Here is a 224,679-nt window from a genome sequence, read left to right as displayed (position 1 = left end):
ACGCCATCCCACTGACTGGCAAGGTTTAGAGATAGAGCGACAAAGGATGTCCTTAGGATGAGGGGAGCGGCCCTGTCCAGCAGGTCTGGGCATCTTTACCCGAGGAGATTTCAAGACATTGCTCTCCGCTGTACACTACAGAGAGGGGCCTGGACAGAAGTTCAGTTCTTTGGCCTTGGGCTTCCGGCTCCCAGGGCTGTGAGGAGGTAACCTCCCTTGGTCTCAGTGCCTCCGTCTGCACTTCATTATAGCGTTTCCAGAAGACTGACTCGTGCCTAAAATGTATGTGCTACTTAGCTCTCTCTCTCTCCCTCCGTCTGTCTCTCTGTCTCTGTCTTTCTCTCCCCCTCTCTGTCTCTCTTTTCTGTCTCTCTCTCTCTCTCCCTCTCCCCCTCTCTGTCTGTCTCTGTCTCTCTCTTGTTAAGTCGCTAAGAGGCAGCTTTTGATTCACTGTATTAGTCTGCCTCCGTTGACCTCCGGTTCTGTCCCTTCATAGTCTCCCAATTCTGCTGCATTGCACTCGGCCCATTGTCGCTGCAGTGCAGGGGTCAGTCACAGTGTCCCCTCCTGGCCTCTGGGCCTGCTGACCTCCACCCTCTGCCTTGAGCCATTTCCTCTGGGCTGGAGCCTCCAAGCTCAGGGCTCTGCAGCCCACTCCTGAGGTGTCGTATGCTGTCCCCAAGGCACGGGAAGCTCCACCCTCTCGGTCTGCACTGGGTGGACGGTGGCTGTGCACCCACGGGATGCAGTACTACGTGCAGATGCACTGGGTTCTACAAGTTCAACTCCATGGCCCCCGTGACACCAACCACTGTCTTCAGAACCAGCGGTGATGTGCAAAGGAGCTTCTGTGTCTGTGACATGGGTTCCTGCTGTGGGATGTTCTGTATGTCCTGTGGGAGCCCGTTCTTGGGTTCCTCATGGCTTTACCCAGCAGGTCCGCATAGAGGATGATTAGGACCACGGGCCTGAGTGCAGGTGTCTGAGATGATCTGCACTTGGCTGTGCTGTGGGATGGTCTGTATGTCAAGTTGCTCTGATTGGTCAATAAATAAAACCTGATTGGCTGTGGCTAGGCAGGAAATATAGGTGGGACTAACAGAGAGGAAAAATAAAAGAACAGGAAGACAGAAGGACTCACTGCCTGGAGCCGCTGCCAGGACAAGGGAGATGTAAAGTACCGGTAAAAGCCACGAGCCACGTGGCAGGGTATAGATTTATAGAAATGGATTAATTTAAGTTATAAGAATAGTTAGCAAGAAGCCTGCCACAGCCATACAGTTTGAAGCAATATGAGTCTCTGTGTTTACTTGATTGGGTCTGAGCGGCTGTGGGACTGGCGGGTGACAGAGATTTGTCCTGACTGTGGGCAAGGCAGGAAAACTCTAGCTACAGGTTTCATTGGCCCCTCTTGTGGAGCTCAGCCTGGCAATAACTTACCTGTAACAGGGGAAGTGTGAGAACACAATCCATGGTGTGAGTTCTGCTTTGCTGTGTTTTATTTTAAAATACTGACTTCAATGAGGCCCTGCTCTGGTAAACATGCCATGGTGTGCTTTTGGGTCAACACTTAATATGCTGCCTACACATGTAACATTAAAACGGTCTTGCCAACTAAAGCAGCACAGTTTTATTTGTTGTTTGAGAATTTCAAACAATGTATTTTGACCGTATTCACCCCCCTTCCATTTTCCCACCCCCTCCTTGAAATCTACCCATCCAACTTTGTGTCTTCTTTAACCCAGTCCAATGTGTGCTTTTCCCATATTCTTGGATGTGTGGCCTCTCACTGGAGCACAGCCAACAAATACTCTTAAAGAAAACTGACTCTCCCTGTCCTAGCAGCAATCCGTTGCTAAAAACTCCTAGACTAGGGATGGAACTTCCCGCCCACTTTCTTTCTCCATGCTGGGAGTTGTCTGGCTGGCTTGAGTTTGCACAGGTCTTATGTTTAGACCCATATATTAATGCATCCCTCAACCCTCATCAGAGAAGTTTCCATTGGCAGTAGATAGCGTCTCGGTGTGGTTTCTCTTGTTATGATAAAACACTATGACAAAAAGCAGCTTGGGGAAGAAACCTTAGAACCTGTAAGTCCCTCACTGAGGGAAGCCAGGGCAGGAACCTGGAGGCAGGCGCTGGAACAGAAGCCAAGGAGAAGCATTGCTTACTGGCTTGCTCCCCATGGCTTGCTCAGCCTGTCTTATACCATCAAGGACCACCTGCCCACAGTACGATGGGCTCTCCCATGTCAATCGTTAATCAAAAGAGCATCCTACAGACTTTCCTCCAGGTCTGTCTTAGGGAGATATTTGCTCAAGATTCTTTTTTCCCAGGTGTGTCTAGGTGTGTGCCGAGTTGACAAAACCCAACCAGCACAGGGTGATTACTACCGAGGCCCACAACTGGCCAAGGTGCAGGTTAAGAGGTTGCAGAATGCCCAGCCGTAAATGGGAGATCAGTATCACATCCCTTCCTCCCGAAGTTCAGGGATCATGGCAGGGGAGGTGGTGGAGAGATTTGAAGAGCAGAGGTGGCGGGTGAACACAGCCAGGCGGCTGCACCCATGAACCCCCGCGGCTGTGGCGGCAGCACTAATGTAAATAGTGTAAACGTCTCCATGTTTCCAATTCCCTTATTGGGGAATATTTTGTTGTGTAAATGGACAAGGAAGTGAGTGGACATCAGCCTTTTATTTTCTTCTGCTTTTTAAGATTAAAATTTTTTTTATGCGTTGTTGTGTGATATTCTGTTTGTGTTTTGACAAATAAAGCTTGCTTGTAGTCAGAGGGCAGAGCTAGCCACTAGTTAGCCATAGAGGTTTGGAGGACTGTAGAGAGAGGGACAGGAAGTGGTAAGGTGGGGCTGAGGCAGGATCTCAACCCTTTCCGTTGGAGGATCTGGAGAGGTAGGAAGTCTCTAGTGGCTGCTTCTCTGATCTTTCAGGTTATTACCCCCAATATCTGACTCCTGGATTTTATTGATAAGACTAATTAGTTTCACGCTTCAATGTGTATGAACACTTGCCTGCATGTATGTATGTGTGTGCACCTTGTATATGTCTGTTGCCTGTGGAGGACAGAGAGGGTATCAGATTCCCTGACACTGAAATCACAGACTATGGTGAACCTCCACGTGGTTGCTAGAAACCAAAGCTAGATCCCCTGAAAGATCAGCAAGTGCTCTTAACCACTGACCAACTTCCAGCCTCTGATGTTTGGGTTTTTGAAGAGCATCTTATTCTAGTTTAGAACTCACTATGTAACCTTGGCTGGCCTCAAACTCATTCAGTCCTCCTACCTCCACCTTCCAAGTGCCAGGATTATAGACATGAGCCCCTATGCCCAACCTAGACATTTCAAGTCAGCAGACTCCGGCTTTCAGAGCCCAGGGGCCTGAACTCTGAATGGTACATTCATCATCTCCAAGTTCTCCCTACTTGAGTTCTTAGGCTGGCCCAACATGTCTCAGAGAAACAGACTGTAATGCTAAGAGCAAACTTTCCCTCCTACAGCTCACAAATGTGATGGTATTCCATAGCCTGCCTTGGAAAGCTCAGAAACGAAGTCAGTAGCTCTCTCAAAAGCATCATGAAATGGGATTTGGGGTAATCCTTCAAAAAAAAAAAATTCTTGTAACCAAAAGCAACTGCAAGGAAAAAAAAACCCACAAAAAACACACAAGGAGGGGGGGAGAGAAGAGAGGAGGATGGGAGAGATGAATCACTTATTGCTGTATCTATCAGGGATAATGAGTGTGACCTGCTCTTCCAGCACAACGGCTTTGGAAATGGTCCTCAGAGTGACTGAAAATCCTTTTCCTGTGTGCCATGGATTACTGTCCCATGTCACCTCTACTCCATCCACTTGGCTTATTAATGCATGGCCTCCTCAACATGGCCCTTGAGGTGTTCCCCAAAGGTCAGTGTGAGGCAACTCTACGCTCCTGACCGAAGGACAATACTCTGTCCTGTGATGAGGTTGTGCTCTACATGGGCTTGCTTCTACAAGCCAGGATGGAAAATGAGACATCTATGCAGAGATTGTTGCAAGTTTATTATTTTATTTCAATATTCAAGAACAGTGGGGGCTCCTGTCCAGCCAGTCTGCAGTGTCTGCTGTCTGGATGAAGCCACGAGCAAAGACGTTCAGTCACATCGGAGGGCGAGTGCTCCTGTGGGAACGATCTGGAGGGTTTACTTCTGGAATTTTCTTCCCTGCTTTTCTCTTACCCTCACGCTATTGAGGCTATGTATTAATTGATGTTATCTTAAACCCACACTATACTCAGAATTAGAACAGATTAACAAGATGCATGTTGGTTCACATCAACCATCACCTTCCTTCCAAGGATGACGGGGCCAGTGTGGGGCTCTTTGGAAGGTCTATAAAAGACATGCTAAATCAAAAGACATTAGTCAGTAGGTTAGAGGGATGGAGAGGTGTCCATGGACATTAGAAGAGTGGGATTCTGAGCTCCTCATCCCTGAAGGGTCGCCCAGGCCAGCCCTGAATCCAGGGTAGCGACTCAGTGACAGGCACACTCTTAAATCAGCTATGAGTGAGTCGTTTCTAGGAGGTAGGGGAAGGTTATCTTTTCACTGAGGTTAGTGTGTACCAATGGGCACTACTGTGGCGGGCTGCCACTGGCCATCCCAATGTGAGTGGTGGCCAGAGGGACACCGCGAGGCCACCAGAGAACTCCTGCATTCCCACTTTGAGATGCGCCATATCCTTGGACTCTCCCTGGGCTCTGAGAGGAAATGGGGTTCTTAGAAGCACCTGCTCTGAGGAGCCACCGAGGAGAGATGGTGACATTTGGTGGCCACACATGACATCTCCAGCGTGTTCCCCTAAGTCCCCATTTCCTGTTGGGGCCATTGCCCAGCCCGCTCGCCCCTTTCCTTCCCTCTGCCACGCTCGAAATCAGCTGGTGGGGTGCAGGGAACTGCTGGCCTGGAAGCGTCCCCAGGGTCACCCCACTCTGGACTCTCACAGCTGCCCAGCCTGCGCTCACATACCACAAGCCCCCCGTGTATAAGCCACTCCATGACTGTCTGATCCTGTTAGGAAAAACAAAGCTCTTTAGGGGGAAGAAAAGAAAGGAAGCCTGGACCACACAGTCCCCTGTGCCACGCTCTCTGGCTCCTTGGCGGTGTGCCTGTCTATCCGCAGTGCCCACGGAAGCTGGAGGGGTGCGCCTCACCGTGAAAAGAAAGTCTGAGGATGGAGTAGGGGGTGAGCTTGGGAGGGTTTCCGTGCACTTGGACCTCCGGAGTCGACCAAGGTACACGGGGAACAAGGCAGGGCCGAGAAGACCCCGAGGAAACTCAATCTTCAAACGAAAAGGGACGGTTTTAACCAGCCGGGGTGCCGCGGGCCTGGCCCCACCACGTGCGTGGCTCCGCGGGATTAGGAGCGGGTCTGCTCTAACTAGCTAATTGGTTCAGGTAGAATTAAAAGTTTGGGGCAGTTATATTAAGAAGCCGAGGGAAGGATTCGGGAAGGCAGAGCAGGCAGGACTTTCAGCGTCTCGCCATGGGAGATCCGGAACGGCTGTCTCTTCCTCCCTGGGAAAAGGAAAAGACAGGAGTTAGGCTGGCGCCCGTGTGGCCTGTGGGATGTCGCTTCCCCTCCACAGTGCTGGTTCTGTGACTGTCCAGTCACAAGCCGTCCGGCCAGGCCTCTGATGATGTATCTGGGAGTCGTTCTGACTTCTTTTTTGAAACTCAGTCTGCTCAGCACCTGCCTCCACCAGAGGCACCTCCACCTGATTTCCTTCTTGGACTTGGAGCCGACCCCTGAGTACAGGCTTCTTTTGCATTTGAGCCAAAAGATCAGAGAGGAAGAGTCGTTTGCCCAAGGCCAGCCTGGGAGTGAGGAGTGAGGGCTAGAGCCAGCAAGGTGGGGGTACCTTTGCCTCCATGTTCTGTTTGGCTTTTTTTTTTTTCTTTGTCTCTTGTACCTCTTGACCTGTCTTTGGTGGGCTTTAGGCCCCGTAATTGACTCATCCGTGCTCACCGGGTAAAGGTTGGCTTGGACTTGTGCCTGGAGACATTGTCTGCTGAAAGCATGGGTACCTTTGTCCCCGTGAGACCCGGCATCCTCACGGGAACACTCCAAGAGGCAAAGGCTCCCTTTACGCACCTGGAAATAAGACTTGGGTCCCAAAGACAGGGTGACCCACAGTTCTCTCCAGCCAGGTGCTAGCTGCCACACCAAACTGGCAAATCTGAGCCCCTCCCCCAGGGCCGGCTGACAAGCAAGAAGCAGTGGCAGCAGTGATGTTAAGAGCCAGGGAAGCCTCTGAGCCCGCGTCCAGCCCCACTCACCAGCCTGTCAGCCCACCACGAGCTGTCTGAGTAATACGTCTTCATTACAACTACATGCACTGGAAATCATCAAGCTTCCTTGATATATGTAGATATTTAAAGCCATCTACAAAGCTGTTTACAGAGAGAAGCCTAGGGAAGCTGTCGAACCCATTTAAGAGATGCGAGTATCACACACTCATGCCGCCAGCACACAAGCGGCAGGCACGCCTGAGTGGAGCCGTGGAGACAGTCCCACTTCACGAGCCCTGTCTTTTTGGAATCACCCATGGCCATGCATCTCATGTCAGAGCAGGGTCAGGTTTCCTGAGTGGAGCCACTGAGCAGGCCAACCCTCCTACACCAGGTCGGTTCTGCCACACTCCATGTGTCTAATGCTCCTGGAACCCAGGGTGAGGTGACTAGTTACGTAGAGGATGAATCTGTGCTTCCCATGGGGAGTGTGGTTGCTGAGACAGCTGCTAGCATCTGGAGCAGGAAGCCTAGGGAAACTTAGTCCAGGTTAGCTTAGAGGTCATCCGGCGCAGGTGACCTTCTGGCTGAGTTCAGAGGTCACTGGAGAAAATCCCTTCCTGTACCCTCTTTTTAACCTTCAGAACCCAGGCAGTGGGTCAAGAAGGCCCGCTTGGTATAGAATATATTTTCTTACTAGGATCTGCTCTGGGGACTGGGAAATGCCTGCACTTAGCCTGGCACAGAAAGTGGGTGTCACTTGCGTTCTGCTCACATCACAGGTGTGATGCTTTCTTCCTGACTAACTCCTCAGGCACATGGGTCTCATTGAGCAGCATTACAATGCCTAGTCCATAGGCCTTGGAGTGTATGGGCTCAGATAATCATGCACCTGCTTGATGAAGACTCAGAAGCCTGTGCCTGCCCTCTGTGTGGGCTGACCATGGACACATCCTACCAGTAAATACATGCACTGAACAGCTTGGGAATTACCTCAATGAGCGTGTGTTACAGACCCAAGCAGTCACAAATTGTGAAACCTTGATGTGGTAGTTCTTTTAGGAAAAATACACCCTAAATCAGAACCTTTACATACCCCATCGTCAGCTGTGAGTTGACAGATGGTCCGAGAATGGGGGTCGTGTCCCCATTCTTATCAGAGACAAAGACACTAGAATCTAAAGTATGAGAATCCATTCCCCCAAATACACGACCTCCTCAGTCACAAAGCACAAGAGGTGGAAGGAGAATGTAGGAGGGCATCCCCAACTCACCACCCAAGGCCAGTCTGTGGGGACGGCACAGCTGGTGTGGATGCTGCAGCCCAGCTGGTGTGGATGCTGCAGCCCAGCTGGTGTGGATGCTGCAGTCCAGCTGTGTGGATGCTGCAGTCCAGCTGTGTGGATGCTGCAGTCCAGCTGTGTGGATACTGCAGTCCAGCTGGTGTGGATGCTGCAGTCCAGCTGGTGTGGATGCTGCAGTCCAGCTGGTGTGGATGCTGCAGTCCAGCTGTGTGGATGCTGCAGTCCAGCTGTGTGGATGCTGCAGTCCAGCTGTGGGGATGCTGCAGTCCAGCTGTGGGGATGCTGCCATCCAGCTGTGTGGGTGCTGCAGGCTGGGACTCAGCACAGACTCCTGCTCTGTTCCTTGAACCACCAGTCACTTCTGCCTGGATACTGTTCTACAGGAATATTAATGTTTCACCCAAGAAAGAAGCTGGGTATGGTGGCACCATGGTAGGTGGCACCTTGAGGTTTACACCTGCAGTGGGGACTCTGGTTCACAGGCCTCTGGGTTCCCTGTTGTTCATCTTGGCATCAGAAAAGAAACCAGCTGTGGATAGCAGAGAATGACTGAGTATGTTCGCTATCTGCCCCTGTGACGTCAGAGCTCAGAGACAGGTCTCCTCACTCAGACAGACTGAGAGAGAATGGTAGCTGTGGATGCCATTCTGAGAGGCAAGGGGACTTCTTAGACAGTGGCTCTTAGTGCCGGGACTGTCAGGAGCCCTGGACTCAGGGATAGCACGTGCCTCAGAGCCTTGCTAGCATGGGAAGCCACCTCCAACAGCTGCTAGGAAAGACACCCTGCTTGTCTCCAGCCCAGAGGCCCTGTGATATAGACTCATAACTGGGGACTCAGCCATGCCACCAGACCCCTGGACCTTTATAAACCCCAGTTTCTCCTGTGTCAGCCAGCCCAGAGACTCTGTAACCCAGGTTCCACTTTCCTTACCTCTGCTGAGGCACGCAACCGTAACCCTGACACCCGAATGCAGGCCTCAGCTGCCATCCGGTCCCTGGAATACCCTCAATGAGCATCAGACTCAAGGATCCCCTTCTAGGGGCTCCCTCTTTCCTGCTGGGCCAGCATGTCAAAGGCAGCCCAGTGGGTCGCCTCCTTCTCCCAGAACCCTCTGAAGCCGTCTCCACACCTTCCTCTGCCTTTAGTGCTTCTCCTACATGTATGCTGGCTCTTCTTTTGTAACTTAGCCACGTCTCACATCCCTACTCTAGAGGTACAACACCCCATACATGCTTCCCAAAGCATCTCAGCCTCTTTCCTCTACAGAATGTCTTCCCTTGAACCGCCGAGCTCCAGGGCACCTGGATTGGCTTCTCAGATTTGAGAGGTCTTGGCCCTGCCTGCCAGGTCTCTAGGCTTCCTCCTTCTAGGAAGGCAGCCCTGGCCCAGAGTATCCTGGCTGTCCTGACAGTGGTCACCTTGACCACTGGGGATTCAGAGTGCCATAGAATTGTTGAGAGAGTAGCTTTCATTAGGGGAAACTTGGGACTTGGTTCAGAGTCAAAGCCTGGCCTGGGCACCCACATCCTCCAGGATAGACCTCATCCTTGGGGTTCCCTGGGGAGGACACAGGACACCTCTGAGCTCCAATCTTCACTTCCAGGTGACCATTTTAGAGTCACACTGTGAGATTTTCTGGGCCAGGCCAGCACTGTGTTATATAATAGCTACTGCTTGGCCTGCGGTGGAACCACACTCCTGCCAGGGCCCTCACCAGCACCTCAGCAGATATGAGGTAAGTGGGCACATCACCCCCTAGACAATGGATAAGGAAATCATGTCTCAGAGAAGTCAGGAGTTGAGGCCACAGACTAACAGTGGCCTGGGCATCTATCACTGGGCTGTATGATTCTGGTACCCTATGCAGCTCATAGCGGGCCCTTTCCTGGGTCTTCCTGGGGCCCCTTGAGTGATTCTAGTGAGCCGTCCTAAGTGGGCTCCTATCAGCCATTTCCACATACAGGTGCTACTCATTCCCACCTAGGTCCTCGGCTGGGGACCCAGGTCAGTGTCGCACCCGACTTCCACCTCTAGGGAGAGAAGAGGCAGAGTATGGGCTCCCAGTGAGGCCCAGGAGATAGATGCCTGTGCTTTGCACAAGGCTCTTGGCTCCACATTAATTCCGAGGAAACCGAGAAGGCAGAGCTGTGTTAGCTAAGAACAAGGGAGGGCAAGATGTGGGTGTGGAGGAGGTGACTGAGCCTTTGGCTAAGCTTAGTTGGGGGATTCTGGAATTTGTCTTTCAGTGATACTGTTCCTGGCCCCTGGCACCACTCTGGGGTTATGGTTTCGCCTGGGGGAGTGGGGCACAGTGAACCCGGAGCGTGGTTCCAGGCCCCCATTTCCCACAGAGGTGCCCAGGTGTTTCCCCATTGGTAGAAATGTTACATTACCAGCTTAAAGATTTTGGAAAGCGTGCCCTGGGCGTCGTAGGCCCCCTTGAATCCCTTGTGAGCCGATTTATAGTCAGAAGCTCTGCCTCCATAGCCAAATCCTGGCTTCTGCCCCTCGGCCCCCTGCAAGAAAAGACCAGAGCTCAGTGTCTGCTCACACCTGCCACCACCGGGCCTAACCCAGGAGGACTTGAACCACCAGGTGGCGTCGGTGAGTCATCCAGGAGCCAGAGCGGCACGGAGCTCTGATGGGGAGGGGCTGGAGAAGTGCCTGTCCCCAAGTCCATCAGGGGGTGTCACTGGAGAAGAGAGGGCTCAGGGCTGGGCCAGGTGGTGCTGTGTGGGCAGAGAGGCACAAATGTCCAACTTTACAGGTAGCTGCGGAGCTCTGTCCAGGGCATCTTGGTGAGGAAAAGACAAGCATCTCTCTCAAATTCCCATCAAGGGCCTCCGCCCTCATCAGAGGAAGAATCACATCGCCAGGAGGCCCCCAAAGGTGCTGGAGTCCAGGGGCGAGGAGGGTCACCCTGTACCTGGCCCTCAAGTTCGTGTCTGCTGGTCTCACACAGCTCGGATTCTGCTCACCCGTGCTCTGCCGCCTCTGTGGCCTGGGAGGAATCATCTCTGGACTCTGTGAGATTTCCCTTTCCTACAGTAAAAGGCTGGTTTCCCAGTCTCTGGTCCAGGGCAGCCTCTCTATGGTGGCCTTGGTGAGACCTAAATTCAGGCTCCTATTTGGTACCACGGGCTGCTGGCACAGTGCAGGAAGCAAGGGGCACCTGGTAGCAGCTCCTCCCACTTTCTAGGTGGCTGACCTTGGGCAGGTGTGGGAGCCTCAGTTTCCTGCATGGTGAGGTTAGTACTGCTCTTTCATTCACAGGATGGGCAGAGTCCCAAGTGCCCACCTTTGCACTTGTATCCTTCTGGAACTGGCCACTGAGGAGGACAGGCACCCCTTCCTGCCTCCATTGGTCCACAGCCCCCTCACACTGTTGGGATGGCCACCCCCTGTGGGATGCAGCAATGGACAGTGAGGACTGGGGTAAAGTTCCTCTGGGTCCCAGCACTGGCCTATGCACACAGAAGGGTGCCTGAGGTCGGTTTGAGCGGTGACACCAGCATTCTGGGTAAGGTCTTCACCCAGCCCCAGTGTGAGGTCCTGGAGGTTGACCAGAAAGACTCCCCCTGCCTCACAGAATTCTGCCCTTGAAGCAGAATTCAAGGCTTTGCATTGGGTTTTGACAAGAGGAAACAGGAAACCAGGTGTCGCCAACCTGCTGACTGCTAACAGCTCCAGCATCAGAAGCAGCCCACAGCCTCAGCATACTAGCCTCGCTGACTCACAGAAGTACTTTAGGCAAGAAGGATCTTGAGATGCAATCCAGCTACCCGCCATCTTAGACATGCTGTGGACGGGATCAAGAAGATCCCAGGCTCTTCCAGGGAGGCTGGCTTGAGGCAGGATGGAAGCTAAGACCCAGGCCATGTGACCTAGCCTCTCCTATTCCAGCTACTTATATAATTTCCCTCTCTTTAGTCTGTATTTGGGACAGATAGCGGTCCCCTAGCTGCCAGGGGTCTGTCCAATGAGGTAAGGGAAGGGTCTTAGTGGATACTTGGGGCCAGCCAGAGACACTCATGTATCCTGGAAGCATCTTGGACACATGGGTTCCTGCACACCACATGGAGGGGTTGTGGCTGTCAGGAGTGTGGCACCGAACACACAGGCAGCCAAGTGGCAGGAACACAGGCTTCTCTGGGTGAATGCTGGGTCCCTTTCTCCCAGAGTATGGCTTTTCTCCAAACCAAGAGTTTCTGCGACCTGAATTCGGCTGAACTCCCAGACTAATAATGCAGAACTTCCCAGTCACTTTTGTCTTGGAAAGCCTCGACATTGTCAGGATACATACAACAGGGATATGAGAGAACAAGAGGGAGTTTCTGAAACACCAGACAAGAAGGCCATCCTGAAGACAGACAATGAAAACCTGGAAGAACTTTGGATGAAGACAGACCCAAGGGGACATTGAGAGACCAAAGCTAGAGATGGCAGAGATACTTGCCAAGGCCTCTCCTGTTTGCTAGGGGGTCAAAGAGTCCCCCAGGGCCAGGATGAAGTGTCCTCTTCCCACGCCCTCACATCCGGTCTTTGTACGCCGCGACAACCCAGACTTAGAAAATTAAGACAGGTATGGCAGCAGCTAGAGTAAGAATTCTGGGTAAACAGAAGTCATTCTTCATATCATTTTGTCTCCTGATGGCTCAGAAAGTCAAAGACAAAAAGGGGCGGTGAGTGGGGTCTAGGTAGACGCCTACCTTACTGTCACCAGTTCTGAAGATTTGCCATGGGAGGAAACAAATCAGGTCCAATGGGCATTTACATAAAACATTGCAGCAAACGGTTCATAGTTCAGTGTGAGAAAGTGCTGGAATGTGGCAGGAGCTCCATGGAATCTGCTGTCTTTCGAGCAATCCTTCCTCTTGTACATCCCCCTCTTCTTGCTTTATCTTTGTTTTTTGAGACAGCGCAACTCTGTGGTCCCCCCTACATAGGCTCGCTTTGATCTCTTGGCAATCCTCCTGACTCCGCCTATTGAGTACTGGCATTACAGGTGTGTGCTCTGTGCTTGCTCGGCTGTCTGTCTTCTTCCTACTGCTGTTTCTATCCATCCCTCTTTCTTCTCTCCCCCTCTCTCTCCTTTCTCTGTCTCTCTCCTCCTCCTCCCCCCTTCACTCATTCTCTCGTGTGTTGATTGGCTGCCACAGATGGCCTCTGCACACACTATTCACTGAGAAACAACTTCTCACTGCCCCCTCCCCCTCTAGCTAACAGGCTGGTGTTTATGCATCTATATAGCTCTGAAAATGACAGCTATTTACAAGGAAAAAGAGCCATATCTAGTATCTGCTAGCAGCTGGGGTCAATATATTTGGTTAGGATTTATCAGTAAGCATTTTAAATTGGCATAGACATCAGGAGTCGCTAATATTTAGAAGCCAAGCCATTCAACCAATTAAAGCCTTCATTGAAACTTTGCTCTTGTGTCTAAAAAAATCTAGAGCCCCCAAAGGAATCTTTCTTGGTGGTTTATTACCTCAGTGTTAGCACTACTAACACACAAACAAAACACCAAATCCCCTGGACTGAAGGGCAGGCGGGTGCTAGAGATAAAACAACAGGGTTCAGCATCTCTTCCTTTAGATCAGTAGTATTGTTTTAAGGGGTGGCCAGAGTCGTTCTGTACTTGGTCTGTGGGGACTCAATTTTCCCATCACAGGCACTGGAGAGGAATTAGGGATTTTCTCCAGTGTGATGTGGCTCTTCCCTGGGAAGGCACTCAGAACCCTTGTGGGGAGGAGGTACAGGGCTTGCCAGTGCCTGGGGCTCAGCCTGGCAGCCATCCACACGGAAGGGTTTCGTCCCTGCCCTGAAACAGAAAACAGCCTGTCAACTGTGGTTGGCAAGCTGGGCTGGGCAGGAAAGAAAAGGCGAGTGTTAAGCAACAGAAAGAACTTAGAAGTCAGTGGATTGTGCAGGCTGCAGACAGGGAGGAAGCAGAGGAAATTCGGGCATCACCTACCCAGCTAAATCTGCTGAGGGACAGGCCTCTCCCCTGTGAGGAAGAGAAAGAAACAGTGACGAAAGAAACAGTGGCGATGTGGAGATGATCACCCCGGGCCAAGTCCTGAAACCAACAGGAGCAACCAAAATGGCATGCCTCCCGCAGCGGGAGCAGGTTCCCTCAAATACACGAGATCCAGGAGTTGGCAGGGCCATCTGCAGTTCCAAAGCCAGGGTGTGACTTCTGGCTCAGGGGACCAGTGCAGGGATGCACTGATCTTGTTAACACAGCCGGAGACCCGCCACAACTGTGTCTCACTGGGAACCTCTGGGAGCAAGATTGTGGTGGACTGATTCAGAGAGCCCTGAGCCCAGTTCCATTCGGAACACAGTTTGGATTTCAGGGTAATCATATCAATTGATTGACAATGATCAAAACGTCTATGGTCTTACCTTTCCTTGGGATGGAGGTGGTGTGCGGGGTGTCACCTGGAAGACAGAGAAGTGTGGGCAGTCCCACTCTCTCTCAGAGCGTCCCACCAGTTTATGTCTACAGACATGGGTCCAGTCTATTAGGTACCAGACACTAACACAGGCCTCTATAGTATGCCCTTTCTGGGGATGGACATGCTGCACTCACTGATACTTCCCTTCAACCTGATGCCTCATTTTAATGTGTCTGTTTTACGTGTGTGGGTTTGTCCATGTGAGTGCAGGTGCCCATGGAGGCCAGAGATGGTATCGGGGCTGGAGTTATAGGCAGTTATGAGCCACCCAACATGGATGATAGGGATTGAACTTAGATCCTTTGCAAGAGCAGTGTGCTGGCTACTTTTATGTCAACTTGACACAAGATAGAGTCATTTGGGGAAAGGGAGTCTTCAATTGAGAAAATTCCTCTGTAAAAGAAAATTTGCCTGTAAGCAAATCTGTAGTGATTTTCTTAATTAATGACTGATGTGAGAAGGTCCAGGTAATTGTGGTTGGTGCCATCCCCGGTGGAGGTGGTCCTGGGGTCCATAAGAAAGCAGGCAGAGCAAGCCAGCAAGAAGCGTTCTTTCATGGCGTCTGCTTCAGCTCCTGCCTCCACGTTCCTTTTCTGACTTCCTCCCATGATGGCGGTGATGTAGAAGTGTGAGTGAAATAAACCCTTTCTTCCTCAAGTTGCCTTGGGCCATGGTGTTTTATCACCGCAGTGAGAAATACAACTCAGGCGGGTAACATGCTCTGTTGATTACTGAGCCATCTGTCCAGCCCCTCATCATTAGTTTCTCATAAACGTTACTGTGGTGGTTTGAACGAGAGTGATCCCCCCATAGGTTCTTCTATGTGAATGCTAGGCCCCCAGTTGTTGGAACTGTTTGGGAAGGATTAGGAGATGTGGCCTTCTTGGAAGAAGTGTGTCACTGGGGTGGGCCATTCCCACTTATCATTCTATCATCTGTCTATCTATCTATCTATCTATCTATCTATCTATCTATCTATCTATCTATCTATCCATCCATCAACCATCTATTAACTATCTATCAATCATCTATCAATCTATCTATGATCTATCAATCAATCTATTATCTATTTACCAATCATCTACCTATCTATCTATCTATCTATCTATCTATCTATCTATCTATCTATCTATCTATCTATCTATGTATCTATCTATCATCTATCATCATCTATCTCCTCCTCCCCACCTCTCTGCCTCATGGTTGTGTCTCAAGATGTGATCCCTCAGCCACTGTCCCACTGCCATTCCTGCCTGCCTGCTGTCATGCTCCCTGCCCTGATGGTCATTGACTCACCCTCTGACCTGTAGGTCCAAAATAAATTCTTTCTTCCGTAAGTTGCCTTGCCCATGGTATCTTATCACAATGATTGAAAAGTAACTAAGACACTTGTTTTGTGGACAAGTTTATATTTACACAGACATTCTAATGAAATCACATGTTTCCCCTACACCCACAGGGCACCCCACCCATCTACTTAGTGTCTGTTATTTAGCACCAGCATTAATGCGATTTGTTATAACTGATAAATACTGGAGCATTATTGTTATCAGCTGGATACCGGAGGGTTCACCCTATGCGGTGTGCATCCTATGTGTATAGATAAACGTCTTGTGTCCTATTTTACAATGCCACACAGAGCTGGCCTAAAACACCCTGCCTTTCTCTGCTCACCCTTCAATCCTTCTGGGCAATGCCTATTCCCATCCTTAACCCTTCTTAGGGTTACAAAGCCTATATTTTTTACTTAAGCATCAACTAGCTGTCTGGTTTCAGGAAAATTGAGTTCGTATTGGAATACATTGTTTGTTACATGGCAGATGCAGCCAAGAGTGCCCTTTGGGACTTGGAGTCCTTGTGACCAAGTTTCTACTGAGGATGGTGTCCCTCAGGCCAGCTACACCCGGAGAAGGATCCCAGGAAGCCACAGGTGAGCTAAAGACTCTCTTGGATCCAGCAACCCTTCCTTTGATGATATCTTGGTCCCCTTTATGCATGGTCACTTACAATGTTCTTGAAGAAGTGGACTACTGGGTTTTCATCTTGGGTCCGGCCATGCTGTGACTTCTGGGGCAGGGAGCCATAGTGGGTAGTTCTTGATGTGTGTGAGTCCTGAAAGAGAGAAGCGTACAGCTTAGGATGAAAAGAGCTTAGCTGGGCCATGTCTGTCCTCCTGAGGAAAGTGGGTCTCCACTGCATGCATCCTGGTGCTCCAGAAGCTGCTAGCATGTCACCAGACACCCGGGTTAGGCATGGGATTTGCTGGAGCATGCTTGGTAGCATAACCACGGCTTGCCAGGTGGATGCTCTCTATTTCTGAAGCCATCACTGGCAGAGGTCATCTGTTCATTAGCTTTGGAGTGACAGCATCATAAGCTAACCTCTGCCTCGAGTCCCCGGAATTCTGAGTCTGCTGATGTGTGAACATCACTTTCCCATCTTAAGTAAGATGGAAGTAAAGAGTAATACTTGGTGTGAGTGTGCATCTGGTCTGAGCATTCATCGTCCACGGAACCCAAAGGTTCTAGGTCAGTGGATACAGCCAGTAAGATACCCTAGCAAGCACAGAGGTAGTGATGTATCCCAAGTGAGCATGAGCTGGGAGGGGAGGCTGAGATGACGGCTTTTGCTGGACGCTGTCCTCCTGGCTGCCACTCAGAATCTGGGCTCAAGCCAGTGGACATGCACAGTACCACAGGAAGAGCCTGCATTCAAGCAGGCATCCTTGGGAAGAAGTCCATGAAGAGACTTCACAGCACTACAGTTCTCAGGGAGTTCGGCAGGAGCCTGCACATGTTTCCTCGTGTCTGCCTGCCTCTGCTGCTCGCAGCTCATGCTCAGAACCACGACTGTGCCTGGAGGAACCTCATCCAGCCATCAGCAAGTGGGAGAGCAGGAGTGATGTGTGCAGCCTGTCTGCAGAGGTCCCAGCTAAGCATCGGAGATGGCAGTCAGGTCACTAGCAGCATCCCCTCTCTCTGTTTGTGGGTTGGGGGAGCCCCCTTGAGGAGTTTGCCACTAGAGAGCCAGGAACCACTTCTTTGGAGCTTTTGAGGGTGTGGGTGATGGGTGTGGCTCCGTGGGTGATGACTAGAGTTTCACAGGATGCTGTTGGCCAATTACTCAGCATTTCTCTGAGTCTGTTATGTCATGATCCTGATTGTGATGAACTAAACAGCTCACACAGTTTCACCTTCTGTGTTGGACACCCTGAGGGCCTGGACAAATGTCTACTCCACACCCTTCATTATAGATAGCATCAGACAGAGCGCTTGTTAGTAGTTATGTGATCCTAGCTGTGGGTTTCCACACATCAAGGTTTGGTCCCTCCCTGTCACTTTGATCCTGTTCACCCACCCCACCCCCGACATCGTCGGACCTTGGACACAGTTCTTGTCCCCTCCCTCTATTGCACAGATCAAAGCTCACTGCTTCCCAGGGACCACATACCTAATCTGCTAACTCTTCAAGGTCAAACTGCCTTCCCAGCCCACCACCACCTGGCACCTTCTAAATGGCTGCTCTGTCTTCCTCTCCACACACCCCCACCCATCCTTCCCACCCAGACAGTCAGCTCACACTCTGAAAAACTCTTAAGGTCCATTCTTCTTCACTTCACCTATGTCCAGTGGCCTGCTGAGGATTCAGAACGCCATTCACTCTTCCTTAACTGCTGTGAGGGGCCTGACCTTCCCGGACTACCACACATATCCTCTGTTATCCCCTTATCTGCTGGTCCTTGGAGATGTCACAGCGGTAGATCACCAGCTTAGAGAAGCCTCTGCCTAACATGTTTTCTTTATAAGAGTTGCTGTGGTCATGGGTTTGCATCTCTTGGCAGCAATAGAAACCCTAGGTAAGACAGCTAGCCTTTGGGGCGGGACCATGCTAATCTTCTTTGTATCATTCCAGTTTTAGTGCTGCCAAAGCAAATACACAGGCACTGAACTTTTGGGAGAAAAGTAATTTAAATATTTTAAGGAGCTCAAGAGCTTTGTAGATTGTTTTAGAACTCTTAGAGCTATGGAATCTGGGGTCAGGACTGTCCATGATAAGTCAGGGAGTGGCCTGTGCAAGCATCCGCTATAGGCAACTACTGCATGGCCTGCAGAGATCTCTTTTAATGTAGGACCTAACCACGAAGCGGTCTACATGGGTCATCCACATGGCTAACACACACACTGGCTCGGACCCTGACTTGGGCTCTTGGATCTACACTGTTCCATAGATAATCGGAGGTAGCAATGTCAATATATCTGCTTTGCTATATCTGCAGATTGTTTTGAATCAAAAGATATTCAGGCAGTCATCTGTCTATAGAATAGCAGCCAACAGCTAAACACAAACCCCAAATTTAAATGCCACTAGACCAGTGGCAGAAAAGAACCTGACGAAGCAGTTGTAGCGTTTGGCCTGAGCTGTGTCACAGCAGTAGAATGCTTGCCTAGCACGTGTAAGGCCCTGGGGTCAGCCTCTGGCATCCCAGAACAAAGCACAATAGTGCCATGTAGAAAATCTTTAGGCTAGAAACTAGAAAAGCGACCCAAGAAGAGTTAGAGGAGAGGCACTCTGTATCCATGGACTGGCAGGCCCAGACAGTAGAGATGCCACATCTATCTACCTATTTAATGCAATTGGTGGTAGGATTTTGATTAGATACCGACACACTGATCTGGACCTAAACGGGAATGCAAAGGAATCAAAGGAGCTAATCCGCTGTAAAAATGTAGACGTTTCCCAAATCACATGGCTTTATTTGCAAGATTTATTACATAGCTATAGTAATCAAGCGAGGCTTCCCAGACATGACACCAAAAGCGGATTCACCGAGAAATAGTAAATTAGACCCCATCAAAGCTCAACACTGTTAACATGAAATACTCTTAGGAGCATGAACAGACAAATGGCAGACTTGGAGAAAACATTTGCAAATCACATGTGAGAAAAAAGAATTAAACACAAGGTTTTTTGTTTGTTTGTTTTTTTTAAGAAACACTAAACCTTCAAAACTCAGCAGTAAAAGTTAATTGATTAAAAACTAGACAAAACACTTCAACAAACGTTTCACCAAAGATGTGTGGAAAACAAATTAGCACACAAACACAACTGCTCACTACCAACAGCCACCAAGAACATGCAAACAGGAGCCATGAGATGCTGCTACTCACCTGTTCAGAGAGTTAAGAAAAAAATGCAGACAATACCAAGTGTTAGCTAGTACAGGGAGCAACTGGAACTCCCACGCGTTGCCATGGGAGTACAAAATAGCACAGTCACTGGGAAAAACAACTTGGTGGTTTCTTACAGCACCAACTGTGTATTTATTGGATGTCCCTGCAATCATATTGCATGCTTTGAAGGATGAAACAGAAATGCTATATTTTTGAAAGTGATTTTAAAATGAATATATTGATCACTAATCATTTGAAGGAAAACAATTTAGATCTTAAAGAACTTATATTCACTCAAAGCCTATATATGAGGGCTTATAGAACTTTTTATTTCCTGCAAACTATAAGCAGCTCAAATGTTCTTCAACAGGAGAATCTACACACTGTGGTACGCTTATTCAGTGGAATGCTAGTTAGCAGTAAAACAACGTTTTGAAACACATTATAACACCAAGGCATCTCTAAGTCGTGCTGAATGACAGAAGCCATTCAGAAAAGATTTTACATGTATCGTCTTTTTTAGGTGACAATCTTGAAAAGCCTGTCCTATGATGTGGGGACTAGAGCAGGGGTGGCTGTAGTTAGGACATTAGAGAAAGGGAGTTTTGAGTACACAAGGCAGGGGCACTGTCTTAGGCTGACTGTCTTTGTGGTAGTAGCTACACACGTTTATAAATCTGCTAAAACATATAGAGCTCTATACAAAGCAAGTCCGTTTTGCTATACGTTAGTTTAGAAAATAAAATAAGGCCATTTAACACGGATCAGGACTGCACAGCATTCGTGGAACCACCGCACTGTTCTGTGAGTTTCCCCACCAGAACCTTCGTGGGAAGGCAGCCTGAGCCTCGGCTTCCACCCTGGGGCTTTCCTCATAGGTTGCTCTTGCTTAGTTAGGTAGAATGGACCCCCTTCTACACATGCCACTGCCTCCTGACCCAGGCAGCTCTTTTTAGCTGCCAAGTATTGCCATGTTGGATTGTCTGTCCCAGCTTTCCAGGGCTGCTCATGCCTTCATCTAGGTTTTACTCTTCATAGGGAAGAAAAGAGTCAAGCCTGTGTGGTGGGCCCCAGGGTGCTAACTGTGGAACTCTCATGGTGGCTCTCGGCAGCTAGAGAGAGGGTGAAGGAGGGCAATAGCAAAACCCTCCTCCTACCACAGAGTGCAGAAAGATCTAGTCACCGGAACAGGAGGGCACTCGCCAGACCCAATGCCAGAACCCTAGGAGTCCTTGGTAAGCTGCTGGGTGGACCAGGCCCCAGCCTCCTCACATGCAGCCTGGGCCTGAAGTGCAGTTAGGAAGAGGATGGCAATTCTTTGGTGTGACAGTCACACCTTGGGACATAGCCCAACTCTAGACCTGCCTGGCTTTGCGGTGAGTACAGCAAAAGCCAAGAGGCCACCTCAGTTGCCATGGTAGCAACATTCTGGGCTGGGGCACGAGACTGCACGTGTCAGACCAGGGCTGCATCTGAGCTCGTTTTGTAAAATACGCAGGACACAAGGGTCGCATTTTAACCATGTCTGAGGACACAGCTCAGCAGCAACTGTGCATCCATCACCACCCGGCAGAATCTGTCCTAGTTCAGCCCTGATCTCTCTCCAGCCTCCAGGACCACTACCATACTTTCAGACTCCACGAAGATGGGAATATTTTCTCCCAGTCTGTAGCCTGTCTGTTCACATTCCTAACGGTGTTTCATGCAAACAGTGCTGAGCTTTGATGGGGTCTGATTTACCTATTTTCTTGATGAACCAGCTTTTTACGTCAGGTCTAGGAAACTCTTGTCTACCCCGGTCAAGAAGATTGTCTCCTATATTTTGTCTAAAATTGTAGAATTTTCTAGTGCCAGCAGAGGTTTATGATCCAGTTTCAGGTGACTTTCGTATAAGGTGAGGGTTGGGTTGATTAACGTTTGTTTTTGGTGGTGTTTGGCAGGGGGCTGTCCAATTATCCCAAGGCCGCCTGTTGAAAAGGGCATCATTTTTCTCCTGAGTTGTCTCTCTTTGTCAAAATGCAATTCACCATAGGTGATCTCCCCAACCCCCCGCCCTGGGACTCACTCCATATTCCGTGTAGGAATATTCCAGATTTTCTGAGTGTCTGCCCAAGGGCCCTGGTGACGGGCAAGGTCACTTGCAATCTGGCGAGCTGGCATCTTTAGAAGAAAGGGCTTTCGTCTCTTAGTTCATGTGAGCCATACATGCAGTTATTCTCTGGCAGGTAACTGCGTGGCTGTGCTCACTAAGGCTGAGGAAGGAGCCCACACTGGATGGTTATTGTTGTTCCCCAAGGCTGCAGTCTCTATGCCCAGCTCATCTCCAGCAGCACGTCTTCCTCATCATCGTAGGTTACTAACAGGCATCCTAACAAGGTCAGTTCACCACCAGCAAGAAGGACCACGAGACCAAGGCCAGTGCTGGCCCGGCAAGGACTCACGGAACCTGAGGGGGTTGGGGGTCTTGCTACCTGGCCGGCCTGAACCCCATGGCTGTGTTTGGAGTTGAACATTTGGAACAAGCGAGGGCCTGTAAAACTAGTCTTGTTTTTAAAAATAAAAAAATTCCATTGTTTGGACAGCGGCGCATACTCACAGGAAGGTGATAAATAAGCGACGTCCCTGCTGTGGGACAGCCCAGGTTTTGTGCTGCAAAAGGGTGGAAATGGGATCCTACTACACACTGTCTTCTCCTTGTCTGTTTTTTCTCTTTTTTGCTTCACGTTACATCAGGAACCCCACTTTCTGTCAATTCAGCTTTGCATCGTATTAACAAGCAAAGCTGACAACTTTATGAGGCGACAAAAGGCAAAACGGTGATGAATCGCTTCGCTTGGAACCGTGGAAGGGATCCCCGGCCAAGCAGGTCATTGATCTCTGAGCTGCGTGCTTTCTCCATTAGCCCGTGTGTACTATTTTTGAAAAATTAGCAATTTTCCCCCAGCTGGAAACGGTGCCAATCACCAGCAGGGGGCGCTCAGACATGCTCTCTGCAGAGGCCAGGAAAGGGATTTTTCAAGTTTTTCCAGCTTCCTGTAGGTGAAAGCTGGGGACCCTAAGCCTGGACGTTCTGTCAGGGGGTCAGTGGCCCTCAGACTGAGTGTCTGCTTGTTCCCCTGAAGAGAGGCTGCTCCTGAAAACATCATGAGACACATCCCTACCGTCTGCAGTTCATTACAGGTCAGGAGTGACCGCCTATCAGTGCAACCATTTCACAAGGATGTCCCTAGGGTTTGATGGTCAAGGAAAATAAAAAGACTGTAATTCTGACTTCATTGCTGGCCTGAGAAGTGTCCTCCAAGCCCCCTTACCTGGAAGTATGACCAGCGTCCCCCAGGGGCCTGGGGTTACACTTTCTTCCTTCTATCTTCCAACAGATTTGTGTAAGCACCGAGGAACACGCACACTCACACAGGAGATGCTCTGTCCCTCACTGACCTGAGTCCAAACCGTCACCCAGCACTACTGCCCTGCTCTGCTTCATTTGTAGGGTGAAACTGAGACGCAAGGGGTCCAAGGACCTTCCTGCTGAGGCCCCTGGGTAGTCCGGGTCCAGTGCTGGAGACCACCTTGGGACACCTGGTCACATGGAGCTAGACAGCACCATTGGGTCACGCTCCAGGCAGCGGCTACGGGCGGCTGCCGGGTTGTCATACGGCAAAAGGGTAAGATGCGGGAGCAGAACAGAGTTTCAAGTCACGGCTTTTACTTATTTAGTTCAAAGTTTGCAGATTTATAGCAAGTTCTGAAGCTGTGGGCCAGAAAGAAATTGTTTATATCTGGGGATAAGAGCTGAGTTTTGAGGATGGATGGAGTCCACCGGGCCTGGGAAATCAGTTCCTAATTAAGTTGGATTTGCAAATGCGATCTCAGTTAAGGTTAATGACAGGGAGCATTTCCCATGTTATTATCATCAAAATGGTTTCATTTCCACGTAATTAAAATACAGGACCCTGTTAGTTTCTGTCAAAGGGAAAACTAGGCCTCAACACCAGCAGTCAGGAACATTCTGTCCCACCCATGGGAGACAAAATTCAACCAGATTATCTTCTGATACATGTTCCTTTCCTTTACATTTAATTTTAAGCCATGGCCCCACACATGCTGGCCAAGGGCTTTGCTACAGGACCTCGCAGAAGGTTGCAAACATCTGAGCCACGTGGTGGCGTCAGGACACCACAGTCCACGGAGTTCTCCTTCTCCAGACCCAGGGAGAGGGAGCGAGGAAATTAATCCGCATTTAACTGTCTTTGATTGACCTCAGAGGCCAGGGCCTCAGAGGCTGCTCGGTGAGGCCTGGGTGGCAGCTGGGGGAGGCGCGGGGTGGGGTGGGGTGGGGTGGGGTGGGGAGGGGTGGGGTGGGGTGGGGTGGGGGGAGGGCTTTGAGAAAGTGTTCTCTCCCATCCACACTCCCCATGACTGACACCCACAGAGCTTTTCTCTGTCAGGACTGGCCTCGGCTGCCTCTGCTGCCCTAAAGCTTTTGTGTTGGCTCACACGCTCCTGTTTAACGCTGTCTCCAGAGAAAGAAGGCCATGGCTAGCTTCTTTCACGGTCTGATTGTCACCCTTGTTTTCCACTTGGGAGTCAGTGGCAGGGCTCAACAGCCAACCTGTCTGCGATCCATTTAAATGTCCGGGTCATGAAGAAATGAGTGTCATCGGCAACCGACATTCTTGGCAAAAGTCTCAGGATGGTGATCTGTAGAGAGAAGCCGTCTACAGTAGGAGGCCATCTTTCTCCATTTTTGACTCTTCGTACCCTGACTGCCCAGATGCTGTGGCTGTTTCAGGACATTTCGGCACGCGTGTCCCTCTCACCCCTGGCTGGCTCCAGTTCTAGCCATGTTCACACTCGTAGAGGAAGCTAGGACACCATTTGTGATCAAATCGCTTCTAATGTGTCTCAGGAGAGAGTGTTTCTCTTTTTTTTTTTTTTCCTCTAGCAAAATTCATGCATTTGAAATTCTGGGGTCTGGGCGTGATGTGCAGACTTCTCTGTTTTGGGGTCTTTGCCGGGCATGAGAACATAGTGTTTCACGTCACTGACGATTATGACTCTGATGAAAGAGAATTCTTCTTCACGGGAAGCCGGGCAGCATCCGCATGGCTTTTCTCACTTTCTGGACAGGTGTGGACAGACTTCCTGTGTAGGTGGGAACTTCAGGATGTCCCCTGACTTCACTGTCCTGCACTTCCCCTCAAGTCACTGTCCCCGGGGGAAGGATGACGCTTTGCCACACATTCCAGTGTCCGGTTCCTAAGCTCCAGAACTTGGAGGACAAAGATACCTTGGCCTCCTCTGGCAACTTCGCCCTTTACTTTGGCGGTGTAGGGGTTGGCTTCAGAGTCCTCCGGGCTTCTCACCTCCTGAGATGTGAACTTGAGACTCGGTGACCAGAAAGACAGAAAGCCGAGGCACTTCTGGTGTTAACCGGGTGCTCACCAGGCCAGGGACTTCCAGGCTTCAGAGGGCTCCAGCTCTGATGCCCGCTTCCAGATCTCTCCCGGCCAGTGGCTCCCCAGAAGAGGGGCGACAGAGGTGGGCAACGGACCCTGTGGGAGCCGAGGCTGTCCGACCCGGAAGGAAGTCACAGACCTGACCTTTTCACCTCTCCTCCTTGAGGAGGTCAGCGGCTTGGTGGCCCCTACCCCAGCATCCGGTAGTTCCTGGGGCTTTGCCCCTGCTTCCTTCTAAATACGGTGGGAAGCAGAATGGGCCACGATACTCACGTTTCTTCACTGTTTCCAAGTACCCATTGCTTTTAAGATCCCAATGTGTCCAAAGTGTAATATTTAACAAAAATATCAAACAGAAGTCACACTAGAAGTATAAACCAAATACTGATGATATGGGGCCTTTTCCTTGGGGGACAATTTAGCCCTGGCTGACCTTGAACTTGTGATCCCCCTTCACATCTCTAGTGCTGGGATTGAAGGATGTGCCTGGTTTTGTGGCCTTGAAACTTGGGGTTCGTTTGCACAACGTGTGGGCAGCACGCAGGGGCGGGGTCTGGGGAGGTTTCCTTGGAAGGACGAGGGAAACAATGGCAGGTTTTCCAGCAAGCAAGGCCTTGAGCTCAAAGCAGGTTCCGGGTGCTGAACAAACATCCCTGCGCTAGAAGGCCGGACTTTCAGGCAGGTAGCCGGCCTCCTGTCCTGGTCAGCACTTGCTCCAGAGACAGACAGTGAGGACCCACTCCCATGTGCAGCCACAAAAACCCATCCACATCTACTCAGAGCCGTGTGTGGAGCCACAAGGAGGAAGTCAGGTCCGTTAAACGGCAGGGTGGGCTTGTGGCACTTGGGGAGCGGAGCCCCTCTGTGTGGGCAGCACCTGCATCTTCAGGCTGCACTTCCTGGGGTGGAGGAAGATCTAAGGAGCCTGGCACCTGCTGAGGTCCTGCCTCTGGGGTGGCTCCAGAGCCATCTCACCTGATCCGAACCTCTCCTGAAGACAGGAGACCAGTGGGCCGTGGATCTTCAAAGCAACACCTATAGCAGGTTCCACTTAACTCACGCCCTCAAGGTAACAGCGGAGGAAACTGAGACCCGAGAGCAAACCGCCTGGAGGCTGTAGCAGCACAGGGTGGGTGGAGCCTCTGGAGCCTTCCGGTTCAGCATGCCTTCCGGGCTGCTCGGGGTGATCTCGGGTCTTTCTAGGACAGGATGGGCATGGAGTACACAGAGGTGGGATTGCCCATGTCCTCTCTGAGCACACACATCTGTCTCGTTTGGTTAGCACCAAATCCCCTCTGGATAGATACCAGGCCTCCCTCTCTGGTCACAACCGCTTCACAACTGAGCAAGCCTATCTCTGAGGAGGCCATACCCCAGGGACACTCCTCTGCAGGCTGGCAGAATGAGACCTAAGCCTCAGGCTTCTGATTCCCACTTTGTGACAAAAGATGCCAGAATCCCAGAGCTGGTGGGGCTGATGCAGTGTGGGCCCTTTGGGAGACCTCTTGGGCCTTGCACAGTGGTGATGGGTGGATGGTACCCTGCAAGGCTGGCAAGGAGAGGCTAAAAAGGCTTCCAAATGAAGCCGAGACAGAGCACCTGGTGATGTGGACAGAGGAGACAGTCCTTCCTGTTCACTGCTCTCCCTGGGTTCTTGCCAAGCCACAAGCAGTGAGAGGCTGTCCTCATGGATGGGGTCTCCTTAGCTCCTGCCTGGTTTGTTCATCATGTTCCTCTTCAGCAGAGCATGCTGCTGCCTGGTGCCAGTCCATGCCAGGCCTGGGCCCAGCAATCCACAATGCAGGAAAGGAGAAGAAGGCTGCCCAGACGGGACACACGAGACCTGTCTGTGCATTTCCGGGGAGCTGCTCGTCACCCTGAGCTCCACACCTTTCCCCCTTCTGGAATTTTTGCTCTTTGTCCTCAAATGCTCTTCTGTTTGTCTCCTTCTGCTCCTTCCCACTTGCCCCCCCCCCCACCCACAAGCTCCAAAGAATAAGCATGGCTAGCCCCAAGGAAATGACTGGATCTCTTGGGACTGAAGAATGCCTAGCGCGGAGTCTGGTGCTTGAGGAGGCCATTGGGGTTTTTGTTACAGGGTCTGCAGGTGTGTTGGCAGACAGAGAGATGGAGGTAGGAGATGGAACACATAATATAGTGGCCTGCACGTGTACCCATTTCACCAAAGACAGAGACAGGGAGGTGCCTTGTTAGCATGGTAAGGAGGATGTCCCACGGCTACAAAGCATTCACAGCCACTCAGCACAGACTACCAGCTCAGCAGTGCTCACTGGTGCCTTCTGGGTTTTGAACTTGCTGGGGAGAGAGTTCGCAGCCCCTAATGCCTTAAGTTGCTGTCCAACCCGCGGCTTCCACCTAGGGCCTTTCTCTCCTTGGCAAGCTCATTTCAAGTCACTGAGTCCTGAATGACAAGAGTATTTCTGAGACCACTGGTGAGGCCCGCCCCGGCTGTGCTTCCCCTGCGGCTGATGCTGTATCATCCACACCCTGCGACTCATCACCACTTTCTTAACATAACCAAGTCAACCACGGTGCTGGAGGAAGACATCACCCACGCCACCGAGAGAGAAGACCCGGGACAATCATCAGGAAGGAAGTCCCGTGGGCTTGCAACTCTGAGAAGGAAACTCCCAGACTGTCAGGACAGACACTCGCCTCTGTGCTTACCTGACGTGGGGACAGACCCAGAACCATGACTGTGCCTTCCCTGGTGGACCAGGAAGGCCAGGGTAACTTCAGCACACGGGCCCTGGAAGAGTTCTCTGCTGCCTGGTAGAAGACATTAGTCTCTTGCCTTTAGATTTGGCTTACACCTGGTTTTCCTCACAGTAGACAGCACCTAATAACTAACCCCTGTCTATTTTACTTCGGTCCCAATGTGTGTTCAAGCCAGTCAGTTCAAACCCTGTTTGAATGAAAATGGGAACTCACAGATAATATATGCAAAGACCTTCACACTGGGAACTGGTAGCATGTTTTAGTATCCTAAATCCATGTCCACAAGAGACTGGACTCTGTGATCAGGCAAGGATGCCATTTACAGCTGGCCTGAGGTTTGGCCAACCTTTAAAATACATGCACAGAAAATTGAAAGTATATGCAGTTGGGATGAAGGTGTAGAGACTAGGAGGGCTTGGCTTCTCTCTGCTGAGTAACGTTTAAAGGAGAAAAAGCAAATACTCTCTTGAGAGTTCCTGGCTGTGGTCCACTGTGGGAAACCCTGGGGCTCCGGCCAGAATCTCCACTCCACTCAGGGTCTGCTTTCTGGAGCAGAGTGTCTCAAGTCTAGGGGAGGACAGGGTAGATGGTGTCAGGTTGTTCAAGATGACCCAAGTGTCCTATGGCTTGGTTCAGTCAGCTAGCCCTGTGCCCCACGTGCCTCTGTTGCCTTTCGGTGAAGCACCTGGCATTGTCACAGGATTCACACCTGTCACACTAGCTGCATGCTAAGTCCTGATGCAGTGGGGCTGGACACTTGCCGGGCAGGTGCTGTCACCCCAGACCTTTGCCACTTTAGGAAAACCAAGTGGATGCAGGCCCCAGCAGGTCCCAGAAGGATGAACTCTGGAGGGACGCTGGGCCCTCACAAACTACTCAGGGGAGTGGTACATTTTTAAGAGTTGAAAGGGCTCTCGAAGCTAGGCTCAGCTAAAACTGAGCAGGACTCTGCCATGCCAGACACTGTGCATGAGACTCCTTCCTGTCACTCCCCAGAGACATCACAATGTCCCCAGGGATCCCAGTGCTGGAATTGCATCCAAGGCCATGGGCTGGTGTAACCTTGCTTTTCTCTGCTGCCCTCTCAGCCCTGGCCCCTGCCTGGCCATCCTAGAGGCCATTGGGATGTTCCTCAGTCTTCACGTCTCTGTGCAGGGCATGGGACAGTGCCCATCCCAAGCACCCGCTGCTTGCTCCCCAGGGTGCCCACCTCAAGCAGATTCCTGTGCAAGCTTCTACACAGTCCAAAGCCCTTGGGTAATGGACACCCTGCCTGCTGCCTGCCTCGATCATGGTCAGCCACCACTCCGGCTTATGTTTAATACGTGGCGGAATTGTGTGCTCACAGATTCCCAGGCATCCTCCCTCCATAGGTACTCGATGGAGCATAGAGAGAATGTTCTAGTTGCTAGGTCTCTGAGCAGCGGTTTTCAACTTTTCACCTGCTCTCTTGACAGGGTCAAGGTGCAGAGGGAGTGGACTTCTGTGTGACACGGTCACCGACAGACACACAATTTGTGTGGTGACACTCAGCGTGCATGAGCAGCAGCCCTGTCCCTGCCTTCCTCAGCTTTATCCACAGTGTGCCACTGTGGCAGTTTCTACACTGGGAAGTAAGGGCACATCTCAGCCACGCTATCTGTGATATACGCAGAGGGACAGATACCAGGGGACCGGACTTCAAAAGGACACTTGCCATTTGGGTTTAACTCAGCTGATATTTGGGGGATGCTTGCTATCGGATAGGAGCTTGCTTTCGAAGTAGTTAGGGAATACAGGCAGGCAATGACCTGGTCCAGGCTGGCCCTTCTAGGCCAGTCCTCTCGGTGGCTCTTCAACCTGTGTGGCACTACAGAAGGCCACACCACAGGTCCACAGCTTGTTCTCATGGCCTTCTCCATTCGGTGACCTGACAGCTGTACCATGTCCTGGTCGGTCCTTTGAGATTTTCACACTACAGACTCAAAGACAGACTCTCTACCTCCTACATGGCTTTTTGTTTTGTTTTGAAGTTTCTTCCTTGATGTGTCCCTTCAGGGCCTCACAGATGCCCTGAAGACCTCTTGGATCCCTGGGACACAGTGAGCCCCTGAAGGGGCTGCCTGTCCTAACCCATGTGGTTCTCTCAAAGACTTGCCCATAGAACTGAGCGCATTTTCACACACCGGTGACCCCTGGCTGGAGGGACAGTGACCGAAGCTTACCTTGTACAAGTTGCACAGCCCAGGACGGCTGTGGGCCAGAGGGCTCCGGCTCTGCTTTAGCCAGGGTACCTGCCGAGGACAGAGTGGGCCGGGTGAGTCCAGTGTGGCACTGCCCGCAGAGCCCCACAGTCCTCCGAAAATCTCTGGGACCAGTGTAGCCGACCTCCAGCAGGGCAAGAAATCCTTCCTTCCTTCCTTCCTTCCTTCCTTCCTTCCTTCCTTCCTTCCTTCCTTCCTTCCTTCCTTCCTTCCTTTAAAAAAATAACTATTTATTTACTTATGTATATAGTGTTCTGCCTGCATGTGTCCCTGCACGCCAGAAGAGGGCACTAGATCTCATTACAGATGGCTGTGAGCTGTCCTGTGGTTGCTGGGAATTGAACTCAGGACGTCTGGAAGAGCAGCCAGTGCTCTTAACCTCTGAGCCATCTCTCCAGCCCAAGAAATGTTTTCTTGTCTGGTGTTGTGAAAGTTCTTGGAAACCTACTATGGAATTGCAATGGAATGGCCTCATGTTACATTGAATTTTATCTGCAGGTCTTTAGTCTCTTCTGGCAAATATGGCGGCACTGGTGCTGGACTTCCAAGTAGGAACCAGCCGTGGATGGCACTCTCTCACCTTTTCAAGGCCTCTACAGAGGTCCAGACGACTTCAGGACCTGTAGTGCCCAGGGTCACTCTTGAGGCCACGTGGAGTGACATTTTCTGTCCACGTTCTTTATTGGTAAAGCTCAGAGACTCAGTATTCAGAAGCACCTTTTCCCTGGCACGAGTCATGTTACTCTCCACTATCCTCCTGTGAATTTTGTGATGTGGAGCTTATTCCTGATTTGGAGTATTCTAATTTAGAGTATTAACTATGAGAGGGTATGTTGACATCAAGGAAGTTCAAGTGAGTTCCAAAGAACAGAATCAGAGCACCTGAGTAAACGGCCTGCCAGGGGCATCTCCGTCTTTTTGACTGTTCACAGTAAAATAATCAGGAGGGAGGGGTGAAAGAGGGATGGTGGGAAATGGGAGACGTGGAGGGAGAGAGGAGGGGAAGAGGAAGGAGGGAAGAGTAGGGGAGGATTATAGTGCTCAGTCCAGAGGGAACATCAATCCAGTAGGTCCCAGACCCATGCTCTGCTGCAGATGAATGGTCTTGTTAATGGTGGGCAGGAAGGTGTGCAAGAAGGTGACTGTGATGTGGCCTGCTGGTCCCTCCGGAAGTACCACTGAAAGTCAACACACCAGGGTTCGAAGAGGGAGTCTGTGGTGACCTGTGCTCAGTGGCATAGCCATGAACAAGAGCCCTCACCCATACAAGAGAGGCTACTTTTATACTAGCAAGAACCCCTGGTGACTTAAATCCCCTACATCGGGAGCTGAAAAGAGTGAGACGCTCCAGTAGTCATGTTGGAGTAAACCTCCTCGGGGAAGCCCGTGTAGGCTTCTGTGTGATAAGACCTGGCCTTCCCCAAAGAGTGGTCCCTCAACTGAGCAAGGGAGGGTGACTGAGCAAACCCAGGCTACACATGTGGGCAAAATGTGAAGGAGAGGCCTCTGTTACTGTCTCCTCTGTGGAACGAGACAACTTTCTCCATGAAAGTCACTGTGAGCTCCCCCGACCCTTGCAGGTCTGACATCCACGCACAGGGTGGGTAGATGGCTCCCTCAGAGCAAGATTGTGGCTCTGAGAAAGTATGAACTAGTGATGCTTACAGAAGTGTAATCTGTCCCCCGACATCACTACTTCCAAACAGGATTAGCCAAAGGATGACAAGTCTTTTCCTTGTTGTGAGGGTTCACATGGGTTTGAGCTTCGAGTCAGGGTGGGTACAGTCTGACAAGCAGCAAAATGTCTTTGACTATCTGGGAAGCAAGTGCTTCTGAGCCTAAGCTGTACCTGCAGGTCGGAAGGGGTGATGGGTGTGTGTGTGTGTGTGTGTGTGTGTGTGTGTGTGTGTGTGTGTGTGTGTGTGAAGGACACCCCTTAGGAAGAATCACAAGCATTAAGCTCACATGTAGGGGGCTCCCCCAGGACACTTCATTTCCTCTGAACTCCTGCTCTTTGCTTTTTCTATTCATAAACAAACAAACTAGAATGGTTTTAGCCCATTTGAGACTGAGGCAATAGACACAACAGAGAAACACCACCACAAAACAACTTCAAGGTGAAATACTAAAGCCATGGTTTGAGGGGAATGTCCAAGAACTCTTAGATACTAAGCCGGTCTCTTGGCGTCTCAGTGACGTTCACCATGAGCTCAAAGAGGGATTATTTTTCCCCACAATGATCTAGTCCTTCAGACGTCAAGTTACACTCTCCATCAACCAGTCAGAACTGCTTGTCACCATCTAGCTAATCCTTTTCTTTAACCGAAAGGAATACCAGTGATTGGGAAATAAATCCTTTAAAGTGGACACGGGTTTAGAAGGAGGTGAGTCAGGATCAGTGTCTCTGGGGAGGATATATCACACAGATCACATTCTAATGTACTCGGAGTCTTTGCTTTTATCTCTCGTTTATCAGCATCAGGTTTATTCAGCATCATCTTCATTCAAGAGGAGCCTGTCTACCTGCGGGAGCCCTGTCCCTTTGAACACATCCTCCCTGGGGAGCCCAGGAGGGCAGTCCTGGTGTGTTCACTCAGTGTGACGGTTAACGCTGACTGTCAACCTGACAGGAGCTAGACTCACCAAGGAGACATGCCTCTGGGCTTATGAGGGATTAACTTGATAAGAAGACCTACTCTAGCATACTACTCACTGGGCCGGCACTGTGAACGGAATAAAAAGGAGAACTCCAGCCCAGCAGCGGTCACCTCCCTGTTCCCTGTCTGTGGATGCCATGTCACCAACCACCTCAAGCTTCTGCTGCCGTGGTGTGCTGAACCTTGAGCTGGAACAAGCCCTTCCTTCCCCCAGTTGCTCCTGTCCGGGAATTTGATCACAGCGATGGAGGAGATGCTCAGTAACTGCTGGCTTTCCTTCGTCTGTCCCCTCACGCACCCCTTAACACCCACAGAATACTCCGTTAAGCGTTGCAGGCAGGAACAGTGGTTATGGGGGGGGAGAGTTAGACACCACACTGCCATGGTGAGAGACCACGCGGTGTCTGTGGTAGAGACGGAGTGCCGGGGACAGTGCCATGGTCGGGGGGGGGCACCAGCTTGAGTGCCCAGACTTACCTGTGGGTGTTTCTCAAGGCCATGGGAATGCCAGACACACAGTACCATTCATAAGATAAAAATACAAGCTAAAGAGTCCACATGCAATTAGTACACCATCTTTGGTCTGTTCAGATGTTTAATGAGTACATACAAAGGCAGAGATACACATTACGCGGAATCATTTACAACAAAATCAAATCGGAATACAACCGCCTAAAGGTATCACCATTAAATACAAACACAAGGTACAAACATCCCACTTCTACAGAGGGTGCAATGCCCATCAAATTCCAGTATGACTGCCACTCACTTAAGTAGCAGTGGATGCTTGTGACGGCCAAGGCAGCAGAAAGGCAGAGTTCGCCACCAGGGACCAATAACTGGCCAAGGTGAGGAATCTCCATAAAGCAATTCATACAAGAAATCTCAAAAGTGCGCACTTGGACACAGATGCTGGAGTGTCTATTACAGGCAGACTTTCAAAGGAGTCTCTGTGGAACTATCGCCAAGTGGGTGGGCGGCAGTGAGTGGTCTGTCCATCCCTAGTGGCTTACGGGAAAGTTCTCTTTGCTTCTGTCTGGACCCCTAGCGCTTAGCGCTTATTAGCAGATGGCAATGACACACACACACACACACACACACACACACACACACACACACACACACACACTCTCTCTCTCTCTCTCTCTCTGACAATGGCTCTGCTGGAACCCTGGGAGTATCACATGGGCACTTCCACTCTGTCCTTCCTGTGACCTTTCATGTCACCTTTCCACAGGATGGCAAGTGTATCGGCAACCTTCGGATGCCAATGTTAACAGTGAAGAGTAAAGTAACTGGAGAATGGAGCTATGTTTAATACAAATCAGAATGCCATAGAAAGTATCAGGAGATGGACCTTCTGGCCAGTTTACAAGATCGATTACACCCAGTAGTACTTAGTGGTGGGAACAGTCTTAATCCCGTCCTGTCAAAATCAGAGGCAGAGCAGCCATCTGAATACTAAATGATGAACTGCCTGTCCAGGCGGGTTAAAAATGGAGATTTCATGTTCAATAAATAGATAACAGAAAATATAGGCAAAGCCACCAGTAAGGTGGCGTTAGCTTAGACCGTCCCTCCCCTTCTGGAAGAATGGAAGAGGAGCTGCTACCTTCTTGTGGCTCGTGTGTGTGTGTGTGTGTGTGTGTGTGTGTGTGTGTGTGTGTGTGTGTGTATGCTATCTGGGTGTGACAGTACATGATCAGCTTAGGTCCTCTGTGAGATGCTTGCTTGGAAAGGGAAGGAATCCTTCTATGATTGTGTTCTGAGAAGATGGCGGGCGCGTGGGCGGGCGCGTGGGCGGGTCTGGGGGCTGCTGGGCTTGGCAGTAGGTGAGGGGTAAGGGGGCCAGAGCCCTGAGGTGTCTTTGCTCTTTTCCTCAAAGCCACCTACCTCCTCATACCCTCACGAGGCCTGAGCATCCTAAGGCTGGGAAACCTGTTCCTTCGAGGCCGCAGCACGGCCTCCCCTCCTCCCCGGGACAGAAGAGAACGCTCTCTGTAAATGGACCTTTCACCGTGGATGGCAGAAGAATATGCCTTCTCAGGGCATTCTTCACGGGCTTGCTTTGAATGTCAGCCCGGCAAACACACAAAGGCTGGGTGTTGTCCCCGCATTCTGTGAGCCGGGGGTGGTGGCTCTGCATGGCACGGAGGCACCACGTGCCTGGGGAGGGAGGATGCGGGAGGCACCAGGACCAGATGCCCTTGTGCAGGGGAAGGGAGGGTGTCCGGAGTCTTCCAGACTCTTTCTGGAGACCTGGCTCCATACAGGCAGGCCACAGCTGCATCTCCAAGTGGCAGGCGGTGGTACCTCTGGTCCCACCCGAGCATCCTGCATGTGTGTTAGATGTCTGTCTTAGAATGACGACGAGGATGCCGGCTTCTGTCACAAGTGACAGCCAGCTAGCCTTAGGACTCTTCTTTGCAACTTTCTTAGGGCCCTTGGTAGCACAGGAAAACAAGCCCCCATCTATAAACTTCAAAATACAAATAGAAACAAACAGTCCAGGAGCTGCCCCTGGCTTCTAGGGTGACTGTGATTTATAGCCAGGCACAGAGTGAGCTAAATTTCCATCTCTGACATCAAAGAACCAAGAATCACAATCAAACAGGCTTGGACACCATGACCAGACCTCTGCTGTGTGTGCCTGGGCAGCGACCTTTCAGCAGAGGAAGGTGCCTCTGGCTACGCTTGGGACAAGCTACAGGAGGGAAGAGGGGAAGACCAACACAAACAAACTCTGTATGGAAATGCCATAACCCTAGTTTTGTATGTGAGTTTAAATAAAAACCTAATAAATAATAAGGAAATAAGGATCACATATGCAAACACCCAAGGGACTTTTTTTTTTAATGAAGGTTGTTCATTTTAAAAATCCTTCATATTCAAAATGCACAGCAATGGTGCAAAGAACTGACATCTCAAGTTAAAAAAGCCCAAATATTTAAAAATTATATATATGTATTAATCCTGTGAAAATGCTTCCTCTCCCCCAGGGTCCTTAATGATCTAAGAGACACGATTTGCAAATATTGGGACTGCTTCTGAGCTTTGAATGTCTTCTTTGAGAACTTTGAAGAGCATGTGATTTGAAAGCAGCGCATGGAGAGGCACATCTGTACACTCCGGGCGAGACACGGCACTATTCACAGACATGCTATGGGGTTTCAACTCGAACCCTGACCACAGCTGGTTCCAGAACCCATGCCCTCCAGCTGTTTGGCCTTTGCTGCATAGCTTAAGTACACGTTCTTGTTCCTTCAGCTGCACAGACTGTGTTAAGGGGTCTAGGCTGGCGAGGCTGGGTGCAGGTGGGGACTTGGTTACACAGGCCTCATGGGACAGTCAGGGGAGTCCAGGACTCATGTGCCTTGAGAGGAGCACTTGAAAAGCCACCGTAATGTAAGTTAGCACTAGAAACAAGCCCCAGGATTGAGAATCAGGCTGAGAGCCCTGCCCATGAGTAAGAACAGTGCCTTGGACAGGCCCTGAAGGAGCCGGGTGCACCTGGATTCTGTTAGCAGTCAAGACACATGAGTGTTAATGACAAGCAAGTGGTGGTGACATCCTCACGGGGACCAAACTGAGACACCAAGGGGCTCTGGTGGCCGCAGAGCAGGAGACCTGCTACTGAGCTCACCTTCAACAGTTCACGGTCACGCTCACTTTCAAAAGTGTGGCTGGAGACCACGGCATGTCAGAAAATCTGCATCGCCCTTGGCCCTAGAGCCGTGAAGAGGCCTCTGCCCCACGCTTCGGTCCAAAGCCGCTTGAGTTCTGCAAGGCTTTGAGAACAAACACAACTCACAGGCTGCAAGGGCGCTCAAACACCAGGGCTTGTTTTGAGTGTTCCCACCCCACCCCTCTCCAAACTTGCCCAGCCATCCAACAGAGTCACGCAAATGCCAAACATCTGTAGGGTGACAACCACCTGCCACGAATGCTAGACAAACCTGAACCCCACAGGCTAATGCATCACCCACCCCAGATGTTGCTCTTGGAAACTGGACTACCTGCATCGTTTTAACTTCTGATACATTTTCTTTCTTTCTTTTTTTTTATTCACAGAACATTGTTTTCTTAAAAGTCATGAAACACAATTTATATTTAAATTAATGGAATCACAAAATAATAAAGCTTTGACTCATGAACATTCATTAATCCCTCCCCCCTCCCCCAATAAAACTACTTAAGACAAAGGGGAAAGTTGCCCGGAGGTGGAGGGGTTTGCTCTGCAGACCTCCTTCACCTCAATCGGACCATTGTTTCACAGCGGCAAGACATCAGCAGCCTTGGGAACCCAGCAGAGAGCAAGCACAAATCAGGACTGAAAACAGAAGCACTGTGCAGAGGCAGAATCAGCCGAAGCCCCAGGCAGAGGGCATATACATACACCTAAGGACCAGGACTCTCAATGCCACATCCAGGGTGCCCCCAAATCCAGGATGCAGAAGGCCCTTGCATCCCTGAGCGACACCCCAATACTGTCCCTTGTGAGGAGGACAACAGGAGCAAAACATGTAGAAACAGGCTAAGCGGTGACCAAGCCCACTCCCCTGGGCCCTCAGCATTGTCCGACCAGGGCCAGGATCTCAGACACAGGGACACGTGCCCAGTTCACTTGCCCACCTCTCCTTCCTTCCTGCGGATAACCCCACAGCTCCTCTAGTCCTCGGAGCTCACCTTGCCAGAGCCCCGCTTGGGCGCACCCCTGTCACCGCTAAAGAAGCGCCCGATGGAATCAAGGATGCCCGTGTCTCTGTGCCTTGGGAGGAAGCCATGCCTGGCATGGTCCATGGTACTTGCTGTGGCCAGGTACTTGGATCGCTGTGAGGGTCTCTTCTGTGATGCCATCACATCCAGGCCTTCGGAAGCTGCTGTGGGGTCTTCTTGGATGGTCTGGAGCTCGTCGGACTCTGAGGGCCTGTCTTTGAAGGTGTTGTCCTCCCTTCCTGGGGCATCTCGGGAAAAGAGGCGGACCAAGTGGGGGCGGCTCCCTGGGTCAGCTGGGTGGGCACCCTGCCAGTTATTCTTCGGGTCTGCTGTGTGCTCGGAGTCTGTCACCGCCGTGTCCTCGGCCGAGATCCCATTGTTCTGGATCGCATCTGCCTCCCCTGTAACAACAACGAGATATGAATGTGGGCCTGTGCGAGGCCTACAAAGGACAAAGCTGCTTTCTTCCCGGGGTCTTGAGCTAGCTGTCTCCTATAAAACCCAGATAAGTGCAGGACCCAAGGGGCTCCACAGCACCTCACATTGCCTCAGCGGCACGGAGCTAACCTGGATTAAGCTTTCTTGGTATAGGAGGCTCAGGGGCCATCTCCATGACCTCACCAAAAGAAACCCCCCTTGTGTGTGGGGGGGAATGGCCTGAGTACCCATAACAATCATGCCAAAACATCTCCTGAGGAGTTACTCACTGCACCAGAGAGAGCTCCATGATGTAGGTATCTTGTGTCTACTGTCGAAGAGGCCGCCAGTGTGTGACCCCAAATGTTGAAGTCATTGTTTGACAAAAGGTGCCTCCCGTGTCCTCAGTGGAGAACAGAACTCCTCACATCTTTCCACAGCTCTGGGGACGGCAGGGCACTGGAGCACTCCTCTCTCCCAGATTCCACAGGAGGCCTCTGGCCCCGGGAACTGCTTCCTCAGGGAAATAAGTCCATTTTTCTCCCAAGTTACAGTGTTAGGTTTAAATGACTGATGCCTAACTTCCTTTCCCAAGTCTAATGCCTGCTTGTATGAATTTGGCTTAGTCACACTGTCCTGGAGTAACACCCATCCATCTACTCACCACCCATCCTTTATTGAACCTCACTCCCGTCTGTCCATCATCCATCCACCTTATCCAGAGTTCAGAATGTAGAGACCCTCACAACAGTGATGGTGCCTAGGCCAGGCTGAGGGGACAGGCAGTGCCAAGGACTTGCCAGGTTTCTACTCCAGGGAGGTAGAGAGAAGGGAGAGGCCAAGAGGGATGAAACACCACAGTTGTGGGCGGGGGCACTGTTTCCCTGAAGGTGTTTTCTGGTAGGTGTGTCAGGGTATCATGAGCACCAAGTTTCCATGGCTCATCAGAACCACCCGCAGGACCTGGACAGTTCCATTGGCAGCCCTGGTACATCACAGAGAGGATGGAACCCAGCCCATCAAGAAGTTGGTGTAACCCCAGGGGGTCACATCCCATCCTACAGCAAACTCACAGTCACCCATGTGCAATGCCATTTGCTTTGGTGGTATTGGGGGGGTTGTCCCTGAGACTCCCTGTCTGCTGAGGATGGAGATTCCAGATTCCCAGAAAGGAGGGTGTTCACCCCAGCCACACCGTGTGTGCACACAGTCAGCTTTGGAGCACCAACTACCATTCTGAAAGAGGGGATGCTGCGTATGAGCACTCCTGAGGTGCCATCTCTCAGTCCACCCCACAGGGCCCAGCTGGCCAGCAGAACATCCAGAGACAGATGACTTCAGGCCTGCTGAAGGACCAACCCATGATACACAACTTCTGTAATCTGGATAGTAGTAAACATACTAGTTAGAAAAAGATCAATAAGGCTTCACACTGAACAGTCCCTGTGAGGGTCTTTGTTTGCATTGAGATGTGACGGCTAATAATCATTATCAAACTTGACAGAATCACCAGGAGACAACTAGAATCACCTAGGAGACAATTAGAATCACCCAGGAGACAATTAGAATCACCTAGGAGACAATTAGAATCACCCAGGAGACAATTAGAATCACCTAGGAGACAATTAGATTAACCTAGGAGACAACTAGAATCACCCAGGAGAAGAGCCTCTGAGCATGTGTAGATGAGAGCTTCTAGATTAGGTTAATTGCAATGGGAAGACTCACTCTGGATATGGGTGACGTCATTCCACCAGTGAGGGGCCTGGAATGAGCACATGGGAGAAAGCAAGCCCAGCAGCTGAATTTGTCTTTCTCTGCTTCCCACCGACTCACACTCTTACTGCCTACTATGATGGGGTGTGGGGTCGGAATAAACCCTCTCTTCCTTAAGCTGCCTTGCTCAGGTACTTTGTCATGGAAACAAGAAAACCAACCGCTGCAGAAGGCAATCTGGAACACACTGGATTTTTAATGAATCGTGGAAGACTTGCACTTCCTAAGAATAATACTCTCTGCATTCACAGTCGTTAGAATCTGGGTGCTGGTACCCAAGGCAAGTCTGTAGAAGGTTCTCCTGGGTGGGCTCTCCCTATTTCTCAGGAGTCACACTTGTTAAAGTCTGGGTGGGTAACAGACAGTCTTGGGCGAGGGCTCTCCTGGGTGGGCTCTCCCATTTGGTCTGAGCAGCTGTTCTCTGGGACCAGCACAGCTGACGTATGATCCACACCAGTCACATACAGACTTGGTGAGGGTTGAACTCATGCGCACATGCACACACGAACACACACTCACAGAGGTGGACAGAATGCCATTTCCAGGCCTCCTGCTCCCCCATCTGTGCTCTGTGTAAAGTGCTCACACAGGGGGAGCTCCCATACACTCCCGGAGCTGCTCGCACTGTGCTGGTCTCCTGGTTCCAATGTCCCAGATAATGGAGAGGAAAAAAAAAAAAGGAACATATCTAAAATGTCTTCCAAACATCAGAAGACTTCTGACTCCAGTGTGGCTGTCTTATGTCTTAGTGTGTCCCTGTCCCAAGGTTTCTAGGGTGAATTGAAGTGACCAGGTGTTCCGCAGCTGCCTGAGCTCAGGAAGGCTCCTCTGATCAGACATGGGCTGCGGCCACACAGATGACCGGTCAGTGGGTTCTGGGACAGCTGATAGGAGGCCTGAGGCAGGTGGTGTCCTTGGTTGCATATATTAACAGAAGTATGCATGAATACAACACCCATATGCCAAAGACTTCCACACTCATAAAATCACGTGGGTCTAGAAACTGACCCACAAATAGCATGGATTACTGTCGCAGAGGTGCTAACTGGGACCTTATTCCAGAGCAGAACCATAAGCTCATCTTGCAGTTGAAACATTTGCTGGTGACGAAGGGCCAGGCAAACTCTGGGAACCAGGATGGCTGCGGTCTAATCCAGGTCTCCATTGGATGACACACGCTGTCATGATGGGTGCTGTGGAAACCGGCCGCTCAGTTTAGGGTGACTGAGAAGAGGGCAAGACCAAGTGGGTGGAGATGCCCGCTGGGACCATTCTTCCATCATCACTGGCTGGTCATGAATAACAAGGAGTGTGGTTCTTTCTAACAGTGCTCAAGCTCGGTTGGTCACCGTGCAGTGTTGGAAAGGTGCACACAGCGGAAAGGTACACGCAGCATTTTGGGAGTGCTTTGGAGAGGTGGAGTTTCAGGGTTGCGGCGCTGACTTCCAGGTGGAGGGGGCGGCAGGAGCACCTAGGAGCCTGGTCCTGGAGTTGTGCTATAAATTCTGTAGCTGACAGTCGTGAACGCAGAAGAGAGGGAAGACAACAGCTATACTGTGAGGCGCTGAACGCATTAACAAAACACAAGAGCATCTGAATACTAATATTTTTATAACAGTCGGGCTTTGTGTCCTTGAACAGTTATTTGTGAGACGCAGAAAGGCCTCTGTGTCCCCGGAGTGGCTCCTCCCTTCCTGAAAGAAGCGTGGTAGGGAGTCTAAACCTGCGGCACACAGCCCTGTGGGTGGGACGAGCCCAGCTCAGCCCGCTCAGGAACATTACCTCGGTCAATTAAAGCCAGAAAGGCTTTGCATTCAGATTCCATTGACAGAACGGATGTGTGTCATACTTAGTGACATGCCCAGATCTCGTCTTACCAAAATGGGCATGGAGAGTGTTTCTAAAGACTCTCCAGTCTTCCGGCTATAAGAAACCCTGGAAAGCTTGGGTGGGAAGACAGCCTGGCTTTCAGAGGTGAAGGAGAAAGACACTTCTGAGCAGTCCCGGGGTGTCAGGGAATTTTAAGTGGCTTTTAGAGCACAGAAACTCCCGGGGCCCTGACATTTGGGGTGACATTTACTATTTAAAGATCTCTGAGGTCATGCCTCCAGGAGGCTCATCTTCTGCTGATCTGGCCAGCCAAAGGTCACAGTGGCCCATGTTCTACATGAACTTGGCTTTCTGTCCAACTATGCCCTCCTTCACAGCTTTCTTGTGCCCTTAGATTCTTCCTTCAGAATCTTTTCCGTGTGACTACAGCCAGCGAGCTCCTCCTCCTCCCCCTCCTCCTCTCCTTCTTCCTCCCCTCCCCCTCCCCCTCTTCCTCCTTCTCTCCCTCTTCCTCCCCCTCCTCCTCTCCATCCTCCTCTCCCTCCTCCTCTCCTCTTCCTCCCCCTCCTCCTCCCTCTCCTCCTCTCCCCCTCCTCTTCCTCCTTCTCTCCTTCTTCCTCCCCCTCCTCCTCTCCCTCCTCCTCTGCCTCCTCATCTTCCTCTTCTTTCTTCTCCCCCTTTTCTTCCCTCCCTGCTCTTTTCTTCTCCTCCCTCTTCTCCCTCCCCTCCTCTCCCTTCTTCTCTTCTTCCCTGACCACCTCCTCCTCTTCATCCCGGCCCCCCACCCCGGGTTGGGGTTTTGCCATATTGCTGTTGTTAACTCTGTATCCTTCAGGTTCCTGTCACAGGCGCCCATCACACACTTAATGTTGAGTGATCCACTAGACCGCTAGCTCACGTAGCCTTTCAACCCCGCGGTACCCTCCACACAGAGGACAGCCTCCTCTACTTGCTTTTCCTCTTGTTCCCCGACGGCACCACGGAAGCCACATGTGAGTGCCGGCTCAGAATCCTTGCAGCCAAGCCCTGTGTGCTCGGCCTCCCCTTCACACCTTCAAAGTGGCCATGCTTGTCTGGCTGCGACTCCTCTTGGTGGTCAGCGAGCACTCCAGGGCCTGCCTTTTCCCTTACTCGGCTTCATGCTGTTTCTCTGTTTTTATTGCTATTATTCCTATATCCTTTATTGTAATAATAAAAAAAAACTTTGTGGAAGTGTTCACATGTGTGCGCATGGGTGTTTGCCTGCTAAAGCATGTGTGTGTGGGCATGGGTGCATGTGTGCTGCAACATGTGTGTGGGCATGGGTGCATGTGTGCCAGAGCATGTGTGTGGGCATGGGTGCATGTGTGCCAGAGCATGTGTGTGGGCATGGGTGCATGTGTGCCACAGCATGTGTGTGGGCATGGGTGTTTGCCTGCCATAGCATGTGTGTAGGCATGAATGCATGTGTGCCACAGCATGTGTGTGGGCATGGGTGCATGTGTGCCACAGCATGTGTGTGGGCATGGGTGCATGTGTGCCACAGCATGTGTGTGGGCATGGGTGCATGTGTGCCACAGCATGTGTGTGGAGATCAGGAGATAATCTTGGATGTTGGTTCTCACACTCTACCTCCAGACAGGGTCTTCTGTTCACTGTTGTCTATACCATGCTAGCTGGCTTCTGGAAATTCTCCTGTCTTCACCTCCATCTCTCTCCCCTGCGGCACTTACATGCTGCTCCAGATTACATGCATGCTACCAGGTCAGGATTTACCAGTGGACTCTGGCTCTGAACTCAAGCCCCCCACCAAGCACCTTGCCTACTGAGCCACCCCCCACTCCCACCCCCCACCTCCCCAATAGATCCATCTATCTAGACATGCCAGAGCAGGTCACGTCTGTAACTGTTCAGACTGATCCCTAGTTGCTAACTCAGGATTAGAGAAACTATTACTGTGGATCCTGCAACATAGAGAAAGTGTCATTATTTGATAGAGATTTGGTTTTTTAAACTCATGCTTTAAAGCATGTGGCCTCTTTCATATTTTTGGTGAGCTGAGAGGCTAAGATTCCTACTGTACGATGCGCATTAGCAGGCAGGCCTGTTTCTGGCTTTCTCTTACATCTTTGTCATCTCAGCATAGCGAGAACAGTGAGAATCTGCACCCCAGCCCCTCCCCCTCCTGTCCTTGAATGTGGCTGCTTGGTTGCAGCAGAAGAAATCTTGAGACTCCCCCCCCCCAGCATTTTTCTTTATACGCAAGAAACACTTGGGAGGTTGAGGTGGTGGTGGGGTACAGGACACCGATGTGGAGGATACAGGACAGTGCTGATGTGAAATAAGCCAGGGCAACTTCCTCTGGGATCCTTCTAAAGCTCAATTGTTAGCTCCAATCTGTGGGAATTTTAGCTACCACAGCTGTACAGATAAGCGGATAAATCTGGAGACTGCCAGTCTGGCCAGATTGGGAGAGGCTGCCCAGAGCTCTGTAGCCAAGAAGACATGTGGCTCAGAGACTCCCTCTTCAGTGACCATGGATGGGCGAGTGGGCGGGTGTTGGCCGCCAAGAGGCCTGCAGGTGATTTCCTGGCATGCCGACCTGCAGGTTCCCGCCTCTCTGAGTGTGGATCCAGCTGGCCTGGGCAGCAGGGCTTTCTGCTACACCCTCAAATACTGTCAGCAGGTAAAGGGGGGGGGTCTAGGGTCAGGGCAGAGTTAAGGCCCCAATCACTGGCATCTAGCCCTTGATGGAAACCATGATCTATGTGGTTTGGGGCAAGCTGCAGGCTCCCTGCTGCATCTGTCCCTGCCTCCATCTAGAGAAGAGGGCAGTGGGGACATCTACAGGGCTCTAACCACTTGGCCTTCTAGAGAGGCAGCCTAGGCCTGCAGAGGAGCTGTGGAATCTGGAAGTGTGGGCCAGGCCGGAGAGGACCTTCCTTGTTTGTGGAATAATTCTGCCACTGGCAGGCTGTGCTCAGGGTCACCTGGGAGGGCATAGGAAACAAAAAGGCCCATGGTGTGGCCTGTGGACTTGCTATGGCAGAAATTCTGCATCTATGAAAGGCATGTGGCTGCCTTCCAGGCTGCCCGAGGCCATGGCTTTAAGCACTTCCACAAACAAATCTTGTCAACCCACCCGTTACACGCCAATGCCTCTTTTGTGTGCCTGGAACATACAGTTTTTTATGTACTCTAAATAGCTCACTCAGGGACCCTCCCACATCAAGAAAGGGGTCACAATAACTGGAGAGCCTCAGGCAAGGGCTGGACTAGACTTCTCAGGGCCTACCCACGTACTTGGCCAGTCTGAATCTTGCTGAGTGAGAGTTTCCTGTGCACAATGAAGGCAGTAGTCCACCATCCAGCTGCCCTAGTTCAGCCTGTGTAGACATGAGAGATAAAAAGGAGCCCCATATTGTAGTGCCAGCTTTGACCTTGAAGCACCACCCCTAGTGAGGCAGCAGGTAACTGCTACATCTGTCTATGACCTTGAAGTACCTGCCCCTGGGGTGTGGCTGCTGGGGACCCTTGAGACCTGGGATGCACATACACTGCCCTCTCTTCACCTCCTCGTGATTTGGATGCTGAGATCTTGGACTGGTAGATAAGCATGGGATATAGCTCAGCTTTCCTGGACCCTACGATAAATCTTTCATGGTAGTGAGTTAAGCCCCAAATGTATTCCTTTGCTCATAAAATAGACTCTGTGGGTTTATCCCATTATCTGGTGCCCAGTGTGGGGCGCAACCCCGTCCTGCCCCCACGGCTCCACTCTTTCCCATGGATAGATGAGTCCAGCCTGCACCACCACACTGCCCCACCACTCTGTTCTTTCCTTCCATATTCAGTTTCTTCTCCTAACACAGGCTCTAAGCATGCAATGGCTCTGTGATGACAAGCACATCCAGAGCAGTGCCCATCCCAGACTGCAGCATCCCAGCTAGCCAGCAGCCGAAGGTGATTCCTGGATCTTGTCAGCATTACAGAACCAGTCCTCAGTATACACAAGCTGAAGTCAACTGAACATGAATGCATGGGTCAGAGGACTGGAATAAGACAGGACTGACCTTGGTTCTAGTACCTTCAGCTGTGATTTCACGCCTTTAAGGCTTGGCTACCTCGTATGCAAAATCATCTGAGCACCTAGGGCTCCCTCATAGTCTTGTTTTTCACAAGTCATTACAGCATTAAGTCTTAAAACATTCTTAGCCCTGGAGCCAATAAATGCTCTATCCATCTAATGTATATCTACTCTGTCTACCATTTATCCATTCTACCCATATGTTCATTTATCTGCCCATCCAGACATTCACATTTATCATCTATCTATCTATCTATCTATCTATCTATCTATCTATCTATCTATCTATCTATCTATCTATCTATCTATCTATCATCTATCTGTCTATCTATCTATCTATCTATCTATCTATCTATCTATCTATCTATCTATCTATCTATCTATCTATCATACATTCACTATCTGCCCCTCATCCATCTATCCACTCCACCCATCTATCTATCTTCCTACTATTTATCCCATCCATCCATTCATCTATCATCCACTATCTATTCATTTATCCATTATCTATCCTCCCCACCCATCCATTCACTTGCCTGTCACCTATCTACACACCTTCCACCTTGGCCTACCATGTGGCCACTTCCTTTTAGGCCTTCATTTTCTTTGCCTCTTCAAGTGTCATTAATTTTCATCCCCAGATCTACCAGAGATGCTGGTTTCTAGTCCCAGAGAAAGACTGAGCCCTGGATTGTGTGGCCCAGGATAGCACCCAGTCTTAGATGGCACTACCCCCACCCCCAGCTTCCCGAGGCTCCAAAGGTCCTTTTGTCTTCAGTGTCCTGCTCAAGACCCATCACCGCTATCCCTGTAGCCACTGCCACCACAAATAAAAGTACAATCCAAGTCACATGCTTCCTCTACCGCTTTCCACGCTGAACTGAAGAGACTTCCATCAGGGGCCATGCACCTCACATCCCCATGACTGTGCATCATTTGGTGTCCTTAAGGCAACAGATCCCATGGAAACCTCTGCTCCCACCTTTCTTGAGACATACAGTGCTCTCCTGAGATGAAAGCATCCCCCAGACATCATGCTTATCCACCCATCAACGCGACTTTGGACATAGGGTCTGTGAAGGTGTAATCAAGTCAAGAGGAACCTTTGCTGGATTAGGGTGGACCCCAATCTATTAGAAGCATCCTTGTGAGAAGAACGAGGCTTATGTACACAGAGGAGACCACGATGAACCTTAGGTGACATCAACTGCAGCCATATGCCTTGAATTCAGGGACGCATGTGCTGTTGGTAACACCAGAAGCTGGAGGTGACCAGGATGCAGTCCATTCCACCTCCAGACTCCTGGGGGGGTATGGCCTGTGGACATGTGAACTTGGGACTTGCAGCTGAGTGCTTTGGCACAGCACATGCCCTTTACTTTCGGCCCCTCCAGCTGAGAGCTCCAGGAAGCCAACGGGTTCCTGAATTACAGTCTCCCCATTCCCATTCACAGAGCCCATGTGGGTGGACTCTCTCCCTCTTTGTTACCACTAATCTCAGCAATCTGCCCCACCACTGAAACAGTGATGTCCATGGTGACAGGGGCCCCACCAGATCCTCTCTGGTCCTTGCCATATTGGCAAGCCCACTGGCTCCTCCCTTCTTTTCTCCACTTCCTGTAAAGTCTCTCTGTGGGACCTGAGCCCTTCCTTGCTCAGGCCTCTTCACCTCATAGAAAGCTTCTGGGGACTTGAGCTTCTGCCTCTGCGGCCTCCCACCCCACCGCTGTGTCCCATGTCCTTCCTCCGTCAGCTTTCCCCACTCCATTTCCTGCAGCGCTGGGGCACTGTATGCGCTGAAAACCGATCTTCTACGAAAACAGTGCTCTGTGGCTCAGTGGTAGGGGGACAATTCTGCGTCTTTAGCCCCCTTAGGGGCTCTGAGGTGCAGAGGACCCCGAGTTGAAGGACGCTTTTCCCAAGTTTATCTGCCGGGGCATTGTTCTCCCAGGGTGACGGTGAGCACGGGCAGGTCGTAAGGATCCCCAGCTGTAAGGTCAAACAGTGCCTGTGTTTGACTTTTCTTCCTCAGACCCTGACGCTGTTTGACTTTACTTACCCTCCTTCTACCTAGTTTTCAGTCCTATGGACATCTGCAAGGCCTGGTATGCACAGTTCTGTCCCAGTAAAAATATGCTGTTTACTCACACATATCACTGCCCCGAATCCTTTAGAATCATGCTCCTCGCTCTTACTGGAGTGTTATGCACAAAGTGGATGCTCAATAAATACCAAGCAAGTAAGCTAATCACTACCCCAAAGTACTATTTCCCTGCCTCATAGTTCAACATGTGCTTCTGTCATGGACAGAAGCCAACCATTGATGTCTCCATTGGAAATCAGGTCTTGGCTATGAAGGTGAGTACCCTCTCTTCACTGGAACAAGAAATACGTTGTCCACCAAAAGCTGCCTTTTGCCAGGTTCTAGGAACAGCAAGCCAGCCACTGGTGGTGACGCTAATGCAGCCCACCCCCCACCCCCCCCCACCCCCCAGTCCAGCATTCTAATGCCACAGAAACTGAGTGACCAGGGCTGTCGGAAGAAGGAAGCACTACTGCCTGCATCCCTTGGTGGCTCTTGAGTTGACAGGCACTCAGAGAAACATCCAACTGAGAAAGGCACCACAGCAAAGAGGTCCAAACCCCAGGCCCCAAAGTGAGGCAAGCCAAGATCCGGGGTGTCCCCTGTGAAACTTCCATTGACTCTGGCATGAGTCAAAGAGGTAGACCCAGGTCTACAGTTAGTTTCCAAGAAAGAGCATCTGCCTGTAAACAAATGGCCAAAACACTGAGAAAGAGACTTGGAGGTAACAGGTGTAAGGAGAGCACCATGCATGAGCACTGCTCCGGAATCCCTTCAGAATGCTGTGGGCTCCGACGGTTTGTTGTTTGTTTTGTTTTCCTCCCGGTGTTGGGGTCGAAACCCAGAGCCTCATGTGTGAGACAAGTGTTCAACGACTGGGCTACATCTCAGCCCTCTTTTCATTCTGTGTTTTGAGACAAGGTTTGTTTTCATTATACTTACACACTATAGTTCATTCATTTGTCGAGGCTGGCTTTGAACTCACTCTGCAGCACAGGTAAGCCTCGAACCTACTTCAACCATCTTCCTTCCTCAACCGCCCGAGAGCTGGGATTACAGGGGTGTGCCTCCAGACTCAGCTCTGACAGATTTTGTGCCAGGAAATAGCCCCCTACTCCAAACCATTGTATGGGTGGAGAATTTGCTAGGACAAGCTCCTTCCAAGGGTGGAAGCGTGTGTCCTACAGACAAGGCACCAGCTTTCACTGCAAATGCAGGAAGACAAGAGCAACAGGACAGCACCAGCCCCTTCATCACCAGGCCCCGCCCGCTTGACTGTCACACAGGTCTGCTTGTCATCAGGGCCACGCTCTGCAGGAGTCTGGATGCCTCGGGGGTGTGGCCGGGTTTTGAAGCGTGGAGGTGGCCGGAGGGGCTGCTTTGATGGCAGGTCCAGCATCACTACTCACTCTGTGAGTTGAGGTCACTCCATAGGATTTGGGAACTGGCTCCATGGTTCTCTGGGGGTACATGGCAGACGTGAGCAGGGACAGGAGCCAGAGGGTCATTTTTAGATTCTGCATTGTCCTGGTGTAACCAGACTTCAGATCTTGTCTTGGAGAAGAAGCCCTTTTATCCTCCATCTCACAGACGCTTGGCCACCGGGAGGGCATCCTGGAGTCAGGCAGGTCACAGGTCTCTGAGGGGTGCCTGGAGTCTGTAGCACATTGGCCATGATGGAGAAGCTCACGACTTTGATGTAACATGGCTGCAACAGTAGGTTACTTCCATATACGCTCAGAGTCTCAGTTGGGAGGTACAGGGCGATCGACGCTGAAACCCTGGCGACACACTGTGAACGGAGTGCTCAAAAGCTGTTCTTGTGGATAACGGCTTCAGTCAGTTCCAAGGCCGATAGTTTAACAACTTGCTGCCGCCACTTAGAAGGACCCATCACATCTGCATCTGGTTGGCATGGAAACAGAGAAGGCTCCGTGCCAGAAATCTCAGGCTAATGGAATCAGGAACATTGCCTTCGTGTGAAGGAAAAGAACTGGGCTGTCAAGTGACGGGCTAGGGGCAAGCTCTGAATCAGCATGGCCACACTGAAAGAGCCTGGCCCAGAAGAACAGGGGCAAACGCTACAGCAGAGAACTGTAAATCTTCACCCACGCTCTGGGCTGTACCATGTAAGCACGAGGGCGTATCCTGCTCCCTGGCAGGCAGGAGGCAGAGCACCAGCCCATCCCCGCAGTCAGTCCCGTCATTTTGCTCTCCTCCTCCTTCCTTTACTGGTTCCTGGGAAGTGGGTAAAAGGAATCCGGATCGGTGACTGTATCTGTTCTGTTCTTCTAGTACCTGCCTGGGGCAAGGCATGGAGCTACGTACTGAAGGGTGTGCACAGCTTTGTATATGTGCGGATGAACACATGCATAAGATGTGTGTGTGTGTGTGTGTGTGTGTGTGTGTGTGTGTGTGCACGTACATCAAATACTCAGCAAAGAACATTCCTATCAACTGATTACATGGTGCTGCCGCTGCTAGAATTCTGTGGCGTATTTCTGGCGCATAAGACACAGCATGACTGAAGTCTTCCCCTGTGCATGTCACACTGAGCAGACCAGTCAGTCAGCCGAGGCTTCCAGTGACAGATGCACACTGTCCTGTACCACACCTGGCCCTCAGTTGTCTCTGCCAAGCTTGGAAGCCAATGGCTCGTGCCACCTTCTCAAAGGACCAAACAAGGAAAACAGTATTTCGTGACACATAAAAAGCACGTGACACACAGTTTTTAGCACTCATAAGCAAAAGTGTGCTAGACCAGTCACAACTGTCCAGGGACAGAATTGTCCACTGGGGTCGCGCTCCAGCGGCACGGCTGAACCACACCGAAGATGGCGATGCCTTCACTGTTCACTGTCTCTAGGCACAGGGTGGTGGCGTTTCTGTCCGTAGGTAACATGAAACACCACACAGGGTCGGCGGAAGCTGGAGGTCAGCTGGGATAGGTGGGATGTGTGGGTGTAAGAAGCTAAGGGGAGAAGTCATTAGCACTGCTCACACTCGGTGGCTTTGGGGTGTAGCTTAGCTGGTGGAGGGTTTGCCTGGCAAGCATGAAGCTCTTAGTCTGACCACCAGCACCACATAGCCCGGACACGGGGGCACACTCCTGTAATGCGGGCACTTGGAGCTGGAGGCGAGAGGATTGGAAGTTAGAGTTATTCTCGACTACATAAGGAGTCCTAGATTAGACTGAGCTATAGGAGATATTGTTTCAAAAAAGAAAGAGAGAAAGGAAGGAAGGAAGGAAGGAAGGAAGGAAGGAAGGAAGGAAGGAAGAAAGAAAGAGAAGGAAAGACACTTGGTGGCTTGGAAAGTAAGTAAGGCAGTTTTAAAGACATACTTGATTTTAATTTTCTGAGCTAAATTAATGATAATTATTTTCAAATCAGAAGATGAATGTGTGATCATGTCAGGTTGTGCTCTGGGATAGCTTACACTTAATTCCTACCCCCAGGGCCACTGGAGAACCCTAGAAGGGCCCAGGGCAGGAGCGGAGGCAGACTAGCTTCCAAACCTGGGGGGCAGCGGTGGGAGGGTGGGTGTGAGAAGGGAGGATGGTGGGCAGGGCCTGACGGAGCTGTTGGACACGCAGAGCCATGGGAGCCCTTTCCCGAAAGCCCTGCTCACGCTTACACCAAAGTCTTTTCTCTAACAGTTTCTCAAAGTGAAGTCATGGCCAATAAACATGAAAAACGTTCACCGTTCTTAGCCATCAGGGAAATGCAAATCAAAACTGCTTTGCCAGACTAGCCAGCGTCAAGAAAACGAACAACACCCAACGCCGATGCTGGCGTGGGAGAGAGGACGCTTTGTGCTTTGCTGGTGGAGATGACAACCAGTCCGGTCGCTATGGAAACCGGCCTGGAGGGTCCTTCCAAACTGAAGATAGAACTGCCATGAGATTCAGGTCTGGCATTCCTGGGGACGCACACTGGAAGACCATGTATCACAGACAAACTTGTGTTTTCATGCTCCTGCCTCACTATTCCCAGGAGCCAAGTGGGGTCAGCCTAGCTGTCCATTGGCAGAGGAGTGGCTGAAGAAAATATGGTATATATACACAGTGGAATTTTAGTCATTAAAAAGAATAAAATTATGTTGTTTGCTGAAAAATGGATGTAATCGAAGATTATATTAGTCAAAATAAATTAGACAAGAAAGACAGATACTGAATGATTTTCTCATTTGTAGACTCTCTATACATACACACATATATTAATTCATACATACATACATGTTTATACATGTTTATGGATATGTGCATATAATATGAATGACATAAAAGTATAAGAGAGACCAGTGAGAGGGATAAAGGGGGGGCATGGGGAATGAATACACACAAGGTGAACAGGAAAGAGGAGAGAGAGAGAGGAGAGGGGGAGAGAGAGAGAGAGGAGAGAAAGAGGGAAAAAAGAGAGGGGAGAGAGAGAAGAGAGAAGAGAGAAGAGAGAGGAGAGAGGAGAGAGAGAGAGAGAGAGAGAGAGAGAGAGAGAGAGAGAGAGAGAGAGAGAGAGAGAGAAGCAGTAATCCAACGTAAAGAGAGAGAAGCCTATAGCCCATCAGAGTCCAGAGACTGGACATACTGGCCACTTTGCGGCTCCTCTAACGTTTCTGCTGACTATATACATATCTAGCATTTCCTACCATCGTCCAGATCACTGGGAGGAGGAGCAGGATGCTGGTGTCTTTTTCTGCCTTCCATCCAAGGGTCACATTCTAGAAACCATAATCTTGATATCCTAAAGACTCTGGCACTGACCACTGGGGTACCTGGCCTTCACTGGATGGTGAGGGAGAAGGGGCAATTGAATCAGCAGGATTGGCACACCCTACTAACTTTCTACTAATCGGAGGAGAGCTCAACCACCCAGCTTCTGAAAGCAGCCATGCTATTTTGTACATAGCTAGGGAACGATTTTTTTTTTAAAATCATTTGTAAATTGACAGAAATTGAAGTGATTTGCACTTTCACGGAATGTGGGCTTATAAAAGACAAAATGGAGGCCCCTGGGACGGAGCACTTCTGAGTTATTTTTAGGTCCTTCTGGGGGACAGTAGCAGGTCTGTGTGCAGCACTTACTGTGCCTGGACACCGCGGGGACAATGGTGTCAGATGTCCGGCACAGCACAGCCATCGGGCCCTGGACAATGCCTGCCTTTCAGAGTGCACGGTCCGCCATCGAGGGAGTGCCCTGTGGTACCATCTCTGTGCCAGCTGGTGTTAGCCCCTGCTGGGTGTTGAGGATAAAAATAGTCCCTTCAAGTGAGGGGAGAGTTGGTGAAAGTTTTGAAAACCTTTGGGTGCTAGAACAGGCCCTTTCCAGATTAGAGAGCCAGACAATCAGTGGGACGCATTCTGAGAGCGTAGTTAGAAAAATGGTCTCAGGCAAAGACCGGTCCAGTTCTTGCCTGTTGAACTCCCAGGTACAGACTGTGCTCATGCAAGAATGTGTGTGTGTGTGTGTGTGTGTGTGTGTGTGTGTGTGTGTGTGTGTGTGTGTGTGTGTTTTGTGTGGTATATGTGGTGTGTGTGTGTATGTGTGTGTGTGCGTGCGCACGTGCGCACACACTTATATGTGTAGGTACTGTTGCCTGGATATCATTCTGTAAGCGCTTCTGATTTTTTGAGATAGGGTCTCCCACTGAACCTGGTGCTCACGAACCCTGCTAGGTTGTCTGGCCAGCAAGCTCCAGGGACCCACCAGTTGGCCCCCTTCAGTGCTAGAGTGACAGGCGTGAGCCGCCATGCCTGGCTTTTTCTACGGGTGCTGGAGATGCACGCTCAGGTCCTCATGCTCCAACAGCAGACACTGTACCCACTGAGCATCTCCCTCGTCCTAGGATGCATCCTAATTGTTAGCAGGTTTTCTTTGCTCTTTTGTTAGACATTCTGCAGCATCATTCCCACTTAGCTACCATAGATACCAACATGGAGAAATGGAAACCATCCTCGATCTTCAGCAAATGGAGGTGAACACATTTTATATTACTTGTGAAAATTCTGACCGAATCACAGCGATCCTTGGAAGGGGCCTTTTTCATCTCATGTGAGCCTTGAATAAGTTGACAGTCACACAGGAAATGAACACAGGGAGAAACTCAAGGCCTCTAGGTTATGAGGAGGAATCCACTCAAGAGCTTTCCACCACTGAGGTCGAACTGACTGCCACAACTTCCTGTGGTGCTTTCTGGCATTATCAGAACATCTAATGTTGCCTCTGGCACGCCCGTGTTTCCCAGGGGTCTGGTCCCCGTGGCAGTGGATGTTGTGAGCAGGAGTGTTCATTGCTTGTGCTTGCTTTGCCAAGACCTATACCAAAATAAGATTCTGTCTTTCCTTGGTGGCTTGGCAGCAAGTCCAGGGCCCAGGCTGGGGCTGTGCTGCTTCTCCGTGACCTGCCAGGTCCGTGTTACTGTTTCAATGCAGGGTTCCCGTGGGCCAGCAAATCCCTTCTTACTGATCTCGGCAGCGTGTGGCAGGCATTAGCTTATTACCAGCTTCCCAGGAGGGCCCAGAATAGACTGGGAACAGCGTGTAGAACAGCCAGGAGCCTGTGTACGTCCACGGATTTGAACACAGTCTGACGAATGCTGCTTACCACCTGCACCCAGGCAGGGCCATCACACACGGGCTCTGCTTGGCCTCATTAGATCTTGTCCCAGCCCCTCTCCCCGACTAGATTCCTGACTAACTCCTTCCATGGCCCTGGGCCTCTGCCCACACGTGAGCCTGCGATCCACACGCTCCGTCTGCTGCTCTTCTTTTCTCCATCTTGGCTTGCAACGCCGTTCTCTCCACGACGGGAGTTCCTTCTGCTGCCACCCACCACACCATCTGTGCGCCATCCCCACCATCCCCTGAGCCAACGATTTCAGAGACAGCATCATTGTCATTTCTGACTGCTTGAGCTCCTCGGAGGAAGTCTGTTTCACAAGGGCCTGTGAAGTGGCTGTGCCCACCATTGAGCAGACTGAGAACCCCGCAGTCAGCAAGGAGTATGGCGGGCCAGGGACCGCCCAGGGCTCCAGCTTACTCAGGGTCGTGGAAAGTGACTTATGTCACCAGTGCCTCGGGGGACTGAGAGCTGAAGTAGGGCTGAACACCTATGCTGTGGCCCCTCTCAGGCTTCCTACTTGGCCATTGCCTGGCTCTTCGAACCTCTTCTTGGTTGTGTGGCTGCCTTGATTCCCCATGCAGGGTCCCTGCTCCGAGTTCCTGTTGGGATAGTCACTGACCTGTCTATGGGGTCATTCTGCACTAGCTCACAGTGATGGCCAAAGGCCAGATTCCTAAAACAGTGTCCTGGAGACTTGAACTATCACCTCGGTCCACCCTGACTGCCCGGAGCTCACCTAAGGCAGCACTCTGTGTGCAGAAACTGCTCATCTGTGGACCGGGCTGCTCTGTCTGAAGCTGCCATTGTTCTCTCCTCAGCATCCATTTGAGCCAAAGCCTATGTAGGCTTTCGGAGCTACAGAGCCCAATGCTGTGGAAGGTGCTCTCAGGACCCCTGTCATGTGGTCTCCCATCATCTCCCCAGTCTCCCCACTGCCCACTCCCTGAGGAATATTTCAGTTGACAGCTGTGGGATTAGGGCAGGTCAGAACCTTCCCGCTGTGCTGTGGGGCAGCTGGGATGGTGGTGACATTCTTAGCCCCTGAAATTTTCAATGTTGTTTCAAAGTCTCTGGAACTCAGGTCCTCTCTCACTATGGACCATTCTTCCTTCCTGTACAAGGAGAGGTGAGGTGATATTGTGTGCCCCAATATATTGTGCACCCTAGTAAACTTATCTGGGGTCAGAGAACAGAACAGCCACTAGATAGACATAGAGGCCAGAAAATGGTGGCACACACACCTTTAATCCTGGCATTCCAGAGGCAGAGATCCATCCAGATCTCTGTGAGTTCAGAGCCACACTGGAAACAGCCAGGCATGGTGACTCACACCTTTAATCCCAGGAAGTGATAGCAGGAAGCAGAAAGGTATATAAAGCGTAAGGACCAGGAATTAGAGCTGGTTAAGCTTTTAGACTTTTAGCAGCAGTTCAGCTGAGATCCATTTGGATGAGGATTCAGAGGCTTCCAGTCTGAGGAAACAAGATCAGCTGAGGAATTGGCAAGGTGAGGTTGGCTGTGGCTTGTTCTGTTTCTCTGATCATTGAGCATTCACCCCAATACCTGGCTCCAAGTTTGTTTTTATTAATAAGACCTTTTAAGATTCCTGCTACAGAGAGGTTTCTGGATGTTGCAGAAGTGCTGGATCTAGCCTAGGCTACTGACTGAGAAGTCTATACATGAACAGATAAGTGGAATCCCCTGACATTTGGGAGATAGGAGACCTCTGACCTCAGAAAGCACCACAGGGCTCCTTCAGCTGCCTGCCACAGCCTCACACCATTTGAGGAACTGGATTGCAAAGGACAGATATGCAAGATGAAAGTGGGGATGAATCATCCCTGCCCCTCAGAGCAGAGCTTGGCAGACATCTGCCAGAGTCCAGAAAACCTACATGAAACCCTAAAACCAACGCTCATAGGCGCATGACTCATGGCAGCCAGGGTGGAAATGTCCCTGCACTAGACACTCACTGGGTGTCTAGCTGCATAACAGGAAACTATTCAGCTAAGAAAAGGAACAGAGTACAGATGACCCCCAGGACAGCATGCCGCCTGAAGACTGTGGTCACTTAAGACCACACATGCACAGACCATTTACACAGGTGTGCAGAGCATGCAAATTCTCCAGCGCAGAAGGCAGCTTCATAGCTGCTGTGGCTGAAGCTGGCGTGGGAAGCGGACAGTGACTGTAAAGGTCCAAGCACTCTCACTGGGGAGACAGAGCGCTCGAAAAATAATAGGAATTAAGTTTCCATTTCACTGTTTTGTGGCTTCAGTTGACCATTTCAGCAAGCAGGAAATAAATCAGAACATAAAAGAGGATGTGTGTAAACAGGGTCTGTGGCAACTTGCAGAACCACGGGCGTACTTAATATTTTAAACATTCCAGAGACTGTGTGTGTCCTTCGAACATCTCGTGAGTCATGCACATGCTACACAGTAAAAAGATCAGACCTCTGCATCTTCAGAGGAAAGTTCAGTTCCCAAATTACACCTCATCAACAGCCATTAACCAAAAAGCTAGAAATAGATTAACGTTCTGAACTCTGGCCACTGACCAGTCCTGGGAAGGGCCAGGCAGATGGGCAGCTTCAGGGTAATCCAAGGCACTGCTGCTCCCCGGGCCCTTAACAGGTCCCTGATGCACCTCCAACCTGAAGCCCCGAGAAGCTGCTTGCTTCATGTTTCTGCAGTACCCTGGGGGAGGTCTGAGGGTTACTCAGAGACTTAAAAACAGGAATACTGTTACAGGAAGTGGTTAGATTCACAATCAAGGAGGCAGAGGTGGAAGAAATGGCCATCTGGAAGAAGAGGGAGAGTGTGAAAATCTGGCTAACAGATGTTCCTGCCTTGTGGATCCTACCATCTCCATTTTACTGCTATAAAACGGGAGGCTTCTGGGATCAGCAGTAAAACATCCTGTTCGTATGTATTCAGTGGAGCCAGAATCTGAAGCCAGGGGAAAGATAACTTCTATGCTGGTAGGGAGAATGACAGCTATCACAAACGAGCCATTCTAGAAGTATCTGTAGAATGAATATGCTTTATTTCAGAACAATAAAAGGAAATCTTTTCTCAACATATAATGAAGATGAAGGCTGTGTGAGACAGTTCTGTGAGCAGCTCATAGCTGCATTTTTCCCCCAGCCCGCATTACTTCACCAGGAAAACCATTTGTGCTGTGTGTCCACTTGTGTGTGCACCTATGTGTGCACCTGTGTGTCCACTTGTGTGTGCATCTGTGTGTGCACCTGTGTGTCTACCTGTGTGTGCACCTGTGTGTCCACCTGTGTGTGCACCTGTGTGTCTACCTGTGTGTGCATCTGTGTGTCCACCTGTGTGTGCATCTGTGTGTGCACCTGTGTGTGCACCTGTGTATGCACCTGTGTATCTCCCTGTGTGTGCATCTGTGTGTGCACCTGTGTGTCTACCTGTGTGTGCACCTGTGTGTCCACCTGTGTGTGCACCTGTGTGTCCACCTGTGTGTGCATCTGTGTGTCCACCTGTGTGTGCACCTGTGTGTGCACCTGTGTATGCACCTGTGTATCTCCCTGTGTGTGCATCTGTGTGTCCACCTATGTGTACCTGTGTGTGCACCTGTGTGTCCATCTGTGTGTGCATCTGTGTGTCCATCAGTGTCTGCACCTGTGTGTGCACCTGTGTGTCTACCTGTGTGTGCATCTGTGTGTCCACCTGTGTGTGCACCTATGTGTCTACCTGTGTGTGCACCTGTGTGTCTACCTGTGTGCACCTGTGTGTCCACTTGTATATGCACCTGTGTGTGCATCCATATGGAAACCAGTGGACAACTGGTCCTCAGCGCTTTCTTCTATTTTTTGAAACAGTCTTTCACTGGCCTGGAGGTCACCAGGTAGGCTGGTCTTGCCAGCCAGGGAGGCTCAGGGACCCACCTGTCTTTGTCTCCCCCACACCAGGATTATGAGCACATACCACTGTGCTCAACTGTTCTCAGCGCGTGTTCTGGGGATGGACCTGAGGTCCCCATCCTCATGAGGCAAGCGCTTTACCAACCGAGCCATTTTTCTGCACATTCTGACACAAACAGTTGAAAGGTTCCTAAGAGAATGATAAGATATGCCTTGGTGGTTTGAAAGGATGCTCTGCCTCTTTGCAGATGCTCTGCTCAGACTAAAAGGAGAGGAAGGTGCAGCTGTAAGTCTGTCCTTAGGGGTCATGACTGTAGTCACATGTAATGTACTTCTGCATTCACCACTGGGGAACTAGTAACCACCCCAAACTCCCCAAGTAAAGTGTGGGGACACCATGGAAATTAGCACTGTTTAATGTTGGGCTATGTGGAAAGTTCATTTAAGAGCAACAAACCAAACAAATGTTACAGGGTTTTCCTGGGCAACATCCCTCTCACATCCTTGTTCATCTCTTGACTTCAAGAAGTTTCTGGTCTGAATATCTTGACCATCTCCTGGAAAACCCCCCAACAAGTGAATGACTGACTCACTGGGACATGGGACAAAGACACTCCTACCCTTATCCCTGGATCTTGCTGCAGAGAGACAGTTGCAGAAAAAAAAAGAGACGCCAGATGCACTGGCACAGGCCTGTCACCTCTGCACTCAGGAGGCAGAGGCCAGAGGAACACCAGGAGTTTGGGGTGAGCCTGATCTACATAGCCACACTGTCTGAACAAAACAAAACAAGAAAGAAAGGAAGAGAAAAGGAGAAAGATTCGGGGGCCTTGAACACCAAAGACTGTCCAAATTCTGAAAGATTGTTATATTGTACATGCGAGCTGCCCTGCCTGGCACACTGAAGCCTAGGGCAGCTTTAGCCCCGACTCCCCCTCCCCTGACAAAGGAAGAGCCTCTGATGGTGACCTGGGGTCTGCACTACACGGGACAGCTGAGGAAGAGGAGTGTCTAATTTGACCAAGCAGCATCAACTTGGTACCAAGTCCACACAGGCATCTGTTTATGAGCCAAAGGCTGCTGCGGACTGTTCCAGACGTCCAAGCTTTTGAACAGGACCTGGGCCTGTGGCCATGAGTGTGGCCAAGTGGTTTAAGTTCCCTCACATGTTTCCCGCTGGGTGTCTGTGGTCACGGTCAGGAGACTCACAGTGGAAACACTGGGGCCCTCCCACTTTTTGCAGGTTCTTTGTTGGAGACCATGGGAAGCCCCCTCCCTATCTCTATGTGATCTTGGGTAAATATGTAAAAGCATGCACACACAGATGTCTAGATATATGCACAGAGAGAGGGGGGGGGAGGGAGAGAGAGAGGCTTTGAAGATATGATAGCATCCCTGCATGCCTGCATCCCTGCATGCCTGCATCCCTGCATGCCTGCATCCCTGCATGCCTGCATCCCTGCATGCCTGCATCCCTGCAACAACTGGGCAAACCGCTCCCCGCCCCCGTCCCCCCACTGCACCATTGCTCCAGAGGAAAAGCCAGACGACATCCACTCTGTCCCAGCTTTCCTTTCAGCCATATCCACACAACGACAGAATGCAGAAGCCTGGGCCTTGGAAGGCATCTCTCCTTCTCTTAACCACACAGAAAATTTCAAAGTCCTTCTGCCGTTAGCTACTCAGGAATCACCAGAGGGGGTCGCTATGGAGCCGCCCGGCTGCTGCTGCCACTGTGGTGGCTGACCTTCCCAGGGCCGGTTAAAGGCCAGTGTCAGGACAGACAAGTGACCTCCTTGCAGTGAGGTCTCTGAGCCTTGAGTGTGAGTCTCGCAGTGACAGCCAGTGGAGCTGGAGGTGAGAGTGTGTGCCAAAACCTGCCTCACTGGGGTGGGAACTGTGCTCTCTTCAGGAACAAGATGACACTATTCTTAATAGGATTCCTTTGGGGGAAAACCACTATGGACTTATTATATTAACACCATCATCTCAAAGACCCCCAGGGAAGTGCTTACCACACTTGTTCTAGCAACAAAACAGGCCTGGGAGGGGAGCCTGCTCGGCTTGCCTACAGTCTGTTCAGATCTGAACGAAGATGACAGGAAAACAGAATGGGACACGAAGGCGTATTCTGTTCATGTCAGTGAATTTCAATGAAAAGTTTTTAGCTAGAGGAAAGCTTTAGGGAAGATAAATATGATTCCTCAAGCTAGGGAGAGAGATGGAGTGCTTTCTTAGGTAAGCTGTACTTAGTTTGTGAGCACCCGTGCGGTAGCCACGAATAACAGTGGTCAGGACAGAAGGAGCCAATCGTGGACCATTCTGATTCTAATGACCATGAGTCACAGCAAGTTGCCCAGGCTTCACTTGCTGGTAGAGACACCAGCATCTCCAACTTATCATAACTCTGTGAACTCTGTAGAAGCGGCTAATAGTCCGCCTGCCACTGTTGACCTGGCTCTGTTAACATTGAATAGTTAACAGGAGGTCACCTGCTGGGATGCCCAACAAACCTCCTTGGCAGACGTGCAGATACGAGAGAGACAGGATGTGCCGTGGGGAGTGTGGCTTAGTGGTTTAGTTGCTAAGTGGCTGAAGCTGTCTCTAGGTCCACGTACAGGGCAGGAAGGTTGGGAGTGATAATTACCAACAGCTTTCCAAATATGTCACATTTAACCGGCAGCAGCAGATAGGTGATTTCAAGGAAATGTGGGAGCTCCAGGGGGGAGTGTGAGGGGCTTTGGGGTGAAATCGGACAGAGGGAGCGGGAGGGAAGCGAGGAACGCTCGCTGAATCCCAGGACGGCAAGGCACGTGTTTTCCTTCTTGATACTTATGTCTAACATGTGTAAGATGTTGACTTGGAAGTGCCCTTGAGAGAAGCGACTCCCTTAAGGATCCTTCTGGGAAACCAGGGACATCTTGGCTCTCTTGCTGGCGGTGGCCCGCACACAGAGCATTTGTACGAGGAAGTTAACCGGAAAAGCGTGATCCACAGCTTCACCAAGGAGAAGGACCTTCCTGAGAGTGTCAACTCCACAGGAGACCTCAGGTCCTTGAAGAGTAAGGACCTTCCTAGAGGACACTGGAGCCCCAAGTCCAGTGACAAATTCAGACAAAGGTTTGACAAAATGTGAAACAGTTCCTTTACTGGTGAAGACCAAATGAAGGTGCTTTTGAATTGCGATCTGACCTAAGATGCTTAAAATACTCCAAGGGATCATGGTGGGCACACGATGTCTCTTGGGCCCGCCAGCAGGGAAGACTCTCAGCATTCCTGGGCCTCAGGCAAGGCATACTGGTCCCCAACTGGCCGAAGCCCATCACATCTGCTATTTGTGCCTCGGGAGACTGTGTCCCCCTTTGTTCTCACTGTCTGCTCGCTGTCCTGTTGTGGCTCTGCTGACCCTAAGTGACTCTGAGGCATTTCTAAGGTGGGGCTCTTGGGGAGCAGGCCATTGGAGCCTTTTAGGCACAGGCAGCTATGGCTATTCTGGGGGGTCTGCCTGCACAGTCGTGGGCTCCCCGGAATTGTTACTCAGAGCTCTCCTCCTGCCTGGAATGGCTCTGCTAGGCTCACAGCTACTGCCCTGTTCTGGGGGATTTCAGCTCCCTGTGAGAACTGCTTTAAGAAATGGGAAAGAGGTGTATCCCTGGACAGTTTTACCCACACACTTTGCTGTCCTCCACATGAGTTCCCATCGTAGAGGCAGCTCAGCCTTGGTGGAAGAGGTCCTACACACACCACACACACACACACACACACACACACACACACACACACACATCACACACACACACACAACACACAACACACACATACACCTGTATGCACATGCTGCACACATGCACACACCTATATGTACCTGCCAAACACACACACACACTGGTATGCACTCACCATACATGCACACACCACACATGTGCACACAACAGCCCAGGCCCTAAGAAGTAGAGAATGGGGAATTTGGTGGACTTCAGAGGCCTGCAGAAGCTGTGCCCAGGAGAGGAGGTGTCTGAGAGATGAGGTGTCTGAGAGATGAGGTGTCTGTCCGAGGAGAGGGGAGAGCTGTGTCCCCCATCATGCTCTCAGTATTGGAAAAGCTGCTCCTAGCTGGGTATAGTGGTGCACGCCTTTAATCTCAGTGCCCAGGAAACAAAGGTGGGCTGATTTCTGTGAGTCTGAGGCCAGCCTGGTCTGCATAGTGAGTTCCAGGACACCCAGGGCTACAGAGAAACCCCATTAAAAAGCTACAAAACAAAACAAAAAAACCAAACCAAACCAAAACAATAACAACAAACTCCAAGCCCAAAACCCAACTCAATTAGAAAAAAATAAAAATAAAAAAGCAACAAAACAAAACAAAACCACAAAACAAAACCCCAAAACAGAAAGAAAAGACTATCCTTACGACCCACACCCTCTTTTGAGATTTAGGAGTGAACAGACTGACAAATGTCCCCATCTCCCATGGGCTCCCCTAGCAGGTAGACCAAGCAACAACTAAATCAATTAGAGACAATGACCACTGGGGAGGGAGACAGTGCCCCCTCTCTGCCTGACACTTCTGGTCTGAAGACCTGGAAGGAAGTGATGAACGCCACTTTGGTTGGCACTAGGGCCTCCAGCTGGAGTGCCATCCTTCCTGTCTCTTCCCAGACACTCCCTGTTCTGCCCTCCGAGCCCAAACACAAAAGAGCTGGGGGGTTGAGCCTCTAATATTTCGGGGTTCCTATGACAGGGGTTGGTGTGGCTCAGCTGTCTCAGTCCATGACAGGTCCCCGAGAAGGGGACCACTGAGCAGAGACTTGCAGGGTCCACTCCTGGAAGCCAGAGAAAGAGTGTTAAGGAGGGGTTAGCCTGCTTGTCCAGTGCCCTCTAGGGGTGCATTCACACGCGTTCAGGCACACTCGGGCCGCTTTCTGCAGTTGAGCTTCCGTCTGTCAAAGCAGGCCCGGCTACTGCTTGGACTGCAGACAGACTTCGGCAGCATCCGCACTGTGCTGGTTTTGCAGCCATGCAGAATGCAGGAGCTATAGGGCCATAGAGACTTTTCAAAGGAAAAGTCCAGGAGGCCAGACCATGTGTGGTAGGATCAGGATCTCCATGGGGTCCCCTGAAAGCACGAGCCATAAGTGTGAGGATGAACCGAGGGACACAATGGAGACCCCAAGATGTTAGAGGTGCCAAGAACGATGGCGCATCTTCTGCGTAAGGGCACCCACAGGCCATAAGCCGAGGAGGGGCCTGGTGGCTTGCAGACGGCAAGGACATAGGAGTGGGGGTGCCCACGCCCACTGGTCATATGCCTGCTGGGCATTGCTCACCTGTCCTGTCGTGACTGCCCTTCTAACCTGGAAACGGAGCTGTTGGGGGGGGGCACTGAATGGATGCTGCTAGAAGAATGCTGGCCTTTGCCTCATGGGTACCCGAGGCTGTGTTCAGGAGGAAGCGGAGGATGTTCACGTCATTTGCCCTGCGTGTTACGCATGGACCTGCCGGGGTGCTGTCTGTCCTGCTGGGTCTCCATGCTGCTTCCCTGGCCCTTCCTGGCTGGTTTTCCTAGTGCTTCTTTTTGTAATGGGGCTGGGGTGGGATTTAGCTGAGATAGTCAAGAGCAGGAGAAATATTATCATCTAAGCGATCAAACTGTGGATGAGCCTGACATCACGAGCCTGAAGTCACTGGATGGTAAAGGTCATGGGAATCTCTCAAAAGGTTAAAAGTCTGGGTCACAAACTCAAAGGCCTAGGGGGCTGAGCAGGCCACTCTGATAAGATCCTGGAGGCCGTGGTACTGGACACCAGGCAAGTGCTGTTACATCAGAAACCAGCTATTTCCCAGGCTTTATTGTTTCCAGAGAGGCTGGAATTCTAAACTCTCAAATGCGACCACATAGGAGAGGAAGTGATTTTCAAAAGGTACTAATCAGGAGCCCCGTAAAAAGTCAGTGGTAAAAAAGATCAGCACACCGGACAAGGGGTAGTTCTATCGGATAGCTGGAGCATCCTCTAACCCATCAATTAATTTATATCCCTTAAATTTAATTTATGAGTTAAGTATATATATGTATATGTGTATGTATGTAAAGAAATAAAATAAATGCAGTAGTATTTCTATTTGTGTGTGTGTGTGTGTGTGTGTGTGTGTGTGTGTGTGTGTGAATAAAGAATGAAAATCCTAGATATAGTGTGCACACTTGGATCCTAGGAAGTTCTGGGCAAGTCCACACCGACACCAAGATTCCACTTATCAGTCAGTTAAAATAGCACATGTCCCAATCCAAGAGCTCAGTGTAGGGCAGGAGGCTGAAGGCCACACCCCTGCAAGAATCGAGACCTCACTCCTGCAAAGGCACCTCCATGGGCCCCCACTGAGCAGGCAAATGAAGTAGCTGAGTGAAGTAAGACAGCAGGCGTGGGGTGGGGCTGTGCTGGGGAACACCTTGGGACTCCATCTCAGAAATGGAGGTTAAATGTGGAGAGAGACTTTTCTCTTCTCATCTCCTGTCCTGTATTTTCAGCTAGAGCTCTGGACGAGGCATGGTCCCTCTCTTCCGAGGTGTTTTTGCAAAGTCTCCTAGCTTCTCTGCATCCTCTCCCTGAGGTGGTCTCTCTACAACAGAATGCTCATCTGGTACTTCAAAAGCAACAACAACAGCAAAAACCAGCTCTGCTTTTCATGTGTCAACCTGGGTTAAAATGTCCCCTCCATTGCTCTACTGCTTCCTCTCACCCCTGACCCCTTTGGCCCCACCCTAGAATATTGCAGGGACATTCGAAGTGCTCAGAGGGGACTTAATGACGGGTGTGGGGAAAGAGGATGGATCTGAACTCAGATCACACCGAGACATATCTACAACATTCCAAGCCACATTCACGGCATTCTTCATAAATGACATTTTTACTAGGACATTCTAGGGGCCAGTGACTAATGAGGTATTAGCATCAAAAGTCATTCAGTTCTTCTCTGGCATGTGAACCACTCACAAATGGGCACTTCTTCCTAGTCATGGGTGATGGAGATCAGCAGAAATGCTAACAGACCAGCAACAGCATCAACATGGCTGCCCTCTGGGTCTGTCTGTAAGCAGGATCTTACTGCCTTGACCTCCCAAGTACTGGGATTACCGGGGTGTAATGGAAATGGACAGAAGGAAAATGGAAATGCCCGAGGAGAGTGTAAGCTGACAAGTGAACCAGATGAAGCCTCTCTGTCCCTAGACAACATCCTCTTGTCCTTTTCCTAGTGGGACAGGGGATGAGGGGGCTTCCGTGTCTGGGAGCACTGACTACCTGTCTCTGGGTTTTTCCCAGCATGGGACCTGCACCCCTGTGCCATGAGACACCCATCCACTCCCTAGCTCAGCAAGGTCCAGTTCTGTCAGTGGGTCAGATACGGTCTGTTGACTGAAGGCTTTGGCTGATAGTTATCCCAACAAAGAAGCCGTTTGACACGACATTTTGTAGACAATGACCACCATGTAACTGTCATCTCAGGTAAAAATTTAATCTGGAAAATTCTTAGCATTCATTCAACACAACTTGGCATCATTTAAAGTGTCTGTGCAAAACTCTTGGTAATTATAAGAACTGACATGGCTGTATGGCACACACCAGTGAGCACAGGGATAGGGAGGATCAAGCTGGAGGGTTGTAGTGAGTTCTTGGTCAACAGAGGAAGATCTTGTCTTAAAACCCAAATAAACGAGGCTGGAAAGATGGCCCAGCAGTTAAGAGCACTTGTTGCTCTTGTAGAGGACCCGAGTTTGGTTCCCAGCACTCACATAGTGGCTCACAACCATCCATAACTCCAGTTCCAGGGGATCCTGGTCCTCCTCTGACCTCCTCAGGCACCAGGCATGCACATGGTGCAAATCCACCCATGCAGGCAAACGCCCATATGCATAAATAAATGAAACTAAAAACACTAAAAACCTAAATAAACATAGATAAACAGGAGCTGATAACCATCTCCTCCTGCCTGGGCACATGAGGACACTTCACCATTCACAGGGTGGCCCGATCCCGCCTCACATTTGAGGAGTCTAAGAAGCAGATGGGAAAAAAAAAAATCACACAGCTCTGCCACATCCCGTGTGGCACAAGGTGTCACTGCCCATGTGGGTGGCCAAATCTCACACTTAAAGGGGACCCTCCGCCACAGCAGTCATGATGGCCACAGCTGCATCCGAGTCTTCGATAACCCATTGCTTCCAGTGTGCCCCCTTACTGTAGGCTGACTCACACAACGGGAAACGGAGAGACGGGTGCATGCAAACATCTCTGGTGAATATGTTTTCCTTCAACACGGAACACATGCAGGTCCATGTCCATCACCTGAACATCCTTCTAACTTTCAGGAGGATTTGACCTCACCTGTGTGTGTCTCTGACACACATGAAATGATAAGGCCGGCCGTGGAAGGGAGGTGTGACCCGGAGATTAAACTATCCTTGCCCACGCCACCTGTCAAGCTTGGGCAGCTGGTGCACATGTCAAGCTGAGCCTCGGGGCCCCAGACAGTCCGGAACCAGTCACTCCTACAGAGCAGTGGCGCCCTCTTCTGGTGACTGTTGCTAGAGTAAATTATGGATGTTGCAACTGCTCATTTCAGGGAGGGCCCGCCCAGTAGCAGCCCTGTTTTGAGAGCTTGGTAGGAAGCAGGTGGGGGCCTGTGGCCTTTCTTCTCCATGGCCTCCAAATGACAGGATGGTATGTGACATGTGTGTGGGTGTGTGGCTCAACAAAGTTTAAAAACTGGCCGGTTGAAAAATAGCCTGGTTCCTTAAACTGGGGACAACCTAGTTCTCTAGGCTACTGTGCCCTGCAACATTTCCTTCCTCCTGGGTAGCCAGGCAACCAGGCCTGAGGTGTAACCACAATGCTGTCAGAGGAAGAAGACAGGGAGAGAGATTTAGCATTGTGTCTGCTGACACTCCCTTGAGACTGAAGCAACCTTCCTGTGGTATTTTGCCCATTACCATGAAGTCTCAAGGCTTATACACTGCTGCTTAACCAAGGAGTGCCCCTGGCCTGGAAAAGGCCCAGAGGAAGTGTGTCTGGATTCAGTTGACTGACTTAGTTTGTGGCTTAGAGCTATGAGGCGTAGCGTGTGTGCCTAGTCAACCCTGCCCGCACACTTCTCCATGGTGTCCAGTTCGTCCCATCCAGGGGCTCCTTCTTAATGGAAATAGTACCCCACCCCCACCATGATGTCCAACATCCTTGGTGTGTGTCCTGCTAACGGAGATAGGTTTCACTACCTTCTACATCCTTTACCTGTTCTTCTGATGTAAAAAATGAAATGTTCTCTGAGAGCATAAAGATGCCCATGGTTCACAAAACATAAGGGCTTGCTTTCCTGAGCCTTCTGGGCAGTTAGAGAAGTGTTTATGAAGTGGAGGGGGCTGGTTTCACTGGGAGCCACGTCTGTACCACCATCAGTTTATAAAGAATTCTCCTCTAAGGGATGGCTCAATTGGTCACAGTCAATGGGACCCACGTGTTGGAAAAGAGAGTCAACTTCCAAAAGGTTGCCCTCCTCTGAAATCTACCAAGACACACACACACACACACACACACACACACACACACACACACCCCACACACACTCACATACCTGACCTACACTATACACATACACACACACCACACACACACACACACACACACACACACACACACACACGCACGCACGCACATACACACATATACGCACACGCACGCACCACACCAAAAACAAAAGTCCCAAACAGACAGACAAAAAACCCAGCCAAGGTCGTCTGAGCTTTCTTTCCCCATCTGTCCTCTTTCCTCTTTAGCCTGGAGTTTCCGTAGATGCCAGAGAAGGGCAGGAGGCAAGGTTACCAAGTTCAAGGGCAGCGGCTCAGCCGCTCACCAGGCAGGTCCTCGTCTGCGTCACTCGGGATGGCTGAGGACCCAGGGTACGCAAACCCTCCCGGCCTCCTGACTCAGGCTTGTGTGAACCTAGCACATCCAAGGCAGCAGGATCCTCACACGCCCTTGGGCTCTGACTCATGCAGGACCAGAGTGAGCAGTGCATGCGTGAGGGTGACTCGGATCTTACTGCAGGCTGCAGTGTGGGAGCTGCCAACAGCCTTCATGCCGCAGGCACTCCTGTCCCAGGTCACCGTGGAGGGACCCGTCGCTTCTGCATTGCCATTGGCTCCCGCCTTCTAGCCAGGAAACTGTCCCCCGCCCAGGCCACCTCACAGCTTCAGGAATCTGCATTCACACAATTCACAGAGGGGACTCACAGAGGCTTTTATAGCATATAGTTCATGTGTTACATACATTTTGTGTGTGTGTATACACACATACTCACACACACATGATGGTAAAGTAAGGGTTACTATGATTATAAATAAGCTGAAAGGCAATTAACTAGGACTAGATCCACAGCTCAGTGGTAAAGCACTCACCTAGCACGCATTCAGCTCCTGAGCTCAATTCCTAGCACAACATAACAGCCCAACAAATACTGAAGACGACACTCGCTTAAAGAGAATGTAAGGCCAGGCATCCACACGTGGCGCTTCCTTTGGACCTCTGATGTGCCTCTGTGTGTACAGATGCACACTAGTTCTGTGTCCACACTTGGAAAGCACAAGTAAAGAAACCCTAAGCATCGTGCAGCCTGACGTTGTGTTCTGTACCGTGCCTCGCCCTGAATATTTTAAATTGCGTATCTTGCCGTCATGTACCCACACTACATGTCTTCTTCTCTTCCCTCTGCCCAGCCCCCGGGAGCTACTAAAAAAATGAACACCCCAGTTCCTAAAGGCAGGAATGCCCCCCAAAATTCCCGTGGAAATGGGCACAGCTAAAGAAATCGGGAAAGCCCCAGCCCCTGTTGGTCTGCATCCCTCACGCTTCTCGCTCACACTCCCGGTTTTCAGTCTTAGGGTCGCATTGTTCCCAGACACTTTTCAACCATGGTGTTTGCTCAAGAAGGACAAAGCCCAGAAGGAAGGAATGTTGAAGAAACCAAGTTAACCAAAACGAGCAGTAACAAAACACCAGGGTAGATGGCACTGCCGGGTGGGGGAAGTGTGAGGAAGGCCTTTGCATCAGCAAGTGGGGGCCAGGACAGGGAGTGTCCCAGGGTTGCCGGCCTTGAGTGACCGAAACCCTGAAACCGAGGCTGCATGGCCGGGGCTATGATCCCTGCGGGGCCTGGCTGCTGTTGCCTCTGAGACAGTGGGCTCCTAGCACCTCGCTTCTTCTGGGCCACGCTCCCCTTCCCCTGTCTCCCTAAGCGAAAGAAGACATCAGTGTCCCTCGGCACGGGCCAGCTGCGGGAGCCCACATGGGAGGGAAGTCATGGGAGCGATAACCACATTCCACACAAATCAGATGAGGGTGTTTGTCCCCTCTGAGAAGTAGGAAGAAACAGAAACCCACGTGCGGGGCGATGTGTATTCATGAGGCAACAGGAAGGTAGCATTTCACAGACCACAGTTATTCCCAACATCAGCTGAGTCACCGGCTGCAGCCAGCCCGAGGACAGCAGTGCACAGGCTTTGGCAAGCTTACTTCCTTGTTATGACATTGTGGGGACTTGCTGACGTCCCCACGGGCTGGCACAGAGAGAGAGAGAGAGAGAGAGAGAGAGAGTGAGAGAGAGAGAGAGAGAGAGAGAGAGAGAGAGAGAGAGAGAGAGAGAGAGAGAGGGGCTGGCACAGAGAGAGAGAGAGAGAGAGAGAGAGAGTGAGAGAGAGAGAGAGAGAGAGAGAGAGAGAGAGAGAGAGAGAGAGAGAGAGAGAGAGAGAGAGAGAGAGAGACTTAGGGCTATAGAGAGCAAACCTGAACACAAAATAAAACGGAATCCCGGGTCACAGGGGAGAGGGGTCTGCAGGAGGGTGGCGAGGAGGTCCGTTCTCCACACCACTGCACAGATGTTTACAAATGAAGATGGAGGTTGGGGAGATAGTCCCATGGGTAAGTGACTTGGTGCACAAACGTGGGGACCTGAGTTTGGATCTCTAGATCCATGTAAAACCACGTGCAATAGTGCACACCTGTAATTCCAGTGCCAAGAGAAGGGGATGGAGGCGGGGTCGGCCCTCTGGAAGCTCATGGACAGTTATCCTGGGGTATGCATGCAGTGGTGAACCAGATACCCTGTTTCACATAAGGTGGGGGGTGAGGTTGTCCCCTGACCTCCACACATGCCTGGTGTCGCATGCGAGCTCGTAGTCACATGTGGCAACACACAGACACACACACGAAGACAAAACCAAACCAAACCAGAAACAACAACAATAACAAAAAACCCGGAGAGAAGGGTGGGAATCCCCCTGAGAGAATGCGTGGACTCACAGTCCGCACACAGCGGGGGGGCCCGTCCCCTCTCTGCCGCTACATACCAAACACGTCACTGTCTTCCGAGGCTGTCTGAGAAAGTTTGCCCACGCTTCTCTTTTTTTCAGCCTCTCCTCGGGGAAGCTCACCATCCTGGAAAAAGACAACACACAACACACGCAGTTAGACACATGCAGATACACTGTCGGCAAGAAAACGATCTTCACGCACTGTCTTCAAGTGGCCGGTGGGGCTCAGCTCCGGGTCAGACTCAGGTGAGTTAACACAGGGGTAGTGCTCTGCCTAACCACACACATGTGCTAGGGGTCCCAAGTTTCACAAGAGAGGGTGCCAGGGTCAGCCTGGATAGAATACAGTGGCCCGGCAATTCCTGTTTGCAGATGGGTTGCCTATGTGGGCACTCTCAGATTTCAAATGGCTTCCAGAGCTTTGAGGTCTAGGTAAGGCTAATCAGGAGCTTATCAGGACTCTGGGGACAGTACCAAGGCTAACACTCAGAGATGCCTTGTGTTCCTGTGAGGTGGGGAAAAGCCCACTGTGGGAGGGTTGGGTTGCCCCTGACTAGGTGGCCTGGCACTCCTGGGGATGACAGGATGAGGTGGGGAGGGTCGTTTCTCGGCCTGCTCTTTGGGATCCTGTTGAAGCTCTTGATACAAGCATGGCTATACAAGATTCATTATATTACTTGTTTTATTTTATTTTGTGTGTCTGTGTGGGTGTACATGTACGTGTGTGAAGGTCCAGAGGTCACCTTTGGGTGCCCTTCCTCAGGAACCATCTACCTCATTCTTTGCGACAGTGTCTCCCATTGGCTGGAAGGCTGCCGATTAGGCTAGCCGGGCTGGTCAGCAAGCCCTAGGGATCCCCCGACTCCATCTCTCTAGCACTGTGATTACAAGCAGGGGCACCGTTACTTGCTTTTTTAAAAAGTGATTTTGGTTTGGTGAAAACAGGGTTTCACTATACAGCCTGGCTAGCCCGGAACTTGTAGGCAGGTCTTGAACTTGTGACCACCTTCCCACCTCTGCCTCCCAAGTACCAGATAACCCAAGTTCACCCCCACGCTTGGCTTCCGAACGGTTGTATTTGAATCTGAATGTTTAGTCTGTAGTTTACTCACAAGTGTAGGGAGCAGACAGGGTCCCGTTTCTCTACGTGTGTGTGTGTAATCATGTCACTGGTTAATTTTAATGTGTCATATTCATGCAGCATATCAAATTCAGACCCAGCCTGGTGGTTGTGTAGGACTGAATCCTGCTCCCCTTCCTATCTCCCTGCAGTCCTCAGGAAGTGAATCCCTGGGCTGGTTTGCCCCAGCCTACAGCCACTTCTGGGGCCCTTGTCCATCATGATGATAGCCCTGCTGGGCCGCCCTGGAGACCCTCCTGTTCATTCCCATCTTAGCTGGTGCTGGGTCAACTCTGGGTGACGTGTCACAGCCACAGCACCTACGGGCAGGGAAACTCCTGCAGCCGAGAGAACAGGCTGGCACCCTTTCCAGAGCCAGCATCACCGGACCCCTGTGTGCTTGTCTGCCTGCCCCCAAGGCACAGCCCTTGTGCTCCCAGCTCAGCCCCTCCAGTCCTAAGGGCCTTCAGGCTATGTCAGATACACAGCCTCTCTCTCTCTCTCTCTCTCTCTCTCTCTCTCTCTCTCTCTCTCTCTCTCTCTCTCTCTCTCGTTCTTTCCTCAAAGGGGGTGGGGACCAGGGGGTAGGCAGCGACTGAGATAACAAGCCCTAGGGTCAGATGCTAGGTGTCTACTGACTTGTGTATTAGCCATGTTACCTTGAGCATATACTTGACCTCTCTGTGCCTCAGTGTCCTTTTCTATAAAAGAAAGGAAATGCTAATATTGCTTGGCCTGGTGTTCAGAAGCAAGCATTAGCGGAATTCATTTACACAAAGCGCTTAGAATTTGCCTGGTACAAAGAAACTGTTGCTCTAACAAATGAGATGGTCTAGAGGTGGACGTCTCCCGGGCACGCCAGCCCCTGGTGCCTGCGGCTCTTATTAGCTTGGCTCTGTGTTTTTATCTTTTGGTGGGGGTGGGGTAGGGATGGGGATGGTGTGGCCTGGCTCCCCTTTCTTGGTCTTCTGTTCCCTTGCTCCAGCATTGCTCAGTGAGGGTGAGCTACATCTGCGAGGCCAGAGAGCAAGTCCAAGAACTTCCACCACCCAACAAGTCACCCACGCACCCCATCTTCAGGATGCATGGGATGCTGCTGTCTAGAGAGGCAAACTGGATGCAGAAGCAGAGGTGGAGCTCCAGGGTCCTTGGCTGTGACCACCAATGCTGCCTGAGTGACTGATGGGAAATCACCTGATATTTCCTGTCCCTGGAACTCCCCGACCCCACCCACACGGGGACTCTCTTGGTAGGTGGTGGGAACCGAGTTTGATGCACGCCATGAAGATGAGCTCGACTGATGTGTGAGCCTGAAGTCAGGTTTAGACCTGCAGTGCTGCATTGGTGGTGACAGGGATGTACACGTACGTGCTCTGGGTGGGTGGTGATACAGGGGCAGGGTGGCAGGGTGCTAACATCCCACAGCAGCCAGGTGGTTCATCTCTGGAGGAACCAGCTGCAGCATCTGTCCGACGGGCCGTGGATGAGATGGGTGAGAGCCATGGCCAAGGCTGTGGATGCTCACAGTCTGTGTTACCGAGGGTAAGGCACACCTGCAAGCCTCCCCACGGCCACTATCCCACAAGCTGATGTTGTCTATGCGGTTAACCTACAGACTAGCTGCCAACGTTCACACGTGACTGTTGAGGCCGGCGCTAGCAGACACACGAAGCTTCCTACCGGATAGTCACATCCATTACACTTCCTGCTTCACTTGGTAACGAGTCTTACCTCTTTTTTTGTTTTCCAACAAACTTTATTCCTAGGGTCTTTGGCATCTGTCACCTTCCCCAAATTCGCTCCAACTCTGTTAACTGCTACACTCTGCTCCCTTCTGAGCGTTCCACGTCCCTTAAAATACATGTCTCTGTTCTAACTTCCGGCGTCTGGGTGAGGTTGCACGGAAATCAGGCCTTTCACAGAGGTAGGAAAGTTAGGGGATCACGGTAGTCTAGTGTGGCCTGATCTGGCGATTGGCATCCTTGTCACCGGGGAAGCACATGCAGAAGAAACGGTGGTGACAGAGACACAAGCCAGGACACTTGAAAGACAATGGGCCACCTGGAGCCAGGGAAGGCAGGGAGACATCCCTCTGGCCTTTCAGAACAGCCAGCAGGTGCCTAACCCTTCGGTAAGAGCAAAGTCTGGTGCGTCCATTTCTGATTTATGTGACTGCTGTTGAAGCCACAAGAAGCTAAGCCAGGCTCAGACCAGGGCTGGCACCCAGCCAGAGACGGCGGAGAAAGGAGGAGCGAGTTTGGGTACTAAGGAGTTTCTAGACTCCTAACACATCACCAGCCCGTAAGCAGTCTCATTTTTCTCTGCGAGAAAAACATGAAATGGAAACTTCAGTGAACTTTGACCTTCAAATGTCAGGCAGCCGCTTCCCATGGGCTCTGAGGGGGCCTCGCGTGAGGTCTGGGAGGTGGGACCGGTGCTCCAAGCCTCATGTCCATCTTCGTCCTTCCCAGAACCTGCTGCTCACTGTGGCTCTTCATGAGACCCCCGGCAAGGAACAAAGGAGAAGGAGCTGGAGCCGGCAAACACGGTGGAGGAGCCTGGTGTGACTCAGGACCAGTCACCCGGTCACACGCTCCTTGGTAATCAGGGTCCAGACACCTGGGTGATACGCCCACCGCAGAGGAGCGTCACTTGCTATCCAAAGGCATCTAGGGGGTACAGCCACTAGCATACCATGTGGGTGCACACATAGGCACCCACGCCTGCGCACGTACACTCATGCATACGCTCACCAACAGCGTATCTAGGGATATTCACTCACCAGTAGCAGGTTGTCCTCTTTGCATTTTTGGAGGATTAATGGCTTGGTGGTGACAAATTTGGGGGGAATGGTCAGATGACTTGTTTCTACATCCTGTATAAAGTTCTGGAAGGTAGCTGAAGAGGCTCTGGGAGGGGAGGATGCTACAGCGTTCTGACTCAGACTGGAGAACACTCAGGGGAGCCGTGATGTCAAGACATGTCCCAGAGCAGCGCACTGAAGAACCGGTTGTGTGTTGAACTCTGAGCCACGGCCAACACAGACTCTCCGACTTAGAAAACACACGCAAGCTTGGATTTTGAGAGTTTTGAATCCCTTTAGAACCCAGTGGGCCAATAAGGATCAGGCTCTGGACAGAAGTGAAGCTCTCACCTTCCACCTGGGATGCCAAGACTTTGGCTACCCTGAGGCATCTGTGTCTAATACCTAGAGCCCCAAAGCAGCAGCTAGCATTCGGGGTAGGGGTGTTCACTTAGCGCCCCGGGAGGCTGGACAGGGGACCACACAGCTGCAGCCAGCAGGGCAGACAAGCCTAGCCTGTGTATGTGCTCTGACAACGTCACTTCATGTAGAAACAAATGTCAGGGGGCTGGAGATGGGCCTCAGTCGGCAGAGTGCTTGCCCGGCATACATGAAGCCCTGGGTTCGATCCCCTGCAGTACACAAACGGGGTGTGGTGGTGCACACATGTAATCTCAGACCGAGGAGGTACAGGCAGGAGGGGCCAAGATTCAAGGTTGTCCTTGGCCACATACACAGTGAGCTCAGGGCCACATGAGATCCTGTCTGCAAACAAACAATGTCTAAACAAACATGAGTGCCTGAAAAAAAAATTTTTCCCCCAGGGGATCAGGGGAGAATAAACATTAAACTATATGAAGACTATTCATCAGAGCTTATGAGATTTGTACCCTTCCTTCTCTACATCTGGGATAAAGAGGATGAGGGGGCAGGGGCTGGTCTTCTCACAAGTCTCCACAAGCAGTGACCCATCTACTAGCCGTGGGGTAAAGAGGGTGTGGGACCCTTCTTTTCAGAAGGGTGACAAAGCTTCCAGTGGGTTCTGGCTGGCAGATCCTGTTATCCCCCTCCCAGTGGTCACTGGGTGCCTTGGCTGGAGCCATAGCTCGCAAGCACACACTCAACTCAGACCTCTTGGCTCCTGGCCTTGCCTGTGGCTGAGAGCTGGGGACTCTGACATGTGCGCAGTCACAGGGCTGTGGAACCCGGACCGTGCCAAGGCACCCCTACCATGGCCTTCCCCGAGAGGCAGCCCTGTGAGTCGACAGGTGAGTCAGAGACCTGCATCACGGAAACCGGCAGAGCTCCAGATTCGGAACCCCATGCCCAAGAGGGTGCACACTCCCCAGCCCTGGAGGAAGCTGGCCATTCCTGACTTCCAGGCTCAGCTTCAGGGGAGGGGCCAAAGAGAGGTCCCAAAGTGACCAGGCAAGCCAATACAGGGTCTCCCAGACAAACGGCAAAGGCCTAGGGCTGCTTCGCTGAGAACAGATGTCAACAAAGAGCTGCCACCCTGGGGCCCTGAGGTGGCAGGGCTGCTGAGCCGCTGTGGGTAAGCCTACGACAATTCCGGGAAGTGAGGTATCAGTCATCAGGGCAGAGTGGGGCGGGGCGGCCCGAGGCCACATTCATACCCACTGTGGGGGACGTAATTTCGTGTCCACTATGGGGAACATAGTTCAGTGTCCACTGTCAGCACCTGGAATCAGAGGCAGGGAAGCTGAGCCACCCCTCCCTTCCAGGACACACGGAAGTCCAGGGGAGTGTGTCTCTTTCCTGTCTCTGCCTTCCTCCTCCACACAGTCCAAATTCCCACTCAGGTCTCCCTGGGGACACCTCTGGGCCTCGGCTGCTCTAGATTCCACGAGGAAGTAGCTCCTTGAGCCCCATATGACGCAGAGCCCTCCCATAGCTTATGCGTGCAGCCCATGCATGCCTGCTGGGGTATTATGGGATGGAAAGACTCCATACACTTTAAAATTGAAATCTGATGACAAATTGAAATCATTAAAGTACTGAAGTGTCAGCACAAGAAAAAGTCCTGTGCGTGCTAGCCAAACGCTCTAAAAAGGAAAGGTTGGATTTATTGTTCCACCTCCCCTCTCTTCTTTCTCTCTCGAATAGAGGGCTGGCCTCAAATGCCTATACAGGTGAGGATGACCCGGAACTGTCCATGCTCCTACCTCCACAAAATGCCAGGATTACAAGCTTGGGCCACCACACCAGACTTTTCTTTCTCTAAAGCAGATTCTGTTCTTATTCTGGCTCTCCACTGAGTTAAGATAAATAACAAAGGTACCAGCAAGTGGGCTCACACAGCAGGAGTTTGATTCCCAGATCCCAGGATTGAAGGAGAGACCCGGATCCTGAAAATGGCTCTCTGACTTCTACTTCTGAGTCATGGTGCGCGTGCGTGCATGTGTGTGTGTGTCCAATAATAAAGGTAAATAAATAAATAATGTTTAAAAAAGACACTGAGCTAACATCAACAGCTTGGCCAGGGGCTAGGCCCCTCCCCGTCAGGCCGAAGTTGGATAGAGAAGGTCACCCTCACGTATGGTCCTCCCGGGGCCAGGGTGCCCACATCAGGCACAGGTGACATTTTGGGGATGGAGAGGCTCAGCATCTGTTTCTGTCCTCTGCCCTCCCCGCCCCCAGCATCTCCAGCTGTCACAATAAGGGGCAAATACTTCTCAGGGGTGAACCCACCTCTGGCAAGGAGCTCAGTCTAGAAAAAGAAGACTAGGCAATGAAACTCTGTTCATTTCCTAGCACACTCGGGGGTTGTTAGTTTTCTTGAAGTGACCAAAATTCTACTCTTGAAAGACTGAGAGCAGAGTCAGATGAGAACATCAGAGCCAGGCTGGGGGTGAGAGGGGACTTTAGTTACTAAAACCAAGGCCACCTGGGCGAGGTTCTTCATCTGAAAAACAAGAGCGGAGTTAGAGATCGTGGGTAGGTGGGACTCTATGGAAACTAAAAATAAAGTAAAGTAAATACTGTGCAAGATGAAAGACCGAGGAAGAACAAACAGGCTGTGGACTGGGCACACCCGTGGTCCTAGCGCTGGGGAGTGGAGCCAAGACGATCCCTGGGGCTCGCTGGTCCCTCAGCCTGGCCTACCCGGTGAGGGTGAGTTCCAGGCGAGTCAGAGGCTCTATCCCCCAAAATAGGTGGGCCTGAGGTTGTCCCTGGACCTTCACATGTACATGCACCCAAGTACACATGCAACCACTCATGTGTACACACACACACACACACACAGAGAGAGAGAGAGGGAGAGGGGGGGGGAGGGAGAGGGAGAGGGAGGGAGGGAGGGAGGGAGGGAGAGAGAGAGAGAGAGAGAGAGAGAGAGAGAGAGAGAGAGAGAGAGAGAGAGAGAGAATGTATATAGTGGGGAGAATATTTGGAAATCTCTTATCTAATGCAGATCAAGCATTCAGATTGTAACAAACTCCCACAAATCAACAACACAAAGAAGTCTAATGTAAAAAGGTGGTGATTTTCTCAAAGAAGGTAATGTGTCTGGCCTGTAGACTATGAAAAGGTGCCCAATACCATTACCCCTGCAGGATTCACATCAAAGCCACAGTGAGGCTCTGTCTTACACACCAGGTTGGCTGTGGTTATGTGGTGAAACTGTACTCCCAGACCCAGCTGGTAGACGTGTCAGATGGGACCTCAGACCCAGCTGTGGGGGGTATGATAGGACCTCAGACCCAGCTGTGTGTGTGGGGTAGGATGGGACCTCAGACCCAGCTGTGTGTGTGGGGGGTATGATGGGACCTCAGACCCAGCTGTGTGTGTGTGGGGTATGATGGGACCTCAGACCCAGCTGTGTGTGTGTGGGTATGATGGGACCTCAGACCCAGCTGTGTGTGTGTGGGGTATGATGGGACCTCAGACCCAGCTGTGTGTGTGTGGGGTATGATGGGACCTCAGACCCAGCTGTGTGTGTGGGGTATGATGGGACCTCAGACCCAGCTGTGTGTGTGTGGGTATGATGGGACCTCAGACCCAGCTGTGTGTGTGTGGGGTATGGTGGGACCCTCAGACCCAGCTGTGTGTGTGGGGGGTATGATGGGACCTCAGACCCAGCTGTGTGAGGTATGATGGGACCTCAGACCCAGCTGTGTGTGTGTGGGGTATGGTGGGACCCTCAGACCCAGCTGTGTGTGTGTGGGGTATGATGGGACCTCAGACCCAGCTGTGTGAGGTATGATGGGACCTCAGACCCAGCTGTGTGTGTGTGGGGTATGGTGGGACCCTCAGACCCAGCTGTGTGTGTGGGGGGTATGATGGGACCTCAGACCCAGCTGTGTGTGTGTGGGTATGATGGGACCTCAGACCCAGCTGTGTGTGTGTGGGTATGATGGGACCTCAGACCCAGCTGTGTGTGTGGGGGTATGGTGGGACCCTCAGACCCAGCTGTGGGGGGTATGATGGGATGTCATACCCAGATGTGGGGGGTATGGTGGGACCTCAGACCCAGCTGTGGGGGGTATGATAGGACCTCAGACCCATCTGGTGTGCATGTCCGATGGTACAGCTGCTGTGGAAAAGGTTTTACAGTTTCTCAAAAAGTTAAACACAGATGAACAATAAATTAGCAACTGTATTCCTAGGTGCATTCTTGACAGAAATGAAACACGAGTCTATCTAAACATGTAAATATCCACAGAAGCATTATCTATAATAACTTGATGGAGGAAGCATCCCATATACTCAGCAGCCTATGAGCAGGTAATCAAAACATAAGATATCTCAACAACGGAACTGCAGTCAAGAGAGAGGGGTGGGGGATTGCATGGACCAAGCCTTCAAAATGCAATGCTTTGGGAAAGAAGCCACGCACAGAAGGCCGCCCAGATACTTCCGTCCTTGTGATCTACTATAATGAGGAATATAGAGACAGAGGACCAGTGGCTTCTGAGGGATGGGGTGGTGTGACATGCACGTGCACGTACACACACAGACACACAGACACAGACACAGACACAGACACACACACACACACACACACACAGACACACACACACACCCATAGGGCTGGGCTACAGCTCAGTGGTGAGCATTTGTCTAGCATTAGAGGACGCAGATTCCACCCCCAGTACTGAAAAGGAAAAAGAAAAGACTAGAGGAAAAATGGCCAACACTTGTAAAGGGTCTGTTTGCAGGTTTGTGCCAAGTGAGAGCTTTAGTGTACTGTGTACCGTGCAGAGCACTCTGGCTTCATGCGGCTCTAAAGCCACTTTCCTGTGGAAACACCTTAGCTGAGCCCTGTGACATCTTACCTTAAAGCACAGTGATCGGGAGATCACTTTGGGGGTGTGGTTAAAAGTGCAGAGGTCTTTAAATAATGAATGCAAAGAAATGTGCTGGGGATTTTGTTTAAGCCTGGCTTTGAGAAGTCACAGCGGGATAAACATTACTCAGTGTGGCTCTGAAACTGCTTATTGAGGTCTGTTACGCAACTGGACGGACAGGCTTCTATTTTAGGAGTACAGATACCTGGCTGTTTATTCCTGGATGCTACGGCTGCCTAGCTGGCCAAGTGTGTGGGAAGGATGGTCCCTTCAGGAGGGGAGAAGAGAGAGGGATGGATCCGCTCAGCCTGGTGCTGTCACTGCAGTGTGAAGCTCAGTGAGTTTCAGGACTGACATGAGCTTTAAAAGAACTCATCACTAAGTGATTTAAGTCAGTCTCAGAAAGACAAACACCACGTGCTTTCTCTCTTTGTGGGTCCTAGATTTTATGCAGAGACACAGAATCATACAGACGACATGAGACAGAAGCAAGACTGTCTAGGGCATTAAGGGGGTGAACAGAAACGGGGGTGTGAGATACCAGAGGACAGAGGGGTATGGCAGGGATTTGCTCAAAGTACTTTATATATTTGCATGAAAAATGCCTTATGTAACCCAGAATGGTAATTAAAAAAATAACTCGTGGAAGGATATTTATTCAGTTAAAAAGTAGTCCACATTTTAGGAATAGGATAAAGTGATCGAAACCCCCAATCTCTTTCTGAAGGCAAATGCTTTAGTTTTGTGCAACACAAAACTGTCTTGGCTCCCTTCCTTTACATAGCTCTCTATGCTTCTGAGTGGTCTCTTATTTAAAGGCTTTAAGTCAAGGCCCGTCTTTGAGGTACAGGCCATCTCTGCTTAAAACAATAACACCAATATACCAAGAGTGCAGATGTCTTTCTGAATATACATTGATTTCCAATATGTGGGATCTCCCAGCATCCCCTCCCACTTGCAAGATGGGCAAGCTTGTGTGGGTAAACCCAGTACACTCAACAGGGGCATCATCGCCAGGTATCCGTGGTTATTGCCTCCGCACTGATTTTGAACTTCCAAATCCTTGGAAAGGTGGAAATAAAAGGTGTGTAGGCAAAAGCAGGTTTGAACATATCAATGAAGCAAGAATAAGGACACACACACACTCACACAGAGCATGTGCACACGTGCGAGCCAGAGAGAGAGAGAGAGAGAGAGAGAGAGAGAGAGAGAGAGAGAGAGAGAGAGAGAGAGAGAGAGAGAGAGTCAGTCCTGGGACTTTGTCACTGCGGCTGCACTCTGCTCATTTGCCTCAAAGAACCACACCCGGGTTGTGAAATGGACTTTCCATTTTATCTTGGCAGCAGTGCATCCTTCAGAGCTGCCTCTGTGGTCCTGTGGCCTCAGGGTGAGTTGTGGGAATGGCAAGCTGACTTTAGCTTGCTGGGAGGGCTGGGGAAATACACCAGGCTGGCGCCGATGTCCACACAATCCACGGCAGAGCAAATCGCTTGAGCTTTGGAAAGGAATGGACTATGGGTCGAGAATTTCCTGCACACGGCGAGGAACTGCCAATCACCAAGATCTACTGAGGCCAGCTCCTCACTCACCAGCCATCTGAGCATGGTGTTCTTTGCAAACAGAGGAAGCTGTCGGTGCCCTAGATGTCTCTTGGTTCACAGGTGGAAATAAAAAATCAAACCACAATGTGGTTAGCAGAAGATCCAAGTTGTGTGGAAAATCTTCTAGAGCTTTCTACTCATCCACACAGGTCACATGACAACCCAGGAAGCCTGTGCACAGGTTTTCCTGAACTAGTTGTGAAGTGGGACTTTCAGGCACTGAGCGCATCGTGACTTTAAAAACATTAGTCAGTCTCCTCCATTTGGTTTAACCCTGCATGCTCAGGAGCAAAACAGAGAAGTCTGGTTTTCTTGTTTAAAAAAACAAAACAAAACAAAACAAACAAACAACAACAACAAAAAAAAACCAGGCTGGGCTGTCCCTGCTCAGGGTGGTGAGGTGTGGTGGATTCCAGCAGTGAATCAGAAAGAGTCCACTTATAGAGGGGCTTGTGTCAAAAGCGTCTCCAAACTCTATGTCATATTTCCTCTTAAAATATCCCAAATAACCTACTTTAAAAAAGCCAAAATCAACCTCCAATTGTTTTAATTTATGTTATTTGAAAAGCTTAAATGTAAATGCTACCTCAATCACTATGGCCTTTTGTTAATTAAAAAAAAATGGAGTCATGGTTGGTGCAGGTCAGTGGGAAGGGGCTAAAAGTGCACTGTAGAACCGTGACACTGAGCCTTCTCCAAGGCCAGGAGGAAGCGATGACGACCCCCACACCTTTCTATACCACTGAGTGTGTGGGAGGGGCTCCGCCATCCTGGGATGAACCCAGAGTGAAGCCGCTGAATTCCATGTGCTGGGAGCCACTACTCAGTGAAGCAAGAGGGCCTCCAGCACGGGCCAAAAGCCCAGGCAGCAACAATAAGCTTTTGGGACCAGAGCCCCACTCCAGGGGACGAGGGAGCGGGAGCTCAGAGGCCGGACTGCACTGTTCCCCCTCCTCGTGGGGATTGCCAGAGAGGAAAAGTCGGTTCAGCACTTCGCAGTATTGCTTAGCCTCCCACCCCATCCACCTGTATGGTTTTCCTGTCACGTGCCCTAGTACAGTTATGAGCTGGTACAGGGTGACTAATCTACATGGCAAGGATCCTAAATCACCACGGGCTCTCTGCACGGCTGGAGCCTGCCTTGTTTATTTACTAAGGTGTGTTTGGTTGCTTAGGGCTTATGGAGTCTAATTAGGAGACGTTAAAAAATGAGGACTCTGTTCCAAGCACCGGAGGCAGAAGCACAAAACTGAACTTTCTCCCTAATTACCCAGTGGTTACATTTTGAAAGCATGATCCTTAGATTAATACAGGCATCAAATTACAAGGGAAGTGTGTTTGAACCGTCCAGATGCAGAACGGTGAAGTGCGTCTAAGAAGCCGTTCCTGCAGTGGATGGCAGAGGTTCAGGGCTGGCGTCTGTGAGGAAGAGTCCTGCCAGGCCACATCTATATATGATCATATCCTCATACACACACACACACACACACACACACACACACACGCACGCACGCACGCACGCACGCACGCACACACACACACACACACACTGCAACACAGCACACACACATACACATAGCATCCATGCTTGCACACACATGCATGTGCATATACATACAGCACATATATATCATACACCACAAATACACACATATACATACAGTACAGAGATACACACACACAGGCAGACACATGCTCCACATACATACATAGACATTCACACCATCACACACACACCACACACATACACACACACACACACACACACACACACATATATATAATATACATACATACATACACAACACCTGCCATCCCTCACTCACCCCCTCCAGCACATTACATATTTATAAACAAGAGACGCTTTTTTCACATGGGCATATCCTGTCGTATTAAAATTCTTGCTCCTGAGCCTGGAGAGAGAGTGACTAGGGGTTGAGACTGCACACCTCTCTACAGAGGACCGAAGTTCAGTTCCCAGCACCCACGTCAGGCGGCTCATAACTGCCTGTAATTCCAGCTCCAGTGGATCCGAGACCTTTACCCTCTGTGGCACCTCTACTCATGTGTACATGTACATGTGCACGTGCACACACATGCATGCACACTCTCGAAATAATAAAAAAAAATCATCTTTAAAAAGCCCCTCTTGTTTCCAAATGTAAAGCTTTACAAACCAGGTGGCTGAGGAGAGACAAGGGCGTCTGAAGGACACGTTCTGCCCTTTCAGAGTCTGAAGTAAGCCTGTCCTGACAGATACAGTGACCAGAGGCATTCCTGGACTTTCCTGGCATGGGATAGTAACGGTGGCCCAGTGAGGTCCACAAGCAAGGGGACAGGTGAGCAGGACAGTTGGCATGGAAACAGCTTGTATTCAGTCACATCCCTCTCATCCTGTGGCATCTGAAGCAGGCAATGAATGTTTCCATGGTCAGCAGGCCAAGCCCTACCCTCCTGAACTGGCATGGTGGCACTTTTGGGGAAGTCACCAGGACTTTGAACGCCTGCTCTACCTTGTCTCCTTCCTGCTGTTAGTCAAGTGTGAACCCAAGTTTGAATTAAAAAAAAATTATATAAGTCCCTCACCAATGTAATTACCTGCTTCAGAAGGCACCGTTCACCCTGCTCTGGGTGGGGCATCCCATCTCTGATGACAGTTGTATCTCTGACATCTGTTCCTGCCTCTAATCAGGGCTCCTGCAGGTGAGCATAGGGGACCCTCAGAGCTTTGGGCTCTGGGTTCTTGGAGGATACCAGCCCCTTTTCTTTGTACCCCAAGGTTCCCAGTGTCCAAACCTGGCATGGCACAGAGGAGGACACCATGCTGTTCGTGCTTTATGCTGCTTGCATGTCTGTGACATTCACATTTAACAGCCAGCGCTAAACAGACCATTTATATTTAACAACTGTTGTGTCCTGAAAATGTTGTGACAGATGCTTACAGTGACACAGTTTCTAATAAAAACAAACTATAAAGTCAACTAGCCAATCAACTAACACAAACCAACCGCAAATCAACCAATTGACTAACCAATAGGTCAAACTAACCAGTTAACCAAAACCAGTCAGCTAATTAACAAAATAACCAACCAACGAACAAAACCATCAACTAACTAACCAAAACCAGCCAGTTAATCAACCATAATCAACCACATAGCCAACCAACCAACCAACCAAACAAACCAAGCTAACCAAACAAACAACTAACTAAACAATCAGTCAAACAAAACCAACCAGCTTATCAACTGAACCAAAAGAACCAACCAGCCAACTAAAATCCTACAATGTAGGTGAAAGGACAGATGTTATCTCCTCTGGGCTCTGAGTGGCCTAGGGTTTTCTCGGCCTTCATCTCTCTAATGTCCCTAGCCCAAGCTGGAGCCCAGAGCTCTTCTGGACATTGATGTCACCCCAAGACTCACAGACTTGGCTCTACTGAGCATTGAGTGCACAGGGTGAACTCAGAGAGAAAGTGTGCAAAGGGTCAGAGGTCCCTAACGGCCAGCTGGAGACAACGGGTGCAGCTGGGTCCAGAATCCGAGAGGAGTAAAGCCTGGGGCCGTGTACAGACCACATGATTGGGTTGCGGCTTTAGTTCTACTGTGCTCCGGGCCGGTTCATAACCAGCGGCATCATTCTCAACAGGGGTGCGGAGGCCTTGGCTATGCTTGCTAATTACACAGCATGTTGTTAATAATTACGTTCCCTTTGGTGAGACCTGTGGCCAGCCTTGGTTTACAAAGGCATCTGTGTTCTCCAGTTCTCAGATAAGCGCAGCATCTGCCATGGACCTGAATGCTGGAGTCAACCCGTGGTCGTTCTTTGAACATGGAGCTGTGAGAAAAGCCTTTTGCTCTGAATTCACCCCAGAGGGAAAGCATTCGTGACTCAACACACCCAGGAACTTTTCCACTGAGAATCTTCTGGGCACTCCCACATGTGTGTCATGCTAGTCCATGCCTACCAGTGCCTTAAGAGCTCAATCAGACACCCTGCAATAACTGGAGACCTGCCTGAGTTCCCAAAACACAGTGTCTATGTGACTTGCCTAAAAGATGGAAATTACACACGGATGGACACCTAACCCTGTCCACACACCCCACCCACACACTGCAGTCAAATCCGAAGGGTAAAATCCCCCAGTGGATTTGGTGTCCACCAGTGCATCCTTCTCAACACGATGTGGGTGTGAGTCTGGGAGGGGGTGGGAGTGACTTGGCCCTTCCTGCTCCTCTTCTTTGATTGGGGTATGGAAGAGTGAAACCTGAAGCAAGAAAAAAAAAACAAAAAACAAAACAAAACAAAACAAAAAAAACAGCATGGCCTGGCAGTTCTGGAGTGTCAGGCTTCTGTCCCCTTTCCCAGTATCCTCTGGGCACTGAGGATGGAGGGTCCCTGCCCTTGTCACACTGTCTTTGGGTGTCACTCATTGCCACCTGCCTGTGTGTGGCATGGCACAGCATCTCCTGGAACACTCCAGACAGCTTGGCTAAGTGAATGTTTGGGCAGCCATTCAGCAAGCCATGCCTGGACACCAGCAGGACTGATGAGCAGGGCTGCTCTTCCCGGACTGAACTTCTGTGAGGAGGAGAGAAGACTTTGCGGCGCAGTGGTGAGCCAAGCTGATTTGAATCTAGCCACTTCGTATTCCTGAGGCAGGTGTGAGGGAAGGAGCAGAACTCACTGGAAGCCATCGATCCGACAACACATGACCCGGGCGATGCACACTGCATCGCGTGAAGCTCCACGTAGAGAGAGAGGCCTGGAGGAGCAGCCCGCACACCCCTCGCAGCTGTGGTACCAGTGTTCTCGTGGAAACAGATTTTCCCTGTCAGAGTGAAAGATGCTGTTTTCATCCCAGTGGAAAGCTCGGTGTTGCTTTGACAACTCTGCCTATATTTGCAAACAAGTGTCTCATTTCTCAGAATGTCACTTTAATATCAGTCTCAGTGAGAGAGAGTGGGGTTGGAACAATGATTAAGTATGCAAATTATTTGCCACAGATGGGGTTATCCCAGGGTAAGGACCAAACCCCTCTTTGTCCAAAAGTCAATGTTAGAGAATTCTAATGTCCAACAAAAGTTCCAGAGCAGTCTTTCCTGTGGGTGGGAAAGGAGGCCACAGAGAAAGCTAGGGGAGGACCCAAAGGACTCCGAAGGCCAGGACTTTCCAGAAACTTCCCATCACCAATAGAGCAAAGCTGGTAAGCTCTGTTGAGGTGGACAGATACTCTAAGCTCTGGTGGTGGCAGCTCTCTGAGGGCTATGCTCAGTGCGTTCACATGTCAGGCTCTTCTCTTGAAGGCAGAGGTGCCCTAAGGGCATGCATGGCCCACAGCCTCCTCCTCCTCCCCTCCTTCATCTCTGGGTTGTCTCTAGTGATGAATCTGCTCTCTGCACTGCGCAGGGTGGCAACTCTTCTCTGTAGGATGCTCATCTGGGCAACGCTGTAAGAAACAACGGTACCTATGTCTCTGTGCCCCTGATCTTTGGGATGTCACTCAGGCTGTGTTCTCAGCAGCAAAGTCACCCTCACCCCCATGTGCTGAGGAATGGTGGCTCACCCTAGCACTCTGAAAAAAAAAAAAAAAAAAAGGAGATTCCAGGGGGTATGAAGAAGCTGGCTTCCCTCTCAATAACAGCAGTTCTTAAAATGGACCCATGTTCCCAGCAGCCTCTGTGACAAGTATCACAATAACCAAATAGAGCCTGGATCTTTAAGAACACAGGCTCTCCCTGTCTAGGAAGCTGGCATACAGTTGACTCACAGAACCCATGGCCTCCAGCATTCTGAAGAGGTTTGTGGGAAAGGATGCTATCGTGAGTAGCAAAGCCTCTTCTTTCTTTTGATGATATTTTAACATGCTTGGACCGATTCTCAGATCTGCAAAGGTGCCACATTTCTTCTCTAAGGTCTGAGGCCCTTTCAGGCTTGCTCTGGTGTCCCGTTCTGCGGCACCCGTCCAGTTTGCTTCCTGTTGATGTGATAAAACATTCCGACCATGATGCAAGTTCATGTTGACTTCCAGGTGACCATCCATCGTTGCCGGAAGTCAGGGAAGGAACTCAAGAAGAAACTGAAGCAGAAGCCACGGAGGAGTGCTACTTGCTGGATTGCTCACCAGTTCGTGCTCAGCTAGCTTTCTTATACAGCGCAGGATCGCCTGCCTAGGGAAGGTGCTGCCCACAGTGGGCTGGGTCCTCCCACGTCCATCATTAGTCAAGATGCTCTCTCACAAACATGACCACAGCCTATCTGATCAAGGCAATTCCTCCACTGAGGTTCTCCGTCCCATGTGATTTTATGGTCTGTCAACTCGACACTAACCGTTAACCACCACCACAGCCCTTTTGCATCCCTTTTCTGTCTTCAAATGCAGTGAATGTCAAAATCTCACTGGACCTCCTTAGGCAGTGAGGCGTTTTGAGGATGGGGCAGGCATACTTTGTGTCCTTGCTCTGCTCTTCAGTGTATAACTTCCTTCATGGTCCTGAGGTGGGCTGTAGCCCAAGGTCATCTAAGCAGCTGGTGGCATGTGCTGGGATTCTCCTCAGAGTCCAGCAGTGTTGAGCATACACTGGGTGTTTAAAAAGACACTCATGGATGCATGAGAGAATGTATGAATGAACTAATCCAATCCACCCCTCTCCCCAAGTAGATATCTGGACTTTGAAGGAGTGTAGCCACTTAGGAATTACAAGCTCCATGTCAGGTCAGAGGATGTAAGGAAGATAAAACTTAGGAGCCTGCCCTGCCGGTTAGGCCAGTTCCTGAGGTTTCTTGAATGGTAGCACCTGTACTCTGATAGGGTCTTTCTGGAGAGAGACAGGATGATGCATTGGCCTGTGCTGTGGTATCTGTCCAACAGGAGGTATTAGTAACTTCTCAGATCCTGAAGCCAAGTGCCAAGCTAGGCCTAGAGAGTTCTCTTCCCTAATCGTCCATCTGCCCAGTCATTACCAGTACTTATCAAATAGTACTCAAATTCAGCTGAGAACTGAATTGTCTACCCCCAAATATATCCGCAGAAATATTAACCCCCAGCACCTCAGAAAATAACTGTTTAAAGATGGGCCTGTCAAAGAGGAAACCCAGTTAAGCCTCAGCTCTTAGCTTGGGCCCTGCTCCAACATGAGAAGGGGAAGTGTAGCCTTACAGGGAGGGGACCATGGGAGATACACGGAGAAGGTGGCGCTTACAAGGCCTGGCAAGAGACCCACCCTATGGATTGCTGGACCCCAGACATCTGCCCTGTGACCTGTGAGAAAGAAAATGATCGAGGGGTTAGCCTTCTCTAATGCCCATGACAGCTGAGCCAGGACATCCTGGGCAGGTTTTAGCTCCTGAGACCAGTCCACCCCCCACCAGAAGCTTCCAGGAGTGTGGTTCCCCCAACTGCTTCCTGAGTGGATCCCCTAGACTACCCAGGGCGGTTGGAGTAATCTCCTTTCCTGGTTTTCCAAATTACTATAGCATAGATGGAAACTGGACATAGAATGGACAGATGGGCAAAAATTTGGCAAATGAATGAGGAGCAGTTGTTTATGACTGAAGACTCAGAAGACGGGGACTTCCCCATTTCTGGAAGCAGGAATGGCACTTGGAGGAAGTGACATCCAGTCTGTGGGACTGCATCATGACTCAGGAGCCCAGTCCCCAGCCTCCCTAAGCAGTGGCCTTTGTTCCCCAATGGGACTCCGGAACTGTCCTCTCCAGCTGGATGGCAGGACCTGGGTTCCCTTGCAGAGCCTCAGCGAGGGCATTGCCAATATCACAGCGTGGCACACTTGACCTTCCCCTAACTTCCTAGAGGTCTTTCTCAGCAGGAGAGCAATGGAAAGGCCAGGAACCCTTCTTAGTCTCTTCCCTATGACCAACGATGCCTGGAGTGTCTAAGAGAAGAGACTCAGTGTAACCAGAGTACTAAACAGGGGGTATCTGCCAGACACCTGAGGGCTCGCTGTCCTGGGGCGTTCAAGCCTTGGAGACACAGGGAACCCTCATAGTGGAGACACCAAGGGAGTCTCTACTGTTGTGTGGCCAGTCAGAGACAGATTGACATGACTGTTGGCATCTGGCTGTGTGGCTGAACGTATAAGGAGGGGCAGGGAAGAGCTGTTAGGTCGCCCCTGTATCTCAGTGTGGGAGGAGGAGAATTCTTCAAGGTACAGAGGGGCCTGGAGCGCCCTGGGCCAGTCCCAGTTCATGGCTCCAGATCAGAGGGTGGATGATGAATGGGGGTGAGTTTTCCCTGCAGGGCCCTCCCGACACTGGAGCACAGCTCAGGATCTGGAAGAAGAGGGCCTTTTCCTCGGACTCTGAAGAGCAGCAAAAAGCCTCAGCTGTCTTCCTTTGACAGGCTGAAGCAACGTCAAAGCGTTCCGTGTTGTTTTACAGTGTCGGGCAGCAGGAAGGAGACAGAGTCTTCTTGGAGCTGGGCTTTCAAATCGGTCGCTCTGAGAGGGGAGCTATCTTCGGTGAGAGAGATTCTAATCAAGCCGGCTCGGCCAAAGTGTGTTCCTTACGCCTGCCAGTGTCCAGCATTACAGACAACCACAGCCACAGAACCTGTCAGCAGGACTGAACTGTGTTATCGTAATGAGTCACCTTGACTCGACTCATGATTGGCTAGCCACTTACATATCTATAAAGCCGTAGTGGAGAAGCTAGAGAATCCTGTTTCGAACTCTCAGGAGAAGTACCAGCATGGAGAGCATAGACCTTCTCACTCCCTTTCTGGGGGTGACCTCAGAAAGTCCTGCGTGATTGCCCACTTGGCTGATGTGGAAGTGGACTTGGAACTGGAGTCAGACAGAGAGGCCTTACTGTTGGTTGCTATTAAAGAAACGCCACTCAGGCTACAGGAAAGGGGCAGTGGACATCTGAAAAGTGCTTCTCTGTGAGGGCCGTACCATATTTTGTCCCAAGTGGCAGGGCACATTGTTTTCTGTTGGACATGAGATTGATGAAAAAGAATTCGAGCGGTTTTTCTTCTGCTATGAATTAGGTGGGGGTGGGGGGAGTGGGGCTCAGAAAGCTGAGGCAGATGGACATTTGTGGTGGCTTTGATGAGAATGGCCCCCCAGGCACAGGTGTTTGCCCTGGTGGTGCTGTTTGGGGAGGGTTAGGAGGCGAGGCCTTGCTGGGGGAGGGAACCTTCTGGAACTGTAAGCCGAATAAACCCTTCCTTCTGTAGGTTGCCTTGGTCATGAGGTCTTATCAGAACAATAAAACGATAACTAAGAGCATATTTCCTCGGAATCAGAAGGATTCTTCAGTGATGAAGAATGAACAAAAATTTAGGCAATAGTATTCTGTGGCCACTTGGGGTCCACGTGACGATATTGAGTCGGGAGGGATTCAGAAAGTACCAGTGGCGTCACTGGTCAATCACTAGGAAAGTCCGTGAAGGGAACTTCACCAGGGAGAGGAAGTTGGGGCGCCTAACTCTGCCTGGCTGGAGGGAGGGGAGCCTAACTCTGCCTGGCTGGAGGGAGGGGATGGTTTCTATTATTCTCCCCGCCCTTGCTTATCTGTGCTTTCCAAACATTCTGTGACAAGCTGTAGAAGGCGTGGGGAAGGGACATAAAAGAACTGGAAACCACCAGTGCCCACCAGCCTGTGGCTGGGCTGCCGTCGGCTGGTATGTCATGGACGGTGTGAGCTTCTGAAGGCAGAGGGGACAACCCCAATTCTGGGGAAAACCTGGGTCATAAGTGTGGGATATGGGGAGCAATCAGAAGCCCTGCCTCACAGCTGAGCATCTGCGTGTGGGCTGCTAGGAGACTCAGAGACGTACAGCTAGGGCAGAGCAAGACCCTGGGTAGGAACTGGGAGAGGCATTGCTGATTCCACGGGGGAAGGCCCTGGATCTACTCACATTTCTGACAGCTGGACTCAGAAGGCAGATGTCTGAATTAGTACCAGGCTGAGGAAACGGCCCAACAACTTCCTCTTTGCCCACACCTAAGACGCAGGTCTAGCTTCCCAATCCAACATCAGGGCCTTCCTCTACAGAAGAGGCAGGCGCTGTAAGTACACTACCACAGGGAAGGAAAGTTCGTCACCGGTCACGAACGGGACTCAGTGTTCATGATTTCAACATGGAGGTTCAGGAGATAGCGGAATGTGGGAAAACTACTGACAAATAAGGGACGTTGGATGACGGGGACATTTATTCAAGAAAGCCAGCACGCTACAATCTCTGTTCTGCGAGCATCTGAGCCTAGGGTGCGCCCAGTGGCTCACAGGCGGGGCCCCTCCCACCCTCTGTACGACTCCGCCCCTTTCCTCCTTCGTTTTCTTTCCAGGCCACGATGTGATGCACCCACTGACAGGCAAGCCTCCCGAATGAATGAATAACAACACACACAACAAAGCAAAGAACAAGCCTCCATGCGGCCATTCAGGAACTGTCCTTGTGAAAACTCCGCTTTGCCTTTGGCTGGACTAAAGCCACACAGGACGGGAGGGTCGGCCGCAGCCGGGTCTTACCTTACTGGCTTTTTCTGCAGTTAGCTCTCGCTTTCCAGAGTGGTTTCCCATAGTGACTCAGCGGTATCCTCAAGAACTGGAAGAAAAGAGCAGGAGTCAGCTGGGAAGTTAACACTTCTGGATGTTTCATATTGTTCTTTGACCAGAGAAAAATCCCACGATTCACAGCAGTCACTCAGAACTCAAGAGACACACCAGAGTTGTCAACAAACGCTGTTCTTGGGCTCTCGTGGAAAGATCTAGAAAACAAAACGACACCAATGGTCCAGTTCTGCCCAGTGACCAACATTTGAGTATGAGATCATCTGCTATGATGTCTGTCCACTCAAGAAACCCTGCTGAGTATTCAAACACAAATGCACATACCCAGAGCTCCAACTCATATTTGAGTGTAACTCATGTTTGAGTGGAATGGGAGCGGAGATGGGGATGGGGAGGTGGATGGGTGGGGGAGATGAGCTGAGATGTCAGAAAATGATCTGCATAATTTTTCAAATGGAAAGTGATGAACAGATGTTCATGCTTCCTCCTGGAGAGCCGGGATGATCGTGGATGGCGAGGCCAGAGCGAGGCTGTTTCTTGTAAGTATCCAAAGAATGTGCAGAATTTGGAGGGAAGATCAAGTTGGATAAAGACAAGCACGTCCTCCTCATTGTCATTTTCTAGCCTTGGCCTTAGCAGCAAACATGTACTTCTTTTCCAAAGGATGCACAGAGCTAAAGAGTTTGGTCAGACCCCTTCCCAACAAAACAATTTCCAGCCATGAGCAGTCCCTAAGCAGAGTGCCACTTGTCCAATCTGTGACCCGATTCTTCCAGGAAATCAGTTAAGGGTCATTTAAAGATACGAGCGCTCAAGTGCCCGCTCGCCTGTCAAACCCAGGCAAGGTCAGGAAAGGATCAAAGTGACGCTGACTTTCAAAGTCGGAATGAAACATTACACAGCACAGCCGGAGTGAACGGCACATTCTGCTCTTTAAAACTCTTTTCATGGAAGTGAGGTGCCCCGCACCCGACTTCCCATCTCCCCCACACCTGGAGTGCTTCGGTAACTAAAGAAGGTTAAACCATGAGTGGTAGCACACAGATGTAATCTCAGCACTTGGGATGTGGAGCAGGTCCAGGCCAGCCTCATCTATACAGCTATTTCAAAGCCAGGCTGGGTTTACACTAGCTGGATAGTTCATATGGGTCATAAAACTCCTTTTGCAATTGTATATATAAAAAAAAGAAAATCAAGAATCCCAAAAAACAAACAAACAAACAAAGGAATGAAGAGGAAAGGGGAAGAGGAAGGGGAAGAGAAGAGGAAGAAGAAAGGAAGCCGGAAAAGAGAAAAGCTGACGCTGACATCATCACAGACTGGGGACAGGTCTCTCCTCAGCGGTCCCACAGCCCGGATGAATGCTGAGACGGAGTCACTGGGCTGGAGTTCAGTGTCTGACCTTTGCAGAGGGAGATAACAGGGCAGAGTCCCAAGCTCAGCAGCTTTCACTTGGTTAAGCAGTCAGGCGCCCCCAGTACTTTAATCCTTGTAAAAACACAGCACAAGCCACCTGGTGTAGATTGTCCGGCTCCCTGACTGGGTTTCAGGGACTGTAACTAAAACATGGCTGTTCTCTGTCTCTGCTCCTCACCTGGATTACCGATCTCTGTGGGTCCCTTGGAGCATACACTCTAATTTATGGAATAAAGCATTGCTCAACTGTACAACTAAATACAGCACCAAGAACTCACGCCACTATTATGTCTCCAGGGCAGCAATCACCTCTGGGCACCGGCCCCACAGGTGTGGGGTGGGAACAGCCAGGTGTAAAAGAGAAGCCACTCCTGCTTTCCGATGTGGGGCAGGAAAGGGTGCAGATCAGTGGTTCTCAATCTGTGGGTCACGACCCTTGGGAGGGGTCACATATCAGATATCATGTATATCAGACATTTACACTACGATTCGTAACAGTAGCAAAATTGCAGGTATGAAGTAGCAACAGAACAATGTTACGGTTTCTGGGTCACCACAACACGAGGAACTGTATTAAAGGGTTGCAGCATTAGACGGTTGAGAACCACGGGTGTCCATGGAAGTTAGCAGCTCCAGACGGCTCTGAGGGGGCTTTTAGAGGGTTCACTTGAGGCCCCTTGAGTGGAGGCAATCACTGTGCTGGTGAAATGGAAGACATGGCCATGATTAGCAACTAGGAAGAATCAGGGGACTTCTGTATTTGGTGTGTGTGTGGTCTGCCCTCCCTAGCAGGTAATTTTAGCATTCTAGTCTAGTCTGTCAATACGCTTGACTTAAAGTGGAAAAACTATCTGAAGCAGTCCTCTCAGTGGGAAATGGAGGTTTGAGGGTTGGGGCACTTAAAATGGATGGAGAGGAAGAATAGGAAAGAACGAATCTTCCATTTCCTGGGGTCTGACCCAAGCATGTGTGCTATTTGTCCACTGTCGACCTTAAGTCTAGGAATACATGCTGTCATTATGAACTTTGACCTCTAATTCCGAGCAATTAAAAAAAAAGCAATGTCAAACATATAATAAATAGAATAACAGTCAACAGCCATGTCTGGATCTACTTTCCTACTTAGGAACTAGGATGGGTCTATTCAGAACGAAACAGCAGCCTTCCCTAGCTCCGCCAGGCTCTGCTCCGCCCAGACCCAGGCACGGAGAAGCTTACGTGACTGTCTGCCTAACCCACATGACCATCCAGCCGGCCTCATCTTAAACCACCCTGGGATCTTCCTCACCTGGTCTCTGTCCACCAGCTCTCCCCATTTTCTCACTCCATCATCCCCACCACTGGGGTCGGCTAAACCTAACTGTGACACTTCCTTTTTCCAAAAGCAGGCCTCTGAGATTTGTCCCAAACTGGAACTGTGTGGCCACCTACATATTCTGGAGCAAGGAGAACTGCTTTGGCACAGGCCCTTCAAGCTCAGCTGTTGTCCCACCAAGCCAACACTCCATCATAGTGAGATTCCACCTGATGCCCGGGATGATGATGGGACCAGTATGTCCAGATCCCAAGGCTGCCAGACACAAACACCACGGAAATACCAAAATCACAAAACAGGCTTTTAAATAAACTTAGTTGTTGCTACGAGTAGTGGCGTACTTGGGAGACTGAGGGAGACCTAAGAGCCTGAGGCCAGCCTAGGCTACACGGTAAGTTCCAGGATAGCCAGGGTTACATTGTAAGAGCCTGTCTTTAAAACAACAGCAGCAGCAGCAGCAGTAACAAGTCTGGTTAACTTAGACTAGCCTTCCATGGATAACATATGAAATGGTAGAAGAAAGGTAAGTGACATGAAGTGACCACAGGTGTCTGATGGCCTCCTGAGGCTGGGCCTCCAGGGTTGCGTCCTTGCTTAGAGTGTGGTAATATGAAGCCTGCAGGTCCTTTGTTTTCTGGTCCTAGATGACAGATGGCCTTGTTAACTCCCATGACTGGTTTTAGGCCCTGCTTAGTTATTAAAGGCTGCAGCGTGGGCTCCTCATGACTGGGAACTTGAACCAACAGCCGCTGCCACAGAGCTGTTGGGAAGAGCCCACCACATTTGCAGTCAGCCTTGGGGTAGGCTCAGTTTTGCAGTGAACGTAACTGTTGGAGCCAGAGGAAAAATGTTGGAAGCGTAGACTGCAGGAAGCCTGATGGATGCTCAGGCTGCCCTTGGATAGCTAAGGACATTCTCCATACAGTAGAGACAGGGATCAAGGGGACATCCAGAGGCCATGGAGACTGTGACGTTCTTCTACACGGGTCAGCTTTGCAGCCTCAGGAGGACTTTGGGCCGTCTTGGATAGTGCTTACACTAAGATTGTCTCCTGTGCCAAGTGGAGGCTGAAACAAAGCCTTGGGGACATCAGTCCCCCCTGTGTGGTAGGAGACAGTCCAGTCTCAGCTGTGGTTTCTCTTTCTAATTATGTGCTCCCCAAACAGCTACGCATCTGAGCTTACCCAGGAGGAGAAAGCAGGAGGGGAGTCACTGGCCAGTCCACAGGAGACATTAGTGACTCATTCACCTGGCTCCTCAGTATTTTTCCACCTGTATTTTGCAAGGGGCTCAGATTTTCTAAAGGACAAACAGGACAAGTGAGATCTCATCTTGACTGAGCCTTTGGGTGGGTGTCCTTGGGTGAGGCTCCACTCCTTGGAGCCTCAGTTTCTTACGTAGTTGAAGTGATCCAAGCTCCCTTCCTGCCCTGGAAACCCTGGGAGCTGTAGGCTAGGGTTAGGGTAAGGATGTATGAGGGGGAGATTGTTCCTGTCTGTCCCCAGTGCTCAGGCCTAGCCTCGTGGGTACAGTGGTGACCAGCTGAGGGGTCCCTATCTCTTTTTTACTTCTGGCATATTGCTGAGTGCCTCCTCCACGCAAACTGCCATGGCCAGGGGAAGGGCAAAGGGCAGAAATGCTGCTGCACTGAGAAGCCCTGACATGACACAATGCCATTAGACAAGAGGCAAACCCCACTGCCACGGTGAAGGAACGAGCAGCGGGGTGGCACTGAGTGCTGTGGATGGGGAGGAGAGGACAGGAAGATGGGAAGACCAACCGCCTAACTTCCACGGGACCTTTGGGTATTAGAGGTGAGTAAGGCTGTTTCTGAGATAACTCTGAGTGCAGCTGATCAACCAGCCTGCCTCCATTTGGGGTTTGAAACCCATCTTATAGTAAAGACAACCTAGGTTCATTCCTGTTTATGATTAAATCTGTTTCTCAAGGATTGGGCTGTGTCCCACCTGTAACCTTAACTACAAACGGTTCTGTACTGCTGATTCCAGGAAATGGGAACAGTGACTTTGTTTCAAAAGAACATTATGACCCCCTTGCTATGACCACCTTGCTATGACCTCCTTGTCATAACCACCTTGTTATGACCACCTTGAAACCATGTCTTTGTTTCAGGTGTTTGTAATGATCAACGTGTTATGCTCATATTCAGCTTCTGTAACCCCGTCCATCAACCTGCCAAATCCCCTATTTGGAAGCCTCCTACCCCTGAACTATAAAAACCCTTATTTCACCCATGTCCAGTGCTGATCTCTTGAACCCCTCCTTTACATGGGGGGCAGCCTGTGTACATGAATAAAAATGCTTGCTTAATTAATTGCTTGCTTTAATTACTTTGGTCACGATTTGGGTCAGTGGTTTTTCTCCTCACACCTGTGGGACTAACACAGGCACACTGGCAAGGGGGACTCTATGATACCCTCACGGACACAGATTTGTTATAAGAGACGACCTCACTGGGATCAGTTCTAGACAGGTGGTCAGCAGACTGGCCATCCACCCCATCTTGTCCTTCCTCCAATGTAAGGAGTGGGCATTGCTGCTGTCCAGATAGCAAATATACAATGGCCAGGAGCTCCTTGTGTGTACTGCACAGTGTCCACTGCATGTCAGGGCTGGCTAAGATTCTGTAGAGCACACTTGTACATGCTGCAGGAGATAGGTGTCCCGTGCATTGCTGGACACAAACAGCTGTATTATTTCACAGATTTCAAGTGTTTTTTTTTAAGCTCTTTTTTTAAAGTGACATGCTGTTGATTGCACAACATGTTTTTCTTCTTTCTTTCTGAGTTCATGTTCAAGAAAGCAGTCCTAAAATAGGTGTTTCCATGGCGCTATTGGGATTATTTTTGCCACGATATGCTTTATCCTTCATATTTCTGTAAACCTTTGAAATTGGGAAGTCTTGCAGCGCTAGCCCTGCCAGCTCTGTTCCCGGGGCTGAGGAAGTCACACTCAAGGAGAGCAAGTGTGCGCACAGCTTTCTAGTCAGGCTCCACACTTGAAGTGCCTTTTGAGAGTTTCGCATATCACTGCTGATGGCAGAGTTGGAAGTGTGTCTCACTGAAGGTGGAGGCCAGTCTGAGTTTGAGCAGGCCTCATTCATCACATCATTTCATTTCACAAGCTAAACTCCTGAGGAATCCTGTCTTTCTTCCTGTAGATAATCCCAGTAGATAAAGGGTCCACCAATCATGACTCATGCATCTGAAATGTCTAAATCTTCCAGGCTCAAGTCTTTGCTTGGCTTGCCTTCCATACTTTCTCACTGCTGTGGCCCAGCTGAGAAGTTGCAAGGGAGACCTCTGGCCTCAAATACTTCAGTCTGTTTCTAGAGAAAGGAGTTTCCCCATCTGTGAGGCACTCTTAGGTTTTCCCAGGAAGCTAGCTGCTTTTGTGGATGTTTTTAAAGAACAGAACCTGGGGCCATCCGGATAGCTCAGTGGGTAAAAGGCACTGGCCACCAAGCTGGGGGATCTGAATTCCATCCCTGGGATCCACAGTGTGGAAGAAGAAAACAAGTTCCTCATAGCTGCCCTCTGATTCTCTAATGTGCACATGCACGCACTCACAACGCATACATGTACACACGGTAAATAAACAAGAAATAAATATGTATTATCTCTTGCTGTGCATGCATGGAAGAGACCTTCTCCCAGCCCTACCCTTTTCTTACAATTTGGGACAAAGAACCTGTGGTTATCTGCCAACAGAGCAGCCCAAGTGGAGACCATTTCCCAGCATCCCTTGCAGTTGCATGTGGCCATGTCCAGGCAAGGGGCTTTCTGCTTTTACCAAGTCCTGTTCCGTGTCTCAACTAGTCACCAAACAAGCAAAATTTCTCTCCGTGTCTATAGACTATAACATGCACAGGATGCTCCCGCACAAAGCATGCTAATTGAGATGGATTTTTATTAAACCCTCTCACATTTCCTGAGAAACGGAGAGAGTCAACATTAGCAAAGGCTTAAAGTCTCTCTACAGGGTTCCTTTCTCTGCCTTTTCAAGTTCCTTCTCTCCTTTCCAGTCCTTGAAGCTTTGTTTTCAACAGTGTGTGCATGTTATCACTAGCCACTGGCGCTTTGTAGATGAACCTCCTGTACTGCCCAGGAGCTCTGCTTTGTATCCCTGGGCCACATGTTCCTAGAGACTGTTCTGCTGGGTGTGGAAGGAATCCATGCTTGATGAGAGGACTAATGTGTGGATCCTCTGGATTAAAAGGGCCCAGCGCCGATAGTGGAACCGTGGCACGCTCCTGTGGTCATGTGGTATTTGGGAGGTGACAGATACCCAATCTAGAAGAATTCCATTGAAGGAAAGGCTACGGTAGACTGCATGGGTCAGAAGGCTTCTCTGGAGGAAATCCTGGGTAGAGTTTAGTTGGAAAGAGAGACCAACGTCCCAGAAATAGGAAGATCTGACTAAAGGAAATATAAATGGGGAGAGGGAGCATTTCGGAAGGTCAGCATCATGTCCCTTTGCAGGAAGGCTGGATGCAGGACAAGAGGGAGGTTTCCTCCCAGAGTCTGCAGCCGGAAGTCTCCCTCCCCTGTGTGACCAGGCTAAGCAGGTCCATGCTCTGGAGACTCCTATCTCCTCTGCAGAACCCCCAGAACCATAGACCGACCTTGTGCCTGGACCAATGGGGGCAGCTTCTCAGCTGATACCTCTCTTGGCATGCCTGTCCTCCTGCAGATAAAGTAAGCCCCGCCCAGAATGTGGACACAGATAGCCACACATGGAGGGTGCAAGTGGCCCTGTTTTAAAGAAAAACAGGGAAGAAACCTAACAGAGCAGGGGACACACATACAATAAAAGGTCCCAAAGGGAACAAATGCTGAGTGACCGGGCTTGTTCCTTAGTGTCTGTGTCCTCTCTGAGTCTGTCCCGCTCTGTCTGTGTCTCTTTCTTTCTCTGTGTCTCATCCCTTTCCTCTTCTCCACTTTCTTTATCAGCACTTATGAAATCATTGCTCTACCATCTACATTCTCCTAACACCCTGTGCTTAGAATACAGCAAAGAGCTAACAGCATCACCAAAATGACAGCTAAACACCACTGTATGCATGTGCGCACACAGAGGTATACACAAACACAGGACACATTCACAGACACACATATACATAGACATACATTCATACATACATGTACACACAGATATACACTCACATACACACATACAGACATACAGTCACACATATACTATACTCATACATACATAGACACATACAGATACAGACACACACACACACACACACACACACACACACACACACACACACACACACACTGCACCTCAGGCTATGTGAGGGTCAGAAACCTGCATCCATTAAGGGCTAAGTGGCTCTGTGTTCTGTCCCAGCACTTCCCTTTTTTAGGCTCCCTAGAGAGAGGAGGTTGGGAAGAGTTGGCTTTTCTCTCCCTGCATTTCCTCTTTGCAACCCTGGCTCTGGCTCTGTGGACTGGAGACGGCTTCCACCAGGTAGCAGCAGACAGGGCAGGTCCCATCCTTGCTTCTTTGGCTCGTTTTAGCTTTCCCCTACCATTCTGTACAAGGAAGGGCTTAATCTCTCTCTCTCTCTCTCTCTCTCTCTCTCTCTCTCTCTCTCTCTCTCTCTCTCTCTCTCTCTCTCTCTCCCCCTCTCTCTTGCTCTCTCCCTCTCTCGCTCTCTGCACACACATGGAGCCAAGGTGCTTCCTATGTGGCTCCCTCCCATCCTTGGTCAACCCCCTCCTTCCTGAGAGTTGTCTCAGTGATGGCCTCTCTTCCACGTTCCAGACCCAGGGACGTCAGCTTTGGAGCGTCAGGGTCTTGACGCCTCCATCTGCTCATTGCTTGCCTGTCTTTGAGACTTGTCAGGTTTAAATATATCAACAGCACAGAACACTGTCTGAACGTCATCAAAATTCACTGTAGAGGGAAGTTCCAGAACTGCAGAAAAGCGGAAGCTCTCGGGAATCGGATTTCATTTCATTCCTTGAGTTTACCACTTCAGAGTATCAGCTGACTCTGGTGAGTCGTCCCCAGAGTGAATCAGCAGGCTTCTGGTCCTGAGGCTGCCGGCTTGCTCTCAGGTACATCCTCTGTACAGCAGCTCCCTCCTGCTCAGGCTGCATCAGCTCCAGGGCTATTCGTGTAAATGTGCAAGTGTTTGTGCATCTGTGTGTGTAGGTCAGAGGCCAACTCCAGACATCATTCTGCAGGCACTATCTGCCTTGTTTATGGAGACTGGTTCTCTCACTAGGATCTGGGGCTCACTGATTAGGCTAGTCTGACTCTTCAGTGAGCCCGAGGGATCTGCCTGTCTCCACCTCCCCAGTGCCGGGATCACTCGTGCACACCCTCATACCCATGAGTTCTGGAGATGGAATTCAGGTCTTCAGGATTGTATGGCAAACACTTCACTTCCTGAGCCACCTCCACAGACTCCGGCTTGAGATTTCTGTACTTATCTATTCACAAGCCTGTGATTAGAGAGGATGCTCAGCTTTGGCAGCTTTTACGGGAACATATGGAGCTCTCCAGGAGAAAATAACAGGGCCACCAGGAAGCTGCTAGGTCTGTAAGACCAGACAAGCCAGGACAGCACACCCCTGGGGCCCTGCTTATCTGGACTTGGACGGGCGACTCACTCAGGTAGCCGCAGTTTGCTCCCCTCCTCTTTGGCCTCTCTGGTGGCTCCTAAGTCATGTCTCTCTGAACTGGTCATAAGGAAGAGCTGTCTCTCCCTGCCAGCTTCCGTGAGGCGGGGTCACAGGTATGCTTTGCATCCCAGGCATGTGCCGCACAGCCGCGCCCACCCGGGTTGGGAAGGGACTGGAGAGGAAGCACCCGAGGCTCTAGGAGCGGACGTGCCAGGACAGCACCCTCTGGTCCCACCTTCCCTGACTTGCTCTGGGGACTTGGCACCAGTTTCTCCTTATCTGTAGAGGCCTAGGTGGCACACTCCACTTCCTGGTGGTGCCCTGGAGGGCGGGTAATGTTTGCAGGTACAGGGACACAGGGCACCGGCTTGGGCTCTCCCCTCCATGTCAGTCGCGACTTCATCTTCAGGCACCTCTCTCCCCAAATGGTGGGTAGTCACAGCATTGCTATGACCATGGTCACACGTCCAGCGTGACTGAGGCACAGCATGGCAATTACAGAAGCCACACACACCCTCGGCATGGTGAGCCAGTGACAACCAATAGAACTGTTTGTCTGTGGTCTCAGCCTTCCTCTAGCCTAGCCTCTTCAACATCAGCACCAAGGCATGCTTTACGGAGGGAGTCATATGCTGGCCCATGCACCGGTCACAGTTTGCTGGTGACCTCAGGGGAGCTATAATCCGAGTCACGATGAACACTAACTTGCCTTTTCTGAAACAAGACAACTGCATCCCAGAGTTGTTGATCTCAATCTCCCGATTCTAATCAGAGGAAGGAATGCCATGCCGTGACGTCACCAGAGTCTCATGGGAGATCTGGCCTGGAGCCCATCTCCTAATGGGTGCCACATCTTTACAAGTGCATGTGGCATTTTACTGAGTGACTTCCCTCCAGAACTCTCTGGAAGTTTCCAGAGCCTATCAGATCATAATCAGGGAAAAGAATGCAATAAGAAGCCAGCCAACCCCACCGTGACCTTGGAGAAGAAATGGCTTAGCCTGTCTCCTAAGAGTCACAAAGGCAGGCAACTTACTTCTGAACTTGTCCTCCTAAGCCATGACGGGATGATAAAGAATGCTGTGAGTGGGCTGGGGCGCCAGCTCAGGGGGTGAAGGGCTGACAGCACGGCGAGCATGAGGGTCTGAGTTTGGAGCCCCAGAACCCATTAAGAAAGCTGGGTGTGATGCCGCAGACCTATAATCCCAGTGCTGGGAAGTCGAAGAGGAGAGTGTTCACCGGTTCAGCTGAATCAGTGAGCTTCATGTTCCCTGAGGGACTCCGTCTCCAAGCAGGCGGCAGACAGAGATTGGGGAAGGCACTCAATGATGGGCTCTGGTCTCTGCACATGTACACACACAGACACGTATGCATGCATGCATACATACATACATGCATGTTACATACATACATACATGCATACACAGACAAAGAATGCAGCAAGTGACAATGGCATTGACAGGAAAGGAAGGGGCAGTAAGATAGGAAACAGGGAACTCTGGGTGGACCTCACCTTGGCCTCACTTACCATGTGCCAGGCTGGCTGAACTCCCAGAAAGGCACTTTCTTATGCAACCTACTTTTTGGCATGGAAACGTGTGAAGTTTAGAGACAGTGAGCGGCAGAAGTCCACCTATCAGTCGCAGGCAGAGCTGGGTAGAAGTGTTGCGTGGCCCCGTTGGGTCCCCTCTCCTGACTCTTGCGCAGCGTGCTGCCTTTGGAGTTTTTGTTCAAGTTCACGGACTGACCAGATGATTTGGTGTTACAAAGAGAGGGATCTGGCTGGGTTGGAGTCTTGGACTGACGGAGGAAAGATGCTCTGACAAATTGAGGGGCTGCTTCTCCTGCATTTCACCCCAACTCATAACATGCTTCTCTTCACATGAAAATTCACCACAAGATGTCAACAGAGAGGGAGACATTTTATTTTTTAAAAATTGATTTTATGAGTATGAGCATTTGCTTATGTGTATGTTTGTGCCTGGTGCCATGAATCTGAGCTTCTTGAGTGTTTTCTGTGTGCCACGTGAGGTTTAAACAATGTCTTTGGGCCTAAGAAAGTGAAGATACTTTGGAAGGCTGGACAGGATACCAGAAGACTGAGGTTTTATGATCTTGCTGCTCTAATGGAATCAGGATGATAAAGAAATGCTTTTCATGGCAATGGAAGTGGTCTGAGAATTGCAAGCACTTGGCAGGGTGAACTGTCAGTCCTGTGGCTTTCCTAAACTGTCAACATGTGTTTCTCCAAATTACAAAATCTGCACACGCTCTTTGATCCCAGTCGTAGACTCCAAGTGAGGAGTGTGTGTGTGTGTGTGTGTGTGTGTGTGTGTGTGTGTGTGTGTGTGTGTGTGTGTGTTCTAAAGACAACAGAATCCCCTTAAAGGGGTATGTGATGGAGCAGGAGGAAATGGTCTAGAGATAAAGGCCTGAATTCTACCTATCCTCATCCCTGGTAGGCACCTGGTCTCTCTGAGTGTGGTCCAATTTTCTTCCCAGAACATGGACACTGGGCTTGGGAGGCTCAGCCGGAAGTGCCTACACAGTGCTCTGATTTCTGCAGGGATAGGTGTGAGCTTGTTGAGAATGCTCAGGGACAGGGGTATCTTTAGAAACACAGCATTTCCTGAGGAGGTGTCAGCAAAGCCGTCTGCATGGAGTCAGCTGCTGACACTGGATTCACGAGGCTGGAGGCCAAGTGCAAGGTGAGAGACAAAACACTCAGTGTCACAGTGTCCACCAAGTGATCAGTGACAGAGACAGCAGTGGAAGTCGAGAGGTGAGGGGAGTTCCGACACACACACTCACACACACATATAGACACACATATACATACTCACACATACACACTCACACACATATACACACATTCAATACACACACACAGACTCACACACACATACATACATTCAATACACACATATACATACATACTCACACACACATACATACTCACACACATACACACATTCACACACATATATACACACACATATATACACATTCACACACATACACACCTAGACACATATACACACTCTCACACACATATACACACTCACACACATATACACACACTCAGTATACACACTCAATACACACACTCACACACCTATACACTCACACACATATACACACACCCACACACATACACACTCACACACATATACACATACTCAATACACACAGTCACACACATACACAGTCACACACATACACACTCACACACATGTATACATTCACACACACATACACACTCACACACATACACACACATATACACTCACACACATATACACACTTACACATATAAATAAACACACACATATACACACTCATACCCTCACACATACACTCATGCAAGCATGATACAGGGCACTAGAAGAGAGAAACAACATGTGCTTGCTTCCCCCTGTCACTACGAGGATCGCCTGCCACCTTGTCAGGTTGCCCTGAGCAACGGCCATCCCAGAATGGAGAGCAGAGAAGACCCAGGAACAGAGGGAGCAGCTGTGCTCACTCCACTCAACCTTGAGTCTCCTGAGAGACCCAGTGGGTGCTCCCAGTGAGTGCTCCTAGTGAGTGCTCCAGGCCCGGTTCTGCCACCACAGGTCCCACACTCAAATGTCTCTCAGCCAGATCCTGGGTGCTATGCACTCTGTGACAACACCCAGGGCCCTTGCATGCTGCTCACTTCATTGGGAGCATGACAAGGTGGGTCCTAGTTTTTTTCACTGAGGGCAGTGATAGCACATAGTAGGTGCTCAGTCCAGTGAATGAAAAGATGGGGAAATGGAGCTCTAAAGCCATTTTATCTTACCCCAGACCAGGAACATGCACATGTACACACACACACACACACATACACACACACACACACACACACACACACACACACACACACACACACACGGGGCAGGGGGAAGTCTACATGCTTTGTGGGTCTTAGACTATTCCTTGGGTCGTGACGTTAGGTCTAAACAATGTGTAGGCAAGAGGAGTTGGGTGTGAAGACCAGAGTCTAGGTACTGTGAGGACCAGGGGTTTGGTTCTGTGAGGACCAGGTCTGGGTACTGTGAGGACCAGGGTCTGGGTACTGTGAGGACCAGGGGTTTGGTTTTGTGAGGACCAGGTCTGGGTACTGTGAGGACCAGGGTCTGGGTACTGTGAGGACCAGGGGTTTGGTTCTGTGAGGACCAGGTCTGGGTACTGTGAGGACCAGGGGTTTGGTTCTGTGAGGACCAGGTCTGGGTACTGTGAGGACCAGGGTCTGGGTACTGTGAGGACCAGGGGTTTGGTTCTGTGAGGACCAGGTCTGGGTACTGTGAGGACCAGGGGTTTGGTTTTGTGAGGACCAGGTCTGGGTACTGTCACAACCAGGGGCAGCTGTGATCCATGCAACCTCACACAGCAGGGAGAGAGCAGGAGCTGAGGATTGGAGACCCATGTGTGGCAGGGACCTCTGTTTAAGCAGGTGCACCTCAGTGCACACCCTGTTCCTAGGGGCGCTCCCTCTGTTGCAGAAGTGTCAGTACAAAGGGGATGTGTTCCAGGTGTCTTCCAGACAGACAAACTTGCCTTCCCTCACATTGGGCTGACAACCTTAAATGCCAGAACCCAGTGAGGCGGAGGAAGAGGAGGCGGGGAGGAGCAGGAGGCTGGCACCTCAGATGTGCTAACTGCTGGCCACTGTCGGGATTAGGCTTAGACCCCTGCATACAGGGTTGCACAGAGATTCCTGTCTCCATAGATGTGACTGTGCCTTCCCAAAAGGATCGCTTGTGATTTAAAATGCCTGCACTCTGCAAAGTCACGATCCTAGCGTCTCAGTCAACCTATGTTAATTCACTCACAGCCCTGGGGGAAGAACGTATCGATGAATGAATTACTTTTTCCCTCCTGGTGTAGGGAACACACTCCCCTGAGACTTCAGCCAGTCTTTGCTAAAGCAGAAGCATACAAAACTGGGTCAATCCATAGAGCATCTGGCGCAGCTGTGACCAGTGACAGCAGGAAGACACGTGACCACTTTCATAAAGGGGCAGGCTGTGATGTGGGACAAGGTGCAGGGACCTCAGGGGGGGTCTTGTTTTTATTTCTTCCCTGAAGCCTACTGACTCTGCTGGTCTACGGCTCATTTTCCATCCCTTCTCTGTCCGCCTTCGTATTCCGAGTCTCTGGATCTGCCTTGTACAGGCAGCCGTCCGTCCCAATGATTCAGTGTGCAGTCTGTCTATAGGGTGGTGGGAACTCACACCTGCCCAGCTGGTCTGTTTTTCACCCTCAGTAAGTTCTGCAAGCTATCCGCCACCTTATCATAGAGTAAGTAGTTGGTAGATTTCCCATGTCCCAGCCTATCGGCACTCGGGACAAATCTCTCCCACTCGCGTCCCCCAAGTAAACACACAGAGACTTATGTTAATTATAACTGCATGGCCATGGCTCAAGCTCTTGCTAGCTAGCTCTATATCTTAAATTAGCCCATAACTATTAATCTATGTATCACCACATGTTCTGTGGCTTTACCTGCATCCCATTACATGTTGCTCCTTGGGCTGCTTGCTGGCATCTCCTGACTCTGCCTTCCTCTTCCCAGAATTCTCCTAGTTGCTTGCCCCACCTATACTTCCTGCCTGGCTATTGGCCAGTCAGTGTTTTATTAAATCAATTTATAAGAGCGTTATCCCACAGCATTTCCCCTTTTCTGTCTAATCAAAAAGGAAGGTTTTAACTCTAACATAGTAAAACTACATATAATAGAACCCCGCTGTCCTGGAGGCCTGGGTATACTGTGTGAGTTACAGCTTGAGGGATTTCCAGTTTTCATTGGGTTTGTTTGGAGGTAACCCCACACGAGTAAAGGAGCTCTGTGTTAGGAAATGGGATAGTTAATCACTGAATGCCTTGCATTAGCAGCATCCAGATGACTTCGGAAGCAGTGCCTGGGAAGAAACTCCCCAGAGAAGGTTGGGCAGACGCCAGGGCCCCTCCCTGCATCTAGACACCCAATACAAAGTTAGTTCGATAGAAAGAGGTCAGATATAAACCTCTGCAGGTTACGTCTTGCAAATTCTACCCGTGTGGGGAGGATCATTCAATGAAGTCCTGGAGACTGGGGCTCAGTGAGGTACCAGTGTATGTATGTATGTATGTATGCATGTATGTATGTATGTATGCATGTATGTATGTATCATTCATCATTCTCTCTTTATATTACCTATCTATCATCTATTTCTATTTACTTATCCATCTCTCTGTTCTGCTATGTACGTACGTACGTACATACGTACGTACGTATGTATGTATGTATGTATCTATCATCTATCTATCTATCTATCTATCTATCTATCTATCTATCTATCTATCTATCTATCTCTTATCCATCTCCTGTCATCAATCTATTCTATCTTTGTTTTTCTCTTCCTTCCTTTCTTTTTACCTACCTTCTTATGAATCTTTCTATTATCTATCCATCCTTTCCTCCATCTATGTAGCTATCATCTGTCATCTGTCTGTCTGTCTATTTGAATCTACCTATCATCTATCTATCCACCTAATCCAATTACTTGCTATCAGGCCTTATACTGATCTCTGCCTCTCTGTGTACTACCTCCCCTTCTATGATGATTCCCAACAAGCAGTTGGAAGTCAACAGGGCTGGCTTTCAGCGTCTGCTTTAAATCTTTCTCTCTGCGGTGATAAGTCTGGACACATGAAGACAGTAATGTGATTAAGAACCATCATCTCCCCTTATCAAACATGACAATGCACAGTGACATATGGTGTGGCCTGTTTCTGAATATGGTGTGTATTCTTGCTATTTCTAGGACAACAACTTCAGTTAGTGTTCACACCACACTTCAGGATACTCCAAGGCTATTACGTCACCAGACATCTGAAGGAACCAGAATAAAAATAGCCAACACATGTTGCCTGCCCCCGAAAACATGCACCCCACTCACCCCCCCCACAAATGCATGCATTCACACTCCCTCTTTCCTCTCCCACACCCATGCACACCTCTTGCACACCATGCTGTCCCCACCCACCACACACATGCACATGTACAGACACACACAAATGCAAATGTGCACACAAGAGAAGCCTAGTGGTAACACAAGCCTATAATACCAGCATTTGAAAGTTGGAGGCAGGAGAATCAGGAGGTCAAGATCATCCTCACCTGGGTTTGAGGCCAGCCTGGGCTACATGAGAGCCAAACTCACAAACACACAGACACACAGACACAGACACACAGACACACACACACAGACACACAGACACACACACACACACACACACAGACACAAACACACACACACACACACACACACACATACACACACACACACACACACACCATCACCACAAAAACCCCAAGATAACAACAACAGAAAGGAAGTCTAGCTCCTAAAATATGTGAAAATCACTTTTGTTTGTTTCCCTACGCTACTGGCTTCCTTAATGATTGATTTAATTTGCCCGGTCTTTTAAGACAACACTTTAAATGGAATAAGCCATTCCCTAACCCTTCATCTGGCTTCTAGAGGCAGAGAGCAGGTTCGGATGCCTGGTTTCTGCACAGTGCAGGCTTTTGCTGGCCATCCACTGTGGGGTGAGATCAGCTGTAGCAAAGCCCACTTGCTTATGGAGCAGACACCAGGACACTGCTGTGGTAGCTGTTACAGTGATTAAACATGTTGACTACTCCAGAATGGATGCACAGACTGGAGTGCTCGTGTCCTTTATAACAAAAAGGCGTGTATGTGGTAGACAGCCACAGTTCCCGTTTCCTTTGGGGGGACAGTGTCTCACGTATCCCAGGTGGGCCTTGAAGTTGCCATATAGCAGAGTATGACCTTGAACTTGTGATCCTCCTGCCTCCTTCTGCTTAGTGCTGGGATACAGACCTGTGGCACCGTACAGTATATGTGGTCACGAGGAAAGAAACCTCGCATGTGTAAGGTGAGCACTGTCCCAAATGAGCTGCATTCCCAGCCCTTGAGAGCTACTACTTTAGTGCAGCCTAGAAACAGGGAAAGGATGCCAGCACATCTGGGCTAGGGATGAACCAGGAGTCCCAGCCTGGGTGGTGAGGGTGTCCACACGGGGACTCTGGGAGGACGTGAGAGCTGCCGGGAGAGCAGAGGTTCACAGAACTGGAAAGCAAATGGAGTGGAGCAGAAGACGCCTACAGTCTATCATCAGCGAATGTCTGCTGAGAGCTGGGCCCGTGGCTGAGGCCTGCCACGGGGTTCCCGGCACCTGAGCAGCCATGCACAGTCCCTCTGCTTCAGAAACTCTGACTGAACACAATGCAGGGCACTTAGCAAATACTTTCCCTTAGGAAACTTGCTCATGTGCTTTTAAAATCCCTAAGAAAATCACAGTCACTTGAAGACTCCATCTACTTTCTCTTGATGCAGCCGGAGACGCAGCCAGGTGTCTCGTGCCGAGAAGCTGGCTGAATTTCCATAAAGGAACTGTGTCCTTGCTGTGCGGGAGAAACCCACAGCATAGCTCTGTAGTTTCTAGCTAGCAAGTTTACTTGGGTCTCAGGCGTATGAAGAATCAAAGGATGTGATGATGCTCCATGAGTGACAGCAGCACACGGGTAGAAAGGAAATAAGACTAAGTATGGAGAATTAGAAATAAATGGCTAAAATGCAAATACATTGTTAACATAGAATTTTGTCAACAACTCCTTGAGTTCTTTCTACAAAAACTCAGCTTGATAGGAATAGGCGCAGGGTGCCTTGATGACAATGACGCGCGTGTCTGTGTGTATTTGCAAATGCATTCAGATGAGCTGAGTAGAGCTGGATGTTTGGGTCGTCGTCACGGTGCACTTCCTTCTTTTAGTTAGACCCAAAGTCCAGAGACTGCATTCCTGGCCCAGTCTCCAGGACTGTGCAAGGGTGTGCCAGGGACAAGGCTGAGGATGATGCATTCAATAAGAATTTTCAGCAAAAGGTTGCAGGTGGTTACAGACAATCCAAGGACAGAAACACACGCCAGCAGCTTGGTTGGCCCCTCCTCTTGAGACGACGGGACTGGATGACCAGAGTGAGGCCTTTCCTGGAGTTGAGAAAGACAATAGCACCCCTGATAGGAAGGTAAGCTGACCCAGGCCTTGTGAGTGTGTGTGTGTGTGTGTGTGTGTGTGTGTGTGTGTGTGTGTATGTGTGTGTGTGTGTGAGTGTGTGTGTATGTGTGTGTGTGAGTGTGTGTATGTGTGTGTATGTGTGTGTGTGTGTGTGAGAGTGTGAGTGTGTGTGTGTGTGTGTGTGTGTGTGTGTGTTGCCCATGGGGATCAGAGGCATCACGTGGGCCAGTGTCTCAGCCCTCTCTCCATCAACATGCTTTTTTTTTTATAAAGAAGGAGAACAGGGAGGAAAAGGAGGTGATGGGGCAAGAAGAGGAAGAGAAAGAGGAGGAACAGAAGGAGGAGACAGAGACAGGGAGGAGGACCTGAAAGAACTGTCTCTGCCAGATTCAAACTCACATATCGAGACACGGACGGAGCCACAGCCACACTGCTCTGTGGAACAGAGCAGAGTCCAGAGCTAAACCCCCAAAAGACACGTGGAAATGATCTTTGACAGCGGCAAAAGCCAGTTGATGAGCTACATTCCCAATAGTCTTTCATCAAACCCAAAAGGTACTATAACAAAAAGCCTCAGTCTAAACTTTGTACTTTATATAAAAGTTACTAAAAATGGGTCACAGGCTGAAGTGTGAAATGAAAAACTAAAACTGGTCAACGAAACCAAAATGAAAAACAAAACAGCAGAAGGAATCTTCAGAATTTTAGACTAGGGGAAGAATTCTCAGTTTTTCTTTTTCTTTTATCCTTTGTTTGTTTTTTGGAGACAGGGTCCACTATGTAGCTCTGGCTGGCCTGGAATTCATTTTGTAGACCAGGTTGACCTCGATCCATTTGCTTCTGCATCCCAAGTGCTGGGATTAAAGGCATACAATACCGTGCCCTGCTAGATGAAGAATTCTTAAGACTCTACACCAAAACAAAAAAACAAAACCAAAAACCAAAACCCAACCAACCAACCAAACAAACAAATAAGCAAAATACCCAAACCCATGATCCTTTAAAGGGAAAATGAACACCCTGAAATGCACCAAAATAATAATTAAAACCAAGTTTTTATCTGAACAATACCATGGAGAAGACAAAAACATGGGCTACACTGTCAGGAAGGAGCCAAAAGATGGAGGTCTAGAGAGCAGAAGAATGAGAAAAGGTAAATGTTAATAAAAACAACTGACCCAATTCAAAACTGAAAGAAACAAGCAACCTTTTGGCTGGGGAGGACTTGTGGGTGGCAAATGTGTACACTCAATCTTTTACACCATCAAAACCACTGTGAACTATCTCCATGCACATGTCAGAAAAATAAACCAAAACCCAAACCAATGACGGTCCTGAAAGTGTGTGCCATCCAGGTCTCCCAGGCAGTGCTGGGTGGAATGTGGAGTGTCTCGGCACCCTCGGAATGAGATGCCAATTCCTTATAAAATTAAACAGGTGCTCAGCATGAGCAGCAGCTGCACTCTTGGGTGTTTATCCCGGAGATATGAAAACCATGCTCACACAAGCGACGGTGGATGTTCATGGCAGCTTTGTGTACAATAACTCCATCCTGAAAGGGCCCACGCGCTCCTTCAAGGAGGCTGGGAGAGCAAACAGTGGAGCTTCTGCACTAGGCAAGGCCACAGCAACAGCACAGAATACACCACGGTGTGTGCACTTAGCCACCTGTGTGGTGGCGGAACTCGAACTGGGGGAAAAGGCCGAGCACGGGAGGTGCCGCATCTGATGCATTTGTACATAGACGACAGCAACCGAGAGACCAAGGACCAGAATGCTGGTGGCCTGCACCCAGGGAGGGGAATGGGGGAAGTTGGCTACAGCTATGAAGGGCAGCGTGAGGCATGCTGAGGTGGCAATAAGGCTCATCCTTGATCGTGTTAGCAATCAGGTGATTCTACATGGTGACATCACATAGAGCTAGACAGACAGACACGGACACAAAGCACACAGACACACAGACATAGGCATTACACTCCCAGAGACACACACAGACACAAACTTAAGGACACAGCTAAATGCACAGAGATAGGCATAGGGATGTTGGCGTGGAAGCTGGTCAAGTGTGCAATCTGAGCAAGGTTAATGGTTGGTATCACGGTTCAGTTCCGGGTTACAGTGCTGTGCTGTAGTTTGGAAGATGTTTGTGGGGAGACTAGGTGAAGGGCACATGTGTGAGTGAGCTCTGTGCTATTATTTTTCTTCTTCTCTTCTTCCCTCCCTTCCTTTCTCCCCCTCCCTCCCCCCTCCCTCCCCCCTCCCTCCCTCCCTCTCCTTCCCCTTTTCCTGACAGACTTTCACTATATATGTAGCCCAGGTTGGCCACACACTCACCACTTCCTAAGTGCTGGAATCACACCTACACATTCCAGCCCCAATTCTCTACATAATATTTTGTACTTGCAATAATCCCCAAACAGAAACTTATCTCCAAACAGAAACTTATCTCCAAACGGAAAACTGTAGCAGATTGTTTCAGTCAACATCCCTGGTCAGAGGCATCACCCCAGAGGTTCTCCTGAATGTTCGGGCAGGGGTTAGAGTTGGTGTTGGGGGTTAAGATTGGGTTTGGGGATAGGGTTAGGGATCTATTATGAATATCCTTCAGGTAAAATGTTTGTTTCTTGCTAATGGAGTTCTCCTTCCTCCCCTTCTGCCTTCATCCTTGGCACAGTCGGGATTTGAGAATTCTTGCTAACAGAAGGAATGTCAAACAGTATCTTATCACTGCTTTAGTGTTTTTTCACTGATTAGCTGTGGGTTAAAATTCTTTTAATATCTTACAAGCCCGTTTGGGGTTCATTTCCTAGACAGTGTTCAGGTTCACTCACACACTGAACTCCACATGTCCCAGACGCCGAGCTGATGCCGTTCTTCCCACATATTTGTTTGTTTGTTTTGTTTTTGACACAGGGTTTCGTGTCTCATGTTGTTCAGCTGGCCTGAAACTCTCCATGTGGCAGAGGCTGACCTTGAATTTTTTACCTTCCTGCCTTCATCTCCAAAATGGGGGGGTGTGTGTGAAAGTACCAGATGCCAGATTTCATGTGATGCTGGAGATTGAACCCAGGGCCTTGTGTATGCTAAGCAAGTGCTCAACCAACTGAGCTACATCCCAGCCATCCACTCCCCCACCCCCCCTCTCTCTTCCTGTCCCTAGAGTTTCTCAGTATTGCTTACAAAGCCCAGAACACAAGAACTTTCAGAATCACAGCACTACGTCTTTACACCCCCTGAGTGGGAGACTCTTGGTGGCTTCAGGATATGCAACTTGTTCTCAGGAGCCAGCATAAGGGGTCAGAGAAGAAAGCCCCATGCTAGCAGCCCAGGATGCCTCTGAGAGTCTAGCCACCTCCTTGCCAGCCTGTTGTAACTGGGTCAGGCTCCCACCTCTGTTGGAGCGGCGGCCTCCAAACGGATCAAGTCAGATTGCTCACAAACATCTCCTACTGACTAGGTTTTCTGACTAAAGTCTGCCTACCACAGATTTCAACAGAGTTAAGGACTTCCTGGGAGAATGTTCTAGCAGTTCTTCCTTTCTGCTCGGGAGGCACAGGGCTGCTGATGTGTTGCCTCTTCCTTGTAGCAGAGGACCTCCCAGACTCCTTTAGTGTGCTCTGGGGGACTGGTAAGAGCCTCTCTCTGCAGAGTGGTGGCTTTTAATGTGATGCTGGGTCACAGGGGCACTCCCTTTTCTTCTTCATCCACAGCAAAGGAAGCTAAGGAAGGGAGATCAACTAAGATGGGTGTCTCTAAGGTCAGGTCACCTGGGGGGTGGAAAACGGATGTTTTAATAGACATGGTCACTCACTAGTGAGGGACTTAAAAAGTTTTATTTTTGGTCGTATGTTTATCTGGGTGGGCGGTATACGCATGTTGTAAGTGCTGGTTCCCTCAGAGTTCAGAAGATAATGTTGGATTCCCAAAAGCTGGAGTGACAAGCAGTTGTGAGCCAATTGATGTGTGAGCTGGGAACTGAACGAGGGCCCTCTACAAGGACAGTAGAGCATTTTAAACCACTGAGCCATCTCTCCAGCCCCTAGTGGTGGACATTTAAGAAGAATGCGCCCTGAGAGGCGCAACTAATAGGGTGGTGATGGGGAATGAAGCTCCCCCAGGGCAGTCAAGACTTAAATGCAGTAGTTCACAGTTTTCAGTGGGGAGCCTGGTGTTTGGTGAGTGCTCAGCCACCACCACCTGCTACTGGAAAGGCATGGGCAGCTGCTGACATCGGACAGAACTTGGAGAGGGGCTGGTGAGATGACTCAGTGGGGAAAAGCACTGGTCACCAGGGCTGACGACCTGAGTTTGATCCCTGGAACCCACCTGGGGGAAGGCAAGAGCTGACCCCTGCCTGACTGCCGCACATGCTCACCCACATAGACACACAAATAAATAAATAAAATCTAAACATTAAAAAACGTAAAGGACCCGAAGAGGAAACCAAGAGCTGGCAAACAAAATAAGCTTTGGCACTCCAAAATCCAGGCTAAATTGGAACATCCTGGAAAGATGGGGCTGTGTTCTTTTCCCGTGTTCACACATCTTTTTTTAATCACACACACCATTTCCAACCAAGAACCAACACTCCATATCTAGACAGGCATTAAAAGTGGATTTGAACACACTTTAAAAAAAAAACTCAAGTTGATAAAAGTAGGCATTTCAGAACAATTAAATCCTTAGGAGTTGCACCTCACATTCATGATTATTTTAAACTGTATTTTCTCTCTCAAGTTTCTGTTTATTCCACTGAGAATCTAAGGGCGTCTACACAAGCCGGGCTGTGGTTCACCTGAGCTACTGGCTGAGCACATACTGGTCTCTGGTTATCGGTCACTCTGGCCTGGAATCGCCTCTCCCCATCCTCTAAAACAGATGCCCACCCCCACCCCAGCGGCAGGTGCCGGCAGGGTAAGCTCTATTTGGGAGAGCCATGGGTAGTGAGTGAGTGGGTGGTCCTTTGAGCTTGTCTACGGATGGACCCTCCAAAGCCACGGGTCTTAAATGAGACCTCCCTAAGGTTTCCTTCCTCTGAAAAAGTCGTTCCAGTTGCGTGTCCCGTGTCCAGCGCGGGCAGAAGCGATGCCTGCCTGATATCTGTCTCCCACCCCTGCAGGTTCTCAGCCCCAGCTCCAAAGCTTTCCTCAACGCACAGATCCACGCTTGTGTGCTGTGGGGATCAGCAGCTAGCTGTCCTGCTGGCAGGCGGCGGGCGAGGAGTCAGAAGCACAAACGCGTGTCCAAGCCTCGTTCCACCTCCCAAACCAGGGGGCTAGAGTAGCACTCCAAAATCCCAAGCAGGGTACGCACATCCCCTAAAAACCAGAGTGTACAACACACCAAAAGCAGAGCACAAGGACTACTACCCACTCCGGGGGGGGGGGGGCGGGGGGGCGCAGGGAGGGGTACCGGGACCTGGAGCTTCAGCAGGACCAAGTTACCGCGGGAAGACTGGGCCAGGCTGGACACAGCGCCAGGGCCAGCAGGTGGCTGCACGTGGGCAGGGTGGGTGAGGGTCTGCGTGCGGCGCCCCAAGAGCCTAGGAGCCTGAGACAGGCCCCGAGAAGGCGGAAGCCTGGTCAAGTGCCTGTCGCCGCCCTCTGCTCAAAGAGAAACTGCTGCTCCTTGTGGGGAAGGGCAGGGCAGGGACCGCGCGAGGGGCAGCAGGTGTGCGGTTAGCAGGCACTGCAGGCTTCGATGGACCCCTGGTGCGCTCAGAGCCCATCAGAACCCCTCTCCGCACGCTGAAGGCGGTCTCCCTAGACCGAGGTCACCTCCCACCCCTAAACTCCTCCCCCCACCATTTCTAGGCCGCTCGAGTTTCAGCGACCCCGGGGTCCCCAGGCCTGGCTGGAGACCACTCTGGGATATCCCTCGGGCTTCCAATCCCCACCGCTGTGGACCTGAGTCTACACCCGCGCGTCCACCACTTCCCAAAGAAAGATCGGGGTTGCCGACGTGGTATCGGTCCGAGAGGTCGCCTAGTTGCCACCTGCGGGGCCACCTGCTCCGCTGGTCAGGTGTGACCCAGGCGCTCCTGGCCTGGGAGAGGGACCAAAGTTCTGCTGCTGGCACCGAGCACCCTCTCTCTCGCCTTTCTGGGAGTCAGGCTCGGCGCTGGGGTCTCCCGCTCTTAGGGGCGCCGAGACAAAGGCTCCAGGGCCGCCCCGCGCGTCCCTGATCATGATCACTTACCGGTGCTGGCTGCGGCTCGGAGGTCAAGGGGCACCAGGGAGCCCGGCAGGAGGGACCCGACGCTGGGCTCCGGGTCACTAGGCCGCGGGTACTGCGTTTCGGGGTCGCGAGACTCGGGCCGCTTGGGCCGGAGGCTCGTTCTCGCTGGCGCGCAGCGGCGGTGACTGACAGCGGCTGCTCCGGGGACGGGCGCGCACCCCGCTCCAGCCCCGCCCCCCTCTGCCTGCCAGCAGGTAAACGCGCGCCACTGGGAGGGCGGGAGACACGCGGGGACCCAGGGGCAGGGCAGATTCTCGGAGCGGCAGGGCGGGGCTTTGCTTGTCACCGCCCTACGCTCTGCACCGCCTGCGCTCTCTGAACTTTCCAGCTTCGGAAACCTGGAGAGCGGGAGCTCTCAAGAGAGGTCTAGATGGCATCGCCCGCCCTGCACCACAGGTTACCTTGATGCACCTGTCCCGGATGAGGAGGTCAGCCGGACCCGAAGTGGATGTCTGTGTTCTAGGCCTGAAACTGGGGCTGAGACCACAGGTGCTGGCTGGAGGACCCAGGACGCCCTAGTGGCTAGTGAGTCCAGCAAGGAAACTTCCCCTTTCTGCCACTCAGGAACCCGCTGGGTTTACTTGAACACTGGTTCCTGCTGTCACAGGGGTCTTTTGACTCCATCAGCCTGGCTCTGGGTATGTGGGAGGAAGCAGTGGATGGGGACCACAGTGAGTAAGTCTCTGGTTCTTCAGTGAGATAAACCCTGCTAGGGAATCAATCAGCTAACCTAGGGACACACACCATGCATGCCAAAAACAGAGAGCAGGAAGTCTCAGAGCTGGCTCCTAGGGAGTTTCACATCCTCCTGAAAGGTGGAGGATCTAGTGACTATGTCCAAATGCCAGTCTTCCTAAAACAAATATTTTCACAGCAGTCTAGAGACAACTAGGTCCTTACCTAGGAGCTTATGGCACACATGGAGGTGCAGGTGGGGGGTGAGGATGTAGGTCCTGGGATTTGGAGTTAAGGATAGAAAAGCAGGGAAAGGTCCTGGTCCAACCGAAGATGAAGTGACTTTAAGCCTATTTGAAGCAAGAGGGCCACCCAGGACAGAGATGTCCAGTGCTCACCGAGAATGTTGGAACTTTGGGTCCCATTCCAGACACCAGAACTCAATGTCAGCAGCTAGAAGACAGATGTGTCCTGGAGTCCCTGCCATGAGGTGTCAGTGAATCTGGGCACTGCCTAGCCCCAGTGGGGACAACAGTCTCATGCCCTCCAAAGCTTCTCTTGATTCCCAGGGACATCAGGCTTCCTTTCCTATGGCAGGCATGGCTGATCCTATTAGACCCTGTGAAAAGGACTTGTGATATGTTACCTGCATTGTTTGTGGGGATACAATGCTTGTGTAGATAGGTGTTGCAGAATATTACTTTAACTTAACTGAGCAAAGATGTGTTACATTTGTTTATGCTGCATTTGTTTAACTATGTGAAGCTGTGTTGCTTTGCCTGCCTAAGGCACCTGATTGGTCTAATAAAAAAGCTGAACAGCCAATAGTTAGTAGAGGGATAGGTGGGGCTGGCAGGCAGAGAGAATAAGTAGTAGGAGGAAGAATCTAGGCTCAAGAGAGGAGAAAATGAGGAAGAAAGATAGGGACAGCCAGAGCCGTCCACCCAGGCATCTGCCAGCCAGCCACACCCAGGGTAGGACATACAAAATGAAAGAAAGGTAAAAAGCCCCGAGGCAAAATGTAGATGAGGAGAAACAGGTTAAATTAAGTTCTAAGAGCTAGTGGGACAAGCATAAGATAAGACCAAGCATTCATAATTAATAATAAGTCTCCATGTCATGATTTGGGAGCTGGTTAGTGGCCCCAAAGCAAGCCTGCTACAGACCAGCAGCCAGACCCTCGAACTGCATGAAGACTTTTCGAGAAAGAGTGTGAAGTAGGCTGTTTAATTAGGCCTGTAGTAGGACAGTCCCATAAGGTCAAGGAAATTGGCTCAAACCAGTTACCAAGGCATGCACATAACATACTTCCTAATGAGCCAAGCTGGAGTCTGCCCAAGAGCCTAGCAACAGGCGCTGTCCAGAGTTCCTGATTGTGCCCAGCCAATGAGGGACGACCATGAAGTGCCACCAGATTGGGACACAGCTTGGGTGCTAGGAGCCTTCCCATTATTGAGTAAACGAGTCTACTGTTTGCCTTCAACTGACTCCCGGTGTCGGCGCCATTGACACTGCGCTTTCTCCCTCCCTGCCCCGAGGGAGCTGCTAGGATCCAGCAACAAAGGCCACTGGTCAGTATTTGAAGGGCATGTTTAGCAGCTTCCTCTCTGGCTGGCCATGGAAAGGACAAAAGATCCAGGGAGCAGGGGACATGAAGCAAGTCTTGCTATGGAGTCAACTCTTAGCCAAAGACTACAGCCCTTAGCAAGATGGCTGAGATTCAGGGCTTTGGGTGACACGGGAAGTCACTTCTTGACACATGGTGACAATGCCTGGTTGTCTTTGGCGTTTTTAAAGAGGCCATGGTGTGGTTGCCTCCTTCTCTCACTAAAGCCCAGGCCACCAGAGGGTAGAGTGCAGAGTCCTGTCAGCATCTCACACCTCAGTGGGCAGCAAAGGCTTCTGTGTGCGACCTGCACTTAGGACGCGCTTGCTGAGTCAGACTCCAAGGCACCAAGGTAAGTTAAGATGCAAATTAGGACCCGGGAGAGTCTGCTGGGTTAGAGTTTGCTGTGAAAGTGTGACGGCCTGGGTTTGGGGCCTCCCTACTCACGAGAAAGCTAGGTGTGACCTCAGGGGCCTGTAATCCCAGCAGAGCGGAAGGAGGAGACAGGTGGGTCTTCAGGGTTCTCTGGTCAGCCAGCTTAGTCAGAACATCGAGTTTCTGGTTCCGTGAGAGACCCAGTCTCAAGGAAGCAAGTGGAGGGCGATGGAGGAAGACATCTGATGTCCTCTTCAGGCCTCCATGTGCACATGTCAATATGTGCACAGAAATGTACACACCACACATGGACACAGAAGCCTGATCTAAGCATTTCTCCGGATGCTGGTGTTGTGAATTTTCTGTTTTTTCTTTTCAGAATTACATTTATAATTCTGTTTCGATTATGAAATGACGAGACTTCATTCTCCCCTCTGGTCTGGGATTTGCAGTTTGCAGAGAATGGACCTGGGTCTGGGTGATTGTCTCATCTACTGGTCTAGGGAACAACTGAGTATGACTGGCCATGCTCATAGACTGCAAGAACATTAGGGGAGTGACTGGCAGGAAGTTCAGCCTAAGAAAAACCCGCCATGATTACAAGGAGAGCGCTGTGGCTGTAGACCCAAGCTACATGCTCACCAGAACCCTTGTTGCTGTGCTTCTTGTAAAAGTAGGGCAGGGGCATCTGGCTGAGAGAAAACAGTTCCTACCACCGATTTGTTATTATTTTATAAACTTCCACAAAGTGTAAACCACATGATATTTTTGCTTAACTATAGCTTCACATTTTTGTTGATAAAATAAGAAGCATCTAGTTACCTATGGGACTTGAAGGCTCTCGAGGACCGATAGGGATCTATGGACGCGTCTATGTGTTTAGGCTTCCCACAGGTGCTGTGCTGTGGTTGGTAAGTATTAGTCCAATTTTTCCCCTGGATTTTCCAGTGTGATACCTAACTGTGTTTGGTGATTTTCAGGATGCCTTTGTAATCCCCTGGGCCTCTTTGTACTCACAAGTGGTCACTTTAAGTTGAAATTGGTGTGGTAATTTGTTTCCCCAACACCATCTCCAGCCTCACTCCCTCTTCTTCCTGTGTGACTTTGGCACTAATGCCGTGTGTGTGTGGGGGTGGGGGGGGTAGGGTGGGGTGGTGGGTGGTGGTGGTACAGAGTCTCTCTGCTCCCCGTGAATCTCTGAGAAGCTTGGTAATTTCTTCCACCAACAGGCAATTCTCTGCACTTGAGACAAAAGCTCTCCCGCTGAGCCACATCCTCAGTGGAAGGCTCCGCACTCCGGAGGCTGGATCACAGCAACGCCAACCAAGGCTGCCCTTTCCCAGTTGACTGTCCCACTTGGAACCTGGCCACCAGGCTTTGAGGCAGCCCGGACAGAGTCGTGGGGCAGCCACGTGCACACCCTCTGCTTGACAGCTGCATGAGATCCTACCAGCTGTGAGAGGGGACAAGCCTTCCAGGAAGTCTGCCTTGGGGTCACCCTCTTCTGATTCCTCCGAGCTGGGCTTGGACAGCACAGAGCAGAAGGAGGCCATCTGCCCCTTGCACTCCCAACTCCGGGCCCACAGGAGTCGTGAGGTGAGCACAAGTCAATGGTCGTGACTTTGGCCCATGAAGCTTGGGTGTGCTGCTGTACACTGGGGTGGCAGGAAGAGATACTGGAAGGATTAAGCCAGACAGTGGGGGATGACAGAACGCTGAGGTGTGCCCACTGTTTCTCACCCCCACTCTATTTGTGTGTGTGTGTGTGTGTGTGTGTGTGTGCTCTATATAGATAACCACAAGTTCCACATACAGAGAAGAAAGCCCTGTATTAAATGCCAATCTTGATTATCTGGCATTTCATTCTCCCAGTCACTCATTTACTTACTCAGTAAGCAAAACAAAACAAAAAACCAACAAAACAACTTTCATTAAGCATGAAGACAAGGTGTTTCTCTTGAGAAACACCAAGCGCTCTGGTTTAGGCAAACAGTGAAGAGGAGCACATGCCCAGGGAACAGTGCCTGCACACAGGGAGAGCCCCAGAACCCCAGGAGCCTGTCCAGGAGTGGTGAGCAGCGTGGGAATTGGCCAGATGGAGGAAAGAGGACATGTGCACACGGGGAGCTTGTTAGAAACAGGTAGGTCAAAGGGAGGAGCCTGCCATAAGCCCCGGGGGAACCACAGCCGAGCAAGTCACTTCATAGCTGAAGTTTGGCCAACACCTGCCAGAGAGCCAGCACCTTGTGGGATTAACTCATGCCGTTCCTGCAGTAAACTGTCGTCAGTCAGAGGAGGAGCCTGGGCTTTAGGAGCCAGCAAAGCTCTTAGGATCAACCAGTGGGTTCAGAGCAGAGCCTGGGTGCCACGCAAAGGCCCTGTGCAGGCCGACTCGATGGCCCTGGGAAAGTCTCCCAAGATCTCCCGACTCCCACATAGGTGGGGGCAGCTCTGAACTCAGGACAGCTCTCACTATGGCTCCTGGTCACCTCGTACCTAGCAGAAGGCCTCCTGTGCAGGTGTGTGACCATCCCTATCTTTGATTCAGCACAAAGAACAGCAGGGAAGGTAATCCCAGTGACCGACCCAGCATTGTCTGGGGGCCGTGAAGGAGCTCTTGTCTCCTTTTGGAGGAACCTGGGGAAGGGCAGCTGACCCACCCAGTAAGTCTCCTAAGCCCATTTGGAGTTCATAGCAACCTGCTTACACAAGGGCCCCTGCACCTCTGGCCTGATGTTCTGTGTCCTCTCGTCTCTGCATCGGGGACCGCCATGTCAGGGTAGGTGAACTGTGTGGCTGGGTGATTGCACAGGAAGGTCTGTGTCTCTCCCAGCCACAGGCTCACCCTCTGCAATGTGGAGACAACTGCTCCCTTACCAAGTGGCCGGGCTCTTCCCACAGCTCTTTCCACAGATTCCGAGGTGGCAACGAAGCTTGTTCATTCTCCTGGCGGTTTTCTACACCATTTACAAACAGATCTAACATCAGAAGAACTCTGGGCTGGCCGTGGAAACTTCACCTAAGTTCACCTTGTTAGAGACATGGAACCCAGTCTGTGGGGCTCGTGCGCCCTCTGGAGGACAGGTGTGTCAATTCAGGCTACTTAAATCTCTGAAAGACTTAGCAGGTTGAAGGACAGTCCAAGTTTGGGGATAGGATCCAGGGCAGAGAGGACGCTCAGGAAAATCTGATGACCAGCCAGCATCGGATGGGACTTCAGTGTTTTCCTTCATTTTCTTCTGTATGTCTTGTGTGTCTCTGGGGTCTTGGAAGCACGAATTAGAAAAGAAAACCCATCAACGAACCAATCGAACAAAAAATCAACTTGAGGATGAGGTTGGTTTCTCCCTGTCCACACATTCGCAAGCATCTTCTTGGGTCAAGCATTCAATCTTATTTCTCCATACTCCAAGGGAAAAAGAATGAGGTTATATGACAACCAGAAAACACCATTAGTCTTCAGGGCACATGTTTGAGTGCCCTTTATAAAACACATCGGCACACAACTAGATTATTGAAGTCAAATGGTAGCCAGTAGTGTGTGTGGGTGTGCACACACCACACACACACAGTGCCGGAAGTTGTCTAGGAGTCTAGGCCTACACGTGCTAGGTAAGAGTTCTACCACTGAACTACATCCCAAGCCAAGGACCTGAAGGTTTGTTTTGTTTGTTTGTTTGTTTGTTTTTGGCTTCTATCTGTGTCACCCTGAAAGGATCCGGTGGAAATAAAGGACACCGGATGTTGTTCATTCTTGTTTCTGGGGGTGAAGGTTCATATATAAAGCTGTCCGTATGACAAAGAAAAGATTCAACTTGGGTTAAGAAAATAGGCTCTGTCTCTCTGTCCACAAAGTTACTAAAATAAGTGAGAAGTAACAACAGCCACACACTGTGTAACTGACCTCGCCTCTGTGGTAACAATGTGGCTGGGTTTGTGCCAGAGCAGTCTTCCCTTCCCCAGATTGTTTTTATTCTTCTCTCATACAATACATCCTGACCGCAGTTTCCCCTCCCTCCTCTCCTCCCAGTCCCCCACCCCGTTCCCCAGATCCACTCCTCCATCTCCCTTCAGAAAAGAGCAGGTCTCCCAGGGATATCGGCCCAACACCGTGTAACAAGTTGCAATAAGACTAGCCATACATCTTCATATCAGGGCTGGGTGAGGCAACACACTAGGAGGAAAAGGGTCTCCAAGAGCAGGCAAAAGAGTTAGAGACACACCCCACTCCCACTGTTAGGAGTCCCACAAGAACACCAAGCTACATAACCATAACGTATATGCAGAGGGCCTAGCATAGACCCACACAGGCTCCCCGGCTGTCACTTCTGTCTCTGCGAGCCCCTGTGAGCCCTGCTTAGCTGATTCTGTGGGCTGTGTTCTCCTGCTGCCCTCAACTCTTCTTGCCCGTGCAATTCTTCCTCCCCCTCTTCCATGGGGTTCTCCAAGTTCCGAGGGGAGGAACCCGATGGAGATCTCCAATTTGGATTCTCCAAATTGTAGGCCAGAGGACCCCTACATACATAGTGTCAGTCCTTAGTAGTGTCATCCACTGTTTTTTGTTTTTCTGGACAGGTCTTCTCACTTCTCCAGGACTCCCTGGCGTGCAAGGCTGGCCAGCGAGCCCAGGAACGCAGCTGTCTCCTCCTCCCTAGCTGGACTACAAGCGTGTGCCACCATGCCTGGCCCCTTTACCTAGATCCCGGGAACTGAATGTGGGTCTTTGTGCTTTTAAGCAAGCGCTTTACTGAAGGAGCCATCCTCCCTAGCCCCTCTACCCACACCTTTTGCTTTTCACTTTGAGATTGTCTCATTCTGTAGCCCAGACTGCTCATGATCTTGTGGCAATCCTCCTGCCTCAGTCTCTGTACATGGGGATTATAGCCCAAGTCACCATATATGGCTCTGGATTACAGAGTGGAGTGTGTGTGTGTGTGTGTGTGTGTGTGTGTGTGTGTGTGTGTGTGTCTTTCCTGAGGCCTTTGGGTAGTGAGCTAACTGTGGCTATCAGATGTATGAGAATACAATGGGTCCAGGACAGGAGCCCCCAGGAATCATAGACCATGTCTGGAATTGCAGGGACCATAGCTCTAAGAAGCCTGATAGTCAAGAAAGGAAAAGAAATTTAGAAAGGTCTTCTGTTACAGGATATATGATCACACTGTGAACCCCGAGATTGTGTTATTTACTGGAAAAACCTGTTTCTAGTTATGGTGTGGCTCAGCCCTAGCACACACCTTAATCCAAGAGCTTTCTGCTTGAATATTGTAAACAGGATTAAATAAAGTCAGCCAAAATCAAGAGGCAGAACAAGCAACCAGTTGACAAGAAAAAAAAAAAAACATAGAGAGTAAGAGGGCGTCAGGAGGATAGAGAGACACAGAAACAGAAGGGAGGGACATTGATTTTGAGGAGTTTTGATTGAGATGGCGTAGGAGAAAGCTCTCTTTCTGGGATGTCAGCGGAAGAGGATGGTCAGCCGGTGCTTTCTTGGCCTCTCTGAGCTATCAGGTTTTCACCCCAACATCTGGCTCCCGAGTCTTTATTAGCAAAACTGAACGATTGAGATTTTGTTAAAAACAACAGTCTTTTCTCTGCCTGCCGTATGAGTCACTTTATAATTTCTTATAAACCAATATTTGGCAAGTATATCTGTTTTATTTGCTTATAAATCTGGGATTGTGTCAAAATTTCTCAGGAGAAAAGGAGTCATGAATGAAAAGAGTTTAAGAGAGTAAGATGGTTCATTAACCCCCTTTCGGAATACATCTTCAGCCTGTCAGTTCTCCTCCATCTCTAGAGAACCCCAAAGCAGGCAGTTGTGCAGTTATCTGCCTGTGTATCTATGTATGCATCCAAAAATCTGTTTCAAGGATTGCGATCATGTGACTTGGGACCCTCATCGGTGCAGAGCCTACAGGCCATGCGTCAGGCTGGAACTTTGGGTGCTAACATAAGCTGGTCTGAAGGGGAACCCCTTCTTCTCCGGGAACCTCTGTCGGCACTTAACAACTCAGCCGGAGGGATAAGGCCTACCCACCTCACCCATGGCTGTCCCTTCCCTCAAAGTCACCCGACTGTAGGTGTCAATCTTAATCAGGTCTACAGACAGTTTCACATGGACTAGCACTAGATGACCTCAGAGGCAGGTCAGATGCACTGGCTTGTAAAACTCGTCTGTTGTGGGGCAAATCAGTGATGCTACCTAAGGTGATCTAGCTGCATAGACTTCCTTGACTAACAGGATGTTTAGTACAAACAGCTAAAGTTAATCACAGAGCGTTCTTCCCCCAGCCCTTAAGCCATAGTGCAATTGGACTTCTAACATTTTTGCAGGGGGGATGCGTATGCAAATGTTAAGATGTATTTTTCATTTGTTTCCTACACTTTATGAACATTAAGGAAATACTTGCCCTCTGGGTAGAAATTGGGATGCTCTTAAAAAATAATATTTGCTGGCTCCCAGAGATGAAGCCCTAGCTGGGGCCTCTGAGCCCCAGCCACCTGATCCCCAGGGCCTAATGAGCTCCCTGAGCTAATGCGTGTGCCGGGCTTCTTCAAATGCCAAGTTATTCCTTTCCGGCAGGGTTGTAATCCATTTTCTGCTGACTATTATGAAAAATATGGACAAGAGCAAAATTTCAAATGCTGTTTTACAAAAATTATTTAATCATCTCTGGCCTGTGGTGGGAATTCATCTGGAATGGCCCATGGATATGTGTCTCTGCACAGTTACCCTGGCATTTGCAATCTGAGCCCATTTCATGAAAACCTCACCCTGCTCATCTGAGTGATGGATGGTTTCATGCTGAGCAGAGTGCGGCTAGAGTCAGCCTCAAAGGACAGCAGAAGATGGCAGAATAGTGTTTGGACGGGTTTGAGACGGCTTCCCCCACCTTCAGGATGGTGGCAATTTACCACCAGCTGGGGTTGGACATTCTATCACTGTAACATTATTACTTTATTTGAAATCCTAGATCCATGATAAATGATCTTGCCACCAGGGCAGGGTAGAGGAGGCAGGCTCCATTAGCCATTTCCATTTTGGAGAAATCGCTTTGGATTGTCCCTGAAGCCCTTTGATGAGATGCAGGGAGGAGAGTCAAGGCAGCAGCAAGCTCTGGTGTGGTGCTGGCCCGGAGTCAGACTCCACGTGGGGACCAGGACCTCTGCACATCTCTTTCCAACCTTCTGTGTTTTAGAGTGGCCCTGTCCTCCGATGTCCTCCATAATGGAAAAGCTAAAGGTTTCATATCCTTGATAGACACTTGAGGGCCGATCAATCTGTTAACAATGAATGGAGGCCCAGAGCAAGACTGAGCTGGGGAGAGGGTTGTAGGAAAGGCCAGTGGACTTGGAGAAGGGGACACTGGGGTTCAGGTCACTGAGGTTTGTACTGAAGGCACTGGATAAACTTTCCAGAGTTGTAGAGAGGTGTTGAAAAGCAGGGTCCTCTGAGCCAAATGGCCCCCATTATTATCAGATTACCTGTGCCTGAGCTGGAGGCCATCCTGATTGGGTCTGTGGACTGTTGGTATTTGAATGGATGGAATGAAGTCTGGACCCTCACCTGAAATTCCAGCCACTTCTCCAGTCCATTTGTGTCCAGTTCTGCCCTAATTTCAGATGGCCTCATGGCCTTGGGGGCTGAGGGGTGCTAGGGTATATAAGCTGGGGGAAGTTAATTGAGAGAAGGAGGTTCTATCTCTGTGGCTATGAGGAAGACGTCACCCATGCTGGGTGAAGACTTTCCATTGTGGCTGATTTGAGATCACCCCTGTTCCTGCTGGTGACCCCTCCCCTGTGCTCTAAGTAAACCCAACAAACGTGTTTGTTCCCCGGAGGGCGCTTTGGCGGGTTCATTCTTTGTTTGTCCTTGGGACCTTATAAGGAGGAGTGTCGTTGTTCACATTTCTCCAAAGGCAGAATTCTCAAGTCAGGTGGGAATGTGGGTTCACATTTGCCAGGGCCCTGCAACACATAACGACTCATGGAAAAGACCCAAAGCATAAGCCTGTTTCTGGATGCCCCAGGGCTGCTGAATACTGTGGTGCAGCTCATCTCAGGTGTGGGTGGAGCTGGTTCTTCCCCTACAGCCCCCTGATTTCTGGCACAACATAAATGGCTTTGGTGAAGAAAAGGCCTTGCAAAGACACAACCACACCCAGGCCACAGCAGAGGAAAATGGAGATCTAGAGTTGGAGAGAAAACCAGCACCAGGGACGGAGAAGCATCTGGCCTGAGGCCTCTTGGAGCTGAGGGAGCTGCCTCATCCTTTCCAGGGTGAGAGACAGCAGACTGCTGTCTGTGATGTCTGCTCCCCAGGAGACAGATGCATATTTGTCAGGGCCAGGTTCAGAACTGGACACAGTGGATGACTCTGAAATGGAAGGGGTGGGAGCTGGGAGGTTGGGAGGTGGCTCAGTGATGACAAGCACTTTCTGCTCTTCTAAAGGACCCAAGTTCCGTTCCCAGCACACACATCTGGCTACTCACTGTGGTGGTATTGTGTTCCCCAAAATACTGTGCACGCTAATAAACTTATCTGGGGTCAGAGAAGAGAACAGCCACAATATTAAACATAGAGGATAGGCAGTGGTAGCACACACCTTTAATCCCAGCACTTGGGAGGCAGGGCTAGGCCTATCTCTGTGAGTTCAAGGATACAGCCAGCATTAGAGACACACACCTTTAATCTCAATACCAACCATAGAAGACCTGGAGGTCTGTACAGACAGGCAGTGACGAGGAGGTCATGTGGTTGGGTTTACAACCAATGAGAAGGCAGAACAGAAAGTCAATAAAGTACAGACAGACAGGAAGCAGGCCTCTTTCTGAGGGGAAGGACGATAGCGGGAGCGAAGGGTAAGAAAGGATTTTTAGTATCAGCTTTTAACTACTGCTCTGACTTCTTGGTCTTTTAACTCTGCATTTGGTTCTGTGTTTCTTATTTAACAAGACTCTTTAAGGTTCATGCTACATCTCACTACCACTTAGAGCTCCAGCTCTGGGGAACGGAAGCCTTTTTTGGCCTCTACAAGTGCTTGCACATATGTGGCACATATTCTCTCTCTCTCTCCCTCCCTCCCCCCCATCTCATATACTCACATTCTCTCTCTCTCTCTCTCTCTCTCTCTCTCTCTCTCTCTCTCTCTCTCTCTCTCTGACTCATACATACATTCTCTCTCTTACTTTCTCTCTCATATACTCACATTCTCTTTCTCTGTCTCTGTCTGTCTGTCTGTTTCTCTCTCTCTCTCTCTCTCTCTCTCTCTCTCTCTCTCACACACACACACACACACACACACACACACACACACACACCTTCATGTTTTCCCCCATTTGTCCTCTTGTGAAATAGTTTAAGGAGAGACACTTGTGCCCCTCCAGTTGGCTGTAGACTTTTGAGACCATAGTCTCCAAGGAATAGGGATTTCCCCATAATCTCCTGCTGGGAGAAGGAAAGGCCTGAACCCAGAGTCAGCCTGAGGAGGGCTTTGCCATCAGCAGGGATTTCATGAAGTTCTGACTCCTGTTTAACTAGCAGGAGAGACAGGAGCCAAGACAATGAAGGGCTGGTGAGGCGGGACCACTCCTTGGCCAGGACTGCTTGGCCACACAGCCTCTTGTCCTCTGTTTAAACCCAAACCTCTTGTCAGGACCCTGAAGATGGACTTGGGGAGCGGGTGTGAGGGGGGAGTCCCCGTGTCTCCCTGTCCCCTTTTCTAATGTGGCGATATGGAGTACAACTTTCTTCTCTGCTTTTCATGGTTGTGTTGTCTTGTCCTAGCAAGCTTCTGGATCGCTGCAAGTCTGTGAATCCCGAGGTCACACATCTTGCATTCCCTGCATCTCCTGCTTTAAAACAGCCTTCGGCTGTGACTGTTCTCCTCTGTGTTTTGCTCTGGGGTTTCTCTGCCTGTGTCTTCTGTTGGCAGCAGCCAGGTGTGGAAGCCCTGCTGGACTTCTGTGTTGCTGAGAGCACAGCCCCCTTTAGGGAGGGAGTTGGATGCTGTGTGCAACGGATGCTGCCTTCTTTGTACTTTTCTTACTGTGCATGCAGCATCCTTTCTGGTTTGTTGCCCTCCCACGCCCAGATCTTCCTCCAAGGCCTGTCAGAGGTCCTTTATTTCAGGAACTCTCAGCCTTTGCCAGTTGTAGAAGTCTCTTGATTTTGGTGTGCAACAGTTTCCCACAGTTGAAGTCAGATAGACTGCCAATCTCCACTTATATTCTCTTGGGTAATTCCAGCTCTGTGAGGAGGACCCTCCTCCTCCAGGTGGGCCCCTTTCAGACACAGATTTAAATGCAGACCGAGCCTTCTCTTCAGACTCCTCCTGAAATAATACTAACTGAAGTTCCCAGAGAAAAAGAAAAGCTGTTCCTGCATTAAACTTTTTACCAAGCTGACTGACTAATTAGAACATTGATTGTGAAGAGTTGGAATGTTACAAGTCTAGAGCCGAATTATCTTGAGCTATCTTTCTTTTCCTAAATAGCCATTCATTGCTCACCTCTGGGTCACATCTGGTTCCCGTGACTATTTGGTAAGTCTTTTGGGAGGGACAAAGAAATGTCTAGCTTCCAGCAACCCAAAAGCTAAAATTGTATCAGGTAGCATTGGAGGCCTATAGTGAAATTTCTCCTGTTTGCTTTATTCCACCTACATATGATGTCCCTTCCCCAGTAATGTATTTGAAAAATGCCATAATTTATGATTTTCTCTGCTCTGTTTCTTTACTATGTTGGAACATGGAATTTGGGGTGACCTGACTCTGAGCTGTCAGGCTGTGGTTATTCATACTTACCTCCAGAACCAACCATTTCTTATATCCTGAGGTGAGCACTGTGTGTTTTTGCATTCACAATAAGAGTCAAGCCAGCTGGATGTGCTCTGAGACCTTCCCGGAACAAGAGTCCAGGATCCTAACACCAGAAGCCCGCTCAGGTGCTGGGAGTCTAGGCGGCACTGCCTGGTGATGAGCACTGCAGCTCACTGCTGCTCACCACTGCTCTTCACTGCTGCTCACCACTGCCCACTGCTGCTCACCACTGCCCACTGCAGCTCACTGCTGCCCACTGCTCTTCACTGCTGCCCACTGCTGCTCACCACTGCTCTTCACTGCTGCTCACCACTGCCTACTGCAGCTCACTGCTGCCTACTGCTGTTCTTCACTGCTGCCCACTGCTCTTCACTGCTGTCCACTGCTCTTCACTGCTGCCTACTGCTCTTCACTGCTGCCTACTGCTGTTCTTCACTGCTGCCCACTGCTCTTCACTGCTGCCTACTGCTCTTCACTGCTGCCTACTGCTGTTCTTCACTGCTGCCCACTGCTCTTCACTGCTGCCCACTGCTCTTCACTGCTGCCTACTGCTCTTCACTGCTGCCCACTGCTCTTCACTGCTGCCCACTGCTCTTAACTGCTGCCTACTGCTCTTCACTGCTGCCCACTGCTCTTAACTGCTGCCCACTGCTGCCCACTGTTCTTCACTGCTGCCCACTGCTGCCCACTGCTCTTCACTGCTGCCCACTGCTCTCTACTGCTGCCCACTGCTCTTTACTGCTGCCCACTGCTGCCCACTGTTCTTCACTGCTGCCCACTGCTCTTCACTGCTGCCCAGTGTTCTTCACTGCTGCCCACTGCTCTTCACTGCTGCCCACTGCTCTTCACTGCTGCCCACTGCTCTTCACTGCTGCCCATTGCTCTTCACTGCTGCCCACTGCTGCCCACTGCTCTTCACTGCTTCCCACTGCTCTTCACTGCTTCCCACTGCTCTTCACTGCTGCCCACTGCTCTTCACTGCTGCTCACTGCTCTTCACTGCTGCTCACTGCTCTTCACTGCTGCCCACTGCTCTTCACTGCTGCCCACTGCTCTTCACTGCTGCCCACTGCTCTTCACTGCTCTTCACTGCTGCCCACTGCTCTTCACTGCTGCCCACTGCTCTTCACTGCTGCCCACTGCTGCCCACTGCTCTTCACTGCTGCCCACTGCTCTTCACTGCTGCCCACTGCTGCCCACTGCTCTTCACTGCTGCCCACTGCTGTCCACTGCTCTTCACTGCTTCCCACTGCTCTTCACTGCTGCTCACTGCTCTTCACTGCTGCTCACTGCTCTTCACTGCTGCCCACTGCTCTTCACTGCTCTTCACTGCTGCCCACTGCTCTTCACTGCTGCCCACTGCTCTTCACTGCTGCTCACTGCTGCCCACTGCTCTTCACTGCTGCCCACTGCTCTTCACTGTTGATCCCTGCTGAACTAATACTGAAAGCCCAGGATTACAATAGCTGCTGCATGACTAGTGTCAGGTCCCAAAGAAACTAGGGACAAATGGCTATCTGTGTGTGGTGTCTGTTAGCATACCAGAGCGTATGCTGGACTCCAGGCTCTCTTGAATCACATGCACCATTACAGAGTCCAGGCAGGCATCCTGGCTCTTCTCACCCCCGACCCTAATCTTCTCCAGCTCATGGGCTTCCCTCTCCCAGGCTTTCCATTCCCCTATAGCCCTGCTATTTTGGCTGTGCACTCTCTTTTGCCCCCCTCTCTTGGTCTCCTTGCCTGCACTCTCTCTGTCTTCCTTTCTCACACCCCAGCCCCTTCTCGTGTCCAGTCTGCTGGCCACGTTCAGTGTACGACTTTTTCTCTCTGCTCTGGATTCTTCCAGATGCCTCTGGCCGTACTTTCTCCCATGTCTACAATAAAAGCCATCCTCCAACCACACCTTGGAGTGCTTGTGTTAGTTTACACACCTAGGACTCGGGTGGTTAAAGCTCAGAGCAACGTGCATCCACTCTGAGTGCTCAGAGCCCTAAAACTCTGCCTTACAAAGCCTGGGGCCGCAGGCCTCCAGTCTCAGGGCTTGGATGTGTGCTTATCCACCCACCAAGCCTCAGCACCAAGGGCCCAGGGCTGCCAGCTCTGAAGAGCATCTCTGCCTGCTCACATTCACCATCTAGGGACTGCCCAGGTCCTCAGCAGCAGCATGGTGACAACAGGAAGGGACTGTGCTTGGGTTCCACATTTCCTCTACCCAGGAAGGGTGGGCACACTTCTGACCCACGTTTTGGGGACCCCAGAAAGTGTGACTTTCATCCTGTGCACCAGCCAGCCTGAGGCTTCTGGAGAGCCCTGTTTGGAACTGAGTCGGCGCTCAATGCTGTGTTCCTGGGGCTTCTGGCCTGACCACTGAGCAGCCTCTGAGGATGGATGGGTACTTTGTGCAGCCTCACACGAAGTGTTCCAGTTGGTCTTGCTGAGTTCTCTTCTTTGCTTACCCATGCCCAGTCCTGTGTTTCATGACCACTAGATTAGAATAGTTACAGGTTGTAACTTGGAAGGGCCTCATGTCTTATCATGTGAGCACATTTGCCCTATGGATGGTGTTGCCGAATTAGTTACAAAGCTTTTTATTGATGGTCTGGGCTGTGCTCTTTGCTTCCCCAGAGGGGAACCAGTGGATTAGAGGGTCTGTGATTGGGGCAGAAGCTTGAGGCTGTACCCTTACATGTCAGGAAGCAGAGAGAGCTCAGGCTGGAAGCAGAGCTGGCATCTAACCCTCTGGCCCCATCCCTACAGCCTCACACCTGCCAGCCAAGCCCTCCCCAAAGGTTCCAAAGCCTGTCCAAACACACCACCATCTGTAGATCAAGGGTAAAAATACAGGATACCACAAAGGACACCACACAACCACAACACAGGATGAGGTAAAATTTTCACACAGGGAGTGAGTGACCCGTGTTCCGCCAGAGGACAGGAATAGGATTTGGCTTCCAGGGAGTTTTGTGTCTACAGATGAACATCAAACATTTATATATTCTAGTATTTGAATATAATTTTGTATTTCTAAAGTGAAAATAAGATTGTATATTTCCTAGGAGTTTCATTTTCTGTAATCTAATAGCTAGAGCCAGTCTGTATTTTTCCCAGATAAAATACAGGTTGCTCCCCATTAAATGTTTAGTAGAGAACGCTTTCAGGATGTGCTGACATTATTGCTGTTCTACAGTCTCCCCTGTTCACATCCCACAGTGAACAGGGAGGCACCGAGGGGTGTTTGCTTTGAGTGCTGATTATGGCTTCTCCTCCGCACATAATAACCCAGAATGCCATCTTTTTTTTTTCCTGAATCAAGCAATACTTTAATCAAATGAGTACTTCAAAGTACAGGTCTTCCCAGTCAATATTTTTGCTTAGTTGCCACCAAGCACAACAATATTAAAAATGATGCAAATCAGGATTCTCTTGTGTGGTGAGGAGACACTCTCTAGAAATATAAAGTCCTGATGATGTTTGACTTGGAACTTATCCTGGGATGCTCACAATCCAGCCCTCTCCAAAACTGATAATTCAGGTTTTGTAGGATCATGAGTATAAACAGAAATCTTAAATGTAGAAGAAATTTGAGGGGGAAAAAGACATAACTGTTAACTTGTATTGCTAAGAGATCAGTTAATGAAAAAATTATAATTTCCCAAAGAAAAGAGTATAGTTTTTTATTTTAACATTATGTGTATGAGTATGTCTGTATATCTGTGTATGTACAAGTGTGTGTGTGTATGTGTGTGTGTGTCTGTCTGTCTGTGTGTCTGTGCGTGAAGGAGGGGGATTCTTTGTGAAAGCATATGGCTCTCTAGCAGGTAGAGGTGACGCAGAGCCCTTGTCCCTGTGTCCTCTGTGAGACTCCAGGGGCTCTGTTTCACTAACACTGTCTCCTTGTGCGCTGTCCCTGAGGGGCCAACCACAGCTCAGGACAGGAGCTGAGCCGTTGGCTCTGAATTAAAACAGACTCTTGAAATTTGTAATGGAGATAATAGTCTGTGGAGCTAAAGAGCTTGGATGTGTCCTGGAGAGGGCAGTGACTGTTCAGAACCACAAAGGCAGGGATTCAGAGAATATTACTCTAGCATCAGCAGCCCTGTCTGGGGATGAAGTCTGGTGACAGCTAGGTTTTGTCCTTGACCCAGGAAGAGAGGACCATGGCGGAGGCAGCAGACAGAAGCAGGGGTGGGAGTTCAGATGTTACCCTGTGACCAGTGAGGGTCCGATGCCTTGATAACTTCTGCAGAGTCCTCAGCAATGACCTGACACTTTGAGGGATGACCGGTGCACAGTGACTTCTGCCTGGCTCCCCAGGAAAGCCTGGGAGAGGTTAGGGCTTCTGTTGAGGTCAGAACAATCCATGCTGGGGTCAGGTTAAGAGAAGTGGAGGTGTATTGAGGAAGTGTGTGTTGTTACCTTCTCTGTGTCCCCTGCCAGTCTGGTGACAAAGGTGATGTGCCGCCTGTGCTTTCAATGGTGGAACCAGATCAGCTGATAGCCAAGACTCCAGCTGTCCTGAAAAGATAACTCCCAAACCCATGTGACACTGACTTCGGTACTTCATAAAGAAATAAGGCCGGGGAGCTAACTAATGGGTGAGGTGCCTGCCGTACAAGCGTGAATCTGAATTCCACTCCCAGAACCAATGTAAAAAAGCTGGGGTGGTGGTGCACGCTTGTAAGCCCAAAGGAGAGGAAAAGGAGACAGGTCGGTCTCTGGAGCTTTCGGCCAGCTGCTAGGTTACTTGGTGAGTCCCAGGGAAGTGGGAAGCCTTGTGCAAATGAAAAGAGTATAGGTGGGTCACATCTGAGGAACGACACCCAAGGGTATCCTCTGGTCTCCATACACACCCGTGTATGTACACACACACACACACACACACGCACACACACACACACACGCACACACACACACACACACACACACGCACACACACACACATACATGGCCACTGTACAAATATGTGACATATACATGTCAGGTCCAAAGGGAACCCCAATTCCCCCAAAGGCAGTGCATAATCCCAAGATGATAGTCTTTGCTCAGTTCAAGCTGGTCTACAGGAGCAGCGTTCCTCAGGAACCTGTGAAAGGGTGTCTGTCTGCCCAAAGGCTGGTCCCCTTGGCTACACCTGGGCTGCAAACTAAAGCCCGTGCTGGCCTCCAGACTCTTGGTCCCTATTCACGTGTACGTGTTTGCATTTCAAAGTCCACACTAGCATCCTGGCCCTTCTTACTTCCTCCTCTACCTTAAAACTCCCAGGTGGGTCCAGTTCAAGGCTTCCCTCTCCTCAGCTCCTCCTCCTCCTTATGATCTGCATGATTTTTCCACACACCGCTTCTCTAGCCTCAGCCATGGCCAGTCTGCTGCTTTCCTGTAGAAACTGAAGGACAAAGTCCCTAGCTTCCCAGGAGCCATGTCAGGTTATCTGAGCATAGAAGAACTGCTTCAGGAAGAGCCTGCTTGCCAAGGGTGACTCGGGGGGAGGGGGGGGGCGCAAACCAGGACTCTCAAAGTCAACTCCATGAGCAAGCCCCTTGCCAAGATTCCTGGTTCCATCCCAGCAGGACTTACTCCTGTTAGCTTTGACAGCTAGGAAGTCCGTTTCTCTTTCACAAGTGAGGAAGCCCCAGGCTTTGTGACACCTTTCTCCCTTAGTAATGGTAACCGTGGCCAGGATGGCGAGAAGGCTTCAGGCATAGCTTGTCTTTGTGCGGGTCTTCAGGTGCCAGCCAGCATGCTTGGTGACGCGCACATGTGGTCCCTCTTCCTCTGTACAGCAAGCTCTGTAGGGAGCACATAGGTCAGAGAAGCTGCCAGAGGCTGTGGACACAACCAGCTGCAGCTTCAGAGCCACCTAGCTGCTGAGCCAATGCGTTTGAAACGCCCTGACCTGTCTGTCCTGTGTTCTGTAAAGGACTGGCCTTGTCATTCAATTTCTGCTTCACTTACCACCTTCTTTCCGGGTCACCTCAGCCCCCGTGACCTTGAAAACAATACCTTCTGGTAGACTTTTCCTGCTTGTGAGATATTAATAACAACCACTGTGGGACCCTGTATCTTTCATAGGTGGTCCCGGGTTTATGTGGTTCTGATGGGAGAACAGAGAAAGTGCGAAGTCAAGTAGTGGCCAGCAGGTGGCAGCAGTCTGAACCCGCCTGGGATGTAGAAAGCCAGAACAGAATTCTCTCCAGTGTTACACTGTGCTCTTAGTTGTCAGGAGAGTCAAGCAGGGTCAGTGCTCTGGTCCCTCCTCACTGCAAGGGCACAGAGGTGCGGGGTGTTTCTGCATCTGGCTCACATGCCCTGCTCTTACCACCCACTTGCCCTTCACACTGCCTTGGGAGGAATCCCCCACAACACGGTACAGAACCCGGGTAGGCCTGTGACGACTGAACATTCAAACAGACCCCTACCCTGAGTGCTTCTCATCGGTGATGCTACTGTCTTCTTCCTGCTTTCCCCTGACACACGCTTTGCCTTGACACCCCCTCTCCTACCACCACCACAATGGGAAAGAAATGAAGTCAGGCCTCCTTGCTCAGGGCTTGGACAACACAGCTTTTCCTCTCATTGGTATGTTTCTTATCTACCTGAAAAGATACTGGTTGTCTTACATTTCGCATTCCTACCCTGGTTCTCCAAGAGCAGGCACTATTTCAAATCTTTACCCTCAGTTTCTAGCACCTTCTGGGGGCTACTGTAAGAGGAGCTGAACAGTGTGAGTGATTCATGGGAAAGATAACTGTGAAGGCACACGGAGTGGCCAGGGAGGACCAGAGCCACACTGTCTGAAGGGCTGCTGTCCTCATCTTACATTCGGCCAGTGAGGCTCTTGATGCTGTTCAACTCTTAGTGTAGCAACGATAGACAACCTGTTAGGCTGCTGTCTTAGTTGGGGTTTTTATGCTGTGAAGAGACACCTTGACCACGGCAGCTCTTACAAAGGAAACACTTCACTGGAGCTGGCTTTTGGTTCAGAGGTTCAGTCCATTATCATCATGTGATGAGTGTGACGGCATGCAGGCAGACATGGTGCTGGAGAGATAGAGGAGAGTTCTGCATCTGGATCAGCAGGCAGCAGGCAGAGGGAGAGATCTCCTGGGCCTGGCTTGAGCGTTTGAAACCTTAAAGCTCATCCCTGGTGACTCACTTCCTCCAACAAGGCCACACCTACTCCAGTAAGGCCACACATAATCTTTTCCAATAATGCTGTTCCCCAAGAGACTGTGGATGACCACAGCTGGTTTGAGTTGTTTTTAATTCATAAAAGTTGTGTTACTAGCTCAAGCTCCTATTTTTGGGGGGTGGGTGGGTAGAAATATTGGCAGTTTTATTTTAGCATTACTTGAGATTTTTATCCCCGAAACTGACCTGTCACTTTATCATTGGACCCAGGTCCTTACAATGTCATCGTCACCAGAGGTACACATGCTGTTATGCCGCTCATTCAGAAACCATATGAATATGTGCTTGGCAATATTACCTGGGGAATCACCTGGGATCTATTATATTCTTGCCTCTTTTTACTGGTATATATTTGCCATTTCGTAATGACATCTCATTCAAGAGTGTCAGATGCTTTCACAGTTCAGCCTCTGGCCCTCCCTGTCTTCATTTGTTCCTTTATTAGATGGCCTCATTTCTGCTCTTATGTTCAATGGCTTTGATGATTTATAAATATATGTCGTATGTATGATTTCATATATGACCATATAAATATGTGTCATAAATATAACTAGAATCTGTATGTGAGGTAAAACATGTGATATTTGCCTTTCTGGGTGTGGCTTGATTTTAGTTAATCTGATATTCCTCAGTTTCATCTGTATAAGGATCAAATACCTCTGCTGCAAGGGGAATTGGGCTCTGGGGTACATTACTGCAGACTAACAGAATACAGGGTTCCAAATCCTGAAGGGATGCTCTGAGGGCCCCTCCCAGAAGCCAGTGAGTGGATGTCTTACGTCAGTGGTTCTCGACCTTCCTAATGCTGTGACTCTTTAATAGAGTTCCTCATGTTGTGCTGACACCCCCCCCCCACCTCCCAACCATACAATTATTTTTGCTGCCACTTCATACCTGTAAGTTTGCTATGGTCATTAATCTTAATGTAAACATCTGTGTTTTCCAATGGTCTTAGGTGACTTCTGTGAAAGGGCCATTTAATCCCCAAAGGGGTAGAGACCCACAGGTTGAGAAACGCGGACGTAGATGGTACTTCAGAGACAGGGGCTCTGGAGGGCGGGCCTCCTGAAACAGAGCTGTTCCTGGATTGCCCTGGGTGGAGGGGGTTGTCCTAGACGATGTAGGACAGAGGCAGCACCTTGGCCCCCATCTGTAAGATGCCAGTGTCTCCCTCACCTATCCATTGCCGAAGCCGTGGGTCTGAAGACTTCACACTGTGTCTCTCAGGGGATGCTGCTGCCCCAGGCTCAGTCACTGCTGGACATGTTATGGCTACCTTGTCACTCCCTGCAGAGTCCCAGGCTTTGTCCTCAGCCTTGTAGTCTGAGGGGGATTATGTAGTGTGACAAAGGGATGACCAGGCCCTGAAGGACCAGTGACAGTTCAGCGGGAAATGGTCTGTGCTCCAGCAAGTCAATTAACCACTTCACTGAGCACCAGGCCCCAGGACTTCTGGGCACAAAGGTCTCATCTGCAGTATTAGGATGGGATGTTTCCGAGGCTGGTTCTCCAAGAGTGAAGCTAGTTGTTGTCATAGCGACTCCATTTGCACATAGAATATTTAACCAGAGCCAAAGTGAGTAGTGGGCACAGAGGGACTCTGTCTACACAGGCATGTCTTGAAAATCAACATATTCCACCCCAGTGATATACTTATTCCAATTAAATTAAAAATAGGCCTACTTGGAGAGATGGCTCAGTGGTTAAGAGCACTGGCTGCTCCTCCAGAGGACATGGGCTTGTTTCCCAGAATCCTCAGAGTGACATGTCTGTAACTTCAGTCCCCGGGAATCTAACACCCTCTTTTGGTTTTTGTGGGCACTGCATGCACATGGTACACAGACATACATGTAGGCAAAATACCCATATACATAAAAAGTAAAAGGCCCACTTAACATCTTTTAACCTATAAATAAGAGAACATAAAAGTGTTCAGACCACAGGGTTTTGTGGTAGTTTAATGAGACAATGAAAATATTAAGTTCTTAGTGTGTATTAACTGCACTGTAATTATAAATCATATCCACAATGGAAAATGAGTATAATTAATGGAAATAATGACCATATTAACAATAACAGGACAGCAATGATCTATCTCTGTAATTAGGCAGGCATGCAATGGTGATTGTTTACAATGGGAAAGCCAGGGTTCAGAGAGCCAACTGTTACACTCAAGTTCATCTGACTAGTTACAGTCTGAAGTCAAATGTATTTTACACTTAAGCTAAGGCTCTCCCTGCAGCTGCATCCTGAACATAGAGACCCATGAGCATTTGTGAGCAAATGGGGCCAGCATCCCCTCACAGGATGTCATTCTGCTTTTAATTTTTTCCCCAACATACTATTTTTATTCATTATTTGGGAATTTCATACAACACACCTTGATCACACTTGCTTCCCATTTCTCCCAGGTTCACCCTTCCACCCTTGCCTCAACCCCCTAAAAAACCCCAACAAATCCAATTTGGGTTACCCATATACTCACTGGAGCCTGGGCAAACTCCCAGTGGCCAGCTAGCCCTTAACGAAAGCTGAGTTCTTCCCTGCCTCCCCGCCAGAAGCCATAACTGTAAAGAGCTACACTTATCATCTTTATTACAATTTTAAGGGCTCTCTTCAATGGCTTCCTGCCTGAACTGTTTCTTTCTTGGGGAGGGGGGGGGAGATTGGCACAGAAGCCTTCCATATCTCTCATTGTCAGTTAGGAGTCGCCAGTCATCAATACCACTGCAAAAAGAACCTTCCTTACCCATATCAGCTGGCGGCAGCTCGGATCATGGACTTCCACATGGTTTCCAGTGACAGCATGGACCATGGACATTAACACAGTCTCTGTGGACCATGGACACCAACCTGGTCTCTGGCAGCAACAAGGGCCATGGTCATTAACACAGCCTCCAGTAGCAGCAAGGACCACAAAAGTCTTTGGAGGACACTTAATCCAGAAAATGAACCATTCCTTATCTCAGACATCTTCTTGTTTGTTCAGACTCAGGGGCAGGACCTGTGAAAGCGCTGGGCTTCTGTACACCACCCTGCCCTGGGCTCCAGCAGCCCCGTTGGTGCCCTGGGCTCCAGCAGACCTGTTGGCCATCGTGTTCGCGGCCAGTGGGCAGTCCCTGAGGCTCCATACCCCTCCCAGTAGGACAAGCCACGTGAGCAGCAGTGGCTCAGGCCACTGGTCAGGCCTGTGGACCAAGCAGCATCGCCCGGCGGTCCAAGAACGAGCTCTACTCAGCGGCATCATGCTCCTTTTCTGCTCTTTCCCAGTCATTTAAAACGAAATTAGGGGGTGGGCGGTAGCCAGATTTGACCCCTGGGTCACAGTTTGCCCATGCCTGCATCGATGATAGTTGAACACTCTGCACAAGCACACATGTGCTTGTATGTTTCTGTGTGCCTGTGTCTCTGTTCATGTGTACATACATAGCTGTGTGTTTGTATGCATGCATCTGTGTGTATGTCTTTAGGTATGTTCATGAATATATCTGTGCATACATGTGTATTGGCTTGCACACCCATGCTTCTCCAACCCCGGTATGTATTTTTGCTGTTAAGGAAGTCAGGCTGATTTCTGTTCACATCACGTAGCACCTGTGGAAATACAGAACTTGGAGAAGTAGACACAGGATGCACACTTGTTGTTGTTATACTTTGATTCTGGAATTGTCTCACTCTGTAGCATCGGCTGGTCTTGAACTCACTCTGTAGACTAGGAAGGCTTTGAACTTGTAGCAATCTTCCTGCTGTGGCTTCCGGAGTCCTGGTATGACAGACAGGAGTGATCACCACGTAGCTGTTTGATTGCTCTCCATAGAGTTGATTCTGATTTATATCCAACAATGCCTGGCAATGCCAATTTCTCCATAGCCATCCAATGCTTTATCAAACGCTTTCATCTTTGTAGACCTAAAAGGGAAACAGTATTTTATTTATTTTAACCTTTCCTGTATGAGTTTGAACTCATTTTCACATTTAAGAGCTGTTGGCACTACAGACACCTGGTCTTGGGACACTTTTTCTCTGGCTGGGTTGCCTCGTCCAGCCTTGACAGGAGGAGGGCTTGTGTCTAGTCTTATTGCATCTTGTTATGCCATGTTTGGTTGAGATCCCTGGGTGACATGCTCTTTTCTGAAGGGAAGCAGAGGAAGAGTGAATCTGGGAGAGGCAGAGGTAGAGGTGGAGGGAGGGGAGGCTGTGTTGTATGAGAGAAGAATAAATTAAAAAAAGAAGGAAAGTGGAAAGAAAATAAAGAACAATATTTTGAACAATAAAAAGAGCTGTTTGCATTTCAGTTTTTTTTTTTTTCGAGACAGGGTTTCTCTGTGTAGCTTTGCACCTTTCCTGGGACTCACTTGGTAGCCCAGGCTAGCCTCGAACTCACAGAGATCCACCTGGCTCTGCCTCCCGAGTACTGGGATTAAAGGCGTGTGCCACCACCACCCGGCTGCATTTCAGTTTTGAATTCTTTGTAGCTTTTTAGATATGATCATTGCTGTTTACATTGGTTTGTTATTAGCTCTTCTTATCAATATGTTGTTCACACAAACACGTCTCTGTAACATATGATTCCTTTTTGTCCATATCAATACTGTTTTCTGTCCAGACACATGTTCACTTGTAAGTAGTAAAATTAATATTTCTTACTTTACAGTTCTACATTTTGCAGAAAAGGTCTTCTCTCTCTGATATTCCTCCCCTCCCCTCCCCTTCCCTCCCCTCCCCTCCCCTCTCCTCCCCTCCCCTCCCCTCCCCTCTGCTCTCCTCCTCTCTTTCCATTGCCTTCTTTCCCCTCCCCTTCCTTTCCAGTCCCTCCTCCTATGCATACTTCCTTTTGACAAGGCCCTACTAGTCCAGGCCAGCTTCAAGCTCCTGATCCTCCTGCTTCAGCTTCTCAAGGACTTGAGTAACAGGCACATGTCACCACGCCCTGCTTACATGTAGCTTCTTTATTAGGTTCCCTCTTGTTCTTTACAATGAATCATTTAAGTGATGAGAAATTTATCAATGGTGACTTTTTATTTTTATTCAAATATTATTGTATTTTATTCAAATAAAACTTTAAATGTATGTACCGATCCGACATTTTTCTTCTAGTACAGTGGTCCTCGACCTTCCTAACTCTGCGACCCTTTAATACAGTTCCTCATGTGGTGGTGGTTCCCAACCAGAAAAGTATTTTCATTGCCACTTCATAGCTGTAATTTCGCTACTGTTATGAATTGTAATGAAAATATCTGTGTTTTCGATGGTCTTAGGTGACCCTTGTGAAAAAATCTTTCAACCCCTGAGAGGGTTGAGGCCCACAGGCTGAGAACCACTGATCTAGCCATTTTTGTGCACGTCTTTGAACATTTCCTCCTCCTTGTGTGTGGATTCGGCAGCCCACATGCAGCACTGCCGGATGACGGCCGTGCCCTTCTGTAAAGCCAAGCCTTCTCTCCTGTCCCATTTGCCAGTCTCTTCTCGCACGCGGGGACGCCGGCTTTTATGGTGTAACAGCTCCCTAATGCATTCTGCGATGGCCATTACCCTCCTTATTTTTGTCTTCAGGGCTTGTCTAGGCGTTCTAGCTTGTACATTTCTCATATGAATGCTAGGTTAGATTTATGTTGTTCTCTCTAAAAATGACGCTGGGATTTTGTTTACCATGCGTATTAAATTTGGGAACACAGTGACTTTATTATGTTGATTGGGCACCTGTCCAGCATCATAAGATGTTTTTCATTTATTTGTACATATGTGTGTGTGTGTATGTATGTATGTGTGTGTACGTGTGTGTGTGTGTGTGTGTGTGTGTGTGTTTCTTGATAGAGTTTTTAATAGGCTCTTTCTACAGAGAGTGCAGCACTATAGATTTTGTGATTGCTCACAGCCTCTTACTGATATTTTATTATTTTAGTTGTGTGTGTTTGTATGTACGTGTAGGTGCATGTATGTATGCAGATGTATATGGGTGTATGTGTGTGTGCATATGTGTATCTGACCAGATGAAACCTTGGGTGTCATTCCTCAGCTACTATTCATCTTTTTTAGACAGAGCCTCTCACTAGCCTGGAATTCACCAAGTAGGCTGGGCTTCTGGGAGGTCATCACATCTCCTCAGCTGAGATTAAAAGTGTGTTTTATATTTTTGGTTGTGAGCCTGGTGGTGCATGCCTTTAATCCCATCACTCGGGAGGCAGAGCCAGGTGGATCTCTGAGTTCGAGGCCAGCCTGGTCTACAAAGCAAGATCCAGGAAAGGCGCAAAACTACACAGAGAAACCCTGTCTCAAAAAACCAGAAAAAAAAAGTGTGTCTTAGTTAGGGTTTCTATTGCTTTGAAGAGATGCCATGACCATGACAACCCTTTTAAAGGAAAGCATTTAATTGGGACTGACTTGTAGTTTAGAGAGGTTTAGTCAAGACAGGAAGCATGGTGGCAAGCCGGCAGACACGGTGCTGGAGAGGAAGCTGAGAGTTGAACATCATGATCTGCAGGCAGTAGGGAGAGAGAGAGCCCCTGGGCCTGGCTTGGGCATCTGAAACCTCAAAGCCCAACCCCAGTGACTCACTTCCTCCAACAAGGTCACACCTTCTGATGCCACTTCTTAAGCAGTCAAATATGAGTCTATGAGGGCCATTCTCGTTCAAAGTGTGTGTTGTGTTTTTTCCTTTTATTTAAAATAGGTTCTTTTCTCATACAACATATCATGATTATAGTTTCCCCTTCTTCTACTCCTCCCAGTTCTTCCCCACTTCCCCTCCCCTCCAGATCCACTCCATTTTTTCTATCATTAGAAAAGAACAGGATTCTAAGAGATACCAACTAACTCAACAAAATTATTTATATATGTGTGTGTGTGTGTGTGTGTGTGTGTGTGTATACACACATACACACACACACACACACATCAAGATGAAGCAAAAACTGTCATATAGAAGTTGGACATGGCAACCCAACAGGAGGAAAAGAGTCCCAAGAGCAGGCACAAGAGTCAGAGACCCACTTGTTCTCACGCTCAGGAGTCCCACAAAGTACTGAGCTAATAGCTATAATATATATGCAGGGACCAAGTGTAGACCCATGTAGGCCCTGTGCTTGCTGCTTCAGTCCCTGAGAGATCATATGTGCCTTGCTTAGTTGATTCAGAGGGCCTTGTTCTCCTGGTGTTCTCCATCCCCTCCGTTCTTACACTCTGGTTCTTACACTCCCGCCTCCTCTTCCTCAGGAATCCTCAGCTCTGAGGGGAGGGGTTTGATGGAGACATTACAGTTTGACTCTCTCCACTTAATGTCTGGCTGTTGGTTTCTGCATCTGTTCCCAGATGCTGTTGGAGGAAGCCTCTCTATGATGCCTGGATAAGGCACTGATCTATAAGTACATTAAAATATCATTAGGAGTAATATTATTGATACTTTTTTTTTAGACCAGTAGTGTTTGATTTTACCCTTGTTCTCTGGGCCATCTAGTCTCTGGTTCTTAGTTACCCAAGCAGTGTCAGGTGTGGGTTTGTTCTCATGGAGTGGGCCTTAAGTCAAACTGGACATTGCTTGGCTACTTCCATAAACTCTGTGCCACCATTGCCCTAGCATCATCTTCAGGCAGGGCAGATTGTAGGTCAATGGCTTTGTGGCTGGGTTGGTGTCCATGTTTCTCTTTCCATAGCCTGCAGAGAACCTTCTAGCACCAAAGAGACTACAGCAGAGGAGCAAAGGCTCTATGTAGGCACTAGCCTGACTTCTCTGTGTTCAGTGAGTTGTGTGGGTGTCGGTGTTGTCCTTGGCAACGGGGCCCCACTGTCAGTTTGCAGAGAACAATCCTGTTGTCTCAGCCACAGCCAAGATTGGGAATTTCCGTGGGACCCCGTTGGCTAACAACTAAATTGAATGCAGCTCAGTTTAGTCAATGGCAACCTTGCCTGGTGACAAGAGATGGCCAGTTGAGTCTCTGTGTCCTCCATTACTAGGAACCCTCATTAGGATCACCTTCATACATTCCAGGAAGTTTCCATTGCACTGGGTTTCCACACTAACCCCTAATCCCCAACCCACCCCCCAATTCCAGCTGTCTCTCCCTGTACTCTCTCCCTCCATTCCATCTTCCCCAATACCTGATCTCCTAACTCCGGTTCCTACTTGCCCCCATTCTGCCCATAAAACCTGTTCTATTTTCCTCTTACAGTGAGATCCACACATCCCTCCTGTGCTCCTCCTCTTTACACAACCTCTCTGGGGCTACAGATTATAGCTAGTATCAACATATAAGCAGCTAATATATACTCATAAGCAAATAATACCATATTTACCTTTCTGGGTCTGGGCTACCTCACTCAGGATGATTATTTTCTGGTTCCATCTATTTGCCAGCAAATTTCATGATGTCATTTTTTTTAAACAGTGGAATAATACTCCATTGTGTAAATGTACCCCATTTTATTTATCCATTCTTCAGTTGAGGGACATCTAAGTTGTTTCCTGTTTCTGGCTATTATGAATAAAGCTGCAATGAACATGTTTGGGTAAGTGTCTTTGTGGTAAGATGGAGCCTCCTTTGGTATAGCTGGATCTTGATGTAGATCAATATCCAACTTTCTGAGGAACTGTCCTATTGATTTCCATAAAGGCTGTACAAATTTGCACTCCCACCATCAGTGGAGGAGTGTTCCCTTTGCTCCATATCCTTGCCAGCATGAGCTGTCATTTGGGTTATTGATCTTAGCCACTCTGAAAGGTGTAAGATGGAATCTCAAAGTAGGCTTGATTTGCATTTCCCTGATGGCTAAAGACGTTGAACATTTCTTAAAGTGTTCCTTAGCTACTTGAGTTTCCTCTATTGAGAATTCTCTGTTTAGATCTGTATCCCATTTTTAAATTGATTTTTTTTTATATCTAGTTTATTGAGTTCTTCATATAGTTTGGATATCAGTTCTCTATTGGATGTGACATTGGTAAAACTCTTTCTACATTCTGGAGGCTGTGACTTTGTGCTATTGACAGCGTCCTTTGCCTTACAGAATCCTTTCAGTTTCATGTGGGTGAAAACCAGCTAGCTCAGAGAGGCAGAGAAAGCAGCTGGCTGACCTTCCTCCTCCACGGTCATCTCAGAAAGAGGGCTCTTTCCTAAGCTGTCTGAAACAAAATTCCTCCAGCAACATGTTCCTCCCTTCTACTTCCTGTGCCTCTGTCTCTCTGACCTCCCGACTTCCCCTCACTCTCTATGGTTATTTCCAGTCACCTGGTCACTTGCTCCACCTTTTGACCTATGGTTGATTTTATTTAAATAATGCAAATCTCTGGCTTCACAGTGTGATCAAATATCCTGCAACATTCTAGAAAGTCATTAATATCTTTCTTTATTTCTGTCTTAACCCATCTTTCTTTTTTCTTTCTTTCTTTCTTTTTTTTTTTTTTGATTTTTCGAGACAGGGTTTCTCTGTGTAGCTTTGCACCTTTCCTGGAACTTACTCTGTAGCCTAGGCTGGCCTCGAACTCTCAGAGATCTGCCTAGTTCTGCCTCCCGAGTGCTGGGATGCCGCTGCCGCCACCACCGCCGCCGCCACCGCCGCCGCTGCTGCCATCGCCAACACCTGGCTTAACCCATTTTTCATTCAGTAGAGAGTTGTTCAGTTTCCATGAGTTTATGAGCTTTCTCTTTTTTCTCTTGTTGTTGATATCCAGCTTCCTTCCCAAGCACAGTGTTTCATGGGAACTTCCTGTATGACCCAGAACCTTGAGACAGAATGTGCCCTAAAGAGTTGTGGCTTAGTAAATCAAGGTGGGCTGTCTCACCCACCTGTCACTTTATGGAGGTGAGAGATAGCAAATGCTATGGTTGTGAATTATGCTGACACACAGGCAACTTTACGTACTGTACCCATTGGCTCTTCGATACTGTTGAAGCTAATTTCTATCTCCTAATCTTTTTAAATTTATTTACATTCTTAGTTCTTGGATTATCCCATACAATATATTTTGATCCTATTTATTCCCTCCTCTCCTCTGAGTTCTACCCACCTTCCTAACCATCCAACTTTGTGTCTTTTTGTTGTTGTTTGTTTTGTTTTTTGAGACAGGGTTTCTCTGTGTAATTTTGCTGCCTGTCCTGGATCTCACTCTGTAGACTAGGCTGGCCCTGAACTCAAGGAGATCCACCTGGCTCTGCCTCCCAAATGCTGGGATTAAAGGCATGTGCCACCACTGCCTGGCATCTTTTTTTTTTTAAAGACCCAAGTCCCATTTGCACTGCCCATAAGTCCTTACATGTGTGGCCTTTCACTGGAGTGTTGTCCACTTGTCAGGATCACACCCTCAAAGGAAACTGACTCCTTCATCTCCCAGCAGCTATTCAATGCCAGCAGCTTCTCAGCTAGTGGTGAGACTTCTTGCCCACCTCCCTTTTCCATGCTGGGGATTTGTCTGTCTGGCGTGAGCTTGCACAGGTCTTGTGCATGCCGTCACAGTGGCCATGAGTTCACACATGTAACTGCCCCGCCGTGTTTGGAAAACACAGTATCCTTATAGCCACCTGCCACCTCTTGCAGCCCTGCCCCCAGAATGTCCCAGAATTTGGAGACTGTGGGATGAGGGGATGAGGGTGGTGATGGAAGAGACAGAAGAGTTCTGGACATTTGGGAATGTGGGGCTTGTGGATGGCTATAGTTTGGGGAGAGATACATGTACTAATGCCCATGTTCTGTCTACATAGGAAAGCATGCTACCAGAATGCTCCCCAAGGCTCATACATGCTTCTAATGAGAAGTGCGTTCTTTCTGGAACACGCCTCTTCAGCTGTGGATGCTCACTGTAAGCCCTCCCTAAGGAGCCTGAAGATTTAGCTGATATTTTCTCATCTTCCATTTAAGCCATCTGCAAAGTTCTTTGTCTCTGAGCATCATAATCAGATGCTCGAACACCATCTCTTCGTCTCTTCCCTTGACAGTTGCTTTCTGTGAAACCATGACAACAGCCTGGGTCACGGTACTTTTTACAAGGCCACAGCCAAGTGCTTATGCTCTTGATTGCTGAAGTGCTTCCTCTCACCGAGGTCTCTGCAGCTCTTATTTATAGTGTAGATTGGCGAGGAAATTGACACTAACTCTATGGAGCCTGTCATTTATTAGCCTATTCATTTTTAACTAACGTGTTATAATTTCAAAATAGTCTTTACTCGCTGTGGACTGAAAGAAGCCACAGGACTATATGCTTCAGCTGGCAGTACCCAGTAGTCACCACCAGTTCCTTCTGTGATTCTCAGCCTTGGCATGCTTTTTGTTGTTGTTGTTGTTTGTTTTGAGACAGGGTCTTTCACTTGCTGGGAAGTTACCAAGTAGGTTAGGTTGGCTGGATAAAGGACCCACAGGGATCTGCCTACCTCGCTTCCCTGGCACTGAGTTATACCACATGCCATCATGCTTAACTTTTTATATGTATCCTGGAGGTTGAACCCAGGTCCTCAGGCCAGTTTTTCCAGTAGAGCTCTCCTGAGCCTCAAATAGCAATTTTAAAAACAATCAAACATTCTAACCCAATACAATTCAAAAATACTGATTGGATATGTGCTGAGATGTGATGGTAGGAAAAACATTAAAAGGTCTTTCTCTGTATTTGTAACACTATGTTTTTGTAAGAGCAGAAAGGTCTATGTGATGCTAAGAACCATGGAGATTCATGATCAACAACAGTCTCGCACTGGAGTGGAAGGATTCCAGACAGGGTTCTTTGGCATTGCTTGTTGTGAGCATGTGTTCAGGGCAAAGAACTCATGCTGCGTGTTCAGAGGCCTCAGTAAAGTCCCAGGATGCATCACGGGTGAGCCCTCTTAGAAACACCGTGGGCTCATTTCTCTTCCGACTTTTAATTAACTTTGGATAGTGTGCAAACAGAAACCTTCTACTACTACCCCATTTTTATCGACCCCTATGTTCAGTTATGACTCCCAATGGGCTTGTGACCCACAGTGTAAGAATCTGAGCGCTAGGACATCCTTCCAAAGACCAGAGGACATGGTCCCCGACATCACCCGAAGGTGCTCTGCCTCTGAGCTATGCCACCAGCCTGAAGTGTACATTTAATAATCGCATTTATGGCTCCTTTATTTTCTATCTTAAAGGGTACACATCTGGGCAACCTTGAACGATGTGCAATATTTCCTTAGCCATACCTCGTATCACAACATAAGAAGAAAAATGCTAAGAGCAAGCAGAATGTCGTTGCTCATGGGCCTCCCCTCATGCAGGCTGGCCAGGCATGGTACTTGCTCTGTCATGGTTCACCTTTCCAGTTTCCCCGGAGCCTTCACGTGAAGCCAAGGTGCAGAGCCACGTGTCATGGACCACAGCTCCAAATGAGCATCGGAGGGGAGGAGAGGAGTTAATAACTGGATGACCCCAAATCTCATTACTGTCAGGCCAGGGGAATATTACAAATTACAAACGAAATTCACAAATGACATTTCAAAGATATCTTCTTAACCCAATTTGAGTGCATGCCATTGTGATTAGCTACATACGCCCATGAATAAAGATCTAATTACTGTAGCTAGACAAATTAAATGTTTCTGGAGGCAGCAATCTTTTCTTCCTTCCTTCCTGGGACACACAAGAAGGTTGGTCCTGTAGGAAGCAGGGGCTGACACAGCCATCAGGCGGAAGGGCCTTGACAAACCTTTCTGTTCTTGTCATTTCTGATGAACCCTGTCTTGATTCATTGACTGGTCATCTCTTAAACAGCAATGAAAAAGTTTAGTATCAGGCCCAAGCGATTCCCTTTCAGGAAGTGTTGTAATCACATTGTCTTTACGGTGTTCTAACTATGATGTCATCACACGGCAGGAAAAGACTTAAGAGATCTGAACGGTTCTGCTGAGGTGCATACTAGAAATCATCACACATTTCCAAGGCCGTAGCTGGGTAATTAATATGTTTATTTAAAAATTTATGAAGTAACTGGGTTGGCTGCATCTTTGAAGTATCAGAACTCAAGTAGCAGTCTGTTGTAAAGATTCAAATCTGCAATTCTAGCCATCAGGGGGCTGAGGCAGGAGGATCATGAGTGTGAGGCCAGTTTGAGTACCATGGTGAAACTCTCCCACAGGAAAGCCTGCCTCTTCAGGCATTAAGAAGATGAGCTGGGGCTGATGAGATGATTCAGTAGTAAATGTGCTCCCGATGGCCTGAGTTTAATCCCTGGATGTGCATGGTGGAAGGAAAGACCCAGTTTTCTCAAGTTGTACTCTGGCCACACTTGTGCCATGGCATGAGAATCCCCCCTGCCCCAAATCCTCAATGCATGCACACAAAATACAGATAAATAGAAGCAGGCCGATCTCTGTGAGTTTTGGGCCAGCAGGGTTACATAAGGAGATGCCTTTCCAAACAAATCAATGCTCACAAATACATCCAATGTGATCAGATTTGAAGAGCTGTATAGAAACATGTCAGGAGTCCCCACCACCCCAAATTTACTTTAAACTCAGTCCTGTGGTCTGTGTTTCTTTCCCTTGTGTATTTTCACCCATGCTTTATCCAAGTGTGTTGCCTTTTATAGTGGCTGATGTTGTATGTGAACTTGACACAAGCTAGAGTCATCAGAGAGGAAGGAGCTTCAGTTGAGGAAATGCCTCCATGAGATCCAGCTGTAAAGCATTTTCTTAATCAGTGATTGATGGGGGAGGGCCCAGCTCATGGTGGGTGGTGCCATCCCCGGGCTGGTGGTTCTGGGTTCTATAAGAAAGCAGGCTGAGCAAGTGAGGGGGAGCAAGCCAGGAAGCAGCACCCCTCCATGGCCTCTGCATCAGCGCCTGCCTCCAGGTTCCTGCCCTGTTTGAGTGCCTGTCCTGACTTCCTTCAGTGATGAACAGCAATGCGGAAGTTGGAAAAGCCAAACAAACCCTTTCATCCTGAACTTGCTTTTTGGTCATGGTGTTTTATCACAGCAATAGAAACCCTGACTAAGATGCCTTTCTTGTCCCATTCCTCAGCATTTGTTTTATTTTAATAAAGCAATAAATAAATAAATAAATAAATAAATAAATAAAATAAAACAATCTTGGGACAACCACGAGGGGCAACCATGAGAAAGGCACACAAGCCAAAGTAATAATTTAAAGACTTTATTATCTAAAAAGTATGTGTATGTTTACAAGTCAGTGTGGGTATGTGCATGTGAGTGCAGGTGCCCATAGAGGCTGGAGGTGTTGGATCCTCCTGGAGCTGGAGTTAAGAGGTGGTGATGAGCCACCTGACATGGGTTCGAGAAGCAAAACTCTGGTCTTCCATAGGAAAAGCCAGTGCTCTTGGCCACTGAGCCATCTCGACAGCCATGATGAGTTTTAACTGTCAGTTAGACGCAGTGTAGACTCACCCAGGAAGGCTTCTCAGTGAGGGGTTGTTTAGATGAGGTTGGCCAGTGGGCACATCTGTGAGGGGATTGTTTTGATTATGTTGGTAGATGCAGGATGAGCCAGTCCATTGTGGGCAGCACCATTCCCTGGGTCTGGGTCGTGGATTGTAGAAGACTGGAGGAACTGAGCTGATTAGTAGGCACACACACCCTCATGTGCTTTCTGCTCTTGATTGTGTATATGATTTAATTGCATCAAGCTCGGATGGCCTCAACTTCCCTGCTATGATGGGCTGTAACTTGGAGTTGTAAGATAAAAAAAAAACCCTCCCCTACAGCTAACAGTCCAGAGAGAAGATATTTAGGGAATTTATGTGGTGATATAGTGTGTACCCTAATAAAGCTTGTCTGAGGATCAGAGGACAGAGCCAATCACTAGATTAGACATAGAGGCCAGGCAGTGGTGGCATACACCTTAATCCTAGCACTCAGGAGGCAGAGATCCATTTGGATCTCTGTGAGTTCAAGGCCATCCTGGACTACATGACATTGATTCAGTCTAGGAGAGAAACAGAGCCAGGCAGTATTGGCACACACCTTTAATCCCAGCATTTGAGATCTCATGCTTTTGCTTGGGAGGCACACATGCTTTTAATCCCAGGAAGTAATATGGCAGGGCAGAGAAAGTTATATAAGATGTGAGGAGATAGGAACTAAAGGCTCTTTTTGGCTGATATCTTTCGGGTGAAGACTCAGATCCTTTCAGGATCGGCTGAGGAGTTGGTGAGGTGAGGTTGGCTGTGGCTTGCTCTGCTTCTCTGATGCTCAGGGAAACTTTATTAGTGTATACAATACATCACCACAGATTTATGCTCTCTTTAGGGACTTTGGTCTTCATCTAGGACAAGAAGGTTAGAGGGTTCAATGTGAAAGAAGGTTTGATGTTTTTAGGATGATCCTATTGCCTGTGTTCCTGGCATAGCAAGAAAGATAAACTAGGAACAAGAAAAGAACTTTAGGATATGTTTAGAAATAATGAAGTTGCCTAAAATGATTTTCACAACATAGTTTTTCCACCCCCCAATTAAAACATTATCCACTAACTGTAGACCATGTGTAATTTCAGTCTAGGGAGTTGAGAGGTTGGATCCTCACTCAGTCTCTGTGAAATGGCGGGTGCTGAGATCTGCCCGGGGCTGGGCATCCTGTGTTATTGTGTGATTCTTTGCAGATGTGGCTGGTGGCAGAGTTTCTTGGTTTTAGGTCATGAGCAAAGACTGAAGAGACGTGCCTTAATTGGCCAGAGGGAGAAACAGCTTCAGATTACTTGCAGGCTCACCCTCGAATAGGCTGAAGGTCTCCTTTGAGGATAGCTTTGCTCAGCACCTGTGAAGCATCGGCTGCTCTAATGGAAGGCCTGCTGCAGGCAGGGTGGGTGGGTGGGCACTCTTCCTGTCTCAGCCTAACCTCAGCAATCAGCTCAGTGATGTGAAGGAGCTGGAGTGGAGTTAAGGACTGGTGTGTTTGATGCTCTGAAGGTCAAGGGGAAAGCACTTAAAAATAAAAAATAATAATAATTACACTAGAACTCTTGACTTTGGTCCCAGAATAACAACATGAATTCTGTCTTAAACATTAGAGTTGGTGGACCTCAGAGTCCTACAGAGAACTCCTATGCTTACCCTTCACTGTGTGTTAGAATACATTAGATGTTCACTTAGGTCCTAGTTCATCTTGGAATTAACTTTATTGTCAGAGGGCTTGTCTCTTTCTTAAGCATTTTGTGGTGGTATCTATTAGACTTAACAAACTCAGTTACCTACATAAGCTTGGCCAGACCATCAAATAGAAAGGGATGGACAAGGAATAAACCCTCCTGAAATTCGGAAACTGATTAGACCATTTGGGTGTGGTCCTGGAACCAGCAGCATCCTATCATTGCAAGCAGCAGAATCATGAGGGCTGAGTCTGCTAACTGGGTCCCCACAGCCTGGGGTTAGCACCGGGCATGTCCTGATCTTGCTAACTCATCATTGAGGTCCAGATATGTGCTGTTCTTGTGGTCCCCTGGCTGGCAAGTATTGACCTGCTAGATGTTTTTCCTGACTAAGTTCTTCTGGCTGCAGTGTGAAGGGAGAGCTGACCCGACACTGAGTGTGCTTCCTCCTCGGTTGTCTTCATAAGAGTGAGGCTGCTGGGGTACTGCAAGCCCATCACAGACAGGAACTGGCCATGCATTGCTCTGATGGGAGCTGGTGATTGGCAATGGCCTGGGAAGAGCTGCATGTGGTGCGTGACAAGCTAGCAGATTGGATGGTTATGAATATGACTAGATGGCACCACAGTCAGGTGGTGGCTCCTGGTTTTACTGTTTCTGCTAGTAGGGGTGACATTTCAAAATCACATATCTAAAAATGTTGGGCTACATTCATAGCTGTTCTGGGCTGCATATGGCCCATTATCTGTAGGTCTGAGGTATCTGCAAGTGAGCCTCGGAAGAATAAAGAGGAAGAACTAAAAGCTACGAATGCACAATTGAAAATGTGGGAAAACAGTTCCAACAGAGGTCAGAAAGTCCTGGTGTAGCTCAGGCAGTGGCCTCATCTCTGAGTGTGTGGGGAACAGGAGCTGTGGCTGCAGCCAGATGGCTCTTGGGCCTGTTTAGCACGAAAGCCAGTGACACAATCCTTACACTCGTGTAAGGGTGCCAGAGCATGCAGTGGAGTTGGGCAAGGGAGAGGTGCACTTTCCTCACTCAAGGTGTTCCGTTGGAAGGGTGCCTAAGTATACCTTCCTAAATAACCCCTGTTGAGGGCTAGCTCTAAGGTAGCTTCCTCCCACTGACTCTAACTCACAGGCTGACACCCCCAAACCAGTATTTTTTTCTAGATACACAGCCATGGGTTCCAAGGGGAAGGGCAGCCGAAGGAGCAGGTGACTGACCACCCTGCCCTCAGCTGTGCTGAGAGGATCAACGTACATATGTGGATGTAGACACTAGCAAGGTTTGTTCAGAAAGAAGTGATGATGCCCTGGGCCTGCTTCCGCCCCATGGGACTTGGGGTGCAGCATCCTGGCTCCCAAATGTGTTCTCCTTGTCCAGCGGCCACGCCATCATGTGTTCAGGAGAGGCAGGGCTAGCTGGAGAGGGTGAAGGGAACTGCTCCCCCTGAACATTGCAGACACGCTCCTCTGGACTCATCCCCAAACTTCGCTGAATCATAGCTCTTTGGAGTACCAAGGCTTGAAAGCCAGGGGTCATATGCAGCTGATACTGGCTAGGGACACTACTTTGGGAGCCATGGCTAAGAGAGGGACAGTCTGAGGGGTCATGGATGTGAGGGTGGCCAAGACTTCATGTGGAAGATGCTCCGCTGCCCCTTTTCTTATTCCTGGAGCCCCAAAGAGTGAGGCCATCAGCTTCCAGGAAACGGTGCCCGCAGTCCTCACAGGCTGAAGAAGACAGAGAGCTTCCAAGAATGCAAGGAAGACACAGGGTCACATGTGGCCAACGGCAGTGTCATCACACACAGATGCAGGAGTCGCTGCTGTGCCCCAGGACCTAACAGTGGCCAACAGTGACTCTAGAAATGCAAATCATGAAACACTAAGATGCACAGCTAGGAACTTCTGGCATCCACTGGGTGGAAGGTGACACAGTACTGTGGGGTTGGTTGTGATCAAGAGGACCTGAGGGTATGGAGTGGCCTCCCTGGGTCATGACAGGTCCATGCGACTATTGTTTAGGCAGTTGGCTTTAGGCATCACGAAAGTCTTCTTTTGAAAATGTTCATAACTCGATGAGGAATATTTTACTGAAGTAACTGACTGCTGTCCAGTTTATTTAATATTTCTCATCTTTCCCTGGTGTCCTGAAAGCAAACTGAGAGGGTTTTTAAAAATTCGACACTAAGGTGACATGTGAGAGTCAGAATTGCTCTACTGTTGTGTTTATTCTCCAACTGTTCTGCCTCAGGAGACAACAGTGTGCACTAGCTGCCTCATTCTCATGCAGAAGCCAGAGGAGACCCCCAGAGAGCTCTGTGGGAAGACTTGATGGAGGCGATATAGAACTGTGATCTGAGGAAGGTGATGGCTGCTTGTGAATGTGTGTGCATGCATGTGTGCGTATGTGTGTGCATGTGTGTGTGCATGCATGTGTGTGTGCATGCGCACATGTGTGTGTGCATGTGTGTGTGTGTGCATGTGTGGGGGTGTGTGCATGCACGTTTGTGTGCACACGTGTGTGTGTGTGTGTGTGTGTGTGTGTGTGTGTGTGTGTTCACTCACAGTGTTGGGACACTGAAGCTGCCTTCTACTCTCCATGAGACTGGAGGGGGGCCTCACCTGCTTACCAGCCCCTCAGAGTTGCCAAGTGCTCTGGTGAGTTCTATATTCTTTAAATTACTGAGCGGTAAAAGCTTTTCTTATTTTTTATTTAAATATTATATATAGTCTTTCTACTCAAAACCCAAACAACATATGAGCATGAAAGAGCCCTCCTCCTCCTGACTCCCCTCTGTGGTTTGAACTGGGCTCTACATTTTTCTCTACTCTGGAAAACATGCTACATATGTGTAAATATCTGTGTTCATATGCAGAATGTGAGTAGGTCACATAGTATTCCCTAGCTTGATTCTCTTCCACTCTCGAATGTGTCCCTTGATACTTCTCCCAGCGGGCACAGACCTAGTGACAAGTCCCTTGCTATTTTCCAGGGCTCTCCACCACACAGAAGGGGTAGACGCTCCTAGACTAGATGGATCACAGCTAATTTCTTATTGTCATAAAACATGGCAGGCAACATCTTTCCTGTGGCCCCGCTGGAATGTATTTATTTCTACAGAATACACCCCAAAGCAGGTCTTCCGCTTGTAACTGCACCCACCCCTGGGCTACTCAGGTGGTTTGTGCCAGAAGTTTCCAACACCCTTTTTATTTCCCCAATGTGTCCCTCCAGATGAAGGTGGCAGCCCTTTGTCCATCCCCCCCAGCCTCTTCCAAATGTGATGCTTGAGCTCGGGAGTGTGAGATCACTGCCCTCTTTTTACTGTTTTCACTGTGCCCTCTTCTCTGTGTGGCTCCATGGTGGACCGATTCATTTCCAACATCAATCTTTTATCAATCTTTTTTGTTTTTTGTTTTGTTTTTCGAGACAGGGTTTCTCTGTGTAGCTTTGCGCCTTTCCTGGAACTCACTTGGTAACCCAGGCTGGCCTCGAATTCACAGAGATCCACCTGCCTCTGCCTCCCCAGTGCTGGGATTAAAGACATGCGCCACCACCGCCTGGCTCCAACGTCAATCTTACATTGTCCCCTGAGCTCTTTCATTTGTTACATTTTTTAAAACGTTTCCTCTACATGTTTAAATCATCGTCCAAAATAAGTTTGTTCTCCTGTCCATTGTTTTCACTTTATACTTCTGCTCAGCCCCACATATTCCGTTAACACAGAGACTCTGCTTTCTTGACTCTTTTCTGTCTAGACGCTCGCCAGCCCTTGCTCCGCAGAAGTATTGGGGGAAGAATCTAAAGAAATTTGTGCTGGAGAGGAAGTGGTGAGCTCCTCAAGTGATTGACAGACACTGCCTGTGCTGAGCAGGGCAGGGCACCGCTGGGTGTGGTCCACCCCCTTTCTCTTCTTACCCAAGGCTTTCGCTTTCTCATCCCAAGGGAGCACACACTGGGCAAGTGTGATTTCCAACAGCATTAACATTTTAAACACAATGGCTAGAAATTAGTCAATTGTATTCGCTCACCCTTTTCAAAAGCATGTTTAGTTTTTCACTTTAAAATTCCCATGGCCAGCCGGGCGGTGGTGGCGCACGCCTTTAATCCCAGCACTCGGGAGGCAGAGCCAGGCGAATCTCTGTGAGTTCGAGGCCAACCTGGGCTACCAAGTGAGTTCCAGGAAAGGCGCAAAGCTACACAGAGAAACCCTGTCTCGAAAAACCAAAAAAAAAAAAAAAAAAAAAAAAAAAAAAAAAAAAAAATTCCCATGGCCTTTTATTTGTTAATTAGCCATCCACACAATCTATGGAGATTAATTTGGATCATTAATTTATTGGATTGCAAGACACCTGGGGTACCAGTGTGGTGCAGCTGTGCGCATGTCTATGAAGGTGTTTCCAGAGAGAAGGGACGTCCTGCTCTGAAAGTGCAGACTGAGTCAAAAGGGAAAAAAATCCACCCGATTCCTAGAGTTCCCTATTGTCGTTTTCTGGTCAATGCCATGGACCAACCGGCTCCCACTGTGATGCCTTCCCCTCCCAGATGGGCAGGGTTATTCTGAACGATGAGTCAAATGAGCCTCTCCTCCCTTAAGTTTGCTTGTCTATTCATTTATTTGTTATTTATTTATTTTCAACTTCAAGTAACATTCACAGCAATAAGTAACCAATAAACTTTTGTTTCCCATTTTTTTTTCCCAGCACAATATTAAGAATTTCAGATTCTGAAAAGCAAAACCACCTTCTATCATGCAAAGCTATGGTTGAAAAATTCTCAAGCCAAGTACACTAATTTGCAGATTTCACCATAACAAACAGACGTTTGCTAGATATCCTTAATGGTCCATCTTTATGCACACCGTTGACATTCCTCTTAGGATTAACTGTTGACTGTGATGACATAAGATCGGACTAATCATGGGGCCTTGGGGATGTCTTGGATTTTGACTTGCAGAAATACTAATTCATTTTTTTCCTCTCCCACTGGTTTATGGGCTTCTGCATCCTTATTTTCTTGACAAATGCAGCTCTTTTCTTCTTGGCTGGTCTGTTAAGGGACAGTGTGTTATGCTATTTTTCTTTGTGAGCAGTGTTCTGTGGTAACGCTTGTGGGAGGTGTCTTTGTTTCCTCCCCAGTACCTACGGGAGCATCTTCAGTGGGGTCTGCTCTCACTCTATGGTGTTGTTTCTTGGTCTTACATATGAGTTTTAAAAAACACATTAAGGAAAATATTTGGGAACTACATCAGAAATCAGAAGTGGGAACTTCTGGCCAGATTATTTTGTTACAATCATAAGTGGGAATTTATTCTTAATATATATTTTAATATTGCCCATTATATCATCTTTATTGACATAACAAATTAGATTCAGCAATTTCTTTTCCTTAAACTGTTATTGGATTATTATGATCAGCCCAAGTTATTATAGTTGCCACTATGCGCTTGTCAAAATTGTTGAGTGAATCATTATTTTATGCAATGCTGGGTTTATTTCCCGGTTATGTCTGTGTAGTGGGGGGGGCACTGTTCACTTCAACGCTGCTTCTGTTGGGCTGTGGCAGCAGGATCAACGCTATAATTTAGAGGCGGCTGTTGCTAGACCTCTCAACAGTGAAGAGGGAGAGCATAAAACAAGTGTAGTGGACTTGATCCAGGTTTAGGAGTTGGAGACAGCCAAGAGGCACAGGCATCACACCCACAGGATGACGGCCCCAGGGGACGAGGAAGTGAATAGGCTCCTCACTGCTGGGGTCAGGGCAGTGTTCTATAGACACCCGATGCGTTTCTTCCCTTAATAATATTTCCCACCACAGTCTTGAAATTCTGTCAAATTAATGCATTCCTGTGAGTTCCTGCTTGTCTTTTCCTTGCAGGAGAACTATGAGTCTCCAGTGTCTTGTGGAATGTACCAATATCCTCGGTGCACTGTGGGCTCCACAGTATCTTTTATAGGAGGAATGCCCTTCTGTAACCCTCACAGCTAGCTTTGGAGGAAAGGAAACAAATTGCCAGTTCCCAGTTTTGGAGTCTTGACTGCAGCCTTCCCTCTGACTGATAATCCCCTAAGGGAGCAAGTACTAACTAATCTTGGTGGCCGACCTTGGGGCAGTCCTGGTGTTTCTTAGAAACTTTACTCTAGGCATGGAGCGGCTTCCTTCAATCTGGGCATGTACGCTCTTCTTGGCAGGCACTTGTGCGCCCTTCCTGTTTCTTTGGAAATTTCACTGGTCTCTTTTGAGGGCTACTTTTAGTCAGACATAGAATGATGAGGCTCTGTTTGGTCATGTGACAGCTTTTACCTCTGTTGCTCTTGCTCGTCACCAATGCATTGCCTGACTTTTGATGACCTCTTTACACTGGGCTGATTATTCTAAACTGACACTGCGTAGGGGTGTCGGTTTCTTACATTGGATACATAGTTGTTTTCTCTTTACCCACTGGAGGTCCTCAGTGTCTGGATGCTCTGATGCCTGATCTCTGGCCCCACAGGCGTCAAGGTCTGCCTTTGAGCAGATCTCATGACCATCGGCAGTAGGCCACCTCTTTCTGGTCCACTTTATTTTCCAGGTGTGTGATGTCACCTGTGAGTGGCCATGAGAGATGGAGTTTAACGGGTGCAAGTGATGTGCAGGGCACAGGGGTCATTTGCAGTTCCGCTCTTAGGCAATGGGGAACGTCACCGTCACCCCGATTTCTAGTTTGTTCTGCCCACTTTCCATGAGGAAGTGCTGGGATGCGTGAAGACAGCCAACTCCATTTCTTTGTTTCCTCCCCTAGCTGCTTCCATGTTTTGAGGCGATTTAATGAAGTATTTGTGATCACCGTTGTCCATTTTCCTTCCTTTGAGGTTTGGGTATTTGGACTGCCAATTTTCCTCCTTGTTTTGATATTTGCAACAATTTGGGAGAGAAACATGTCTTCTTTACCACCAAGAGTACTAGCCCTTCACTGAAAGCAGCATCAAATGTCAAAATTAATCAGGTTTATTCATCTCAGCTATTACAGCAGGCTCTCTTCTCTAGTAATGGTGCTCCCGTGGCCCATGCTATCTACAGCTTTTTAAGACCCAGGAAAAAGACACAAAGGGAGAGGAGAGAGATGAAGACAAATAGAGAAGAGAGAAGATGAGACAATGTGGCTCAAAGCCGCTTAGGGTCACTGGGGCAAGGCTTTGATGAGAGAGATGTTTCAGGATTACTAACAAGCCACGTCTGTTTAGCTTGAAAGCATCATGCCAACATCCTGGGCTAACCTGGGCTAACATATTTCTTAACATAGATTGCTTTCTCTTTGTGTGCCCAGACTGCTTCTTGTATCAAGATGGCATGTGTCTAAGGAAAAGAAACCTACTTTAACATAAATGTAAAGAAATACATTTGTAGTACAGCATCAGCAGGGCCTGAGGGCGCACGCCTTCAATCTCAGTACTTGGGAGACAGAGGCAGGCAGATCTCTGAATTCAAGCCAGCCTGGTCTATAGAGAGAGTCCAGGACAGCCAGGGCCATATGAATAAATGTTACCTTCCACTTTTCATCAGGGGCTCTGAGAAAGTCTGGGGTCATTCTGAGTCTCAACATTCACCTGCTCTCTGTGCTTCACTTCTGTAAGAAAAAAAATATGTTCTGTTTTCAAGACAAAAGTGCTTTGAGTGAGCTTAGGTCCAACTACAGATGAATGGAAAACACTCCACCCCTGTTGGCTTCTGCTAGCCTGCTCCCTCACTCAAGCTAGAAGTGTGGAGTAGAAGATTACTAACGGCCAAGCTTGCCCAACACCCCGAGGAGGACCTGACAAACTCCAGGCATCTGAAAAAGCTTTAAAGTAAACAGGGTGTAAAACGTAAAGATCAATCCGCACATGGTCTTTGTTGAGAAATAAGACAAATATAAGTGGTACATGACCCCACAGGGTTGGTTTTACCTCCTTCCCCAGTACTCAGCCAGTGAGGAAGAGGAGGAGGCACCAATGTTCAGGGCCATCAGCTTCCCTGTGTTCCATTGTACTTGTCATTTTGTCTGGGTTGGTGCCTATGGCTTTGTGAGATCATAAACTGGCGTGTGTTTCATGCTCAAGTCTCAGTACCTGTTGTTATGAAACGGGGTTCTCCAATCCTTGTACCTCCCTTTCACTTCAGGAAGTATCACAGCCTCCAAATACTTTTTGTGGGGGCAGTAACTGGATATGAGCTCAATATGTAATTATCGTAAGTCAAGTCCACACAGCAAAACAACAGGACTGAATTTCCTTAACCGGACAGACAGACAGCCGTCCATGAAGTTCTCAGCCCAAACCCCTTGCTGTCATGCATTCTATGGCTCCACACACACTTTGTGATTTACTTACAAGTTAAGTCACAACTAGTTGATCCCACCTGGGAGGTCTGAAAACAAACAGATGAAAACAAAGAGTCACCTAGATGAAATGTTACATGGTTGTCTGATAAAAGGGAATATGAAGTCCTTGGACCCTCTTCTGGCAACAACTGTGAAAACAATTATTCTTGACCATTTGGCAGGAGAACCTAAGCTTGTGCCTTCCAGGGCATGCCACCTGCATTGCCTCTGAGAAGCAGCATGTTTTCTGGGGAGGCTACATTCAAAAGTGCTTCTTGACCCTGATCTTCATAGAGGTGTGTATATATGTCTACATGTGTTTACAGATGTGTGTTTACATGGGTCTCTATGTGTCTAGGGCCAGGAGGGTAGACTGGAGAAAGAATAGGAAAAAATGGTTGAATTCTTCTCCAGCTCTGTAATTCTATAGTGTTTTATTAAAATTTTATTTATTTGTCTCTTTTTTATTAGTTCTTAGAGAATTTCATAAAATGCATTTTGATTATAGTCATGCTTCCCTAAACTCCAAGATCTGCTCTTCTCTGCCAACCCAACTTTATGCCCCCCCTTTTTCCTTTAAACCCATAAAATACAATCTGTGATGCTCATATACATGCTTGAACATGTGGCGCTCCCTACAGCATGGTCAGTCTACCAAGGACCACACCCTTAAAGAAAACTGACTCTTCCTGTCCCAGTAGCTATCAATTGTCAATAGCTCCTTCGCTAAGAGTGAGACTTCATGCCCACCTCCCGTCTCCATGCTGGGATTTTGTCTGTCTTCAGTTTACTTGGGTCTTGTGCATGCTGTCATAGCTGCTGTGAGATCATCTATGCACCTGCATCATTGTATCTGGAGAACACTGCTTCCCTGCAGTCATCTGCTGCCTGTGACTCTTATAATCCTGCTCCTCCCTCTTTTGTAAAGATTCCTGAGCCTTGAGAGGAGGAGGCACGATGTGGTTGTCTCAGTTAGGGCTGAGCATCCTCTAGTCTCTTACTGTCTGCACCTTGACCTGTTGTGTGTCTTGTGTGAATCACCATCTACTACAAGGAGAGCTTTTCTGATGAGGGCAGTGAGATGTACTAGTCTCTGGGTATAAGTCATAGGAGTTGATTTAATGGTAGGACCACTCAGCAGAAACACTAGCAAGTTTTCTCCTATGACCTATGACTTGTCTAGCCGACAAGTATGGCTTTCAGTTTGTGGAGTGGGACTTAAATACGATCAGAAAATCGTTGGTTACTCCCATGACATTCGCGCTACTATGGCATCATCAGGCATGTGGTCCTAAGTCAGTCATTATTGGAGCTCACAGGGTTCAAAGCTGGGAAAGACTGGTGATTGCTTTTCTCCTCTGGGAACGGGCTCAGCACCTCCCAACACTATGAAAGCTAGCCAGTGGAGATGAAGCTTCCAGGGGAATACCAGCTTGATTTCTCTATGTTCTGTGACTCAAGTATGTGTCATCAAGCTCTCCCTGAACATTTTAAACACCTCTGCTGAGAGAAGAAAGGGACTTTAACAAAAAAGGAAGAAAAACTCAAACGCTAACCCAACCACAGATATGCAAATTCCATGCAGAAATACACACACACACACACACACACACACACACACACACACACACACAAATATGTCTCCTCCCCAAAATACAAACCCCATAGTAGTGGCTCCTAATGCAAATGACTGGAAAACCTTCCAGTCGGAATTCAGAATAATTATAACTGTGGTCAAACAACTCAAAGAAGATAAAGACAAACAGATGAGTGAAATAAAGAAGTCAATCTTAGATACGAACATACAGTTTGGATTTTTAAAGCACATTTTTGTGTTCCTTATTGAAGTAAAATTCTGTATATATACAATGATATATTTACTAAACAATGTCCTGTAAAGAAATTCCATACTATCCATCTAGACAGATTTTTGGCTACATTTTGCCTATTGATCAAACAGTTCCATTTATAAAGTTCTATACCTCAAAATGCTTTGAATTTGTCCAGACTGTCATCCCTGAAAAGGTGGCATTTAACTTTAGCTGGTATTTTACAGCACTAAAGAACTTACGCATCTGGTAGCTTCCCAAAATAGTATTCTTTGCACAGGGCATTGAACAGACTGAGCTCTTCATCCACCCAGGTTCGCAGAGCCAGCCACATCTGAGAGTTTGCACTACACACCTGACACTTAGGAGACAGAACATTCCTGACCATCAGCACCAGCTTCTTGCTGAAGGGGCCAATTTCTTGGCCATTTCGCTGCCACTGAAGACATGCCACCAACTTCCCCATGTGCAGCTGGCATTAGAGCAAGAGGTCTGTGCCGTGGTGGGTGCTCTCACTATATCCAGGTAGCTAAAGTCCTATTAAAAATGCCAAATTGAGATTAAAATCAGGGTATAGGTCCATGACAGTGATTTTGAGGCTATTGTGAAAGGTGTAGTTTCCCTGATTTCTTTCTCAGTCCATTTGTCATTTCTATATAGGAGGGTTACTGATTCTTGTCAATTAATTTGGTATTTAGCTACTTTGCTGCAAGTGTTTATCATCTGTTGGAGTTTCTGGTGGAATTTTTTAGGTCACTTATGTATACTATCATACCGTCTTCAAATAAAGATAATTTAATGTTTTCCTTTCCAATTTGTATCTCCTTCATTTGTCTTACTGCTTTAGCTAAGACTTTAAGTCCTATGTTGAATAGGCATGGAGAGAGTAGACAGCCTTGTCTTGTCCCTCCCTCATTCTAGTGGAGTCGCTTTGAGTTTCACTCCATGTAAGTGGATGTTGGCTGTTGGCTTTCTGTAAATTGCCTTTATTGTGTGAAGGTGTGTTCCTTGTATCCCTAATCTCTCCAGGACTTTTATTGTGAATGGGTGTTGGATTTTGTCAAAGGCCTTTTCTGCATCTAATGAGATGATCTTGTGGTTTTTTTTCTTCCAGTTTGTTTATATAGTGGATTTCATTTACTGTTTTTTTTTTTTTCTTTTTTTTTTTTTTTTTTTTTTTTTTTTTTTTTTTGTATGTTGAGCCATCCCTACATCTCTGGGATGAAGCCTAGTTGATCATGGTGGATGATCTTTCTAATGTGTTCTTAGATTGGGTTTGCAAGTATTTTGTTGAGAAGTTTTGCATCTGTTTATAAGGGAAATTAGTCTGCAATTCTCTTTATTTGTTGGGCACTTATGTGGTTTGAGTATCAGGGTAACTGTGGCCTCATAATAAAAATTGGGAAATGTTCCCGTTTGTATTTTGTGAAATAATTTGAGGAGTATTGGAATTAACTCTTCTTTGATGGTCTGGTAGAATTCTGTGCTAAACCCATCTGGCCCTGGGCATTTTTTTGGTGAGACTTTAATGATTGCTTCTATTTAACTAAGTATGTCTGCTTAAATTACTATTTGATCATGATTTAACTGTGGTATGTGGTTTGTATCAAGAAAATTACCCATTTCTTTAGATTTTCCAATTTGGTGGTTTTAAAATTATATCCTTACAAGTCTCTGGATTTCAGTGGTATCTGTTGTTATGACCAACTTTTCTTTTCTAATTTTGTTAATTGGGATATTCTCTCTCCACCTTTTAGTTAATTTGACTGAGAGTTTGTCAATCTTACTGATTTTCTGAAAGAATCAGCTGCTAGTTTTATTGATTCTTTTTTTAATTTTTTTCTATTTTATTGATATCAGCCCTGAGTTTGATTATTTATTGACAGCTACTCCTTCTAGGTGTGATTTATTCTTTTGGTTCTAGACCTTCCAGGTGGACTGTTAAGTCCCTAGTATGAGATTTCTCTGATGTTTTAATGTAGGTGCTTAGATAACTTACTGCTTAGATATGCTTTCATTGTGTCTGATACATTTGAGTGTGTTGAGCATTAATTTTCATTAAATTCTAGAAAGTCTTTCATTCTTTTGTAATATCTGTATCGACCCATTTCTCATGTAGTAGTGAGTTGTTTGGCTCCCACAAGTTTGTAAACTTCCTGTTGTTGTTGGTATCCTGCTTTAGCCTGTGGTGGTCAGATAGGATGTGGAGTGTCACGCCAGTTTTCTTGTGTCTATTGAGACTTGCTTTGTGACTGAGTATGTGGTCAATTTTGGAGAAAGTCACATGAAGTACTGAGAACAAGATATATTCTTTTGTGTTTGGATGAAATGTTCTGTGAATATCTGTCAGGTCCATTTGTTTTATGATGTCAGGTAGCTCCAGCATTTTTCTGTTTAGCTATTGTCTGAATGACCTGTCTATTGAGGGCATGGGGGTATTGAAATCTCCCATAATCAACATGTGAGAGTCAATGTGTGACTTAAGGTAGAAGCAGAATTTCTTTTATGAACTTGGATTCCCTTGTGTTTGGTGCCTGGATGTTAGGAATACCAGTGTCTCCTTGGTGAACTTTTGATAAGTTTGTAATGTCCTTTCCTATCTCTTCTGATTAGTTTTTATTTGAAGTCTATTTTGTCAGATATTAAAATGGCTATCCAGCTTGTTTCTCACGTTCAATTTCTTGGAATATCTTTTCCCATCTTTTTACCCTGAGGTGATATCTATCCTTGATGTTGAAGTGTGTCTTTTGGAAAGCAGCAGAAGGATGAATCCTGTTTTTGCATCCACTCTGTTACTCTGTATCTTTCTATCGGGGAATTGAGATCACTGATATTGAGAGTTATCGATGAGTGGTGTTTGTTGATTCCTGTTATTTGTGTGTGTGTGTGTGTGTGTGTGTGTGTGTGTGTGTGTGTGTGTGTGTGTGTGTGTGTTGGTGTTTGTGTGTGTGTGTGTGTCTGTTTGTGTGTCTGTTGTGTGTGTGTGTGTGTGTGTGTGTGTGTGTGTGTGTGTGTGTGTGTTTCCCCTCTCTTGATATGTTGGCCTGGGATTATTTACTCCTTGTGTTCTCTTGGGTGTACCTAACCTCTTGAGGTTGGAGTTTTCCTTCTAGTGCTTGCTATAGGGCTGGATTTGTAGATAGATATTGTTTAAATTTTTTTTTTTACTATGGAGTGTCTTATTTTCCCCATTTATTGTGATTGAAATTTTTGCTGGGTATAGTAGTCTGGTCCAGGCCCTTTCTGCCTTTTAGAGTCTCCACTGAGAAGTCAGGTGTTATTCTGGTAGGTTTGCTTTAATATGTTAATTGGTCTCTTTCCCTTGCAGCTTTTAATATTCTTCTTTTAATCTGTGTGTTTAGTGTTTTAATTATTATGTGGTGAGGGGACTTTCTTTTCTGGTCCAGTCTATTTGGTATTCTGTATACTTCTTGTACATGGATAGGCATCTCCTTATTCAGGTTAGAGACATTTTCTTCCATGATTTTGTTGAAAGTATCTTCTGTGCCTTTGACCTGGATTTCTTCTCCTTTACTACTATTATTCTAGATTTGGTCTTTTCATAGTGTCCCAGATTTTTTGGATGGTTTGTGACAGGAGTTTTTCTTTTGTTTTTTAGATTTATTGTTTTCTTTGACCAGGATAACCATTTCTTGGATCATGTCTTCAGTGCCTAAATTCACTCTTCTATCTGTTGGTGAAGCTTGCCTCTGAGTATAGACAGACACTTTTCTCCGTTTTACTTGGGTCCTGCAGCCCTTCAGCCATTTTTAAAATAATCATTCAGAGGCCTAATATTAATTACAAACTGGTCTATGGCTCAGGCTTCTTGCTAGCTATCTCTTTCATCTTAAATTAATCCATTTCTATTCATCTATGTTTTGCCATGCGACCATGGCTTTACCTGTGTTCCATTACATCTTGCTCCCCTGGCAATGCTCAGCATCTCCCCTGACTTTGCCTTCTTCTCCTTGTCTCTCTGCTTAGATCCCTGCCTGGCTGTGTTCTGTCTTGCCATAGGCCACAGCAGCTTCTTTATTAACCAATGGTAGCAACACATATTCACAGCATGCAGAAAGACCATCCTACAGTATCTGAGATTCCTTTTTGAGTTCCTCGTTTTTTCATTTCCAGAATTCCTTCAATTTGGCTTTTCTTTATTGATTCTATCCCCTCTTTCATGTCTTGAATTGTTTTATTCATTTCTTTCTATTTGTTTGTGTTTACTTGGAGTTCTTTAAGGGGTTTACTCATTTCCTTTTTAAAGACCTCGATTGTCTTCATAAAGTCTATTTGAAGGTCTTTTTCCTTGTGCTTCAATTATGTCACAGTCCCCAGGACCTGCTGTGGCAGGGTTGCTGGACTCTAGTGGAGACATATCATCCTGGCTGTCATTGATGGTGTTTTTAAGCTGACATTTATGTATCTGAGTTTGGGATGATTGTAATTCTCAGTGCTGATATCTTGTCTTGTCTCTGTTGGGTGTTCCTTGGTTTTTGTTGCTTTTTCCGGTTCTTAGGAGACTATAGTGACTGTATGTTGCCTGGTAGGAAATTCTTTTGGGATTCTGATAGGTGTGGCAGTGGGTTCCAGGTAAAATGTGTTCCTAGGCATTGGGAGACGACAGTTATCAATGGAGATGGGGTTGGGAGGGAGGGGATTCGCAGGAGGCAGGGAAGCAGGGTGTTCCACTAGGATCTGCCTATATCCCTGGGAATGGTGGCCAAGAGTGAGGAGAGTCCACAGCAGGTGGTGTTCGAGAGAGCAGGGGTGAGACCTGGGGACTGGGTGTGGAGGAGAGGAGGCAGAGTGGAGACCTGAACCCCTGCCAGCCTTGCTTCCCCACTTAGGCTCTCTGTCAGATTTGGCTGGAGGATTCCAGAGAAAACCTGCTGGAGATGGAGGCAGAGAGAAATGGAGGCCACAGGTGGTCTGCGACAGGGCTGGGGTGAGACTGGGCGGTGAGTTTGGAGGAGAGGAGGGAGAGGTGAGGATCTACAGCGCCTGGTTCTCTGGCTGAGTCCTCAACCCCCTTTCACCAGGACCTTCCAGTCCTCTTCCTCCTCTTCCTCTCTCTTCCTCCTTCCTTCTTCCCCCCTCCTCTCCTCCTCCTCCTGTACCAGGAACCAAATAGTACCACAAGGGATTTGATCAGAATCACCTTTGATGACTTCTAGATCGCCTGCCCCTTCGTAGGTCAGTACACCAGCTGAAGACTCTCGCTGGCCCCTGGTGCTGCCTCTTCCTTCTGGCTTGATTGAGTGTTTTGTCATATCCTTTGCAGATTTCCATTTGATTTCAGGGGACTCTGAGGATAGGTCACCACTCTCATTCTGGTGAAATTCTTTGCAGAGAACTTTATTTTCAAAGTAAGGATTTTTCATCAAAATAAAAATCTAGTCTGTAACTTGATTTTCTGTCTTCAAATTCTGTCATTTCAGCTCTGGCCAAATAACGTAGAACCCCTTCACTGTCCTCCCCAAGCAGTACAGACACGTGTGGATGGTTGACAAATGTTGCTACCCAAAGTTTGGGATGTTGGCAATCAATTCTGACCTCTTCTGAAGAAATCGTTGATGGAGGAGTTTGTGTTTCTGTTCTACTTTCAAATTTTCCTTGCCGGCTTGTTTATTAGGCCCGTCTGTTTCATTCTGAACATTATATTCAACTACTTCTGGCTGTTCTTCTTCCCTCTTCAGCAGGCAGGAATGGCTGACTTGTCCACCAGCCTTGGGGCAGGAGCCAGTCTGGGTTTCTCGGGCAGAGACAGGAGCACAGGTTGTCATTTCTGGGTTATGGGTGTGTGGGGGTGGGGGGAGGGAGAGTGTCCAGAAGCCAGAGGCCAGAGCTCAGATGCTCACAGCAGGAGAAAACCCAAACAGAAAAAAGCCAATTAAGAACCTCAGTAGAAAACGTCATCAACAGAAGGAATCATTTTAAAAACAGAGTTTTCAGGGTTGGAAGACAAAGTAAAGGAATTGGATCACTCAGTAAAGGTCAATGGGAAATTTAAAAACAAATGAACACAGTTCATGAGCGCGTTGGGACCCCATAAGAGACCAAATTGCTAAATTACAGGCAGAGAAGGAGAATACCATGGTGAAAGCATAGAGAAAATAATTAGTAAAATTGTAGAAGAAAATTCCCCAAACCTAGGGAAAGAGATGCCCACGAAGGTGCAAAAAGCTTACAGAACACCACATCAACAAGACCAGAAAAGAGATTCTGTAATGTTTTAAAACTTCAGAAATAACAGAGGTGTTAATTTTAGGGTTTCACATTCTGTGTTACTTTGTATAAATAACTTAACACTTTTTATTACCTTTAAAATTAAATTTTGTGTTTGTGTGTATGTGTGTATGTATGTGTATGTGTGTCTGTGTATGTGCATGTATGTGTGTCTGTGTGTGTGTCTGTGTGTGTGCATGATGTGTGTGTGTGTCTTGCACATGCATGCCCCAGTGTGGGTATTAAGTTCAAAGGACGACTTTAAAAGTCGGTTCTCTCCTTTCACCACATGGGTCCTGGGGGTTGAACTCATGTTCTCAGGCTTGCCAGCATCAGCCATTTCCTATGATCCATCAGGCCAGCCCCTATACATAATTTTACTCATTAAAAACAAACTTGATAATGGAGAGACTACTCCCATGGAATACGGGCGTTTCATTATTTCTGTTTTCCAAACCATCATAACTTGGTGTAATGAGAGGCGGGGAACAATTTCAAGGAAACTCAACCCCAAGATGGTCCCTCGTGGTTTTCTGTTGAGGAGACCGAGGCTCAGCTTGGTGGCACAGTAGAGCTAAACATGAACCCTAGCATGAAGGTGTGGCCTCTCCCTGTACTGCTCTGCTGTTCACAGTATCAGCCAAAGCCTAGCTGCTAAAGTCACCACGGCTACCATAGCTCCAAGCAGACAGGGCACACATCCTTCATCTCTTGTACCTCCTGATGACTCAGTGGCCATGCTTGAGTGTGGAGGAGGGGGCTGAGCCCCGCGAGGCAGGACTGGCAGCTCAGGGCCCCCCAAACACAAGAAGAGGGATTTGTTCCACTCTGGTGCTTTTCCTGGGGTCAAAGATTACACCCCACCCCACCAATTACCGTAGTGCAAAGCTGGAGACGGAACAGAGGAGACAGGGAGTACGTTCATGGAGATAATTGGACAGATGAGAGCTGCCGTTCTCTTTAAACCCTGGAACTCACATTGGCTTTAAAGGAAGAAGATACAAAAGTCAAAGAAAAAAAAAGTTGTTTCAAAAGACCATCGAAGATAAAAATATCGCTTATGTAAGTGGAAGATAGCTGTTTCTTCATCTTAATTAGCTGGAAGTCAGTGCCGTGCTGCAGGGGGCATCGTACCGTGTGGGTGAAGCCACACTGTGCTGGAAAGACTACGCAACACCTGCCGGTCCCCTGTATTCATCTCAGTGGAGAGGAGTCAGGGCCTGGCTTGCTGGTGTTGCGGAGGGACGATGCTTGTTATGAGGACGGTGGGCAGTTGCTTGCCCACCTGCGAAGAGGACTGTGCTGCTGGCATGCCTGCCTTTCCTAACTCAGAAGACCTCGTCCTTTTCATCCACTTCTTTCGGATACTAGTTAAAGCCAGGGCATGCTTTCTCCGATGCTCTGGGTCTTCTCACTTATTCTCTCTGAAGCTGTACCCTCCACCCTTTCCTGCCCTGCAGCTGCTCACCAAGCTCCATTGCGGAGTCCAGCAGACTCTCTTGGACCCTGGCTTAAAAGGCGCGATTTTCTTCCTGTCTTTCAGGCCACTGCCATGCTTTACAGCCTGACTGTCCTGCTTTTTTTTCTCTCAAATTTTAATAAAATTGTCCTCAAGCTTTAAAAAAATATTTTCTTTTGCCTGATGAGAGAGTGTGAAGGGTGCTACGGAGGAGACCACATTGTTGGGAGGTGTCTTGCTTTCTGCTTTGTAGATGTTTGTGTCACTACGTGCTTGAATTTCAAGTCCCCACTGTGAAGCACCTGGCATTTTTTTTTGGGGGGGGTGATGTGCAAGTACAGCTCTCAGTGACCTTTACAGGACACTCGGACAGTTGTTGACTTGTAGCATTATGATTTGTGTGCTTTCTTGGGTGTGTTCATCACACATTTGAGGTAAGACATGCTACTTCAGAAAAGCTATGCAGTGCATTCCTCCCTCCTTCTGAGTTTCCTGCATTTCACTCCGAAAGAAGGGAGCCTCACAATGACTAACTAATTAATTAAGGCGTTAGAGGCATATGACAAGGTTGCCCTGAGGTCACGTGAGCTTATGAATGGTGTGAGATGCTATGGCTGGCATTCTATGGTTGGAGGATAGCACATTCACGTAGAACGGGTGCTACAGAATGAACAGAATTTTAGCCAGCCCAAGGCTAAATGTTGCATGAACAAGAAGCAAGCCTTTGTGGCTGTACTTGACTTGACCTGTTACTGAGGTAAAATGTCACCACGTGCAGGAAAATTGTTCATGGTGGCGGACCCTTTATGAGACTGAAAAATGATCCTTCCACGTTAAGCTTGGGAGTTGCTCCTTGAGTGGAGCAAAGCCTGCTGGGAGTGGGTGTGACTAATTTCTGCCCCCGATGGAGCTCATGGACCCTCAGAGAATGAGGGTAGAGAACCTCAAAAAGTGGGGGAGAGACAGCAAGAGAAGCAAACTATCACAGGAAACCGTGGGAGCTGCGCTGGCCTTCCGAGACAGGAGGAAGGGACGGGCTCTCCTCTGGGGTCTGGGCTCTTGTGCTCCTCTAGAGTAGAATTCTCCTTGTGTGTCCTGAGGCAGCCATGTTAAGTCATCCTATGTCCTGAGTTGAGCACAGTTTTATGGAAATGTGTACTCAGAGTTCAGAGTTCTTAAAGTCCCCACAGATATGATCTAGCAGGATAAAAACCCAATGACAAATTAAAAATCAAACAAACTGCAAACAGGATCCACAAATACAACCTATGGAGAAACGACAGGCACATATCAGGCCTCAAAGTGTTCAGATATTGTGATACAAAGAATATAAAATTATTGCATCAAAAGTACCCGAATAAATAAGAAGGGCACTTAGAAACATAGATAATGAGAAAAAATATTATAAAAAAGACGAGTCCTGGTATATTTGTTGAAAACATCTACTGGAATTCAAGAGCAGCAGTGACATGGATTGCTGGTGGCCTGAGAGCCAGCAGCAAAGTGGCGCAGAGGAGAGATGAGAGGTGAGATCAAGTGACTAAGAGACAGAGGAGAGAGGCACGGGTCTTGCAGAAATCCAGGACAGAAGAGCAAGAATTGGGAAACTCAACATCCAAAGAGATAATGGCCAAAAATTTTCTAGAACTGATGAAAAAATGTTACTCCTTAGTTCCAGAAACTTGGGGGGGGGGGGTGAAAAATAAATACCATCACAAGCACTGAAGCAAGTCCTAAAACACCCGTGGTGAAAAGAGGGCAACAGAATGGAGAGAAAAGGGGGCTGGAGAGGTGGCTCAGAGGTTAAGAGCACTGGCTGTTTCTTTCAGAGGTCCTGAGTTCAATTCCCAGCAACCACATGGTGGCTCACAGCCATCTGTAATAAGATCTGGTGCCCTCTTCTGGCCTGCAGACATACATGCAGGCAGAACACTGCATACATCATAAATAAATCTTTTAAAAAAAAAATGGAGAGAAAAGGAAAATCACCCACAAAGCATGACGGAGGGCAGAGAGCCAACTTCTTGGGGCCGAGGAAAGAACTGTTGGGTGGAGTGTGCCTGGATAATAAGGGCCAAGCGCTTCCCACCAGTGCCTTCCTCTAAAAGAAGAATTGAAGTCTGTTCTCTGACCGAGGGAGGGAGAAGGGCTTCCCATGGGCCGATGATGGGTTGGGGAGGCAAAGGCAGCCAGCTACAAGTTCTGGGAAAAGACAATGGGCTTTGGCTGTGCAGTGGTGATCTCCAGCAGAGCGGAGTTCACAAAGCAGCTGGGCTACAGAGCCAGGCGAGCTAGAGGAGTCTTCACTGCTCTGAGCCGAGCTGTGGGAGTGAGTCCTAACAACCATGGACTGTGATTTCCATTAACGAATGGACAGATGGCAGCTCCACACTCAGGTATCCAGCGCTGAGCTGTTGCATTGTTCAAGACTAACCCATCCAGCTTCATGATTGTCAACCCCATCTCTATTATGGATAAGGCATATAAAGAATTCTAACACGATAATATGACATGGGACAAAGACTGTGGAGGGGAAGGAAGCAAGGCCGGAAACACAGTAACCTGGGAGTGAAATGACGTTAGGATGGTCAGGAGAACCCCCTCTCCCCCCATGAGAAGCTGACCTTGGAGCAGAATCTTGCAGAAGTCAGGAGAAAGGTCTCTGGAGGGGGTTCTAGAACATTCCAGTGAAAGAACAGCAGAGGGAGCAGCTTGTAGGAAACAGAACAGAGATGCCAAGTGTCCAGGGAATGTCAACAAACTAACTCACTTGGATCCATGACAGCAGCAAACAGAGATGGACCAAACTCACCAGTTAGGAAACAGATGGGCACATTGGATTTGAGTCTCTCATTTATGTCCTGCTCTGAAGATATCACAGCGTGGGGCAGGAGAGCAAAAGGACAGAGGACAGATGCAATCCACTAAGACATGGCTCATCTAAACAAGGGCAGATGAAACCTGCCAAAGGCAAGCCAAGACAACATGTAGATCACCATGCAAACCGTATCTCACACTAAAGCCAAAATGAAACCCCAAGTCCCCACCACAGGATACCCTTTAAGGACATAGGCATGTATCACGTGTACATTTGGAAATAAGCCATGGACCACACAGTAAGGGGGCTGTGGTGGAGCTTGTGATTAGACAGTATATGAAGTGACTTCAAGGATATTGGTAAGTTTTTAAGCATTTTAAGCTGGGAGGTGCACTTGTGGGTATGATGTGATCTCATTATCTACCCCTCACGTCAAAAACAATCCATAGAGGGCTGAGGAGACGGCTCAGTGGGTAAAAGCATGTCCCAGGCAGAGCTGTTGACCCGGGTTCTATTCCCAGAGCCCGTGGTGGAAGGTAGGAAGCAACTCTTGAAAGTTTTCCTCTGGCCACCATGAATGCCAGCACCCCCCCCCCCCCACATCACTAGTAATTAATTAATGAAAAGTCTACATTACAAGAAAACAAAACCCAAATCCCTATAATCCCTGTAAGTTCTTTCTGGGGATATTGATCACTGGTAGAGTGATTACACACACACACACACACACACACACACACACACACACACACACACACCAGAACAGAACAAAATAGAAACCCCAAGGCTAAACCACTCCCCCAAATCCTATGACATATGACCTTTAAAGCAGAGCTAAGGCCAGAACAGAGCACCATGAAGCTGCAGACTGCAGAGCATGCTGGGGAGAAAGGCCAGACCACCGATCACGTCGCTCCATCCTCCGAGTGCGGGCAAGGATGGTTTTGGGAAGCCTAGATGAATGCCAGTAACAACTGACAATTCCGGTCGGTCCTCCACAAAACGGGGACAAAAGTCTTCCTGTAAGGGAGGGAGCGCCATGCAGTAAGCAGAGGAGCAAAGAACTAGCAGGTATGCAATGCATGGCAAAAGAGCATCCCAAGCCGCATGGAAGAAGAGAGCTGGCGAGGGCGAGAAATGAGGTCGCACTTGTCTGCAGACTCCCCGAGGTAAAGCAGCTCCGGCCTCACCATTGTGCCCACTTTCCTGAAGCCCTGGACTGTGCCACTTGCCAATCTCCTGGGCACAGAGCTTCTCCAGGAACACGCTGCCTTCTGTGCTTACTCTTCCTTGGGCCTTGGGTCCAGCGGTCATGGTCACTCACACACTGGAGGACGCTGGCATATTTGAAAGTGATGTAGTTACTCCCTACCTACACCGAGTACATGCAAAAGGCAGGTTTTTCTTTAGATGCGTACTACCAGATAATCAGCTGTTTCTCGTTGGTGTGCCCTGGTTTCAGCAGTGGTGGACGTTCCACGCACTCACATGACTCTTTACAAACCCAGCATTGTCAAGGCTTCCGTTTGTGTCACTCAGATGAGTAATGTCTGGTGGAAATGATTGATCCCCGAGGTGAGCGCAGGACAGGCTCTTAATGAAAACTCAGGCAGGCGGTGCTTCTTTCATCCCTGCCTCTTCCCTCCCTAGCTTGTTACTGGATGAGGGAGGGGCGCGGGGAGCCAGCGGATGTCACAGAACCTCCGTAGCAGGGCCAGCCTTTGATTTTCGTAAGGTTTATTTCTGCTCTTGCTGGGAGCGGGAAAGACCGAAGGTACCAATTGGCAGAAAGGCTGCGCAGCCTGTCGCCTCAGCCAGTTGCGCACAGGAGCGCGCACTCAGCTTAGCTCTCGGTGCCAACAGTCGCCCTGCGGGACCAGGAGGACTGCACTGAGAACGGCGCTCCAGTTCCAGCAAGGAGGTGGGCTGCCACCCATCCGGTTGAGGGCGCCCAGGCTCGGAGAGCAAGCTGTGATTTTTCGGCCAGACCCGATAGGCACAGAGGGGGACGCAGTTGAGTCCTCACTGTCCCTCCCGTACTGCAGAAACTCTGCCCGCCAGTGGGAACCCCGAGGGAGGCTCGCCCTGCAGAGGACCTGGGAGAAGGCAGTCTCAGCGCCAGCGCGGCAGGGAGGTGTGGGAAGCTCTGCGACTCTCTCCGCTCTCCAAGGTGTGTACCACAGGGCTCTGGGAGCTCGGCTGGAAGAGACTCAGAGCAACAGGTGCGACCCCAAAGCCCTGCTGGAGCGAGGGGACACGGCCGGCAAGGGATTAAAACCAGCAAGGCGCAGAAGATTCTCCACCTGCGGGTCGCCTGGACGAGTCCCACCCGCCCAGCTCGCGGACTGCTAGCAACCCGAGTCGAGTCGCCCAGACCGGTACCTCCGGTGTTCTGGAGCCTGCCGCCCACGCATGGGAAGGCTCAACTCCGTACTTGCAGCACCGCCCCCTCTTTAGCCAGGCCGGGCACAGAGGACATTTCTACCACGCACGGCCTGGGGCGCTGCCCCCTGTTCTCTTGTCGGGTGCCGGAGATTTCTAGCTGGAGACATCCACTCTCGCTGCTCTGTTCTGGATCACTCAGTGATCCTCGGCTACCCCTCCAGCCAGCTTTCTCTGCCTGGCGCTCCTTCCCAGCACGATCCGTTGCGTAGACACCCAAGGGGTGTTCCAGTAAGTGATGGAGCTGGCTGCATTGAACCTCAGCGAGGGGAACGGGAGCGATCCAGAGCCTCCCACCGCGGAGTCCAGGCTGCTGTTAGGTATCGGCGTGGAGAACTTCATCACGCTGGTGGTGTTTGGCCTGATTTTCGCGATGGGCGTGCTGGGCAACAGCCTGGTGATCACTGTGCTGGCGCGCAGCAAACCGGGTAAGCCGCGCAGCACCACCAACCTGTTCATCCTCAACCTGAGCATCGCAGACCTGGCCTACCTGCTCTTTTGCATCCCCTTCCAGGCCACCGTGTACGCACTGCCCACCTGGGTGCTGGGCGCCTTCATCTGCAAGTTTACACACTACTTCTTCACTGTGTCCATGCTCGTGAGCATCTTCACCTTGGCCGCGATGTCTGTGGACCGCTACGTGGCCATTGTGCACTCGCGGCGCTCCTCCTCCCTCAGGGTGTCCCGCAATGCGCTGCTGGGCGTGGGCTTCATCTGGGCGCTGTCCATTGCCATGGCCTCGCCAGTGGCCTACCACCAGCGCCTCTTCTATCGGGACAACAACCAGACCTTCTGCTGGGAGCACTGGCCCAACCAGCTCCACAAGAAGGCTTACACGGTGTGCACTTTCATCTTTGGCTACCTGCTGCCCTTACTTCTCATCTGCTTTTGCTATGCTAAGGTGAGTGGGGAGCGCCCTCGGGCGGGCTCTGAGGCAGCTCTGCCTGTCCCCCGACTGAGCCTTGCATCCTGCTCCTCTGTTCTCTTTCCCTCTCTACTCCACTTTGTCTCAGCTTGCTCCAACATCATTTGTGGCTCAAGAAAGTTAACTCAAGAGTTTGGGAGGTGCTGGGGAGAGTTTGCGGTTCCTGTCTAGAAGTTGGGTAGAGGGACTTCCCTTCAAGGGCGCTGCAGCTCGGCCTCCGATCAATCGCCTCGCAGGCAGCAGTGTGTCCCAGATCTGCTGCCCAAAAGGTTTGAGCCTCCTCAGTTTCAGCAGCTTTTAAACAAGATCGTGGACTCCAAGAAACTGATACAACGGGACAAAGCGGGCTGCAGAGAGCCTGCAGGGGGGGTCTAGTTGCCCCTCTTAGCTCTTTGCTAAGACCTGCTGGTGTGGCCCCTGGAGCAGTGCTCTTCCCACGTTGGCGTCTGCACCTCAGCAGGTTTTCAGAGTCCAGGCTCTGTAAGCCTCTGCTCAGGCCAGGGCTTTGGATTTTAGTTTAGCGTTCTAAAATCCAAGTGGGATGCCCTACTTCTCCAGAGACTTGACTGAAGTTCCCAGGGAACCATGGGTGGAAGGACAGGTGTTTCTTCCAGCGAGGTTGTGTGAACAGTGTTAGGGACTCGTGTGGTGAGCTCACCCAGGAGAGGGATAGCAAGAGCACGCAGCTATATATAGGTACTGTGCAGGAACAAGCTGACTCCTGGTTTCTGAGGAGCTGCGTACTCATCCTGTCTTCATGTGTTCTGAAGGACCCGTGGCTCACAAATTAAAGAATTACAGAGCCTTGGGCATTTATGTTAATCAAAAGCCTTAAACCTCTTAGGCACTACTCAATTTCTAGTAATCCAGAGCGAGCCTATTTTTAGTGGCTACTTGATGTGACTCTAGGGGTTACTTCAGTGTCATATTTCCTTTCAGGGTACTATCAGAACCAGCAGGGGGAAAAAATCCCCTGCAGGGCAAATTCTAAAGTTTCCATGCAACTTATCCTTCCCCGACTCCCGATCTTTTGGGCTGTGACAGTAGGACCATACATAACCTCCTGTCTAGAAAAGCAATGGTTTCTTACATTCCACCCATAAGGCACATCTCCCCCAGAAAAATCCATCTTCCCCGCGTCTAGATGACCAGTGTGTCTTTTGAATGGCTGTATTTCCTGAATGAGTGCTCTGGTTTCAAAGCTGCAAGAGCAGCCCAGCTGTTTGGAGGTAGCCGGTTCATTCATTCATTCCGTCTTTTCAAATGCAGAGCAAAGGCTGCTCTGCACAGGGAGTTGTGGGGTATGGGGCACACACCCATGAGCTTGTTCTGTGAGTCTCTGGGTGGGAACTGCCATCTCTAGTTTATCAATGAGAAAGAGACTTTCAGAGGGATGCAGCCACGGACCAGATGGTCAGACTGGCAAAGGATTGAGGAAGGGTTTCCTTTCTGGAGGTGACAATTAATTGGTTCCTGGAGGACAAGGAGCTGGGAACTAGAGCCATATTTAAAAATATTGGTCTCTTAAATTCTAATTGCCGCTTTGAAAAGGAGACATACGCTTTCTTCATTTCATCCCAAAGACCCTAGGGGGAAAAATCATTTCAGTCTTTGTGGAAATGAAAAGGTAAAGTTTTAGGACTAAATAGGCTGTCAACAGAGTCTACAAAAGTCCCACAGAAGACAAAGTTTAAGAATTAATGAATAGATGATCATTTGAATATTTTTCATGCAGAAAAAGTTGGCTTCTCAGCGGTATTCTAGTCGGAAACACCTTCTGAGTCAGTGTTAATACCTGGAAATTTATCCCAGGGCCTAGGAAGCTGGAGATAAGTTACCTGGACTGTTTTCTGGCAGGCATTAAGTAGGTGTGATTAGTTAGTGATTCTGAAACTTCAGTGGTAGGTTCAGAACTGACTGTGTATGTCCAAGAACTGGGCTGATGGTCAGTGTGAGCAACCACAGATGGCCAAAATAGCACTTGAGATTACCATGTCTTTTAGATTTTTTTCTTTTTAAAATCAATGAATGAACTGCATTCTAGAGGTGATCTTTTCATCCATGTTTAGCAAGACAGTTTTTTGCACCCGAAAGACCCTGGAGAGCACAGTGAGTTGGAACAGCCCTGTGCTCCTGCAGATGCTTCCTCTCTGCACTGTAGGGCTCTTGCCCACCACTCTCTTCCTTCAGCATGCATTCTGCTTAGAGCCCTCCTAGGTCTAAAGTGAGGACACATCCCTGTTATGCTCACTGTCTCAAGAGATGGTAGCATAACTGACTCCAATGGCTATATTCTCTTCCTTGATGTCAGGACTTTAAAGTCTGTCACAGTATGCCACTGTGTGTTCATAGCCTGAGCTGTAGAAGGGAAACAGCTAAGAAAAACACATCTAGACTCATCTCTGTGGACTAGGACCCAGCTTAGTTGGTCTGATTGTGTGAACTTGAGTAACATCAATAAGCAGTCCACCGATGCTCCTGTAGTGAATTTGTTTTTGCATCTCCTGTATCCTTTTCCCTCTCTGGTCTTTAGACAACTTCCTTTAGGAGTTCAGCATCACTGGTGATTTATGACTATCTTGCAGGTTTTCTACTTTGCATATCTGTCAGAGAGATAAGCTAGCTTTAATAAGTTTGCAGATATTAACATCTATGCAAAAGATGCTTCCAGTTAGAAGAGCTGCTTAGAAGCCATTCTGTTCTCTTGCCACTGTTCTGTCTGGAGAAACGACATGAATGTTGCTGTTATATGTGGGAATTTACAAACACGCCAGCCATTGTCGGCTAGCCTGTCAGTCATCCGCAGGCTCCTGGCTCCAGCCCTCGCCTTCCTCTTACAAATTTTCCTCATTGCTGCTGTTGAAAACTTCTCAGTTCCTGCCTTCCACGTACTTTCTGTAGGCAGAACAGAGCTACTTCTCTGTGTATCATCGAGCTATCCACTTGCTCCCACAACAGCAAAGACTTGTGTGGCCGAGAGACACGGAAGTGTTTTCAGCAGTGAGAAACGTCTCAGTAGGGCACGAAATCTGAGGACAGATTTGCACCCGAAGACGGCTGCCAGGTTGGCTGCTCTGGCTGTGAGGGCAGGGAGGGCGGGTAAATGAATCCTGAGGTTTCTCAATTAGGACGTGACTGATGGTGCTGCCTCCAGCAGAGTGGAGCAGGCTTCGGCAGTGAGGCAAATTCAATTCAATTATTTCCATTCTGCGGTGTTGGAGGGAAGCATCCAAGTGGCTGGAACATGCCTCCATGTCCTGAGAGCCTCTTCAGAAACCCACAGACCACTTCAAGCCCTTTGCCATTTATTCAATTTATTCCATCAGATTAGAAAACAAACCTGGGACCAGCTCTGCAGGGTAGCCAGCGGTGGAGCAAGTTCAGATTGTGAATTCCTGTGTGTAACAGCAACAACCACATTCACATCCTTTCTCCCAAATAGGACAGTGGCAAGAGCACAGAATGGCTTCTCAATTTATTAAAGTTAGCTCATCTCCCTGACAGGTATGGTAAGGGTAAAACCTGCAATCACCAGTGATGCCAAATTCCTAAAAGGGACTGTCTGAGGACCACACAGTGTTTGAACTATATGAAAAAGGATGAGCTTTGCTGGCTTGCGCTTTGCTCTAGGAGATTTGTAATGGGTGGGGTTCGTAGCAAGCCCCAGAAACCGGTGCAGATCTGGGGAGCCACACAGAGTAACTGTCAGGCTGTGGTCTCTTCCTTGTTCACTTGGTTTTCTCTACTGCATCATGAACTCCCACAGCCCGGGACTCTAGTTTTCAACGCGTCTCTGAGCTCTCCTTGTGCCCCATTTAGAGTAGGGCCTGGTGCCTGTAGGCATGTAGACTCTTGGGCAGAAAGAACTAAGGCAGGTAGAGCAGTGGACTGCAGTAGTAAGCCCCACCCCCACCCCAGGTGAGGCTCTTTCTCCAAGAAACTCTGAGCATGCTAGCATTCTCTGTGACTCTATCCATGTCTGGGTATGGTCCGTCATCCAGGGATACCTCTGAACATATTTAGCGGCTTCATTCAGGGCTGTTTTTTTGTTTTTTTTTTTTAATCTAAGATGCCCTTCTATTTTTATTGTTTTATAAACAGCAGTATTATCATACCAGAATGTTCAGTGGTTGCCACTGGAAAAGAGACAAAGTGTAAGTAAGCATGAGGTGAATTTGTTCTATCTGTCTTCCTTTTGCAGGTCCTTAATCATCTGCATAAGAAGTTGAAGAACATGTCAAAAAAGTCAGAAGCATCCAAGAAAAAGGTAAGATTCACAAACAGATGCCACGTCTGTCGAGTTTTGAGAGCTTAGCTTGTTTTTGCTTTAAATTATCTTCACATCCACTCACAGGTTGAAAACCAGTTGTCCGAGATGGACACTTTTGTGAACTGTGACTGTTAAGGGGGTCGGGTGGAGAAGAAGTCAGGCCAGGGAGAGGTGTGGCAGGCAACCACCGTTCAGCTGTGTTGGACAAAGTGTGGAGGCCAGGAAAGACAGACTTCCAGAGGTCGGACCTACGTCCTGGGAGAGCACAGAGGGCCTTGTGATGTAATTTGCATGTTCAGCAAACAACATCTTAAGCATGATGCGAAGCTATCAGTTGGATTCTCGTCTGTGAAAGCGTCCGTGTGTTGCTCTCTTCAGCCCCAAGAGCAGAGTCAGTAGCCTTAGCTCTTCCCTGGACTTAAGCTGATTTGGCACAGAGGGGCCAGAAGGAAAACTTGCTGGGGTCCTACCCCTCTTTAACTGTTTTCTTCATGCAGGGACTCCCGTTTAATGCCTTCTGCTGAGTCAAGTTAAAGCTTCCACCCTCTGGGATTCACTGCACTTTCATTCATTGAGGAAAAGCTGTTTTACATGCCAGGATTAATTTATCTTTTCCTCAGATGAAATCCATGTGATTTCTAGGTTTAGACAGTGGAATGAAATTATTAGGTAAATTTGATTAGAGGGAGGATAACCAGACATTTTAACCCACACACATTACCAATAATATCTTAAAATACCTTGTTTTTCTTTCTAAATAATTACTCTGATCAATTATATATATAGTAAATTATCATTCAGATAATCATATTTACTCTAAAAGTTTTGACTTAAGTAAAGAAGAACCTGCTCTGACTTCCCTGTTTATCCACGTCAACGTGGAGGAGTCCCACTCCCCTAACACAGCCCCAAGAGTTTGTAGACAGTCTTGCCATGCAACTCTAGCTGTCCTGGAGCCTGTGATGAAGAACAGACTATCCTTGAACTTGCAGTGATCCTCCTGCTTCTGCCTCCCAAAGAGATGCCTTTCTTCTCAGCAGCTCAAAATAACTCCCATTTGGGATACCATAATACACACACACACACACACACACACACACTTACGTTACCAGCTCCCTAAGAATAAATGACTGCCTCAGCCTTCTGCCCCAGCCCTTCCTTCCATCCCAGCAGTCATTAGTTGGGTTTAGTGTTAATCTTGCAGATTTTTCTTTATAACAATTGATAAAGTATGAATTCTACGGCAAGAATCAGCCCTGAATCCTCTGCTGCTACCAATTCTGTATTTTAACGCAGCTTCCACATTCTCTTAATCTATTAGTTTTTTTCTTGAAGCACCGCTTCTCACCTCTAAGAAAATGAGTCCTTAAGAACAATTAAGGACCTGGTGGAATTTTTCCTTGGGAGGTTCTTCATAGAGTGTAGGTACTGTGCAGGAACAAGCTGAGCCCTGGTTTCTGGAAGGAATTGGCTTCCTTTGGGAGCCAGCATCAAGAGAAAAGCATGGATGTCCAAAGATGTTCAGTAGGGTAAGTGTTTGGAGAGTAACGTCCTTCAGGGAGCTGGGGCGATAACTCATTTAATAAAATGCTTGTCATGCAAGCAGGAGAAACCGAGTTTGATCTCCAGAATCCATGTTTAAAGGAAAAGAAGAGGGCTGGAGAGATGGCCCAGGGGTTAAGAGCACTCAGCTGCTCTTCCAGAGGTCCTGAGTTCAGTTATCAGCAATCACATGGTGGCTCACAACCATTTTTCCTAGAATCTGATGGCCTCTTCTGACATAAAGCCGTACATGCAGATAGAACATTCATATTCATTAAGCAAACAAACATATCTAAAAGAGAAAAGAAAAGAAAAGTTGGACCTGGTGGTGTGCCCTTGTGATCTCAGAACTGGTAAGGCAGAGACAGGCAGATCCTTAGGGCTCCCTGGCCAGCATTCCAGCCTAGTCAGTAAGTTACAGGCCGGTGAAAGACCCTGCTTAAGAAAAAAACAAGGTGAACTGTTCCTGAGGAAAGATACCTGATGTTGTCCTCTGGCTTCCACAAGCATGTGCTCACAACTGTGACCTATGCTTGTGTGCGTGTGGGCATGCATGCACAGGTACACACACACACACACACAGAGAGAGAGAGAGAGAGAGAGAGAGAGAGAGAGAGAGAGAGAGAGAGAGAGAGAGACTAGAGAAGAAGGGCTTATTGGGATTTAACAGTGAGGGAGATACCTTCCAAATATGCTAAATTTTTAGTATTAATTCAAAAGATTTAAGCCAGGTGGTGAAATCCTCTAATCTCAGCTACTTGGAGAGCTGAGATAGGAGGATACCAAATCTGGAGTTCAAGGCAAATCTGAGTCACTTAGCAAGACACAATTTGTCAAAAAAATACAAAGTAAATTGAAAAGGGCCGGGATGCAATTTCATGGTAGAGCCTATCCCTGACACGCATGAGGCCTGAGGTTTAATTCCTATGACTATAAAACAAGAACAAGTTTATTCTGATTGAGAAGATGCAACTACTCTTCTTAGAGAAACATTCACTTATTCGCATCCTTGTCTTTGAAGAGATGTTGATGGGAAGCTAAAAAGGTCCCAGAAAGAAGAATGTGTTTAAAGGGATGATGCAAGCAATCCCTTGTAAGAGAAGACGAGGAAAACCTCACTTTTATTTCATAACGTAGAATAAATGGCCATTTTGTAAGCATGTGCACATGTAAAATGAATACCCATTTATATAAAATCTTCTTTTGCTCATTCCCACTCCATGAGGAAGAAAGTTTGAGCAATGAGAAGGGAGATGTTTCTCCTCCCTTCTCAGACTCTAACCCCTCATGGCTGCTGAACAGATGTCGGAGCTCATCTGGCAGATTTAATTGCCTTTTTGTTTGCATAGAACAAACACACAGGACTGTGGGGTGTGTGTGTATATGAAAGAGGTAGGAAAGAGCTGCTTGGGAGGGGGAGCAACAGAGAGGGCAAGAGAAGCAAGGTGACGAGGAGAAGGAAGACAGAGGAGCAGTAAGAGGCTGAGGTAGAAAAGAGCCATCCTGGCAGAGAGCAGCGCAGCCTGTGACATTCCACCACGGACCCTTCTGCATCTCAGCACAGGTCATCAGGGCACCCATGCTCAATGCTGACTATATGAGGGACGGTGTGGGACTCTGATGGAGGCTGATGTAAGACACATCTTGATGGTCAATGGCTGTACGGCTTACCTTGTTATTGTCATCAAATATCCAAAAGGAAGTGATTCAAGGGAGGAAGGATTGTTTGGGCTGAGAGTTCAGGCATGGTGGCAGAAGCGTGAGGTGACTGGTCACATTGTGTCATCATTCAGAAGTCAGAGAGGGGCAGGAAGTGGTGCTGAGCTGGGACACCTCAGTGTCTGCCCCCCAGTGACTGACTTCTTGCAGTTGGGCCCTACCTCAAGGCCCATCCTCAGCTGGGGACCAAGGCTTCAAACCCGTGAGCCTTGCTTAGAGGACATTGCACATCCAAACCACAGTCATGGATTGATGGGAAATGGGTTCCCATGGAGAATGGGTCAGTGGAGTAGAGATTTTAGTAATATGCTCATTTTGATAATATTTATTTCCAGGCCTACTCAGTGGCTTAGCAGTTTTCTGTCCATGTGCTGTACTCATTTGTTAATGTGACAAGGACAAAATATCCCACAGTGTGTAGCTTATAAACAGTAGGAATCTATTTCCTACAGTTCTGGAGGCTGGAAGACCAAGGTCAAGCTCTGGTAGATTTTTGGCCCCAGCCTTCTCTTTGCATCCACCAATGCTGGATGGAGTGGGTGGCACTCTGGGCTCTTTTATAAGGACAATGACCCCACTATGAAGGGCCTTTCCTTCATAGCCTCATCCTCTCTCAATGGGCTGACCTCTAGATACCATCATCTTGGTGATCAAATTTCAACCCATGAGTCCGGGAGATGTACCCAGTCACATCATCAGACAGAGCTTTCTCTGTGAGTTCTATCACTGTTATGAAGGGCAACCCTTTGTGATGGGCACATTGGACAACTATTTACGTATGGTGGAAAATGCAGGAAGAAGATAAGATTTCTTTTCAGTCAGGAACAATTGACTTCTTTTTTTTTTTTTTTAAATGTGTATGTATTCTGCACAGGCATTTTCCTGTGTGTATACCTGTGCAGCATACGTGTGCAGTGCCTTTCAAGGCCGGAAGAGGGTTTTGGCTCTCCTGGGACTGTACTGAGAGTTGTGGGCTGCCATATGGGTATTAGAATTGATCATCGGTCCTCTGGAAGAGCAGCTGGTGCTCTTAACCACGGAGCCATTTCTCCAGCCCTGCAGTAATAATTAAAAGCTTAATAACCTATTAAGGATTTTGCTTAAGCACTACTAGGCAGGAAGAGATGCTTCTGGCTTGAAGCTGGCTGGCCTGAGAGAAGAGCCTTAGGTACCACAGGGAGGATGAGCTAGGCACCATATCGGGTAGGTGCTCAGGGGAAACCTTGTCGAAGGTCCACTGACGTCCTATGAACTTCGGGGCTCTTTCAACAGAAGCATTTTTGTCGTTATTTTCTGATTCCTGGCTTGCCCAGTGAGCTTTCTGGCTGTCGCTGACACCGCTTTCATGGGGCTTTTCATGTCCTCACCTTGTGTGTTCATTCTTTCGGCCCCAGCCCAGTTCTGTGAGACACATTGTGAGTGAGACTTTGAAGAAAAGGCAGGCGTCTCAGACTCCTTGAAGAGATCAACTTACTACTCAAGGGAGACTATTTTTTTTTAAGATGGGTCCAGTGTAAGGAAGAAAGAGAAACCATGCTAATAAAGGGTCATATCTCAAGTGTGTATACCGCTCCTCTGTCAAAGGTAGTCAGGGTTCTGTGCTCCAAATGAGTGAATGATGTCAGTAATGTATATGCTGACTATCACACCATCCCTGGTAAAGACAAACGGTTTTGTAAGAAACAGGGACACAGTGTTGGAAATGAAGATGAAAACCCTCCTTTTTTCATGCAGAGCAGTGTCTCTGTTGCAGCCTCGCGCTTCCCATGCAGGGGAGTCCATGTTACATTCTGATACTCAGAGGGATACAACAGAGGCAGCTGTCCTTGCCTTGTCTATGAGCAGACACGCTTCTGCCGTGGGAGCTGTCAGGATCAAGTGAAACCTCTTTAATTGCTTTCACTTAAGGTCCACAGGATAACACCAGTTTTATTGTGGCTTTTATGCAGTTCATCAGGGATTCACAAAAGCTTCTGGGCTTTGCAAAGAGGCAGATTCCAAGGTAACTATCTGATAACTATTATCCACTGAGTCAGTCATAGTGACAGGGCCCAGAGTGCTCTTGGGTAATGATGGGCACACTGACCTACCACAGTCCAGGGGCTGGGATTAGAACACATCCATTATTCTGAATAGATCTTTAACTTTGAGCTGATGTATTCTAGATGTTGCTTTTTGAGTTATATACTCGAGGAGCTGTCATCCATCAAGAAGGATAGTTTCTAATCAGGGCAGAGTTTCTACCTGCTCAATTCTGCTCTTTCCAGCTCCACTAGCGTTTCTTGAATGAACAATAAATAAATAAATAAAAATAATGGAGAAGGAGGAGGTAGAGGAGGAGGAGGAGGATAGGAAAGTAACACCCACTCTTGGGGAACATCTGGCTTTTCATACTACTGTGGCTGAAGTGGAGTGAACTCAAAGACTGGAACCAGGGCCCAGGGCTTGTATGAAGGACACAGACACGTGAGACAGCTAAGAACATCAACTCAGGTGGACTTTGGTGCTTAAAGAGACACACAGGAGAGAGTGTAGCTTCTCTGAGATTCCCAGCTGGACTGTTGTGGTGCTCAGAAGCATTCTAGCTCTCACAGGAGCAGCCTTGGGTAGATGATAGTTCATATGGATATGAATCTAGTATTTGTTCCTAATATCTGTATCATAAAGTATTAGGTACTTGCATTCAAAGCTGCCAGTTGACCACGAAAAAAGAACCTGGCTCATAGGCACATTTCTGAGAAAAGCCGAGGGATTGCAAACATTTAGAGGTCACGTTTGGGTAAATCACAGATGCTCAGAGAAACAGCTGCCATAAAAACTACTGCATACTCAGGGCACACAGCCATTTGCATTTCAGATCTTGATAAGATATGAATCTTACCTGTAGGCTGCCAAGGTGTAGATCTGCTCTTAGCTTTGCACTTAGCCCGTGTTTCCTAAAAGAAGCAATGACGTGCATTGTTGACAGGGTGGTACTTTTGTAGAGAGATGGACTGATCATCTTTGATGGAGGAAGCTATCTTCTCCTGTGTTGTGGATATAATCATTTCTAGATTGTTTGACAAAATCACCAGAGAGTGGCAGTTCTCACACACTAATGGGCAAATGGATTGATAGCAAACACTTCCTTAATATATGTGAGCTAATTACGTTTGCTCTGTAGCCCAGGCTGTAAGTGGACTTAATAGGCAAGCTTTCACTTTGTAACACCTGCCTGTGAGTTTTTAATAGATGAGCTGGTTTAGTGCTCACATGATCCAGGCAAAATCTGAGAATCATTTCGTTCATTGATTTTCTTCATTAACGAAGAAATCAAGTCTTGTGGGGTGGTTTTGTCATCTCCAAAGATGATCAACAGACCTACTATCTGGCCAGTATGTCTTGCAAAACCCATGACATCTCTTGATAGTGAGTTTAGCTTTCCTCTCCTGTCCCTCATGCCTCCTAGTATTTGCTGTTCTTGACCTGAAATCCAGCTAGTCCCTTCCCTACCTTCTAGATCAGAAGTCTGGTCATTCCTACTTGTTTTTAACCCTCCTCAGTGATGAACCTTCTGCTGCTCTCTTAGCTCATTGCCAAGAATCAGTCCTGGAGGTGTTGACACCATGTACTATATTTCAGACTTAATATAATTCTATATTACATAGAACAATAGGATCCCCTTTTATGAGAAGCAGTAGAGGAAGTCCTGCCATGAACTACATTCCTATCAGCAGAGTCTTCTACAAAAGGTCTTCTGAGGTTTGCCCTGCTTTCTAGATGGGTGGCCAGTTGGGAGGCCTTGCCCATGCACAGTACATGGTTCCGTCAGTATGTGTTCCCTTGTGTTGAGATCACAAAATGACAGTTTTGTTGTAGAATATTATTTTAAGATGTGTTGCTTGTGTTTATGTTGCCTTTGTTTGACTATGAAGCTGTGATACTTTGCCTGTCTAAAACATCTGATGATCTGATAAAGAACTGAATCGGTCAATAGCAAGGCAGGAGAAAGGATAGGAAGGGCTAGCAGGCAGAAAGAATATATAGAAGGAGAAATCTGGGGTGAGAGGGACAGGAAGAAGTAGCCAGAGAAGGAGGAGGATTCCAGGGGCCAGACACCTGGCCACACAGCCAACATGGAGTAAGAGTAAGATTTATAGATGTAAGAGAGCGGGAAAATCTCAGAGGCCAAAGGTAGACAGGATAACTTAAGGGAAGCTGGCTAGAAACAAGCCAAGCAAAGGCCGAGCATTTATAATTAAGAATAAGCCTCCATATATGATTTATTTGGGAGCTGAGTGGCGGGCCCCCCAAAAGAGCAAAAACAAACAACAACACAGTTTTCTCCTGTTGTCTGTTCAGTAGGAATCATTAAGAAACATGGAGACCCTGCCCAGAATTTCTGAGTGTTGTTGACTTAGGAGCAACAGGAGTGTGGTCAAAGTTAAGCTAGCAAGCAATAGTTCCGACTGGTCTACAGGCTGCACTTGGAATGACTCTGTGAGACTGTTAGTTTCCCAGTCTCCATCCTGTCTTCAGTAAATACCTAATGAGGAGAAACCAACATCTTCCACTCGTTTGTGTCAGTGTTCGTCTGAGCTCCAGGCTCTTAATGAAACTTGGCGTGTGCCCACTGGAAGAGACTTGCTGTTCTGTTGTTTTGTTCTGTGAGTCAGGGTCTTGTATTTAGGGGACACTGGTTCAGAACTCTGGTTCAGATCCTGCTCCGGATCTCTTGGCTGCTGGAAGAATTTTGCTAGTTGGAATGACAGTCCTTAATCTTATTCCTAACCTTTCTAATTTCATACCTTACCACATTTCACATGTACTGAATACACGCCTAGGAGGCAGGACCCTGTAAGGTCTTGAGATGATGAACAGAGGTGTTACATGAGGTCAAATTTAACCCTTTATTTGATCCCATTGAAGTACATAGGACTGCCATTGGGGTGTATTGTATGGTGCTGTGTTCTTCTGATGTAACTGGTGTATTCATGCAGCACCTGTCTCTTCTTCAACCCTCTACCATTACTCTTCTCTTCCAGACCGCACAGACAGTCCTGGTGGTGGTTGTGGTTTTTGGCATATCCTGGTTGCCCCATCACGTCGTCCACCTCTGGGCTGAGTTCGGAGCGTTCCCGCTGACCCAAGCTTCCTTCTTCTTCAGGATCACTGCCCACTGCCTGGCATACAGCAACTCCTCCGTGAACCCCATCATATATGCCTTTCTCTCGGAAAACTTCCGGAAGGCATACAAGCAAGTGTTCAAGTGCCATATTCGCAAGGAATCACTCCCCAGTGATACCAAAGAAAACAGGAGCCGAGCAGACACCCCGCCATCCACCAACTGCACCCACGTGTGAAGGTTCACTGGGGCCTCCTGTCCCCCAGCTCCCATGGGGGTTAGAGAGAAGAGGATACAGTGAACTACCATGAAACATGGCAGCTTGTTCTCCTGACAACAATCCATATCATTCTAACTACATTCCACGGCTGTTAAAGTACTGTGTTTAGGAACTCCTGGGTCCACCAAAGATTGTTTTCCAATTTTGCTTCATTTTATAATTGTATTTCTGAAACAAAAGAAAATTCTGTACAGTTTGTGTCTTTCAAGGAGTGAGAGTCCAATAGCATTCTACAAATATGTTCAGATTTCCATGGAATAAGGCCAGTTCTGTAAAACAGTGAAGAAAAATCTACATTTTGAAGGCAGTTAATTTAGGGGAAAAGTTCTTTTTTTTTCCCTTTAGTTTTGAGAGGAGAGCCAATATTCTAGGCTGTGTGTTTTGAAATACACTTGTGGTGCAGAATAGTGGATTTTGTTCCATTGAACCTTCATGGACAGGCACCTCTTCTAAGTGGGGTGGAGGGGGGTGGCTTTTCAAGTCTGTTCTTATGGGTAGCCAGAGGTCTGTCTGGGAACATGAGACCCATCAAGTTCATCTCAGGAGATCAGCAGTGCCTCTACTTTGAAACAGTCCTGTGAACTGAGAAGTTTAGGGTGAATTAAGCAATGCCGAGGGACTCTGCTGAGGACCACCGATCTGGAAGAGGCACCAGAGGGTGAGTCCTGACAAAGGAAACTCTGTGTTGTGAGTGAAAACAAAGAATCATTTGGGAGAATATGTACGCCTAGAGAAATGCTGTCTTGCACAGACATACTTTTTTCATTAAACTTGTCCCAACAAATATTTAATGCTCATTTTCCCCAAGCATTATTCCCTGGGGTAATGTTAATTTAGAGTCAGAATCCTTACCACTTGTCTTACAAGTGTATTTTTTCATGACAATTTCATATTTATTTATACTTGCCATAGGAAAATGCTGTGAAAATATTACATTGTCATATCTCAGAAAAATAGTGATTAGATTTAAGACTCTGATATATTTTAGGAGGTAGGAAACAAAAGCAAGACACTTTTTTTTTAATCCAGAAAGAACATTGTATGTGTGCCAGATCAGAGCTTCCTATGAAGCGTGTAATTTAGGTTAAAAAACAAACGTAATGTAAGCTTTTGGCTTGTTAACTTTTCCAGCTCATCTATTTATTTTCATGACTTTCTGCCTGTAAACGATGTTTACATTTGCAAAGGCCTAAGTCATTCTCTGGACGGAAAAAGGAAAACTCTTAAAATCATGGGAAATGATGACTTTTCAATGGTTGCCAGGGAAGGGCGTGCATACTGCAGTAGGTGGGTATTTTAAAGAGAATTGTAAGCCCTTTGCATGGATTTTTTTTGTTGTTGTTTGTTTGGAGTAGAAGTATTTTTTGTCTTGAGAAAGATACCTCGTGATTTGTGGAACCCAAAGCTGCCGTTGTAGATATTGTCATACCTTCTTCATTCACACTGTCCACAGAGGGGCGTGGTCAAACCTGTGTGTGAGATTTTCTGTGCTGTGATGATTCCCTTGTTCTCTCATGGTCAGAGGCATCTTAGATGCACGTGTTTAACAATATCGTGGCTAAGGCAGAGCTTGTCCAGAAGGCATGTTGGTGTGAGTGTTGGTGGCATGTATTCACACACCTGTGGCTGTGTCCTTCCCAGATAGTACATCTAAAGGTTAGAGCTACTGCAAGAAAGCGATAACTTGTACCCCGAACCTCAAATTTGCTAAATATTGGTTCAAACTGCTCCTGCAACTGGAAGATGCTTCCTGGGAATTGTCGTTCTAATAATTTTCTCTTAGCCTAGAGCTTGTGTGTATTTCTAAAATAGCTTAGGATTCTGATTGTAGCCTATTTCCTGCAAAGACTCCTACTAAATGGAGTGTTTGGGAAAATGTCCCTAAGACCTGGGCCAGATAAGTCACCCAGATGTGTACAGGGAGAGTCCATTAATGTGCCAAACTTCTATTGTGGCTCTTCCTGGTAAGTGATTATCAAGGTCAGTGTGGAGGTACCTTCTATCCCATACTGGATGCTGGTGACCTTCCCTCCATCCCACACTGGATGCTGGTGACCTCCCTTCCATACCACACAGGATGCTGGTGACCCCCTTCCATACCACACTGGATGCTGGTGACCTTCCCTCCATCCCACACTGGATGCTGGTGACCTCCCTTCCATCCCACACTGGATGCTGGTGACTTTCCTTCCATCCCCCACTGGATGCTGATGACCTCCCTTCCATCCTACACTGGATGCTGGTGACCTCCCTTCCATCCTACACTGGATGCTGGTGACCTCCCTTCCATCCTACACTGGATGCTGGTGACCTTTCCATCCCACACTGGATGCTGGTGACCTCCCTTCCATCCCCCACTGGATGCTGGTGACCTTTCCATACCACACTGGATGCTGGTGACCTTTCCATACCATACTGGATGCTGGTGACCTCCCTTCCATACCACACTGGATGCTGGTGACCTCCCTTCCATCCTACACTGGATGCTGGTGACCTTTCCATACCACACTGGATGCTGGTGACCTCCCTTCCATACCACACTGGATGCTGGTGACCTCCCTTCCATACCACACTGGATGCTGGTGACCTTTCCATACCACACTGGATGCTGGTGACCTTTCCATACCACACTGGATGCTGGTGACCCCCTTCCATACCACACTGGATGCTGGTGACCCCCTTCCATACCACACTGGATGCTGGTGACCTCCCTTCCGTCCTACAATGGACGATGGCGACCTCCCTGATACAGCAAGCATGTTTCCTGCAGCCAGGAGGAAGAGGAAATGTGTGGGTCTTTGAAGTCAGGTGGCTGCAAAGCTCTGCTTTTTAGGCTGTTTCACAGAAAATTGATGTTTCCTCTACAAGCTTTTCAGCTTCAGTGCTCTGAAGTAGCTGTTATTTTGTGGGACCTTTCCTGGAGAAATGGACTTGGGAATATTTAAATAGTGGGAAGGCTCTCTCTCTCTCTCTCTCTCTCTCTCTCTCTCTCTCTCTCTCTCTCTCTCTCTCTCTCTCTCTCACACACACACACACACACACACACACACACACACACCAATTCCAGCTTCCCACAGAGTTCAGTCAGCAACATTCCCAAGAGGTACTGTAATAGACTTGTTCCATGCTATTCTGATCACATATGTATTCAGCAGTGGAAGAGACTAAGGCTCCTTTTTGAATATTTTAGGCAAGTTATTGTTGCTTTTGACTAAAGTGTGTTCTATTTACACATTGAGAATAGAATAGTTTCTGGTCCCCCTTTGTCCGTCTTTTGTACTTTTATCCTCTTGTCTCAACTTCCTACCTCTCCAGAAATCCTTGCTTGATGGTTTTCACAGTTATCCAGCCTCCCCTGGATGTGAGAGGTCAGAAGAGAGAGCTGGCTGCTAGGTTCATGAGTCGTGCAGGGCCTGGAGCTGCTTATGATTCAGCTTCAAATCGAGATGGGGTGAATCGCCACTCTCCCGCCCCCCTCAGGTGCACAGAGGTCCAGCTGTGATAGTTCCTTTCTGCTGACTAAAACTCTAAAACTCCAGGTCAGGATGCTTCAGACAGGAGAGGACCACCTGCCTAAGTACCTACTTTCTTCCATACTGGGCTACAGAGTCCTTGAGCACCATCATGGTTTTGATAAGACCTCATTGTGTAGTAAGAACAACGGGTGCGGGGCTGCATCATGCTCTTGGCTTTGAGGGTTTGTTACATACATGTGCACTTATCATGAAGTGTGGGAACTAGAGAAATTCATGAATGGGATATTTCCTGGGGAAACTCAGCTGTCCAGCGCGTACGTGCCAGTTCTCATCTGTGCTGGTTGCAAATGTTTCTCATGTGTTTAATCTGTAAGTGGCTGTGTAGGAAAGTGAGTCAGATCCTTGGCCATTAAAGAGTTGCATGCTGGGTTTCTTCTAGATGACGTGTTGATAATCTGTCTAGTTAATGCCTTGTTTCTTATATGACCATGCACAGCAGGTGGCCAACGAGCCTCATCATTGCTGATTGGCTTGCAAGTGGTAATTGTACGTAGCTTAAATTGACACCATATTTGAATATTTTGAATATTTTCCCTCTTAAGTGGAAAAGTTGAGGATAAAGAACTGTTTAGAAGGCTTCACATGTTGTGGATATAGGCTCCTTCTGTGTGAGGCTAGCATGTGTCAAGTCACACAGTTGTCAAGGTGTTCTGTTGTTTTCTTGTGCACATGTAGTGCCTCTGATACTGCCTGGTGGCTTTTCTTCTCAGTGTGACAGCTCAGAGGCTGGTCTGCAGGTCTGAGATGATCCTGTCTATGCGCTGATGACAAACATTAGCAGGCCTGGACATTTACTCCTTGATGATCTTGGTGGCTGGCTGTGTCCTGTCAATCCTCTTGCTGGCCCCATGAGCGTCTTGGGCTCTTAAGTGCTCTTCTGGGTGCAGTGACAGTAGTATGGCCACACGAATGAGTGAGGAGAGGGGAAGGGAATGAGCTTTCCACCTCTACATGCCCTGTAGAAATGACTCACCAGAGTCTATTGCTCAGGCTTATGACATCACCTTGGATCTTTCTGCTGGAGAACAGACTTCTGGACATCGTAGGCTATACTATGTAGCTTCAGATTCTCAGAAATTAGAGATGTCAAAGTATTGAAAAGACTTTGAGTCTGGGCTCCACCATGCTAGGCTTCTAGCAATTTGGAGTGTGGGAGTCAGTGTGATAACCCCTGTTGGCTGAGCTTTGAGTGCTCTAGGTCTCTTTGAGGAGCTGTCTACCACAGTACTGCATTTCAAAAGCTTAGACGCCGACTATTAAGGCTGGCTTATTTATGTGGCATCCGATGTCCGTGGCTCTGCAAAGCTCTTTCTCCATTAGCTTGTTTTGGGTATTGAAGCTGCTCAGGCGTGTGGTGACAGATGAGGAAAGACTCCTGACTCAGGTTGTGGTCAACTCTTCCCTGTAGTAGAGTCTCAGGATGGGCCAGCTTTTCCAGGCACAGTTGACCCTGTGGTCACCTGTCCTTGTGTCCTCAGAAGGAAGAGATCTGCTAGTGACTGGAGTCAGTGTTGGTCCTGGACCTTCAGGGGGACTCAAGGAATCGGGCTCCTGGAATTGCTCAGGATCTGTGGACAAACCCTTGCTGAACTGTTCGGGAAACCCCAGGTGGGTCCCAGGGCTTGCTTCTGGGGGTTTCTGCACTTCTGGGGAGTTCTCCAGGGGAGGACAGTGAGGATGAGATTGTCGGCCAAGCAGCTTCCCCTTCCTCTTTCTATATAGGTGACTTCAGGTTCAGCTGACCACAGACAGCTGTGAACTACTTCCTCGAAAAGCGAACAGTGAACACAGAGCATGCACTGCTGCTGGCCTATGTGAATTTTTCTCATCCTTCCTCACTCGCTGCCTCTCAAACGCCCCTTTTATCCCCCTCTCCTGCTCTTTCCTTAGCTTCAGCCATAGTGGCACACTTGGGGAGATTCTGTCGGTGAGGAGGGATAGCCAGAGCTGGGCCATGCTTCCTATACTCTCATTGTTTGCTTTGGACTTAGGATTCCTCTTGGCTCTCCCAACAATAATGACTCTTTAAACAGCTAGGTGTGAGAGGTGCAGGCTTCAGCGGCAAACTGTTTCCATAACGGATCAAAGGTGGCTAATCAGTTCTTACCACAGTCAGACTGCACAAGATCAGGCCAGACGCGACGGACATGACACCCCTCTGGTGGCGATCTAGGCCTCGAGAGTGCCACACCTCTGAGAACTTACTTCTGATGTGTTAGGTGTGTGTTGTTACTTCTGAAAGGCCCTGACTCAGTGGCAGAGGTGTGCAAGCAGAAGGGGAGCCATCTCAGCTCCGGAGCTGGCCTCCCAGATCAGTATCATTAGGGTCTCTTGGGTAAGTTCCACCACACTGTGCTCTGGAGACCCCTGAACTCCCTGCCCTTCACCAGATCCTCCTCTATGAGAACACCCTAGCTGGTGACTGAGTTTCCACAGCCGCAGTCATATCCTTCCTGGCATGCTGCAAGACAAGATGAGCTGTAGGTGCCTCAGACCCAGGGGACAGCTGGCGACCTTGAGGAACCAGGGCGATCTTGTTACGGAACTTGTCACCTTGGGTGTTTCTGATGAAGGAAGGATGCCGATTACAAACAGCCGAGGTTCAAGAAGGTAGAGCTGGGAGGGGCTTCACCTAACTAGACCGGAAGGAATCACCGTGAACAAAAGGTGATTGGACAGCACTGTGAAAGCCACCCAGCGCTGCCTATGAGAAAGTCTGTGTGACTGAAAGCCAGCAGGGTTTTTTTTAATCTTTTTTTTTTGCTCCCAAAGGATGCAATGGTTATATGGATGTAGCCAAGAAACCAGCTTCCACGAGCAAACTCAAGGGCAGGCAGCAGCATACAAGCTTCTCGGGTGTCTGTGCTCTGGGTCTCTCAGCTTCTCAGCCAGCGAGGAACCGGTTCTTTACGTGTGTGAGGGGAGTAAACAGTCCAGGTTTCAGATATTTTTTACACAGAGCTAGCGTGGATAAAAGATTAAAGGCAATAGCTCCAGAAATGAAGGCTAACTATAACACAGATGTATTCAGAAGCTGTACATGGGGGTTTGCAAGTGCTATTTTCCATGTTTTAACTTTCTGGTGACTAACTTTCTTAAGTTCTCACATCATGGGGAGACTGGGAAGCTGACAGAGAGAGCAGGCATCCAGTTCTGTGTCTGTTGCTTACCATCGCTGCATTTCTCAAGTTCTGTCTGCCTGAGCCCCAGGGCCATGAGCACTGCAGGGAGGAGCATGGCTGGGAGGACTTTCTTAGGGTCTAAATTCTTTTGGCAAGTTATTCTTGGGGATACCGAGTTAGAGATCCTCATCTGTAGTGGAAGGTTCTGGAAAAGAGTCTCAAACTTGGAATGATGTGGGAAGTTCAGAGAGCCCTGTTCTTCCTTCTCTGGGAGCAGAGGGCCTGAGGTTTAATGGAGGAGCCGAGGGACTCAGGATGTGGTCATCCCTCCAGCCTTAGCCTGTGGGTTGGTGGTAGCCAGGATGAGTGCATCTACAGCATTGGCTGCGGTGTCGTCCATGCTGGTGATCCCAAGTCACAGGTCAAGAGCTGCCACCCAGCTTCTAGATCAGAGGGTAAAGAACCCAGGCACTGGGGTGTCTGATATAAGGCTTCCATGTGTCCAGGGTTTAGAAAACTACTCACAATGATTGATGGGCCTGGAAGGCCCAACTTAATGCCTCTAGGGGAAAATAAAGTTGACATGGAATTTAAATCGCTTCAAATTTCTACTGTTCAACTACTGGTATTGAGGTAATCCCAGAAACACAGGTTTTCAGAGCCTTGGGGGCTGTAGAGATTTTGACAGTTCTTCTCAAAAGAAGGATTTCATGGCAAGGGCATGTCAATTCCCTCCCCCGCGGGGCCCCCCCCCCCCCCGCATCCTAACACAAAAGTTTAAAACAATATTCACAATTGTTACATAAGAAGTTTTGAAGTCAGTGTTTCAACTCACTGTTAATTAAATATGTGCATGTCTTTGCCTATATTATTATCTCCAAGAGATAAACATAATATTGCCTGTGGTTCTCTGTAGTTAAAGCTTTTGGTTAAATGGGGAAAGTAAAGAAAAAAATCTATGTATGCTATAATTTGACTTTTACTAATGATATTGCTTAAATGCTGCTATTAAACACTGGTGTGAGTTGCCTGGTGCCTGATGCTGTTGTCCTTGTTCCTTAAGGAGCTGTCAATCAAATGTATCTCATAATGACAACTCTAGCATGAATGCCATTAAACTTACAAAGCAAAACCACCAAAAATTCAGAGTCTGTATCCCTGCACTTAAGCCAAATAAGCCCTTCTGAGGTCTCCCCACCCTCATGTTCTGCATGGAATCTACACTTTGTGATTTGAACTGATTTTCTTAAGTGAAAATAAAATTTGTTCTTTGAAATGTCCTGACTGGAGTGTACTTCCCCACTGCAACTGGATCGAAATTGTGTCATTTTTTAAAGTTTGAGAACACAATGCGAAGTTGTTGAAGTGTGTCGGTTTCATTGGAACTGAATGCTCTATGTGGGACAGACTGAGTCATGATGATGGCAGAGTGACACCTGCATTTGCAAATATTTTCTTACTTTCCTCTTTTTCTTTATTATTTAGTCTTCTTTATGTTTACTTTTGGTCTTGTTCTTTTAAAAGCTATTTTGATTACTTTTAATGCTTAATTACTCTTTGTGTGTGCTTGTGCATGGAGGTGTTCATGGAGCTCCCTAGTTAGAAATAACTGCAGAAATATCCAGCAGTCACCCCTGAAATCATATGCGTACAAGTAGTACTAAATGGGATGAGCAGGTTATATGCAGTAGCAATACACATTAAAGAAAAAGAGGTTATGATCTCAAGAGGGTGCAAGGGGGTTTACATGGAAGGAGTTGTAGGGAAGAAAGAGATGAGGGAAATAATGTTATTATATTTAAATTTAAAAATTACCACACAAAAAAACAGTGCTCTTTCCAACCCTCCTTCTCCTGCCTTCATTTTTTATTTAGATCATTGTTTTTCTACTTTATGAAAAATTACTTTTCATTTTAACCTTAGTTACGTACATCGATACAAACTGATAGATTGCTTACCAGTGGATTTTTTCTTTTACATTGGATGTGTTATCTTTTAGCCTTTTAAAAAAATTTTTTTTGTATGTTGAATTCTGCTTTTTGATTGACTTATGTGTCAGGATGCTGGTCCTATGTGGATGTTTTTATTGATAATGATTGAACACATTTATGAAGTTCACTGTGATGTTTTCATGAGTGAACACATCGTAATGATTCAGTCAGGACACAAAGCACATTTACCTTTTCTGTGATAAAATATCCTGACAAAAACAACGTGTCTTAGTTACTTTTCAATATCTGTGACAAAGCACCATTACCAAGGCAACTTTATTAGGGACTTCAGCAGATGAGTCCATGGCCATCATGGTGGAGAGCTAGGTGGCAGGCAGGCATGATGCTGGAGCAGTAGCTGAGAGCTCACATATGATCCATAAGCATGAGGCAGAGAACACCTCCTGGGAATGGTGTGAGCCACACCCTAGTGACATACCTCCAAAAGGCCTCATTTTCTAATCATTCCTAAACAGTCCATCAACTAGGGACCAGGTATTCAACCATGTGAGCCTAGGGAGCCATTCTCATTCAAACTACCACACACCTTAAGGAAGAAAAGGTTTATTTTGGTTTACAGTTGCAAAGGGCTAGAGTCACTTGTGATGGGGAAGGCATGGGGACAGGCAGGCAAGGTATCCTTGTGGAAGCAGGAAGCTGGCTGATTATTCTGCATCTTTACTTAGGAATGGGAATGAGGATGGGGCCAGGCTATCAGCCCTTAAAGCCTGGCCCCAATGACATACTTCTTCCACATAGGACCTACCTCCTGAAGGTTCTATAACCTTCCCAAATAGTGATGCTGAGGATTAAGTATTCCTACATATGAGCCTATAGAGGACATTTCATGTTGAAACCACATCACTCAGGTATGGTATAGCTGGGTAATATGGTAGTTCTGCTTAAAATTTTTATGAGGAACTCCATATTTCATGCTCCATAAAAGTGAAACGGGTGTTTGTGATCATTGAGCCTAGCTATTTCCAAACTTTTGGAAATAAATAAGGATTTTTTTTTTTACATAAATAACCCCAGAGTTATATCGAGGACTAACTGTGCTTTTCATATGTACTGATGGATAAAAGTGAAAAATGGGACTGTTGACCAATATCTCTCATGAAAATCAATAAAACATCATGGTTTGTATCCAGCAATATTTACTTATCAATATCCAAGAGTATGCACATTTTAGGCATTTTTAAAAATCACTTAAACAAGGCAACTCTGTGAAATGATGGATACGTCAATTTGCTTAACTACTATCATTTACCAAGTGTATGTGTGTCAAGACACCACCTTTCAACCCTTAAATATATACTATAACAGAAAGATTTATGCTTCATGACTGAGTAAGGTTCATTCCAAGATACAAGACTGATAAACATTTAATGCCATTCTAGTTATCTACTGTAACATTAGTCTACTAAAACATGATATAAATATAGATGATATATGGATCTATTCCAACAGCCAATCACGTTGACACACTCAGCAAATTAACAGTAAAGGAAATGCCTGGACTCGACAACATCAAACAACAACAACAACAACAACAGCACCCCAACCTCCTACAGCTCTCATCGTAGTCATTGACAAAATATTGGATGTTTTCCCCTCTATCCAGGGAAAGAGGCAAGGATACAATAAAAAAGGCTTAGCCATTGCAACAAGGAAAGAAAAAACTAAGTCACAAAATAGATCAAAGGGGTAGGACTGAAATGTCTCTACTTGCAACTGACAGTATTACCTGTGGAGAAATTCTTTGAAACCCACAAAGAAAACTCCTTAAATGGTTAAATGATTTTAGCAAAATCATTGCACAATGGGTCAATGCATAGAATATACACAAACTATAGAACAAAACAAAAGCCACTACAGTGAATCAATTACCTTTGTACAGTTTGTGATTTATCAAACCACAACCTGCAGGCATTTATAAACACTGAGGTATATTCTTTATTTTAGAGTGTTATTTCAAATGTGCATGGAAACATCAGACCTCTTCCCTCAATTAAAGACTCATTTGCAGCCTTGAAGCAGGATGATTGGCCATGAGATGCCAGAGCAGAGACCTCGTGTCTACTGTCTCCACCACAATCATTGTTTGAAGGTTACTGACCTGAAAGCTATCTTGAGCACAATGATGCTTTTTAACACTTCCTGCTCCACTGGAAGTCCTTGATCCCAGATTTGTGATGTTGAAACAGGGTTGCACACTATCAAACATTTCACTGTCATGTTTATTGTCTTTAGTGAGATTTTCTCTTTAGTTATATAAGAAAACATTGTGCTACATAGAAGTTGTTATCTACAGTGAAAACAATTTCAAAACAATAAAAATAAACTAAATGCTGTCATGTTTGGAATAAGTAGCATTAGTGGATAGTTTATGGTTACTTTAAGTGAAAAATACTTACCTAAAAATTTAATAGACTTGGAAGTTAGAACAAAAGTCATCTCTTCAGCAAGCCATTTAAATATGTGTTTTCTACAGGGACTGGAGAGATGGCTCAGTGGCTAAGATCATTTGCTGGTCTTCCAGAGGTCCTGAGTTTGGTTCCTGGCACCCATGTCCTGTGGCTTACAACCACCTGTACCTCTAACTCCAGAGGATGAGAAGCACCTGCACCCACATGCACATATTAATATGTGCTTGCGCGCGTGCGCACGCGCATACACACACACACACACACACACACACACACACACACACACACACACACACACCAATAAAAATAAATCCCAAAAGGTGTTTTCTAAAGCCATCTTCCTTTAGTACTGGAGGAAAAACGATCTATCCCTAGTATTAGTGGAGCCGGCAGCCCCTTGAGCCACCCATTCCCAGGAGGTGAACTAAACAGATGAATGATAGTTACACCATAGTACACAAGTGCCATTCACAGTGTGAAGAGGGACAAGAAGGTCCAGTGACTCCCAAGTCCATCTTTGGGATCCTGGCTCTGGTTCAGTCTTAGAGAGCGAGAGGCATGATGGCCAAGCAGTCCTGGTAAAGGTGTGGTCCTTCCCATCACAACCCATCCTTGCCTGGATCCTAGTTTCTTCTGAAAGGTGGTCTGACAAGATGTCAGAACTGTGTGAAACCACTACTGGGAGACAAGTTCCTCCTCTGGCTGGCCCCAAGCATTCCCTTCTCCCAGTATGAGATTCCTGTGGCAATCCCAGTTCCCTGGAGATCTCCTTCTTCAGTAGTTGGGGAGTCAAAGGGAGGGGCCCAAGTGTTGCCGAATAGTTCCATTCCTTTCAGGAAGGTTACAACAATGGCATCTTGAAGCCTTTAACCATGGGGACAGAAGGGTGGAAGTTCCACATGTAGGGCACCCATCAGCTGCCGGCAGGGAGGCATGTCTCCTCTGTCCCACACCCCTGGTGACACACTCTTGCTGCAATGGCTCCTACTGCTCTCTCTGCCTCACATGCCTGTGTCAGCTGTGTCCTCGAGGGTGTCGCCAGGTTTTTAAAGGGTTGTATTCCTGTACAACCAGGGCTGCAACCCCATGCTGTGGTCTCAGGTCAGAGAGGCTATCTTTAGTAAAAAATATCTGTGACTATTTTTATATGAATAGAGCTCTTCTGAGGAGTACTTACTCTTTCTTGGGAACATTCTCATTTTGCAAGCTTAAATGGTCATACTTAGAGGTAAGCGTGGTTTTTATGCTATTATGTGAAATGTGACTTGAACATGTTTGACTGACGGAACTAACTTTGAGAGGAGAAAATTCTAGTAAAGCATAAAATAGAAGCCTTAATATATGCATGTAAGTGGTTTGCTAAACTTTGAAATCTAACTTAACCAGGAGATGTGTCGTATTGCTTCTTAGCCGGAAGCAATTTGTGACGCATTTCTCCTAAGAAGTGAGGAGAGAATGAATGAAATTCTTGGAGTTTGTTTATGAATGTTCCTACGTTTGTTACACGGTATAGCTGGAATATAGTACATTGATATCTGTGTATCTTAAGATAATCTCAATGATCTCAGACTAACATATAGGATTTGGGACAAAATATTTTCCTATAGTTTCTTTTCTTTTATTAGATAGTTTTCAATAGATACAACTTGGCAAAGCTGACCTTGCCTGGTGACTTATGGTACAAAGATAGTAGCTTCTGGAAGTGAATCCTTGATCCATTTAGTCAATTAGGAAACATTTAAAATTATTTGCATGCACCATGTCAAGCACTAGCAGAGCTAATGTGAATATGATACATGATTCTTGTCCCCAGTGAATGCAACTATGTAGTTCCAAGGAAGCTGACTGTGATGCATTTAGCTAGGGACATCCTCAGCATATTTGACTTTTAGAAAGCTAGGGGATATTCTTTCTACATCAGCTAAAAGGATACTTGTTACTCAGCTCGTCTAAGTCATAGGTAAGGAGCAGGGGGGCGAAGGCCATCGTTTGGTCTCTCATTTCAAAGTATACAAATCCAATACACAAAACTGTGGCTAAGCCCAGTGAATGGGAAGGTCTCAGACACAACTTCTCAAATGCGTTCTATCACCTCTACTCACACAGCTTGGGAAAACAGAAACTGAGGCTGTGGACTCAGATGTGTTAATGTAGACTGGCTGGGGCTAGGCCTGTTTCCAGGAGGGGCCCAGGTCTCGGAGGCTTCTGAGGATTCTGGAAGGTTTTTGGTATGTACCCATCAAGATTAAAGGCATCAGTTAAGAAAAGTAGAAGATAAAATGAGCCATTAGACCTGAATTCTAAAACCTTCTGCCTCCTTGGCAAGACGGATTGGAATCCAGCTTTCTGTTTTGTTTTCTACTTGTGAAAATTCACCAAAGATTTGCAGAAATCAAGAGAGAGTTAAATAAGACAAAAACAAACAAACAAACAAACAAAATCAAACCTGAATTTTAAGAAGCAAAACAGAGAGACTGTGGAATTTAGTTACATGGGTCCTTCTGCTTCCTTACCTGCTGCGGGATGGTCTGTATGCCAAATTACTCTGATTGGTCAATAAATAAAACACTGATTGGCCAGTGGCTAGGCAGGAAGTATAGGCGGGACTAACAGAGAGGAGAAAAGAAAGAACAGGAAGGCAGGAGTCACTGCCAGCCGCCACCATGACAAGCAACATGTAAAGACGCTGGTAAGCCACGAGCCACGTGGCAAGGTATAGATTTATGGAAATGGATTAATTTAAGCTATAAGAACAGTTAGCAAGAAGCCTGCCACGGCCATACGGTTTGTAAGCATTATAAGTCTCTGTGTTTACTTGGTTGGGTCTAAGTGGCTGTGGGACTGGCTGGTGACAGAGATTTGTCCTGACTGTGGGCAAGGCAGGAAAACTCTAGCTACACTTACCTGGTCACCTCATTTGAGAAATGACAGTTCATTTTCTGGGGACCAGAGGGAACAGGGCAGGGATGGAGCTGTCTCACCGCCTGTCCTTTTCTTTCCCTGTTGTGACAAAGCACTGAAGGAAAGGAGGATTTATTCTGTCTCACAGTTCAAGATACATCCCACCATGATGGGTGTGGCAGTTTGAATGAGAATGAGCCCCATAGGCACATATATTTGAATGTTTGGTCCCCAGGTGGTGGACTGTTTAGGAAGGGTTAGGAGGCGTGGCCTTGTTGGAGGACCTGTGTCACTGGGCATAGGCTTTGAGCCCAGTGAGCGCTTTCTGCCTGCAACTTATGGATCAGATGTGAACTCTCACCTACTACTCCAGTGCCATGCCTGCCTGCTGCCATGCTCCATGTCATGATGGTCATGGGCTAATCCTCTGCAACTATAAGAAAACCCCCAATTCAATGACTTCTTCTATAAGCTGCCATGGTCATGGTGTCTCTTCACAGCAATAGAACAGTAAGCAAGACAGTGGGCAAGGAACTTCAAGCAGGGGCTTGCACTGAATCAACAACCAAGAGGCATGAGCTATGAATGTTTTCACTGGAGCGCCTGCAAGCCCCAGTCCTAAATGCTGCTCCCTGGGAGAGTAGCTGTGAAATGCATTCATGTTGTGTCTGCAAAAGGCAACGCAGGAGAAGCTGAGGAGTAAGATGCAGCCATGGTTTGCTTGGTTTGTTTTGGAAGAGTGACGGGATTTTTAAGAGGTGGAGCCTGGTGCAAGGTGAATGGATCCGTGGGGACATTGCCTGCAGAAAGGATGCGGCAGTTCTGGTGGGAGCCTGGTTGGTTCTAGGAGTGAAGCGTTATGGAACTGTCATGAACTGTTACGAGAGTGAGCTTGACATCCCCTGTTCTCCGGCTTCCTGTCTCACTATGTTACGGCTCTTGCTGTGCCTGCCTGCTATTGTGACATCATGATACAGAGCTGCTACTACTTTGATCGGACAAACTAAATAAATATATTTGCTTCATTAGTTATCCAGACTCGGGTATTTTTGTTGTACTAACAATGGAAAATTAACTAGTACAAATGCTTATATGCGTTTTGAAAAGCTCAGATACCTGGGATTTAGGAGGCCATGCCCATTTGTAGTGCTGTGCCCAGAAACAGGGCTCTGTATGAGCTTAGAGCTTAAAAGTCAAAGAAAGCCGGAGACACTCTCCCTTATCGCTAACCTCACGGCCTGGCATGACAGGAGGTGGTGGCTGAGGCAGAATTGCAAACTGCCTGGCTGAGTACTGAAAGTGTGACCTGACATTCTCCAAATCCCTGGCAAAGAAAACGGGAGATTTGTTAGTCTTGGGTGTCTGAAGCCTCTATAAAATTTATTTATAAAATTAACTTAGAAAACTCAATGAAAAAAGAGTTATAACAGTTAACAACTTCCATGACCAGCTTTTGGAGGGAAGATTGATCTCCAGAGTTGCCACATCTTATTATTAAGATGTTTACTTTTCCATAAAAATGAGATAAGAGAAGCAATAACAACGAAGAGCCATATATTGGAAAATATTCAGCCAAAAGCATCTATGACGAAGGCCAGGAATATTGGCTCCCTGGAAGGAAGCTATTTTTAATATAAATCTATTAATTTGTTGAAAATTTCATAATGCATGCAATGTATTATAAACAGGTGAGTTATGGATAGCAAGTGGGGGGAATAAGGGCACTGAATTCTCAGATGGTTTCCTGCTGACAAGGGGCCAAGTGGGAGGGGGAAGTTGGGAGTCAGGGTTAAGCATGGCCACAGGTGTATGTGAAGAGGCATTCCGTTGAATGTCATTGTGAAGTCCTCAGGCGTCTGTTCCTTGAGGGAGCTGAGAAGACAAGTTGCTAAGGAGAAAAAAATAGATTGCTATCATGGGCCATTAGGGCTAGCCATGGGAAGAATGATAACTGCCAGAGAGAGTGGAACAGGGAAGTGCCCTGGTTGTACAGAAGAGGCAAGGGTGAATGAGTGAGACACCAGAGCAGGTATGTCCTTCACTGGGACATCTTGTGAAACCAGGTTCCAGTGGCTGGGTAGATGCCTGCTTGAGCCTGGAGAGGTGGTACCAGCAGTGAATTGAGGGATGATGTGTTCTTCAGGACTACATTAGCTATTACATCTGCTGTTTCTCTGGAGGTGGTATTGCATCCATTCTGTAAGAGTTAAGAGATATGGAGCCTTTTTATAAGTGGGGATGTGTGTGGGTGAAATCAACCTGTCAGTATTCTCCTGGTTGGCATCCTCGGAGCTGGTGCAGGGGCTGGTGTATCTGGAGGATCCCCTGTGAACTGGCCTTGGCAGGAGTCTGGCAGGAGGGGTGGATCTGTGCAGGGACCTGTAAGTGTCTGTAAAGCAAGTGGAACAGATTTACATCTTGGTGTCATAGCAAAGGCTATGGCTTTGGGTTAAAAGGTATAAACATTTCCTAGCTTCGGCTCAATGAAACATATCTTTAAATCTATAACCAAGGAAATTTACTGAATGGAGGTGGTTGAGTGAGTGAAGGAGGAGGGAGGCTGCCCTACACACCATCAGATCTGCGAAGGATATGAAAGTGAACAGAAGTGAGACAGCTTTCCTTCTTCATATAAACAGACCTTAATGCTGTTTCTTTTATCTAATTCTCCAGGAGATACTAAGAGGAGTCAATAGTAAAAAGTTACATTGAAATCTGTTCTGTGAGTTTATCTGATCTGTTAAGAAGGTAAGAAGGTAAATTGTTTGTAGACCAAGTAGTAGCCCTAGGAGAGGGAGACTTGTGAATATATAGAGAACTGAGAAGGCAGCTGCAGCAAAGCCTGGTTGTCAAATGGAATCAGAGATCTGAGATGGAAAAATTATACCTGAGTGAAGACCAAGCAGCTTTTGAATCTATTAAAAATGACAAGGACCAGTCCATACCCAGTTAGCCATACCCATGTCTCCACATCGTTGGAGGCAGAAGTACCAGAACAGCATCAATCTTCAGCTACCAGGTCCATGAAGTCAAAGTTTTTCCTATGGAAGAGGGACATAGGGAAAGCAGATCTTACTTTGTCTAGGCAAAAGGAGTGCAATCAGTTCTTCTATGTCCTAGTGGCAGTTGTCACATTGGGGCATCTTGCCCAGAGATCAGCATTGCCATCATCCAGGTGGAGACATTGTGGTGCCTTATAATCTTCTTTGGAAACCTTGGGTCACTGCTAGGATCTGGGAGTTTCTGCCTGATATAATAAGCTTTTTGATCAACATTTTTAATGCCATATTCTGCAGATCTCTGAGCATTTGAGGACTGCTTGTCTATTAGGTAGGAATGGCTGACTATCAGTTTATGTTCCCTAGCCTCCAATGTGTTAGCAGCTTTCATAAAACTGGGACTTACTGTCTCCCGAGAAGACAAAGAGGAGAGACAGAGAAAAGATCCCAGGGCCAAATGGGAACAGGAGAAAAGGGGCTTGTGAGTTGGGCTGTGGCCCAACTCTGAGAAAAGGACCCTCTGAGAAAAGGACCCTCTTGGGGGACCAGAAATTCCATTATAGAATATATATCTTGTTTATTAGATACCCCATTCATCAAACATATGACATCATTTATTTATATTTTCTAGAAGTAATAGGTGTAAATAGGAAAAGAGTGAAAGACCCCTTTGGAGTGGGGGCAGGCCCTGATTGCTCGCAGAAGTCATAAATGTCCTGAAAAATCATGGTTCTCATGGATGAGAGGGGGATAAAAGGAGTCACTACTACAGCCTGTAGCTGTGGACATTCCCAAGGCTACAGGGGGACAGAATGAGGACCAAGCCATCAAAGAGGACCATGGCCACATTCAATGGGGCCTAGTCTAAGCCAGAGGAGTCTCAGCACCTAATACTAGGATGTTTGAGGTGGCCAGAGGGAATCTCATCCATAGGAAAAGGTCAAGGATCATGTTGCAAAAGCCAGAAGGATCTAAGGAAGCTTTGAGCAGCTCCGGAGGGGGAATTGAAACTTACGCTGTTGCTGGTGGTGGATAAGGTAGTGAGCAATCAGGTGAGTCAGAGCCTGTTGTGGGTAGACTGGGTCCAGGATCCTGGCATGGGAGGGGCTTCCCGGAGGGCCTATCCAAGTCACAAAACCAATGTTGTAATACAGCCAGAGAGAGAGGCCTTGGTGGATGGAGCCAAGGTGCCCCACCGTGGGTGACAGAGACACCATGCAGACAGTGCTCAGTGGGGAGTTTTATTTGGTGTAGGGAAGAGAGAGGGGAGAGGGAAAGATAGAAGAGAGAGACAGGGAGGGAGGGAGGGAGAAAAGGAGGGAGAGAGAGAGAGAGAGAGAGAGAGAGAGAGAGAGAGAGAGAGAGAGAGAGAGAGAGAGAACAAAAGGAAAGAGTCCCTTCTTAAAGGGGACAGGAACATAGGATGATGTCAGGATGCTGAGTGTGCCAGGGTATTAGCTTCTCATCAGGCAGGATTCCAAGAAGTGGGTCGGAATGCTAACACAATGTACTTTGACTATGCTCACTCCCACTCCTCTACCTAACTCCTCTCAGTTCGATCCCTGGTCTTCCTATCTTCCTCTGGACTTCATGTCCTTTTGGTATAACCCGCTGTACCCAAATACTCATGGGTGTGATGCTATTCCCTGGAGCATGGTCAACCTTCCCGGGGCCACACAGTTATAAAAAATACCCTTTGCCTCCTCCACAGCCACCACTTGGCAGTAGCTTCTCAGGTAAAGTTGGGGTCTTTTGAGACCCCCCCTCCACACTGGAATGTTGATTTGTGAGTGACTCTTTGCTGGCAGCTGCAGCTGTGGAGAGTTCACATCTAAAGCTGTATTTATTTATTTGGGAAAAGCTATTTTTTTTTCTCACTATATTGCCTATGTTGGTCTCAGGCTCCTCAGCTCAAGTGAAACTCGTGACTCAGTGTTCTGAGCAGCTAGGACGACAAGCTCACACCACCAGAGCCTAGACTAAGCCTTGAAATTTGTCGTTTTGAGTATATTCAAAGATTTGGAAAAGGTGATTTTCAAAGAACCAAATGCATGGATAAAATCTCAGGAAGTAGAGAATGTTGGGGAAATGACAGAGATGATAAAGGAAGCAAACAGAAATTATGAGGTAGAAAAGCACACTATATAAAACAGAACTCCTGCAAGGTGGGCGAAGCAGCAGGCCAGAGCCTCCAAGCAAAGGTCAGTCAGCCTGCGTCAAGGTTAGTTTGGACGATCCAGTCGAAGAAACAGGAAGAGCAGAATGAATGAAATAAATAATAAAATCTCTGAGCTACAATGTACCATGACATGAGGTGCATGACTGGGCTGTGGGATTGGCTGGTTTGTGGGGAAGTGTCTGAGGATGTGGAGACATTGGCAGAAAAATCCTGTAGGATTTGAAGGGACCAGACAGTATTTCTTTTTCCTTCTTCTCATGGTGTGTGTGTGTGTGTGTGTGTGTGTGTGTGTGTGTGTGTGTGTGTGTTCAGACCCATAGGTGTGTGGGTGTGCATATACCCTGTGTGTGCATGCAAGTGGAGGTCCGAGGTCAATGTTGGGAATTATCCTAGATCACTCTTCCATGGGAGGGCAGAGTTTTCCCATTTCCCCATTATTTCCCCCATCTGAGGCTGGACTCTCAGGTGGATTGCCACATTTCCCTCCACATTTATGTGGGTTTTTAGGCTCTGAATTCTAGTCCTCATACTTGTAAGGCCCAGGCTTTAACCATTGGGCCATCTCCCTAGTTCTGGCTGACATCTTAAAGGATGCAAAAACACATTGGATTAAAAGCTATAGAGAAAGATTCAGGATAAAACCAGGTTGCTGTTAGAATTGGCGGCTGAATCTGCACCCTATCTTGGTTTATCAAACCACTGGCCAGCCACCCCAGAGGGCTCTCTATTCTCCACCTCTCTCCCTTTGTCGCGGAGGGCTGGCTAGGAAGGCAGCCCTTTGATATTGATTTCGAAAGAGGTATGTGTAGGAGGTTGATTACTTTTGCCTTGTAGACATGAGCAAACTACCCCAGCCCAAACTCCTTCACGGGAGACCTTTGTCCTTGAATGAACACTTGCAAATTGTTTTCTACCACACAAAGCCTGTGTTTGGCCAAGGACACTTCTCTGAAAAGATCTTTAAATCCTCATATGCCATTTCCTTCAGCAAGGAAGAGCCAGGGGTGTTTGTTGCTTTGTTTAGTTTATGTTTGTTTATTTTGCTCAGGACTGCCTAGTCTGGATTTTTAAAAAAGCTGTTTTTGCCAAGAATGATTCCAGAAACCTGGCATGTGTTTGGGCCATAACAAAACTTAAAATTTCTAAGTATGAATATGGCAGGTGCAGCTTTATGACAACTAACAGAGAGTCAGCTCTCATATCTGTGGAGTTACAGAGGGCCCAGTGACAAGGGTCAGCACCCTTCAACTTAGAAACTGCAACGGGAATACAACGGCTATGAAGCTTGCCCTGGCTGTGAGGGGGTAAAAATGTCCCCGTGCAAAATGCACCATTAAGTCCCTTTTAGGTTTTGGGATGACTGGGAAAGGTCATGGTAACTCAAGGATACTCAAGCGTGCGGTCGAGTGTGAAGCATGACTCAGATGTGAACTACTGTCTCCGCTCTCGCCACTGGCATGCGAGAGAGGGTCACACGCCTTGTCAGTTTCTGTTCCTGTTGCTGTGATCAAGGACCCCGACCAAAGCAACTCAGGGCAGAAGGAACTTTTTTGGGCTTATAGATCAAGGGCGCATAGTCCATCATGCTGGGACAGTCAAGGGCAGCTGGTCACATGACATCCACACACAGGAAGCAAAGAGAGATGAATGCAAGCTGTTGCTCCTTGTTGGACCCCAAATCTGGGGGGTCTCGAGTGGGCGCCCCAAGAACCCAGACTCCAGTCCAGTTGATGCAATAGCAGGAGGATTTATTAAGCTTCTATATAGAAGGGCAAACCCCATTCCTAAGAGCAAGAGCCGCATCTTACTGCAGCCACATGGGGGTTTTTAAAGGAAAAACCCACAAAAGCCATAAGATTACAATTCCCATACAATTTTGTTTCACAAGACCATGGTCTGGGTACAGAGTGATCACAGAGGGGGTACAGTTACGTCAACAGGTACATTCTTCCTGAAACCTCAAGGGGGCTATCAGGGCGGGAGTGGAGTTTACACGAAGGTTACAGTGGTCCTTCCTGGAACACCTGCAACTATCCCAGTCACAGTTGAGCTCATCTCTTAACAGAAATCTCTTTACATTGTTCTATGGTTGCAGGGGAGATTGAACAATGGCTAAGTCAGGTTGCCCTTGGAACTAGAGTTTTAGTTTCTCATTTCCTGGTGCTTGAAGTTTCTGTTTTCCTGAGGCTTGGGGTGTAAGCCTGAAGGGTTAGGGTCTTTCACTCCTCAGCATGCTTCCTCCATTTTCTACAGTCCAGGATCCTGGCCAGGAAATGGTCCCACTCACAGTGGTGGGTGGATCCTCCCACCTCAATTAAAGCACTGAAGATTACCCTCCACAGGTATGCCCAGAGGCATATGTCCCAGGGGATTCTAGACCCTGCCAAGTTGACAATCACCACTAATTGTCACACAGTGGAAGTGACAAGTCTCTCCTTGTCTCACTTCTCAGTTATTTCTGGGGAGAGAGAAAGGGGCCAAGGGTGGGGTGGGGAGGCCCTTTCCTCATGCTCAGTGTTCAGGGAGTAGTCTTTGAGGTAAGTGGAAGTTCTTCCTCATTGTGGCTTTCCGTCTCCCGCCTTCCCACCATGGCCTCCTCAGTGTCCCTCCTGCTGTCTCTGCCTGCACGTTTGCTGCTGTGTCACCAGGCGTGGCTTCAGTTCTAGGATGACTCAGGTGTCCAGGCCTTCTGAACAAGCTCATGTCTCCCCTTATCACGCCGTGTGTCCTCTGCACCCCCTTAGGCACCCATGGTCCTTCTTCCCTTCTACTGATAGGTTGAACCTCCCTCATCATTTCCAGGCCTCAGTTTCCACACCAGGAGGCCTGTTCTGACTCATGGATGGACAGTGGCATCTTTGGTGTGCTTGGGGGGGTGACCCTGAGCCCACACTCACTGATGTCTTCTCGGCTGTTTTCGTTGCTTACCAAATGGCATGCTCAGGAGATGGAGGTCTGTGACATCACCTTCACACCCGTGTCCTTAGAATATACCGCGATGCATGATGCCTCGAGGGTGCTTAATGTTCATTTAGTACCTGAGTAATGCCGGTTACAGGTAGCCACAGGCATGTGTGGGTGAAACCCAGTGCTGTTGAGCACTTATCGAAGAAGTCCTATAAAGAAGTGTTGATGATTAATCCAAATGAAGTTACTCAGTTACTTATTTTTAAATTCACAAAAGAGTAAGATGAGATGTTGAGATGTCATTAGGCATAGCTTTTTTTTTAATGGCTAAAAAGCTGAGGCCCCATTGTTTGAGAATAATTTTTTCATGCGGTGTGTTGTGTCAGACTTTAGTTCTACACCCCTCGTCATCCCACGAGCATTACCCATTTACTGTCTGCTCTCCCCAGATTGTGTGCTCTGTAGTCTGACAACAGTGTCAATGCCAGGTGTCTGGTTTTTTTTTTTTTTTAAATAGAAAAATCCATATGTTTTCATTAATGTGTGGCAACCACAAACTGGGGTGCTGTCTACACTCCAGGAGTGTAAAAATCAATGGCTCTATTCTGAGACGGCTGCTCCACACGGCTCATTGGGCGTGCAGGCTAGAGTGTCAGCATTAACTGCATTTGAACTTGGAGGGTTTTACAGGCCATCGATCTCACAATCTCACCTTTGCTCAGCTTTTCTCTGTGGGCCTCCCGCTGTGGATGTGAAAGCCAAGAGGCAGACAGGTGGGGTTACATTTTCAAGTTCCTGGGAGGGAGCTCACCTCGGTTAAGCTGCTTTATTTGCCAGTGTGGTGTGTGTGTGCACGCGTGTGCGTGCGTGCGTGCGTGTGTGCGTGCGTGTGTGTGTGTGTGTGTGTGTGTGTGTGTGTGTGTGTGTGTTTGTGTGTGCGCGCGCCCGCATGCGCACCAATCATTAATTTCTGGGCTTCATGTCTTCCTGAGTGTTGTCTTGCTTACCTCAACCCTGAGGACTTTGGACTCCAGTGGCCCAGGTTACCAGCTCAGGAAGCTTGAGCTCTGGTAAAAAGAGCTTGGACCCTGGATCAGAACTTTTAGGATCCCTGAGCTTCTCCTCCTACATCTGGTGCCTTCTATGGGCTTGGGTTTTCTTGCAGGCGGTGAGGGTTATTAACAGCTGTATCATAGGGTTGTGTAGGGAGTAGATGAAAAATACACCAGACAAAGCAAGCTGTGCAGTCAAGGTTAGGTGTGAATGAGCCTGTTGAAAATTGGTTCCTCAGTCCTGCTGTGAGCAGCATGAGAGAGAATGCATGCCTCCAGTGAGTGAGCGAGCACTCTGCCTTACCCACACCCTTGCCACTCTCTCTCCAGTTTTTCCTTTACCCACATTCCTGCCGTTCCCTCTTCATAGCTCCCAGTTCAGAGAAATTTCTCTCCCTTGTGACAGGACAAGGTATCTGGAATATTGATGGCAAGTTGAGGTGAACAGAGTGCCCAGGAATACAGGTGTCTCAATGATGTAATGACCCCAGCATCCAGGTCTGGGTGACATCACTGGGAATCTCCTCTCAGTTAGGGATCAAGGATAGAAATCTCATCAAGGCAATGGAAACACTGCCTGGCCAAGAACTGACTCTGAACTCTGGGATTATTTTAGTATAACCTTTCCTAAGAGGCTGCACCGAGTACCCTGTTCACTGCAAAGAGGAGCATGACCGTCACGGCCCAAGAGGAAGGGACGGCAGTGAGGAAACCCAAGAGGTGGGTGCTGCAGTGCCAGCTTGGGTTTGCTAAGCAGATGGCCATGGGCATGGTGGTTTGGCTGAAAAAGAAAAGGTGGGTGTACCAGTTTCCAGAGCACAACTAGCCTGTAGAGAGACAGAGAAGTGGGGAAGACAGGGAGGGCCATGTGGACCCCACCATCCTGCCCCTTGTACACAGCTCTGAGAAGCTTGGCTTCTCAGGTATTCTGCAGGTATTCTGCATCCAGTTCCTCACCACTTCCCAGATGTGTACTGTTTTCCTAAGTTAGATTGCACTGGCGTCTTAGAGCTTCTGGAAGGCCTGAATGATGTGTACAGAATTCCTAGGACAGTACCTGGCACATTTTTTAGAGTCCTGCTGTAAATTGACTGCTGTTACTTAAATTATGTTTGAATTATATTTGCATACTGAGGCAAAGTTCAGCACCCCAAAGGAACATGTTAGAAGCACCACGTGGCAGACTCTGGGAAAATCTGAGGATTACTATTCAGTGGGGGGTGCAGATGATTGTGTGATCATAGATCATGCAGTGGCCCAGATGTAACACAGTTTATACATTAAAACACGAATGCCATCACTCACATAGCTAGGCTTATTTTAGTCATGAAAATGTTCTGTTTCTACTTGGAGGGTTGCATGCAGATAGGGACATGATTCCAGAAGCTATGGCACAGTAGGCTGGCCACCAGCAGTCTCTACCCACTGAAGTGTCTTAATCATCTTGGCCTGTCATCAGCACCATAGGACAGGTGCTTAAAAAATAGAAATTTCCTTCTCATAGAGTTCTGAAGCCTGGAGAGGCCATGATTAAGTTGGTGCCAGGGCTGGTTCTAGTGAGAAGTCTCTTTGCAGATGACTGCCACCTTGTGCCATCAGGCAGCTTTTCCACCATTCATAGAGAGAGAAAACCCACAAGTTTCCAAAGATACTAATCGTACACCATAAAGTTCTCACTTTTTTTGACTCACTGAGTCTTAATGATCTTCCTAAAATTCCTCTCTCCAAATACAGACATTGGAGGTTAAGGATTCAACTCTGAATCATATGGGATTGAGTCTGTAAGACTAAGTGTAGGCTGCTTAATGAATTCCATAGACAAGATCTCTCTACCATCAAACCCACCCAGAATTACAGCTAGTATGTTCCTGAAGAAGTGTGACTAGGCTGTGTTTCTCCAGATGTCCCAAGGGGATGAAGGATGCATTACAGACAGTGTCATCTTTCCAGCATCCTGACATACCCTGGTTATGGTAATCTCCAGGTCACAGTCTGTGGTAAGTGGACATTTCTTTCTTGCCCGCAGTTCCCAAACAACCAACACTTAATATAAATTTTAAATGCTCAGCTGACAGCTCAGGCTTATTACTAACTAGCTCTTACAACTTAAACCAACCCATTTATATTAATCTACATTCTGTCACGTGGAGTAACTTCCCTTTCATCTTGCACCTCCTGTTTCCTCTCCCTGTCTTGCTGGTATCTCTTCTGACTCCCCCTTCTTCTTCCTAGTGTCCTTAGTCTGGTTCTCCCACCTAAACTGATCCTGTCCAGCTATCAGCCAGTCAGCTTCTTTATTAAACCAATCACAGAGTAATTTACACAGTGTAAAGGACTATTCCACAGTCTGTCCTTGGGAAACCTCTTTTAAGAAAGTGGCATGAGTTATGCCCGTGAGGGATACTCAGCACTTCCTGTGTTTCAGGCACTGTGCCCTGTGCACAGTTCGACAGATGCCAGGGTGGATGCAGCTAATTATAGCACACAGCTCCATGAGTCACTCAGAACAAAGCAGGATTTTGGAAATATTTAAAAGAAAGATGTATGGATTATGGTGGTATTTTATTTGTACTGAAATGTGATTTTAATTGTATGTTAATAAATAAAGTTGCCTGGGGGTCAGAGCTAATAGCAAGCTATAGCAGAGCTGGGCATTCGTGGCGCACGTCTTTAATCCCAGCACTTGGTAGAAGAGCTAGGTAGATCTCTGTGTGGTGAAGGATACAGCCAGCATTGGAGACACATGCCTTAAATCTCAATACCATAGAAGACCTGGAGGGCTGTACATACAGGCAGTGATGAGGCAGTCATGTGTTTGGGTTTACAACCAATGAGAAGGCAGAACAGAAAGACTATATAAAGACAAGCAGACAGGAATTAGCTCTCTTTTGCAGAGGTCTCTTGGCTGAAGAGGCTAGCTGCAGCAGGCGGGTAAGGCTCTTAGCTCTGATCTCTTGGCTTTCTTCTTTGCATTGGTTCTGTTTCTTATTTAATAAGATGGCTGGTTACATCTACAATGGATGTTAATCCTTAGGTATGTTTTATAGATGTGAAGATATGATACATATACTGGCTAAAAGTATGTTTATTGACTAAGACTCACATTGATCTACAGTAGGCTTACCACTATCTGTGGTCTAGAATGAGTTACTGAACATCTGTAAAATGTGACATCTCAGTGATCTACTGATAAGAATCCAGGAGGGTCCCATGAGACAATGCACATAGATTAGTGGTCATGATGGCTGGTGTGTATCGCACACTCGTGAGATGATTCCATCAGTGTTCATTCAGAAGCTCTGGGAGTTCTCTACGCATTAGAAAAAGTCTCACATTGTAGGCAGAGTGTCAAACAGACAAACCCAGAGCATATGCCTCTCTCACAGAGCTAGCAGCCCCATGAAGTGGTTAGACTTGGAGCAGGGACATAAACACAAGCAAGGGACCTAGAGACGAGACATTTAGATGGAGAGAAAGGATTGCCTTCCATTGCACGTCGAAGGAAAGCATTTCAAAGGTGACAGGCCACCTCGAGGATGAAATCCAAAGATAAAGAAGTTAGCGCTGTGCAGAGTAGGGTGTGATTTGTTAGAACTAAGAGGAAGTAAGGATCTTGTTATAGTTAGGGGACTTTGGACCCATGGAGGGTGTTCGGGGGAGAGGGTGAGTCAAGGCAGATGAATACTGGGGAGGCCTCAGGGCAGATGCAGGGATGGTGGATCAGACTGAAAAACTTGCTCACTCCAAGGAAAGTAAGGAAACCCTGGAGACCATCCTGGCTGAGGTGGCCGGAGCTGTGAAGCGACAGAGGAGATTGCTGTGGTCCGGTGGGAGAGGTAGGAGGCAGTGGTGGTGGAGAATCCAAGGTCATACTGTGGCTATTTCCTCTAGTTCCTTATTTTTCCTGACGCTGCTTTTGTATAGTTTGCTGTATGTTTTTTTTTTAATTTGGGTGCAGTTTTGATTAAAATGACATTTTTAAACAGCTGAATGTATTAATATTTTCCTTTTTAAGGTCTTTTGTCTTTTGCTTTGAAAGGTCTTTCCTTAATCAAAATTCATCTGCACCCTGCTCTGAGGCTTTTGTGTTTTTAGCCGATTTGCATGCACAATTTCAGTATTTGTGGGTACACTTGGTTTAATAAAAAGATGTAATCAAGTAACTTTACATTTAAAAAAGTTATTGTGCTAACATTATTTTTGAACAATATGGTATGAATGGTCGATAATGAAACATTCACTTGTTAAAAATCTCTTGATTCTGTGTAGAAGGTGCCCACTTCGGTGGATCACTGTGCTCCGCCCCCACAACAGGTCCTGTGGTCGTGCTGCCTGGAGAATGTAGGACCAAAAGAAAACTCTAAATGATGAAAAGAATGCTTCCTTCATTCTCATGAGTCAGGGGGCAAGAGAAGCCCAGTGAATTATTAGATTTGGAGTTGATTTTTGAAAGTTCAGCCCACCCTGCTCGTTCCTGGTTCGAACATCATTTATTGTCTGGGCTGCTCGTCTGGCATTGATAAATCATTTTTAATTGGTAGTTAACTCTGCATAGGTTTTCATTCCATTTCTCCAACTCTCTAGATACTTAATCAGTCCTATCATTTCCTCCTGTGGGCCTCCCTGCCGCTCAAGAGAGGAGCCGCAGCAGCAGCAGCAGCAGCAGCAGCAGCAGCAGCAGCAGGCGGCACGGGAAAGCAGGGCTGTGGCACGACTGCCTGAGCTCTGTTTCTTGTCACTTTTGCATAATTGGAACATCACAGTCAAACCTGCACCTCTCAGATTATTAGCTAATATATTTGTCACTGTCATGAGCAGAAGGCTTTTCTGTACTCAAGAGAATATCCCGGCTGGGGCCCTGTGCCTTTAGAAACATTGAAAACGGCCTTGCTTGAAGCTCCAAGCCATTCTTTGCAAAGCCTTTCCCCATGTGCTGCGGCCACCAATGCATTCAACACTTGATTTTGGATACCTGCCGTGTACCAGAAGCAGAGCCGATAAATGTGAACAGGACGCTGATTGATGCCCTCCAGAGAGTCTGGAATGAAAATAGTTCGGTAAACCAATGGCTCTATGCTGGAAGCAGACAGCAGGACATGGGCCCAGCTCTGTGCTAGCACCTGGCATCATCAAGAACTGATTGAAGTGCATCCCTTACCCCTCAAATACTCTGTGTGACTTGCATGTGCGGTGCTCTGACTGGAGTCAGGGGCAGAGCTGAGCCCTCTAACAAGCAGATTTGGCTGCCTACCCTCAATAAGCGCATTAAACTAACAAATTATAGTCAAAAGCAAGATAAGAAAATAGTAAACTAGTAAAAAGCAAGGTTCACTGTGGCCCAGTTGGGAAGAGGGACAAAGAAGTCCCCTGGCTCCTCCTCCCAAGCCCATCCTCAGGGTCCAGACAGGAGGTTTAGGTTGAAGCAAGAGGCTAGGGATCTGCATAGCTTATCAGTTCTTGTCAAGTGGCTCTACCCATCCTTGGCTTACCATTCCTGGGTTCCAGTCTTTCCCACAAAGTGGTGTGACAAGTTGTCAGAAATGTGTGAAACCTCTTACAGAGAGACAATTTCCTCCTCCAGCTCACAGCAGGCTTCACTGTTCTTCTCCCTGCATGAGATCTCAGAGGAAATTTCAATTTTTGGCGATCATGTGTCCTGGTTAGCTTCATCTCTCAACTTGACCCAGCCTAGAATCATTTGAGGGCATGCCAGTTGAGTGATTACCCAGATCAGAGTGGTCATGCCTGTGAGGGATTGTCTTGGCTAAGAATTGATGTGGGAGGCCTCAGTCCACTGTGGGTGGCACCCCTCCTAGACAGTCGGGTCTGCCCTGTCCATGGAAGTTAGCTGAAGAGGAATAATCTTCCTCCATGGCCTTTTCCTGCCCTGAGTTCCCACCCTGACCTCCCTCAGTGATAGGTTGTTGTCTTAGTTAGGGTTTCGGCTGCGATGAAACACCATGACCAAAGAGCAAGTTGGGGAGGAAAGGGTTTATTCAGCTTACACTTCAGCATTGCTGTTCATCACTGAAGGAAGTCAGGACAGGAACTCAGACAGGGCAGGAACCTGGAGGCAGGAGCTGGTGCAGAGGCCATGGAGGGGAGCTGCTTGCTGGCTTGCTTCTCATGGCTTGCTCAACCCACCTTCTTAAAGAGCCAGATCAGCGGCCCAGGGATGGCACCACCCACCAAGGGCTGGGCCCTCCCCCACTGATCGCTAAATGAGAAAATGCCTTACAGTTGGGTCTCCTGGAGGCATTTCCTCAGCTGAGGCTCCTTCCTCTTTGATGACTCTAGTGTGTGTTGAGACACAAAACCTGCCAGTACAGTTGTGACCTTAAACAAACCCTCTGTTGCCACATTGTTATCTGGGTGGAGTGTTTTATCACAGCAAGAGTGAAAGTCTAATCTATTATTTCAATAGTCTGTTGACCAAAGGAAGAATACATGTGTCTCTTTAGGATATCTTCAGTTCTGCTAAGTTGGCCCCAATGTTTATGTGAAAATTCAATTAAATTTTCTAATTCCAAGTAGAATGCTTGAAAAAAATTGTTTCTGTTGTCCTTTGTCCCCCATTTGGTATATGCAGAGCAGATTTCACTTCTTAGAATTACCTGGGGGAAAAGTGTTTAAAAGTTTGAAGGTACTTTCTCATTCCGTGCCACAACATTGTCAGAGTATCATTGACCCCACGTGAGAAATGTGGAATTTTAGTTCCATTTCTAAGAAAATAAGGAAAAGTTGCTTGTCACTCTGACTTCAGGGTCACACAGAGGTTTGTGTGGCAATAACTGCCCAGAACAGCACCTGGCAAGGTGGGGACCTCAGGCTGACCCATTCTCCTCTGTGATGGTTAATCCCCCACTGTCAGTTTGACCGGATTTAAAATCACCCAGGATACACACACTCCTGGGTGTCTCTGTGAGAACATTTCCCGAAAGGACTGACTTAGGAAGGAAGACCCACCATAAATGTGAATGCCATCACTCCTAATGAAAGAGGAGGCAAAAGGAAGGAACTGGAAGGGTCACCAGCATTTCACTTCTGCTTCCTGTTCTGCCAAGACATGAAGAAGTGAGGCATCCCAACCATGCACTTCCAGTACCATGGAGTCATCTCACACCATGCCAAGGCTTCCCTGCCGTGATGGGCTGTGTCCCCTCAAACTGTGAGCTGATATAAATTCTTCTTATTAGTTGTTTTATTGAGTGTCTATAGCAAGGGCAGGGAAATAAGCATTATACATCTGAGGTCCAGAACACGAACTCTGCAGGTCAAGGAAACACGGAGGAACAGGTTTCACCAGGAGCCGATTTTCTTCATAAATAGTTCTGTCATGTCCCGATAGCCCTTCTGTTAACAGAACCCAACGCTGCTAGCAGCAGTTTTCAAGCCAGAGCTGCTGTCCTGAATGATAAACAGGTCTCATGGAGACTTTGTAGCAACACAGGACAGAAATGGCCTCTCTCCCGCTGGGTGCAGTACACGCTGCTTCCTGGGGACCTTCTCCTCACTTGATGATCACGTATGTGGGAGAAATCACGACAAGCGTCAAAGAGACTTCAGCAGTCACAGCATTGATGTGTTTTCTAATTTATATGTATATACAACATGTGTATAAGTATATGTGTATAAGTATACATGTTCATGTGTATAAGTATACATACGTGTGTGTTTGCACATATGTGATTATACATGTCAGAAGTCAATCTTGAGTGACCTTTAGCAACCTTCAGGTTGTTGTCCCATCTTTTTTTTTTTTTTTTTTTTTTTTTTTTTTTTTTTTTTTTTTTTTTTGAGACAGGATCTCTCCCTGGCCTTCGGCTGCAGATTTGGCCAGGCTGGCCCTTGAGCCCCAGAAATCTGCCTTCTCTGCCTCTCTGCTTCCCTAGTGTTGGGGTGACAAGCACGTGCCCCCATGCCTGACGTTCTCATACTTGTTCTGTGCGTTGAACTCACAGCCTCATATTGTGTTCCAAGCACTTTTCAGCCTGTGAATAACACTTTTCTTAGGGGAGGATAACAGGGCTCACAGTGCCTGGGAAGGTTGTATGGGATCAGACCTGCCACAGCTCACTGACAGGATGGAATTTCTCTATGCATTGTTGCTCCATAGAACTTTTTTTAAATATAAAAATTAGCTCACTACATGATTAACCTAATACACCTAAGGGGACATTCACTGTTACATTCTCCTTGAACTGGTTTTCTCACTGTTGAAATGGTATCTTTGTAATGCAACCAAAAATTAATGGAATTCTAACGTCATTCAACTCATCTTAGACTTTTTATTTTTTAAATGAATTACTCAGGCATCTGTAATTACCTGCAGTGTAATATGTTTCTCAAAATAGGCAAACCAGACAGAGTGGGATTTCTATTTTGATGGTTCAGTTCTCATTTTTCTTATTTTTCCTATAAAATAATTCTTACCTTGTAGAACACACTGAAAACCCAGAGTGATACTAAAAGCTATTCTACTCCCTGGTGGTCCGGCCTGGAGGAACAAGAGGACTCCGTGTATCTAAGGCAGCTGATGGAAACATCCCAGGACATTCTTGCACAGTCCTGCCCTGGCTTCTGTCTCGGAGAACAAAGTTGGTCAAATGGAGGGAAAGAAGGTTTCTAAATATGTGCCTGGAGCTCCACAGAGAAGCAGGGTTTGTACAATGAAAGATGAATGCGTCCCACCAGGTAATACACCTGAGCTACACAGCCATCTGTGCCCTTCAGGGACAAGGACCAGAAACGACCACAGAGGACCGAAGGAGCAAGATTAGCAAGCCTTTGCTCAAAGCTTTTAGCCAACTGCAGTCCTTAGGCAGAATGTAAGAAAGCTCACACAGGAGGAAGGAGTCAAGGGGACAGTGTGAGCGAAGAGGGTGCAGAAGACGCGATGTCAGCGTGATGACCTCAGAGGCTACGTTAAAGGAAATAAGAAGAACGTGTGTTTCCAGGACAGGAACCAGTTCACAGAAAGGAGCAAAGGTGGAGGCAGCCTCATCTTGTCCTTGCAGCACTCTTCCAGGACCTAAGTGAGGAAGACCAACAGGCACCTGTAAGGAAATCCTAGGAGCCACACATTGCCTGACGCTCTGCACTGAACTTCCTGTTGTCTGTGCATCGATAAAGGCATTTACGTGCGGAAATACTCCAGGTATGCACTCAACGGTACCAACATGAGCTGCTTTTCCAGAAAGTGCTATGACCTACATGTAGTTGTCTCTCTCACCACCTTCTGTTCCCCCCCAAACCTAGTGTGATGGCTAATCTTCATTGTCGATTTGACATACCTGCGATGAGGGAACTCCTATGAAGAATTGCCTCCATCAGATCGGCCGGTGGGCATGTCTGTGGGGGCATTTTCCTGTAGTGGGTAGCCATTCCAGCTTTGACCTGGAAGTGCCACCCTCCATTGAGGCTTCAGTAACTGTCACACCTACAAGGCGGAGCTGAGAGAGGACCCCCGAAGGCCTGAGATCCAGATGGGCCAGCTCTCTTGGTTCATGGACCCTGGACACTGGAGGGAGACCGAGCAGAGTTCTCCAGAGAACACTGCCAGACTGCGCTACACCTTTCCCAGACCCCGTGACCTACCTATCCCTTCACTTGTAAGTTACCCCACAAAATAAACCTCCCTTTTAACTACGTGGAGTGGCCTTAATATTTAAGCCAATATTTTCCTGATTGCTAATTGATGTAGGAGAGCCTGGTCCATGTGGGTGGCACCGTCCCTAGGCAGGTAGGTTGGGCTGTATAAGAAAGGTAGCTGAGTGTGAGCCTGAGGGCAAGCCCGAGAGAGAGAGCCTGAGAGTGAGCCGGTAGCAGCATTCTTCAATGGTCTCTACTGTAGTTCCTTCCTGACAGTTCCTGACGTGAGTTGCTGGCCTGATGGGCCTAGTAGAGACCACGGAGGAATGTAAGATGAAATAGATCCTTTCCTCCCTAAGTTACTTTTGGCCAGACTGTCTTACCAAGGCAACAGAAAGCTAAGTTAGGACACGCCGGACTTAATTATGTGTGTGGGTAAGCTTTGCGTTGTGAAGGTCCCATGATGACTCGGCTTACAGCAAACCTGGAAGATGCTAAAATACTTGGTGGTTTGAATGAGACAGCATCCACCGTGAAGCGTGCCGAAGGCGAGCTGCCCAGGGAGGCTCCTGTCACAACAGCATGCGTGATGACGGAATCCCGCTGGCAGCAGCAGTGGTAAGTTGCAGATTCATGCAGGCAATGACAGTAGGCTGCATCTTGGTTGTTGGGGGTTAGGACAGGCCTGGGAAGAAAGGTGTGATGGTCAATGTTGTCACCTTGACAGACTACAGAATCAACTTGGAGATGAGCCTCTAGGCTTGCCTATATGGGGTTATCTAGATTACGTTATTGAGGGATGAAGACCATCTCACTGTGGATGGCACCGTTCACTGGCTGGGGTCTCGGACTATATAAACAGAGAAAGGGAACTGAGTAGGGCATACATCCACCACTCTCTGCTTCTTGACTGTGGATACCAAGTGATCAATAGCTTCAAGCTCCTGCTCCTTCAAGTTTCCTGCTCCCTCCATGACAGACTTGCCCCTTTAAATGTAAGTCAAAATAAAGACTTTCTTTGAAGTTATTTTTATCAGAGTATTTTAATCACAGAAACAGAAGAAGAAACTAAGACAACAGGTCAGGTTCTAGCTCTTAGGTCAATATGCCATTGTTTGTATAAATGTTAATAGCCACTTGCACAAAGGAGTGAGCTAATAATTGATACAGTTTTATATGTGTATTTTATACACACACTGTTATAAGCACATTTACAGTGCACATATAAAATCTATGTATGTTTATATATGCGTACATTTATCTTTGTGGTGCCAAGGGTAGAATTCAAGGCCTCGTGTGTGCCAGACTGTCCACCTCAGCTCTACCAGCAGTTCTGCATGTGTGTGGAGTGGTGGTAGTGGTGGTGGGTTGTGGAGGTCAGTGTGCTCCTCAATTACCCTCCACATTACTTTTAGGAACAGGGTATTGGTTGTTGTATTAAGGCCACTCCATGTAGTTAAAAGGAAGGTTTATTTTGTGGGGTAACTTACAAGTGAAGGGATAGGTTACAGGATCCAGGAAAGCTGTAGCGCAGTCCAGCGGAGCACCGGTACATCCAAATCTAGGGTCTTAAGGGCTCCTGTCTGTGCCCCTTGTTGTAGGTGTGACAGTTACCAAAGCCTCATTGGGGGTAGTACTTCCAGGTCAAAGCTGGAACAGCTACCCACTACCACAGGGTCTTTTCCTGAACCTTCAGCTGGATTGGCTGGCCAAGGAGCCCTGAGGATCTACTGTCTCTGCTTCCTCAGCAATGGGTTAACAGACATGTACCACCATTTCCAGCTTTTTATGTGGGTCCTGGGGATCTGACCTCAAGTCCCTCCTGCTTGTGCTGCAAACGTATTCCTGAAAGAACCAAGCAGACACCATAACAGGCTGCTCAGTCTTCTCTCAGAGATCAGGCCTCAATTTCAGTTTCCTGAGACTTGAGCAGCAGTTTCTGGGAGGGCCGTGAACAAAAGACATAGTCCTTGCAGTAGCTCCCTTTCTGCACATACTCTGACTGCTCAAGGTTCAGCCAGTTGTATACTGTCTGGGACGCCTCACCAACTTAGAGCTACGTGCATGAGTCAAGGACAGAGCCTGGGCCACTGAATCAGCTCCTACAGTCAGTATGTGAGAGGCCAAC

At 48.4% G+C, this 224,679-nt stretch overlaps 2 protein-coding genes and 1 pseudogene across 7 annotated transcripts; 1 reads left to right on the top strand and 2 right to left on the bottom strand.

Annotated features, from left to right (window-relative positions):
- Window positions 1–4,042: 4,042 nt before the first annotated feature.
- On the bottom strand, window positions 4,043–116,310 carry Mbp (myelin basic protein). 4 transcript variants are annotated; one of them, XM_042264067.2, is made up of 10 exons: window positions 116,137–116,310; window positions 91,395–91,470; window positions 70,107–70,194; window positions 37,005–37,435; window positions 29,623–29,691; window positions 16,057–16,161; window positions 13,997–14,032; window positions 13,563–13,595; window positions 9,982–10,104; window positions 4,043–5,569 (listed from the first exon to the last, which is right to left on the bottom strand). In XM_042264067.2, the coding sequence occupies exons 2-10, from the start codon at window positions 91,443–91,445 to the stop codon at window positions 5,525–5,527; spliced, it is 981 nt and encodes a 326-aa protein (XP_042120001.1). In that variant the 5' UTR covers window positions 91,446–91,470; window positions 116,137–116,310; the 3' UTR covers window positions 4,043–5,524. The 4 variants fall into 4 exon arrangements, with proteins under 4 accessions (XP_042120001.1, XP_076411742.1, XP_015848189.1 ...); XM_076555627.1 differs by lacking the exon at window positions 9,982–10,104 and having other exon boundaries at window positions 116,137–116,299; XM_015992703.3 differs by lacking the exon at window positions 29,623–29,691 and having other exon boundaries at window positions 116,137–116,295.
- A 51,904-nt stretch (window positions 116,311–168,214) lies between these two features.
- Window positions 168,215–174,876, bottom strand: LOC102910201 (protein SET-like; annotated as a pseudogene).
- Window positions 174,399–197,904, top strand: Galr1 (galanin receptor 1). 3 transcript variants are annotated; one of them, XR_013046207.1, is made up of 4 exons: window positions 174,399–176,905; window positions 181,131–181,196; window positions 189,485–190,502; window positions 190,976–197,904. XR_013046207.1 is itself a non-coding variant. In XM_076555626.1 (3 exons), exons 1-3 carry the CDS (start codon window positions 176,243–176,245, stop codon window positions 189,800–189,802), a joined length of 1,047 nt encoding a protein of 348 aa, XP_076411741.1. In that variant the 5' UTR covers window positions 174,399–176,242; the 3' UTR covers window positions 189,803–197,904. The 3 variants fall into 3 exon arrangements, 1 of the variants encoding a protein (XP_076411741.1); XR_013046206.1 differs by having other exon boundaries at window positions 189,485–191,131; window positions 196,153–197,900; XM_076555626.1 differs by having other exon boundaries at window positions 189,485–197,904.
- Window positions 197,905–224,679: the final 26,775 nt, after the last annotated feature.

Source organism: Peromyscus maniculatus, chromosome 19 (genome assembly GCF_049852395.1).
Source record: "Peromyscus maniculatus bairdii isolate BWxNUB_F1_BW_parent chromosome 19, HU_Pman_BW_mat_3.1, whole genome shotgun sequence".
In the NCBI taxonomy this organism is placed as follows: Eukaryota; Metazoa; Chordata; class Mammalia; order Rodentia; family Cricetidae; genus Peromyscus; species Peromyscus maniculatus.
The sequence above is the reverse complement of the archived record's forward strand: the minus strand, read 5'-3'. Positions and strand labels throughout refer to the sequence as shown.

Bases quoted from the DNA above. Each gene is read 5' to 3' on its own strand.
- Mbp (XM_042264067.2), bottom strand. From the start codon at position 91,445: ATGGGAAACCACTCTGGAAAGCGAGAGCTAACTGCAGAAAAAGCCAGT. The intron at 70,195-91,394 runs GTAAGACCCGGC...GTCTTTTTCCAG, and splicing joins CTGCAGAAAAAGCCAGTAAG to GATGGTGAGCTTCCCCGAGG. The intron at 29,692-37,004 runs GTGAGCTCCGAG...TGTCCTCGGCAG, and splicing joins CCAAGCGGGGCTCTGGCAAG to GTACCCTGGCTAAAGCAGAG.
- Galr1 (XM_076555626.1), top strand. From the start codon at position 176,243: ATGGAGCTGGCTGCATTGAACCTCAGCGAGGGGAACGGGAGCGATCCA. The intron at 176,906-181,130 runs GTGAGTGGGGAG...TTCCTTTTGCAG, and splicing joins TCTGCTTTTGCTATGCTAAG to GTCCTTAATCATCTGCATAA. The intron at 181,197-189,484 runs GTAAGATTCACA...CTTCTCTTCCAG, and splicing joins CAGAAGCATCCAAGAAAAAG to ACCGCACAGACAGTCCTGGT.